The sequence below is a fragment of the Acanthopagrus latus genome, chromosome 15 (assembly GCF_904848185.1).
Source record: "Acanthopagrus latus isolate v.2019 chromosome 15, fAcaLat1.1, whole genome shotgun sequence".
Lineage (NCBI taxonomy): Eukaryota > Metazoa > Chordata > Actinopteri > Spariformes > Sparidae > Acanthopagrus > Acanthopagrus latus.
The window spans coordinates 16,424,998-16,664,983 of record NC_051053.1 but is presented as its reverse complement, the minus strand read 5'-3'; the positions used below and the strand labels follow the sequence as shown (position 1 = coordinate 16,664,983).

The window sequence follows — 239,986 nt, the reverse complement described above, 5'->3', positions numbered from 1 at the left end:
AGTAGCAGTGGGTCCACAAAAAAAGAAAAAGAAAAACACTCTGTACATAACATAAATAGCTTTACTATATTAACATCGGTTACTTAAGGGACCTTTGATACTTGTATTTCAGCACTTAATTCTTTTCATAGCCTATATTTTATTCTCACTTACTCTTTGCCTGATTATCTTTCTCCATTAAAGCTTGTTTAACTCTGTTGTGTGATGCTTTCTATTCTAGGAGCACCTTTAACCCCTCGGGGATCAATAACGTATTTCTGATTCTGCTTTACTTTAGAAGTATTAATCGCTAAATTAACAACTGAATGTGAAATAAGGGGGGTTTAATGGGTGTTACATGGGTTAAAAAGGGGAAGAACCTTTTGTTGTCCAAACAGAGCACAAACCATTACTGAATTTGCACCTTAAATGAAAGACTAAGGCCCCTTTAAGATATTACATTAACATTCATTTTATTTTCCATCTTAAACACCTCTTAAACCATGCAGGAAATCAATTAAAACGCCTTAATATATTGCAGTTACTGTAAATCAATTACGTTCTCATTATATCTCTACACTGTAAAGAATTTCACTGTAAAAAAAACAGTAAAATACTAGCAGCAGGGACGCCAGTATTTTACTTTTATTTTACAATGCAACTATTTTAACAGTATAATACCATTTTTTGGATTACAGTATCTGACTGTAGAATAATGGTGGGTGTCGTAGTTATTTTACAGTGCATCTACCGCAATTTATCTAACAGTATAATACCATTTTTTGGATAACAGTACATGATGGTAGGATAACTGGGTTATGGTAATTTTACAGCGCATCTACCATCATTTATTTAACAGTATATTACCGTATTTCAGATTACAATAAAGTACAGTAGGAGAAGTGTGGGTTGTGGTAATTTTACAGTATATGCCAGTGTGTTATCAAATCTGTTATTTTTGCATTCGTATAAATCCTCACCAATTTAAAAACAAAGTATGCAGGGCTTCTCAAATACCCAGCCCTAGGCTACCACATTCATCCAAACAGCCAGTCAACATCCAAAAGTCCTACAATAAACTCACAGTATTTCACTTGTATTTCACTAATGTCTTGCCTTCTAGTGCTTAGAGTGGATCAGAAACACATTCAGCAACAACATGCTTTTATCACTGTTCATCTGTCTCTGCTCAGCTGAAGAAAAGTAGCAGGATAAGCTAGCGGAGGACACCGAGGAGGAGAGTAGCAAAGCGTGGACAGTACAACGAGTGCTCACTCTGATGCTGTTTTCAAGAACCAAGATCCAGAAGTCACAGAACGGAGCACTCTAACACCGCTAAATTTATTCAACTGATTTGTTGAACTGAACTAATTTAACTTAACTTATTGAACTTAATAACGACTACCAAACTGCCTGAGCTGTGTCTGCCTCAGTTTCTATCATCAACATAGGTTTTCTATGCATGCTGGCTCAATGAAGAGACATAATCGTAACTGAATTTATTAAATGTTGTTGCTATTGCCAATTTTTCCTAACCTCTGACCTTGAATAAAAATCAGATGCAGACCTTTAAGTAATAAGTTCGAGAACCCTAGTATAGAACACAATAGAACATACATTGCATAACATTGCTGTAGTTTATTACAAAGTGCTCATTTGTACAGCAGACTTTGTAAGATTAGTAACACTGAGAATGTTTGTATTACAAAAATGAAAAGGTATTGCATTACCACATTTGGAAGACACTGTCTCCAATAAAATCATTAGTGACAAGTTTTACTGAACTAATAAGCATAAACTCAGACACTGAATACAACACAACATCTCTGGTAAAATATAAAAATATGAAAGACTAACTGTTATCGACTGTTATCGTCAAAACAGAAAATAAGCCAGCAATCATCAGTAATATGCTGATGGATAATGACTGAACTTGAGAAGGGATTAAAGAATGATATTGTTTAACATTATTTTACAATTATTTTAAAATACAGCAAGATACTGTTGTAATTCACTGTAAATTTGCAGCAATGCATTACAAATACAGTTTTATGCAGTTAAATTACAGTTATCTACTGTAATTGTTAAATGACTGATTTAACTGTTAATTTATATGTGAGAGATTAATATTTAACATTATTTTACAATTGTTATAAAATACAATAGGATACTGTTGTAAATCCACTGTAAATATACAGCAATTCATTACAGTGTACATTAGTATGTATTTATGGTTGTAAGTAAGGGATCCAGTTGCATAGTGTGTGGTGTGGTACTTGAAGAATCATTTAATAGAAAAAGCAAAGAAAAGAATACTCTGGAATCTCTCTATCATACCCCAAACATAATTTAAATGTGTCAAGGACAATAGAGCACAAGTAGAATAAAAGTAGAACATAATTGCAGCCAACAAAAAAAGTAAATATTGCAGAATAAAAAAGTGTAAAGTGATATGTCAATGGAAAATGTATGTGGAAAAACCTCCAAAAAGGAAATGTGCATTTTATATGTACCTTTGTAAATGAAGTGGGTCAAAATCAAGTGATGAATGCAAAGCTGTGTGTTAGAAAAATATGAATGCAAGCCTAAGGAACCATGTTGTAGTGTCGTCTGAAACCCTTTGCAGTGAGAGTGTGCACTCTCCTCCTCCTCCTCCTCTCTCCCACCAATGATTGCGTGTTAGAATGACGCGCATCCCCCTTTTTTTTCTCCTTCCTCCCACCCTCTCTCTCTCTCTCTCTCTCTCTCTCTCTCTCTCTCTCTCTCTCTCTCTCCTCTCCCTCCGCTCCTTCCTCCTGTCCTTCCTCCTTATCCATCCTTCCAGCACACACACACACACACACACACACACACACACACACACACACACACACACACACACACACACACACACACACACAAACACACGACTTCCTCACGCTGTAAAACAATCAGAAGGGAGCCTGAGGTTTACCACATCGTCATGCACACATATGGCTTTAGGGTGACATTTACAGTATGTCAGTGTGCAACATTTTAATTATGGGCTGTGTGGTCTTGGGAGGGGTTTCCTAAATGTTACAATGCACTATTCAGATGCGTCACACAAACCATTGCGATTTTGAAATTGACAGCTAATGGGATCCTGTACCAAAATTAGACTCTGCCACATTTCTTTCTGGAACCCCCAGGGGACCCTACGGGATCCTACACACCGTGGTGTAAATCAGCTGAGTCCAGGTCAGACAGCATCTGTGCGAGTTCACAGAGGAATGTCATATCGGCTCCTAAGTCTATGTTCATATTTCAGAACCATGGTCAGCTCACTGGACAGCGTTACAGTGCGAGGGGAGAAGTGTACTGAGAGCATTAGTAAGTGCAAATCTGGAGCCAGTAGCATTTTGGGAGAATAGGCATGAAGAATAAAGACAAGACGGGCTCAGCACAAACCCTTCATCGTCATCATCATCGTCTAACAACACGTCCAAACCAACAAACAATATCCTGAACATTACTGCAGGCGCATATGCAACAACGCATACTTGCTCAACAGCTCTGACTCAGCCTAAAGGAGGTTCCTATTTAGGGCAGCAGTCTTCAGGGAGCAAGCCGAATAGTTTACACATCCAACTACAACTTTCTCATTTCAGTAAGTTACTTGCTTGTGGATGTCTCACTTCCATGAGACAGCATAGAGCTGTCCCCTCCTCCAGTAATGCTGCAATGGTGAAGAAGATGGAAATGTCCGCACTTTCCAAACTGATTGATAGACCAAAGACAGTATAATGTAAGTAGAATGTGATCTGTTTAAATGAGGAGTTGCAGGATGTTCTGTGAACAGTATCAGGTCCGCTTTTCAAAACCTATAGCGCACTAAAAGGTATTTGAGAAAAGGCCCACCACTGTGAGTATTTACGGCAGATCTGAGAAGCATCCTCTGTGAGTGGACATGAGTAGACATGTGGGGTCTGATATTGAAGGTGACATCCCAGCCTGTCCGGACCCTCACAGGTATGCATTCAGAACCAACAGATCCATATCAGAATGTTTCTTTGCGGGATTTTAGCTTAGCGTTCAATACAATCTCCCTATGAAACTGATGGTCTAACTAAGCCCTCTGGGCTTTGGTACCACACTCTCCATCTTGACATTGGACTTCTTCACAAGCACACCCCACACAATTTGGACTGACTTAATACCAAAACCTGCCTTGGCTGTGTGTTCAGGCCCTTCCTGCTCACACAAACTTAATAACACCACATTCTTGTACACTTTTATGTGTTTTTGAAAAAGATTTTCAGTTTTGTATGAAGTGTAATGGGACTACAACAACCACTTACTCAACTTTTTTTCCTTTTTCTTTTTTCACCACTGGTTGCTTGAATATAATGTTCAACTTTCAGTCCAATGTGCTTAGCTTTCTTTGTATTTGATTAGCATGGGTAAGATTTACCCTGTATATTTAAAAACAAACAGACAAAAACAACAACAACAACAACAAAAAAAACAGTGCCATGAAAATGGAACGCAGTTAGCCAGTTATTATCATCACTTTATTGTTGTTATTAGTATATGTATTATTATGTATATTATATACCATATTCAGTGTAAATCATGTAGTAATATACATGTCTTTACATGTCTTTAAATTGATTTTCTCATTTGCCTAAAAGAGCATAACAGAAATGCGTCCTGTTTTTTGAAAATATTTTACAGATATGTATATATATTTTTAGCATTTAGCATATCATAATAAAAGTTGAAAGTAGTCTGCTGCAGGTTGTGCAGAGAGACAGGATTTTATTTTGAAAATATTCCAAACGGTTACTGTCATATCCCGGAAGTGCTGTTTGGTTCTCTTGAACTTTACGACACTTGCAGTCAATAAACGCGCTCAATCTCTCCGGACGGCAGTCAAAATAAAGCTGCATGCAAACAGGACAACTCTCAGGGTATGTACAGCAGGTGCAGTGAGAATTTTTATATAATGAATAATTGAGTGCATTGTTGAATTTGACATGTAGCCCCGGCTCGTTTCCAGTCTTGGCTGTCCGCAGTTTAGCAAGCTGGCTGGAACCGCTCTGCCCCTCACGGTCTTGCTTTTTCTAATGCGCCTCGGCTCAAACACAACATAAGCTCAACGAGAGAGACAGCGAGTTTGAGTACTGACCGCAGGCAAAGATATTAGCTCATTTTATTAGTAATATCATTATTATCGAACATGTCCTGGAACTGCTTCAGTCCACTGGTTCAATATTACCCGAGTTAATATGACTCAATGTTAAACGTTCATTCAAACAGCGTCAGTAAATAGAGTCACAGAACACGTGATTCCACCCTCACACGTTTCTCTGTGATGAAGCTGCTTCAGATACCGAGTTATCGACTTGCCTTTCAGTCAATCTTACCCACCAGCCCAGAGGAGTAAGTTAGTATCAGGACTTCTGTCATAACTGTGATAACAGACTGTGGTATTAAAAAACTACTCAGAGGTATGAGACAACTATTTCACCAGTTAGTAATGTATAATGTTCAATAACTTTGTCTTCTGGGTATTATATATATATACATGTACTGTACAGCAATATATGAGAAACTGTAACTGTAAACTGTAACTCAGAGGCAGTTGAGAATGTAAAAGTTTTCACACTGATGACTAACAGAAACAGTTAGCAAACTGCTGCAAGGTGACATGACATGTTTCAGATAGTTAAAGATACCCAGAGCTTTGACATTTATTAACTGTCGTTTCTGGTGACCTGCAATTTTTCTGCACTTAAAGATTAATTAGACCTTATTTGAAAGTGTTAATTAGGAATCATGACATAGGAGCAAACAGAGGCAGGGAGTTACACTCCCATCCTTCATGTCACTTATAGCCACTTTAAAACTAGTGTCTGCATCTGTCTGTTCACATTTCCTGCTCAGGTGATTGACATGTTGCCAGTGGTGGTGGTCCATGGCGGGGCGGGTCATATCCCGAAGGAGCGGGCAGAACTGTCCACCTCGGGGGTGACCTCGGCGGTCCGAGCAGGGTACGTCGTCCTCCGGGGGGGAGGCAGCAGCATGGACGCTGTGGTCGAGGCTGTGACTCATCTGGAGAACAACCCCGCCTTCAATGCAGGTTACGTGAAAACACACACTACTGTTTGTGCAACGTAAAATCACTTTTCTTACGTGTGCTGCATCGTTCTTCCATCTGGACTGTCGATAAGGTGTCAGTGTAGTCATCAACATATCCAAGTCTGCATATATGACACATATTTGTCCATGTTCTGTCTAGCATATTAATAACTTAATATGTCTGTAAATTATCCTCAGACACTTTTCACCATATTTGTGCATGTTGTCATGGATTATGTATTTCCCTCTTTTGTCTTTGACTAAGATGGTTATGCTGTGTTCTTTTTTTGTCCTTGAGAGTTTGGAGTTTTATGCCTCATTATTAATAATACCCTCCATCTGCAATACACTTATTTCTAGCTCATTTACTTTTGCCCAACTATTGAATGGAGTTGCTGTTGGTTAGCTGTTTCATTTTCTGTCACTATGCCCAACACTTTGGTCCAGTCCATAGCTGTTACCAAACAGTGGAGAGGTGCCACTGTGCTGTGTACACTGCTGCTAAATGGCCATCGCTGTCCACAGACGTTCTCATTGGTGGGTTTTAATATAAAAATCTGTCCATGGCCCAGAGATGGAGCAGAATTAACCAAAACAGCTCTTTAATACGCTGTCCCTTCTTCCTGGAAAAACTTTCAGAAGGACATGAAATTGAAGAAGAAAGGAAGAGAGCATGAGGATTTTTTTGTTTACCCTGATCTTGTATTTCATTTAGTCGGATACTGTGCTCACGTATTTGTAGTGTAACTGCATGTCTACAGTATATTTGCCTCTTGGCCAGACCACTCTGAGAATTTTTTATTTTTTTTTAATTTAATTTTTTTTTACCAGGTTAAATAAATGATAGAAACACTTAAGTGGTCCAGGGTGCAACTCATTTGGTTGCATATGAGCCCAAAAATCTGTCAAGTGGGACTAAACATTCACATTCACACCGGTACACCCAAAATTTAATCATCAACGTAGTGTATTTTTTAAACAAATGAGGTTATCGCAGTTTCTTGTTGTATGTGTTAGGGTTGTGATTTAAATAGGGGAAAACTTGTTTTTGTGCACTTATTCCTGTTTACAGTCATTTACATGATATATGAAAAAATTAAATTAAAATGCATTTTTAGTTGCACCTGAATTACGTCCGGGTGCACCTAAATGAAAAAGTTAGGAGTTTGTCCCAGAAGTCAAGACTCTAGTTTATCATTTTATCGAATCTTATTTCAGGTTGCGGGTCAGTACTCAACGTCAAAGGAGATGTGGAGATGGATGCCTTTGTGATGGAGGGGAAAACACTGGGTAGTGGTGCCGTGTCTGCTGTACGCAATATAGCTAACCCTATCCAATTAGCAAGACTGGTTATGGACAAGGTATGTGCATGTAATTATAGAATGGTCAATGCATAACAATGCACACACACACACACACAAAAGGATAAACACACTGTATGTGCAACCACAGGTTCTATATGTATACACTCCAGTGTTGACAGAACAGTCGGTAGTGTACAAGCTTTATGATGATTCTGCAACTACTACTACTGAAAGCATGATGCAACGATGATACTTAACATTCAGATGCAGTAGCATATATTGGTCTTTTCCTGTTCTGCAGGATTTAAGAATATTATTTTTATTTAATTCAGACCTTTGTCTAAACGTTGCTAATGCTAAGAGATTCTTTGCAGTTTGCAGTGCAATCATAAAGCAACAAAGAAGAACCTTTTGTATTGCAATCGGAGTTTGAAAAGTGACCTTAAAACACATTAATTGCTCTCCAAGTACAACAAGGCTTTGTCATAGTTTATAGGTGTGTTTTTATTGATGTGAACTTTGATCGCTTTTTCAGACAAGTCACCTGTGTCTGACAGCTGAAGGTGCCAAACAGTTCGCCCAGTCCATGGGTGTCCCTGAGGTGCCCCAAGAGTCCCTCATCACTGAGTACTCCCGCATGCGGTGGAGGAAGAACCTGGCACCTGATGCCAACCCTGTGGAGTGCCAAATGTGAGACGTAACATTATTTAAAGCTTTGTTCCGAAAGAGCTGTCGTCCATTAGAAATGAGCTGTTGTTGTACTTCGCTCTGTAAGCAGCTTCTTCAGTCTCTCCAGACTGCAATTACTTATGAGGAGCAGCAATCAATCCTTTCAGTGTCTCACCAGATCAGTTGGCCAAGGGGTGTTGAATCGGTGTTGCCGTCCGGAAATAAAATAGGATACACCTGACGCATTTCTTCCTCAAAACTCTTCTTGAAGCCTCTTCGTCTTCACATTTGTCGCGGTGTTAATTCCTCATATCTCAGTTTCTCCTGATGTAGTAAAGATTTATTGGAGATGTTAGAGCTGACTTATGCAGCTGCAGTAATTTGAGACGCTTCTATGATGTTTGGACAAGTTTTTTTCTTTGCTTTGACTCTGGGTCATCATTGTTACAGCTGCACTCTCCACTAAAGAGTGAGACACATGCCTTTCTTAGCCTACCAGCAGTGAGGAGCTGATACTCAAGATAAAGCTTTCTTTGCTGGAGTGTTCCTCAATCTGGCTTCAGCTTGGAATAACTGGGTAACCAGGTTACTACATCCAAGCATGATTCTGCTGACCCTCTGTGTTTTGTTGTGTAGGGGGAAGATGGGCACGGTTGGAGCAGTGGCAGTCGATAGCCAGGGCAACGTTGCTTGTGCAACTTCCACTGGTGGGATCCTGAACAAGATGGAGGGACGAGTGGGCGACACACCCTGCATAGGTCAGTCATCACACGCACAATAAAAAGACTAACAGTTACGAATAATATTAAATTTGTTACAATGCTGGGAAACCTTTTGTACACTTGACACACACTACCCCTCCAAACACCACACCACCTCATGGCAGTGGCCTTCAACAGCAGGGGCCAAGGAACGTGACAACGAGTTTAAGGCACTGAAGTAGCCTTCAAGTTCCCCAGATCTTAAATCTGCGTGAGCATTCATTAGTCCTGCTGGAACAAGTCGGATCCACAGAGGCCCCTTTATGAATTGGACTCGGCTCCCTCCCATCAAAGGTGTTCCATGGTGTCTGGTGTACTTGGGCTGCAATAGTGTTTGGGTGGGCGGAGGGTATCAAGTGCAGCAACAGCAGGACCCAAGGTTTTCCAGCAGAACATTCTAACTCTTATCTGTCTTCACCATCTTCTACCTGCAAAGAAAAAATGCAAAGTAGATGTTTTTTCCATGAAACAGTTTGAAACTAATAAACTAGGCTATGCCAAGAGCTGTTATAGAGGCTAGAAGAATAAGAAGAGGATGAGAAACATTAACAAAACCAGCTGCCAACTGACTGACTGTCAAAAAAGAAAAAGAAACAAAACCGAACATCTTCACCATCTATGAGGGAATGTTGGAATGAGACACAGCTTCTTCTTCTCTCGAAGAAACAGCTGATAAGTCATGTGATTCAAATGTTCACTGTCAGAACTTTTCTTGGAAAAGGTGTTTCCATCTCCTAAGTGCATGCACTCTTTTTCAAAAATGACATAAAAAACGGACTCGCGTAAGAGTCAGGAATTATCTTGTTTCAAATGTGATACTTCAAAATGACTCAAAAACATGTTAATTGAAACACAACATCAGAGCTCTATTTTTGCTAACTACACACCATACAACAATCCTGACACGTTTACAGAAAAAAGGTTGCATCATGTCAAATGCTTTTGGAATCTGGTCGAAGGGACTTCCAGCGAACAACCGGTTTAATACCAACAGATATTCATTATGTTAGAGCCACAACGCTCACTGGCTTATACCAATAACCCTAATGTTGCATGAGTAATATGTAATTTGAGAAGATAAGTATAGATTGGTATGGCGGGGGCTGAATCATCAATACAGTTGTTTCAAACTGAGCTTTAGTAAACAACAGCAAGCGGGTTTTGGCCGCTTCAGCCCTGTCTAATCTGTCACTATCAGTAAATGAGTGATTAGACTGTCATGAGTCAGTGGCCAAGTCACAGCCTCACTCTCTGAAACAGACATCTGGCTTTAACAACAGAGGCTATCTGTTTAAGATAAAAAATTAACACACAAACTCACAGATGATTTGAACCAAACTGTCTAAATGACAGGGAACCTGTTTTGGTCACTGTCTGTTAATCATAGCTTGTATGCTGTTGAAGTCCGGAGGTCTTTAACTGCTGCTCCTCTTCAATAGTAATGGTGCCAGAATGGAAAATTAGAATATTCTGACATGACTAAATCGTAGCTTTGATCAGTGATTAATTAAGTGTCAAAATTTGCTTAAATTGCTACAAATTATTTCAAGAGAAAAAGAGTTGATGCATTACTGTCCCCTCTAGTGAAATTGATGTGTAACAGCACCCTAAAACCAACTGCTGTGTCTTGAGTGAATTTCCCTATTCTCCCCATTTACCACAGTGTGTTTCAGTTTGTAGCTCACTGTACTGCCAGATCCACCTGAACGTCACCTTACAGTGAAACTTTAAGTGTGTGTGTGTGTGTGTGTGTGTGTGTGTGTGTCAGGGTGTGGAGGTTATGCTGACAACACGGTGGGAGCAGTCTCAACTACAGGCCACGGAGAAGCCATCATGAAGGTTGTTCTAGCCAAACACATCCTGTATCAGATGGAGCAAGGTAACACACACACACACAAACACACGTGCACACACACACGCACACAATTGTTACATGTAATGCATGCACGGTGGGGTAGTTTAGTTAAGTTTGATTTCTAAAGGCAGTTATAATAATGAGAGTTAGGCGCAGGAAAAGGCAGAGAGCAGGATAAATCTAAGTTCACACTGCAGGAATTAAACCCTGATTTTCCACTTGCCAACAGATTTTGGAGATCACTCACAAAAGATTAGAGGCTGGCTGGTGAGCGAGTGAACAGTACAACGACTTGAATGCCATGTAGTGTAACCAAGTCATACTCAGCCGATATCACCCTTCCCCCAGAGACAGTTATTATTATAATTGTAGTATTAAATACCTAATATAAATCTGAATAAATTATTCTGGATTACTGTACATCGAACCCAAGTAATGATAACTTGCGCAAATGGCTGCATCCTCTATTTTAACCGCAGCTGGTACTTGCGATGGTAACATGGCAGGGTGCTATTGCTCAGTCTTGAGGGGTTGTCACATCGCTGTGCGGTAACCAACCTTAAAAAATGGCTACCTACAGGAAGATTCTCTCTGAAAGCAAAGAGTTTTAAAAAGCAGCTGCTGCTGCCACAGTCCTGCTGCGACTGTAGTGACGGGCAGGTACTTTGGTTCTTTTTCCATCAGCTTATTTATGCCTTACATTAATTACATGTCCTAAATGTTTCCCCAGTAACATCCCCAGGAAACTTGTTGATAGGATCCTGACTTTGCTTAACATTCTGTCCTAGTGGACAGAGCAGGGGAGCAGGTTAGCCGCCAGTCATCAGCCAGGCTCGGAGCCTTTACTTCAGTGTTTATTGGACTACATGTCTTGTCCCTTCTGTTCTCAGGTCAGTCAGTAGAGGCAGCCAGTGATTTAGGCCTGGCCTGTATGAAGATCAGAGCGGAAGGGCTGGGTGGGGTGATCACAGTGGACCCTCAAGGACACTGGGCTGCTCGCTTCTCCAGCCGGCAGATGGCGTGGGCTGCAGCCCAGAAGGATACCCTGCACTACGGCCTGTACAAAGGGGAAAATTTCACCCAGAGCATCGATGTTCAACACTGACAGGAAATACAAGTCGTTCTTCTTTTCTTTTTTTAGGCTGAAATTTTGCACAAATGGGACAAAATCATATGCTACAAGAATAAATATAAAAATACTTAATACTAACACAAATGATAGTGAACGATGCAGAGAGAGAGGTGTGAGTGCACAATCTTGGAAGAAACACAGAGGAAGGCTCTACTGATTATCCCCATTACCACCCTTCATGAAATTACCACCAGCATGCAGGCAGCTTTTTCCCCTGCTCCCCCTGAAATAGACCCTGACAGGACTGTAGAGACCACATCTGGAAATCTAGCTGCTGCAGCAGGAGCTCACTGTCCTCCGACCTGGAGATGTGTTGTGATGAACTCATCATCAAACAACAATATGACACAAAAGTGGCTGGAAAAATAAAACAGAAAAAAATGTTGGATCAACATCAAACATGTTTTTAGCCCCCGGCTAAATAATATGTCTAAATATGTCAGCTACGTTTATGGATCTGTCTTTCATGCCAAAGTTTAAATTCATTTAAATACAGTGTTGTAATAAAAGTACTTAAAAGTCATATTGTTATTGCCAGTAAAATAAATGAATGGAGCCGCAAAGCCTTAAAAGTGTACCTAAATATAATACTTGAGTAAATGTGAAAATAATTTATCATGTTTATTAAAAATCAATAAAATCCACTTGTACGCACAATGTACGCACAACTGCTTTACATCTTAAATGACAGGTGGAAGCTCAGACATCCATCCGTTAGTGGCATAATTGATAATTGTCTATTAACTTTAATAATCAATGAATTGGAAATTGATTATACTTAAGCTTTTTTCAACACAGCTAGTATTATAAAACAAATTAAACCGCAATATTTTGTGTAAGTTTGATTTGTAAGTGACTGAATGTTTGATTGAGAAGTTGGAGTAATAAGTGGAAAATTATCTGATCATATTTGTTATTCATCATTTAGTTGTGTAATAACATTTGTATTATTTCATGGATAATGAGGATTTGCACCTCGGTGTTGTCACAGAGAATCTGTGGTTTTTCTGCAGCAGCAATGTCGTGTCACCGAGCCAGAGCCAGTATTTGTGAGGTGCTGCTGATCGGATGATGGATGTCAATGCTGAAGCTTTGTGTTCTGAAAACACTGATTATCGACAATAAATGCCTTAATCCCTGAACGCTGTGGGTTTCATGCTTCATTTACTCAGAAAGGCTGTGTGCAGAGGTGAACTGATGTGTTAAGAAGCTCTGAGTGTGTGTTGCACTTTGTATCCAGTAGGAGGGGCTGTTGTACAAATCAATGCTGAAACACTCCTCATAGTGTCAGAACTCCTGTCTGGGAAATTATCTTTCTCTCAAACCTTCTGCCGTTTTGTTTTTTAGCATATATTAAAACAGACTTGATTGAGATTTACAATTACTTCCCTGGTAAAAGTCCAAAGTCATCTTGGGTGGGTGCAGCAGGCGTCTCTCTCCAACAGACAGGTTTGCATCTGGTCATTTCAGCCTACTTGTACATCACTATTTTGGACTTGTCTTAGACTTGAGATTACAGACACAATAACTTCCCTGCATTGTCATTGGACGCTTGTGCCCTCTGTGTCAGGAGGCAGCGCAGTATGTGATCAGATTCATCTTTGCAGTGCAGTGTTATAAATAAACTCTGGGTGCTGAGGAGGTGAGAATCAGCTGCTATTTTTATTTTTTCCCCCTTTTAGCTAGATTCCCACAGCACGCCTATACTGCTGACAGACCTCAGGATGCTTTTGTCACCGCAGCTCCTGCATTTTTTCGGAAAGATGGCAGCCATTGATGATGGCAGTACCTTCAGAGTCATGCATAATACAGCATATGCATAGCTGGAGAGGCAGGAGATGGAAGTAACAGGAAGGAGGATAGGGCCAATGAGAAAAGAAGGCAGCAGTGTAAAACCCTTTCTTTACAATAAATGTTATTACTGCATGAAGTGACTATGAGCAGTTATAACTGAGGTGAACAAAGTGTCTGTTGTGGCTTGAAACTTTAAGCTCTACATGATTGTAAAATTATAGGGAAAAGCTGGGCTCAACTTGATATCCCTTTGACTAAAGTTCCTGCAGTTTGTTACTCTTAAATTTCTACAAAAGCATTTTCATTTCTTTTACTCTACCGCTGTTACCTTAAAGGGTCAATTCACCCAATTTACAAAAAAGAAAAAAAATGAAGTGGAAGACCCCCTCCTTAGTCCTTGCCCCACAAGTATCTAAACATGCAGATGGTTCTTGTTTATTTCCCTCGGGTTTTAAGATACCACTGCCATAATAAACATCAGAAAAGCAACTTCAATGACCGTCCCCAGTTTCACCAGTTCGTCAGTAGGAATCTGTATTCTGTCATCGATTCTCTGCCACTTCACCGGATCAGTGAAATCTGACCTACAGTTTCCTCTCCTCCCTCCCTGTGTCTCCTCTCTGCCGTGTTTGCATTTCTCTGTGTATACGAAACACACGAACGCTTAGATATGCTAACACATGCCACCCTCAGCTCCCAGGGTCTTCCTTCAGTAATGTACACTGTATATAAAAACTGTTTCGCTTGCGTGGTCTTTTATAGAGATTGAAGTTTTGTTTTTTCACGTTGAAAGCTTTGAAACGGACAGGCCTTCTGACCGTCACTGCCATCCCCAAGACCCACACAGCTACAGTGCATGTGGCTGAAAACAGAAATAACATGGACGGCCCAGATGCAACCCCAGAGTTACAATGACATAATAAAAACCCAGAATGTGATAATGAACGATGAACGATGATTTTCATAAACATATGCACATATTGAATTTGAGGCCAGCAACGTGTTCTACACAAGTCGACACAGGGGCAACAAAAGACCGGACGAGTTGTACATTGCTCCAAAAGCACCTGTTTGGAACGTTTCACAGGTAAATAGGATCATGGGTAACGTAAACATGATTATGTAAAGGACATTACTACGCCAGCCCAGAAACACAGTCCGCTTGCAGCTTTTACTAACATTTCCCACAGCGTCCCAGCATTCTCGGAGCAAACAAGAACATGTTTAGGCTACGCGTACTGCATTCGATACAGCAGCTGCTTGTCATACGATGGTATGACGGTGATTTCCTGTTTTGCTCTGATGTGATCAAGCTGTACACTGTGGTATTGTGTCTTACAGTAAAATGTGAGTGGGATATCCTCTGTAGGTCACTCCCTCCCACCACTGCTTTGAGTGTCAACTCTCTTCTTACCTAATCCCCACATCCTTCTGGTGCTTGGAGTATAAACACTTACTCCTTCAGCCTGGAGGTATTTTATCTGCATTCTGATCGTGACACCAGTAGCTTCTGCTCAGGTTTGTGTCCTAAACAAAGCAGTAATGAGGGTAGTGGAAAAGGCAAGCAGCACTGATGTGTACTGCCATTTCAGGTTGAAAGCATGAGATACGTGTGTGTGTGTGTGTGTGTGTGTGTTCTTGCCCGTGATATGCAGTATCTGTCAGGGGAAGTAGTTTGACTCTTCATCCTTCACAGCGAGGAAATGTTTGTGAAGTGAGGACATTTGGGCTGACTCTCCCTTCTTCAAGGGGCCAGTTCAGGGTTAGGATTTGGGCTTGCCCAGGGTTACCCAGACAGCACACAGCGCAGGGACAAAGGCTCTCCAACCCTGAAAGCTAAAAAGTGGGCCATGGCGAGTGTCACATGGGACAACTCGGCCTGTGTTTACTTACATTAGACGCAACATTGTATTTTGTGCAACCTCATTGTGTCACTGTCACTGCACATATTTGAGCGAATAACTTTTGGTAAATGTGTATATAGGCAGTATGGTATACAGAAAGTCAAAATAAAGCCTGAGCAGAGTGAAGAAAGACTCTGGCATGAACATCACATGCCTGCCTCAATACACATCCATCTGACGCCACATGATTAATCTTGTTTTATGAACATTATGAGATTAAATGCAGGACTGAATAGCAGGTTGAACTGGCTCATGTCTTCTTTAAATTGTGATTTAAGATGGGGCACTTGCTTAGGGGTGTGTTTCAATTGAGGCTTCTCTAAAGTGCAGCAAAAATGCATGCCCCCTTCACCTAACCAACGCTGCCAGCCGGGGAATATGTATGCACATAAAAGGAGACATTGCTATTGAAGCATTCTCAGCTGATCCGCGCGGAATGAAAAGGACATCAGCATACAGTTGACCTCTCAACAGTCAGCAGTGCGGAGGTTGATGCAGCCTCTGCAAGGTGAGATAAGGCCCCCGCTATCCTCTCGTCACTGCCGGGTATCTTATCTCTCAGTTCTGTTCAGGCCCAGTGGGAGAGACCAGTGGGTTTTGTTGTTTTTTTTTTTTTACTGTAGTAGTTTGTGTCCAAACAAAGGTGTAATGTGGGTTGGCAAATGCATAGATTTCTTTGCAGGAGCCACTGTAGATTACATGTCCTCACATGTACATACAGTAAACAAAAACACTGTATGAAGCTCTAAGTATAAAATTTAAGCGAGGGTTAAACTAGGGAGCAGACAGTCTTAAAATATGTGAGCATTGTCTTTCTCTGTCTACTGTGTTGCCCCTGAGTCTGCAAGGTGAGAAGTGGAGCCAGTTCTGCTATAGACAACATGACACCGGAAACCGTGTAGTTAATTTCACAATAAAAGCATTTAAAGTACTGTAAAAATGACACCAGGTCATATCAATCAAAGGTTAGGGGAATGTTGTTCTTTAATAAACGTGTTAAAGAAGGCCTATGAATACTTTATGTATTCTGTGTTTTCCATATGTTGCTTTTTATTCCGAAAGGAATAGCCGGAAACGGATTCTTGCTGTGAGTAACGATTCTGGCTTAACTAGACACCGGTCACTGAAAATAAGGGCCGGACTCCGTCCACTTTTTTCACCGTACAAAAAAACGTCCCGAGTTAACAGCGTTCAGTCTCAGCTGGGGGGCAGAGGGAGGAAGGCTCCAGGGACTGGAAGGAAAATGAAGAGGAGCGACAGCTTCCGATTTCCTTAACTTTTAAAACAGTCTTAGTCATCACCAAGTTCACCCCCCACCCTCCACCCGCTCCACTGGACACACTGAGGACAAGTGGCCGGCATCTGCAGAAGACTGCATTCAGTTTGACTCACACTAGACTTTAAAAAAAAACAAAAAACAAAAAAAAAAACTAAAACATTTATGTCACTGTTTGTCAGAGTCCACCAGGAGTGACCGCATTAGAAATCATCCTAAAAAGCGACATCGCGAAGAGAGACGAAGCTGCTCCGCTTGTCTGCAACTGCTGTCCACCGGGACGAGCTCTCCGTGAGTAAACTTGCCTCCGGTCTGGTTCGCACGGGGCTTTACTGTTATGCCTGCCTCCGTTCTGAAACCCATGGATTGTGAGTTGACATAGCTTTTTTGCACACTTGCTTACATTGTAGAAGAATAATCTAAACATCAAATGCATAACAATACAACACGTATGAATTCGGCATGGGATTCAAATAAAAAGTTGTGCCAGTGTCGACAAAAAAACTTTGCTGGAGTAGTTGTGACGCCAATGAGTGAAATATAAAGAAGCCGAATTGGCTGGTAAGCACACTTGAATATTAAAATGCACTTACTTAGGCTTAACCTAGCATACAGCCATGCGCATAATCTAAAGAATTCTAAATTGATAGATTTTTGTTATTCGTTTGGTTAGAGCAGGACCGAGCGTATCCTCGTCAGCTCCTGCGATTCACACCAGCGGTGGAGCTCAGAGTGGGGTGCTTTAATTAACTGTGATGCCTGTCAAAGTGTACTTCAGAATATAGAATAGCTTGCTGAAGAACAAACTAAAGTAGTCACTCCAAATACATTTCTCATGGTGCGGGAGTACAGCACATTTTAGTGTGTTAAAAAGAAAAAAGAAAAAAACAAAACCTGCGTGACATTAATTGTGATCTGCACGTAATGTCCCAAAAATATGTTTAACAAATGCATGTCATCAAATCAAACTTACAATGTCCAAAGTGCGTTGTACTGTATGGTAATATTTATAAATTAGGGCCAATAGCCTATATGAATGTATTTCTCTCCATGAATAATCACAATGAAAATCCCCTTTCCTTTTTAAAATGTAATAATAAGACAGTTTTCTCAGAAATAGCTCGATGTAATCGGATTACTCTTGTTCAAAATGGCTTCTCATTGAAAAATGAGTGCAGCATCCTATTTACAGTAGTTCTGAATTGTACAGTCACACCATTTTTTAATTTCAAGTAGGCTATTTCCAAAATTAATGTGAAGTCATTATGTCATATATTAATAGAATGTGTATAGAATAGAATAGAATAAGTAGATTAGTAAGGGATGTGTAGGGGGATTAACTATTTGAACTTGGTGCGTTGAAGGTTAGGGTCCCTTATAGGGTGATATATTAACAAGATTTAAACCAGTGGATAGGAGCTTCAAAGGTTGAAGGAACGCCTTGTAATGAATTTTATTTCATATTGCCGGTTGTTCATCTTATGATAATCACCAGCTGGAGGTCATACGTAGTTCATTCATTCATCACAGTACCACTAGATCACTGAATGGTTCAATCCTAAAAGTACATTTAAAGTAGTTAATCATTAATCTGCATGGGCTGCATATGAAAGTGACCCTCTCAGCCCTGTCCATTCATCCGACTCTTTCCTCCCTTGGGATGGTAGTCGGTTCAGTTCCCAGGCAGAATGAATGTGTGGAAGACTGAGGGAAAAGCTTTCACAGTGAGTAATGTGTAAGTATCATTCCAACGGTGCAGCACTGAACATAGAGTCATTTTCTTGGAAAAAATCCTTAAAAAGGGACATCAGTTTTTTCGGGCATTAATTAGAAATCAATCGAAATGCTGTGAGGTTCAGCTCTTTACATTTTCCTGTTGCTCACAACCATCAATTCCTGTTGAAAACAGTTCAAAATATGATTTATATATCATATTTCAGTCTCTTTCACAACCCTACCTTAACTATCCACTATCCTGTATAACCTATGATTAGCCCAGTGTGCTACTGTACGTGCTTTTCTCATCTCACTATTCATAAAATGGTAGTTTACCACCAAGAGTCAGTGAAATGTGTCAGTATATAGCCAATGATCTACTCTGGGCAGTGGAAGGATTGTAACATCAGTTTGTTAACCAGTTAGTTGAATAACAGTTTCCCAAATCCTTGTCATAGTCTTTCCATTCCATTCCAGTGCAGCATCTTCCTGAGTTATTTACAGTACACTGAATATGTGCTGTTGCAGTAATGGTTACACAGGAAGTCCTTTAGTTAGTCGAATGCAGTTTATGTCCCTGTGTATGTGTGTGTAAGCCGGGTTGTTTGTGTTGATCCAGGCCTCTTGGCTCTTTGTGTTTGAGGAGGGGTCTCCGGCCTCGCAGGGCTGACCTCAGGGTTGCCATGGAGACGGCAGGAGTGACTTCCTGAATTCTTGGGCCCATCCCGCAATACGTTATAGCACTGGGATCTGGAGTTAAACTCAAAAAGGGGAGTGGAACAAAAAGGGTGGGAAGCGAAGACAATTCTATTTTAATGGGATTGTTCACTACATACCAATGTAGACATGTATGAATATTTACTGTACAATAAGAGCAGCAGATTAAAGACATTGAAGGAAGTTCAGTAAGTGGTAGACTTTACACATTAGAAGAAAGTCTGGATGGAAACTGAAAACTTGGGGAAAACAAGAATAGGCTACTTACAACAGGGCAAGTTAAAGATATAATATGTAAATGAATGTCTAAAAGTGACCTGACCTCTGGTAGTTATTGTTGAGGTGTGTACTTCCCTTATTCCAAATGTTTACTGCAATGTTCAAACCCAGAGAAATATTTCAATTGTGTCCAGTTAACGGTGTGTTCCATTTGTTAGCCTGTTGCTAACGTCCAGATAAACACCAGGAGATACATCAGAGAGTGAGGAAGGAAGTCAGCAAAGATAAAACATTACCTTGTCTATGAACAAGAGTTCAGCCTGAGTTAGATCGGATATAATTTCATCTGTAATGTTCATTGTTGAACAATGACGATGACAACTCCCATAATCCCCAGCTACTTCACAATATCATCAAACAATGTATTTTTTCCTGTTGTTTTGATTGAGAGAAAGCCATTTATATATATATATATAGCTTTAAATCTTTGGAAGAATTCTCATTGGCTTATTTTATGAGACTTTAAAAATAAGATTTATACCACTCACATGTTTGTGCATAAAGTACACAGCTAGAGTAAGGATGTGGTTAGCCTAGCTTAGTTTAAATGTTAAAAGTTGGGAAAATGGCTAGCTTGGCTTCCTCTAAAGTTTGAGTGTCTACCAACACCTCTGAAGTTCACTAATGAGCTCAGTGTACATACCGCACTGTACACTGTTTAATATTTAAACATACATTTACAAAGGACATCATTTTCAACCCGCTGTATTTTTAAAACACTGAACAGAGCCTGGCTAGTTGTTTCTCCTGCTTCCTGTTTTTAACTAAGCTAGCAGGGCTAATCATTTCTCAACTCTAGGCTTGTGCATCAGTCACAGGCATGAGAGTGGTATCAATATTCTTATCTCACTAGGAAGGAAGACTGTTTACAAATGCTAAACTTTCTTTTAACCCAGAACCAGTTGACAGTTAAACGTATTACAAAACTTCAGATACCGCAGCTGTGAAAAGGACGCTAAAATCTGCACAAAAAGGCGAGTGTTGGCAGGTGTCAGGCATTCGTTGAGAAAGACCAGGGGTTTATTATCAACTTTTCCTACATCATTGCTAAACATAGTTTCCTGCAATCCCCTGGCACTCTGCACCCGAGGGTGTCGAGGAACATTAACCCGCCGTTTTTGCCCTTTAGGAGTCAACAGTGTTAATAATCAGAGTTCTGGTTTCACGGGCCACCAACTCTGTTAGTATTCAGGACCCTGATCGGAATATCCGCTGGTCCGTTAAACTGCTGACAGAGACTGATGTACAAGGTCAACTCGTCAGAGAGAGAGCTGAACGGTGGAGGGAAGGGAGGGTGTTAAGGAAAGGACAGGATCTGTGTTATCAGATGAAGAATGGAAACTTGCAGGATAAACTCACATGCGCGCGCACACACACACACACACACACAAACGCAAAGGTCGTAGCCACTAGCAAGTGTTGCTAATGAAGATTAGAAGCCAAATTGTAATCAAATTGTGAGACCAAGGGTACAGATTAGGATTTGTTTAACTTTTGAATGCTACTGATTGATATCAATCTAAGCCTGGTGATACGAAAAAGGTCTTAAATCGTCTGAGAAATTGCACAGATGTTGTGGAAGATCATGCCAGTTGACATCAGAGCCGAGGCAGGAAACCTATAAATGTAAAATCTACTAAGCTGAGCAGGAACTAGTGGAGTGGAGGGTTAACTTGATGCTTGAAGAATGCAGGTACTGAGTCATCAATTACAGTTAGGAGCATGACGGCAAGTTCTTGGTGGAGGTCACAGTGTGTAGCCATTACATATTAAAGAGTTTCTACATCCGTTAGATTTTGAGTGTGGTGTAAAAGTTTAGACAGTGTGTGTGACTGTGTTGCTTTGATCAGGTAACAGTATCTTGTCGCTCATTGTCTGTTGATCTCCTGTAGCTTCCTCGAGATCTAACTGTGCGAAAATGTGTGTGGAAATATGCACCATGTAAGGCACAATGTATCCTGAAACACTAGTAAATAAAGTCTTTATGAATCTAAAGGCCAACTGTTGGGGGGCCCCAGCGGAGTTGCTTTGCCCACTGTGCTTGGTCAATAAATGAAAGAAAATGAGATCGCCAAGAAATGGATCACCAAAACGAGCTCTCTGTACAATAAGTAAAGCTTTGTTAACAGAAAGTCCACAAAAAACAGGACTGCAGACAGACACCGAAAAATAGGGTTGTGATCCAAAGACCAGTGACTAAGAATGCCAAATACATTGTACTTTAAGCTCTGGGCTGATGAAAGTTGAGAGAGGCTGCCGGACTTCAAAAGGTTCATTCTGGCACATAACACAGTTAGAGGTCATCTGAAGTGCCAGGGTTCTTGATATACCCTCCCTTCTAATGGTGTTTAATCTGGCACACAGTGACTCATTGTGTTAGAGTATTTGTGATATATTAGAAATACCTCTTGAGTGGGTGAAAGAACACACAGACATGGTGATTGCCATACTTTAAAGGTTTCCTCTGCAGCAATTTTAAACATCAATTTATCACCATTGAATTTGCTGTCACATCGGCATATTTACTGTACACAGGTCAGACCATGAGAGCCTGTACTGTACCTCGCATCAGTGACATTAGTGGTGCTGGTGTTTCTCAAAGTCTAGCCAGGTCTTCCATAACCCTGCTGATACTTGTAATGTGCGTCTTCTCTCTCTTCTTTACTAACCTTGAATAAGATCATAAGAGTTTTGTGAACAAATAGTTATTTACTTTCATTCGGAAAGCTGAAATGAGAAGATTGGCGATAGGCGTCAGGTTTGTGTGTCATTGTATTTTGGCAGGAAGCAAGGATAAGATAACAAAATCCAGCACTTCTAAAACTCATTAATTAACATATTATGTGTCATTAATCCAAACTGCATTTTGAAGCTTTACAGGGAAACATGTCACAACTGGTTTTTGGCAAGCAATACTGCAAATGTAGCGATGAAAGTTAACAGTTGCTAGCCTGTCTGCGCTGTGCCGTTAGAAAACAGGCTAGTAACTCCCAGGAAGAGCACCAGGCGTTGGCGCCATTGTTTCATCGCAGAATGTTATGCTGAAGTATTCAAAAATATATATGTCACTGTCCCTTGAGTTCCCAGCTTTTCAGAAAAGTAACAAAATCCTCAGAATACTCTCCAGACTGAGTCTGTTAGAAGTCACTTACTAAGCAAATTTCAACTTTGACAATTGGTTATTCGCCTGTTATTCAAACCTTTTTTCACCCAAACTAAAATGCCACCCCAGTTTTGGCGGTGAGTGGTGTCAAGAGTTGAGACTTTTTATCGCACTGGGAGCTGTTTGGCTGGATTGCAAGAAAATCAAACTGGAAAAGTGCACCTTAGTCATGCACTACCAGGTGTGTACTTTTGATAAGACTGTTACAGATTTTTGAACTGTGTTCAGCAGTGACAGAGAAAAGCACGTATCTGTGCTGCTCTCAGTTAAAACTACAGAAATTCAGGCACATTTCTACATAGTTTTAAACTGTACAAGACTTTACAGTTCATGTATTTTTATCATGTTTTTATTATATTTTTTAAACCCATACATTTGTCTCCTGACATTCTCTCCAGTGTGAGACCAAATCATTCTAAGTTTGTCTTTTCTTCATAGCTCACTTACATCAATAGATTTGAAGGATTTGCTTTCTGAATTATACTCAATTTGTAGTTTTTGACGTAGCCTGGGATTGAGCCTTCCTCCTCCTCCTCCCTCTCTCCCTCGTTGCTCTGTGTGTTAGCCCGTTGCCAAGTGCTAAGAATCTGGGGAATGCGGGATTGCAATGTTCTGATAAAGTTTGCTTTGTTCCCCAAGTGACCTGAGCAAGAGAGAGAGAGAGCGAGAGAGAGAGAGAGAGAGAGAGAGAGAAGTACCCATAAGTCCACACACATGCATACTTGCACACGAGCAGCTTGTTATTCTTGAAAAAGACACTGGAGCGTACCGGCACGGACCATAATTGAGACATACTGTAAATCAGACATACCGTGAACACAGTAACGCACATTCGTCTAATTAGAGCTAAATAACCCAACTGTTGGAGAAGAAGCCTTCCCGAAGCATTGTCCAGCCAATCCATTATGCTTATTTACAATCGACTGCCTAGAGTTAAGAGCATTCAGGCAATACAGGACCAAAAGTCAAGGGCTCCCCATGCCTTCAGGGATTACTTTAAGGGCCTAGCAGAGATTCATGACTTCAGTTTGTCTTTGGACTCAGTTTTTCTGCAACTTTGTTACCAGAGATTGAATATCTGAGTCACAGAGGTAAAGTAAATATTAATAAGACATGACAGAGCTCCAGACACCGTAAACAGTTGAAGCGTTTTCTGACATTCACACTAAGCTGGCTATGTCCTGGTTGTTGAAACTGAAACAGCAGTAGCCAGGCTCAGGAATCATTTTCCATAAGCGCTGTTCCATGGATTGATTTGGTCTAAAGCAAGAGTTTGTCATACTGAGATTTATACCTGTGTATTTCAATGTGTAAATGAGATGACTGATTTGAATTGATCCGTCCGAAGATCACAAAATCTGTCTTCCAATTAGTACACTGGTGTGAGCCGTTACCTGCGCACTGCTGAGCATAATAACAGTCACAGAGCCGCTAGCATGGCTGTGGACTGATATATGTTATGACATGATCCGCCATATTGAAACCACACCAGCCGGCTGCTAAATTTCAGAATGCAACGTAAGGCTGATGCTTATGTCTCATGTCTATCGGAGCTGCAGGAACTGAAAACAAAACAGTCGTCCGCTAACTACAGAGTGGAGCTTATTCCTCAGAAATACTGATACTGATCTTTAAAAAAAAAAATGTCCTGATTGGCTTCAATACGAATCATTACGATAAGTTTGGAACATCGCCACTGAGCAGTCAGACTGGACCTGCTCAATAAATACATGAATACACCAAAACAACTGAGCGAGGATTTTCCGTAGTACCAGAACTGTGATGTAGCAAATGTGAGGATCCCAAAGTGGCTTTGTGACTCACACTCTGTTCAGTTTAAGTACATGTTAGTTGAAAAGCGTCGCCGGCTTTACAGTGGCTTCACACTTCAGCTCTTTGTTAGTGAAAGAGACAGAGGGAGAAAAAGGCATTCCTGTCTTTATCTCGGCACAGGACACACATGTGATTACATGCTCTCTTGCTCATTCACTCTCCAGCTCTATCACACACATACACTTTCTCTTTCTCTCTTGTAAACACACACACACACACACACACATAAAGGCACATTCATGCTCACGATCACAAAGACGTGCAAACTCTTCCACTGTGCAGTCTCTCTCTCTCTCTCTCTCACACACACATACACTCAAAATAAGTTATCAGGGCTGACTTGTGGGGCCCATGCCATCCTTCAAGCATTTACACAAGTCCAGTCACACAGCTTGGCAGTCAAAGGTGTGTGAAGGAGACTTTGTGTTGTAAACATATATGCTGGGTGCTGCAAGAACCACTTTCTGTGTGTGTGTGTCTCTCTCTTCATATAAAGAAAAAGGATGAGAAATGCAGCTAGTGAGAAAGAAACAGGAAGTGAACGTTTGGGTTGAGGGACCAGGGTCAGAGAGGGCACTATGGGAGTCCTCCTCATTCAATTGCATGAGAAGAAGTAATTAGGTGTGTGTGTGTGTGTGTGTGTGCGCTGAGCTGTGGGAGTGTGTATGATGGCTAAACAGAAAGGCTGAGTTGTGTTTACATGGTAAATATGTGTGTGTGTGGGCTGGGAGTTAAGGTTGTGGAATGTCACATGCTGATAGAATGCTTACTGGACAACAAAGCCAGGGAAAGAAAACAGAGTGGAAACCATTAGCTACACTGGTCACTGCCCAGCACCGTCTTTACAGTAAAACACAAAGAATAAATGCGTGTGTGTGTGTGTGTGTGTGTGTGTGTGTGTGTGTGTGTGTGTGTGTGTACAAACATGGACAAACATTATCGGTGTGAAGAAGTTACAGTTTGGATGTTGTGTCAAAGACGTCTGTGTGCTGTGTTGCGGAGGTGTCTTCTTAAGCTAGCATGCTAACCAGCTAGCGGTGGCCCTGTCTCACGATGCTACTTCATATCTCAAGAGGCATTAGACCACCTCCATGTCACCTGGGAGTCGTATGTCAGCATGGTGTTTCTGTTTCCTTTAATCACCAAACTAAAGCGTGTATAAAATCAAAGAAAGAGTTTCATGCCTCAGAAGAGGTTTTTTTTTTTAAGATTCAAGTACGGCACGCATACAGTACATGGGAGTGACTGGCACAGGAAAAAACTGAACAAAAGAGTCTAAGATCAAAGGTTGATGGAAAAGTGCATTCTGACAAATTATGAATGTAGTTTTTTCTTCTGTTTGAACCATTATGATAAAAGTTATATGTACACAAAGACATTCACTTGTATAAAAAACCCCAAATACTGTAAAGTTTGGAAGCTTATACAAAGACCTCTCCTAAAACAAAAACATTTAAGGCAAGATAAACAGCTCACGTGACGTGAAAAAAAGAGGTAGGCCTACAGCTTTTTAAGAATAGGCAAAGTGAAATACTCTGTACACAGTACAGATTTGAAAGCAACAGCACCAGTATCATTTTTCAGTTGTCCTGTACTTTGGTGTGATTTATTATTCCGCTCAAGGCAGAATTGGGAGTCGGCAGGTTTGAGGATGAGGGCAGGCAGCAGAAGGGACACAGACGGGAGGTGTCAGCTGAAGAGGAAAGTCACCAGTGGATTTCTTTGAGTCCGAGTTGGCAGCGGGCCAGAGGCTGGATTTTTCCAGTAGAGCTTTCTAATTGTGTTCTTGACGCTCTGTGTCCTGAATTGTTACGCGCTGTGTCAATATTAGATTATGTAACACTCAGAAAACATTTTTAATACAGGTAAAATAATGCACTGACTAACTTTTTGATTTAGGTTTTAACTATTTAAATTTTGACATAATAGAATGTGAACTTGTTTTTTCTTTTTTTGCAGGCCTGCATGTGTGCATGGCGTATATGTGTGCTTGTACCTGTAGGTGCTGCGTCCTCTCCGGGCCGGTTGGCAGTCAGGGCTACTGTAAACATCCTTGACTGGAAGCTGGTGTTAGGCTTTGGGGCTTTCAGTCGGATGTTTGCAGCAGCCAACTGCTAGTACCATCGCTACACCTCACCTGCCGTACGCCGTCACGAAAATGATATGACATGTGTAAGTATTGCGACTGTCTTTGAACCAGCTGTAGCGACAGTTGAGTCAAGGAATTGTTACAACAACCTGGGTTTTGCTTCCAAAGATCACATTTCACTCAGTGAAGTCACTGCTGGGATTTCAAAAGCAGGCGAGAGTGCGACAAAGCCTACAGGACAACAAACATGAGTTTTAGATTAGCTTAACAGTAGTTCTTCATGAAATGTCAATCGGCCACCTCCAGACCACCCGGCTGCTGAACCAACGGCAGCTGGGTGGCTGGAGATGGCTCATTACACCAGTAACTTTATTTACTTGTTCATGCAAAGTGACTGTAGACCGAAACCCAATGTTTGTTTACAATAACTTCCGAGGAGAAAATCACTGCATCATGCACTATTTTACATCCAATTTAATCATCCTTTTTCTTGATGATGAAGTTTATAAAAAAAAAATTAAATGTGTGTTTGACACTCAAGTAAGTTTGGAGGCTTAATTTACCTGTTTTGGGCCACAAACTAAAGAAAAAGTCTGAGACATCACTGATGTTAGCAAAGCAACACAGTATATAAAATAAGAACAGCAGATGCATATTTGGGAGAGAACTTGTTGGAAAAGGCACAAGTTGCAGCTCTTTGAGTGACAAAAGCTTCATCTTATCATGGGTGATGTCTCAATTCTCAGGGAAAAGTAAATATGTACCAGTAGAACAAAGCAGAAGAACTTGGAGAGAGGAAAGGGAGTTTGAGTCCAGGGAGAGAAGGCTGGCAGTGATAGTCGTCTCCATTCAGGCCATTCAGTTCCCAGTAGATGGGAGTGGCTTCATCCTCTCCTGAGAGACGAGGACAGAAGTGGGGAGGAGGGGAAAGGAGTTGAATGAGAAAAGGAGAAGAAGAAGACGAGCATGAAGGGAAAAAAGAGAAAGTTAGGAAGGTGAGGATGAGGACTGGAGGGGGGGGAGGTAGGAGAAGACATGGGAGGGGAAATAAAAATGGTGAATCCTGAATGACTTGGTCGTGATTTTCTCCCCCCTCAGCAGTCGGAGCTGAGGGGAAGTGGGTGTAACATATACTACAGGACCACAGACAGGGAAGGAAGGGAGGAAGGAAGGAAGGAAGGAAGGAAGCATTCTAATATTACAGACCCCCCACCCCAGCTCCACATTCATCATGCCATGAATGAAAACATGCTGTGCTTCTTGCAGTTTCTGTCTAAACAGTCTCAGTGTTCCTTCCTTGGTGCTGGAAAACCCAGCAAATACAGTTCAGCTCTCACCAAGGTCCTAAAGAGCTTGTGATGCAGCAATTTATTTGTTGACGCTACAGTATTTAGACAAAAATAAATCTCATATCAGTTCATTTCTAACAGTCCAGCAGATTTTCTGCCACATTTATCTCAGCAGGGGGAACATGTAAATGTGGAGACATACACAACATTTTGTTTACTTTCAGACTTCTCGCTAATATTTGCTTGTTCTCTTGTGAATTACTGAACATTTTCATCTCTGCAGGCCAGTAAAATTTGAACAGATAAAGGGAGATGGGAAATGGCCACTTTCCGCATTGCAGTGAAAATTTCCCATGCGGGCCGACTAAGTATTCCATAATTTTCCTTAATTCGGCTGAACGGTTTAAATACAGTATATATCAAATGTAGTTGTAATCCTTTGACCTCTGAGTTCCAGGAAGTGTAAACATCCTACACTCTCGGCGTCCACCCCCTGGTGGCCGGGAGTGGGACTGTTTGCACTGCCTGGCTCAGGAACTCAACTAACAGCTTTGGAGAAACATTGCACAGTTCAGTGCAGAATGCAAATATTAAGTCCTACATTACAAATTCAACCTGTTGAGTGTGTCTCCGGATCAATGGACACTTGAAACATAATCCGGTTTATTGTTAAGAAAATAAAAAGCACATACTGCAAAAGTCAAGAAACACAAATGGAAAATAGAAAAATAGAATAACGTTTGTGTGTGTAGTTAACAGTATGAATTTTAGCAGAAAGGACACGTGTTAAACAAATGAGTCTTCGAAGTGTTCAGAGGAAGCGGCCCGACCACACACAGGCTCACAGTACATCCCTGCGGACCCACAGTTGTGCTCCGTCACATTTTTTCCATTAGCGAAATTGTGTGTCCATCCTCAGTGCCATTAAAAAAGAGACATCAACAGTGTTAAATTTAACTTGATGTGAGTGGCCAGCAGCCTGTGTAAATAAAGAGCTATTAAAGTATCAACTGGAGGATTTGTGCAATTCCTCCGACATCCTCGGTCGAACTGCTGGGGAATGCTTGCCATGCGGGACAGGAAGTAGGGAGCGGCACATCTCTGATTGGCCTGTTTTTCCTGACCCAGCGACCTCGGTCATGGCTGTCCCACTGGGGCGGACACACACACACACACACACACACACAATGCAGAGTATGTGACACAGTCCAGGGTGAGGAAAAAAGGAGGAAATGTGGATACAAATGATGGAATAAGTCTGTGTGATTTATTTATATGTAGGCTGATCATATTAAAACGTGTCTGTTTACAAGACATGATGACACTGGAGACAACATATATATTGGTGGTCATGTGTAGTATGTTGAGTGGCGATAGAAGGAGCGACTTACAGAGGAAGCAGAAACAGTGGGTGTTGTCTTTGTGTGTGTCGTTCTATTGTAGAACTAAAAATATACAAACACGTATACATACATAGGAAGGGAGTGTGTGTGTGTGTGTGTTCAAAGGGGATTGATTCTGAGGGTCTGGTGTTCTCACTAGATTTCACCGTTGCTATACTGGTTGTAGATGATGAACTACAATCGAGAACAAAATCAGTTATGAAGTTATGTTTATTTAGAGCTTGAAGCTTCAGGCCTGCAATTCCAGCTTGTGAACACTAGGGGTCACACTGGTCATGTATTATTCTGGCTCTTGATCAGCGTCCCTCCATCTGTAAATGGGGTCCGTTCACTCTGTGTTTGTATGAGCAATTTTCTTTCTGTTGTTAGAGAACCAGCCTGGCACCATTTCGACCTGCCGCCATGTCTCCATTTTAATGTGAATGAAAGAACAGACTCGCCTTTTGTCTTTTGTTGTTGGTCTTTACTACACCTAAGAAAATGGAAAACCTGGGTTGTCATTGCGACAGAAGCGGCAAATGTTACACCACTCTGAAAGTTCATTAGTTAACAACTACAAAGCCACACAAAACAAGCCACAGAACCAATAAAAACGAGGCGTGAAACAACTAAAGACACAAAATGCTTACAAAGAGATGATAAGGAATCAAAATACACGCAAATTGACTGAAGACAAATAAGTATCAGCTGAGAAAATGTGGTTAAAAATCCTGGGAAAAGCTGCTGTGTGTATGGATTGGTAATGTGAATATGATTTTGCACATCATGCATTGAACAAGCATTTTTTCACACTATATTGTACATATTTTAAACTGATCCTTACTTGGCAGTGGTTCTCAGATTGGGGTCATGGGAGAAATCAATTATTTTCACGATAATTCTATCAATAAATAACACAATGACAGAATGTATGACAGGGTTTCATTGACTTTCTGCTGTTAAAGCATCTAAAAGCTAATATCTCATCATATTGGGGTCTGTGGTATAATTTGTGTCAGTTTAGGGACGTCCTTGACTTAAATGTATATGAGAATCACTGACCTAATATACAGCAAGTGACCAGGTTTGATCAACTCATTTGGACAATGAAACTATCTGCAATAAGACACTGATACTGCTGTCAGCTGGAAAATGACAGTAAAAGCACAAATATACAATAGTCATCTTTTAACACAGAATGATATGAAATGTGCATACTTTGACCACATGGTGGAGCCACAGTGTCACTGCAACACTGCTTACTGTCATACATGACTGCTGCACAGGTTTAGTGTGCTATCAATAAAGTATTTCTGATTCTGTTCTGTATATGTTCTCATTTTAGCAAATACTTTCCTACACGAGCAAATACTTTAATTTTGTAATGAAAGCCATTCTTAATTGTTCTTCTCTCCTTCTAATGAACCCTCCCAAGACGCAGTGGGAGCAGAATCCCCTCTGATCATTTAATGCAACAATAAACAGATGTGGAATACATTCAACCAAATAAAGAGGAGAGTGTTTTTTTTTGGGAACTGTAACACTCAAAACTGAGTGTAAATTGTCATTATATACTCTAAACATATGAAAAATATTATTATTAAGTATTTGATGATGTCTGTTGGTCTTGTGGTTAGTTTATTTTTTTCTCGCATCTTCATTATCCTTTTTAGGTTCATTTTTTCAAACAAGTATTTATTAAGTATATATTCTTTTCTGTGTACCACATGTGGAGCAGATGTGTTCTATGTTTGTATATTTGGATGCGTTTCAATAAAGTTAATGGCTACATACTGTACATTGAGTTGTGACTAATAAATATTTCACTAGACTGGTTACTGCATCTCGTGTGTGTGTGTGTGTGTAGGCAGGGTGATGATGATCAATATCTCCAGCTACATTCTCTCTGGCTGTAGAAACTTCCCCGTGTCAGAAAGTGGGTCAGTAACAGGTGATTAAGATAATATCCACATCCTGGTTTCTGTACGGCAACAGAAAGCAGAAGTCGACTGTTTTGCCTCCCTTACAGTTTCTACCACATGACAGAAAAGCAGGGAAAGCCCCCGAAACCAAAACTCACTCCAGTTTCAGCCTGGTCACCGAGACTGCAGCGGAGTGGCAAGGCCGCCTGAAAGCCTGCGGTCACGATTTTACACAACAGTGTGTCAGAGTGTCTTGTGTGATTACACAATGACCCCGTGGAGTACTACTGCTTATGTACAGGGTCATCTATCATGAATGGACTGAAATGACTAGCAAGGCAATAATGGGTAAACAATATATAGATCAACCTTACATGTACAGACATCTGCAGCTGGAAAAGATTGCAAATCAAAGTGTCAGCTGTCTTTGACTGCAATTTAAAATGGGTGCTTTCCAATTAGGTACCATTTGTAAAGGGTTTTAGAAGCTGGAAATAATAGCTTAACAACAGTTGATTAATCAGGTAGTAAAGTGCTATAGATCAGTTAAAAGCATTTATAAGAGCAAATCATTGTGAAAAATCCATTTTCTGGTGTTTATCCTCCTTTATCCATTTTTTAATTAAGTTTCTCTAAATGGTTTCAAACCCATTTTAATTGCTAATGAGCTTCTCACGTTTCTAATCTGCCATCAGGTAGAACTGTTCAAAGCTGCCGCAAAAGCTTGATTGAGTACGGTGAGATTGGTGAAAGGATGGCTGTGTGGTTTGAAACAGTCTGTACGAAGGTAAAAAAACGAAAGCTTAGCATCGAAATGTGTGCCGATTTAAATAGAAACAGGTTCTTGTCTCGGTGTCGAGTGCACAACAAAGTCTACACCCGGCAGGAATCCACTGGCATGTTGCTTTAACAAAGCTATTCAAAATAGAAAATAGAACAGAATATCCGCTGAACATACTTTTACTGTCAAATCACAGTTTAAACTCACTCAAGTAGACTGTGAGAGCCCAAAGATGAAAGGATTCCCAAAATATCTAGAGCCCAGTTTTTTTCACTTAGGCTTTTTCTGGACTAAAAGTTTAATCATTTAATGGTTCTTCTTTTAGGACTAAAAGTATCTTTGAAATACAAATAATACATTTGGTGTCTAAATTATAATGTTCTTAAGCATTAAGCTTGTTAATGAAGCCTTTAGTTACAACATACACACATTATTAAGAGAAATCATGTAAGAGTGTAATTCTGGGTTGAGTTGCAGCAACGCTGCAACACAAATCACAACACACTTTGGAATGTTACATCATGGCCACTATAATGCTGGTATAAGGTTTAGTTAGAGTGGCTGAAATCTGAGCGTGAAATTCATGTACAACCCTTTCTGCCAGCAATCCCACAATGCATTGCATCGCGTAGATGCACTCCAGCCCTATCAGTGATGGCCCAAATAGATGATTAATGTGTTCATTAGAGTGTCCATTATATGTTGATTTGTGAATGAGTGACAGAGTGATTTTGGATTTTGATTTTAAAGTGTCCACTGACTATTAATGTGTTTTAATAATCACCTGAGAATATGTCTTTGTTTCTTTGGGAAACATATATAGAATAAAAATGAATAATTAATTGTATTGTGTTCATTCTTTGCAGAGGGAACATTTTAATTCAGATAAGTAGCAGGTGTTTGACACTCTTGTCAAGGTTTCCAGATTTCAGATGATTGAATATTCAATTTAAGATGTAAGCGCAAGACATCAAGAACAAAGATATTTGATTTAAAAGACCAGCAGTTATATTGTCAACAGTTTGAATATATAGTAATGTCAGAGATCCATGGAAGTATTGGACAAGCAGATACAGGATGTAAAACACTTAATGGGAAACATTGGGATTTGGGTTGATTGAGGGGTTCATTAAAAGGTTTCTTCTTGTTAAACTGCACATAATTCTGATAAAAAGCTAATAAAATGTGTAATAGACAATCTCTTTTATGCAGAGTGGGATTGATTGAAAGGTCAGGCGGGTACGACAGAAACGGAAAATGCTTAGTTCACTTTTAAGATTATAATTGTGTCCAGTTGTTCAGTGCGATCTGACATACCCGGCAGCACTCAGCACTCGGCTTCAGCTGTTGGTATCAGCAGCAAGGCAAAAGAAAAACATCAGTTCTTGAAAATAATAAGAACCACTGTGGTGCCCTCTGCCGTGTCACAGATACAGCCTTTAGACATGCTGTTGAGAAAAATAAGTGAGTGCTGGTGATTACCGGTCTCCAGCGGTGCCTGAACTCTCACGGTCTCCCCTCGAGGATGAGAGAGGAGGATATTCTGAACTATCTCTTTAAAAGGCACTGCGGCGTGTTGAACAGCACGCTGGGAGGAAATGGGAGACGAGAGGACAGGAAGCACATGGAGACACCATCTGTTGTTGGGCAACAATAAAAGAAAGAAATGCCAAGCTGGAGACAAACACACACACACACACACACACACATATGAAAGCAAATGGCAAACAGAGAGATAAAGACAGTATCAACAATGAGAGCACATATTCATCTGATCTGGATGCTTCATTTCAATTTTATGATCTAGATTTCAAAACTTGGTGGGGGGGGGACAATAAACAGCTGATATTAAACAGCCCTATTATGTGTCATATGCTAGCACTCAAAAAAAATCATGTGTGAATAAATGAGAATGATCAAGATCATTTGCTTTCATTCATTCAGGCCATGTTGGCCTAGTCCTGACAAAACAAAGTCAGCCTCACCTTTACAAAGATTCTTTCTCACGCTGATCAGAGGATTTGGTGTCACGATTATCCATTCAGGACAGCGACAGCGACAACATCAGCTTCGTCTGCCGAGGGCAACAGCAACACTGACACCCTGCTGAACAACGCACGGTTTACTGTGCTCACACACTGGGTTTTCTGTGGCAGCCAGTTGTGGTTAAGATTGAAACTGGGTGGATCGCTGTGAAATCCGTAAGCACAGAGTTCACCTCAGAACAAACTGTAACGACTGATCCATCATCATTTGTAAATGTGAAAACAGCTGGATATTATAAGGAGACCTCTGGACAATTTCTTAGCCACGTTTATGGCAACATGAAATATGTTTGTGTAGAGGCGTCTTAAGCCAAAACATGACTTGTTCCTAACCCTAACTGTTACGACCAGGGCCTGGAGGAAAACCCTGGCGCAACATATATCAACAAACTCCCCTCTTCCCATCTCCCAAGCACCACCAGAGCTTTTAAATGCTTTATTTAAAAACACATCTAAACACAAAAAGAAGTGCTGGCAGTCTGGGTGGATGCAGACAGAAGGGAGCCCACAGGAACTGGGAGGAGCCGGCCTTTAGACTTATGGCTTGGAGGCTGGAACCAGTCGGCTCCATCAGACAACCTCCAATCACATGTCATCGTGCACTCAGCCAAACACGCTTGCAGCCAATCACACGCTCACACAGGTAACAAGACAGGAAAATAAAGAACATGCATGAAAATGTTCATATAACCTCTGATTTTTTGCACCTAAACCTAAACAGACTATAAGCGCTTGGTCATCATCAAGCTTCACCATCAAATGCACATGATTTGGTTGGTAAAGTCTCACAGAGCCACTGTAGCCTCTCAGTCTTAAAGATCTAGAAGAGGATTTCAGGCTCAGGGTCATTTAAAGATGTCTTACACAACTTGTAGGGACAAAGAGACACAGCGTTCAGTTTGGTATGTTGCTTCCATAATTCAGCGTCAGGGAGAGAACAGGATGTTTAGGAAGAACACAACAGAGATGGGGCAAAGTCACACATGTGCAAGTCTCAAGTAAGTCAGTTTTTCTTGGGAAAGTGGAGTCAAGCCAAGTCACCTTATTATTGCAATTTTACCCGCAGAATCTGATCTTAATAAAGTGAAAAGACAAGATATAAGTAACTGTAAGTAAACATCAATGGCCAGTGTGTCCAACCACACACACACACACACACACACACACACACACACACACACAGGTAGCGGCCAAGATCACGCAGCTGGCCCGCTGTTGCTTCAGATGAGCAGGGAAAACACTGGGTAATGATTCGGTGTTGGCGGGCTAATATGTTATATAGCTCATTTAACCCTGTGTTGCTCGTTCGTAAAATGTACAGCTACAGTCTTGTGATGAACCGGTCTGAAGGTTCACTCAGGTTGTCTGGGGTTAATGCTGGCAAAAAAAAAAAAAAAAAAAACTTCCACCAAACCGACCCGGCCACCCCCCTCCATTTCATGTCAAGCTAAAGTTACCGACATAACATGTCAAGCTAACTACCGACTAGGCTAACAGGATAATATTAGCTAACTGACAAGCACTTACATGGCAGAATGGCTCTTCAAATGACGAACAAAGGTTGAAGTTGTGCTTGGCTGTCCGAGATGTTTATGTTGCACGTCTTGCACTGTGCTGTGCGTCTTTTGTGTCAAAATGGTAATTCCAAAAGCTGAAGACGATGATTCTCAACACCCCACCTGCTGCCATGTTGATGCAGATCTGATATAAGAGGGCGTGTTTCTCAAATAAACACGTAAGGTACGGAGAGAGGGCATGATTGATTGACAGGGTAGTGATCCAATCATGACAACGCCATTCTCACCGTGCATATATATATATATATATATATATATATATATATATATATATATATATATATATATATATATATATATATATATTACATTCAAACTTAAATCATGAACTGAATAGTCCCTTTCAGTCGAATGCAAATAAGTCGACAAGCCAGAATAACTTCCCCACCAATCTCCGTGTAACCCCGCGCCGCCTCAACACACGCTCAGTCGCTTTTTCTGCTCGAGCACACATTGCGGAGGGCCTCCTCATTCTGTCAGTGTGAATCAGGTGAGTGTGCACGTAAGAGACACGTATACATACGCAAAGACACGCACGCGTGAGCACACATGTGGAGTAATTCGGGGCTCGGGAACATGAGGCGGCAATTATGTTCATGAATTTAGTAAAAATGTAAGTGGACTCAAGGAGACAGAGTTCCTCGGGGGGCTGCACCTCTTCTCCTCTCCATCTCCGTATCCTCCTGATGTATTGGTTCAAGTGAAAGCAACATAATGCAACTATTTTTCCTGTTCAGTGTTGGGGCGTAGATTGTACTTATCATAATGACTTTCAGAACGTTGTGAAGCTGCTCACTTGACACTTCATCTCTCCTGTCTTTGTTGTGTTTTCCCATCGAGGCTTATCAACGGCAGGGAAGAGGAGTCACTGACGGGGAGAATGAAGAAAGGTTCAGGAGGAGCGTGATGAGTCTCACTACAGCACAACTGATACCCTTCAAAAAAACCTTGGCAGTCACATCTTTCGGCTTAAGTCCCCTCCTGGCGGGCACCAAGTGCTGTAATTGTATCTCTCTAATTATTTTCTTCTTTGTGGGGAAAAAACATGTTCCAGCGAGTTCTTCAGTGAGTTTGCAATTCCCATAATATAAGGCTCCTCCGGCTCTCTTTACTGAGAACTTTAATCCCATTGTTCAGCTGGCAGATCTGTTGCAGCACATGTGTCCTTTGTACTGAAGAATCAGTGTATTTCTTTCTTTTCTTGTCTGTGGAAGGCACAGGCATCACATGATTGACTGTAAGAAGCTTCAGCACTGAGTGTCTACATAATGATTAACAATGCCTCAAAACTACGTTAGAAATGGCAGAGACGTTTGTGACATTGTGATACGTCATTTTTGGGAATGCGTTTACAGGCAGGATATCTGCTGTCTGCAGCGTTGAAGCCCCGCTGTTGTTAATTTTTCCTGTCCTTTTGTCAGGCGTCATTCGTCACAGTGTAATTTAACGTGAATATATTATATATTTTATGCCTGCCAACAGGGTTTTCTGTCTCCTGTCTGGAAGCAGCTGAAAATAACTGCATAGCCATCTAATGCAAGAACACGATGATAGGGGCATATTAAGAGCATTCATAACTAATCAATGCAAGCAAAACTGTTAACCGCTGCGATCGCAGGTGAGACGCGATGTCACCCTCCAGTCACGGCTGGTGACACGTTTTCACCAAGTGCAGCGGAAGCTGATGACTTCTACAGCTGCAGCGCAGTGTGACACTGTTCACCTGAACACCTGAAATACAACCATGAATTCTTGTTTTGTGTTTGCACAGACACATGTATATGTTGCACACGTCATGTACACACAAGGACAGTTACTGTGTATAATATGTTTATCTTTATTCTAGTTATTTATTATATATTTTATTCAAATTGTGATTTTATATGTTAATCGTTGTCGCTCTATTTTTGAGACTTACTCTTGTGCTGCCTACTTATTTCCCTCTGTACTGCCATGTTACCTGCAGATTTCCCACAAGGCGGATCAATAAAGGAACATCTTATCTTTTCTTGTAATAAAGGTATATTTGAAGATTAACTCGAGATAATGAACACTGGGTGTGCATACAGTCTAAGGCACTCTCCAGTCAGCAGGAGCAGTGGAGAAAAGGTTAACTGAAACCCTCTTGGGACTGTGAACAAGATAAAGCATTAGCATTAGCGTTGTTTCTTCACATCCTGTTGATACATTTCAGTGACTTTTTGAGCGTTTCAGACTTAAAATTCCTCCACAGTGCTCCTCTGAGCTATTTATATCATGGTAAACAAGCGGGGCAGCTCTTCTTGAATGAGCTGAATCAGTGGGTTCACTGCTCATACAGGGTTTTAGCGCTGATGTGGACATAGCCGTGTTGGCTGGCGGCCATTTTGCCGTCAGTTCTGCCGACACTTTCACAGCTCTTCTCGCCAACTTTAAATATTAAAGTCGTTGGATTTTCTGACAACCTGGATCTACAACCAGGAGGCTGACATGAATATATTTTTTTCACTCGGCAGCTCATCATTACAGTCTGTGCATTATGTGCGTACAGACTGTCGCCTGCTTGACTGACACCTCCCTCTTATTTGTTCTCCAGCTCCTGTTCGGGCAGGAACACTCACAAAAACGGCTCCCTGTGGATGTTTGCAGCGACATTGTTTCGCACGTACCACACAGTGCTGCAGGTTTTTTGTTGTTAAATGTTGCAACATGTGACAAAATTCTTGTGTCATAAGCATTTATTTTCTGTGTGCCTTTAACTACGGTGGAGCATTTGATCCGTTACTGTTGTCTACCTAAAACCACTGTATTTAGGTGGTGCTAGTGCAGGAGCTTTGGACCACAAGGAGGGAAAAGGTTTCCATGGCATGTACAGGAGGACTTGGCACCAACACAACACATTAAATACATGTCATTTCCACATCATGGCCTTTATATACCTTTTAAAATGTATCACAGCATCTCATAACTTTGGCTGAAGAAACAAATCCAGCAGACTTGCAGAGGCAGCATGAGCCAAATAGTCTAATGAAGAAAATCATGGGTGTACTCCAGCAACTTTCAGGCCAACATACATGTGACAACCACACTCAGAGTGCTCTCTCACCCTGGAGCTCTTACACTTTGCCTCAGAAAATTGACATTTTTGTCAGGTGCGCATAAGGTGTTGCTACTCTCATCTTGCAGTAAGATTGACCGTGCTGAAGTGGGGTGAAGGATGTGGCAGAGGTGTGTCAGAAATAATCGAGCAGAAAAAGTGCAATTTTGTTTGTCAGAGACGAGAGGAGTTGTTCCTGAAGGGTGTGGGTTATGTGCCTTCACTATTTCTTGGTGAAAACCAGGCCAGATCAGTGACTACCTATGTGTATTGTTATTTCAGAACTGTTATAGGTGTCGATGCATCCAGTCTGTATGCTAACCTGTGTTAACTGCCTCCCAGCATCAAATGCACGTTTCTTAACCTGTGGCACATTTAAATGGATGTTTGTCAGTGCGACAACCCAGCCAATATAAACTGCATTTACCTGATCAGTACGCGGAGCTTCTGTCTAACATAATGACATTCACTTGTCATTGTATTTTTTTTTCTGACAGAGCCTTTTTTTCTTTGTAATGGGGCGTATTGTGTACGGCATCGATGTGCATATTAACACCACGTTAGTTCCAGTCAGATTAGAGGCGCTGACGTCAGCGACATTTCAAAAGTCGGGCAGATAATCTCAGTTATATTAAGTATCTGAAAGTGAATCCCTTCGCATGTCTAATCCTCCACTGTGAGCTTATTTAGCAGTGATATCTGTTCAGCCTTTGGCAGACAAACTGTTTTTTTTTTTTTTTCTCCCACCGCTGAGGTTTACCTCAAGCAATGAGATTATTCCAGCTACCAGAGCAGCTCTGCACCTGGAAAATTGGTGCTCGCAAATGTTTAAGGGGCTCTATGTGACAATTTGTAGTAATTTAACAAGTATTAATCATTTTTTATGAGCCATATGTGAGCAGACTGTAACATGATGTGAAAAATGCTTTGATGAAGTTGCTTAACGCTGCTGGACTGTGGATGTCTTTCTGAAGGATTCTCCACGACAGTCCAGTGCCTCGTCTGAGTGTTTCAGCGGACAACGTTAGCTAATGTTATTTGAGAAGTAGAGTACGCAAATGCAAACTGACAACCGGCTTCCAGCGCAACACAGAACCCCTTTAAAATAAAACGTATAGCCACACGCACAATGCTCTAATCCTTCAAATACTTCCAGATGACAGAAATCTTAATCCACATACCCATTTTTATTGGAGTCAAGTGTGGCAAACTTCACATTTTCGGGCAAATGTCCAGTTATTGAGGCCCGTCTAATACTGGAGGAAACACTGGCATAGTCAATATTCTATGGAACAATCACATTTTAATCAACAGGCCAGGTACAAACAATTTCAAGTATTATATAGCATCAACCTCTCCTCTAAACCAAGTCTTATGGGATTTATTCCTGCTGTTTACTGTACATTAATACTCATACTGTATATGACCGTAATGCAAACAATAATGTCAATATCAAAATGCTGTACAAAAAACAGGATGTACAAGAAATCAGTTGGGTAAGACACTCCTTACAGCATACAGATAAACATAAAAAATACAAAAAAAGGCACTTAAGAATATTAGACGCACACACACGCTCACACACACTCACACGTATATATGTACACATACAGTATACTAAGAAATCATATACTTGAGCCCATGTTATCACACGATTCACCTGAAAAAGTTATTTTTACAATTATATCAGATACACTTGGCTGGGGAGCAATTCAGAGAACCTTGTCAGTTTATGATAAACAAGGCGTCATCCAACAGGAAGAGCAGCTGACCGAGTCAGGAAGGAGTGTTTACATCCCGATCGTATGTATCACTGCCGTCTTACACCTCAAATGGCTTTTTATTTCACACATGTCCGTCTGTTGTAACCAGGAACTCAGATACCAAATTAAACACAATCACCTTAACTTGCCTCTGCAAAGTCTTTTTTGGCCAAATGGACAAAACAAAACACACCTATATCATACTTATTAAAATTAAACACAAGTATGGTCTGATATGATGAGTGTCATGATATGATGTTAACAACATCTCCAAGGTGAGTATAAAAATCTGCAGCTTCACTTTCTCCAGCAGCTGCTGACCCTAAAAAATACTTAGTCTGTTTGTCAGCGCAGTGTTAAATTACTGTAGCATTATACATGCTCATTAACTAACTCCTGCACCCTCATTAGAGAACAGTACTAGGGGAAATATTATTTTTGTGGAGTATTTTTAGGTATGTAAATGAACAAATGTTTCTAATTATTGAATATCTGACAGAAATATCAGCAGCTGCTCTTCCATGAAATGTTTTAACTGTCACATTCAGAGGGATAAAATCAAGAGGATCATCACTCACAATGTTTAGCTTGGTTAAAAACTAATTATTGTCGGCAAGTTATTGCAAGGTAAGAAAAAGAAGAGCAATCATGTTCAAAGAAAAAGAAAAACAATCATGTTCGTGACGTCATAAGTTCCCGACCATTTGTACATTATATATGCGGTTTCTGTCGCGGTCAACAATTTGGAGAAACCTACAGCGCTCTCAACAGGAAGACACAGATTGTCAAAAAAAGTGCAACACACCACACGTCACCTGTTCGATCACATAACTTCAGTCACATTCCACATCCAGTCATCAAGAATAGAGGGCTTTTAGGCGACACAACACACTCTGTGACAACCAGATTGCCGATCACAGCAGAAAAAGAGTATGGTTGAGCAATGTTTTTCACCACCAATTAACTCCACTTGAATGATTTTTTGTAAAATGTCAATGTGGTTCCCTCGTCTCGGTGTCAGTGGATTTTGTGAATGGGTTTTCTGTTAGATGCCTGATGGTCTGTGGTTAACACAAGCTTCAGAAATGTTCACGTTTGGCTGCTAAGGGGCTAAATGAAACTACAGAGGTTGTCAGGGACATTAAAGGAATTGTATCTAGCAGAAAATATGACTACCAGTAGATGTTAGCATTTTAACTCAGATACACAGGGCTAAAAAAGAGAAAGTTTGGTGGGTCACCTTCATTTGACTTGAAAAGCAGCAGGGATCCTGACCTATTGCTATACGCTATATTTAGCCATCATTTGCACCTTGCCACTTGTCCAATAGGCCTTTATAGTGCCAGTGACAGGAGAGTTGTGATGTCACCAAAAAGCCTCTATTCTTAACTGTTTCTCACAGATATCAAGTCACTAACAAATCCCAATCCAATTTTTTGCTCAACAGTTATATACAGTTACCGTAGGGAGCAGCTACCTTTAACTTGTGGAGTACAATTGCAGAGCAGATAAATATTGCATTGTGCCTGCAGTGACAAATTCAAATCTCAAAAAACATGGTTTCAGAGTATTGCTTTGACCAATCAGCCAACCCCGGCCATTTTCACCTATCCTTTTGGGTTTCTTGAAAATAGAAAAACAAATTCTCCCTGATCTCCTTCTTCACATTGTAAATTGACAGAAATCCTGTTGGAAGTGAATACAGCTTGTTGCTCGGTGGAGCTCCAGTGTGTGCAGTGTTTGATGAGTAAGCAGGACTCTGTTTCCCAAAACCTTCGCAAGACCCCTTTGATTCAGTAACCACATTTCGCCTCTGCCATAGATCCAGATTAAAAAAATAAGGCAACCTTTTGTTGTTTGAGTTGTTTCATAATCACAGCCCTGATGACGAAAAGCCTTACAACACATGTTTGGGTTTCTACTGAATTGGATGGTTTTGGGATTTGATCCAAGGCGAGCTTGTTTAGCCTGACTCAGGGTATGACCTCCCACCTCATCAGTCAGCCCAGTCCATCCCCCTGTTCAATACAGTATAACAGATCAGCAAAGAAATAACATATTGTTAATGGTAAGCCCTTAACCTGAACTGATTCTAATGACTGTCACATTGTATGAATGTGTCCTACTGTTACTGTTTTGACCCTAAGTGTCAGTGTTCTATGGGAATGCCCAGGAACCTCCTAACTATGCTAAGAATAATGTGTTGGGGATAAACAAAGATGCTTTCTTTACAATTGTACCACTTAATTTTAAAAACAGTCGTTTTGTTGTCTGTCTGCAAACCTTGGTAACAATCAAACCCGTTTTCTCTACAAAGGAACCATCTCGTTGTACTGGTGCCTCTCTCCTCGAGCTCCCGCCATCATCAGCGCTCCCTCCAGTCCGGCCATACTGGAGCCGAGTCCCGCGCAGCCCTTCAGCCCTCCTCCAGCCAGGTCCTGGCACATCATGGCATCATGGGAAGACACAATAATCCCGCTACTTGCCAAGGTGGAGGTGGGGCTCTCCTCCCCCCTCCTCTGTCGCTCTGGCGTTGGAGCAGGTGCTCTGATCCCGCTGCTTCCAGCACCTACTGCGCCTCCAACAGCTCCACCTCGCCTTTTAGGTGGCGGGCCCCAGAGGAAGGCGTGGGCAGGCCTGTAGTGCTGGCGAGCGTAGCGGAGCAGGCGTCTGCGGGTGGCTGGCAGGCGGATGGTGTAGACGTAGTACTCCAGGACGCTGTGCTGCATGTTGGGAATGGTGTTTTGGCACAGCGACTCCTCCAGGAACAGGCGAACCAGTGGGGCCTTGAAGGCCTCGTAGCCGAGCTCCCCCAAGGACTTCAAGATGCGAGTGATCCGCAGGTAGTTGTGCTGCGACCTGGGAAGAACAGAGCAAGGTGAAAAGTTTTACTGGGATGAAGGAGTAGAGAATTGTGTTGTAGCAACATGATTGCAATGATACCATGTATATATTCCAGCTATGACTAGTCTAAATGTCTGTTATGACTTAGGACAGGAAGACTTTATAATCTTCATTATCAAAAATATGTTTGTCTCTGATGGTCGTCCGGCCTGAGAGGGATCTAGAAACTATGTTGCACCAGATGCTCAAGACGTTGTGTATATTTGATGGGATGTTAAAAGCAAAAGGAGGGAATAAAATTATACTGAGCAGCTGCTTTATGGTGGAGAATGTGTTGTTTTTCTTGTGGTTGGGATAACGGTGACAATTAACATCGGATACTTTGGGTTTAGAGGTGGTGTAAGACTTGAGGAGGTTATAGTAATAGCACTGAGACCATGCTGTGTAATACTACCAGTAAACACCCCAACATGAGACATTCAGGTTGGTTTCCATGGGAAGAAAATGCAATGATTTCTCTCAGGCCATGAAGCCATCCAAATCGAATGCGATAGAAAAACAAATCAACCTTTAAATTACCCCTTAACCATCTGTTTGTTGGCTTGAAAACATGTTGTTTCACATTTGGCTGCTGATAGAAGAACAATTAAGTTGCAGTGGATTTAGAATAATTACCTTGCTAAAGGACACAAAAGCAGAAAGTGGCAACCCAGCCAGAAGTTCGCAGAAATTCTAGCAACAATTTGACACCACGAAGCTGCTGCACAATATGTTTGTGTGCGCGCACTTACTCATTGAGGTGCTGGAAGCGCTCCTGCCAGTTGGAAGCCCGAGCAACATTCCCGCTCTTATCCAGCAGTTTGATGCCGTAGAAGTCCAACATCAGGGAGTAGGCCGCCAGGAATCTCCGCTTAGCTTCCCGAGTGCTTTGGAATTCCTGACAGGAGTAAACGCAGCAGGTTAGAGACCGAGACATGGGGACGACTACTTTTTTTTTAATGTTCAGATGGTTGTCAGAGGTTGTCAGACGGACATATAATCTATGCGTTAATGCACTCTTGTCTCAGGTGTGCACTGAAACCTTCAAGTTGTTATGCATTCTCAAAGTTGACACAAATATGCTTAAACTGACATAACTGGCTGAATGACAGATGTGCTCAATCAACCATGTTGAACACTAATACGATGAGGAAGTGCAATCAAATGAGACACGCAGCCGGAAGCTCAGACATAAACACGCTTGCAAACAGGGTGTGTTGAGTCTATATGTTTAAATTTGTGTCTTACTTTGATCTCATCCTGAGTCAGTTCATGTGCGTAGAAGTTGAGCCCTTGTTCTCTTAATGGGAACAGCCTGCAACACAGAAAAAGGATTAAAACACATTTGTTCATGCAGTAGCGCAGATTACTTGACTGCACAACAGCTGCTGCTGTTGTCACTGGATAACAGACCAACAAAGCTAATGCCACCATTTCTACCTTATGGTCATAATAAATAACTAATAGTCTGACTTTACCTTTCTACTGATCATCTTGGTAATGCTAGCACTGACTAGCTCGACAATGCAAAACAGTGTTCTTTCTTATGTCTGATTTTGATGTCTTCCACAATAATTGGTGATGTTGTCGTCTTTTTGCCTTAGACATGAAGCTTTAGCCTCAGTCTTTAGCACAATAGCATGTATGTATTCATATTTTGTATTTTCAAGACCCTTTTACAAAATAAGTCTGCTGGAAGTATTAAAAAGTGAACTGGAGAGAGTGTTTTAAACCATCTCATGGAGCTGACGTTAGCTTAACAATAGCTGTGGCTAACAAAATCTGAGGCAGACAGTCATCTTTTCAGCATTCAGCATCGATGGTCCATTGCTATTATCTACCTCTGTGTAACATGAGGACCATTATCATTGTAAACTGCCCGTGTCCTGTGTATGAAGCCAAAGCTAAACAGGTGTAGCAACAGGAACTAAAGAGGACCAGGCTTAGCGGGTACTTATTTTCAAATCCATTCCAATTCTAAGATGCCCCACATTTTAGATTCAGGAAGCGCAGCTGTTTTAAATCCTCACATTTTTTTTCTCGTGACATCTGTTCAACAACTGGATAGGGAAAAAAAACAAAACGCTTTGACGTGTCAGTCACTGCCAGTTACGAGGAGTTTGCGCTATCACATTTGGGATAAATGAACACAGACAGATGGAATGTCTCACCACTGAATGTAGGTGTGATTGTGCTCCAGTTTGTCATAGTCGCCTCTCCACTTAGTCAGAATCTCCTCTATATAGATACCTGAGGAGAGACAGGGACTAATTAGCTGCCACACACATTTCAAGCGCAAGTATGTATGTGTTACATGCGTGTGTGTGTGTGTGTGTGTGTGTGTGTAAGCTTGTTTAAACATTGGATCAGTCCACTAATCTTCCGGTCTTTCCCAGTCAAACATGACCTTTAGCCAAGCACAACTCTTTAAGCCCAAAGCCAACATCGGGTCTCTCCACAGTGGCAGGAGGTCTGCATGCATACAGCGTATATGTGTGTGTGTGTGTGTGTGTGTGTGTGTGTGTGTGTGTGCGGTCTCACCATCAGGCACCAGAGGGATCTTGTTCATATAGAAGCGCAGGTTGCGGTACTCGTTGGGTTGGCGGGACTTTCTGAAGTTCTGCACATAAACACAACAAAGAGATCACACTGGGTGTCTACAAGATCATATATATACATTTGAGGATATCTAGGGCACCACAATACATCATGTTTTCTTTGTGTGTGTGAGTGTGTGTGTGTGTGTTTGCGCATGTACCGGGTAGCTATGACGGTATTTGTAGAGGTCCCTGGCAGCGTAAAAACTCCTCTTCATCTTTGGAACAGACTCAGGGGATTCAGTAAGCTAAGAAAGAATGAAAGAAAGAAAGAAAGAAAATGAGTCTCTGTTCAAATGCGGATCTGAAACAAAAACATCCAGTGTTTTCAACAGATGCAGCGTCCCACTCATCCACCATTCAGCTGAATTAAAAGCACTGACTTTGCTTTTGAGGTCGAGTGCTGTCATCATCCATTCCTTTTTGGCAAAAGAGGACAATTCACATCAGTGCTGCCGTGCAATCGCTGCAAAAGTACGCCAGAAACTAGATCTGATTCTCAAATTAAATCTGGGTCAGGCTAACTTCAACGGGTCAGAAAGGCTCGCACTAAGCCTAATCCTGTTAAATCTAACTATCTCACTATGGGAATCATATCGTTCACCCAATACCTCCGGCTGTTTACTGTGTGATGCTTCTTAATTTTATCTCTTTTTATAGCCATGTTTGTGTCTTCCCTGAGTTTAAGCTTGACCCTCAAAGACCCAGACCATTCGTCCAGTTTAGAGTAAAAAAATATATATATATTTTTTCTTTAATCCTGGTAAATTCCTCCATTCTCAGATGAAGCAAATGCAAAATTGGGGACTGAAATGAGCCAGACTGACACTTAAGGTTCTGCTAATGATGTCTTGCAAACTAAATATTACAGTACACGCGACAGTCAGTCGCCACAAAATGTGTTCAACATCTTTGAGAGATAAATTACGGTCCAATATGCAAACTCCAACACCAAGTTCTGGTTTAATCATTACAAAAACACACACAGGCACAAAAAAAAACAAAACAATTAAGAAGTCTGATTAAATCATCTGAAACAATCTATCAAAGAGTGATTCAGGAGATTACAGTTTCTCTAATAGCCCTGTTATAACCTGCTGGTTTCAATAATGTGAAACAGTGTGAGGCTGCCTAATTACAATTATTGTGATCGTTCAGGGCACAGGGACCATGATCACGAAGCTGTAATCTAACCATAAACCAGCAGGCACATTGTGTAATTTCAACTGGAAAAGCAACATAGGGAATAAATAACTACTTTTAATAATTAATTTATAAGACTTGTGATATATCAGTACCACCTCATCATGCAGTTAATGGAAAAATGAGACTGAATACTTTTAATATTTCTTTGGTGCGTTATCCACACAAATTTGACAATTTCACAGTCAGCTCTGTGCCAGCTGCCTGTACAACCCGTCCTGTGTAGTACACCTTGGTACAGGTACAAGTACAGTAACAGGGGGAGCATTTCAGTGAAGTATGCTACTGTGTTGCCGATATACTGCCGGAATGTATCTCAACGACTGAGTAAAGTTCACACCATGAAGTGACCGGGTATCTCTGCGTAAAACCCACGTTCACGCAAAACTGACACATTTTTCAATGGAGTTTGGCGGAACGCTCGCCCTCAACGTGACAGCATGCATCGGGGCTAGTGTGCTGCCCTTCCGTGTCCTGGCCTTGTCAATATTGGTGCGCTGCCGGTGGCACACATGTTTACCGCATCGTGTCCCTTATCACCGCCCCCCCTCACCCCGCATTGTCTCATCACACGCATACCACAACATGACCCCTCGGTGTACCTGCGGGGACGTGTCTCCGGGGTCTCCGGCGGCCCGCTCGCTCTCCGCCGGGCTGACGGAGTCGGAGATGCCGCTGTCATCTTCAGCCGCCGGCTCGTCGCTCTCTGAGTCCGACCCCCACGTCGAGTCGCATTCCTCAACGGTGCTCGGCTCCTTGAAACGCCAGCTGCCCAACAGATTTCCCATTTAAAAAACATGCAACGCCTCTCTTGTACTTCTTAGCACAAATTACTACATCATTTTTACTCGAGCCCCTCTAGTATTTAGGTTTGTCACATTGCCCTCACAGCGGAGCTTTTAAATGGCAGAAAAGGGGGAATTTCCAGATAAGCGGCGATGATGCGTGTTTCAGTATGAGAGGTGATGAGTGCCACAGAGCAGCAGGAGGCGCTTTTAAAGCGACAGCCACTGAACGCTTATCTTATTAAATGTCTTAAAGAGGATCATATTATGCCTTTTGGGTTTTTGCCTTCCCTTCACCGTGTTATGTAACATGTTTATGCATTTTTCTGCATATAAAAAGGTCCTCAGTTCTTCTACACTGCCTGAAACGCCTGGTTCGGAGTTGAGCCTTTATTTTTACATTATACAAAAATAAGTTTTTAAACATTTATTATAAAATATACACACTCCAGTCAGTCAGCAAGACACGCAGTTGCTACTGCTGTAGTGGCAGAGCACGGACAGCTCAGTGGGTAGAGCATCAGACTTTTAATGTGAGGGGTCCAGGGTTAGGGTTAGGGGTTAAAGCCCCTGTTTGGTCGGTTGCAGTTTTAAGTTACAGTGCAGACTGAACTGTTGAGACATCCTACACCTCTGTCACAGGTAAAGGTGAGGTAGAAGACAGATCCATACCGTGACATAAGAATCAAGTGCAGCGTGAAGTTAATTACACCTACACAAATGTCCTGTCATTTGAGCAGCTGTGACTCAGGGGTAGAGTCAGCGTCTTGTTATCGGAAGGTCGCTGGTTCAATTTCCCTGGTTTGCACGTCAAAGTATCCTTGGGCAAGATGCTGAAACCATCAGTGTGTGTTAGTGTGTATGTGAATTACTGTAAGTCACTTTGAACAAAAGCATCTCCTAAATCTAAATCTGTTATTTTAGATAACACTACCTTCTTTGGTATGACCTGCCCTATCCTGCCTCTGATTGGCTACATACATCTTGCCCTTTAAGTAATGCACATGTGCAACTCTTGCCAAAGATTGAACAAAGGCCGGGTGTCTCACTCTGTAACTTCAGTTCACTTACTTGTCATGCTGAATAGGGCACTGTTGTATTTTTGGTTTACTGCTATGTGAACTACATCATCTCGCTCAATACGCCTCACCAACACCAATATAACTGCCAGCTTGGCGCGAAAGGGTCCTAAAAAAAGATGAGAGTCACAGTAAATCTGGCCATTTTGATATGAACTGAGAGTTTGTCAATTCTGCACACAGGAACATTTTTATTTTTTTTGCTAAGCCCACTCATCTAAGGCCTCTGAAGACTTTGTTATTTACACTAGTTCACAGGAAGTATCACCCATAATCATTTCCCCAGTGACCTTCTCAAGAAATAAGTGGATTTACAACACATTACTAACACTACAGCATGTCTACAAGCAAAAATAGCAATAATAATGTGTTTTGTGGTTGTTTTCTAGGAGTTATGTGTATAACATGTATTGTGTATTGCTTTTGTCACTCTGAAGGCACTGATCCCATTTGTTATGCAGTATTTTTTATGGTGCACAGTTTTATGATGGGCCCCTCGCTTCGCCTCATCCTGCTGTCGTGTGGCATCAATCACTCCTTATACGGGGTCCCGGTAACAGCAGCATCAGGACCAGAGCTGCATCACGTGACACCAGGACAAGAGGAGGTTATGGTAACCCACTCCCCACACCACCACCACCCCTAACCCACCACCCTCTGAGCTTATCAATGTCAAAAGATAGCTCGGATTGTCCAACGTCCTTCACAGTTTGACTGATTTTAACTATAATGATTCTAACTTGACAGAAGACGTACAGTATTTGAATAGTTGTTCAATTTCAATTTATCAACAACGTTCTCCTCTGAATTAAGGCTACCTGTAAACATATTTAAGCATAATGTTGTCATGGCAGAAGCTTATGCAAAGCAGCACTATGTAGAAACTGGCAATTTGTGTGATTTGCTGCTCCCTACAGTTTCTTAGTGAAACGCCACTTTCATAAATACCAACACCAGATAAGATTTACTGTCAGAATTCTAACCTGTTTTTCTTAACGAGGCATCATCACCTCTAACTGGAATCCTCAGACCAGTTAAGGTTAACCCTAACCCTTATTACACCTGGTCCAGTCACTATCACTGTGTTTGTTAAATTAAATAAGATGGTATTCATTGTCTATTGAAACATTCAAGTGAACTGACAATACAACATAATATGAACGATTATTAACATTTATGACATGTGACTTCATCCTTCAAACAGCATCGGGTTTGTGCTCCTTGGCACATGTCGTGTTGGTAACACTGGTAAGACTTTTGCTTTAAAAATATTTTGCTAATAATAAAGGAAATCCGTTGTTACCCAAGTAGGATTTTAAAAGGCAGAACCTTTAATTTTAACATTGACGTTCTAGAACTTTAAATGAAATGCTCTGCTTCCTTGTTCCACCACTTCTGGTTGCATTGGCCTTCGTGTAATCATAAGCTTTTTAGTGTGGTTTTCAAAATACATATCTACTGGACTGTCATCACAAGTTACAAACAACTTCACTGCATATAAAATTAGTATCAACCTTCAAATGCACATTCAAGTACAACCCTTGTAGGCGTTTTTTGGTTTGGTTACGGCTGTAGGTCGACCACCCTGACGCTAGATAGAGGAGCCACCTGGAGGGGAGACTAGAGCTCTTGGCAGCGTGAACGACACCTGTGACATTGATGTGACCCCGATCAAAAGGTGCCCCTAGTCCCCTCAGCTCTGGCTGATGCTGCGATGGATGAAAGTGATTCTCTGAGGTCAGAATAAAGTCATCATTACAGTGACAAAAAAAAAAAGAATGTTGGTGTCGAAACCAAAAACCAAGTGAAACTGAGGAATGAGGCCATCGAGAGTGGATAATGCAGTATCAACATTAGAGTCTCGGTCTAGTCACCACATATAGGAAATGAAGTTGTTACATCATCAGCGGTTTGAGTGACCTCTTCGACTTTAACGGTAATTCCTTACGAAACAGCAACTAACAGAGAAACAACTTAAATAACATTTAACAAAGCTGAAACTCCTGCAGTTCATAATTATCCATTGGTCTCACGCTGGGTTGGATTTTTTTTTATAAAACAGAAGTGAATGCAACATTTTTGCCTACCAAGTCTGACAACAGCAGAACTCTCTCCTAACCACAAATCAGTTATTGTTGATGGTGGAAAACCCAGGGTCAGATGATTTTAATCAAATCAACATTGTTTGATAGACACGGAGACATCCTTTTGATCGGTGTTGAGGAAAACTGGTTCATGCACAGCAGTCAGGGGCGAAAATATGGTTGTTCGGAGGAACATTACAGTGATACGGCAGGTGATCTGTTCTGTATAGGAGGTTTGAGAACAATCTGCGATGGGATCAGTATTTCATCTCAATATGAGCCATAAGTACCAGCACCAAACCAATGGGGGGACTTCAACTGCCACATTTCTTTGTTTACATGCGCTTATTGCTCCGACACTGTGTGAGTCACAGAGGACCTTTTTCTTTTTCCGTCAGTAAGCCTTTTATTACTTTCAGTCCAACCAGTTTCCCCTAACACAACACCTGAGCCTGTTTATTGGAAAATAATGACCCTCATACTGTCAAGTGATATTATACACTTGCCAAGCATTAACCTAGTAGGGTTACAACCAATGAATATTAGCCGATCTGCTCATTAGTTTCTCAGTCGAACACTTCATTGTGTGGTCTATAAAATGTCAAAAGATAGAGACATTTTCAGAGTCACAAAAGGCCCCATGTGACTTCTTAAAATGTGCAATGTGTAAGAATTAGAAACCAACCAAACAACTCTACACATAGCCGCTAACTGCTGCTAGCTTGTATGCTTATTTAACCGTGCAGCAAGAAATCTTGCAAGCCGACTCTGTCCAGACTTGAAACCCTGGGGTGGTTGGTGTTGTTTATTATCGGACTATCCTCTAAAGATACAAAGTGGCTGGGTGCTAGCTGGTTAGCATGCTAACTGCAGTGCATATCTCCGCAACAAAATACATAGAGGTCTTTGACATGATCAACGTATTGTCATCACCCCAAAAGAAAGCTCTTGGCCCAAAGAGGTCTAAAATAGTTACATGAGTCAAGAGGTCCAAAATGGAAGAATTTTATTTCGACAGACAGAATGTGACCAACAAATGTTAAACAACAAACACCAAAGCCTCCCCAACTGATGACAAACTGATGGGTTGGCAAAAAAAAAAGAACAAAAGAAGGGAAGCCACCTTGGTCCAACCCTTACAGGGCCATCGAAACCAGGCTTTTCCCTCTACCTTACCCAAACATTTCCCAAACTAAACCCTACAACAGAAATAGCACCACAAATCTAAACCACCGGACTCACCTGGAGAGAGGAAGAAAACAACGGACAATGAAACTTGACAAAACATGAATAAAACTTTAAAACGTTGTCCATGAATGTTTCTCCCTGAGTCATGTAGATGTTCATCAGTAATGGTAGCTGGTTGTCAAAGAAGAAGACGACAACTTCTGTGATCCTCAGATCAAGTGGCAGAAAACACCGATTACTTAACAAAATAGTTTGGGATTAATTTATTGAAAACTAACCAACTGTTTCAGCTCCACACCAACTATCTATTAAATGTCAGCCTGTTACATGAATGTGCTGTATATACGATTCAGTTACCAGAAATGAGTGCATCAACAAATAAGGAATAAACTTTAAAGCTATTTTGTTTAAAGGAAGTGCAATAAGAGGATGTGTCCATATGTGCTGATGTGGCAACGGAATTCTCTCCATACACAATCAAAAATATAAATGTGACACTTCTCTTTTAGTCATCATTTTTCTCAAGTTTAAGACCCAAAACTGTTATGTATGCAAAATATTCATTTCTCTCAGTTTACGAGCAGCACTTTGATAAAAATCTCTGTTGGTGAGCACCTCTTATTTACCATGATACTCCATCCAGCTGGCAGCTGTGACACATGGTGCTGATCTAACAGCCGGATGAGTGCACAGGTGTGACTCGGACTGGTCGCAATTAAAGGCAACGGACTGTGCAGAACAATTGTGTGCATAAATAAATCCCACTAAATTCCGAATACTCTACTTGTGCTTGGGGAGCAAAAACAAATGAATAAACTGCATGCCAAAGGCCAAATCTGTTGTTTTGAGTTGAGCTTCAGCCTCTCGGAGTGAGTGATTGTTTTTCTTTTCTGCTGTGCTAAACTAAACTAACCACCAGAGGGCAGTGTTCCCAATATAATACTGTCAGACTGTATCATGGCCAGTCCCTCCCCACTGTGTGTGTGTGTGTGTGTGTGTGTGTGTGTGTGTGTGTGTGTGTGTGTTTTCATGTATGTAGACGAATGTAGATGACAACACGAGGAAGGTCTTGAGTGGGGGAGGCTGATAATGTATAGAGACACACACATCCACATTTACACATGCACACACACGAGACTGTCCTCCAGCTGTAGCTGCCAGCAAAGACACAGCATCCTGCTGAGAAAAGGCCTCTTATTGAAATGGGCCAGCTCAATGTTCCCTGCCTACGGTGCAATTGTGTGTGTGTGAGCACGCGTGTGTGTGTGCATCTGTGTGTGTTAAAAGCTGTTATGTCTCCCCTAGGATCAACTTGGGAGTGTCGCTACCATTAACAGCATGTTAGCTACCTGAGCTGACGCTGAGAAACCAACCATCAACCATAATGACCTTACCTACAGTACCTCTGAGGGAGTGTGTGTGTGTGTGTTTGTGTTTGTGTGTGTGCGCGCAGCTGACTCAAATGACAGCAGAATGGAGTGAACGTGAACAGATTGAAGGCACAGTTCAGAGAGGGTATCTGTGAGATGATTTCTTCTTCTTCTTCTATTTATTTATTTTATTTTTTGGTTCCATCTTCGCTGTCATGACCTCATTCCCACAGTGGTAGTATTTTGTCACTGGGACTGCCAGAGGTCACCCGCCAATCAAAACGGCGCGTCCAGTCCGGCAATGTGCCATCTGTAACCTTTGATTTTTCTCTTGGTGAAATTTCTGTTACGTGCTTCTCTCTTTTTCTTTGATTCGGTATGAAGGCTATAAACTGCTCAACAACACTGGCTGCGGCGTTCGTAGAAGATTCAGTTGAAATGTGAGAGAAGTGAGCGACAATATCTGACATTCTGGTTATGTCTCGCTCCAGTTTCAATATACTGCCGTCTGTTTGTTCGCATAGTAAACCTACAAAGCACTGTGTCGGTATAGATATGATTCTGGGGAATTTGGTCCACAGCAAACTCTATAAATAATAAAAAAGTGAGCATTAATCATTAATAAATCCCATTAGAGGAATTCCAAAGTATCAGTGAAGACCAATTTCTCTAAAAGCTGCACAAAATTTGGTCCATTAATGATGTGTCAATCTCAAACCGTAATTAACAAAGTGGAAAGTCATAAACACTTTTCCATGCGAGCAAACACCTGGTAAAAAAAGAAAAAGAAAAAGAAAAAGAAATGATCCATTAATGATTATGGTGGTTCTTATGGAATGAACAGAGGAAAAACATTGTGGACGCTGTGCTCAACTGACTGAACGGCAAAGTAAAGGTCAATACGTGACTGCAACTCACTGTTCATGTGACAATTACATTATTCGATTATGTCCTTAGATGTTCTCGAGTGGCTTCGGTATGAAAGATGAAGATTATCGTGGCTTTGACATCACAGAAAACAAACATCCGGCCTATCGCTGGGATTCGATCGCTCGGCTAATTCAGGACCGACCTTTTTTGACTTGCTTCGACGGGCGCTGCGAGTGCTGCTGTTTGTCCTGCTGGCAGAGATAAAACCTGAGGATTCACCCGGAGAGGAGACTTAAGTCCTCGACAGCACAAGGGGACTCCGGCGACTTTCCCCTGACAGCTGCTGACTGCTGTTATGTATGAAGGGAGGATCAGGGAGCTGTAGCATCAACCTCGATGTGGGGAGCTGGATACTTAAAGGGATCGTTCACCCCAAAATTTAAACTACATGTGTTTTTTCTCTTACTTGTGTTTATCCATCTTATCCAAATATTCCTAGCAAACTGAAATAGACCAGACATTCGCCTGAAACTATCACTGGGTGACAAAGATCGAACTGCACATGGAACAAGTCATCCAGACTTTCCACAGTCTGCAGTCGTGCATAATGTTTCAGATAAATCAGCCTCCCACTCTGGGTGGACAGCAGCTCCTCTACTGCCCAGCTAGTTGCCTTCTTCCTCCGCCCACTCGTTCACAAGCTAAACACACTCAAGGTTATTTACCGTGAAAAATGGCTTCTGCAACACGAGTTGAACCCTTTAATGCTGAACCTCATGAAGTCCCCATGTAGGGTCTGTACGCATGGTGTGAGCAGGGAACATAGGTCATTTGTTTCATTTTAAATGTTTATTTCCAGGAATATTGTACATTTACCCTCAGTGGAATACAGAATAAATCACAAACAAGTGTCCCCTTGAGGGTGTTGAAGGGACAAGGAGATCTATTCTGAAGGTGATTTAAGGATCATTATTTAAAGGGATAAATTAAAAATAACAATGTTTTTAATAGAACTACATTTTTGTTGTATATTTTCTCGAGTTGTGTACTTACATGATCCCAAATGTTTCCAACAATGCAAAAACCCAGAGAATCATTAATTGTATTCAAGTTAAGGTTCAGCTCATCACTTTACAGGCATTAAGCAGCTAACCGGCTCTGTATTTTTTTTCTACAGGAGTTGTTGGAGCGCAAAGCAGAACTAAAAGAGAGGTGAATATATTGAACTTACATTCATCAGCTGGTACGGATGAATGCTGATGTTGCTCTGTAACTGCTGAAAGTGTAAACAGGCCGACACATCCGCTCATCAGCTTGCAGCCCAGTCACCGGGATAGAATATTGGCGACATGCATTTCTGCAAACCACGGAATATATCAATTTGTATGTGTCCTACGCATCATATTAATATTCATGTTAGGCTACATGTATACAGGCTGGCATTCATGTCAGGAGGAGGAGGAGGAGGAGATGGTGGTAGCGTGACAGACTGCTGCAAAGCGAGGGACCAGTCAGCATTTGTAAGTGTGAAACCACTGGATCTTCATAACGTGACATCGGGCTGATTTCAAGCCTCATTTGTGGTGATAGAACGTGTTATTTTAAGTCAAAACATGATCTTTTCCTAACCAGTTTTCAACCAGACCATTAACAACACGTCGTCACAACATGACGAAAAAATCATGAAAATCTGAATGAACCTAAAGAAAAGTAAAATGGCAACATGTCTGTCCTTTGCAGAAATGAACATTGCCAACGTTTATTCTGGTGATTAGTTTGCAGCTAGTGTGATAGTAAGTCTGTGGGTACAGCTTGTGCCTATAAAAAGGAGATGTTGAAAAAGGGTAAATGAGAGAAGCTCTTCTTGTGAAAATCAACTTTCACAGTCCGGATCATACTGTACTCTTGAAAAAGGTCCAGCTTGTTCCTGTTCTGATGTGACAGCCACGGGATTCATGGTGGAACTATGAGGAGGGAAAGAGAAAAGCGGCTCTTTGCTCTAGTGAGCAACACCTGGACCATTATCATCAGGCAGAACTCAGCGTCACAATCTGAAAGCTGCGCATCAAGTCATTCAGGATTAACAATCAGCACAGTTTACAGCTCAGGAGGAAAATCATTATCCCTCCTCTCCGGTAATTAGGACCTCTAGCAGATCTTAAGTCAGCTGAGTTTATGAAGAAAGACCCTGGTGGAAAAACTGTTCGGTCAACTACCCTCCAATAAATAATGGCTACAGAGTCAGACAGAACCTGCTCTAAACACAACTCCAGGTTCACTTCCACTTCAAATTGTTCGATGTCGCACCCAAAACCCATTCTGTTGAATTTCACCTCCATTTTTCTATTCCCCCCGCAGCCTTTAAGTGGCAGCGTGCTAGCAGCTAATCTCTCAGGCCGACACTCCGGCTCATGGCTAATGACTAAGTGTCAGTGTTACAGATGAGGCTGCTGTCTACGCTGACCTGTTTACAGACACTAAAGGCTAAAGGCGTGAATGGTGCCCGTGATAAATCATTCCTCCACAAATGGCTAGAAAATGAACTGGTGGCAAACAAATATCAGCCGCCAGTCCAACATGTTGCTAAATCAATACACCAACGAATACATTAATCAAACAATACCATCAAATGTAAATTACACATTGTGGACGCTAGAACAGTTCAAATACTTAAAAGAGAAACAAAAAAGACTAGTGATTTCGGTTTAGTGACAAACATACATCCCTCATATAACCGTAAATGGCTCAACATTGTTTGGGTTAAGTAGTGGGGGGATGGAGCCCATCAGTAAATGTAGTTTTTCCCGTGTCCAATTATGAAAAAGCCCCCTTCGTATCTAATTAGAATATTCAATTTATAAGCTGGACTGCCAGAGCAGACAGAGGGAAGTTTTTCACTTCCCATGACAGGGTAGCAGGTGTCATAGTGAAGATGAATTACTCCCAGTTCCCGGTGCTCCAGTAGACAGCAAAGGCAGTGAAACATGAGGACAGCTGTATGGTGATGTTAAACTACAGCTCCAGCCACAGTGATGTGCAGAGACTCTTTCAGATACAGCGAACCAAACAGGGGGGACCGGGGAGGGGAACACAGAGTGCTGGGATGGAGGCACGATTGCAAATTAGTGTCAGGAGAAAAATGAATCCAAGTTGCTGACGTTTGAATAGCACCTCCTCCAGACGATGTGACAGTGGGGATGATTGAACTGAACATTCACGTCATCAAATCACCTTCAGCTTCTATTTCCTTTTATTGAGAGCCTTTCTTCTCTGAGCAGGTACATTTCAGAAGAACTCATGTTGAAGTAGCCACCAGCATGACCCAGAGCTGAAGGCAAAGAGGAGACGGTGCTAACGACGGCTGCTGTGTCTCGACCTCTGTTTAATTTCCCCTGCGCAACAACTGCTGCCCATCTGACTGTTCTTGGGCAACACTATCTTACCATGATCAACGGACAGTAAGAAATATTCATGGCTTGGATTACATGTTGCTGTGCCTGGAAACCTGAGGCAATGAAGGAAGTGAAAGGAAAGGAAGATCATGGGAAGTAGTTCCAGTCAGGAAAGGCAAACTGGCTTCCTCTACCAACTCTTCTTGGAAGGCAGTTAGATAATAAACTGGGCGAACTTGGGAGCAGACTTGGCTCTTCTCCTTGATCCCAGACTCAGCTATTACCTCTGAGGGTTCCAAGATAATGGCTAAAAACCTGAACCGAACTATAGAATTGGAGAAAGAGCAAGACGGAAGGTTTCTGCTTCATGATCAACAACCAGTGGTGCTCAGGGGTGGTCATCATTTCTACGAGCTCTTCTCCTAATCTAGAGCACCTTATGATTGGGTGTCACTCTAATTATCTCCTGAGGGAATTACTTCAGATCAGATCTTACATCAGATTACATCTCAAAGAGGTCCTACAGGTCATCACACGTCAACACCAACCGAGCCCTGGACAAGATGAAGGGAGTGATCAAAAGGGCAAAGACTTCATGACCGGAGGCTAGTTTCACTGTTAACGAGGCCAGTGTGAGGAAAGTGCTGCCAAGATATCCGTAGCTGTCCTACACACACTGATGATACAACCCTTCCCCCTAATGTCCCATGTATCAAATCATATTTTGCTCATCAAACAAGACATACCGATGACAGGGACCAGATTTAGGGACTGACCCTACTTGGGTCGGTTAAGGCACTAAAACTTCTTAAGTGGTTTAGGAAAGCATCATGGTTTGGGTTAAAATCACTGTCAATTCTGTAAATAATGTAATTCTGTTGTCTGCTGAACTTACATTACATTATGTACATCATGTAACTTCACTACGCTAGTGAGCTAAAACAACTCACCATTGACTTCAGGTTTAACACAGAAGCAGGGGTCTGCTGGAATAAAGTCCTATGCTTGTTTAACCTGACTGTCCCTCTCCATCCTCCTCCCAACATGGACTTTTCACTTTTTACACTGCTTTTGTTTTCAACCTGTAAAAGAACAAATAACATAGCAAACCAACTCAACACAATTTTAAAACCACAAATTTTGGTGAAAGACACAAAGGGATCTTCAAGTATTTTGAAAAGCACCATGTGAGTTAAATGTATTTTTACTGTACCTTGTTAAGAACTAGAAAACAAACAGTTATACCTTGTTAAGAAAACAGTTATTTGGTGGACTTGACTTGGAACTCACTGGTCTTGACTCAGGGCTTCACAGCCAAGACCTCTTGGTTGAACAACAGTGATCCTTCCTTGCCCCTTAACCAAAAAAGACATTTGAACACACTGAACCTCAAACAGATTTCCGACCGACTCAAAATTGACATCTGAAACACAGGTTCAACTTGTCACACTCGACACTCATTCATGCAGCCTGACCCCAACATGTAATTAACAACACGTGCACGCACACTGCACAGAGGTGGGGTTTTTTTAACACTGTGTTTCTAAATGGAAGGTCTCCTCTGTTGTGCTAATGGGGCCAGATATTGCCAGTAATTCAAGGTTAGTCAAACAGCAGTTTGTTTGGTTGCCGGGCAGGATTAAGAGACTTTCCTGTCCTGGCTCGACAACAAAGCTGGCACAGCTACAGCCATCAATGTCATTGCACAGACAGCGCAGGGCAGAGCATTTGTTTCTGAGTCCAGCCCTGTGTTGTACACAAAGAAAAAAGCCAGGCGGTGAGCCAGTTCTGCATGTAGTCGCTGGGAAAAGTATGGCGTGCGGAGCTGTGTGGGGTGTGCTTGAGACAAACTGAGGAAGGCTGAGATTTTGCAATCTTGATGTGCAAATGCACTACCCAGATATGTACACGTTAACAGGCTCCAGATAGATATTTGGTCAGTGTCAGTCACACAAATCGATGTCGTCACCGCTGCCGTTTGGCTCCTCTAGGATGGCTCTTTACTGACTACTGTGACTGTTTTGTTTCCCCCCCCCGCAAACCACTGCACTGTTTTCTCAAACAAATCAGCTTGGAATGGTTCAGCGCGCACAGAACGAGGGAGTGAGAAAGAATGATGAATACGAAATGAAATAAGAGAAGAGGGCGAAGGAGATGAAATGGGAGAATAATAAGACAACAAGCCGAGAAAAGTCACAGGGGAAAAAAAGTGTGAGAAAGAGAGAGAGAGAGAGAGAGAAAGAAAAGGAGAAATTGATAAACAGGCAAGGCAGTGAAAGAAAATCTTTATTGCATTTTTTTATCCCGTCTGTCTGAGCAAAGGAAGGCACAAAAACAGAGTTATTCTTTTGGAGATTTGATTGTGCGGGCGGAGAATAAATTCAGTGCACTGCAAGGTTCTGCCATTCTGCCAAGAACACAGGAGAGGCAATTTTATCCTCTGTAGCCTTTCTCGCAAGGTCTGAAATTGTTAAGCTTTCAACCAAATGGTCAAAGGTATTATTATAACAATGAACTCGGCAGTATTAAAGCCATGAGTTTATTGTGTTCGTTGATAACAGCAGAATCTGCAGTTATTCAGAAAAAGGAACTGAGCAATCGTCACAATTCAATTCATTTTTATGATAATTGAATTGCTTTGTTGGAAACTTTCCTGGATCAATTTTCATGTATCCAACCATGTTCCAACAATTTTGGATTGATTTTCCAAGCGTGATTTTTCATGGGAGTGCCCTTTAAAGAAGGCGGCCCTGATTCACATCATGAATAATCATGTTTCCAGCGAGCATTGTCCTGCTGCTCAGGGAAGCATTAACTGTGGTTCCTGCTGGCACAATGTGACCACTGAAAGCTCATTTTAAAGGATCCTCAGCCCCTTAGTTAGTGTTTTAACTCTCGGTGTAAGCAGCACAACAGATGGATGGTTTACTGAATGGGTCTACCAGGCTCAGGTCCAAGATGACCTCACAGGGAACGATAAAACAAAATGACCACAAAGTCACAAAGTGAACACAAATAGATACAAAGTTACCACAAAGAGAAATAACATGATTTGAGATTTAAAAATTAATAGTAATAATAATGACCACAAAAATATACAAAATGATCATAAAGCAACACAAACAACCCAAAAGAAACATAAAATAATGACAAAGAGATACAAAGTGACCACAAAGGGCTGTAAAATGACCACACAGGCACAAAGAAATCTCAGACATACAAATGACCACAATTAGAAACAACTGATCACAAACCAATGAGAAACATCTACAGAGACATGCAATATAACCAAAAAGACACAAAAAACAACTTTAAAAACACATTAAATGGACTAAAAAAAATATTTCAAATAAACAGACCACACAGATACAGATTAAACGCAAGAGACAGAAAAACCGCAACAAAGATGCTGAAAGACCACAAAGACACTTTTTAGACTTTATCTGAAATGGGACTTTGACATGCATTCAGTCGCACATAAGGCAAAACCTTAACTCCTGTACGGAGGTCACACTGAGCTCAGACAAACCAGGAAGTGTGCCGATTAGTTCGATGGCAACGCTGGAAGGAAGGGTAAAAAAAACTGCCGTCGTGTCCTCCTCGTGGCCGTCTCACGCTGCCTTCCCTCCGTCAGACCGAGCGAACTCCGTCTATTGTGCGCTTGCTGTCTCACCGGGATGCATCACACAAAGTCGCACACTTCAGTCTCTCCACAAAAGGCCTTCATGCTGTCTCCCTCAGTTTATCTCATAACACGCCGACGCGGGTTCACATCAGATATCTACTGCTTATTTCAATTCATTAAACATTGATTGCGTTACTATTTTATGCTACAGTTTGTTACACCGGTTGCGAGGTGATGAAGTAGCGTAGTTTGATTATTCACAAGCGTTTTAAATCTTCAGTATGAAACATGAGCAGTTGTGTTTGGTCACGCCACATCTACTGTAGCTCCCTCCTGGAAACATTACACGACTTTTTTTTAAAAAATAGCCACACGACCCAAACCGCTTCACTGGCCGCGCTGCCGATTGTTATTGCTGCACAACTGGTCGCATCCTCTTTCCTCACCGCCATTATTTGCATGGCAAAAGAGATGTGAACGCTGCTCTAGCCCCAAACAGATTGCAGGTGCACGTATCACAGGCTGGTGCCCTTTTGTAATACATAAGGGAATCTGAGTTGGCGATGGAATGGATCACATTATATAGCCATGACATGGCAGCAACTAAAATCAGCATTAATGTGACGAGGTGTTCCAGCTCCAAACACTTCCCCGTACATGAAAAGTATCATGTATTGCACAGTATTTTTAAGCCTTCCTCCAGCAGAGAATCTTTGATACAAATACTAACACTGTACAAACGCCAGAAACTCCTCTAGGCCGCGAACTAATAAAACTGTCCCGTGTTGTGTTCTGCCTCTTTGAATCTCTCTGCATGTTTTTCTTGACACTGTGTCAGAGGAGAAAACCGATTACACTCTGTGGTCGTCGTTATGGTTGCGGTTCCCAGACTGCTTTTCAAGATACGGCACGTCAATATGACCCTAACACCATAAACCAAGGCCTCGCAGAAATGACATCTCTCAGACAGAATCAACCAAAGCTGAACTTCATTGTTGCTTTATAATTTCGATTCATTTCATGGCGGCTGTATTGTATTGCATCAGGACGCGCCGGGTTTTGTTTTTTTTCTTTCTAGTTTTTGGTCAGTCAGTATAAAAAATATATAACCTGACATCTGAGAGAGAGAGAGAGTCTTATGTCTTATGGGATCTTTATTCTGATGGCAAAACATTTGGCGTTCTGTGGAAATGAAACTGTAAAAGCTTTATGTTGGAAGCAGTTTTATAGACTCTTCTATCCGTGGGCACTGTATCCCTTACAGAATTGTATGTTGAGGAGTCAAAAAGACTGTATAATATGTCGAGGCTCTTCCTAGTTAAAACAAAGCCGAGATATTTAAATCCTTCTGAGTTGAACCATTTTTCTGTCAGCACTGGGAGGTAAGAACTTCGTCACATACATCTGCTGTTGTCTTCCCTATTGAAGAGAATGTCAGGAGTCAGGAGACTGACCAATTTAACATCCAACACAGTATTAAGCTCTTGACTTTTTTCTTGTTGGTGCCGATGCATTCAAATGTCAAGCGGCGCCTCTCATCCCCGCGCAGAATGTATCGAGTCCGACCCCCCCCAATCTGAGGAAGTGCCGGACAGAAACTTATTTCTATGCTAATAGTGCTGACAAATGTGTTGTGATCGGTTTGCCATTTTTGAGTGGATTTGAATTGTCCCCTTGAATTGAATTGTGCTGTGAATTATCATATAATTGCATTTTCAGCCGTGATTTATGTGCACACTGGAGCCGCTGTGCTCCAGTTAGTTGGTCGTGGCATTTCAGCAGCTGGTCTAACTCCAAACACTGCAGGATGTTTCTCCACCAGTAAACATCAATCTTTGAGCCCCGGCTCCCCTCCCCTCTTCCTGCTCTTTTCTCTTTCTTCATTCATTTGTTCTTTCTCCATCTTCCTGTCTTACTTCCTTTCATTCATTCATTCAGTCCTTTCTTTTTCCTTTAAGTTTCCCTACAGGCGATGCTTTCACTTACTCCCTTTATACATTCCATCTTCCATCATCTGTCTCAGCCGTATTTGAAGAAATGACAGTGCGGTACCCTCAGGGTTATTCAGCTGCTCTGCCTCCTTCACACTGCACACGCACACACACACACACGTCTGAACACACACACATCTTCTCTTCCCTGTCATTTCTGCATCCCAGTGCCTGGCATTGACAGATTCTCACTCCATCTTGTTGTCTGTATGCTCCAGTCTGTCATCCTGCCTACAGTAATACATTGTATTGAATCTCTGAACATGTGTGCCAGTATCTACAATTTGTGTACCAAAAACTTGATGAGGTAATTTACAAAACCGTGAAAAAAAAACCCACATGAAGACCCACTGAAACATTCACACTCCTGATAATTGCTTAATGTTAATAGTAATTACCTTAAAAGGTTCAGTGCTTCTTCAGGATTTACATCCATACTGGGACAGAAATGAACCTTAAGCCTGTCTGGTGAATATAGACAGAAAAGGTTTATTTGTGGGTGGCTGTGGCTCAGGGGTAGAGCCAGCATCTTGGTATCGGAAGGCTGCTTGTTCGATTCCCCTGGTCTGCATGTCGAAGCGTCCTTGGTCAAGATACTCCAAAGTCACTGCGGACAAAAGCCTCTGCTAAATGCCCTAAAATGTAAATATATATATTTTTTTTATATTTTATGTTTTTTGGACAACAGATAAGACAAACAGCAATAAATATACAAAATACAGTCCTACAGTGTGTCCACTAGTCTGAGCTTGATCCTGGTCTTCTCCCTCTCTATAGACGGAGCACTACTCTCCTCATCTTCCAGCAGTACATCCCGCTCACACACGGAGCCTCAGCCCTCCACATCACCATGTGTCACCACACTGCAGGGTCCTGGCAGCCCCCAATCACGCAGACATCCTGACATTTGACATCATGTCACTATAGCAAAGCCCTTTGGGGTCAAATCAACAGCATGTACAAATCCAACCCTACACTGATGACGGGCAGCTGACTCAAGTCTGTGTCAAAGGTAATAGTGCTTGAAAGTCATCCTGGTTGACTTTACTGGGACCAGCTTGTGTAGCGGTGATGCTTTTAATAGCCAGATGCAGAGAGCTGTTCCTGGACCGGTGTGTACATTTACAGGGGTGGAAGAATAATGGACTGTGTGTGTGTGTGTGTGTGTGTGTGTGTGTGTGTGTGTGTGTGTGTGTGTGTGTGTTTTTCCATCTGCACCAACTGCTATCACGGTTTGACGAAGTGCTCAGGTAATGCCGAGCAGATTGGAGTTTTTTTAGCTGTACAAACATTCCTCAGAGCTCTGCAGGTAGAAATGGAAAGAAGAAGAAAAAAGACACACTGGCTGACATAAACCTCCAAAGCTTTTTCAGAGTACAGGTTGAGACACAAGCTTGAAAACTGGCCAAACAGCAAATTAAGTTAAAACTGCTCTAATCAATATTTTTATATTAGCACTGAATCAATGGTGCGAATAGTGTGAAAGGTGTTTCTCTTTGTCACAAACCTGCAGAAAATCTGCCACCTGACTCTCCAGTTTTCCCTCAACACTGTGGAGCCTTTCTCATTAATTACATTTCTACCGTGAGCAAACAGCTTCTTTTGCCTCGTCGCAAGCAAGCTTTCTGACAAAGCAAGTAGGGAGTGCACAGTGGGGCATTATAAATGTACAAAGGCTGATACAGAACATAATAGCTAGAGAACAACTCCAAACTTCCAAACAAATGGGGTGGCTGTAGGTCAACAGAGTTACAATGGTGATGGGTCAGGGCCTGACGGGCAGCATGATATCTTCAGTAGATATCCCTTCAACACAATAGGCTACATATCAACATGTATGTTTCGTTATATTAGAATAGAATAAAATAGAATAGAATAGAATAGAAAGCCGTTATTGTCACTGCACAGTGTACAACCAAATTTCAGTGTACTTCTGGCAAGTGTAAGTACAGTAATAAACGTATATTGCACTCATCTTGAAAAGAATAAAACTCAGCAGCATATTATTACACCTCACCAGATATACAGTATTGCACCAGATAGTTATTAAAAATAAAATATGAAAAGATTGCACAGGACAGTATTGCTCATAGCCAGTTTTTTTGGCCGAGTTCAGGTCTCTGAATCTGGAGGTGTGGTTCTCAACAGACCTGTGGTGCCTTCCAGAGGGCAGCAGAGTGAAGAGGTGACTCCCCGTGTGAGATGAGCCCTTGATTATGTTAGCGGCCTGGCGGAGAGGTTCTGTATATGTCCTCAAGTGAAGGTAGCTGTGTGCTGCTGATTTGTTGCGCTGTTTTAATGACTCTCTGGAGTGCTCTTCTGTCAGCTAGCATGCCGTAGGTGAGTATGCTCTCCGCAGAGCAGCGATAGAAGGACAGCAGAGACAGGTCAGCTGTCCGCAGCGTCCTCGGGAAGTAGAGCCGCTGATTCACCAGAGAGGCTGGGTGCGCCGTCCATAAGAGCTCCTGCATGTCACCATATCTCCTCCAGTGAATACAAGAGCAGGTTTTCTGTTTCCTGAAGTCGGTGATCAGCTCCTTTGCTTTGGAGTTTTCTGAGTGCGGGGGTTGTCGATGGAGCTACATTCTGTCAGTCTTTGGACTTCATCTCTGTAGAGGGACTCGTCGCTTTTGTGTTAGTGTTATCTGAAAACATATTGAACATATTTGAACTTCGGGGTTGGTGTAGAGAGAGTAGAGGAGAAGACCCAGCACATAACCATGTGGAGCTCCAGTGCTGAGTGTCCCGGATGGGGGAGTGATGGGTGCCCAGCCTGACAGTCTGTGTCCGATTTGTCAGGAAGTCCTTAATCCATCTGCATGTGTGCTGACTGACACCCAACAGTTTATGCCATCAAATGGTTCCAAAGCAGAAGTATTAAGTAGCAGAAAATAAAGTGCAAGTTCATCAAGACCACACTTAATTGTAGTATTTGAGTAAATCTGCTTAGTTTACATTCAATCACTGGTTTGTTGTAAACTGGGATCTGGATAAGAGGATAATGGCGGGGAGTGAGATCCAGCACCTGCAGGCTGAGGGTGGATAATGGAGGACTGTGGCTGGGCGTGAGCCTGGAGGGGATAGCAGGGCGGGCAGGGGATATTAGGGGAGGCTTGGGAGGTGGTTGGCAGCTGAGTGATGATCCTGGGACGCGGAGAGACAAGTTAGTAACATGAAACACAGCGAGAAACTAGATTGGACTTGAAGTGCAACTCCGGCAACAATCTGAGGAAGAGCGACGTAGGAACCAGGGTGGGTTTACTGAAGGAGACGAGCTGATGAGAGGCGGGTGGGCAGACCGGGGCTTGATTTCAGGCAGGTGTGTGTGGTGAGTGGAGAGAGAGCCAGGAAGAAGAAAGGACGACCACGCCCTCACCAAAAACACAGACGAGACGTAAACAAAGAGACGCAGACAGGAGCACTGGGAACACGGGGGAAATCTTCTGGGGGTACAAATTTAGCATAGATTAAAGGTTTGACTACATTTCACGATTTGAGTTATTAGCAGCAGAGTGTGTCCTCATTATATAAGCTACCTCCCCTTTTATTCTTTGCTTTTCTCGGGCCCACATCTAATTTTACAAACCACTTTCCGCCCGTTGAGGTTTAAGTCAGGCTCAAAAGAAGTTCTGCCCCTGAAAGAAATCTGCTTTTATCATCTGACAAAGCTTCTGTTATTAAAAATGATCACCTGATGTAGTAAAGGCTGAGAGACTTGTAAGACTGAGGTAATCTGTTGGAAAGCTGTTCTTTTGCATAACAGAACTGTAGAAACTGTATCTGCTGCAGGACTGGTTGAGTGACAACAATATGTATTTAAAGGTGTCTATTTTTGGCCCAACTGTCCCCTCAGTTCTGTCACTTACACACTTAGACGAGCACAAACGCTCGCTACAAATGAAACAGCATTTCTAATGTGGAGACAGGTGAGTGACAAGGAGGCTTGAGGTGTGACTGACAGGTCTGACAGCATGACAGGGGGCGGAGATGGGAGATTTTTTTTTTACAAAGCCTGATGGATTGAGACAGGTGTCACGACTTCACATTGGACTGATTTTTTTTTACTGCGCCATGGCAGAAAACGGGTAAATTAACCTACGACTGCTCACTGTCAACATGTTCCACCCAAGCAAATTTGAATTGCTACAAATCAAGTTTCGAAACGCTTGATTACTCCGTATACATTTACATTTCTTTGAACCGCCCCCCTTTAGATCTTGTTTTCAAAGTCCTGTACATGAAATGAAAAAAAATGCTGTTCCTCCTCTTTGTGTCCCTGCTGTGCTACTAATAATATCTGAAGCAATTTTAATCAAAACGATCGCATTTCAAATTACATTTCGCTTGATGAGTGCTCTTAATTTCCAAATTGCTCATTGTGTACGAACAGATGGAAGAATGTGCAATCACGGCTGATAAAGCGCGGCCGTTTAATATCGGAATAGAGCCTGTTAACTCACTCGCTATCATCACATCACTCTCTTTAAAGTGATTTACCACTGAATTAGCCCATTACCTGATTTTCACCCAAATCACAGAGCATGCGATTGATTAAGCCTGTAAGAGTCATTCTGTTTTGGGGACAATGCATTCGATAAGTTTCAAGGTGCCAAGCGTATCTCTTAAAAAAACAACTGGTGGTTCCTGCCGCCCGCCCTCGCCCTCGGCGTTCCCTTAGCAGCTACCTTATCCAAACAATCAAAGGTGCTTTCATCCTGTGAAATTATGAGCTTGTTTGCCTGCAATTAGTTTGGGGCGAACCAACCCTATTAGTGCGGTTCAGTGCCTTTTCTTCTCTTGCCTCTCGACAGATCCCTTGATCCGTGTTGTGTGCATAATTACCCATCAATGATTAGCTTTCTCGGCTGAAGTGGAGAACACCAGTAAGCCAGAAGCCACGCACGTATGTGCATCAAAGACAAACTGAATGGATTCAAGATAGAACCAGTGGCTTTTGATCCGGCTCTGTTCAGATGAACCACATCTGGGAAGTCAGCTGTGTGACCTTGAAGAGTGTGGGTGATAATAGAGTGTGCTGGAGCAAAGAGTCCTAAAACCTGGAAGTGACTTAGCATTTTTTTTTTCCCCCCTTCCGGCTCCCTTGCCTCATAGTCAGTGGGTTTTGTGAATGGGTTAGTTTCGTTAAATGCCTGAAATAAGGTCTGTGGTTGACACAAGCTTGAGACAGCAGAGCTCGTCTGAGACCAACTTCATCATGCCGAACACGGCAGGCGGAATTTAGTTGAGTTCTGTTCTTATTCAAAATTCAACTGATAGAGGACTGAGATTTCATTCCATCTCAAAAAGAACATACTGTATAAGTGGTGTTCATTAGGGAGGGTTATCTTGCTGAAAGAAATGTATAAGTATCATAAACTTGGGTTTGCCAGAGAGTTCACTTTCTATAATTAATCAAAACCCAATTTAGAAACCCCATGGGCTCTTTATCAAAGGAACTAGGGCGATGCTAACTTCCGTCATAGCCTACAGAAATACGTCATCCCTGCCGTTCTCGTGACACAAGGAAAGAGAGAGCCTATATCGTCAGTTATTGTCTTCATATTATTTGTGGATGGCAGCTGTGTAGAATTTGGTCACTGTAAAGTCAAAAAGATGCAAGGGTCGGTCTCCAGCTTTAATTAAAGCAGTTACATTTTATTTTGTTTGTGTACAATGTTAGAAAATAATGAGAAATGCAGGTTCCTTTAGCTCAAGGTGAAGCCATCAAGCGCTTGCTTTGTCCAAACAACACCTCAAAACCCCAAGGACGTTCAGTTCACTGTCATGTTAGAGTGAAGCAGTCTTCACATTCAACAGGCTGGGAGCAGCTGTTTCTTTGAAAAATGAATTAAACATCATAACTGAATTCACTTTCTGTAAAGTGAGTGATCAGTGTAAAGGCTAATTGTTCCAGCTCAATCTGTATTTAAATTGTGTGAGCACCGGACGTCCTGGTAGCCTGTAGAGTAAGGATCCATACCACTCGCTTAGTTAGACATAACCAAAATAGTAAGTAACCAAAATAGAACGTCTGTCCAGCTTTGAGCATCGGGCATGTTTCAACATTTTCTTACATTTCTCTGGTAAATGAGGCTTGGATCTTGACGACTGGGTCAGTTCAACTAGTTGATATCTATGAATATGTACAATTTGATGTGGATCCTGTCCCTTATTCTTCCACAACATGTTGGAGATGATGATTCCGTCTGCATTGTTTTGTTGTACTCGTGGTTGGTTGATCTTAAATTATAATCAAGCAGTAATGGGTGGTTCAGATTGATACAGAGCTATTGAGTTCGATATTGGATTAGGCTCGATTGAATTAAATCAAATTAAATTGCTCTTTTGGGCCTTGGCGATGGTATGCAGTCTACTCGGGTCCCGTTCCAGTCATCCCATTAGTCATTTCATCTAACGGTAGTGACAAATGGCTATCATAATTACCTAAAACCCAAGATGACATCCTCTTATAGACTGTTTTGTGCATCCAGGACCACAAAATACGCAATCGAGGGAAAGTAAAAAAATCTTCACAATCCGTAAAGAAGCTTCAGCTACAATGTTTTGCTGTTTTGTTCAGAAATGTGACAAAAATCCAACCACCAGAATGCCTGCCAGTTAATCTGGACCTCACATACATGAAGTCACTGCACACAGTCGACACATTATGATTATTTCTCACCACTTTGTCCTGACATTTTACAAGATGTTATGTTATAACATGAGTTATTGCCTTGAGTTTGGAACAACAGTGTGAGAGTGGCGTGTTTGACATTAGCTATGCTGCATTTCTGGAAATTATTGTTTTTTCTCTAGTCTTATCAGTGTAGAGACCCCTGGAGGTCTCCATGTCCCGAGACAGCTCAGATCAAATCCCCCCTTCTTTTTTTCTTTCTTTTCTGATTTCATAATGTATTCTTAACAAACACAGCTTGAGAGCTGCACAGGCTACCCTCTCTCTCCCCCTCTCTCTCTGTCTCCTGTCTCCATGCTCTCTCTATCAGCTGGGTTTTATTCTCAGCGGACACTGATGCACACAACATAACAAGGCCTTTCTCCCTTTTCCCCTCCTCTCTCTCTCTCTCTCTCTCTCTCCAGGTTCTCTCCTCCATCCCGTCTCCCCTCCTCTGCTCTGCACCTGCTCCTCCCCTCCTGCCTTATTATCCTCAGACTCAGAGCAGCGCTCCGTCCTCGCCAAGTGATGCTCCTCGGCGGCGCACATCGGTGGGTTCTCACCGCCCGCTGCAGGGGACACTGCTCCGGCTTGTTTTTTTCTCCTCTGGAAACCGGCACTGAAGGGGCGACAGAACATGGGAATTTAACGGGGGCTTTTTGAGAGAGTGCGCTGGAGGAGGGAAGGACGACGAAGAAGCACTTAAGTCCCATCCGAGAGAAGAAGAAGAGCAGGAGCAGGAGGAGGAGGAGGAGGAGGGGAACTCCGGGGAAACGGTCCCGCCGGGACGGGGGGACGCAGCGGAGGGTTTTGTGCTTGATATAGTTTGAAATGGACTCAAGAGGTCCGCTTTTGTTGTTTGTTTGTGAGGAGCAACATCGCGGGATTTAAAGGAAGGGGGTTCCCGGAGTCTTTTCTTTTGGCGTGTGTGTGATGGAGTGAGTGAGAGAAGAGGGCGCACGGTAACTTCAGCCTCGCCATGAAATCAGTGTTTTTCAGCCGCTTCTTCATCCTGCTGCCCTGGGTCCTTATTGTCATCATCATGATCGATATCGACAGTAAAAGAACGATCCGGGCTCCGGCAGCCGCTCGGGCCGGCAGGGCGCAGCGGGCGGCCCGGACCGGCGCACCGGGAGCCGGTGGCACCCAGAACCAGACCGCCCTGCCGGTCATCTACGCCATCACTCCGACTTACACCCGTCCGGTGCAGAAAGCGGAGCTGACCCGTCTGGCCCACGCCTTCCGCCAGGTGCCCCGCTTCCACTGGATCGTAGTGGAGGACTCGACGACGCGCACGGAGCTGGTGGCGCGCTTCCTGGCCAAGTGCGGGGTGCCGTACACACACCTGCATGTGTTCACTCCCCGCAGGTTCAAGCGCGCCGGGATGCCACGCGCCACCGAACAGAGGAATGTGGCTCTCGCGTGGCTCCGGCAGCACCGGAGCAGGCGGGACGCCGGGGTGGTTTTCTTCGCGGATGACGACAACACGTACAGCCTGGAGCTGTTTGAAGAGGTAGCCCCACATTTCATACATCACCCGTGTTAGTACCGCAAATCCCTCACTTCACAGCTGAACAAGGGGAGATTTGTTGGTGGTCTTACCAGTGTTTCTTAAACTTTTGGAAAACGAGCTGAACTATCAGAATTTATCTGTTTACATGTTAACCTGTTTTAATTTGAAAACCAAGAGGTGGACGCGTGGGGTTTATTGCGTGTTAAAACAGTAATGATGAAGTTCTAAAATCCTCCAATCACACACAAGTCTGGCATCGAACGAATGGTAAAAATATAAAATAACAGAATTATCAGCATTAAGTTTGCTTAAAGCATCACTATGTAGCACCTGAAAGAGGAAATGGCACATGTGTTAGTTTACAAATTGAAATTTAAACTTAATTTAAACCACCCATTGATGCTTATCCATGAATTGACCTGATCAGATAGGATCTGCACATGGTACTCTCTGAGAGACGGTAAAAAAATAAACACTCCTCCTCAATTCAACACCCTCCAGAGTTTTGCTGGTCGTACAAACCTTAGTAGTCTATCTTAGCTTATGATGGCTAAAGTTAGCAAACCTTTACGTATTGTTGTGTTGCTGAGATGAGTGAGGCAGTTCACTGACTCTGTGAGTTTACATGTACTTGTACTTTACTGATGTGCTGCTGCTCGACAGCATTTTAGGATTTTCCATTGTCTTATAATTAGCACCTGGTGCCTTTCTGCAAAGGTTATATTAACTCACTTTACAGTATCAGAAGCAGTCATTATGCTGAATAGCCCCTTTCTGAGTCCTGTTATTACATCATTAAATAATTACTCATAATTGCAGCAACGAGTCAACAGGATTGAAATGTTGCAGTCAATGTATATGGCACTAACTGCTGTAGTTAGAAGTAACTCCAAACTGTAGCAGACAGATTAATGAAAAAGTAACCTGAAAATTGTATTTAACAGTACTCGATCAAATTCACTACGATCCTTCCCATCCGAATGGTGTCGGAGCCCTCGGCCAAACAGTCCTGAGAAATCTTAAACGAACCCCTGCACACCCTGTTGCAAAGGATACTGTCCCATAGATTTAGTTACTGATGTCATGTTGGTAGATAACAGAGGTGAGAGCCATAGAAATTGACTATTTGGGTCCTTTTTCTCACAGCGTCTTCACTATAAGGGTATGAGGTCTATTCCCGCATTTCCGAATATATTTGTACCGTGCTGGAACCGTTACGCTGCACAGGAGGAGCCATTGTTTAACATTCCCCATATGGAATCGCATCGAAATTCATCGGCTCTTCATGTTGATGGGATCCTACGGGAACGTTGCCAAAAAAAAAAAAAAACTCTGGGGAGGCTCCAGACCTTGTTCCAAGACCTGCTCGTTCCACCTGAGATGCTGTTGTTAAACCAGTTGATTCTAGTCATGAGTAAAACCAGATGACAGAGAGACAGATGAGAGAGGTGGCACTGGTGCTCACTCTGGGTGTTTTCGTTGCACCAGGGCTGCCACGTCTTTCCAATCTTTATCACAGTACCACCACTGTCCGGATTTCTTCTGATTCACTCACCCACACTGAATTAATGTGACAAGCAGGGTTGTGTGTGTGAGAGTCTATGCTAGGGTAAGAGAGCGATACTGGTTCTTTTTGACATATATTTTCATTTTTATAATTTTCTCATAATCTGATGCAGCATGTGGACCAATTTGAGACCCTCAGAGTCTTCTCATACATAAATACTGAAAAAAACATATTGACCAACAGTCATTTGTAAATCTGAGTATGCTATGCCACTATCAACTTCTCACATCGGTTAACTGACACTGGGGTTTATGTCTGGGACTGTGCTTATGTTAGTGCATGTACATACGTATATAGGTGTCTCTTTCCACATCACCATTAAGATCAGCTTGTCCTCGATATTTGAGACATGCTGCTCTAAATGTCCAGGTGACAAAGAGCGACGAGCCGACAGTAGCGGCAGACGCAACTAAACAACCCTCTCACGTTCAAATGCACAAACACTCTTGAATGCCTCTCTGATTGCTGATTGCCTGCTCTGATTACTGCCATTCAGAGAAACGCTAAAATTGCTATCATTTGTTCCAATAATAAAATGTTCGGAATGCAAAACATTTTTTACAACTTATCTGTTAACTCTGCGCTGAGTAATGTAGTAAAAACCGAAAGGAGAAAAAAAAAAAAAAACTGATTGGAAAACCTGGAAAATGAATTCAATTTCACAGCAAGCGATTTACTGGCTGGTGAGCTCTAGTGATGATCTCTGATCATGACGGACCCATTCAGAAATGTGGCGCCATCCGCTACCTGAGCATTATGACGGCCCTTTAGCAGGATGAAAAATGAATGTTTGCATTGCAACATGTTGATATGAAAAGGCTCTTTTCTTTCTCCCTTTGAAAGCAATCTCAGCTCGCATCTAAAATCTGTTCTTCAAACAGCAGCGTAAAACCTAAGGCGAATTTACACTAAGTGTGTTTGACGCACTGTATTTGAGCTCTGCGGCTTTTCTTCTTCTGTTTGGACATGTGAGAACGGAGCCTGATGACTGATGATTCTAAGAGAAGTCTTGTTCAGCAGAAGAGACAATGTAACTGCTCGAGAAATGCAGTAAAGATAAAGGTTTAAGGTTGCAACAGATTACAATTTCCACCATCGATTGATCTGACAATTTTTTTTCCTGCATTGTTTTAGGTCAAAGGTGTCAGAAAACAGTGGGAAGTGCTCACCACAATTCAGTGAGAAGTCTGAAATTTGCTTGTTTCCATCAAGCCAAAAAGTCCAAAACCATTATTAGTCAAAAGAAGAAGAAGAAAGCTGCAAACGGTTACGTTTTACTAGCTGGAAATATTTCACAGTTTAGCTTATGGGTAACTTAAATTATTCATGGATTATCACAGTATTGGCAGCGTACATTTCTGAACTTTTAATTATTGATTAATCAATTCTTTAAATGGTCAAACAGAAAATGAACTGCAGTCTGGGTTGGTGATTGGTCATTACCATCATGCTTAGCTAACGTTACAGACAAATGACCCAAAGGTCTGTCCAATCAATCCAAATGCAGCAAAGTAAATTATTCACATCGGTTCAGCCTTGAGAAATCCAGCTTTGATTTGAATCACATGCTGACTCTCGATGGTTTATCCATCTTTTTTGGTCCCTGAATGCAGCACTTGGGTAAAAAACCCTCTATATTCTGAGCCCAGTGGGCTGGCTGAGACTTCCCTGACACGTAGCCTCTGAGTTGGATTCTGTGCCTGTGGCTCATCGTATAGAGCGTCTGTTTGATTTGTTGATAGCACACTGTCTTCCCTCTGTCCGCCTGCCTATTTCATTACTTAGCTCCTCTGTGCAGGTAATGGCCTGTCATAGAGAGATAATAGGCTGTCATACGGCAGTAATAACCTGCAGAAACTGTCTGCAGGCTTTAGACTGATGGCAGTAACTGTGCTTATAGTGGGTGGCAGCTTCAGATTAAAAACCTTTATATCACTTCAGGAGGAAAAATCATCCAGCTCACATTTCTGCAACTAAAATATTATTTCAGCGTGACCTTTTGGAATATTAGTTCTCATTGTAATCTTTTGTGACTTTTTCCCGCAATTCCAGCAATGATTTTGTAAAACTGACTTCGAAAGATAGTCTGGATTTTTCAAACCCATCTTGATGCAGTACTGTCATATGAGACAAGACAAAAGCAATACGCTAGGGATACATATCAGATCAGGCCAATACATTATCGGCCCACTGATGGCTGAATTTATATTATCAGCTATTTATCATTGTGTCCAATAACAAGAGGCGACAATGCGAGGCTAGATTAGTTTAATGGACTTTACAAATACAACATCTGCACATTCTGATACAGTATGTGGTGGTATGCAGCTTAAAACTTGGTTTGCAATCTGTCAATTAAGAAGAAGAAGAAGACGAAGACGAAGACGAAGAAGAAACACACTTGTCGCTTTCTTGAATTTAAACTGCCACATCTGGATAGAGCCACGCAGTGTAGACTAAAGAGCCAAACAAGTTGCTGCTGGGGTGGATGTTTTTTACTGTTTCAGAGAGGAGGGGAAGTTTACTTACTATTAAAAAAAAAAAAAAAAAACACAGTCCCTGTTCCACGTCGTATTTTATGTCCCGTGCCCACTAAGTTATATGAAACTGAGGCCCTGCCCAGACATTAGAGAAAAAAAAGCTAATACAGACATAAGAGGATTTTTGTAATATGAACATCTGCCTATGGAGATTATGCTACACAAAGCGCAGTGAGGGGGAAAATAGATTTAAAGCATTACAGTACTGTGGACACTGTGTGTTTGGTGGCTCTGAACCCATTTTATGATACCCTGTAGGTAAAAGACACAAATCTGTAAAGCACGCTTCGGGTCATTGCTACACATGTTCTGTATTACGGGATTAAAACCGAAGCTGATGCATTTAAGATGGGTGATTGAAAAAACTGTATAGACAAACAACAACAACAACAACAAAATGCTGCCAATGTGGATGGCCCAGATGTTAGCCAAATCAAGCATGTCTTCATCCTGTTAGCAGTGTTTGTAGGTTTGTTGCTGGTGTTGTGCTCCTGGTGACAAATGTAAATCCATCCGCTGTGGCTCAGAAAGGGTCAGGGTCAGTAAAGAGAGGAGGAATGATTACAACATGAGTAATGTGCAGTATGAAACCAATTTGACCTCGAAACCCTGATCGGTGCTATGAAAAAGCAGTGATGGACCTGGTTGTATTAATAAGTAGGCAGGTTGTGTTACTTACTGGTCTAGTGGAAAGACTGCTGGTTGTGAACTGTCTCAAGTCCCACTGGTAAGAGTATATAGTAGATAGTAGATAGTATATATACCAGCGGGGGAGCAGATTCAATACTGGAGTTCTCCATCAAGTGAACGTCTGATTGTTCACTCTTGTTTTAATTCGGTTTCGATCACCTTCTTTGCCTTTTCCATCAGTGTGGTTCTTTTTCTTTTGCACAGTTAATTCAGTTGTTCCACCGTTACCTGGAGGAAAGTGAGCGGGGAAAAACAATGCCTCTCCTAGTTTTGGTCGGTTTCCTCAGTGCTGTTTTGTTTTTCGGTGAAAAAAGTCCAGCCTGGTGGCAGACCGAATAGCGTGGTGAAAGTGAGATCGGTGTCATTTCTGTACAGCCATTATTCTGTGCAATCAGCGTTTGTGTCAGAATGATACGTAGAAGCTGAAAAAGTACATTTCTGGGACATGAAATCCTTCAGTTATCCTTCCAGAAATATTAGAAATTAACAACCTTTGTTTAACGAGGAGAAGATGTAGAATACAGTATAAGAGAATCATGTAACTCAAATTATTATTGTTATTTAGACATTGAACCAAGGTGATAATCTCATCTTTTGGGAGGTTAAATCCATGTTGATTTAAACAGGAAAAAGAATGTCTCTAAAAATCTAGATTTAAACCAATTTCAGCGGTCTAATTTTAACTGTAGAGCTGAAAGCACTTGATTTCTGACCTGCAGTCGCCCAATTAACAAAATGATGAACCCCAGCTGGGACAAAATCTACGTCGTGCTTCACTCTGAGCTGTTGATTGCATGAGGGTATCTGCCCAGGCAGTTTTGCTCCAAACCACCGCAGAGTAATGAGCAAAGTGTGTGTTCCCCTCCCCCCTTATGAAAAAAACATTGGTACATAGCAAATGTTTAACAGGCCTTCCTCTTCTCCAGCAGCAGAGTGGGAGCGAGAAGTCAGGTGGAACGGCATTTAGCATTAAGACAAGAGTTAAAGGGTGTATTCTCCGATTCCCCACATTAGTCAGGTCTCACTCTGGCGTGTTTTATTATGCACGCGACGCGTTCCAGCTGAGTCGACTCCTAGTAGTCAATAGGGTGTCAGAAAACGCGAGGCTGCTCATTGAATGCCACCCGTGCAATTACACCCTAACCCACATGCGCATACACACGCGCGTGCATGATGCTTTTTATTGGTTCCTGATGGTTATTTTGCATTTTTCCCTCAAGAAGCAGTGTGCCACCATCACAGTGGTTCCCTCACTTTGGACCATATTAACATTGTGTTGAATCACTCAGATTTCTTTCCATATCCTCAGTCAAATAGAGTAGTTGGTAGGCTTACCCCGACTCTAGTTTCTTCTAGTAATGAATCCTCGCGAGGACAGTTAAACAACACTTGCGAACAACATGAGCGAGTCGTAATGGGGTTATGAATTCCCTAAGCCACAGTGAATGAGGCGTCATTTATTACTTTTGGGTTATTTTGGTGAAAAATCTCAATAGCAGAGTGGAAATGAGCCTTCTTGTTTGAGAAAATGAACAGGGAACCAGAGTAACAAACAACACAGATGGGAGCCTCTCTACGTCACTAAACAGAAGTCAAGGCAGTTACATCCCATTAATGCACAAGCTAACCATCCCCGGAAATTGTTTGGGATAAATTCTAACCAAAAAAGGTTGAAAAGGTGTAAATGTGTCACCTGTCACCTGTCAAAGACACATCCGCAGTCTGTACATATGCCATAGTGTATCTACAATACATCAGCAAGGAGTCTGTGAATATATCCACTCACTGTCTGATGTTCTTAAAGATCCCGTATTATGCTCATTTTCATGATCATTGTTTTTGGGTGTCCGCTAGAAAATCTTTACATGGTTTACCGTTAAAACCACCGTCAGTTGTTCTAACACTGTCTATGCTGCAGCACCTCTTTTCACTCTCTGTCTCTCCGCTCCCTTGAAGGCTCTTTAAGGCCTGAAAAGTCCCGTCCGCTCTGATTGGTTAGTTCTCACAGACCTGAACATGCACTGCCCTCTGATCAGCTCTGTCTGTGTTTTTGCAACCACAGCTGAGCGACTATTACAAACACTGAGCCTTTCTGTACACTGATGACCCACCATATACAGCTAGTCTAGTGTCCTTTTTATTTTTCTCGCCTCTGCCCCTAAAACATCCAGAGTCTACCGCTGATTACAGACATTTTATGTTCATTACACTCATTGGCTTTACACTCAAATAAAGGGCTTTACAATTCAACTCTGATCATCTAACTTCATGTTTCTTCTTGCAGCAATTACTTTGGATAGTGGTGTTATCAAACTGGCAGAAATGATAGTTAAAACTACAAAAGTAAGATCCAAAATGTAATGAAACCCGAGTTATCCAATAAAACTAATGCTGACCCCGACTTTGTCTGGCTCAGTCAGTTTTACAGTGGAGCAACCCAATCAAACTTGGCTGCGAAACAAGCAATCAGGAAAATTAAGCTGTGCCTTTTTCCCCCTTCTTCATTCCTGAAAAGCTGACTCTGGGGATGGAAGCTTTTTTCAGCTGACGGCAGCATGGCAGGGCTGTTTGATTCAGCTGCAGCGGCCTGTCAGCAAGGCAAGACTTTCGTCAGACCTTTTTTTGAATAATTGAACTCCCCCGGCTCCGAGAGCTGCGCAGCAGTCACGGCGACTATTTTAGGGAGCAGGTACTTAGGCAAATGCTCTATGCTGAAGTGTGACTCTGGGACACCTCTCCACAAATGGTGCCGCACCAGATCCAGTGTTGCTTTTTTTTTCTTTTTTTTAAGTTCTAAATTTGGTTGGTGTTTCAGATTGTGTATTTGTGATGGTAATCCATTGCTGTGCTGAAATGCAACTGAACTGGAGAGCTCAGAAACTCCAAGAATAATTTGTTCCATTTGATTTTTTTGAAGAATCATCTTTGAAATTAAATTGGATTTTAATTACACTCTCATACTGATAATACTCCCTCCTCTCATATGTTATACATCTTACTGGGGAGTCAGTCGGTGTTGGGGAATTAGCTAAATTACTTTTCTATTTTTGGAGGAAATGGTCAGAAGACACTTAAGCAAACATTAAGAATATATTTGATCAAGAGTCCAAGCGGCAGACTCCAGGCCTGCAGAGAACCGTGGGGGGGGGGGGGGGGGGGGGGGGGGGGGCACAAAGAGAAACTGCTGGGATAAAGGAACCAGAGCGAAATGGGAAATTCAATTTCCTCAAACCCCTATGAGCAATTATCATAATTACATAGTGTAGTGGGAGAAGCGAGGATGGGGGGGTGTTGTAATGTCAGGGTAGCGAAGCATAAAGGAGATGAACCTCGGCGAGAGAAATTGTCCGTGGTGGGGTTGGTGGGAGGATAAGGATGGGGGAGACAGGAAGGTGACGGAAAGGTTGAAGGCTTTAAAGGGCCAGTATAAACATAAGACGGTGATATGCACCTGCCTGCTGCATATTTCCCCAGCGTCTTTTAGACTACCCCCTCCCTATACTCACCACTCCCTCATCAAACCTGCTTGCGTCCTGTTTCACCCGTGTGTTTTTATGTTAAACAGAAGCTGGTCTTTATTCAACCTCTGTCTCTTAAACCTGCATTTTTAGTTTTCCTAATGTGTTTATAGCTTCATATGTCTACAGATTAGCCTCTATAATACCTCATATGTGGGGCAGGAACAACTGATGAGATCTTCTTCCCTTTAGGACCGGTTCAGTGTGTGGGCTAGTGAATCTCGGGGGCTCGTTGTAGATGCAGTAGTGAAGCTTTGCCATCTACTTTTTGGTTGGTGAGGTTTTTCTTCTATTTCAGCATGATAATTAAAGGATAAGTTAAAGTCCAGTCATGGTCTAGTCACTCTCATGTTGATGAGAAGTTGGGTGAAGCTTCACAGATAGACAGCACTGCAGCTAAAGTAGCTGTAGCTTCTGGGATTTTTTTTTCCCACAATAGTGAAATGTTGTGGAACTGATTAGGAACCAGCCTGATTAGTCATTATACATTAATTATGTCAGCAATGCGTCAGGGTCTGCCATCAGTCTGATATCTGCTGAGAGCTCGCCACCCACTCACAACCTCGAAGGAACACTTTATTTCACAGTTACTATCCTTTGGCTGCGGTTGAACTGTCTCACCGATACGTTTGGTATGATTTAAGATATGAAAATGCTGCTTAGAGTGAACAACATTTTCTTTAGCATGTCCTGAATTGACCTCCACAGTGTAGTAACAATGTAGTAAGGCCTTCCGGTTTCAGCTGTGTGATCATTTGATGTAGCTCACAGTGCTGTTGTATTGCAACGGTTATAAGAGAGTTGTTTTCTTATATTTAGCCTTCCCTCACTGATATTAACATGGTGGAGTAAATATCTGAAACATCTACTTTAACAGGATGTAACAATACACCACTAACAGCCTGAGGATGAGGATGTGTCTAGCATAGGTTAGTTTAGCTTAAAACTACAAACTCTTATAAAGCTGTCTTTGCACGATGTATCATCTTAAGGTAGAGAGGTTGTATTCACTGGGTTCATGTAAGCTGTCTGTCCCAGGGCTCCGGTCCATTAAAAAAGATGTATTGATATGTTAAAGCACTAAATTATCAACAAATTAAACAGATCAAGGATGCGGTAGACCAGCAACTCCCACGTTCTGTGAGGTAAAATTGCTGTTTTTATAATATAGTTTGGTGGATTTGAAGAGAGTACAGATGGACATCACAGCTCCAGTTCCCCACTGATTAAATTCTTACATATAGTATGTCACATTGTCCAAAATGTTGTGTCTTTTGTCATAGGGTGACGACAAACACAAATGTTCAACAGGTCAACAAACATTGTCTCGAGTTGTTACATGGCGACGAACAAGTTCAGAAAGATCGACTTAGTTCCAAAATAAAATGTCTTTCTCGCTTGTAATGTCCAAAAATGGAGTACCCAGTTCTTTATTTCAGTATCGACACCCACGGTACTGTGTTGTAGGTTGTAGTTTCCTTCCAGGGAGAGCAGTAGGTCGGCAGGGAGCGTCGCTGTTTTCAGGCTGTGTCGAGTTCAGGAAAGTTGCGTACAGTCAGTGCGCCGGCCGGTTGTTTGCCCAGAAATGGTTCCAGCATGTAACTTCCCTTAAAACCACAAAATGTCATTTTTGTATTTCTGTATGTGTTCAAGGTTAACACACAGACATGAGAATTGTTACTCTCATCTCAGTCTTGGCAACAAAACACATAAATTGAACTGTTGAACTGTTTTGTTATAATAACGAAATACTACAAGCAATCAAAATAAAGAGGGGAAGAGTGATGTAAGACTTTTTAGAGGTGAAAGGAAACATCTATCTGGAGCCACTGCTTTGTGACAAAACAGCTGGATCTTTGTTCCAGAAACATTTTGTGTTTGTTCATAGATGTACATAATATGTTATAACTTACACAACAAATACATACACAATATTAAGGCTGTCAGAAGTATGAGAACCTCTTGATACCATGCGAAACACAGTATTTGACATATCAAATGTTCTGAAGCTATAAAGAAAAAATCTACTAAAAGATCTACACTCAGTTTTTCAACCCAAACCTGCACAGATATTAAAGGGATAGTTTGGGTCTTTTGAAGTGAGCATTGTTACCCTGTAAACAGTGAGACGTCTTTAGGCCAGCTAGAAGAAGGCCAACCTAAAAAGCTGCTGTCAGACAGCCGCTGAAAGTCCAAAAACAGTGCACAGCAGGCAGTGGTTGAAATATGTCTTGCTGCTGGTACCGTTTACAGCAGTATACTGCTCTGCTTCCTGCTGGTGCTGTGCGTTGCTTCTCTACACAGGGGGACAGCTGACGGTCATGTACTGCAGGTTATACACTGACAAGACATAAGTATATCATGCACCCTACTGTCAAAAGACCCCAACTAATCCTTTTGATATTATTACAAATTGACTTTTATGTGACAGCACTTTGTGCAGGTTGATCTTCAAGAAAGAAATATAAAAAAATATAAAAAAAGACATTATTATATAAATATTGATATCATATTATTTTGTGCGCTTAGGACTTTTTTTCCTCTTTTTTTTTTTGATGTGGAACTGAAAGATGTGTTAAGTATGCACACAGTTCCCCTGCTGGATAGAAACGCTGTGACATTACAGCATCTCTGCACATTTGTGGATATTGTCAAAGAAATCACTCCATTTCACACACACACACACACACACACACACACACACACACACACACTTAATCAGCATGCACCGTCATCTCTTTCATCTTTTTCCACATAAACCCATAAAGCATTCAACCTGTGCACGTATCATGCACCATTGCATCACGGTTTCATAGCCCGTCCCCAGACTCTCTAATTTGATTCATTCATTTTCTCCCAGCTCATTTCTTCCCTCCCTTTCTCCGATTGCCTCTGCCATGCATATTAATAACACACAGATAAAAATACGCTTGATTAAAATCACACCCAGCCCAGCCACCCGAACACTCGTCCCAGTGCGTCAACAACACAATGACGGCTCTTTCTCCAGGGTAAGAGGTAGGAAACGAGAACATCCATAATGGATTTCATATACCTCATCATTAAGAGTCTCTTTGCTTGTACACACAATTCACTTCTCACCTATTTGTTTGCAGGGGAGGGAGTCAGAGTTGATTACCCGACAGAGCCTCAGTGCTCCCAGACAGAGTGTCCTGGCTGCGAGTCAGATGAAATGTGATTCCTCTCAGCACTGTATTTTTCACCCCAGCTTTTCTTTTGTTTACTTGTAAATAGCATGCGTTTACTGACTGAGCTGCCAGCGCTGTAATTTGTCAGGACTTGGAGGCTGTCGTGCACCCAGCTGCATCTGAAATGATTTTTCTTGTGCAGCAAAGATGAATTATTTGTTATCTCAGTGCAGCGTCTGCCCTCTGGTGAAGATATCCATATTGATAATGAGACAAGAGCTTTGGTAACGCATGATAGTGTCCGCTATATACAGCCAATGATGTACGGTACAGAACAAAGAGGCTAAAGATTCAGCAGGGGAGTAAAGTGAGTGTGTTGTTTTAGGGTCTTATTAGTGGAGGCAGAAGAGTGAAATGATATTTTCTTGGAATCATTCTTTTCTTTGACTCAACACCCATATCCACTTTCTATAGGTGTACTGAATTGCAGACCTTTGCACTGGAGTCACATGACGAGAGAAGACTTGACTATGACGTCCAGGACTCATCACATACATTCTAGCCTTCTTAAGACTTAAAAGTCCACCTCAAATGTCCAGTTTGTAAGAAAGTTTTCTCATTTTCAACTTGTCAAATACTTCTTCTTTGGGATTGTAGGTCGTGTCGGCCCCTATCCCAGAGTATTTGATGTGTTGGAAATGAGATGACTTTCTTATAAACTGGACCTTTAAGAACAGAAATAATTTTTACTTTCAGCACCTTTATCGGTCAATCTGTCAGTCCACAAAAGAATCCCCACACTTTCTTTTTTTTTTTGGCGACTGCACCCTTTGTGTCTGTGTGTGTATTTTTGTGTGTGCTCATGACTTTGTAAATGTCTAATTCATGGATGACACCAAGAGATGGTTATGGCATCCAGTTAATTCAGTACTGGTGCTTGTCTTGGCACCATGTTCTCTGATCCAAACCAATATGTTTTCCATTCTTATCTTATTCCCAAATGTATCTCTGTCTATTCTGTATATACTATACAACATCTATCATCAATCCACTGTTGGCGTCTTTCCTTTTCTTTGGAGTATTCCAAACCCTGTTTTGACTCGTCATAGCAGGATGAATAAAACATTATTTGATATGAAAATCTAGCATATATCTCTCAGTCTGGAATGATTTTCAAAAAATACTTTTGTGCAACATTTTGAAATAGAAGAAAGTAGTAAAAGGAACTTCACATTCTAGGATATGAACATAATGTGCTTTTTAGCACTGCCTTAAGAGAAAACTCCATTCAACCGGAAGCATAGTGAAGGCACAGTGGGATCTCCACACAGTGTGAAGATGTGAAAAATATTGTATTGGTGTCCAGTGAGGGAAATATTTGCCTACCGTGAACAAAACTAAGACGACTCTCTTCAGATTTAAAATGTGTTGCAGCGACAGAGACAATGAAAAGAAGATTGAATGTGCGGACCGTCTGAATTTGTTACACCCCAAGGAGAGGGGCATTCTTGCAGAGCTCGACCAGAATGAAAATACAATATCGCTAGAAAATCCCACTGTGAGCTCACACAGAAACCTTTACTCTCTCTCCTTCCCTGGTTGAGTCCCTGTGGGGAGCGGCAGAGCCGGCTCTTGATGATGAACCTGATCATAAGGATGAACTCTGTGGTTTTCTGAGAGACTTGTTTGTGTTCTCAAATATGAGCTGGATTACTTGATCTGTTGGAGTGACATCTTTAAGGCCTGAATTGTACTCTGTAGGGACTGAGAGCAGGTGTAAGAGCCAGCTGTGTTCACATTCTCACTGTTCTAAAATCTTTACAACCCAATTGCCAGAATAAATGTAGGCAGTGGACATTTCTGCAAACAAGTTGTTGCAACTTGAGGCCTCATTAGGTTCAGTTTCAAATTTTTGGCAGTGCTCACGCTCAGAAAACAGCTTCAGTTAATATTAGGAAAAGATCATGTTCTGGCCAACTGGTTCTGTTGCCACATGCATGGCTGGAAATAATCCTGAGATCTAACATCCAGTGGTTTCACACTTACAAATACTGAAACACCATCTTGAACAGTGGTCTCCGCTTTGAAAGGTGTCTCACTGCCACAAGCCCCTGCACCTCCCACAATGAAAGTGAGCTAGTGTACATGTAATGTGAAGGTGATATGACACACGTGTGCAGATGTTGATATGACAGGTATGACATGTAAAGCTTTAAATGTATCCATGTTTTACATGTCTTTATTTTGAGTTTTCCCTTTGGAATCCCTTTCTTTCTGCAACTTTATCATTTTGTGCTGAACACACTATTGATTTCAAAGAGCTGGTTTAACTCCTGAACTGGTGCTAAATAAAACCCGAGCAGCAGCCAGAAACAGAAGAACCAACTCGCCGGTTGGCTTTTTAGGCAGGTTAGAGGAGCGACCATGCAGCTGCCGTCGCAGCTGCCAAGTCAGGATACTTCTCACAGTAGCTCATAATTCCTACTTACAGCAGCAAAAGTCTGGAAGGTAAATTCAATAAGTCCTCATCTCCCGATGTGAAATCTAATGGCTGTTTATCTTTCTGTGTTCCCTTTCTGTTTATCCATCTGTTTATCTGTTTACCGGGATCAGCTTTCACATTTTTCTCACTTCTGCCGCTGCTGGCCATTTGTTTGATCGCACAGATTCCTGCTATTAATTTGTTTTGTCAGTTACATTGCGAGAGGAAACATAATTGCTGGCCAGATTATGTCCAGTGGAAATGATTCTTTTTTGTGCTATGCCTTCTTTTAACATCATGTTATGAAAATATTGCATTCATCAATGACGTAAATAACATTGTGTGCTTGAAGTCTCTTTGGACAACATTTAAACAAGATTTCAATATTTCTGTGACCTGAAACCCAAGAGGAGGCTAAGGCTGCCAGCGTGGATATTGTTGGAAAACAACATCAGTGAGCATTTTGCAGATAAAATGATTATCAACATCTTTGCAACTTGGCAGATTAGTTAATTATGTTTCCTCAATGTGCTGCTAAAAATAGTTTCTTTCAAAATGTGCCTCCTTTTGCGAACTGGTAGGATGTGAATGTGATTTCTATGAGACAAAGTCGTCTGAAGAGATTCACTCTGTTCTTCACACAAGTCAGTCACTTACACCCTCTGAAACTTCAAACCATTCTCAGTAAAAAGCACTCTGTAGCTGCCTGTAGCCTCCGTTCTTACACACCAACTCAACCTGGTTTCAGAAAATATCACAGAACATTCAACTTCATTTACTGGTTAAGACAAGTTAGGAAATGTAGCACATTCATTATTCTGTATGACCCCAGTAGGGTCGTCAGAGTCAGAGTTACCTTACTAGCTTAAATGTAATCTCTTGTCACAACTGAGTGAGATTTCTCATATGTGTACGCATACTTTGCCAAAAAAGGCGATAACCCTTGAATATGGTGTGGAATTTATTTGTACCATTAGCTAGCTTTGGCATGCTAAGTGACAGCATAACTTCACTGCCGCTTTCTGGTCTGACCAAGTCTCGATGCAGTATTGTGCTGGGGGACTGAGTCTATTAAATTATCCATGGCTACACTACAGTTGCCCTTTAATGCGATGCAACGGCACTTCTATTAACTCTAATTGGTGCCTAATGCAAATTTGAAGAAAAGAAAATGAAAAAAAATCCTGCCATTGTGAAGATCCACAGATGGATTATAATAATGTGCATATATCTATTGTGTCAGGGTCACTGGGTTGAAACATCTTGGCATCTGGCTGTATCAGAATTGTATATGAGATGTTTTATAGTCAACCTGGAACTGATGTGGCTTCTAAAAGCAGCTTTTTGCAAAAATGTGAAAGGAGGATAGTGGAAGCAATTGTCCTCATGTGTGTCATTTATAGAAATGCTGCTGCCTCCACTCTCATCATTCAGCTCTTAGGTTCATTACTGGAGATAATTACAATACTCGTTGCAGCATGCAGACATAATAACCATTGTGTTCATTTATATAAAAAGCTCTTGTCTGAAAAATGGCTGAACTTAACCTTGTTCAGGAACCCCATTCACACCAGACTGAAGACTGCTGTTGTGGCAACCCAGCTGTCAGAATAAATGTTGGCAATGAAGGTCTCTAAAAACCCTGGATATGTTGTTGTGCTTATGGTCTGAGACTCTTTTAGGGTCAGGAAAAGATTGTGTTTGGCTGACCAGGCTCGCCCAGCTGTCGAACAAACACCTGTACCTCCATCTCCTGACACGGAAGTAACCTCGAGTACATTTCATGTGAATGTGATATGACAAGGAAGTTAGAAATGTTAACAAAAGTGTACAAATTTGAATACATCCATGGTTTGCAGATACATAAAATACCAGCATTCGGTACTGGTGACTGGGCTGGTTACTGTTAACAAACCGGGTTAATGGAACCATCAGGAAGTCTACAGAAAAACTTCAGACTATTCTCAATAACTGGTCATACCCGACTGTAACTGCTTTAACCGAGCTCCTCTTCTTTTATCTTTTCAATTCTCCCTGCGTCTGTTTTTGTCACATCATTTGATGTATTTTTCATTGTCCCTGCCAGGCAGGTAGCTGCTGTAAAAACAGTATGTACTGTATGCTCAGGCAACCTAAATACAGTAGAGGCCACAAGTTTGAGTAACAGCCTTTTCCTGTGCCGGCAGTAGTCTGCAGATGGTGGCATGAGAACCAGCATGTACCAAAGCAGTCGCCACCGAGCAGAATAATGTACCATCTGTTGAAACGCTGTCACCCCACATCTTTGTTTGGCTCCCAGCATGTATCTTGACTTTGAGTTGTTGTTGAAAAGACAACCTGCACGGATGTTGAAAATGAAACCGGAGACAACATCTGTGGTGAGCTGCCACTTGGGTCTGGGGTGTAGTTCAGTAACATTCTGATATCCGATTAAAAGTGTCTCCAGAGCTGATTTAATATAACTTTGCATTTTACATATTGCATATTATAACATTGAGTTGTTAAAAGGTTGTGTTTGATTAAACTGACACAGAACTCGCACATCCTCTGATCATCTGTCAAATACTTGCTCTTTATGTCGGGGCAAAGATTAACTTGTCATTTAGTTATGATTTTTTAACCTCAGACGCTCTAACGTGAAGATTTGAGAGGTCCTGAGTGTTAGGCTAATGACACTGCCACCCCAGATAGACAGACTCAGTGTGGAGCCTGGCCACAGTCCAGTCATAATGGACAAATGAAAGCTATAAAAAACAACAAGTACGGTAAGCAGCAGCATAATGTGCTGTTGATATAGCCTGGTGCTGGCAGCCCACAGCTCTCAGCTCTCTCATTTAACGCAGTCTGGAGACGCTCAACAGGCATTTGTCTGGGTGTCATTTTAACTAAGCTGTGCAATGGATTATTGACATCTCACTCCTTCAGTCAGACATCTGCCTGAACCCTTCCTGCATCTAATTGGTGGAATGAACTACTCAGTGAGCCGTCAGTCGTCTCTCCCTCAGATTTTTTCAGACTATGAATGATTTGGTCTAAAATCAACAAAATCAGTTGCCCACTCCTACGGGTCCCATTCCATGCTCAATATCAGGTTTATTCTTGTAGTTTGGGTTTCTTCTAGAAAATGTTTACATGCGTTGATGTTCATGGAACACATCATATTTCACATGCTGTCTCTTGCTGCAGCACCTATATTCACCCTCCGTCTAAACATGTCATTTAAACCCCCTACCATTGAAAATCCCAGTCTGAGCAGACTCCGCCCATCATGTCTCCAGTCAGCTCTGCCATTGTTTTTTAAAAAACATAGCCACTCGGTGGCCGTGGTGTGGTGACTGTATAGATGTGATGTCACAACCTTACAGAAGTCCTCATTTAAAGGGACAGTGTCTGTTCACGGGCTCTGTGCTGGTCTCTGTGGACTGAGCTTTTCGATTCTGTATTGTAGAAGGATATATTTATGTAGAGGGAAAACAAATCTTTACAGTAAAAGATAACAAAGAAACTTCATTTTCTGCCATATGGGACCTTTAAAGTTGCTCTGAACATTTAAAATAAGAGAGGTGAAGTGATAAGAGGGGCCATGCTCCTTCTACCTCCGTCAGATAAACGGCATCGATAATAGCAGGATTTCAAGGAGACATCTTCACAGTTGGAGACAACATATTGGAAAAATCCAGCCCACAAAAGTACCATTGATGACAACTGACGAAATATGAGGGGTTTGAAGGGATGTCTCCTTTCACAGGGTGGAGATTTCAGCCTCTGCACCATGGCTCTCTGTTCTGAGGGGGCATGGGGGCACTTGACAACAAAGGGTAGGGGAAAAAATTTGGAGATGGGATTGAGCCTAAAAGCAGGACAGTGTAAAAGGTGAAGCTTCAGAACTCATGAATTCAGGAATATATCTATAAATTGACAGTCCCGAACTTGCGCAAATTAAACACGTTATTACTTTTTTGGACTAAAAGTGAAACCCCTCAGCTGTTTATGAACGTTTATGTTTTTTTTTCAACGTAGATGTTTATTAGGCAATGATTTCATCTAGGAGACATGACCTTCTAGAGGATGTAAACAGTCGTGTTTTTTCCTTCACTGCAGAGAAACTTCAGAGAGCAGCAGCTGCTTGTCAGAACTCCTTGAATGTGCTTTTGAAAGAGCCAAAGACCAAAGACAACAAAGACAGATATTTCTCAGTGTATTTATGCCTCAAAAATAATGTATGTATTTCACCGTGTTGTGGTGCAGATCATGTTACAGATCAAATGTTACAGACTTGGGGGCCCCTGCACACACAGGTACTCCTCTGAATATCTTTGCACACCAATTGGACCCCATTTCCGTTCCAACTCTCTAATAATGTGTGAACCACACTAAGCTCACTCTGAGGCGCAGCATTCGAACCTGGGGGATCATTAGCAGTCAAAATAGGACTTAACCACTAAGCCAAAATAACGATCGTACTCCAGGAATGATCTGGGAACGACCGACACGCACAGCCAGCCTCCCTTTCTTCTTCCTCACATTTTCTTTTCATCTGTTTTTTTTTTTTTATTAAGCAGAGGAGTCTTTGAAAAATGACCTGAGAGAGAAAGGCAGACAGCAGCAAAAGAGAAATGACGGGGCGAAAGGTTTTAGCGTCACGCAGGCAGACTCAAGGGGCCACGGTATTAACGGGGAAATGGGCTTCAAAGCTGCTGACGTCACTCAGGGGGCCCTGATACAGAAGTTGTTGGGGTGCGGGACAAAAGCAATGGAAAAGAAGGAGAGAAATAAAAAGGGGGGAGGAGAGATGCTCACCACATCTCTGAAGGTGCAGGATCCATAGATAAAGTCACTGCAGCTCGTGAAGATGAATAATTACAGTTATTATCCGTGACAGTTTGATATGAATAAATATCCGTTTCCCGTTCCTTGTCTCACTGCCTTAAAACAAAGGGCTGATCCAGTCAGCTCATCAAAGCTTTTACATTTAACTCCGAGTAGCTCTTCGCACACAGGAGGTGATGGGTTTTTTTTCATTCACTGACAGTTTGTCAATGGTGAAGAAACGTAATATTCTTCACGATATGCAGTCCACATCATGAAGCGATGTGTTGAACATAATAATTAACATCTGAAAATGTTTGAACCCATTCATTCACAATATGAAACAACCAGCCCATGAAAATGAGCATATAGGTTGACCATCGAAGCAGCTTATTCAGGCCCATATTTATGTTTGGTGATAGGTGCGGTCTGGTGGTCGTAGTAATTATAACAGCAGCAAAGGAGGAAGTCAGGTGAAATAGTATGAGGAGTAACGTGTCTGTAAAAGGAGGAGGTCTGGGATGGAGGGGAAGCAACCTGAAACTCAAACATCAACTACCTGTCTTCAGAATAGCTCAGCAGTCCTACATAGTGTTGCTTTATTTTGTCCTCCTTAATGCACACACTCTGGCTTATCTCTCCTTTCTGCTTTCTCTCTACCAGCAATGTTTTCCGCCAGCAGTGAGTTGTATAAAGTAGACCAAATAACACACCTGCCATTTTTTTTTATTGTTCCGCCGCGTGTGGATGAAGCTTCTTGTTAATTATGTAGCCGATCGAAACCAGTGTGCCCTCAACGACAACGCAACAGCCAGGTGCACATGCAAGTTTGTACAAAACAACGGCACAAGCAGTCTGCATTAAAAAGGAGGGGTCACATCATAATCAGTGCGTTTACGAAAAAGGGACGTTATAACAGAGAGTGTCTCTCTTTTCATCTTGCATGATTGGCATCAGATATAAAACTGCCTAAAACCTATAAAATGGTTAAAGGGGTCACCATATAGACCTGGGTGGCTGTTAGTATACATGGGCGGCCTGCCCCAAGTTCACTGTATTTGTGGGGAAACTCTGCAAACCATACAAACAAAAAGCAGGTCTGATCGATGTCAGTCAGGCTTATCTTAAGTTTATGTAATGAGCAGAACTGTCCATGCTGTCAAGCATCTAAGATACCATGGCTTTTGCCCCGAAGGCCTTTATTGTTGTTTGTTTTGTCAGCTGACAATTAGGTGGCTGCAGCTGCTGCTGGCTGACAGATAACACTTCTTATAAACTCTTTTCCCAGCCTTTATGTTTTAAGAGGCGCACCAGCACTCTTGAATGGCGTGCAGCCTGTAGGTACGAGGATGGATCGTTTCACATTGTGAATCGGGTACCGATTTCAGGTCTGTGGCTCCACTAACTAACATTTTCTGGTTAATGTTGTTAATGTACATTTGCATAGTGATTAACATATGTTACATCTGTTAGTGGCCAGCACCACAGTCAGCAGTGCCTTTGTGCTGTGTGTTCACATACACTGTGTCATTCTTCCCTCGCCACTCCGTCTACAGTTCTGCCTCCGTCACTGAACTCTGGCGAGGTTCGATATGCGCTTGCTTGAGGCAGACATCCTTTAATGAGGTTGTCAATGGCAGACTGACAGCTCGTCCCTTCTCTATTCATCAACACAAACATTTTCTTCACCTGATTGGATACTCACTGGGCTGTCATTGGTTTTTGATTCCTTCATGTAGCTAGAAAGACATTGCAAAAATGTTAACCAATTAAAACATTTAAGTCTTAGTAAAATCTTAGCTGTTTTTTGTATTTTTTTATGGGCCGTGTTATATTCTCAACCACGCTGTGTGCTCATGCTCTTGGTCTCCTCCTCCACAAGTTCCTCAAGTTTGCAACAGGACTGTAAATCTCTCTGTATGCTGCGCTATACCTACACTTGGTTTCCCGTGGCTTTAAAAGCCAGCACTCAGTGTGATATCTGGGCACAGTAATGCAGTGCTGCTTACTGATTTGGTTTTGTTCTGTTGTTTTGTCATGAGCGACTGGCTGGAGGCTGTTTGGGTGAGCGATGAGGAGCAGTGTCTGAGTGAACGGGCTTCGGGGTGGCCAGGGCTGGAAAATAGAATCTCTCTCACACACACACACACACACACACATATGCATCCACACACACAACGCCAGGATACAGATGTCTCATACTTCATCACAGAAACTCAGCCGTCCTCACACAGTCCATCCCCCCCACACCCCCTGTCTTTTATCTCGCTCTCCTCTCCGTCTCATTTCTCGTCGCACTGCTTCTGGCTGTGTGCAAATTCATTCACTGTGAAAATGGAAGGCAGCTCCGCACAGCACAGTTTCATTTAGTCCTCTATTCAGTTAGCTACAGACTCCCTGCATGCTGCTCTCACCCACATTTCATATGAAATTAAAGATCTCTAATCACTCACACAGACTGACACACAAGTAATTCACTTCACGATCAGCGTCACCAGCAGATTCACTGACTTTCTTTTTCTTCTCAGACTTCACGTCCAGTTTGCTTTTGCTGAGCTTGTGCTGCGGCAGAAAAGAAAACTGATTGCTGATCACCTTTCCTGTCTGAACCTGTCATGTGCTCTGTGAGGCTGTGTTCAGTCCCGGTCTAGTGTTCAGTTTTGTTTACTGTGAGGTGGCTGAGCCGATCAAGTGAGCCCAGTTGACCACTGTGCCTCCCCCCTTCATCTGAGTTTGCAGGCGGACTCCCATCAGCTAAAAGGGTCACTTAGCTTTGCAGCAGCTGGTCCCCACAAGATAGCTACAGCAAAGAGTATAGCGAGCCGCAGTTAGCAGGTATGCTGCCTCCTGTAGTTTTTGAGCAACCTTATGTTTTCAATAACAAATTAGTAAGAGAAGTGCACAGAAAGTTGAAAGATGATGAAAAAAATATATATATCTACTCTCGAAAAACATAATAACAAAACCAGCTTTAAAAAAGTCCACTGAGAGTTTACTACAACCATTACAACTCTCTGTTAGGTGTGATGCTCTCCACATTGACTTCACATTAATTTGCCATCTGTGGGGTTCAGCTTGGGTTTTGCAGCTTTTCCCTGCCATTATCTTGTAATGGCAGGGAAAAGCTGCAAAACCCTGTTACCACAGCAAAAACAGACTTTTAACCATTACAGAGGAGGAGGTCAGAGCAGATTGTCTTCCTGCTGTTGGCAAATAACACAGCTGTCAGTTTTCAGTTCCTTGTATACAAGACTTAATGCAAAAACCACCAGTCTGCTGGACTAGCCTGAAGGCTGTTGCATATTGTTTGCTGATTTGTATCGGTGTGTCTGTGTTTTTGAATGTGACTTGGTTGGATTCTCTGTGGCTCAGCACCTGATTATTTAAGGAAACACCTGTTGGTAATTAGTCACAGAGCAAATCTTACAAAGCTGCATGCAAAACACATTGTTCGCTCCTTTTTGTTTTTAATGTAACTGCTGCAAGATGTGTCAATCCTTTCTGGTGTGCGCTATTATACAATATCTTTTTTTAATCTGTGATGACTTGCCCTGTACTGGCTGCATGGGGGTATCTCTCGTTTCTTTCTGCTGAACTGCATTGTCCGACGTTTGAATGTTTGAAAAACGATGTATCTGTACATGCTTAGCTTGAGTTAATGCAGTTGTGTATTTCTCTTCTCTGCAGATGCGCAGTACGCGAGGTGTGTCTGTTTGGCCTGTGGGATTTGTAGGCGGCAGGGCGTATGAGCGCCCCCTAGTGTCCGGAGGTAAAGTTGTCGGCTGGTACACCGGCTGGAGACCGGACCGACCGTTCGCCACTGACATGGCAGGTAAGGAACAGCTCCAATGAGATATGGAATTACTGCTGCTCACTTTGTTAATAAAAGCAATTGCAGATATATTTTTTTAAAATCATAAGAATGTCTTTAATCAGAAATCCATGGAGACTTCTCACAATGCAGTCATCAGCATATTTGTTTTTGGCATGACTTTAACGTAAATTACTCTGGAAAGATCTCCAGAGGTTGATTCTGATGATTGTGGTTCACCTCTGACCTTTCAAATATCAAACACTCCACTCCATCACTCATGTGGTTTCATAACGTTCGTAGATTGCCATCACATTTAAAGAACACATTTGATTCATTAATGATTGTAATACGGAAATAGGTGTATTCCACACACACACACACACACACACACACAAAAATCGACTCATTACTCATCATGAGGAGAAACACTCAGCCATGGAGCGTGAAATATGAGGTGTTATGCCCCAACTTTATGGAATAAAAGGTTTGGCAGAAGGATGACATAATTTTTCTTAATCCAAACTGGAAATAATGAGGCTTAATAAGGTGCTTTACAAGCAAGCTTTACTTGCTTCTTTCAAGACTAAATGGATGACTGGTGCTGAATCTATTTAATAGATGATGCATGTCTAGTTACCCCCTGTATCTTTGTTACTTATCCTTAATTGTTTTTAACACAGGAAGACTGTTTAATAACGTATCTGGACTGAGTAGAACATCAAGGTAAAAACCTGGTGAGTTACAGCCAATGTTTGGAGAAAGCTCATGGCATCCTGGTGAAAATGAAATGGTTCCTCAGTTTAGCTCTCCACCTTGTAGAAACATGGGAGGATTTCATTGATCAGTTCACTGATTACAGAACAGTTACAGTCAACTGGACCATTTTGGCCTGCCGACTTTCATCAGCGCAGAGAACAAACAGGAAACAAAACGCTGCCCTGTCGTTCTATGAGTTTACCTGAAGAGATCGGACAGCTTTTTCTATTGAGCCTCTGTTTATTCATGGATTCATTTACTAGAAAATGAGATCGGATCTTTCCAATTCATATCCTGACTGTTACTCCTCCACACGGCAGCTTCAGTGCTACTTTGCTTGATTGTTTATTCCTGAGATAAATCACAAAGCAGGATTGCAGAGAGTTGAATAAAACTATTCTGAAAAGATGCAGATTAGATGGGGATCAGAACTAAAAGAACCCAGTAGTCTCAAAAAGAAAGTCTGAGGTTTCAGGAAACTCACCAGTTTATGGGTCGACTCAGTCTGCTCAGTACATACTGTATGCAACAGAGACTTCTATCGATACTGACAGGTGTCGACATCATGTCGTCACTTAAGGTAGCTCTGAAGTCTAATTTTATATTTAAGGACTTGACCCCGATGTAACAGTTTCATTTGATATTCTCTGGTCCTGCTGTTAATACTTTTGCTCTCTGAAATAACTCCAGTGTTTGCAGTAGTCTTGCAAGCCCATGTTACAATGTTGAAACTTTCATTGTATTTATGATCATTTCGCAATTGATGAGAGCAGGCGTATGACACTACACAAACACTGCAAAAGCAACGTATCATTAAAACCTGGATACAGTGCTGGAGACGGAGCCCCATTCATTCCTATGAAAGCTGTTCATTGATACCAGAATTTCGCGTGTTGTGGGGCCCAAAGAGCACACCGTTTTATAGATGCTTCTTTCACAATGTAAGCTTATGGGAAAAAGTAATTTTGGGCCACAGTGCATCGCCTGATGTTGTAATTACACAGTTTGGCCACAATGAAAAAAGGTGTGTGCAAGTGTGCAAAAGTGCCAGCACCAAATTGAGGAAAAGAAACCTAGTAGCACCATTCCTTAAAAGCGATTGTATGGCATTTTGCACATCAAAAAACAAAAAAGTCTTTACTTACAAGACGAATGTAGGACAGTAAAGAGGAAATCTGCGGGTTCATGGCATCCGCAGAGAGGATAGAAAATAGCAACCTCTATGATCTGGCCAGACAATAAGTGTCTATAGCAATTCATTAATTAATCACAGGTTAGTTCATGATATCATTGTGTAAATGACGTCCATGTGAATTGTGCATGTAGATCAAATCAAACCCGAAAATAGTAAAGGGTTTAACTACAGTTTTCATGGTAAAAAATGTGACCATGCCATAAAGAACATGCTTTTATAATGGAGTTTGGTTTAACAGTCTGTCCACTCCAGAGACATTCATAATTCACATTAATTGAGCTGATCTACTCTCTAGTAATGAAGCTCATAAAAAGCTATAAGTAAAACAGGAAGTTTGGCTAAATCCAACCTTTTCCACTCCTCTCTGCTCGTAGCAGAGTCTCTTCTTTAGCACAAATAGCTATAAAAGCAGCGGCAGTGATTCAGCTCTGCCACAGAGATGTAATTAGTCAACAGTAATACTGGACGGATAATAAAACAGCCAAATAAAGTGTCTTGATGACTGACAAAAAAATGACAGACGACAGAAATACATCACCGAGACATTCATTAAGGTAGTAGTGTGTGTGTGTGTGTGTGTGCGTGCGTGTGTGCGTCCACGTTGATTGAGGTCAGACCGAGAGGACACTCATCAACCCCTAAAAAGCAATACTGTAGTCTAATGTTGTGCTATTAAATTAGCAAAGACCTCAGCATTAACCACCAGTTAAATTAGAGGGGCCGTTTTCACCCATGAGGGTCAATGGCACGACGCAAGAGCAAAGTACCCAGATGGGCTGCTCTCATCCATCTCAATTTTCCTAAAAGCTCGATGCTGAAAGAGTTTATGACTGAACTGTCCGACCTCATAAGAAGTAGGTCTTTGCTAAAATGTACTCAGAAAAGTGCATGACAAACTTGTCAGACACTGGAAAGTTTATTTCAGTAACATCTTTTTTCCACTAAGTCCAATATTTATTAAAATACTATGAAATAAAAACAAATAGTAAGTATAGCTGACGAATGCAGCACATGCTTCATGTGTCTCGTATGTGTGAGTCCAAATTTGTCTTGTGGCTATTACGGTTCTAATGGAGAGTAGATTCTCAGCAAACATCTCCATAAATCTATTTACATCTGCATATCTCCGGAGAACAATCCAATCGAAGGAGCATTCAGGACTCCAAAGAGGGAATAATTTATCACGCTGACCAAATAATAATGGGCTGTCACTCCTAATTCCACCTCACCCACACAGACATCAGTGCATTTAGACATCTGCTGGAGACGTTAGCTGTTAATAAATACAATTAAATGTAGAGGTGTTGTTTTATCTAAGATACAAGCGACAACTGCGTGCTTTTCATTCCAAACACATATGTGGACATGGCGGAGGGCGCTGCCGCGGAGCACATGCACTCACACTCTCTCCACACACACACACACACACACACACAGGTCTGTCCCGGGGATCAGGGTTAATTAAAGCATGATAACAAGAGCGAACCTCTTTTTTTCTCTCCTCCACCTTTCCTGCTCCACCACGGCCCAAGATCTCATCCCTCCATCCCCCTTCAAGCCATCCCATTCCACCTAATCTCTCTCTCTCTCTCACACTCTCACACACACACATGCACACACGCACTGGCTGTAATTATCAGCCTTACTTTTACGCTGTGCTGTATAATTACACTGTCATTTTGCAACGCAAAGATTTACTGCTGTGGCTGTATTATGAGGCATTTTTTTTCGCTTTAAATTCTGCAAGAACAACAATGGCTGTGCCGAGCGAGAGGCCCGAACTTTATTCACTCTTAAATTATTATTCATAGGATTTACAATGGGGTGTCTGCAGAGTGCTGAGTGAGTGCCAGTGCGTGTCCTTATAGTATTGTGTTATACAGCGCTGTATTGTTAGCAGATCACTAAAGCCTCCCATCTATTGCTCTGTCTCATTTAGCCAGACCCAATGGAGCCTGGACAATGATGGCGTGGAGCACTGTTCACCTCGGTGTGTGCGTGTGTGCATGTGTGTGTGTGTGTGATTATAGACATGTGCGCACACACTGACGCACGCAATTACTAAATCACGCATCTGGTTGAGGGCACACAAGCACGCACCTGCCGGCACTTCAGCTGATAGGCACGCACACGCAGTTTTCAGAGGAAGCATCTTTGCAAAACAGGGCGATTGTGTATATGCATGTATATCTATGTTCTCAGCAAACACAAAAATATAAGGTGCGTTCGTGCGCAAACAGACGAACACAAAGACATTGTACCTTTGCTGAAGTGGTACTTGTGCCTCAGGAGTGTTCCCTCAGATAGGACATAGAAGTGTTTAACCCTCAGTAACCCCACTGTTTACGCTGCTCCTGAGATGGTGAGATGAGAGGAGCAGAGAGGAGGATATCGACAGAGTGCAGAAACGGGTACAGACCCGTCCTCCTGCACTGGAGTACTGGTGCAGCAGTAGACCGGAACAGAAGCAGCTAATCAGGGGATACAGACATTAGCCAAATGTATGTCTCTTCTAGCAAAATATAAATGAAGCGGATAAAGAATAAATGTTGCGCATCTTAACCTCTTATTTGTACCGTTTAGTCACTTAGTCACAGTGTTTATCATAACAATAAAATGCACTCTAATTCGACAGTTTTTGGCTCTGCTAATGTGACGCGCTGGAACGAATCTCACCAAGTTAGACGCAGACTGTACCTGAGGCCACAAACACCTGGCACGGTCACAGTTTCACAACATGTGATGGACATAAAGACACACTGACAAAAATGAAATGCAGGGGGAGGTAGGAACATTGATACAATAAGCAAGACGGACTGCCTAATGTTAAAGACAACACTTGATTTGAATAGGTGTGGTAAGACACCAATCCCAGTGAAAAACCCACCTTTGTGCTTTTGCCGGGATTGGGGCTGAGTCAGCCAATAGGGGCACTAGCTGCATGGCTCCCTGAGCAAATTGTGGGCAGCTACAGTTTGTAGCAGTACACAATCGCTACAAACTACAAAGAACATCGTGAGCAACAAGGAAAACTCCAATGATCACCTTGGTACTTTTTTCATGTCATCAAACAATGTTTATATTATGTTGTAGTAAAACAAGATTCAAAGTCGCTGTGATCATCTTCACTATTCATCCTGAGGCAGTGTGAAGGGCCAGAGAAGACAAATCTGTCCCATTCTGCATGCACTTATAACAGCAGTGTGGTGTACAGTTTGAAGTTAGGTTCTGTTTCACTCGATGCCGCAGCATTTGATTGCTGCTCTGCACTCTGGTTGGGGAAGGAGCCTTCATCCTCCATGTCTGATTAAGCCCCTTGTTGAAAGTCTTGCATATTATTTTGGTTTGCAGATTTCCACTTTGTTCACTCTAAAATCTCGTTTGCCTCACAGCATTTTAGCACAAAAAGAAACTGGAAGACAACACTGGAGGTAAAATGTTGAGCTGTTATTGTAACATAATTGTGGCATTTCAAGATCAGACTGTTGTTTTAGCAGAGACGGTTGTGCGGTAGCATTAATGAGCTTCGGAGAAAGTGTCTTTATTTCAGCACGTGCATGAACGTGCAATAGTGTGCCATCAGTGTGTGAATGTAGAGGCATCTATCAACACACTGAGGCAGAAACTTGTCCATCCTAAGGACAGAACACAGAGATATAAACAGAGTAATGCAGTTTATGTTGTTCAATGCAGCCAGGATGGCAAGGATTGTGCATTGGGGAAACAAAACAACTTCTGCAAATGAATTGGCACAACCTCGGAGGGCCAACTCCTAAAGTCAAGGCTCTGCTGTCCGCTTACATCTGAAGGAATAAACCATTCCTTTGAGGACAACAATGTCAACATCTTGGCCAGAGAGGACAGATGGTTTGAAAGAGGAGTAAAAGAATCCATCCATGTCCGTCTCTGAACAGAGGAGGTGGCCTTCAGCGTTACTTATCACCCGCCTACAGTGCTGCACTGAGTGCCCTCCCCAGACAGCTTGTCAACCATTCACACCTGGGCTCACCTAGCCATAGCAACCCACATGAAGGCTGGTTGGGCCTTCATGTGGGTGAAACTGGGAGCTCACACTTGTCCTCATCGACTCTGTAAGGACACTCCCACACAGTGTTTAAAAGCCAGCCAACTCCCCTCCAGTTGGTTAGAAATGAATAAGTCTCTTGGATGAGAGGTGAAACGTCTTCAAGAAACTGAAACACGTCCAGTTGCCTACGATACAGCACTTAAGATTTACCATGACCTGGATGACGGAGAACCTTCATCAACAGAGGCAGATACACACACTTAATTTTTTGGGTTAGACAGGGATTTTTCTTGGGATAAAAGAACCAGACTCAGGGAAGAATTCCTGAGAAATACCATGATTTTGAAACCCTATTAACCAGTCCATCTCTTGTTTTTCGAGTTCGTATTTCATTCTCTGAGTATGAGAAGATAAGGACATAGTGTCAGTAATGTCTTCCTTTGGCTTCTGAAGAGACGTATGAAAGCCTGGATTTGGATTTATTCCTTAACTTGAAAAGCAGAACAGACAGTTCTAGTGGAAAATGAGTCATTTACGGTCTTCTGAGAGAAGTGTGGACTGTTTCTGAATCAACTTCAGTCTTTCCTGGACCCAGCACGTGCTGTAATCACCCCTAGATGAAGCTGTTGGCTTCTGCTTGACGTTGTCTCAGTTGGAGCGAGGTACCGAGGTGTTTTTGGACCACACATCTCAGTGGTGACCTGTCAATCAAACTGTATGGGTGGTACTGGGACATGTCTCTAGGATTTTCATTCGTCTTTGTCTTCATTGAAACAAGAAGAGAAGCCCTGTCACTGCAGCGTTACATCACCAGCTGATCGAGCTTGCGTAAATGGTTAATTTATTGCTGGCTTATGATTTTATTGTCGAAACACCGTGGTTGCTGAGCTCGCCCCTATCTGTTTCTGCCCCGGAGGTAAACTCGTTTGTGTTTCATCTCAGCCCCTGAACTGAAAATGAATCACAGGGCGACGGGATGGAACACAGATGGGGCGAGGGGATGAATAAACGGAGGAAACAAAAATAAAAATTGATTGCATACTCGCATGTAAACCTAGAGCACAACAGAGTGATCCCCTCAGGCTGCTAGAGCTTCAGGTTACACTACAATAAGGCAAATCAATAAAGCGCGAGAGACCATGCCAGGCATTGTTTTCTATCTCATTTCATCGTTTTGTCTATTCTTCTCTCAGCCTGTTTTCCTTCCAGATCAGATGCTTATTATGTATTGTCCCACGTTTGATTCTCATAGCTCTAATATGAAGTTAATTAAGATAAGAATTGGGCTGGACAGCATATACATATTATTTGTCCATGGAAGGAATATGCAATATTACTTATGTATCAAATAACCTTGCAGAGCACTTTTTTTTAATCCAACACCACACAGTCACATCTACAGTACAGGCATGATGAACACCTCTTATCCCACTCTGACATTCACACACACAACAGGCCAAGCCTATTTACATATAAATGCACAGATGAAACTATAGCAAACAACAAGGTACATCCAGTCCAGTCCACAACCAAAACTCATCTTGCTGCCTTGAATCTAAATCAACATCATAGTCGTTATCATCACAAGTCAAGGCTCATACAGGCGCACACACACACACACACACACACACACACACACACACACACACACACACACACACCAACAACAACAACAACAAAACTAGCGCAGCTGCGCAGTTAAATGAAAAGTAAGCAACACAACAGGCCTGCGCCTACTGCAGCCATACCACAGAAAATGACATGTAGGTTATGTAAAAAACAAAAAAAAAACTGACTTACATTAGTGGTCCTTGAACTTCCCGAAGGCCAGTGTGAGTCGCTCATTTTGCTGGATGTATTCCTTTGTAACAGCAGTCATGTCCACTTGTGCCAGAACATCCTGGTGTGTGTTGTACATCAAGTCATTAAGCCTTCTCTGTGTCGTAGTTGAACGCAGGTATGTTTTGATACGGCGAAGTGTTGAGAAAAATCTTTCAGCTGATGCTGTAGTGACTGGGATCGTGAAAAACAGTTTCAACAGTTTGTGCACTTCTGACTGAAGCTCTTTGGCCACAGGGATGGCATTCATTGCTTCACCTATATCCCTTACTGATGTTTTTCAGCTTTGGTTTGAATCCTTGATGTTTTTATGGTGTCTGGCGACATGCTCAACTGTGAAAGCAGACTGTCGAAGTCAAACAGCAGGGCCGTGAGGTTGATGAGGCTTTGTGAGACCCCTCCCGCAGCACTCACTTGTACAGTGGCCGTCGGTAGCTTGGCTTGAAGCCGGAGGAGAGCCGCTAACCGGGGCTTGGCAGGTCGTCGGAGTCCGTGGTGGAGATGGACGCTCCGGGTCTGTTGTCGAGGCCACAGTGGAAGCTGGAGTAGTTTGCTCATTTTGTTTTGCCTGTTTATTGGTAAAATAAATAAATAAATTAAAAAAAAAAGAATAAAAATTAGATATCGACTTCTGTCTCTTCGTTGTCGCAGCCAACGGTTTGGCAGGTGCCCGCCGTTAGCTCGCGACGACGCTCACACATGACGTAGCTGATAAACAATGCACACTAATTTCAAATTAAAATACAGCAGTCAGTGGGAGTTTTTTATCGGAAGCAGTTGGTGAGAGTGAGTGAAGGTATGTGGTAACTAGTATTGTTTGGCTCGTAAAAACACAGATACAACTTTTATTCATATAAAATAGTTTGTCAGATTACAAAAGTTACCCGCCCCCGGTTCCGCCGTCTATGATTTTGTCATAAAGTGATGTCACTTTCTGACTGCCTAATACCTGCCTTTACCCAATATCATTGTGTTAGTGTTTAGTGAAAGAGCTCATCATCTCTCCAGCAGCCTACCTCCACTTGAGAAAACCAAGTCCTTCTGAAATGACTGAAGCAAAGATTTATTTCTGTAGTTCACCCGTAAGCTTGTCCTGATATTGATGTTAGTGGCTTAATATACTGAATAAAGTCAAATGTGTGAGTTAATTACTGTAATTCTGCTCATATAATTCAGTCATGGCTATCAGAAAGAACCACCCCAGTGCAGACAGGGTCTATTTTGACCACATGAAGTACAGTTGAGGAACTATATTCAGTCTCCAGGGAAAACACAGGTATAGTTCAGTAGTTATGGGACCCCACAGGCGGTGAGCTCACACAGTAAACTCTAATCTCGCTCACTCTCTCTGATGAAAGTCTTCTTTCTCCAAAAAGGATAATGTAGCATTTAATGATGCATATAGTCATATAGGTCAGCGAGAGTAGGTCGGGAGTGGGAAGTGGGACAAAGTTAGTGCAGAGCCTGGACGATAGCCTCTTGGGCAAACGGGGCTCAGATAAGCCCTGATCTCCATATCGCAGAAGGCTGGCTGCAGGGTAGAAGATGTCTATCTTGTAATTGCTCTCATATCTGTCTGCTCCACCTGAGCTGCATTTATCTCTGCGATTAGCCTACAGTATCGCAAACACAGCAGTAATACGCCTGATACCAGAGTAACCTTACAAATGGTATTATATCAGGGTCTGTATGTGGCTTTGTGTATGTGTAAGGCATTGTGCCATTGCAGGGGTTTGCTTCAGGCGTGGAGAAAACTTGTAAGTGTAACTTTTTTTCTTAACTTTAAAAATAACAAGAAACTTACCTAAAATTGCCAATTGAAATGTAGTGATCATTCAAAGCTTCTAGTGAGGCTTTTGAATGAAGCCTTGAATGTGTATTGTCAGATTTCAAGGTTAACCCTAAAAAAAATAAATGACAAAGCAAAATCTCAAAACCAAAACTCAATTGAATAGAGTGATCCAACGCAAGTACATAATATGGTCTCTTCTTTCCTTCCAACTTCAGTATTTTCCTGTAATCGTGTTAGAGCCAAAATAGATTATTTGTTAATGTGCTCTTTTTTGCTTATTGAGCTGTTATGGTTCAAATGCAGCAAAACAATGTCAAAGAACTTGCAGAAACAAGGGCTGACTGTTGCATCACCTCATGTCGGCATCGTCTCAGCCAAAAAGCTGCACTTGAACGCACCGCAGAGAGGAAATGAGTCTCCAAACCAGGCATCAGTGGTCGTATTCGTCATTTAAAAAGAAAAAAAACGTAAGACTTGCAGAAACAAACTGTTGTTATGAAAAAGAAGCACCACTCTCATTTACATAGAATCAAAAATATGGCCAAGAGGCAAGGCTTTTTCCGAGTGATTTCTCTTACTGACAAGCTCTTCCACCTACTCTACACACTCAAACGGTCAAAAAGTCGTCGACAAGGACCAACTGTCAGGACACAACTGTGGGCACAGACAATCAACAGCCCCGACATTGGTGATGTATCAGCATCCTTAGACTGCTGCTACACTGCCCTGTTAAAGGTGGAGAAAGATGGTTATCATTCTGTCTCATCCCCTGATCATCAAATACCGATGCTTGGGGTTGGTGTTTAGGTCCAAGCTAGCATCGATAGTTGAGGACCTGGATATTAGACTTAACAGTCAACAATTGTACATACAAATGCAGTGCCGGATACAAATGTTGATTTAGAATTTCAATGTCGACATTATGGACGAAGCTTCAAAGCTTCAAACTGTTGGCTAAAGTAAAAAGCATAACCGCCAATCTATAAACATCGCGTCTGTTTGAGTCCTTAAAATGGCTCCCAGTCTCACCCTGGTGTGTACTTCAGTGACTCTTTGTGTGGGCGAGTGCAGGATGAAGGGCGAGGCCGTGTTTGCGATGGCTGACCTGTTCTGAAACACCGCAAAGTGAAGCCTATAGAGAGATGATGAGCAGAGCCATTTGCATGTCTACAGTTTCTCTCTGTGTGTGACCCCAGCTGACACTCACATTACTCAGAGGACGGCTGTCTGCCGGCCGTGTGTCAGGGCCTCAGGACAGCTGCAGCCTAGAAAAATGCTGCTCAGCCACAAGGGAGATGGGGAACGGAGAGGAAGGAAGGATGGTGAATTATTTGGGGTGAATTCCCACACTAATGCGCTGATTGCCAAGGCGTGCCACCCACTAACGATCTCCATAAATAAATATTCAGTAATTTATGTCGAGACCTTGTGCACAGAGGATTGCAGACATTTCTGGAACTATTCTCCGGTCACGCTCTGAACTGGAATAACTTCAGCAAACCCTGGAAAAATACTGCTCTGCTTAAAACATAACTAACTTCCATTTTTCATGCCTTGATGGGGCATTTAATGGCCGTGCCCATTTACTATGAATTACACACACTTTAAATAGGCCTACACTGCGGTTCTTGGATTTTCTGTGTTCTTCTGAACATCCAGGCAGCCACTTATTTTCAGCTTGTATGAATATTAACTCGACACTGAGTCAGCTTGATTTTTTAATAACTAACATAATGCTCGCAAAAAAAAAAAAAGCGTATATCATTTTAAAAAGGCTTCGTGCAGTGTCAGGGCTCTGAAATCCTAGACTTTAGGTTCTGGCCAAACACTGAAAATGAAGGAAAGAACATCCGTGTTTGCTCAGGCATGCCTTCCACTTTTAGAGGAATAGTTTCACATTTTAAAACATTTACCAATGGGGAAGCCATGAGTGCAGGTTTCAGTATATAGGAAAATATCAATATGTTACCCCTGAAAAAAAGCAAGACTGTGATTGTTTCACTTTAATTTCCTTTTCAGCAGATTTCTGCAGCTTTCTCAGGCTGGACAAGTGATATCTCTTGCTAAAATGTTTACACCTTTGCAGTACTTTTAGCAGTAATTATAGTAATACTAATGAACATCTGTTTTAGTGGAAGAAAAAATTACAACAGGTGTGTTTAATAAAAAAAAAAAAATATGATTAGCACCACTGATTAAATGTCTTTATGTACTGTGAAGAGGGAAATACAGGTGTTCGCAAAGCTTGTGAGGAGTGACAGCTTGTTTCTTCATGCAAAACAGATCTGCGGTCTGAAATTAAACTAAGCTGCTTTATTTTAAGGTTACGACAGGTACGACAGCGGTTAGGCATGTTGTGTGTGCTGTGATTAGTTAAAGACTGTACGTAATAGGAATGCCTGGCTCCATTCAAATTCTTTTTTTTAAAAAACTCTTGAAATATAATGATAAAGTTGTATCTCATTGGTTAGTCAATGCACAGATACTAATGGAATACATTTTGTTGAGGGAGTTAAATGCTAGAAGTATCTCAGGTTATTCGTCCATCCAGAAATGTGTAATGTGCTTTCACATTAGAGTTTCCATGAGGATGAAACAAACGCAACAGAACGTGTTAATTAGTGAGTTGTAGTTGTCTTTGGAGGGGGTTTTGAAGCTGACAGAGAGCCAGGCACTTTACCCCCTGCTAGGTTATGCTCAGCTAGGCTAATCAACTCCCTGCTTAAAGCACAGTACTGCGACTAATGATCTTCTATCAACGAAGCTCTTTCACAGCCTACAAATGGTCTTGCATTCATAGCTTGAGAAGGAAGATCTTGTAGATTGTGAGAATTGACCTCAGTAAAAATGGCCTGACGGTCTCAGTGAGAACAATACACAATGTGAGCTGCTACCAGTGTGATTTTACTTGGTAATTAAGCTAATGAGCAAGGGAATGTGCAGAAAATGACTCTTCGACTTTGACCAAATCATTTTTGTTTTTCGTTGATTTTAATGGTCATTTTTTATAATTTGTTTTTAAATTGTATAATTAAAAACATGTTTTTATGAATGAATAATTAACTGCGCTGCAGCTGTGTAAATAATTTCAACTTGACCTACTGTATACCGATTTTTAGACTCTTTCAGGTTTGTCGGTATCTTTCTTATTACTGACTCTGCGGGAGGACTGAGACAGTGACTCTGGAGGCAGCATGAGGGAGAGGAGGTGCTGGTGGGATTTGTTTTCAGCCCAGTTGCGGTATACTGGCTGCCATGTGGGGTCTTAAAGGGAAATGCCACAGAGGAAGAGAAACTGTAATGATCACTGTATGTTACCTCTGGACAGCTCATTGTGGAAATTGACAGTCCAGACAGATAAGGAGTAATGAGAAGTAATTAATGGATTTATAGTTTAACATTTCCAAATAAAATAAATACATAATTTTCCCCTTTGAGAACAGCCTCGACACCAATATGTGTTGTGGTATCTGTGACGTATTGTGCCATTTTTGAGGACGATGGACGTCGGCTGCAGGGTGACTGTGGTGGCTTCATGTGTGGGCTCCTTATGCCTGAAAACATGAGCGTAGGAAGCGTTTAAAATGTGGGAAAATGTGACGAGGTTCTGGGGATTCTCCCTCAGGAAATCTCTAACAGAGTAGAAGCTATTTTTAGTGTCTTCTTGGTGTCTACACTAGCAATGAACAAGTACAATTTGCAGTTTCATCTAGAGAACATGTTTGGTCCCCGATCGCATAGTGGGGAAGATATTAAAAAAGCTTAAAGTTCTGAAATTGATTTGATGCATAATTCATAATGGCTGCGTGGCACAGGCTCCTGATATACGCTTTAGGCTCAAAGTACATATTTGCTGAACATTTCAAATAGCAAATAACTTCAAATACAATACAAAGAACCAAAATGACCAAACAAAATCAACATCAAGTTTCATAAATCAGCCAGTACCTTTGAAAAACTAAATGTTTTGATCAGAAGTCCTACATCATCTGTTCCCACATCAGAATGTGAGTGTCTTTCCTTGATGGTCGGCTTGGGATAGAAAAGGATCGTTACTTGTGCTCCAATGAAGACCACTAAGTGAAATGTAAGCATGTTGTTTGACATAGCCAGGATACATTTCTCAACCCTTGTCTGGCACAGGTGTGTGTGTGCTGCCTTCTTGTCTTGACTTTGGTTTAGCACCACTATATAAAAACACATCCAGAAAGCACATCCTCTCAAAGATTAACAGCTGATTATGTTGTGGCACTAGGAAACTCTGAATGAAGGAGTAATTAACTATCGAGCTATTAACTCTGAAGATGTTGAGGGAGACGGTGCACTGCCAGGAGCATCACATGCACACAAATGCAACACAGTTCAATTCAGTCATATTAAACTTTGAGCCAGCTACCAGCATTTGCAAGCTTTAGGTCTGACAATCATCAGTTTTCTGTTTCCAATATAATTTGAGAGAGATTCACAGAGGAAAGAGTCCTGAATGTCAAGAGCAACAGTTAATAGAAATGCAAAATTGCTTCATGCAATAACACTGATAACCTGCGGATTACCGACAGAAGAATAGAGGGCAAACCTCTTTGCGAGGCAGAGAGAGACACTTCACATGATAAAACTCTGAAAAGCCTTGTATAATGACAGGCTGGTAACAATTTATAATTAACCCTGCACTTTCAGCTCATATGTCTTTTTTTTTTATAAGTCTGCAGTTTTTATTTCCAACCATGATCCACAGCTCCATCTCTGAGTCAGCTGGAGTTGGAGGCAAAAAGATGTAAAAAGAGGCACATCACGTGTCGCATTCAGACCTCTGCCCTCAGGGTCGGACAGCACATCAGATGTGTGAATGATGTGTTCCCTTACACACATGTTGATGAGGACAAGGTTAAGCACAGCAGAAGAAGGGGTCAGCCACAGCTCTTGTGTATGGACTGGAGTGAAAAGGTGGATATTTGTGAGTTGTGGAGAATAATTGTGCAGACTGGTCCCTCAATCAGATCCTCTTTTCAACCTTCAAACGTATTTCTGGTTGCAGGACAGCTAATATCTCTTTGCTTTCAGAGTAATTATGCCGTGTCAGATTTTCTCGCACTGCATCCAATTTTTCTAATCAGGTTGATTAAATCTGGTTGCAAGCCAGCAATTAATCTCCACCTCTCCTCTGCTACAAGACACACACACACCGGCACCCTTAGCAACCTGATTTACCCCCGACTGTCTCGTGCTTCCCTTCTTCTCATGTATAGTAAGTACAATTATCGCAGGAGAATGGCAGACCCCTGTGGTAAATTAATATAATATCAGCCATATCATTAGTCATTAGACACACTAATGCACTCACTCATTTTCTGCTGTGATTGTAATAGACTCATAATGTGCTTTTAATTCATGCTGGCTAACCTCAGCACCCTCCTTTACCTTTACCTTCCTCCCTCTTCTCTCTCCTCCAGGCTTCGCAGTGAACCTCCAGGTGATCCTGGCCAACCCGCGGGCGCAGTTCAAGAGGCGCGGCTCCCAGCCGGGGATGCAGGAGTCGGACTTCCTCAAGCAGATCACCAAGGTCACCGAGTTGGAGCCTAAGGCCAACAATTGCACCCGGGTCAGTAACCAGGCACTGCTGACGGCAGTTTTTTCAAAATAAATATGTTTTCCTCCAATGCCCGCTCACATTATGTGCTGTAAACATCACAATGGGTGCTCCTTCTAAATTCAGACCATTAGATTCATATTTTTTCTCCAGTTTTAAAAGTAATCCAGGGGAATATTGTCTGCTAAAAACACAGAATGTCAATAGTCAGAAATTCATTGAGGTTCATACTCGATAACTTTGCATTAGTTATTATCACGGTATTTGTGCAGTGCAGGATAAAGCCTGAGTGATGTTTCATAGGTGTTATTTTTACCTCATGAAGTGATACTGAACCCTGGCACCTTGGTGACTTGAGAGGAAAATCAATGAGCTAAAGTTAGAGACTGCATGAAAAATGGCCCAAAGATTGTTTTTTATATATAGTTCAAACCAACTTTACCTCCCATTGCATGCAAACCTTCCATTTGTCCATTTGACAACAATGCCAAATGCAATTCTGATTTGCATTCTGTTAAAACCTCTAGCCTTCTATTTTGACTATTTGATTTCACAGAGAACGTGAACAATTTAGAGATTTTATCAAGATTGCTTTCAGACTTACTTTGTGTTATCTTAAACAGACATCTTGATTAATTATTTGCTTAATTTAGGCACACAAATGAAATATTAGGATTTTCACGAGTTTAAACGTATTAATATTTGTATGATGAGCATGAATTTACACATCAAAGCCCTCACGACAATTTCTATCAACTTTCTGTTTAAGCAGTAGCTAAGTTAAAGAGGGTGCCATATCCACTTCCATCCACACGGTCTTGAAAATAACCATAGCTACGTCAGGATGCAGTTTGTTGACTCCAGCTCAGCTTTTAATTGGTCTCAACCGTGAAGCTGATTGGAAAACATATCACTCTGGGCTTGAGCACCACACTCTGCCGTTGGATATTGGACCTCCTCACCAGCAGACCCCAGATAATACGGATTGGCAGTCACACCTCTATTTCTATTGCCCAAAAAAAAAAAGAAAAAAATCTGCCATTATGTAGTTTATATTCTCTAAAATTAAAGTGATTTTTCATTGTTTCACAGCTCAAAGTCTTGTTGTTGCTGGTGGTGGGCAGGATTGGTCTGTAATGTAATTAGTACATAATCAGACCGCATTGACATGCATATGGGAGGTGGCTGACTCAGACCAGGGTTCAATTTTTCATCTTTATAATAATATATTTGCCTTAATCTAGCACTTGCGCATTTGTATATGTGCGTGTGTGTCGGAAATTAAACTGCAGTCACCATCACAGCAGCAACTAACCATAGGGCACCTCACCCTGCTATTGGCAGCATGACTCATGCTTTAAGCTGGTGGCACAGGCTAAACTTAGATACACACAGCTTGAATTGGATAGAAATGGCATTATAGTGCAATCAATTCTAGTTGTGTGCTTAGACAGCTGAGATCGATGCAGCTCATCTCAAATCACCACAGCCCCTGTTGGCACTTGGTATTATGAAGCCACTCATCCTCTTGACAACCATCACCGAGCCGCCTTAAAGGACTTTGGTGAGAAATGGATTCTATTACATTTAAACCCTTGAAGGAATACGCAAGCGAAGATTGTTAGTCCCCAGTTGGTCCAAATAAAGACTTTTGTTTTGTTTGCTGTTTCAATCGTGCATGAATTGTTTTTATCTGATACAGTTTTAGGTGATATTAGCAGTGGTCGTGATCCATCAGAGCCCGATAATCAGACTGAAATATCGTTCCATTTCAGAACTTTTTTTAGTATGAAACACATTTCCACTTGGACATGTAGAAGCAAACAGGCAGACTCAAGAGTTGCTCATTCTGTAAGTCCACTTACAAAAGCGTTCATACCTATTATTATACCTAACTATTATTCACAATTGTTACCATTTTTGTGGCCATTATTTCTGTCGCTATTTATCTGATTCTGACACAGTTCCTGTTCTTGATCATGGCTACATAGCTGTGATTGTTTTAGTCAGGGATCACAACACAAGAGGCAATTCAGTCTAAAACAGGCTTGGTCTGTGGGCTACTTTGGTACAAACCAAATACTTCAACAATTACTGGCCACATAGCCATAGGTTTTGGTATTGCTATTCTTAATTCCTAGAGGATTCTTCTTATTAACTTGTAAGTGTCATAAGTAAATTACTATTGTTGACGTTCACATTTTTTGTGTGACCGCTTCACCTCGGGGTCTTACAGATATAGATTTTGCTCTGAAAAAGGCACTTGTGGATTAGTCCATCACACATTAAGGTCAGGGCAGCCCGTACACTCATTGGCACCAAGGCATTGGCTAAGATCTTGAGCTGATTCTGCATTTAAACACAGCTTTAAATGTGTCTGTGTTAGTTATCTGTGCATGACAGTGGATGTAATATGAGGGTAAGGGGGTAAAGATGGTAAAGCTCAAACTACACCACTACACCTGTTGGTTCAATCCTGTAATTTCTGGTTGTTTGACAGACATAGCAGCATCCAGCGGAGCTTTGGTATTGTTGATTTTGATTTAATATATCTAGTTGAGAACAAAATTGTTTTCTGCTGGTAGTCAGCCATCCTGTTTCTCTCCAGCCATTACACTGCACACAGTGTTTTCAGCCTCTGTGGAGAAAAACTCAGGAAGCAAGTTGTTTCATCTGGACTCAACAAATGTGAATTGTAAATTTACTGTTTCACCAGATGTACGCAGGTCACACTGTTGCACTTTTAAGTCCCTGGTGGGTTGTGGGTAAATGTTTCCTGCAGGGAATAGAAATAAGACCCCCAGAGCTGCTGGATCATCACTTACTGGAGCTGCTGCTGGCTGCTGCTACTGCTGCAGACAGCTCTATGTTGAAACTATCATCATCATTATCAGCCCCATTACACTAATGGAGGTGCCCTGCCGCTGATATTAATATAGGCCATTAGCAGGCTGTGACATCATCAGTCATCGCCCAGCACCACACAGACAAGAAGATGTGATATCAGCATTTATCACGTCACAGTGACAAAAGCAGCGGGACATGACATCATCGTTCATAAAGCCCCTGATGTGTGTTTAGAAATTGTGACAGTTTATCCAAAGATCATACTTGTAAAGTTAAACCAACTGACCAACATAGCCCTGTGTGGCGTAGACAGAAAATGTGATGTCACCGTGAAATGTTCTTGTGAGTAAGAGTTGACATCATCACTGATCATAGATGTGTGAGCAGAGAGGATGGAAAAACACTTTTGTACAATGAACAGAAAACAAGACAGAAAATAAATGATAAAGGGGTCAAATGTAATTATAATAGCAGCATCATTTTTAAATAAGTTATAAAAAATAAAATAATACAGTTTAAAAATTGGTAACAACAATCCATTGTGCACTGTCAACAAAATAAGCTAAACAAAAGCTGTGTTCTTTAAGTTTTCAATAGGTCGTATTTGAGCTTATTATAGCTTAATACTGAATAGACAGAGATGAGATAAGATCAGATAAGATGATAAAATAAGCCTTTACTGCAACACAATACATAGACCTCTTCACATTGTGCTTAATTTTCTTAATGTTTTAAACTAAAATTAGACATTTTAGACAATTTTCTAACATGCTTTACCGTTAAATTGACTGTAACCTACTTAGCAATGTAGTATATTTATGGAGAATCAATCAAGCCTTCTTTAAATCCACTAATGAATAATCCCAGTTGATGTTTTCCTGAAGGGCTGAGTTACCAAGCAGAGTCACACATCTCAAGAACACCCCGAGGAAATCCTCTTTAATCATCTCCTATAAAACCAAAGTGACACTTCATGATGAAAAGAATAAAATATCTCAGTCATCATGACTTAATAAATGATCGTCTACCACCACTGATAATCCGGACTACTAATAACATCATCGTGACTTAAACTGTGAGGAGAATAAACAGTACATTAAATGAACATCATCAGGTGACATCATTAGTCATTACACAAGTCCTAGTTCTGTTGATCAGGGAAGCTAAATCCTGTAACTGTAACTGTCTGGGTTTCCGCACCGTGTTCTTGACAGATTTAAGTAACCCTCAAGCTGAAGTTGTAGTGAAATTGGTTTTGGCTGGTCTGAACAGTTGTGATTGAAATTATTTCCAGCCACTGTGACACACCCTGACTCCAGGCTCTAACCACTTTTGAGGAAGGTATCTAGGATCAGGATCACAGAGCCTGAATCCTGACCTTGACAATGGAGGGCAGAAATGCTCATCTGATGGCCGGTCAGTATCTGGAGACGACTGACAGGAGCTGTGATGTAGTTAGAGCAGGAGACTAATGGCAACAGACAGCAGTGACAGGACAAGAGAGGAGGGGGAAAGCAGGAACAGATGGAGACAGATGATAGCACAGGAGGAAAATGGGATAGAGTGGAGAGGGGGAGAGGAGGGAAAATAAAAGCAGAGGATAGGTAGATGATCTGACTGGATGTGTAGTTGAAAAGAAGACACCAAGGAAAGAAATGCGACACAGAGACGTCTGCTGCCATGGATTGAAAGACTATAACGATGTTTATTGCATTTGCATCGGCTTTCAGGTTTCTGCTAAACCTAATTTTTATTTTATGAATGTGGCTAAGTGCATCTTTGACCGCTACTGCATCTGGTTTGGAGGATCTGATCCTCAAATCGCTACAAATGGATTTTCCTCTCGGTCCCATTATGGGACAGTTGTGGTTAATCACAGCTTGGGTCTTGAGACTTAAAGTTTATTACTGGAAACTGCAGGTGACGAAAACAGTCTCAAGTTGCTAAAGTGTTCAGACAGATGGAAATTTAATTCCATCGGCTGAGGAAGACTGTGTGATGAGATCAGCTATTGTGGGGCCTAGCGGAATGATTGTTTCCATTGAATGTATTTATTTATCTGAGAGGCAGAACTGACATGATGCTGGTTGGCCTTGCCTCTGCGTCACAAGGTAACAAGTGGCTCCGCCTTTTTGTCTTTACTATAAGTAAAACAGTGCTATCTTATCAAGGCTGCATTGACCTAAAACCTATCTCAGATACTTTTTAAACAAACATGCAAAAAATTCTGTCTCTCTCTCTCAATTCAGTCACTGGGTAACACTACTGTGTAGAGTTGTGTGTCATCAGCATATGAGATGATCATTCTCTATAGTCTGAGCAAGGAGGAGCATAACAGAATACAGGGGCCGGAGAATAGAGACACTAGGAACTCCACGTGATTTTTACTTGCTCAGATTCATGTTCACCAGTTGACACAAATAAGTCCCTGTCTCATAGGTATGATCTGAACCAATGTTTGAGGGAATTTAAATCAATGTCTCCATAACATGTTTTGTCCATCTGGGATCACCGACAACTGTAACATCTTACCCAGCACATCTTAGTCCTCTGAAAAAAAGTCTGCTATATCTTTATCTGCATTTGTTAATGCCTCAAGAATGCATTAATATCAGTCTGAGGATCAGGCTATAATCATATCAGATAGATTCACAATGTAAATTTTGGCCCCAAGTTGCAATAATCTGGAATTTAAAGTCATTTCAAGGTCAAACTAGAAGCTGTTGCTACCCAATCATCCTGTCCCTGCTTCTCCACCAGTTCCTCCTTCTGCTGGGGAGAATCCAGCCTGTCCTCACATTAGCTATTAAGGCAAAAAAAAAGAAGAAGCTCTAACCTGGTAAAGCTTTTTGTCTCAGAGTTGCCTCAGGGAAGGAGAGAAAGATAGAGCTGGAGAAAGAACTGAGAGGTAAAAACGGGAGCAAGGCCATAAGAGAAAAAGTGGACGTGATGAATGAGGAAAATGGAGAGCAAACTGGGAGGAAGAGAGGTGTTTGAGGCCGGGGGAACGGGGAGGGCACTCCGACTGCATAATTGGTGCGTGTGCGCGCACACATGCACGTCCTCACACACGTTCAGTACCATTTTCCCCACAGCTCTGGAGCGATGCTTTAGTGGCTGCTACATTAGCCTCGTTAGATATGCAAAGTGGGCCAATTAGCAGCACAGTGTGCAGGAAGTGACATGTTCCACCTGAGGAAGCCCAGAAACTAAGGCAGCCAGCAATAAATCATGTTCCTGTGAGTCTGTGTGTGTGTGTGTGTGTGTGTGTGCGCGCGCGTCTGTGTGTTGTTTTGGATACAGAAATGTCACATGTGTGAATTATAAGCTCATTAGCTCTTTCCTAAAAAAGTCACTCTGAATCCACACGACCTCACTTGAATCTCTGAGGAGTTAAACTTGTCCCGCTCTCCAGGAAAATATTAATCTTTGCATCCATTGCAAGTGTTTTGTCGCCGATATATTCCTGTGAAATTGGCTGCAAACGCAAGACAAACAGCTGCGGTGAGGTGCTTTTGATTTGATCCATTTCAGGAGGTGTCAGACTGTTTCCTGTGTGAGGAATCCCTCCTGGCAGACTGGTGAGCATCAGATTCACAGCAGGAGGATACAATTCCATCTGTTTCAAAGAATGCAGCAGTGTCTTTCATTTGACAGATATTTCATCAGAGCATCATCAAGGAACGAAGCCTTTACTTCAAAAAGTCTGAACAGCAAGGGAAACACAACTACCCAGCAGCTTTAGACCAATACATGGGGGATTTCATGAACTCCATACAGTAGCCAGTCACTTCTTGGACATTTTCCCCATGTTCAACGTAAAGGGTGACCAAATTGGATTCAAAGGGACTAGTTATGACGTCTGATCACATGTAATTACCATCACAGGAGGGATATCTGCATTTTTGATATAAGGCAGAGGGTGTGATATTTGGAGAGAAGAGTGATATTACACATTTGATCACTCTTTGTTTGAACGTGACCACTTAATGTTGCTGGAACACTCTTGCTTTTTTGCAGTTTTGGCTGGTCTATTTAGATCATCAACTGTCCTCTGGTCTGCTTTGGATGTCTTGTATTTATTTATTCAAATGTATTTATTTATTATTTATGCAGGCTGCGTTCAAGATGGTCTTCAGAGCATCTGTTTTTTCTCAAATCCAAAACCTCACTTTTGTGAGGACAAGATGCTACAACACATTTTAATGAGGCAAGAAATACAAGCATTCAGACCATCGGCACACTCAAGGGTTCAATTCCATTTCCAGTTTCCCCCCCTACTCCTTGTTTTCAAATGCCCCTCAGGACAGATTTACAAGAGATAGTTGTTCAAATCTCCCCCATGACTTGAGACAACCCCTCAAGACCCTCACAAAATCATCAGTAATCCTCAATGGTGTTTATATAAAAAGTCACAACTTGACATTTCCAACACGGCATCACCTGCTGTGTTGATTTCTCATGTGTTACTGTGTCAATCCAGGTATTGTCACATTGCAATTTGCCATTTATCTGACAGAGATAGAAAAGCATGGACATTTGTAGTTCATCAACTTCATGGTATCAGTCGAGTCGTCAAATAAAAAAAAGAACACTGCTTCATTACCTGTCTACTAGCGGTGCTTTATAGGCTAACATTAGTTCCTGCCCTGCTAGTCACCAAGTGCAGCAATTTTGATGTCATGTGCCATCAAAAAGGAGAATCACAACGTTGAAATATGACCAAATGCAAGTGACCCACACATCAGCAATAACAATGTGATGTTAGCTAGTTAGACACTAAGACATCAGCAAACAAACAGCAATTGTTGAACGCTTGTTATTATGAAAAAAGGACAATAATAGATATAAACAAGTCCATATTACCATTGGCTGGCGGTGTGTCTCTGTTTGGGGATCATGTAGCCTTAAAACTTCACTCTACTCCTCCATCCCAATAAAAATCAGGACAACACAATACCACAGAGAATGGTAAGACTCAGTGGCAGCGAGGGGTTATTGGGAATGGACAAGGGTGTAATAATCTCTCATTTTACGTGTAAACTCTTTAAATACTGCAGGTCAAGAGTGAACAAAGTAAGTCATCTGTAAACAATGGAGAACATTTATACATGGTGCAGTTTGGATCGTATTTCTTTTTCAGATATTTTTCTGCTCTGACACACACACACAAATTCTTGGGCACAAAATATCAGCTATCAGCAGATTTAATCCAAATAATATCAACCTGAGTCTATGGTCTTACATGGCTCAGTTTAGCTCTGCCAACCACCTGCATCTGTGCTGTATTTATCCAAGCATAACAGCCTGTTCATTCCTTATTTATTCCCCAGCATTTTCCACTGTCAGCAGATTTCCTCACCCCTCTCCTTCTCTTTTTTTCAGGTGCTGGTTTGGCACACTCGCACAGAGAAACCACACCTTGCAAATGAGCCCAAACATCGGAAAGACACTGTGGTGATCGAGGTGTGAAAAGAAGGGAGCTGAGCAGCGGATCCTAAAGCCAGAAGCTGATTGTGGCTGGCCATCATCTCTTGGCTGGGACTAACGGCAGCCTCCTGCTTTCTCTCTTTATCGGGCTAATACAATCTGTTCACAGCGAACACAGACTCTGAGGAGCTGCATGATTCAAGACTTCTGGCTGTCTGTCAAACGTGCTCTGTGAGGACTGGACAGCACTGAATATCTTTGTGTAATAAACTGGGATGACTCTGACTGTGTATTTCCTCCATCCATGGCCTGCTGATGTTAAAAAAAAAAAAAAAGAAAAAAGAAAAAAAGTATAAATGTTAAAACAAAATATGTTGCATATTTGAAAAGTGCCATGGGAATCATCATTGTCATTTTTAATCATTAATACGTCATTGTCAATTTAACTGTGATACCTAGAATTACCATACAAACCAGACTTGTGGTCCAGGTAACTGCCAACTTCTTATGACAGCTGTTGTAAGAGGCTGTTTCTTTAAGCAGCAAGGAGATTTATACCAATTTCATGTCTGTGCATTTATGAGGCAGCATTTAGCATAAAAGACCGTGAACAGCCAGCCTGGCCCTCACCGAGAATATGCCTGCCAGCACCAGTACACATTAACACAATTTTTCTGATTAATTTTACTTGCTAGCCTACTTCAACAGCTGTGCACAGCGACAGTGAGCTAGCATACAACTAGATACAATGTGTTAATAACAAGTGTGGCAAATTGTAAGATATGACCAGAGTTTTCAATTTAAAATGTTAAAAAAAATTAGCTAACTTATCAGCTGAATGTGAAGAAAACAACAGTGCTGATGTTATGTCGAAGTCGTCTATGTGCTGTGTTGCTAACCAGCTAGCCCTGCCCGTCCTGTCTCGCAATATCACTTGTGTCGGGTGTCTCTCTTTAACTGGACTTACACAAGCTTAACTGCCTTTTAAGATTATGGTAAAAAACAATTCAGTTAAACTCACCAGAACTGGGCCTAAAAGGCCCCACCTGCTGGAGTCACAGTCCTGGACTGGCTATTTGAGCTGACTTGCTAACGGCGGCTAGTAGCTACAGCCAGAGATAGCTAACGTTTCAGCAAGTATAGTGAGCGGGCATCGTCCTGAACTCTGGTGATATGCTGCACCTTGTATTTTTGGAGCTACCATAGAAAGGTGGCCATATCTTACAAGCTACACTTTTAAAGGTGTTGGTACATGTATTTCTGAGCTTCAGAGAGAGCCAAGCTGGTTGTTTCCCCATGCTAAACCAAGCTACGTTAACCACAACCCAAACTCCAGCTCTGCACTTTCACACAAAATTGGTATCTTTTTCTCATCTTACTGAAATATGGCAAGCGTTTCCCAGGACACTGAACTATTCCAAACAATACTTCTGACTTCGTTTACATATCTCTCACTGAGAGGATTAAAACGTTGGAATGGAAATTTTTTTTGCATCAGCTTTTCACTCCTTTCTCGTCTGTTAAAAGGTTTCAGGTCTGTTTGTTGATGACGAAAAGTGCCCTCTTCATGTTTTCATGCTGGCTCATACCTGCAAGATGCCAATAAGCAACTAACACAAACAGCTAGACTTTCAAGCTCTGGTCCTCTTTGTTTAAATGAATTACATGTCAGACTTAATGCGGTAAAGACTTATTAATGCATAAATGCTCTATAATTACATCATCTTGAACTGCTCATATATAATGGACTGGAACGGCCGTTGTCCTGCTCTCATTCACTATGTTCATGAAGTGTGTGATCAGGTTTGAAAATGGCCCACGTGAAGTCGCAAGTAACATCTCTCGTGACAAGCTGCCGTCTTTAATGTAGTCTTTGGGCTGACAACAAAGAAAACACGCCACACACGTAAACGCACCTGCCAGCGGAGGAATAAAAAGGAGTGAATTGAGCAGACAGGGGTGAAAAAGATAGAGCACATCAGACAGGCCGCCACGAATTTCCTTCAGTGCATGTTAACGGTGGTATTGTCCCGAAGATGAAGTTTAGGGTTGGTGTGCGATGTGAACGTGGGAAAAAAAACAAACAAACAAAAAAAAACAGGATTAAATCCAGGATTCAACAGCCTTTATTCAAATGACCCTCTTGTAAAACTTGGAAATGGGGGGAAAAAAAAGGAGCAAACAAAAGAAACTCCAAAAAAGATAAAACGGTACTTTTACAGTTAAAGAGTCATTGGACAGAGATGAACACAGAAAACTTCCTGTATATCGTTTTAATGCACGGAAAACACTTTCTTTTTTTGTTTTTTTCTCTGTACTAGGCACCAGAAAATGTAAACACATCGGAAATAAACCTGGAGGACAGTAGATTTATTGAACATGATGATGTGTTCTTCACACTAACAGCGTGTGTGTGAGAGAGTGCAGCAGTTATTGCATGGCAGAGGGACCCTGTGTGTATACGGACACGAATCTCTGCATCGGCGCTTGGCAGTGTGATCGTAGCTCTGTGTGCACATGAGTAAGTGTGTGTTCGCTCGTTTCTCCTCTGTTCTCACTCCCACGGAATGAGGACTGGACGGTGGCGACGGGACCCATCCAGCAATTTTTTCATACAGGTCCCCTTTCGCTAGCACCGTCCACTCCAGTTTAGCCCTGTGATTGGTCGTCCAGGTTTATTTGCTTCAGACTAACTGTGCTTCTCTTGTACTGCACACAATAAAAACACCACAATAAAAGATGGCGGATGGCAGAAACGTACAGTTACAGCGTCATACATTAAGGGAGCAACATTTTTGGGGGGGATGTCACATTTATCCAGTTCTTAAAAGACAGAAAACTGTTAGAAGTGAACTGACGGTTCACTCGTCTCCGCTGTTGCCTGACAACGATCTGAGAGACGCAACCACAACACAGCGAGAGATACAGTACCTGCTCTGCTATTTAAAGTGCAGAAAAAGACAAACCGCTGTGATTCCAGTAGCGCGAACATTTGCCTCGGGGAAATGGTGCGTTTGAACAACAAGGAATGTCGTAACTGGGTCGAAGCCCAGTCTCCAGCAAACCCGGCTCGTTTGGTTTTTAAAACACTTCAAAACACCACAGCATGGCTACCAAAGACACCCCGGGGAGCCGGGGGACGCCTGGCAATTACAGAGACTTAAAGGAGGAGGAGACATTTGGAGTTTTAGGATGTTTTTAACCAGCGAGCAGTATGAGAAACAGGGTAGGATCAATTAATTCCATTTTTTGATAAAACCAGAGATACTGGATAGCTGGCCAGTGTTGTCACAGCCTGTATACTGTGTGTTCGTGTATACTATCAGTGGTTCCCAACTGCATTCAACTCTCTTTGCTCCTTTTCAAAGGAACGTCTACTCTCAACTAAAACAGGGAAATAAACTGATAACATTTCATTTTTGGTGTTTTATGTTAAAAATGTTTGCAGCACCGAATTATTACAGCATTCACAAAAAGGATATTTTCAGGCTAAGCGCTGAGTAACAGATAGCTGTCTTGACTTACAGCAGACCCTCACACTGCGACATGAATACTGAAGTTTTCAGGACTCAAGATTCAGACACTGCATCTACAACAGAGTTGGACTTTAAATGGACTCCACTCGCTGATCAATGCTTCTGGTTTGTGTATGGTGTTGAGATACTACGCATGTTACTAGAGGAGAGGCCGTGGAAGTGTGATGAAGGAAAAGTGAAAAGTCATGGCTGCATGTTTAATGGGAACCTGTTTCACTCCAATATTGTTCATATACACAAATGAACAATGCTAAAGTTTACTTCGCTGGCGTTTTCAGATACATATTTGAGTGCGCTGCTACTTCTCAAACGGAGGCTGAGAGGATTCTGATCACACTGGAAAACAGTGTTGATCAAAATGTACGAATTAATGAACTGCAAATTCTGGTACCTGGTTGTTTGGGCCAATCTAGATTGTTTAGAATTTGCATAAAAATGGGATTCTCACAGGCGGTGCACTTATTTGTAAATGATTTGCACATTTAGGCCTTGAAATACTGATGTTTCAGTCTAGTTTTAGTCGTACTGTATGGTTACTTTTTAGCTGTATTGCCCGGCCCTACATGCGATCCCTCGTCACAGTTTGAAGTGAACCAAGGCCAAAGCCAAGGCTCTCCATTATGTCGCTATACAAAGAAAAATTCTGGAGAATTAATAAAAAAAAAACAAGATTTTTCTTTCCATCTTTGAATACTTCATGTCTCATCTTGTGACCCCAGCCGAAGGTTAGGAACCACTGGTGTGTGAGGTCTTTACTGTAGAGCAGCTCTTACACTGACTGCAGGGTGGGGAAAAAATTACAAGTTACAAGGTTGTAATGAGACACTGTTTGACTTAATACTCTGAATGTTATAGAATTCCTTGTGGGAAAATGGTCAAATTACATAACAATGACTCGCTGAATCAGTGCAAAGTAACGTCTACTGTTTAAAGCAGCTTTGAGCCTGTGTCAGTCAAAGTTACTTGAAAGGAGAGAGCTGGAGAACCCGATCTCCAGATGTTTTCCTTCCAAAGGGTGATGGAGAGAAAAGCATCGACCTCTCTCGTATGGCTCTGCAAAGAGGGAGGTTCACATCTTATTCACATAAATACAGTACTGTTCAGACGATTATCTGCTACGAGGCTCTGCTCGCCCTACGGAGAGGGGAGAGGGAGGGGAGGGAGGGGGAGGGGGAGGGCTACAATAAACACAGCAGAGAGAGGAGAGAGGACAGGGTAGCATAGACCAACCACAAGATAGCCATATCTACTGTAGGTATTGAAAGACTATTCACTAACTATCCATTTTGGTAATGATATCATATCACTAGAATAGACACTCGGCGTTATTGGTCCAGCAGTTTTTTCTTGCTGTTGATTCTGCTGTTTTGGTTTTTTTGTCTCTTTCTTCAGACAACAACGACTAAAGGAAATCAAAAATGAGGCAGAAGGATGAACAAAGACTGGAAACGACAGCTGCCAGTCTTTCTTTTTCTTCCACTCCATCCAGTGTGATGTCATCTTGTTTTGTTTTGTTTTTTTCTTAAAGGAACCATGGTGAAGGTGTGTCAGGTTTGGAAGGGGCAGTCAGACTACCCCCGCTGTGCGTTGTTTATGCTGAGGAGGTGGGTGGCGGGTCGTTTTTTATTTATTTTTTTTTCATTATTGCCATTTCTCCCCCCCAATCATCCTGGAGCCTCTTCTCGTCACTTCCACAGCTGAGTGCTGAGGGTCTGGCCGGAAGCCGCCGGTGAAGCCGCGGGCCAGCCAGCCGCCGGAGCTCCCGATTGGCTCAAAGTGGCTGGCGCTGGCCCTCCACCACTCACGTTCATGCCTGACATCTGCTGGGTCATCTGGGTGGGAAAATAAAAGTGAAGGGGGGCGAGAGAGAGACAGAGGGATGGAGGAAGGGAGTCGGTTAAGAATTCATCAGAGCAAAAATAGACAGCCATTCCCTCCTCCTGTGAGCACAGCGGCTGCTCCCCATCCTTTACCTCGACTCCCCTGCCTCCAACACTCACTTTTTGCTTTCACCTCTGTTCTTGAAGGCTTTTGGCTGCTCCTGCTCCCTGCCCTCTCTCCCTCCCACCACTTCCCCACTTCCCTATTCCCCTACAAACTCTTCACCCCATGCCTCCCATCTACCTCCCCTACCCCTCCTCCCATCCTGTGCTATCTATTATTAATATGCTTTGGTGCAGCGCTACTCACTTATCTGGTCATCTGAGAGCTGTGGGTAAGTGTGTGTAGGTATGTGTGTGTATGCGTGTGCGTGTGACTATGCATGTATACCGGGTAAGCTCGGACGTATGTGCGACCAAGCACTCGTTCATTAGCTCACCATTCCATTATGTCTTTCTACACAATACACACTTACACATCTCATCATCTACCTCACACTTCGACCGGTTCCAAGGTGGTGATGTACGTTTGTGTGCGTGTGTGTGTGTGTGATTTATGATCTCTCATTAACCTCCCCTGCTGTCAAGATGCTGACTACAGTTTTGAGTGCCGAGTGCAGCCCCCCCGCCCCCCCACACACACAGACACACAGTATGATAACGACTGTGTAGAAGCGGTGTGTGTTTGAGCAGCAGGTAACTGAAAACTCTGAAACAGATGTGCTGACAAGGCTCCCAGTATAGATCCAGTATAGACACAGCTGGAAGTCCTCATCAGTTTGAGCGTTTTACATATTTTCATATAAAGACAGTATGTCTGTTATTCAAACAGATGACTGTTTTTAAACAAACAACCTGTGGAAATCATGTAATGGAACAAAGAAACACTGCTATGAAAAACACTCCAGTAAAAAGCTAGGATACCTGGGTGAGAACCACCTGTTTTTAAAACAAAATAGAAATATAGGGTCATTCAGTGACTTAAACTCTGGACACACTCATGTTAAACTAGATTTGAAAAGCTTGAAATTGTAAAATGATATGTGTATTGAACCAAGATGGCATCATCTAGTATGCACCAAAACAAGCCATTACAAGCTGTAACTCGAAAATGTCCCAACATGATTTAAAAAACAGCAAGACAAAGATAGAAAAGCTTGAAGTCAACACAGTACAAATATCTGTAGATGAAACGAAACCGAATGTGATGTTACAGCTGCTAGTGAAAAGAATGAAAACATCGCTATTTTCCCTAAAATGTAATGAATGAGTAATATCTCATCCTTGAATGCAATGAATATTAACACTTGTACATAAAAAAATGTTTCAAGGAAATCAAAATGATCCTTCTTGTGAAAATCTGCAGTCAAAATATATCAAAAGGTTTAAATTCAGGTTGAAGTTTTTAACACAATCTGTCGATCTCAATTTTTTTTATGCTGGACTAAATAACTTTCAGATGGAGACAGAACTACATTAATACTACAGCAGAAAAATGAAATCTAGTAGAAATATTAATTGACTCATTAATTAATTGAATGATTTATTGTAATTAATTCCATTACTGTGAACTATTCAAATGAATATGCGTTGCCAAGCATTCTAAGGGTTTCTTGGATGTTCAGGGCAAATTTATTTTGCTGTTTTATTAGTGAAGTATAAAATGCAGAAACAGTAGCTGACAGATGATTATGCTCTAAAGAAGAGTTAATCAATAATTTAACTGTAAATGTTTCTTTCTCATTTGCAGCCTCGTCAGATTTCTTGAGGCGAATGAATCAGATATGCATTTTCCTACAATGTACTTGCATACAGTGTATGATCTGATACTGATGTTGACTGACAGACTACTTAAACATACAATTAGCTTTAATTTAACTTGGCTGACGTTTTTTTTATTAACAGAGTCCTTGTTGCACTTGGGCTTGATAATTACTGTCTTGCTTAATCAAATCCTTAATTGGCAAAAAATAAATAAATAAATTAATAAATTAAGCTCTTCGAGATAAATATGTGATTATGGGCTAAATAAATAAACTTGACTTCACTTGACTTTTGGGAGCTCTCTTTTTAAATATCAGCAAGTTTGATCCAGATGTAGATACAAGAATGACACGCAGCAATCAGAATCAGCCAGACCTCATCTGAGATGAAAAGTCTGAATGACACCGCCTCAGTTTGGATACATTCAAAACCTATTTTCCTAAAGGGGAAACAGAGGAACCCTTCCTCTGTAGAGGACATACAAACAGAGCTCATACAGATGGTGTCCTGGAATGGGGGCACCATGTTTGCTGACCCGTCTGCCAGCCCCATCTACTTAACTTGCATTGCAGTGATCCGGTCACTGTGTGGGTAGAGTCATCGTATTAAGAAAGCGTGAATCTACCACCAGCAGGTTTAAATGGAAAGACCTACATTAACATGTACTCAGATAAAGATGCAGGTTGTATGTTTATACCATGTGTAAATGAGACACAAGACACAGACCACGAAACTAAGACAAGGACAGAACCCACTGACCTGTTGACAGAGCTGCTGTGACTAGAGCACAGCTACTTTAATCTGTAAATCCACTCTGTGAGTGGAGAGCACTGCGTGTTGCTGCTGGGAGTCCAACAAGGAAGAACTGAGGTGGGGAATACAGAGCTGTCTGTTTCAAATCACACACATCACGTCTATCACCTCCTATCAGCGGTTGGCAAGGTGGAGTCGAGCAGATTAGATTTTCACTACAGTAACTTAACTTATGTATGATAATTCTCCAAAAAGATCATTTTAAAGAGACATATGCTCATTCTCAAGTTCATGGTTTTATTTTAGGTTACTACAAGAAAAGATTTATTTGCTTTAGTGCTCAAAAACTCATCAGTTGTTTCAGACTGTCCTGTACTACAGCTCTGTCTTCCTCCACTGTCTAAAACACTCTGTTTCAGCTCCACCTTGGGCTGGTTTTAGGTTTTTAAATGACTCTGTCACCACTCCTCGACAAATCAACAAATGAGCCAAATGTTGGTACTCGCTGATCAATTCATGGTGCTGGGCAGAAAATAACCTTGACTATAAAAAGAGATTAAATTGTTGATTAAAGCTGCACAAAGTTACCTTGTGTGTGAAACCATATATCAGCTTTTACGATCAGGATAATAAAACTATTTCACAGGTGGTGTGCCACAGGAAAAAACAATATAATTATGACATCTTTATTTAGGTCGCTAGAAAAATAAATGTAAGTAATTCTAAAAAAAATAATGTGCAGAGAAACTCGAGTGGAATTACAATCAGTGAAATGTTCAAATGAGTTCATCATCACCATGAAATTAATTAAGCGCTTCATCCTGAGTGTGTTTTAGATGTATAACATATATTTGTCTGTCCCGAGTGTTACCTGGCTCATATTCCACTGTCCTTGCTGCTGTCCTTGCTGCATGCTGTACATGTTCTGCCCTTGGTTGGCTGGCATCGCGCCCTGCTGCTGCATGCCAATGTAGCCGCCGTTGGGCATAGCCACGCCTGACATCATGGCCCCTCCGCCCATCATGGTGGTGGGCGGGGCGGGTCCACCCATCCCTGGAGCAAAACCCTGCGGAGTGAACTGCATCTGGGGCTGGCCCATGTACATTCCCGCTGGAAAATAGAACAACATAAGCACAGATAAGTAATCTTATATTTTTAGTGGCGGAGTCCATTATTCCCGCAAGACTCACATTTGAAGAGTCACAGGACAACGTGCAGAAAGTTAATGTTCATAATTTCATCTCATTAACAAAAGCCTCTGCCTGTTCTCCCCACTTTCCAAACACAGAACAACACATTTTGTGTGGCTCTTTCACATTAAAAGCACTCAACTGGCACAACAGAAGGTGGCTTTTATGGCGAGGCAGCCACAAATACTGCCACACATTTGGCACAGAGGTTAGCACTGATGAGTCAACTCTACTTTAACCACAGCTTCAACTTCAGCTTGGACTAATATCTTGAGGCAGCTTGAAATAAATGCATGACCAATTTCATAATGAGCATAAATGCCCGGTCGGGGCGGCTGTAGCTCAGGAGGAAGAGCTGCCACGCAGGGTGTCGACCTGCTCATCAGGAGCAATTTAAGGCTCCTGATGAGCAGGTCGGCACCCTGCGTGGCAGCCTCCTCCATCAATGTGTGTGTGAATGGGTGAATGTGACAAATGTTGTAAAGCGCTTTGATCGGTCAGTAGACTGGAGAAGCGATAAAGAAAATGCAAGTCCAGTCAAAAAAAACATCAAAACAACCACATTAGAAGTTTGCTTGACTGGGTAAAAGATCAGCACACCCACAAAGCAAAAATTAGTGTTTTTATTGATGCCTCTAAAGATTAATCTGAAACTGCACAATGTCATATTTCTAAGAAAATATACCACCCATAAATCCATTTGCACATCAGCGCCACATGAGACCACTGTCGGGATGTGATAAGTGGCAAAATAAAATATGAATTTATCAGATTTGTACTGAGTGGAGAGCTGTAGTGACTGCATGTACAAAATGTTAGAGTCTTCCACCTGATACTGAAATATGGCATCTTTAAGCACAGTCCCTGTCACAGCGGTGAGCGATATGGCCAAAATCTCCTTTCACGGTATAAATAATGTTATATCAAAGCAACAGTATGTTTCACTAGACAGCAAGTGTTTTGTAAATTCAATTAAAAAATGGTTTAAACAACCATATTGGGCCACAACTTCATCACATTTGAGTATTCTTCCGTTATTTGGACCCTGAAACTGAAATACTTTCAAAATGATATCTTTATGAGAGGCTTTACGTGAGTCCTGCTGCTCAAATCACATTACCAAGGCAGCCAGATCCCCAAGATCACACGAGAAACCAGACTTGATTTGCCACTTAGCCTGCCCTAAACATGCAGAAGAGAAACTAAAGCTGTTGTCTCAGAATCAGGTACTTTCGGGACTTCGCCTGGAGTTGCCTCGTAGCACGCAACAGGGGATTGATTGTTTCAGATGCTCTCTCAGCCACTAGAACTACTCTGTTTGGTGAGGGTAAGACGTAGGCACCTGACTAAAGCACACAGGCGTAGGAGGACTCATCAGCAATGATGGCTAATGCGTCGATATCAAAACCACATGTAGCTGGACGTATCCGCAACATCAACGAAAGAGCAGAAAAGCGATATACAGGCGATGAGAAAAGAGTACGAAGCGACTGCACTCCCACGCCCGCTCGCTTGCTGTGAATTCTGCGGACAAATGCTCGATCGGACATTAGCCAGAATTTGTACAGGGGATCTGGGAAACGGTATTGCCAAAATTTACAAAAAAGTCTTCACATCATATCGCCCGACTCTGTCCTATCATGTCTCAAAGTTCTAACATCCCTGACTTGTTCAGACTCAAAGTAAAAATGCTGGTAATATTTTGTAACTCCTGTGTAATTTGATCATTTTGATATTAGCTGCTGTAAGAGCTACATCCCCCATCCAGAGATCACATCTCCACTCATCCACACACACAGGATGGAAGTCTGTGATTTGGGGCATTTAGCCTGGCGCAGTTCTCTTGGCTTTGATCTCCATCAGCATTTATTTGGATTCAGAGCGGACAATAAGGCAGCAGAAAGCCCTTCATCCGGATTTCCATTCCTAATCCTCTATACATCAGTGTAATCATGCAGCAGTATAATCAATATGCACAAACTGCTGCTGTACGAATCTGCTGCCTACCCTCTACCATTCAGAAAACATGTACCACTTATGCTTTCCCACACACTCCGAACATGTCCGGGACGACGTACGTGTGTATACTGTATTCACGAACGTCCGCCCACGCGCACACACATAAACAGCCCCGGCACTTCAGTCTTTCCACATAATAACTGTGAGATGAGTGTGAACCTGCAGACACTTCTCTATTTTTACTGCTGCAGTGGGACTCTGGTAAATGCAGCGTGGAGCGGACCTGCCTGCTTTTCAGTACACTGACCTTTCATCTGCCTTCACTCTCCTCCATTTTTATGATGCATCTCTCCTCTGATGTATGTGTGAAAGTGTGTAGGTGTGCGTCTCTGTTTGTGCACAAACACCTACGTCTGAGTGTCTCACTTATGTTATGGTACTGTATGTACTGTATGCTTATTAAAGCAGGGGCGGGGGTATACTGTTTGTTCACATTCTTCACGTACAACACATCTAAGCTCCGAGCAAGGCACAATATGTTTTATATTTCTTTGTATTGCATTCAAACAGCATCAACCCATGACTGTCCCAACCTGGGGATCGGCAGCCCCACAGCTGTCCCAAGGTAAGTCTGAGGGCCCACAAGATCACGCAAAAGATAGGAAAAAACAAACCATCTGCTATTACATTTCTTCTGTTTTGTTGTTGTGCTTTCACAACAACACATTGTGTTGAGCAGGGATTCAGCCAGGTCCCCAACATGCAGTCCAAGCACAGTGCTCTAGGCTGAAAATAACTTCTCTTTAACCCTGCAGTGAATAGTTCGATAGATAGCTAATTAGACCCAGAAGACAGGATAGCCTACATATGTCTCTGCTTTATTCCCAGTAGCCTTGGTAGGTTGTCTTTTGATTGTTGATTGGCTGCTATTTGTGATCACTATCAAGACAATTATCAAGTTATTAGGCATTCAGTAACTAATCTATTACTCATACAACAGAGTAATAATCAATATTAATACTACGAGAATACCATTTCTTTCAAATCAGGACTTAGATTTTCATTCTGGTCTGTCTCGTAAGGTTTCGTTAGATGAAATGGCGCCACGTTTTTCCATTACGAGGCAGCTGGATTGTGAGATCACGTGAACCAATCAGTGCTGGCAGCTACGGTCATGGTTTAGGTGCGAATACCAGCGAGACAAACAACAGTTTGTTTGGGGAACAACAAAAGCGGTTCCTCAAGAGGTAAGCATGGCTGCTACAGCATCAGGTAGAGCTCTGCTACCGTGTATTGGTGGAAATGAGCTTGTTATAGACAGTGATGGACTGATGGTTAGTCCAAGTATTATTTGCACAGTAAGTGCCAGCTCTTTTCCAAGTAGTTTTTAGTGATGCCTTTCCAGATTTCGTGTTACAAACCATCTAGCATGTTAGTGTATCACATAATTTTTCTATCACTGGTGGTTATAAGGGGTTGAGCTATGTGACATTTTTTCTCAAAAAACTGCAATGGAAGTTCAATATTTACTCTCCTTTTGGCTCTGTTTTGGTCTCCACCAACTCCTGAGGAAAATATTAGACTTTCAGCCAATAAATGTTGCACGGTGTTCACCTGCTGATTGCCAACTCTGCTTTTACTGCTGTTTGGTGATGGGCAGTAATGAACTGTGGAGCAGAACTTTTTCGGTGAAAGCGGCGGCCTGCTGCTGGCAACGATGATGATGAGTGTGGTGAGACGGAACCAAAGCAATTAAGCTGCCAGTCGTAAAAACCAAAGCAATTAAATGAATGATGCCTAAATGCACCGCAAAGCTGATAGGGATTGCAGAGGTGTGAGATGGTAATTGTTTGTGGGTTAATTTTACAGAGACACCTTTCATAGCTGTTTCATTTGTTAACATTAAAAATAATACTGATAATTGCAGTTTTAGATTTGCAGTTTTAGATTTGTGTATGAGCCCAACACTGCTGGCTCATACACGAATCCCCTGTTTGCTACAGATTAGCTTTGTATGATATTCCGCTGATTTTTTTGCTGTGAGCATCAGCACATCCTTTGAGGCCATCAAGATAAGGCCAAGTGAAGATCAACCTTATTTGTTGCCTTTTGAAGTAGAAAAAACGTTTTATATTGATAGGTAAGATGCTACCTGGTGTGGGGGCGGAGTTTGTTGCACATTAGCTTTAAACTACAGTATGATAGCTTTGGTTGAGCAGCTGAGATTTACAAAAAGGTCATTTGAACACTATAAACCTTTGCATGCTTTGTTTATTTTCTGTAGCTGAACAGAATATATCCTAACCAAGCTGAAGGAGTACGTGCTTAAAAGTTTAGATAAACTGCTGCATTTAAGCTTGTCCGTTTCTCTACATAACTGATGTAGGAGCTGTACGGGACGATCAACTGTTTCAATATGGATGACAGAGGGTTAATAAAGATGCTGCTTGTGTGTGTGCATGAGTGTGTTACCTTGTCCTGGAGCAGGCTGTTGCTGGCTCTGCGGCTGACTGCCCACTGAGCTGCTGGCGTACAGAGACAGGATGGAGTCTTTAGATAAAAGCTTCTTCTGCTCCGCCTTTGTGGTCGTGGTGGTGGAGGTGGAGGAGGAGGCAGAGGAGGAGGTGGAGGGGTCTGCCTGCTGAGGTGCTGTACTGGAACCAGACTGTCAGGGACACAGAGGGGGGTGGGGAAGGATAAAGAGAAATGTCATGAAATATGTAAAGCTTCACCCAAACACATTTTGATCTGATGGCGTATAAAGCACCTGCTCTTGGTCACCTTACAGCACAGTGCATGCAGAGCTGGATATGCCAGAAGATGGGCCAGCTTGAATTTTTTGATACCAAAACAAGACCTTTTTTCAAACACTTAGGATTTAATTTGATTTTTCAAGATGATGAAAAATAATTCTAAGGGTGTCTGGAGTCTTCATTCACCTTATCAGCAATGAGGACCAGGCCATTTGAAAAAGGCTTATATTACAAACATATTTAAAATATTCTATCATATGTTGGGCTCTTGTTTTCTTAACCAGTTCCATTTTAATATGTTCTTGTAAAAAGTTCACCCACTCTTAATTTCCTTCTAGTGATAAATTCAACACAATATACGTGTACCTTGTCCAACTGTACTAAGTCAGACTATTTAACCTTTACTTTGCGGTTCTATCAAGCAGATGTTAATTGTTTATGCAACTGCACAAGAATTTTAACAATCAAAAGTGCAAAGTAAAATTGTGATTTGAATCTGAGGATATAACAACAAAGAATAGGGAATATAACGGAATAGAAATCTCATCAGACAGCTATTGGTACTCATTTCAACACTTAAAGGAGCAATACGCAAGGCTTAATATGTAAGCTATGTAAGAGTTGATGAAAATGTTCAAAAGCAGAAGGTGAATAAGAAGCAGTTTTGACACAGATATCTATTGAAGTTCGCTTGCTAACCAGCTAGCCCTGGCCAGCCCCGGCCCAAAGCTCCTGTGATAGAAGTGTAAACACAGAGGCTCGACTGGTCCCCGAGCTCCCTTTCCGCACAGCTAGCTGCACGGCTAACTGAGGTAAATAGCTAACTATGTTTCTATGGTCATATGCTGCCATCCATTTGTTTTGCATGTTCTGTAAGATTTGACAGGTGGCCAATTCTGACATATTGCACCTTTAATTCTTGGATGTGTTTCTCTTAGACTGGTCATTTCATGAGTTTCATAAAGTCTAATTAACTAATTGCCCGTTATATTATTGATAGAGGCAACATAACACAGAATCCAAACAGGGAGTATATTCAGACATACATACTGTGTGTGTTGGGATGAGAAAACGATGGGACAAGGCAGCTAAACAGGAGAGAGGGTATAGGAAAAGATACGATAAAAATAAAGCGGGGAGAGCAGGAACTGAATAAAGGACAGGAAAGGAGAGAAAAGCATGGAGGAGACAACAGAGAAGAGGCTATGTCACCATAAGTGAGACAGATGACATTAATTAGGCCGCTGCATAGAGAGGTAGACATGAACTGCTGCAGACAGGACACACACACACACACACACACACGCATGCACGCACACAGTCTCCTTCATATGCATTTTTTCCTTTTTTTTAACAAAAACCTTTCAGGCGCACACCCATTATGTCTAATGGATGTAGCTGACAAAAAAAGTAACACCTGCTTAAGAGCTCTGTACAGGTGTGTGTTTGTGTGTGTGTGTGTGTGTGAGGGAGAGAGCGAGAGAATGGAGAGGGAAAGAGGGAGGCGATAGTTGGCTGGACTTCACGAATAAGATAAGGAGAGACTGTGTGATAAACAGTGGCTCCTGCAACACACACACGCACACATGCACACACACACACACAGGTGAATAAGGGAACATTTCATTCACAACCAATCAATCACACACACATCACACACTCTATTAGTCACACAGAAACAAAAAACATAATACTCAGTTGTACAAGCCCATGCGCACGCATGCACACACACGCACACACACACACACACACACACACACACACACACACACACACACACACACACTCAAACAAACAAAGAACTTTGTGAGTGTGTTGTGCTCAGCTGCTTAGCAGGCAGCTCTGCTCCCCCTCTGCTGACTTCCTTTGACAAGAAGACAGGAAGGAGGAGAGCAGGGAGGCAAAGGAAGAGAGGAAGAGAACAGAAGGACGGAGGGGAAAGAGGAAAGAATGTAGAAGAAAAGGAGGAGAGAGGAAGCAAGTCAAGTAAGAGAAAGAAAAGGGATGAAGGAAGTAAAAGGACAGGGATAGGAAGGGAATGGAAGGATGCAAGAGAACGGAGGAGAGCAAGGTAGGGAGGACAAAACAAAGAAAAAAGTGATACAGAAAGGAGCCAGAGAGAGAGAGAGAAAAAAGGAAAGAGAGAGGACGAGTTGAGAGGGGCAGATGAAGGAATAAGCATAGCCATGGTGAAAAAAACGGATAGCTAATCATGCCAGCACAACACGCACGCTCTCAGGGTCCACTTTCTTTCAACTGAAGCTGCTTGAAGTGAGCCGGGTGTTGACGGAGGCAGGATGGAGCTTCCTTCCTATAAATAGCTGCAGCACATTAGCGTGATACTTCCTCCCGGAGTGAATAGAAGGTGAGAGAAGGCGGCAAACTGTCCACACCTGATCAGTCTGATGTCAGCCAGCTATATAACATGACTCAATCAAGGAGCTAAGCCTATTTGCCGCTAAGCTTGTTCGCAAAGTTGAAAAATACATTTAACAGACTTCAAATCCCCCCCAAACTGCAGTAATCGTCAGCCATTCAGCTCCCTTCACGGAGCCACATTGGTAGAATGGACGGCCATGAGTCAGACCGGCTCTGAGCCTGTGTGATAAGACCGTCATCCAGACTGGTTCAGGAAGGTCGCGGCAACATGTGGAATGTTAACCAACGGAAAGTGCTCGGAGGTGGCGAGAACTGTAATTAACATTGCATTAAGTAGGGAAGGCTACCAAAACTCAATATAAAAGGGGCCCCGGGGCTAAATTATTAACAGACTGTATTGATAATTTCCGACGGTAATGGTTCGTTTATCTGTACTTTTGGACGTCCTGGTGTAATTTATTACCACGTTGTTGTGGCCCTCTCCTCTGCTGAGAGCCTCCACATGCACTCACGGGGAGTGAAGTCAGCCGAGCAGAGAGGCGCCAGTGGAGACAGTGAAGTGAACCGGGCGAGGATAACTCCAAGCGTGCTCGAGCTGACAGCAACAATGATCATTACTGTGAGTGCAGTAAAACCCTCGCAAGTAAAAATGCAAATAGATTATCGATGCACCTGCTCAACGAGCATGAACATGTTAACACGCAGAGGGCAATACTTTAACCCGCTCTGTCCGCATACCCTCATCCACAGCCACCGTTGTGCACAGGCACAGTGTGCTCGCCCGGCTAAAGCAAAGTGTTGGACAAAAAAAACAGAATCTTTGTAGAAAATTTGGCTAATTCTTTTGAGCTCAGCTGCTGGCTGTGATAAAACCAGCCCCTCCTCCCTCGACCAGCAGTACACGCAGGCTGTGAATCACCTCAGCAGAAGGGAAGAGAACTCATGCTGACTGACGACCGTGTTCTTACTTCTTTACAAACTTCAGTCAGTATTTTGATTACAGGAATATCATTTATTTTATTGACAGTTCTGATCGGTTTCCACAGAGATATGAATGAGTTTATAGTGACTTTGCAGTTGCAAACATTATTGTTGCTGCTCTAGAAACCATGTTGTTGTATTTAAGACATCAAAGTCTATTCCTGTTTTGAATTTATTCTGTCTAAAAGCAACAATATCATAATGAAAAAGAAACGATAAGAGTACCTATAACTAGCAATATGAGATTGGAATAATTGGAGAATTTTTTTTTATGTCACTGTTTCCTAAATCCTACCATAAGTCTTTTATTCTGCATATTTCATAGTTTTTTAAAATACTGATTTTAAATATTAATACAATACCTTGAAAAAAACTAACGTTCGACTCCATCTGGAAAAACTAACCCAACATTTAGGGCATGGATGTTTTATTAAAAGATAAATATAGCTGGGCTTGTTTACTGTGTGTGAGGAACAGCAGCATGTAAATTGGTTTACATCTGGAGAAGAGGGCTGATGTGGGCACCATAGCAGTGCAGGTGTCACAGAGCACATCTGTTATTTCTGGCAACATTAATTCACAGTGAAAATGTTGCACTAAACCAAAAATGTGTCTCAGCACTTAATGCAAATTTAAAATAATAACAATAATAATAATGGTTGAGTGAAAGTGAAATTGAGCAGACTGTTTTCACAGCAGACATTTGTACATGTGAAACTCTGAATGTAATCATCAACATGGAGTTGTTGTACTGCACTGCATTAATTGCTGGAACGAAGCCTTTGTTAATGTCACTAGTCCTACCTGCTCTTTTCATGCTATGACAGAGTTCAAAAGATCTGTTGCGAAAAGTTCTCTGAATCTGACTCATTTGGGGAAGAAACAGCAGTCCTGTGATAATAACAATGTGTAATTAGCTTTCAATGGGGGCGATACAAAACCGTTTGGGAGTCACTTGGACACAATATCATGTTCATTTGGCAACTTTTTATTCTCCAATTTTCATCCACATCGGAAATTGGAAAACGGAAAGCACCCACAGATCAAACCACCCACCCTGCAACTAATGACTGACCTGTCCTACCATCTGACTTACAATATATATCATAGAATATACGGTAGTGGTCTTTGAAAAAAGGTGATATCATTGTTTGGAATCAGTGTCAAAGTATGTGAAAAGAATGAGAGGGAGGAGATATTCATTGGCCTTAACCTCGCACTGGTGCACGAGTTGAAGACTCTTTTGGCAGGAATGCGGTTGCTTACGACTAAACATTTTCTGTTGGCCTTTCACTGATTCCACCGTCTGTGACTGCCAGACACTCCAGGAGCATTAGCTCCAATTGCACTGAAAGAAACTGCGAAGTGATCCAACAGATTTCTTGCCAAAGCCAAACTGGTGGCACGCAAACTAAAAAATGCAGCGATGGAACGGTTTAGCTTCACGTCTTACGGATGAGAACATTTTAGTAGAGTATGTAACATGTGCATCTATCTTTTTTTTTCGGCTTACTCAGTCTCATTGAGAAGGGCAACACACACACCGTCCGCATAGTGTGTGATGTGCTATGTGGCTCCTTGCAGCACATTGTGTAATAGAAAGTCTCTTCAACAAGGCTCCATTCTTCTCAGCCAATGTTGGTGTTGATGTGTGCAGCCAGAGCTCTGAATTACCACTCTGACAGCCTTTTCCTCACTGTCGCTATTCATAGACCTCTACAGCCAAGTCCACACACACACACACACACACACACACGCATGCACACGCACGCACACACACACACGCACACAAACACACACACACACACACAATAGACTAGATCTGCCTCCCTACAGTTTTCCATCACTGCTTGAAACACTCATGCACTCCCCTCTGATAGACCATCTGTGGCTTTAAAAAACCACACTAGGCTTGTTGCGCGTGTTTGTGTGCATGTGTGTGTTAAAGGATTTGTGCTAATTTACAGAAAACAAAAGCAAAGCTCGCCTTGGAAATCTGAATTCAGGGAGGGAGAGGGGTGCCAGTAAGGAAACATGATGGAAAGAAGGAATGAAAGACTGAGGCACATAACAACGAGGAAGGAATCAGCTGCTGGTGAATTCATTACCTCATCATCTCTTTACCTGCCTCGACTTTTTCTCGTTTGTCTCTTTCTACCCACGCCTTCTTCAATCATACGTCACTCATCCCCTCATCTCTTCATTTCTTCCTCCCATCCTCCTTCCTTCATACTCTCTCTCATTCCTCTCTCAATCATTTATTGTCCCTTGTTCCCTTCCCTCTTTTGTGCTACCTAGTCCTCAAACACAACACACAAAGCACTTGCACAGAAGCTTCGAATTTATGTTCATTTTGGTAGTGTTGGTCTCTGATGTATTTTGATTTGCACCATGTACATTTTTCAAAAATACAAGTACACTGTCGCGGCACAAAACTTGGTTGGGCTAGAAACCATGCCAGTTAGAACTGTTGTTCCTAATTAAAACTGAACATTTAGTATAGCTTCAATGCATGTGGAGTACTCCTGCCCTGAACTTTAAAACCGCAATAAAAGTTTTAAATAACAATAAAATAAATGACTACATTTAGTGTGAAATGAGTCACTTTTAGCAATGAACCTATGAAGAATTATCACCAAACTGCAGCTGCTCTCAGCTCAACTGAATATTTCAGCAACCTAAATTTTATCGGCCCAACACTTCCCAAAAGTTGGTGCTAAATGGAGCTAAAAAGAGATGGTGTCTGGACAAGATGCCACAAAAAGTGACTCCAAATTAATGTTGAATTTACGGCTGGTGGTGACGCCCCTCACTGGCCCAAAGAATCAATGCAAAGTGAAAACAATTGGTATTTTCTTTGCTGCCAATCTTATGCAAGTTACCAACTTAATAATACATTTTGTCATTATGGACAGTTTAAAAAACAATAATCAAAATCAACACAGCAAAACCAGAGTCATCACCTTTTTTATTCCAAGAATTCTTCTTCCTTTTCAAAAAGTTTGCCTACATTACCCTTAATGCAACTTAGTCACTGAGTGACATCACTGTAGGCGACCAGCTCAGATTACACGCAGCTTCCTCTGAGGCCACAAAAGGCTTTGTGCTACAATTTCACATTGGCAATAGTCGGCACTGATTCCACGTTAACTGATGGTCAAGTTCAAATGCAAGTTTGATGAACGCAACAAAAACTCCTGTGTTACAGTAATCAGATACCGTGTTCTTTAATAAAAGCCTAATTATTCTTTTTTTTTCATAATTAATCTTAGTTTCTTTTCATCGACACAATCTTCCTTGTGGCTCTCGTAAATCCCATTTGCACTATGTTTACGCCTCCTTTTCAGCCGCAGTGAATCTTCCACACAAATATGACAGTGTGAAACAGTGTGACCTCAGTAAATCCAGTGAAATACATAATCAGTCTCCTATTATTTGCATAATCCTCTCTTAAAAGCCCATGCAGTGAAGGGAGAGACGCACCTTGAAGACACAAATGACGCACAAACTGCCACTTCAGCCTGCTGCGTCAGTTTAATACGTGTGTGTTTGGGGCATGGACAGAATTTGTCTCATTTCATTAGACTCGGAAGCCTCAGTAAATCTGACCCTAGGTCCACTATTGATTACTTACAGTGTGGGTGACCTACGTTAACCTCTCAGCTTTAGGAAAAGAACAGAAATAAGGTTGGTGGAGGTGATTCAAGCCAGCGCTTCTCGTGACCCTGACCTTATCCTCCACCTTTACTTTTTTATTCATTCCTCTCCTAACCTGCTCTCAGCCCACTCATCCCTCTTTTCCTAACTAGTTCTTCTGCACTTTGTCTCATCCATGACACTTTCTCCCTCCTTCCATCAGTCTCTTGCTTTTTTCAGTGCCTCTTACATTCTTTTGAGTTTTTTTGGTTAAATTGATCAGAAACTAAATGGGGTGGGATGGATGACAGAATGAGAGACGGAGGACAATGTATAGATAGAGTGTGTGTGCACGTGTGTGTGTGTAAACGAGAGAGAGAGAGAGAGAGAGAGAGAGAGAGAGAGAGAGAGAGAGAGAGAGAGAGAGAGAGAGAGAGAGAGAGAGAGAGAGAGAGAGAGAGAGAGAGAGAGAGAGAGAGAGAGAAGAAGCTGGGGATAACACAAATCCTCCCCCTCCTACAAGGCTGTAATCGTATTTTTGTAATTGACGTATTCGCAGATAGGCGAGCGCTCCCCGATGCCGGTTAATAGCTGCACGAATCAGCAGGCTGCCAGCTTCCTCTTTCTTCACGCACCCAGCTAATCACAGCTGTAAAGCAATATCCGCCTGCTGAATCCCAAATTCAGCCCGCTGTGTGTGTGTGTGTGTGCGTCCGAGGTTAGGTGGATGTGTGCTGACTGTCAAAACTGCGCCCTTGTGTGTACTGCTTGTATGTATAGGGGAGGAAAGAAGTTATCTGAAAACGGAAAGGTTGGTGCTGCCAGTGAGTGAGTTTATGAGTTTCCTTGTGGGAGCGTGAAGCTGCACAGCAAAGGGATCAGGAGACGCACATATATACATCTGAGAGACCAATGGGTGTCTTCCTCTAGGAAGCAGAAATGATCACACGCCGTTTGGTTTGACTTGTTGATTGCAAACAAACACAAGCTAACCTTCACACCAAAGGCAGGAGCAGTTGTCATCCGCATAACTGTCTTCACTTTGAATGCTGTGGGAGATGTCAGTGAAAGTCTGTACATCCCACCAGACATGGCCGAGGCGAAGACGAGCCAGATCTCTCCTGGCGAGTTCGAAGGCAACATGTCAGAAGCGTGTTTCGACCTTGGTGTGTATTAACACAGGGAGAATAAGACAGTCCTGGCTGTGAGAGCTGCAGTGAACTCCATTTCTCTGAATAGAGAGGACCGTGGGGGAAACAATATGTCCTGTTTGACATTCAAATAACAGAGTCTACAAGACAGACAGGGCTGCCACAGGCAGAGAGCCATGTGAGAGCAGCCTGTCTGCTATCAAACAGCCGCTGTGGAGCAATCACTTGCTGTCTATGAAGTGCTATGTAACAGTCCATGGCCGTAACAGATAGCCTGGCACTGCTGCAGTGGACGAGTCACTCTTTATCCAACGACTGATAACAGTACAAAGGCCTGTCCATGGATCACATGTGTAAGTTATGATTTCATCTGAGAAACAGTGGTGGAAAACAACAAAGATTACAGATTACAGTTACTTTAAGTCTGCCAACAAGATTTTCTGTTAGCTTTGTACCGCTACAACGATGGCAGGATATGCAAATCAACATGTCTCCGTTATGCCTCATCCCAGAGGCTGTTGAATCAACTAAAGATTGGTTGGCATCGACAGACACATAGGGTGTAGTCAGACCTTGAGACAGAGCGCCACTGTCCCCTCTGTCTCTCCCTTTGATTGAGTTGATCTACCACTGGACAAAGGCAGTTTTTATACTGACAACAATTGGCTGCTACACTATGGCTTCATTCTAGGACAGCTTGAGAGATGACAGGAAACAGGATTGGGGGGGGGGTTGCAGCAAAGGGCCACAGGTCGATCTTGAAACCCTGCGACTTGGCAGCGAGGACACAGAACTTATACATGGGACACATGCTCTATAGACTGAGCTACTGTGGCGCTGTGAATTTGTGGTAAATCTCCACAGAGTGGTGCTTTTCACTGTCTCTCCGTCTCCCTCTGTGATTGAGTGAGAAGAGACTCACCAAACTCCAATCAAAGTGTCTAAACCGGCAGAGTTGATAAACTACACACCAAGTTTCAGTTCCCACACTGCCGATTTCTGCGTAAAATGATTTCAAAAACATATGTTTGTGTACTGTTAAGCTGTAGTATGATATTATTTGTTACCAGCTGGCTGTTTTACTGTTTGCCTACTTCAAAACAGACAACAAGGAAATAACAAGCGCCGACCAATCCCCAGTACATCACCTATAAGCAGGGGGGTTGTGGCGATTCAAATTCCAGTCTTGCCTCTTTGTCCACTTCTGGAGAATGGTGGTGTCCAATGGACATCATACATCAAACAGAGTTTTTCATCACAATTTCACACATAGTCTGGCTTTTGCTTTTTGTATCTATAATCTAAAATTCTAAACCTATATAACCTACATCGCAAAGACAAACTCCACACACAGTTTACACAGTTTTCATATTCTCATTCTCGATTGTATGCTAGTACATTCCTGCAAAATGTACTTTAAAAAAGCATATTCATTTCATCATTCAATTCCCTTTTTTCCCTCTTGGTGTTGAACGCCAGCATGGTCTTGGCTGCATTTTAATTTATGCACTTTTAATCATAAATCCGAGTTCATAAATCCCACTTAGAAATGCTTGTACAGTGAGTCTGATTCATGCATATATTTGAACATACCTAACACTGATTAAAGAGGCTCCAGGTAAGAAAAGAAATATGAGTGGAGGGATGTTACAGGAAGGAGGCAAGGAACGTAGAAGAGAGTAGCAAAAGGACATATGAAGGACGAGGAGGAGCAGTGCTGTATGTGCAGATTCAAGGAAAATATATTCATGTGAGAGAATGAATGGTGAGTGACAGTGGTGAGGGGGGAGGAAAAAAGGAAGGACAGGGGAGAGGGAAGATATATAGAGGGAATAATGGAGCGTAAAAAACAGTGAGAAAAAGAACTGGTCTCAGGTGTAGGCACGAGAGAGGGGAGAACATCACAATGAGGGAAGAAAAACTACCTAATATCAACGATATTATCTCACACATCAAGTCTAGAATGATGCAACACTCTATCCTAATGGACTAATCAATCAGAAGATATTTAGCCTTCTACAACTTTAAACAGTTTTAGGATACTGCAGCCAAATGCACCAATAATGGGTGCAATTGTCGTCTTTGGGACAATGACGAGGGGAGTGTGTAGGTTGATGTCTTAAAAAATTGGACAAATGGGACTGAAGTAAATGATTGAGATAATGAGTGCCTTTTCACCATTTTTGCTTTGTTTTGTGTTTTATGTACCATCATCTTTTCTTTTAAAAGTTTCATATGTGCCTTGTCAGGTTAATTTTTAATGTATATAGCTGCCCAGGGACTACTACTGAAAATCAGACCAGATGGCTAAACTGACACATTTACAGAAATGTGACAGGGAGATTGCACATGAATAACATTTCTGTAAACACATTTACAGAAATATTATTCATGTGCAATTGCCCTGTCACTCTAAACTGTGTGAATGAAAATAAATAAAATTAATGATCTTAAAAAAGTTAAAAGCTTAATGTCCTAAAAAGTCCTCATCCAAAGGTCAAAAGTTTAAACATCAACTACAATAAAAGAACAGCTTTGTGTTTGTATTGCATGGTTGAGCTCATAAGCCTTAGTATTACACTATGCACAAGATTATGTATTCTATAACACTTTTTAAATGTTTACCATAGAAGTATGCTCAATGAGTTACTTGGATATGCGATGCAAAAGGTTAATTCAGTGGTTTTCAAATGTTTTTGGGCAGAGTCCGCTGTCCACTACATGGATCCTTTACCACCACCCATCAAATAAAGTGTAGGCCAATTATCTTCCCTGAATATTAATGATGATTGCTATTCTGTGTTGGTATATCACTGAAAGAAAAGAAAAGCCCTGTGAACATTCTTTGAATTGGGTCTCGTTATTGAACACAAACAGCAGCCAATCAGAAATGCCAGTGAAGAACTGCTCTCAGGAATCATTCCAACTGAAGGGCAACCTACCAAGGAAAAAGTCTGAGGCTACTTGGAGTTAAAAGCAAAAGGATGTGTAGGCTGATTTGTCTTTACTGTCAAAAGGAAATTGCTAGTTATTGTGAGTCCTGCACTTGGTGGTACTCAGTCAGTTTCTTCACTGCCAGTTCTATTGAAGTATGCAGTATTTCAGTTATGGTGAGTTGTACTTAGATTGCATGTGGAGGACCTGACTGTATCCTTGCATAATGAGATAAGTTAATGGAGAAGCATTGAGCAGCAGCCTGGTCCTCTTCCAGAGAGCAGGGTAAGGATGGGCCATACTTGACCCACATGGTGCCCCAGCCAGAGGCAGGGAAAGAAACAAAAGATTCACAACTAGACAAAACAGTTTCAGAAAGCTGTGGTGAGATGTTGCAGCAGTGGTAACTCCAATGTTTGACATGGGAGCACATCCAAAGCTTGAAAGCCCACAATATTATCCTTAAGCAATAATATGGTCAATACCAAACTATCTTGACTGCACAGCATACAACACCCACTCTACAGTTGTGGTCAACGGTTTACATGCACTTGTAAAGAACATGTTTATCAAGGCAGTCAATTTCTACAACGTTAATTTTTCTGTCAAACCATATATTCAAAACAATTTGTGCAACTTTTGAGTTTGACATCTTATGAGACTGACAACCCAAGACAGTTGTATGATTGTGGTGTCAAAAACAATATTGATATAATGCTATATCCATTGAATGTGGTTTGGAAGCCTTATGGAAGAGCGAGCCATTCATATTCGTTTGCCTTTTCAAGCGACTAGCTAAGCTGGCAATTGTGGAGCTTACAAAAAGTCAAAGATTCCCAATCGTAATTCAGCTTGGTACAGTAATCATGGTAATTCCCATGTGGCATGAGTGATGCATAACGCTCCAGAAAATGAATGGACCTCTGCCGATAAGTTAATTTAATGTGGAAGTGTTGGAAGACATTCATGATTGGCCAAAGGGGGACTGCAGTGTTACCTCACATCACCAGTGACCAAACTAGGGCTTCACAGAGGAGAATAAAGAGGACCGAGGAGGAGAATTTGGGATTAATGGGTACATGGAGATGAGCAGAGGTGTGAGGCAGATGCAGAGCAGAGGCAGATGAAGTCACAGAGGAGGTGAGCATGGAGGGGAGATTAGAGGGTAAGTGGGAGGCTGGCAATGGCAGAGGGGGAGCTTGCAGTTACAGCAGCTCATAATTGTTCTTCATGCCTGGGTCCCTAGTGAGCCACTGCCTGGTCCAGTCCCAGGAGGCTGAGAGGTGTGTGTGTGTGTGTGTGTGTGTGTGTGTGTGTGTGTGTGTGTGTGTGTGTGTGTGTGTGTATGTATGTGTGTGTGTGTGTGTGTGTGTGTGTGTGTGTGTGTGTGTGTGTATGTATGTGTGTGTGTGTGTGTGTGTGTGTGTGTGTGTGTGTGTGTATTTCGCTCTCATAGCATATGTAATGCATGTCACTTTGTCTCTGTGTTTCTTGCATGTGTATATTTGGTGACTACAGGTGTGCAGCTGCCTGTAAGAAGCATCTTCTGAGTGGATGCTATACGCCTGCATGAATGTGTGTGTCCTCATTTCCAGCCAAGCCGAGGTCAAAGGCCTCAACAGCATTTTAAAGTCAGCCCTGCTCCTTGAAGAAATGTTTAATTCAACCAGCTTTGTTTCCTTGAAACTAGTCGTTGAAGGACTGAGAGACTTTTTTTTCCCTTTTGTTTCCTCTCTCTTCTTATTCAGACAAGCGCCTCATTTTGTTTTGTTTACCAAGAAAATAAAGACACGACCGAGCACACTCATCGGACTCCATCACTTTGTTCATCTTCGTTTATATCTGTGATATTTCGGCTGATGATGCAATTGCGATTCAAATCGTGACTATTTTCTATGAACTCTGGGCCCGTGTTTGTGTAGTCTACAACGTGTCGATCAGGGTTTGTTTGTATCAGGCATAATCACAAATCTGATTGTGATATTTTCGTTTCAGCATGAAAGAGTCAAATGAAATGACGCAGTTGCATCCTCCCTGGCAGGATACAAAAAGTCAAACCTGTCATAAAAGTCAAATTTAGCCTACATTAAAAAAGAGAATAATGGCAGACTTGATACACATTACTCTTTTTTTTCAAGTGTTGTTGTATCCATCAGTACAAAACAAAGTGTGGTCCAAAAGTATCAGACCTTATTGAAAACTTATAATAATATCACTAAACTTATAATATTATAATATTGTCACTTCAACCTTGATATAATTTGAACGATGAATCATGTTATCAAAAGTCAAATAGTTTTATTATATCTATTATATTTTTATTTATATTTTTTGGCATAAAATCAAGGCTATCAAGGTTTCTAAGGAAACAGTGCATGGAACTGTGAAATGCGTTGCTGACACTGGATCAGCTGTATCCAAAGCACAGTCAGGCAGACTAAAGTAACCAAACAACCAGAAGATCAATACATCAAGCTTAGTTCACTGAGGGGCAGAGAAGCAACTTCACCACAGAGCCAAACACTTGGAATACCAGAGTTCCACTGAAGAAAGTTCTGTCCACTGATGAGTCTAAGTTAGAAATGTATGGCATAAACAGGAGGGTGTATGTAAACAGGCGAACAGTGAAACATTCAAGTCTGGGACTGTTTCACCTCCTCTGGAAGGAACTGAACAGAATTGACTCCACCCTGACAGTCTACAACCCTCTGGTGTGCATCTTTGTGGAGAAGGATTCATACTGCAGCAGAGCCCGAAAACACCACAAAGCTTTGACTGAACTACTTGGAGACTAAAGAAGACCAAGGAGTCCCGACTGTCACGGACTTCCCTCTGACGTCTTACCCATTGAACATTTATGAGGGCGCTCTGAAACTGAGCAATCTGTGACATCAGAGGAGCCTTTTTTGGAAAACTGTCATATCATATCGTGATAACATGAGTCATCAGGTTTTGCAGCAAAATGTCTCTCCACCTCTCCCTGTCTGGCTTATTCCTTCTCAATTGTTCCTTCTCCAGTTGTCATGTTGTAGGGCTGTGGGTAGCACACTCACATAAGTACACATAAAGCTACTTTGTGCAAGTAATCTTTGCTCAGATTGCCAATCACTGTTTACCCATGTGTTAACTGACCAGCTGCATCAGGTTTAAAAAACATGCACCTAACAGTTTGCAAAGAGCTGCTCTCTCACTGTTGCAGTTCATTATTCCTCAGATAGGCTCTCTCTTTCTCTCTCTCTCTATCCTCCTTTGAAGGACATTGGTCAAATTAATTAAATGAAGGAAAGTCTATGACAGTTTGCTTTGATATGATCCTCAGAGAGTGTGTGTCAGCACGTATGAGGGATATGGAGTGTTTGTGAATATGCCTGTGTGTGTGTGTATATGTGTGTTTGCATCATGGGAGTCTCCACAGACTCCCTGTGTTGCAGTCTGCCTGTGGTGATAAGCAGAAGATGAAAGCCAGTGTGTGTGCGTGTGCGTGTGCATGTGCGTGTGTGCGTGCATGCATGTGTACGTGCGCTCATGTGTCCTACCTGAGCTTGCTGTGCATTGTTGGATGAGGGGAGTGGGTTGGAGACCATTGGTCCAAAGATGTCCAGTTCATCGCTGATTGGTGCAGCGCCGCCCGAGCCCTTCCCACCACCGTCTGGAGCATCTGAGAGAGGGAGCAGGAGAGAGAAAGAAGGTGTCAAGGTGATAGAGACGTCAATTTATGGCATCTGATGCAGTTTTTGTAACACTTTTTCTTCATTAGCAATTTGTTTTCTTGACGTTTATGTTGAAACATTGTAGATTCTGTCAGTTTACAGTACAGTACAACCTCATGTATATTTTACATGACGTTCTATGTGTTCTGTTTTTCCTCCATACTGTATATCCTAAAATGCTTTGGCAACACAGCGCAGTATGTTACCCTTGATAATAACCGATTCAATGATAACTGCTAAAAACATCCATTTTTTAGGACTACTGAAGATAATTCTTGTACACCCCATGGCAAAGAATTCTTTGGCATTGACAAAATAAAATCTATTTGTAAAGAACTCAGAAACAGTATTTTAGGATTTCTGATGAAAAATTATGTAATCAGATCAAAAGCTGCCGAGCAGCTGCAAAATGGACTCTGAGCTAAGGTTATTTTCCCAATATATATTTAAGCACATTCAGGGCATTTACAATGTAGGACTTTTATTAAACCACCATGCACATATTCAGTGAACTCAGGGTACACTGAAAGCACTGAAAGCATTACCAGTTATTCAATACAACCTTTACATACTTAAATAAGATTTCTGCATTCAAACTCATTTGCATGATGCCCCACACAGCTCAATTTACAATTATCATGCTTATTAATTGGAACATCCTCAAGAAAATTCTGATGACTGCACTCCTTCAGTATACTTCTCCTTTTGCCCTTGGAAAAGTAATACTTACTAATTGCAAATATATTTAAAATGGTAAAACAGCACTGAATTAGTTTCTGGGTGTGACTAAGCTCAGCTGAATCAATTAAGAATCTAATATTATACAACTCTAAAGAGACATATTCAAACTTTGAAAATTAAAAAAGTTTCAAAAATATGAACTGGAACGAGGACATTTTTTTTATTCCCAAATGGATCAAAAATGATTTGACGCCTTTTGAGGGGTGAAATTAATACACTTCTGTAACAGCAAACATTTTGTTGTGCACGTTTACCCTTTGGGACGGCTAAATGGTGCACCAATGGAACAAAGCCATCATTATTATTGTTAGTAGTTCAACATGTGTGTTTTTCTGCTCTGACCAGTCAACATGCGTGCTGTGAAAGGGACTATTGTGTCGGTGTTGGCCCACTGACATTGTTTTATAGGACAAATAAATAGGGTACTATTCATGGAATTGGTAACAATGGTGCTGTTCTGGCTATGACAACCAAAATGTCTGCAGTGGAAAAGCCAGATGTTAAAGAAACACAAATAAGGATGGTGGACTGGACATGAATGATTTGGCAATAGTTGTGCAATATCTGTATCTTGTTTTACAAGTTAAATTTAAAGAAAAACAACTGTCTCAAACTGCTGTTGGCTTCTTTAAGTGGCCTTTTACCTCACGATGTCCACCACCTGTGTGCCATTGTATCCTTGAATATGACGAAGACTTCTCAAGATTAAGAAATAGTTAACCCTTTCCAGAATTAGAAGATATATTAGCGAATAAATGAACATCTCATGCTAGAGTGTTAAGTACATAACTTACATTTACAGATTTGCTTGACTTTTTATAAATAGTCCCCAGCTATTTCTTTTTTTTTGGAAGAATGCTGACACACCGTTTTGCCATGAAGCTCCAGAAATGTACAAAACTTCAACCTATTTCCAATGGCATGGTGGGTGAGTAGATAATGAATGAATCTCTATTTTTTGGTGAACTTTCTGATGGATTTATGTGTTCAGCTCAAAACATGTGAGCTAAACCGAAAATATGTCTGATAGAAGTTTAAACTACAGTATCATTACAGAAGAACTGTGTTGTCCAGGGATGGACCCTAATGCTGAAGAAGAAACTGCGAGTACACAATGTACAGTCCTCTGAGAGAGAGAGAGAGAGAGAGAGAGGGTAGTGATGGAGAGGCAGAAAGGGGGGAGGAGATGGAGTGTGTGAAAGGGAAGAGAGTGAAGAGAGGGGAACTATGTGTGTCTAAGAGTGAGCGAGTGAGCAGCGGAGGTCATTTATATAACCACAGTGATGAAACATCCATAATTTAGCCCTTTTTAAAGTGTGAACAAGACGGAGCTCCTTTAGCCAAACTGCAGGTTACAAGGAAAACCATTTACCGAGAGAAGCCCGGAAGACCTCCTATTAAAAACTCAAGCTCAAGAACTACTTCGATTGTGACGTCTTCCATCCTAATATTCAAACTACAGCATGTTGCCCCCAATTCATGCCGTCATGCCTTCATGTCACTGCCTGGCTTTTATTTGGATAGTTAAATCACTTTGCAAAACACTTTAAAAAAAGGTGCATGAAGAATGAAGCATATTATGGCGGCGACTGTTGGGCTGACATAACAAGGTGCGTGTCACGTTGTTGCATGTTGAAATAGAAGAGAGGAAAATAAGTTCACGTACATCAATTACCCTCCAGCCACTCTAAACCCCCCTCTCTCCAAATACTCATTCGCCCCATTGCCATGGAAATGAGCTGCGGGAAGAAGAGGGCCCATCATCATCATCATCATCATCATCATCACTCCCCCAAAGCCTTTATCAAGGGATGGAGACGCTTCTTGAGAGCACTCTCGACTTCACCATGGAAACAATAGTTCAGGCTGGGGGTGTGTTTTATAATTGTCCTGAAACCCTTTGCCCCGAGAACACACACACAGACACACACAGACACATATATGGAGTTCTTCAGCATCTCCAGTGAATACAGCGACCTCATTCAGCAGTGGGGGGCCGTCACATGAAGGACTTGGCAACCACCGTGAGGGGTAAAATGTCTGAACTGATTAAGCCCCCGACTCTGGTGCAACATTCTGATTAGATTCCACATAAATGCATGTGAACGCACTCTCTGATTATGTTACCCAGTGGTTCGCAACGCTTTTCCATCTCGCCGATAACGGAATTCATGGGGTCTTGGTCTTTTGAAGTATTGGTACAGCCACAAACCCAAAAGCATATTAATTTACCCCCCCCCCACAAAAAAAAAAACAAGTCAGAACTAGGGCATGAAACTAAGTTAGCTTGACTCTGGGTGCGAGCAAGTCCAGAAAAAGGAGCATGGGCCCAGTTGGTGTCCGCAGTCATTAGCTGCTGGTAGTCAGTCATTATAAAGCGGGTGGTGTGGAAAACAGACACAAAATGAGCCGCCACTGCTGGTACAGTTTGTTTGTTTACAAGCGATAAAGGAGGTAAGATGCCACCTCATCTCAGTATGAGCAGTGACAACAAATTGTGGACATATAGTGTAAATTAGATTGGGATGTTGGTGTTTTGATGAGACTCCTTTTTAATTGATTTCAGAAGGGAGAGAAGAATAGCCAGAAGTTTCAGAGTTGGACAATTATGTCACCATGCAAACAAACATCGGCCGACAGACAGAAACGGTGGGCAATTTCTTTGTTTACGTAGTTTAAGCTTGTTACACTAAGTCGGCAACAAATTAACAGCGGTCTCAGTCGAGACAGCTCCAGTTGCTTAGACAGACTGGTGTGCTGCATATCAATTGATTTGAGTAATCTGTTTACTCGCAATTTTGAAGTGGCACAGTATAATCAACCAAGGCGGCTTCTGCATTATCACCTAATCTTACAGCCCTGACTTGTAGAGCTGTCCAATATCAAATTATAGTAGCAAAAACTTTATCATATAAGCCCCTCAATAAAGTTGTAATCATTTCTTTACAACACCATGAAAGCTACTGACATGTTCTTCCCTTTGGTAACGACAGGAAAAAGGAAATCTTAAAAAGAAAAAGAAACGTTTGTGGCACAGTAGCTGGTCAAGGATGCCTGCAAATGCATTTTGGTGAGAGACTACGAATGACAGTGTGATTCAATTTGTTGACAAGAAAACTCCACAGGGTTCCTTAAATCAGAAGATCTGTGTGGTGTTATCAGATATATTAATATTAATAAAGAGTAACCACAGAGAGGGCTAGAAGAGCCACAGTTGATGTCAACACTGAAACTGATACAGTATGTGTTAGAAGAAGAGTCCAATCTGAAGGGCCGAAACAGAGTAAAAAGTGAGTTTTCAAATTCAGCCTTGGATGTACTCTTAGCATGCCGATGCATGAGGCACACACATTGATAATGATCTTCATTGTTTTGGACAACCCAGCTGTATACTCAACAGTTCTGCTGTATTTCTCTCTCTTTTTGTCTCCCTCAGGGGTAAAGATGCCAGAGGCGTTTGGCAAAAAGATCAATATGTTAGATCATGCATTCAGAAAAAGTTTGAACCAAAATTAAGTGAACTGAAGCAAAACACCCAACAAGAAAAAAAGGCTTCATCCCAGGCAGTTTCCACAACAATAAAATGTTGTTTCTCTCAATTGAGAACCTCAGCATTTCTACTCGAGGTAAAACTAAAAATTGCTGCTAGAACAGAGGCGACAACATGGAGGAAGACTGCTGTTTATTCTCCCCGGACCTAAGTTTCAATTCAGCGTGTCAGGACCATTACAGTAGAGAGAGACCGAAGTAAAGTGGAGGGGACGCGGAGACAAAAAAACAGGAACAAGCAGACAGGGGTGCTCCATCAATAAAAGTTTTTCAAATTGATTTAGTGGCTCCTGAAGGGATCTGTTTTGGCAGGATGGAACAACTCTGGCACAGCATTTATCACCTGGGACACAAAAACTATCCAAAAAAATGTTTAAATAAATAAATACAAAACATATTTTTATCAATACTGATGTATTATTTTATGACAAGAGATATTTGGGGAAAAAAAGCCAATATCTACTACATTTTTTTTTGCAAACCAAGAAAAAAGCAATAACGGACAGAAAATCTGTGTACAAATGCATTTCTGAGTGGTCTCACGATATTATTTTTAATCTCATTCCAGCAGAGACGGCTAAACTGAATTAAACAGAACAGAGGAATTGGCAGACACACACACAGAAGCAGCAGCAAAATGTGTCTCTTTGACAGCTGCAGAGCGAGGTAAGCAGAGACGAGGAGGGATGGACGGAGTAACGAGGGGATGTGTGAGTGCTGAAGGCATACTGCCACGTATTTGACTTATTGATTATGTGTGAAATCTCATCCACTCGACATAGCTGCAAGGTGTGTAGCATTGGTTATTTATAGCAGGGCATCCACTCCCACTCTTCCATGCTGCGGTCTGGAATGTTTGATCAATGCTGTCTCCACCGGCTCTTTCTTCTGTCAGCTCAGCTTACCCTCAGCGAAGTCTAATACAATGCACTACTGTTTTGGAAAAACGCAGGAGGATTGAGAATTAAAGATTTATGGTGAAGAGCCTGAACCGAAGTCGACTTTTTTTTTTTTTTTTTCTGTGGTGTTTTTAATGTCCAGGTCAACGAGCAGGGAGCAGAATCTCCGGGCGGTTAACAGGCTGTGTGCTCAAAATGTCACAGGTTTGAATCCAGCTTGTGACCTTTGTTGAATGTCATATCCTCGGTGCATTCAATCTTTCCAGTGGCTCTGCTGTTGGGTTCTTCACTTAGGCATACATGGCATTAAAATGCATGCGTGCATAGGGCTGGGCAGTTTATCAGCATACTATCAATATTGAGTTATAAGACCGTGTGGTCGCTTTTGATTTTGGTGTCGACGTGACATGAGTGTTGTCTTTCTGGTCACATGCTGTGGCAGAAAAGCAGCAGGGCAGGAAACTGCGTGGGTTAGGATTGTGAGCGTAAATTGCACTTCATTGCTTGATTGGCCAGCACGCTAAAAACAGTATTCAACAAGGTGCAAATGACACTTTGCTTCATGATGTCATCAAATTCACGTTAGCTGACACTCGAGTGTAAGCACCCACTGTCCCTACAGCCAGGCAGCAGCTCTGCTTCTGTACTGCTGCACGTCTCAACTTTACAGTGCAGTTATTCATTCTGAATAAGAGGTCAATCCCACACCTTTCCTCTAATTAGATGGACGCTGCAGAACATTATTTTAAAAGTCAAAGTAAAAAGGATTGAACTTTAAGCAAGTGGAAGGAGGAGGGGATTACATGTTACTCTGTTCTTCACCGAAGCGAACGGGAACACGATTGGGTTTGACTTCATCCTTCTCCAGCTTCTTTCTACTTTTGTTGCCGCAAAAATGCCCCTCGGTGAGTGTACGCTGAAGAATCACTCCAATTATTTTTGCTACGGTTAAATTACGTACTAAACCAGGTATAGACAGATGAAATCATCATGTAAACCTTTCTTGGAATCTTCAAACATTTTCCACTTAATTATTGCACAACAAGTCCATTATCTACTCAACTGAGTAGTAGAGCAATGATAATGTTTTCCTAGTTACAAAATGAACTGATATTGCCCAGTTTCCCCAAAGAACAAAATAGTTTACTCTGCCCGTTCAGATTACACATGAAACATAATTAGACAGTCAAGTACATGACTGGAGAGTTGTGTCTGACATGCAGGTCTGAAGCCATCACTGATGTACTAACTGCCAGACAGTATAATAAGGTCTCTCTCTGTGACTCAAATAAAGCCTGACAGCATTAAACCTTTCCCCTTATAATGTCACACGTTATTGAACCTACAATTATTACCACATCAATCAAAAAATGTTTTTACATCACCCAGCATAATTAGTTTTAATTTACATATCTGACACATTAGGCAGACATCTGAATGCAGACAGACATGTTATTATATTGTCCAAGGGTTATTATAAATAGGTAGAAGGCTGTACATGTCTTACCCAGGCCCAGCAGGTCCACAGCTGGCTCGGTGCTCTCCATGGTGCTGGCTTTACACTCTGACTGCTGAGAAGGACAAAGAGAGAAACAAAGGTATGTCAGTATATGGTCCATTTAGCCCTCGCGGGCAAAGAATTGACTTTGGATAAAAACCAAGAAAAGCTATTCTGCTTTCTACTGGAAAGTAGTTTATTAGACAGCGTGACTCACCAGTCATACGATGAAAGCTATAGCACAGCTGTAGACTATAAACCCATTTCAATTGTGGATTTCATTCATCATGATTAGATTTAGTGAACTACTGTTTTATTATGAAGAAAATGTCCTGCAATTTTGGGGGCATTCTCCTTCACTCAAAGAAAGAAAAGAAAAATAATTCATTATCCTGGATTTCAATGGACAATTTTCTTGTTTAAAGGGACCCTGTGGAGCTTTTGATCACTAGTGACAATGTGGAGTTTTGTTTTCAGGCCCTGAGTCCCTGTATTGTATCTTGTACTCTACTGTCATGCATTATGGTGAAAGATGACGTAACCTTCCTGCTGATAGTTTTAGTTTTAAGGCGAGAAGCATAACAACACACTAGCAAAAAGGCAGAGTTTAAAAAGAACCGTGACCTGAATTGATGTCAAAGCAGCAATTAATATTTTTATGACCACTGGTCACAAGGCTTTTTTTTACAAGTTGTAAAAGCCATGTGGACAAATTATGAGCTCATAAAATTGATATGGTGAATGTCTCAGCAAACCTATTAACATATAATGAAGACATGGAGCAACGTGGGCATTATTTGGAATAAAGTTTTGTTCCCCCCGGATGAATTCAAACCCAACATTCTCACTCTTTTAAGCTCTGTTTTGTTCTCCACCAGTCACTGAGAAATCTGGCTCTTTAGCTGCCATACTGTCAGAGTTCACAAGCTGCTACCTTTGCCTGCCTGCTGTTTGCTGTTGGGTGGTTGCCAGAGATTTTCATTGAAAACTGCAAAGTTGATCAATGATGTAAAAGTGAATCAAAACAGAACAGCTGGAGGCTGTAAACCAAAACAATGAGCTGAAAGAAGTCAAAGCGCTCAGAAGGTAAATGCTAAGAGTACTCTCACTCAATACTTCTTTTAAAGCAAATCAGCTCGATTCAGATCAACAAAAACATCAGTCAACAGCAACATCATTAATCACCTAATCTTTTAGGTCATGTATCGAGTGTGAATACCACATTTTTGCTGGTTATATCAGCTTTTCATCAGTGGTATATTGTCTACAAAGTGTTGCATCTGATGAGGAATCATGCTAATTGAGTTCTAAAATTGAAAGCAAATTGGGATAGGATAAAGAGGCATTGAAGAGGAACAGGATGGGGTAAAAAACAAAATGAAAGACAGACTAAGGGAAGGACAAAGATGGAGACATTTAAAGTCAAAGGGTAAGAGAATGAGACAGGATAATGAAGAAGAGAAGATGAGGCTGGATGGAGTCAGACTGAGACTGGGGAGAAAAATGTGGTGAGGGAGAGAGAATATAAGAGGTTAACGCGTGGGCCACGAGAGATCTACAACGCTGGTAACAAACCCAATTTCCCCCCAACAAAAGATCGATGGACCACATTAAATTCAATGTCGTTCCAATCCAAGGCAATGAAAACAATTACCGTGTCCACGCCTAATCAAGAATGCATTGGCTGTGAATTGATGTGTGTTGGGACTGCAGAAAAGCAGCGGCGAGAATCACAGCAGGAAGGTCGTTTGTGTACAGCAGCGAGAGACTGATTTGCGCTGTGCATCCACAATGACCGACAGTGAAGTGCAGTCGTACAGGAGCCCAAAATACCAGGTGTCACAGGGGGAACATTAACCTGAGTAGTAAGGGTAAGGGTAGAACTGAATTCATGAGGAACTAGAATGGCACTCAGTAGAGCGCACACCTCCAGAAAAGGAACAGCCCCCTTTAATCAGATCACAAATAATCAAATATCAAACTCAACAGTCCTGTATCACCCTAATATTAAACCACCCACAACCGCCTCACTGTAATTCAAGCTCAACAGATCTGTAACAGCCAACCACTAGGACAACAAACCAATGCAGATGGAATCATACCCCTGCTGATCAAAAGAAAAACAATTCAACGTCAAGCTGTGATGAAAAGAATGCTTTTTCAACCATTTTACTACACATTCACAGTCCTATGAGCCCCCATTTCACAATATATGATGGCAAAAATGACGACAAATCAATTTCTTTGTATTTTTCTATCGTGTGTTCATCCTGGAAAACAAAATGTGTGCTTACATAAGCTTGAACCAACCAATTTCAATCCTTTAATATCATGCCATCAACCCCTCAATCAATCTTCAACTCTGAGCTGTGAATGAGTTGCACTGAGCGTAGATTTCATGTCAGAGAGGTGACATTGGAGCTGAACATTTCGTCAGGGGTCCAGGCCTCACTGATTAAGGTACAAATGCTTATTTATATTCTTAATCTGAAAAATTTCAATTATATTTATTCTGAATTTACAAGACTGTTCTTAAAATCTGCTCAGGATTCACCGATCCATGTTTTTCTCCCAACTCGATACCTTAACTCAGAGCATCCTCTGTTACAGAGTATCCTACACACCAGTCCTCTTTCTTTCTCAAATGTAAAATCTTTGAACCCTAACTCAGTGGATGTCTTGGAATTATTTCTCTGTAAAGTAAGTTGAAGGCCGCGAGTTGCTGTGGCACAGCAAGTCACTGGCTTACCGTGACGGAGTGAATGTAACAGGAAACACTATCACTATCTAAACACCGTCTATCTAAAAATCTAAAGATCTTACAAGACAAATTCTTTATCCATCAGCCAAACTTACAGCATATCGATCAAAACCATGATATGATTGTGGCTTCAGTAAAAGCCCTCACCTCCATTAAGACTTTTTTCCAAGCAAGGAGCAACAAGAAACACATTTTATGGTATGCCTGTCCATTTGATTTCAGACACCTCAGACCATGCAATGTGTTACAAAAAAAGAGATTACATAGCCTTTCAATGCTACAACCCACACAGCTGCTGTGAGACAGAGAAGAAAGAAAAACTAAAATCCTAAATGTCACTCTGCATAAAAAGCTTAAATTCCCCGCTGTATGTCACAAGGATTTGTATAGACAAGCTGCCAATAGCTTTCTCCAACGCTGGCGCACACGTTGGGTTTTCTAGTTGTTATCCGGGATGACACCAAATGATACAGCTGACAGACGGCTAGCGACAGACTGTGATTGGCTGTCAGCGTCAGTTGTGTTTGAGGATAGAGAAAGTGAAATTGGAGAGGAAGACCAGCAATCGATAAACACCCACACCACTGCCGTACCCCCCAAACAGGTGAATAGAGTCTTCCGTAATGAAGGCGATGCCAGTTTGAATGAAAACCACTGAGCCAACCAAACCCACCGACGACTGCTGTCACATCAGATTGCTGTCAAATACACACCAGACAAAGCTATCAGCTGACGGCTGTCACACTGAGCGTCTGAACGAGGGCAAAGTCTGCTGAAAGTTCGTCCCTGAAGTACTTCTACTGAAGCCAAGACAAAAGCAGTGACAGTGAAGTACTGCTTAATAATTTTATTTCCCACACAAGGTCAACAGCAGAAAAGAATTCCATCTGCAGCTACTTTGACGTTGTTTCGTTCTCAGTTAAAGAAACCCAACACCTTTTGCCAAATGAAAAGGGAGCAAGTTATGCCCTTTGAGCTACTTGAGAATCTCTACAGGAAATGTTGAGTTTATTGACATCAGTTAAGCAACAAACCCCAGAAATGTTAAAGTAAGAAATTGGAATTAATCAGTTAAAAACAAGCTCAACTTAAAGTACACACAAAAGCTCTCCTTGAGCTTTTAGTCTGGCCCACTTGATGTATACTGTGGGTAAAAAAGCCTGCCACTGAGTAACTGTTCCACTTGGCAATCTCTTCTTTTGCGCTAAATGCATGTCACACGTTTCAAAATGCCCGTCGCTACAAGAGGCAACAAGAACATCCCTGCTAGCAACCCACACACGGCAAGCTACTCTGGCTAACCCCAACCTGGTCGCTGAGAGTACAAATTTAGATTAGCTGGCAGCTATAACCTTTTCTTTTGCAGGCATCTAGCCATTTTAATGTCAGCGTTCACCTCCCCACATTCAAACGTTCCACCAAAACAAGTCCCCTTTGACACTATTTTGCAGGGGCACCGTTGCATTGTTGTCCAGGGCTTTGCGCTGCCAAAGACGACATTGATTGGTTTCAGGAACAGCAAACAAGAGCTTTTTTAGTCCTATAGCAAAATGATAATGGGCGCAGTCAGGCCTTTCTTCAGTGGTCTGGTTATGCGAGACCACTGAGCTTTGACAGAAACAGGTCACAGCATTGAAGGGAAAGAGGTCACATTCAAAGTCACAGTGACTCATATTCAGCACTTAATTCAGAAAAAAAGGATGGTGCGCCAGTTGGAAATAAGCTGATTTGTGGATCAGTGTTCAAGGTCTGGGTTAGAGCAAGGTTAAGGTAGGGATACAATAAGTCTCCAGAAAATTATTGTAAGTCTATGTAAAATCTCCAAAAGTGACATGAATCAGCAAGTGTGTTTGTGAATGGGTGACTAATAAGCAAATTGTACCACTGCTACTGTTAAAAAGAAAGGCAAAGCCACAGTTGACTAAACTGATGTACTATGGAAATGTGGTGTGGTGCTGTGGAATTGTGCATTGTGCTGAATTGCCATTATTTGAGATTTATTTTGATAACTTGCATTTTTAAGTTATTCAGTCCAGTTGTTATTAGCTTCAGTAGGGTATTATTGAGTCCCATGTATCTTTTTTCTTTAAATCACAAGACCAGGATGATTACAGATCATGCAAGAGTTCCAACATCTCAGAATAAAGTTCAAGAAAAAAATTCAACAAAAATGACTGAAATGCTTTTTTGAAATATTTCTTTAATATTCACGTCAGGACCAGCAAGGGACTCGCGAGGCAAAGAATTAATCAAGACGGAGTAGCTAGCTGCCAGACATGGTAATGCTGTGTATAAATATTCATTAGGTACGAGAACATGAAACTGGACCTAAGATCCCTCGGGTACCTGTGGCATCCTAATTACATCAAAGCATGAGATAATGCAATCATAAAAAGTGCTTGATGAGATGATACGCAGCGGTTTGAAAGCAGGCAGCAGCCTGCGGACCTGGCATTTATCCTTCTGCATGCAGCTTACAATAAGTGGACAGCAGAGAGTGACATCTCAAAAGGAAAACAGCATTCTGGACATGCACACAGAGGCATGACATTTAGCTTCTGGGGATCTCCACCACCTTCAGCACCTGCACAACATCATGCCAAACCATGCGGGAGGTAGAAAAAAAAGGAGGGGGGGGCTGCGGTCAACGCAGCTGAATGACAATACAACAATGAACAAATATCACTGTTTTCATGATGGACTGTAAAAGGGCAGGTTTCTCATAGAGGAATTGTCCTGACCTAAGCCAGTACTCTAAGAATGATTTGCAATAGATATCTTCTGTGGATATGGCATGAAAATAAACTTAAATTCTAAAAAATTCTCATCCGTCCTCAAAAGGCCTATTTTATACATACTTTGCCAACACTCGCCGACCTGGCCGCCTTGAAATGTAAAAAGGCTCCCGTGCAAGTGTGGTGATGTTGAGGAGGGAGAGGATTGCTATCTGCAAAAGAGGTCGGAAGTTAGCTAAAAAATAAACAACGCTTACAGCTTTAATTATATTACACTACTTGAACTTGAAAATTACTCTATTTAATATAGGCTGGGCAGGTATCTTAACCTTTGAAGACTTATGCGATCAAACGCCAGCAATCGAATCCAGTCGGAAAATATTTTTATTGGCTATCAAAAAACCTAATGTCACTCATACTCTGGAGAGCTCTACATCACCGACAACTACTGCACAAAAAATGATGAAACCTGGAACCCACTAAACTTACACACACAGATGCAAGAACACACCTCCAGCCCCCGCCCTTCACAGAGCGACTGAGACTGTACTCAGTAGCCTTACACAACACAACAATCCACTGTCCTCCTTCACACGTACGAGAGGCAGATGAAACGAACGTCTTATCCTCGGAGGAGAGGCAGAGTGAGGTGATGGAACAAACAAAGAGCAAACACTAAAGGAGGGAGGGGAAAAACAAATAGTGTGGAAAGAGACGAGTGGGAGATGAGGGCTGGAAATCAGTTGGCAGAGAGAGCGAGGGGGAGACGGGGAAATACAGAGGACAAATACAAGGGGGACAGGAAATAGAGGACACATAGGAGAAGGGGGACGAATGAACGTGAGGATGACTGAAGTAGGCATAAGACAGACGGCGCGGCGAATAAGCAAGTCTGTATCCGCGGCAAAGATAGCACAGCTGCGGCGCTGCGACCAGCACTACTGAAGCTGCAGTCAGTCATGGGAGTTGTTGTCTTCACTGTTAAACAACCACCACCGCTGAGGAAAATCTACCCAAGTTGTTTTAAAGTTCTATTCGCATCATGTTAAGTCACATCCGTCGACTTCTTTCCTCACGCCGACTCTCACCTGAAGTGATGTGTGACCAAATTTGACGCACCGTTACCTCGAACGAAACCTGTTAACCTGGAATTCATTTACTACTTTCCTCATCAATTTACAATTCCACCCACTCCGGATGTGTCACATTAAAAGCCGCCCCGATAAATAGCCAAAGACATCTGACAGATAGAGCGAAAGAGTTGTGCACCTTGATGTGCGTGCTCAAAGTAAGAAAGCAGGATGCAGGATGTGTTGCACTGACAGGCGCTAAACACTGAATGAATGAATGAAAAACAAACCAGCAAAGTAGAAGTGATTTTAACAAATCGGTGAATTAGAGTGTGACCAAATTAACTCAACTCGTCCCCTCACTTGCTTTTTGTGAGCTTCCAGGCGACACTGAGACCACTGTTGGACAATGGTTATTCTAATTGGATTCATTACACATTTATTTCACCAGGAAGTCTCACTGAGATCAAGACCTCTTCTGCAATAGAGACCTGGTCATGGTAGCAGCTGTACAATTAAAGGTCCAGTGTGTAAGATTTAGGAGGGTTTCTGAAGGTCCACTAGCAGAAATGTAAAATCATATTCAAAAATGTGTTTTCATCGCCTGAAAATAAGAATGTTTGTGTTTTTGTTACCTTAGAATGAGCCTTTGACAGCTACAGAGGGAGTCCACTGTGTTGTGCCACCATGATTCTACAGTGGCCCAGAGGAGACAAACCCAACACTGGCTCTGGGGTGAGTTGAGGGTTGTTCAGTTGGTTGATATCTGCAACCGCACCCCTAGATGTCACTAAATCCTACAAATTGGACCTTTAAGTCTGATTTGAGATGTGTTATCATGCAATAATTATTTTCATGATTAATTCCAATCACTTTTTTCCATTTTTTCATTCCTTATATAGCTACATCCTGCACAGATATTTCACAGTAAAAGCTTTCCAGACGCTCCAAGTGAATAATCCAACGGTAGTGGATGGCCTTTAACGTTCAGCTGAGATCAGCTTTTCTTATAAAGAGAAATGAAAAGAAAAAAAGTTGGGAATATGACGGGATTATTGTTGCACTGATGAAATTATTGCTGTGAACATGTACATTATGCTGAATTTACCGTTTGCACCGTTAATCGAGACTACTCACAGCAGCGAGAGAAGTTGAACCAGAACTGTACGACATTAGTAGTTGCTGTTGCGCTGCAGGGAGCGGATTGTTTTCTTGTGGCTGACAGCTGCCTCATTAACACTATAAAAGAGAATAATAGAAACTGCCAATGGCTGGATGAGCCAATGACGCCAAAGACAGAACCACAGTTCACTGAGGAGGAAAGGGAGGATGAGGTCAACCTGGGGGGAGGGGAGAACAGGGAAAATAAAGACTGGAGAGAAAGCCGAGTGTCGGATATGAAGCGAGGGAGACAGAGGGATGGGGAGGAATGTAAGGTAGGTGGAGAGGACGAGGAGGTGGATGAAGATGAAGACGAGGACAGGCTAAAACAATGACAGGAGGGGATCATGACAAAGGGAAGAACAGGGAGGCAGGAGAAAAGACAGTGTGATGAGTCATGATGAAGACAGAAATGGAAGATGAGAAACAAAGGCTGAACTGAGGGGATGACAAGAGGAGAGGAGCGATGACGAGACACAGTGAGGAGACGGTGGCAGCCGGCCAGTGTGTGTGTTGAAAGTACATTATCAATACACACCGAGATGTCCGTATCATAAAGTCGGCAGCACCCCAGCTCTACCCGGAAAGACAGAACAAAGTCCCTGTGTGTGTGTGTGTGTGTGTGTGTGTGTGTGTGTGTGTGTGTGTGTGTGTGTGTGTGTGTGTGTGTGGCACCGCAGTAAGTCAGAGGCTGTTAAGTGTGCCAGGCTGCTGCAGTTCTGCACCATCCAACACGATCTGTCACTCAGCTGGTGGCACTGACACACACACACACACACACACACACACACACACAATCTAAAAGGTTTTGTCACAGAGAGGAGATCTTAAGCTGCCACACGAAAGCATCTCTTCCACCCAGTTACATTCATCTGACAGTCATGGAGAACCCATTGCATTTCAACACACACACGCACACGAAGAAAAAACACACCATGACATAAAAACAAACTGGTAAAAAGACACATACTCATGCAAATAAAGGTGAAAACAAACACGAATTCAAGTAACATACACAAAAAAAACACAGCACGGTGGAACACAACACACACCCTTCAAATATTTGCATCACAGAGACACAAACAACACACACACAGGCACGCGCGCACACACACACACACTCGACTGTTTGAGGAAGGTCACGGTATGGTCTGACGGCTGATGCGTGACGGTGCTGTTCAGGGAAAAGAATACCTAATCAAATCAAAACACTGGCAGCGAACACACACACGCACACACAAACACACACACACACACACACACCAATTTGAACAGGGTATTTTAAGGTGTTTTCAGAAGTGAATTTTATTTGTCACTAAGCAGGAGAGCTTTCGGAGCATCGAGAATCTTGTTAGGCTGTGTCTTGGAGAAAGTGGCAGGCAGCTTCAGGTTAGAATTTGTTTGCTGGGTTTAAAGAAAACACACACACACACACACACACACACACACATACACACACACACACGGCAGCCGCTCCGACTCAGGGAACACACACCCAATGCCCAAGTTGTCTTGAGGAACACACTTGACGGAGTGGATTAGATGTACGCACACACTCAGGCACGGACTCGCACACATGGATTTAGGCATGGATTTAGGGAACACACACAGCTTGATTTGGGAGAGGCACGCGCAACAAGCTGGATTACCATGCTGGTGCTAATACGGAACACTGGGCTAGCGATTTCCTCGGCACACAGGGCAATTTCTTCAGGTTTTAGTTTTTTTTAACCTTTAGAGATCAGAGTTGTGTGAGCAGTTGCGTGTCTGCGAGGCTGTTTTGTACTTCAGTCAGGCTGTTTTTGTTTTTTTTTTGCTTGTCACTTCCCACGTAGCCTCTCATGTCCTGCTACAACGTCGAGGGAGCAGGACTGGACGTCATGTTGCTGCTGTGAACCCACCCCTCTGCCACTTTGCATAAAGTAATTGGATTTAGGAGGTTTTACATCTGGTGTCCGGACTATACTGAGCCTTCAACAACAAACACAAAACTCTGGTGCATGCGCGTGCGTGTGTGTCCGTGTGCAATGGAGAGAGTTGACGAACTGAAAACTGAAAGTGTGTGAGAAAAAGACCGAGTGAGAGGGAGGTTGTAATTACAGTATGTCTGCATGTGATAAACTGTCTTATCAGTTCTATTTGTTCTATTAGTTGGTGTTTTAGCAACTGTTGGTGTGCAGGTGTGTGAAAAACCAATTAGTGTGTATGAGACACAGTAGCAGCACTAGAACGGAGGAGGACAATATTTGATGAGTGCATTTTCAATACACCCAGAGCCTCTACACTTTGCATTCGCACTGTTTAAATACTTTGTTGGCAGCCAGGGCCCCAGACTCAATTTGTTTTTTTTGTTTTTTTTGTCTATGGTAGCATGTGTCATTCATTACTCTATCGCAAAGTGCTAAAAAGGCCCCTTTTTATTTGTTTGTGCACATGGTGTGTTAGTTCTTAATCAGTGTGCCGAAGCAGACCACACCCCCTGCACATGGAGTGAGTCGCTGGTAACAACTTTGAAAAAGAGACAACAAACAAGATGAAATCATCGATAACCAAGACTTGGTGCCAAAAAGAAAAGAAACGTCAGTTATCTGGAATTATTTCGGCTACAAGAAGGATGATCTTGACCAAACAGGTGTTCTGTGTCGACAGTGTCTTGCATCTGTTGCCACAACGAGAGGTAACACAACTAATTTGTTTGACCATTTATGTCGGTACAACACAGCTCAGCACAACAAAAAGGTCAGTACAGGTTAATTGTCCACAATATAGCAGCAGTGCAGCATAACCTAACATGCTATTCACGTCATCTGATGAAAATTCCTGTATTTTTTTCTTATCACAATATATATCACAGGGTTAAAAAAATTGCAATGTAGTTTTTTTCCAATATCGTGCAGCCCTAGTGGTTACCCTACCCCTAATCCCAACCACTAGGGGAAAAACTGAATCCTGATGTGCTCACAATGGCTGCCAAATCAGTGTGTTAGTGGAAGCGTGAATGGCTGACTGCAGAAACATCATGGGGAGCTTTGGTTAGGAAGAGCTGTGAATGGCACAGTGTCACCGTAAATGGGGGTTGTAAAGCACTTTGGGTGATCAGTAGACCAGAAAAGCGCAATATAAGTAAACTTAGCAATCCATACACTCTCATTAATGCTCAACTAGCATACCTGTGCTCTCCACTGCAAAGCAGTTGATCACTTTGCCAAATCACACCAAAATAACACTCATATCCTCAGCAATTGACAATATTTATTGTCTAAATCTCAGTGGATTGTTGGATAATTTAACCCAAAAGTTCAAGTTTCCTCCAAGAACTGGTAATGTCAGATAACAAAGACTTACTGTTACTACAGTGCTTTGCAAGATGCGGCAAGCAGCCATTTAAACTTCTGAAGAAAATACATTTTGGGAGGCAGCAGAAACGGTTTACCATTTGAGTGGCTGAGGAAAAGCTCATTGTTCCCCATAACAGAAGAGAAAGACCAAGCCTAGTACGGTAATGTGTAAAATTTACCACTTTTAATTTAGTTGCATTTGCAGAAATGAGTGTAATTAGAGTAAAATATCAACAAGACAGTAAGAAAATTGCCAGCCGTCATAACCCCTCGCATTTCCCTTGTGCCAAGCTTTTTAAATTTGGCAGGTAATCTGCTCAAACGCTCTGTTGGAACACGATTTCAGGCTGGATGGTGAGAAGATGAAGGACCATTCGGTGTGATTATTAAAATACAAATGCAAAATAACAACAATAACACTGAAGGTTATAGAAAAATAGCTGCATGAAGCATCTAGAATATTAGGAGACGGCTCTCAACGAGTCCCTTGCTCCCGGCAATATTTACTGATCACTGTCAAAATAAATAGGTTAGAGATCATCTCCTTCACACACATCAGCAGGGCCTTGACACAAATCTATGGCTGACAATAAATCTGTGGCATGATATATTTGACAAAGCCCTGAGCTCCGTAAATGCCAGCTAGCTGAGCGGACCTGGCCTGCTCTGTCTGGAGAGGTAAGCCGGGACATAACTGTCTCAGCAGTTTGTGTGTGTTTATGTGTGTGTACGAGAAGGGAGGAGCAAGCCGGTTTGTGTATTTGTGTATCCGTTCATTTATAGCGGGGTGATTAGACATGTGCGTTTACAGTTGCATCTGTATTGTGTGTGTGTGTGTTTTCTTGGGAAACCGGCTTGATTCTCTTCCTCCAGTGGTGCAAATCCAGCTTATTGATTGGCCTCCTTGTGGCTACGTTATCGATCCTTTGACTGCTAAACCTCAGAGAGTGCCGTTTCTATGTGTGTGGCGTGCGCGCGTGTGTGTCACGTTATTAGTCACAGAACGCTGCTCCTTTAGCTGCCCTTCACACCATCCGCTCAAACTAACTCCAATCGACCACAGATATGCTTTAGCTCCTGCAACTGCTGCTGCTGAGTGTGTGTGTGTGCGTGTGTTTGTGTGCCACATCCAATCATGGGAACCTTTGAGAGCCCAACTCAGTCCAGATGTACGGAGCACCTAGCGATAACACACTCCCCAAATCCCTACACTGAATGAACAAAGATACACACAAACGCATCTCCACACACAAGCATGCACGCACACGCACACGCACACACACACACACACACACACACACTCCTTCATTTCTATCTCCAACAAAGGAAAGCGCCAGTGTTTTCCATGAAGGAAAGAAGCCTCTTGTTCTCTTTGATAATTTATTCATAGGCTGAAAGAAAAAGACAACATACGCCAGCAGTCCGATGGGACGGCAGTGATTTAGTGTTTGTAGAGAGAGAGAGAGACAGACATGCGGAGAGCTAGAGAGAGAGAGAGAGAGGGAGGAGGAGAGAAGGACAGAGGGAGGGACAAATGAAGGAGAGATGGAGATGAATGTAGGTGAGGAGAGGCTGAGAGCAGCCGGAGAGATAATGGAGTCACTTCTTGCCTTAAAAACTGTGTTTTTGTAGCCTGAGTGCAGGGTACACGCTGGCCTTTCCCTTTACTTTGTCATGGCACATGCCTATTTCTTGCACAAGTGTATGTCATAAATAAATAAATAAATAAATATTTTTGAATTTCTATTCTTAAGACGTGGCATGTGGCTGACATTCTCTGTCATCAACAATGATTGCTTAGTATGTTTTGGGAAAATGTGAACAAAAGCTCAGCCAGTGTAGGCTATGTGCATTTCACATCACGTCCTCGTCAAAAGGACGCCGATAGTCTCGTAATCTGAATAAAAATACATCATGTAAACCACCAAATCTGGAGAGACTGATCCATTCTGATCTGAATGAATTTTTAATGGGGGGGGGTGTAAATCGTTGATAATTCATTCAATAGATAAATATTAGCGGCAAATATCCATGTAAATGTTGATCGATTCTCCGATAGCTGGAGTAAAAACATCCTTTCGGTGCACATTTTCCTCAAGTGCGTGTAGCATTAGGGTGATAGTTTGTGGTGGATACACCTTTGTTGTTGGACTCTCTCCCTATTAAAAGTTTGCAGGAGCGCTTTATGCACTGCTGAGGTTATGAAGAACACCAGATAATACTCACATTGGTCCCCAGGACACAATGTGGCCCCATCTTGAAAACTGCTGTAAAAGGCGGAGTGCATGAAGGATTTAATGAATGTAGCTGAATTGAATTTTCTCAACAAAACTGGAAAAAAAAAAATACGCCTCCTCCTGTTTTATGTGCAGCAGATCAAATGCTTCTGATCAAAGTTCCATTCTGCATAAATGCTTTGGGGCGCGTACACATGCATCTTATCGGATTACTTTACTAAGCGTCCATGTAAACAGTAAAGTTGGAATCTCTAATCCAAATGATATCAGCCTGATTGAAGGAATATTGACCATATAACCAGAGCTTCTGCATTCCAAAACACATATATCCACGACAAAATAAATTAATTAAATATTGGATCTGCCACGTTAATTATTAAGGTTTAGGCAATAAAGACTTAGAGAAAGACTGTGTTGTTGGTGGGCAAAAGCAACTGGATCACATTCTTTGTTGAGCCAATCATCCTTTCAAACCTCTTCCTTAAAAGGTTTTGTGGCACAATTGTGACCACTAACAAGGTCACATCACGTCTACTTTAGTCCTAAAGAAGCGAGGTTCTCCTCAGGTACTCGTCCAAAATTGATGTTTTTAGTCATCTGAACAAACAATTTTCTGGTGAAAATAGTCTCAAAACACCACTCAACTTGATTCTGAAAGATTGACAATTTGGCAGGCCTGTGATTCATAATGAAACACGTCTACAATCCAAACCTTTGCCCTCAACACTGAAAAAAAACATGTAATCCTAATCCTTAATCTTAACATGTAAACACTTTTTTTTAAAAGTGATGTGCAGCCAAACAGCTTAATTTTAGAGGATTTCCTCAGCTTTCTATCTCTGTGAGAACACAACACACAAACACACAATCAGATGCCAGCTTCCGATCACTGCTGTAGTCTAATTAGTGCCTGCAGGCCTGGGATAGGAAATGTGGAGAAGGAGACAAAGTTGATCTTTGACAACCCCAATCAAGCAGAATAAGAATGGTTCATTTGAATACAGAGAAGAAAAAAAACAACTACTTGATATTCTGTTTTGCCTGTCAGCATGAATGTCTGTGTATGACTGTCTACATTCATATCAACACTTGTAATTAGTTTTTGGCCACATTACCTATAGGATTGCCTGAAGTATTCCTCTGTAATATTTCAGGGTCAAAATCAGACGATCACCTCCAAAATGGAGTTTTCTCTATGACTGCAGATGGTGAATATGTTGCTGAGATATGATTTAAGGAAAGTTGAACGGATAAGTCAATGCTTGTGGTTAATTTTTCATTTAAATGCCCAACATATCCCAGAGTTCCTTCCGTCAATTAATAGATACATCACCCCGTCTGCCCTTCGGCTGAAAACACGAAAATAAATGATTTGGTCCGTGAGGAGCGAATCTGAGTGAGATTTTGAAGGTCAAAATAACTTTGAAGTAATAACAACAGAGCGTGAAAAAGGGCACGTATGAAAATAATGAGAACTGCGACAAAATACTACTAATCTAGAGCAAAACCAAAAGCGCGAGCCATCAAAAGGATGCTCCCTACATCTATCACATCTCGACAATGAACAGAAGACACAACGTTCATATGCTCTTCTGGAACTCAATCTCAACACTGCTGATGACTAACTCAACAGTCCGACTTTTTCTGACATCATGTAAATGTACTGAGTGTCATTAATCCAATTAGCATTTATATTTCATTAGCATGTCACTCTGGGAAGATCTCTATACTGAGAAACTGCACCTTCAGTGACAGGTTGAATAAATGCTATGGTCTAACTATGGTCCCAGTCTCACAGCAAGCCAAGTTTAGATAGGGAGGGATTATATTTTCCACATCTCACATGGTGAGTTAGTTATTTCTAGGGCTTTGACTCCCCTTCTGACTTGCACTATTAAGACTGATGCACAGGTGAAACTACTCTTAAGGCACTGATATGCTGAGGTAAGATACAGCAAGCAAGCTTCAGTCACTGACACACTGGATTGACGTGCCGTAAAGCAACGAGGCAGCCTAACATCTGTCCAAACATCTGTCTGACAACACTAGAGAAAAAATCTATACTTCAGTACACTTGATTAAAGAAGTAAAAAAAAACAAAAAAAAAACACACCATCAATTATAAGAGCCAATATGTTTCAGCAAATATCTTCCTACCAAGACTTTCCTCAGAAAAATGTGCAATCTAGTTTTGCTAACCAGTATAACTGTTGTGTAACATGGCCTCGAAATCCAAGAAGTCAGCTACCAAAACAACATCTAAGCTTTCTTATCTTAATAAGTGTATGTCATCAATGCTGACGCATGCTGCATGGATACAAAGACAGAAAAAAATGAAACAGCCAGTACAGAAATAATGAGGTATGTTAATTGAGTCCTTATCGAACAACTCAGTGAATCACTGACACGTGAACGGTACTTTTACATGAGTGAAGGGATTCATTTCGCTAAGTCAAGTCGAGAGCCACATTTTTACATTTTCAGATCTGAATCTTTTAGCCGCTAATTTATTCTCAAGGAACAGCATTCAAGGTTTTGTGTAAACAAGTGCTGAGACGAAAAGAACGTCACAACAGTTTCAGGTGTGAGGGTTCAGGATCGGGTTCATGATCTTCTCGAGAGACATGGCAGTTGATGAATTCATGCAGGATTCAACCTTGATCTTTTGGTTAGAGAACTGTCTCGCTATCCTCTCAACAACACTTGCACCTGCACCTGAAGCACAGGTCTGGCCAAAATCAGTCTCTAATGTTGCCTCCATCCTCCGTAGGAGTGAGCAAGTGTGGCATAACATTTGTCTCACAGTTCCAATTTATTCTCTTCTCCTAAAATAACACACAATAGCACACACCCAGATTTTTTAATACTCAGTTATTCAAAATAAAAGCTGCACTGAAAATAAAAGCAAATTGTAATCAAAACAGAAATGGATGGGCAATCAAATCCCAAATAACCCCCCACCAACACTGCTGCAAAAACTGCAGGGAAATAATGGACGCTTCAATCACTTTCAGAATTAAAAGTCTTATGAGACAGAGCCAACCGAGTCCTACAGCAACAGCAATTATTTTTTAATTATTTCATTAAGGCACATGGCATGCTATGAATAATACCTCTGCATTACATAAACTTCAATGAGTGGCATTTTCAATATTCTTTTGTTATATTGCATCTATAGAAAATGAAAGAATGGAGGCGTGTATCACCAGTAAATTAACTTTAATGATTTAATCAATTTTGTTTATATTGTTTATGTTTTCATTGAAAAGATTTTCAAATCACAATTGACAAGCGTATGTAATCACACATAAGTAAACCGCCAAGAATAGGGGATCGACTCCTTTCCCATCGGCAAGAGATGAGTTTGCCTTCCTGATTTGTTTGTCTTGCGGGTGACGTTCATCATCACAAACACACTGTACAGAAGTTCAGAAGCAGTTTGTATTCCTCATCAGACTAGATCCAGAAGAAAAAGTCTTAAATCAATAACATTCTGAATTGAACACATCCTTTTCCAAAGCTGTAACTGTCATGTATGACAAAGAATAGCAGCAAATCCTCACATTGGACGGGATTGTTTTCTGAAAGAAAGGACAAACAGTTCATCTGTTACCAAACCTGTTGCTGATTCATTTTTGGTCGATCGAATAATCAATTAAGCAAATAATAAATTCAGCCCTTAAAGTTATCTACAATGAAGACAGATGGAGGAAAACACTGTAGAGCTGAAAGGCAAAACATACTGTTAAATAATAAACTTTAGGTCAACCCTTCAGGCTTAAGTTAACTTTGGCTAAATGGGGATTGTGTAACGTTCTCTTGGGCTCTGGAGGAGCTCTGCCAGGTTTGAGAAAGTAAACCTGATGCTATCTCAGACTGGATTGAAAGCTTCAAATTTGGACAGAATAGAAAGTCTGTATTACAACCTTGGGAGAGGATCTAACAAAAGAAAAATATGCTTCTGGTTACATTCATGCAAACTGAGGATCCAGCTTAACACTTTCTATGGATTTAAAGTTGCAATATTATGTGACTGCCACCTGTGAGTCTCAACTGCATGGAAGTGTTAAATCAAATAAGTGAAGTACCCCTTTGAAACACAGCCACTGAGGTGTGATACACAGCAATATTTATCATTCTCCAGATCAATCTAATTTCAGCAGATTTAATACACACACTATGTATGCATCATTATCTTTAATCATCACAATCCCTGAGTTTCACTGGACTGTTATAATATCAAATGCTTACCCAGCCTACTTCACTCAAATTAGTTCAGCAACTGGTGCATTTAAAAGTATTATACACACAATGTTTTTATTTGTTTTAATAAAAAGCCAAGAAAAAGAAGAAGCAGAAGTGCTGGTTGTTTAAACCTGGGGGAAAGGAAATGAAGCGCAGTGAAAGGAGATGAAATATTTCTGCTGATTAAAGCTTGGACCGCTCCATCCTGAAACCTGTGTGTGTGTGTGTGTGTGTGTGTGTGTGTGTGTGTGTGTGTGTGTGTGTGTTTGTCCCCTCTATAGATATGTATAGTACATTATATGCATGCAAGGATGAAAGAGGTGCTTTTTTCTACAGTACTTTGAGATAGAGAGGAAGAAGGTGCACAGCGGACTGATGGGTGAAAGCAAGAGGAGAGAGAGTCAGAAAAGGAGAAAGTGAGTAAGAGGAAGGAAAAAGTGTGCGAGAGACTAGAAAAACGAGTGAGTAGAAAAAGAGGGGAGAGAGGAAGACAGAGATACAGAGAGAAACATGGCTGTCAGCATGTTTCCTGCTATAGTGGAGATTAAACAGCTTTCAGCACGTCAGCATACACTTAGACTAACAAGTCTCTCTCTCTCTCTCTCATATATATACACACACTCTCTCTCTTTCTCTACACACACACATTCACACACAAACACACCAAAAATGTCCTCGAATATCTCCTTGACACTGGGGCTCATCGACAGCAGGAGCTCAGCTGATAAGGAGGAAGAAAAGGGTATAAACGACGCTGCATATCTCTGCCAGCACGCGCGCACACACACACACACACACACACACACACACACACACACACACACACACACACACACACACACACACACACACACACACACACACACACACACACACACACACACACACACACACACACACACACTCAAATCGATGTATAACATATCTGTAGGTCAACTGAGAGGCTGCAAAGTCTTCCTTCTTTCCTTTCCTTTTCTTTTTCTCACATGAATTACCATGTTAGCAGGCAAGAGTTCTGTCTGGAACCACTTTTTTTTTAACTCTGACTAGGGTGGTGCAGTGCTGATTGTTAACTAATTGATAATGATTAATAATATGACTTGAGAAACAAAAACATCTACACATAGTGAAATGAAATAAAGCCAAGGTAGGATGTCTTTTCTGACTGCTAGATTACATAACATAGGAAGTGTTACTGGTGTCAAGTGGATGCTTTAACAAGCAGGTCAGATTAGGCATCTGGCATGTTTGCTAAAAGTGTTGACATTTGCTCGCATCCACCACCTGGAATATGGCTCAGAACTGAGGTGTAGTCATCCTACCTTTCACACCCTTACCTTCTATTTTTGGCGACGTTGGCACCATGCCTCTAGGGACTGCAGTGTTAGCAGTTCAGTCAGTCCACGATTTCGGACAAGACTGAAATATCTAAAAAAAACAAATGTGATGGATTTCTAAACACAATTGTGAAGACATTAATGGTCCTCTGAGTATGAATGCTAATCACCAATGATCCTTTTAGCTTCTACAGCCACCACGAGGAAGACTATTCAGGTCCTGAATGAAAGTTTTCTGACAAAAACTGGATAGATTGCCATGAAATTTGCTACAGATACTCATGGTACTGGGAGGATCAACTGTAATAACCTTGACATCCCCTGACTTTTTCTCCAGCACGCTCATCAGGCCAATTTCCCTCCAATACAGCCTCAGCTGCAAACATTAGCACGCTTACATGCAAAAACATGGTAAACATCATCTTTTAGTCATGGTGACAATACAACAGCATGTTTGCTCAGATCATGAACTCAATAGACGGCCAATCACTACACATTGCACCTTTAACCTATATTAGTAATGTTTTTTTAATGTAATTTGATTTATAATATATATAAATCAAACTACAATATACCATATCTCAGAACTAAGGGTACAAATTCTTCACGTAAAAAAAGCTGCTATGAAATTCCTCCGGTGCTCTGAGGAGGCTTCGCTCTGCTGCAGCACCTGACATTTGTCCATTTACAACAGTTCGTTCCAGCTGTTGGTCACGTCTCTCTGTGACTTGGCCAGGAGAGTAATGAGACCCTGCCAGCACACACAGGTACATGAAACAGCTGCAGTTTTTTTTTCTTTTATACAGCTGTTCTGTCTGCGTAAGTCTAAGTGCTGCTGCTCTCGTTTTAGCTGACTCTGTAACTTCCACTTTGCATTTATGACTCCATATGGCGAGCGCAAGTAGACGATCAAGCAGCATGTAATTATATCAACACTAAGTTTTCAGCTGATGAAAATCTAAATTACCAAAAATGTACTACACTGCGGTGTTGTGTGGATACATCTGGACTCAATTTCTCAATTCAAATGTTTTCAAGGCTGCGACTTCTCGTTTTTTTTATGAATTTGAAATTATTGATTTTGTAGGCTCAGGCTGAATCAGACCATTTTAACTACTTTAAATGCAGAAACGTCACAGCTAGCACTGGCTCTGAAATTCTCTCTTTGCGGGTTCATATAGAAAGAATGAGTTACACTTCCAAGAATCTGGAGATTAATTTGTTTTCTTTGATTAGGAATTATCATGTGATTGCTTTTGATGCCACTTCACACACGCTTTGGATACAGTCATTACACAGCGTTAACTAGAGACTCATGACCTCAAAACTGCACCTAAAACACGAGTTGAGATGATGTGTTGGCATATGATTATAATGATCTAATTTATGATCTACACAGGTTTGTAAGCTGTCGCCTCGCAGCAGAAAGGTCAAAACGTTCAGGTGTTTCTCCTCAAAGGCCAGTCAGCACTACATATCCTCTGCAAGTATCAGATCCAAGTATTGGCTCATACTCCATATTAAACTAAAATAGATATTTAATGGTACATCCATATGTTTGATACCTCTGCATGTGTCCATTCCAGCATAATGCATAAGAGAACACCAGAGCCATAACTAGATTTTTGTGGGCAAAATGCAAAATGTTGTTTGGGCTTCCCCATTTTGTGAATCTATGGTGGTGGTGGTTTGGTTTATTTATATTTTTCTATTGATAATTGTACATTAAAACATAAAACAAGACGGCGAAATTGGTGATGGGCACTACATGATATAGAGAGCGTAAGTTAGCCTATATTTTGCAGGGCTAAAAATAATGGGCATGTCTTTATAATACAGGCTACCTTTACTGTACCACCAAGTCTCCTCAGCATCGACTCAAGTCAAGTAGATACAAGCAGCAAACAGACAGGCCTTGTTTTAGCTCATTTCCATCATACAAACAGGACAGGAATCGTGATTTGGGACAATTGCTCGCAATTTAGGACAGTTCCAAATTCTGGTCATCCTGGTGCCGAGGTGCTGAGCCACCACAACAAGGTGCTCTTCTTACAGCTATCTGACACACCTGTTGTCAGTTCAGTCAGCTCATTAATGTCACAACATGATTTCAGCATGCCGGCCCCCTGTTGGCTTCGGGGCCTTTTGTAACTGCATAGTCTGCACGTAGCATAAAGCCTGCTATGGAAACCATGATTCCGCAGCTCATGTCAGTTTTTATTTGTGCAACCCTTCCTTAAACGCATAGGTAGAAGGCAAAATTGTTACATAAATATGTCAGGACAGAAATACTGCAATAGGATAGAAACGTGACCATTATTTCTAATAAGGTAATAAAAGGCTCTGGAGTTCATGAGCAGATGGAGGTAGAGTAAGAAATGTAAATGCGACCGAGTACATTTCACTCTCAGTTGGGTACAGTTGGCCATAACCCTTATTCCATTTCCCTGTAGAGGGAACACACACACACACACACACACACACACACACACACACACATATATACAGCAGTACCCGTACCGCTGAGAGCTACATTATTCCCTCACCGCTTCGCAGGCCAAGGAAATACTCTGAATTTACTAACCATGACCCAGAAACACAGACATTCACTCCTTCAGTGCTGCCCCCCACCACACACACACACACACACACACTTTCCCTTCATTCTAACAAATTCAAGCACACACACACAGTATAGATATGCATGACCACATACCAAAGCCCTTGCATGTGCTCAGTGAAAGGCCAATACGCCGGCCTCTCTTCCATATGTCAGTGACTGCAGCTCATTCTGGAGCTGGCATTACATTCCAGCTAAAACACATCAGACTTACCTTGGCAAATATCAGTCATTTTGTCTTTCATTTTGTCTTTCTGTCAATTCACAGATTTTATTTTGAATCACAGTGTTATGCAAGTTTTTCCCTTCATGAAGTTAGGGCATCTCTTTCTGGTGCACTGAGCATTAACAGTCTAGCTAGATTTTAAAAACACTAAAGTTAGACATTTTTGCCGGCAGCAAGGGCTTCAATTATTACACATTGTGAAAGACAAGAAGGAGAGCGTTCAGACAGTAATGTATCATTAGCAATATGTCGAAAATGTCTTACTTGTTTGAGGCAGCCAAGGTTTAAAGGTTCACATTACAGTATATGTGCATTTGTTTGTTTGTCTTGCGGCTACATAAAAAGAATATGTATATATATATTTTATGCATCACATGTTGACGCTCCTGTGCGTGAATGAGAAATGAACCATACTGATGCATGAAGCAAAACCTAAAGCATCTGTGAACAAACATGAATGTTTATGAGGAGTTTCCCTGGAGGATTCAGCTCCTGCTCCGATAGAGGTGGAGCGACTGCACAGAGCTCCTGCCCTTCTCTTGTTGTCACACATAGCGCATTCATACCACCACACTGACTCAGAAGCACACACAAAGAGAGCGGCACTTCTCCGTGTCCTCATTCCGGCCTTCACGACGCTTAAACAGCAAACCACATAAAGCACAATCAATGTCGGTGGGCTGCATTCTCGCTCCGTTTCTCCTTTACCTCTCCTTTTGTTACTGCTGGTGCACTTGCAGGCCTGTTTTCACTTAATTCAAGCGCAGACCAAAAACCTCAGCTATTAGTGAAAGCCAAGAACCTGAATATTGAGGCTTAGTTAGCTTGTTATCAACAGACTAAGGTGGTAGACACGAACACACTACTGTGCTCCTTTTGTTAATATCAGTTCAATCAATCAACTAACTCACCTTTCGGTTATATTTAATCTTTCACTTTTGATAAACGTACCTTCGTGTGGTTGTGTCTCTCCCCTTTGTCATCGTCCTTCTCTTTCTTCTTCTCCTCCTTTTTCTTTTCACGCTCCTTCTGTGAAGACAAAAGAAGAGAAGGTGTAAAACGGAGGGGTCATTCCATATCAACTCAACTAGGCCCTTCCAAGGTCATGTCAAGGATTTTCTTGAAAGTATAAACAATAAAAACTTTATTGAGACCTGCAAAATTCATTTTTAGCAGTGGATTCTTGAAGTTAAGTTCTCTCAGCTACATTCAATCATCTTTGCTAAACCTCTATGTGTATTTTAAACCTCACCAACTGCTTATTTTTCACTTGTCTGGGCTGAAATTTGTTTTGAACATCCAAGAAACCTTAAGGATCATTTGCAACATGTATTAATTTTAAAAGTTGTTGCAGAATGTTAACAGTAATCGAAGAAAGCTGAATGATGAATGATTCATTCAAGAAATCAATATTTCCAGTAGTTTTCACTTTCTAGCAACTGAATTGTGATTCTGCGTGACATTAATACAGTCAGTATATCACATCTTATTTGTTATTTAGTCCTGCATAAATCATTCAGTGCCGCAGACATTGCTCAATATAGCCTCAGAGCTGAAAAAGTTTGTATATTTTTCCAAGAAGGGTTATTCTAATTTCCTCAAAGCTTTTTGTTTTCCTGTGAAGTTCATAAAAAATTCAAAGATCGTTACGTTACTCCCTCATCGTTCAATGATTTTGCATACTTCAAACTTTCATAACTAAAAGAAGTATTTGGAGTACAGCTATAAGACTTTACTGGGTACCATTCATTTAATACAAGTTTTTAGATGAATGTCTGAAAAAACATACACAGCATATACCATAAATCTATGACAGCATCCACTAAAAGCACACAGTAAAGGTGGGCCAATACAACTTATACTAGTAACTGTATGACAAACATATACACTAAATCTGAATATAGTGTATATCATTATTAAAAACTGTTTTTATCGACACTCAACTGTACAAATGCAGAAAGTCAATTGTGTGACATATGTCGCAGTGATTACTGCCGTGTCTTCTGCCCTGCGACACCATAATCATCAGATAATACAGCTACAGCATTCAGAGTGGAGACACACTTTTCTTCATTAAATCACCATTCAACAGCCATTATGAAATATTCTGTAGGAGGAAACATGAAGCCTAATGGTATAGATTTGCTGCACCTCACGGCAGGTTGAAAACAATTAGATCGCATTCCTTAATGTGATTTTAATGCTTTCACAATGCAGTTTTAATGTGCAGACATTATTATCGTGCGGAGCATTGATGTAGTGTTTTTCAGGTTAATGGTTCTGTCTTGCTTTGCTATATGTTAATGATCCAGCGGCGATGCCAGCCACTGACAGGCTTTTGCTAATGACTGTCAGGATGCCAAGGAGAAAAAGCTTTAGCTTAGCGGGTGAAACCTACGATCTAGCCACTGCGGTCGCAATAACAGCCTGTTTCCCCCCTGCCTCTCCCTCCAACTCCATTCTCATTGCAGTTACTTAACTGGCTGTTTATTTATAGTTATTTATGCTGAGATGGTTATTTGTCTTGAGAACATAAAGACAATCATGAATATTTAGAGCGATGCGAATCAGAATCAACAATGAGAGCATTTACCATTATCACAGTCACTACCATTTGTGTCCTATGTATGAAGAGTATTATGGATACTGGCCTTCACTCTGTTCAAACTAATTGATATCACCGGTTGTTCATCTCACAGCTCACTAGCCTATATTCTGGCTGCATTTGTGTCAACATATCAATCAGCAGCTTTGAGTTTATTATCTTTGAGGCCCTGGCACCAAGTCTCTGACTCTATTAACCATGAGCTAATGAGGCTAGCATTGCCCAATTTGCTCCAGCTGTATTTGCCGGCTATTATACTCCCATCTGATCCTCACTCATAAAAACGCAGCAAATTACAGCTGGGATCCTCCTCCACTCATTGTGTTGGCTGGGTTTATAACTCTGGTTATTCAATCAGTTCATGTCCGCACGGCCAGAGTGACTCAAAGCAGCACTGACCTCGTGCACCGATGTAAAGGATGATGGGTGGTAGAGAATGGCGACATACTATGAAACACCAGCGTCTTGCCTGAAAAACACTCCCTAATCAAATTCTGAGTGTCATATTTGTGCCTTATATGGAAGAAAATAAGTGATGGAACAATAAAAGTAGTCACCACAGCATCAAACCCTAACCCCTCCGCTTTTTATTATTACTCTGTTGTGTTTTTGTTTCGTTGTTTTTATGTTTTTTTTAAATGTTATTTAGAGCAATCTCTGGCATAACTATTTCCTTTGGGATGAATAAAGTTGTACGTTGTCTCATTTTACGCACACCACTTTCTGTTATCAGTCCTAAAGTGCGATGTGTTACCTGTGATAGATGCAAAAATGACCACTGTGCCATAGTACACCTGTCAGTGATGATGCAAAACGATGATGATGTGTTTAAGGTGTGTCACTATAATGGAAACAATTGACTGTGTTCTCAAGGGCTAACCCCAGTGGGACCCGTAGACCAAAGCGAAGTTATTTCAGTAGTAGAATGTCGACAGATTTAACAAAGACATATTCCTGCTGCTGTTAGTTTTATCTTGCAGGAACGACAGCGTGTATGTAAATGGCCAAGGATGGCGTTAACCATAGAGGATATATAATTCAACCTTGTTTGACCCAGATAAAAAGAAAACCATACAACAAACGTTAGAGGATTAAAATGCAGCAAGCTCAAAAAATAAAAAATTAAATCAAGGGAGTAGCATTTTATTTAGGTCGTCTTATGGAGAGTGTTGTCTTCTGGCAGCCAGTTCCTTAACAAGTAACAGGATTTGTCGAGCTCCGATGGCAATTTCAATCATGTTATCTCTCCTCACACTTATTTTAGCAAAGTGTGATGTGCAAAACACTGGGGTGCCACGCTTTTTGTTTTCAGCCAGCACAGACCTTCACCTCTGCCAGTTAAACTGAACATTACCTGCAGCTTTAGGTAATTAAAGTATATCTGTGAGGGCTTACATGAAACCACTCCTCTGGTTAATGGGCTCTCTGCAAACTGGTCTGGACCCCAGTAACTTTTAATGCAGATCCAGATGACAGGTCAGATCTGAGATTATCACTGTATTTCACATTGTAAGATAAAGTGCTCTTTCACAATTTCATGAATTTGTCAGGGAATAGTTTGTCGATCATGATAAAAAATCTGTCATATTTAAGTGGCTGGTATCTATGATTACAATTTGATGGAGATCATAGATCTGTCGAGCTTAAATCATGTTTAAGGAGTTACGGGTGGTTTCAATTTGTGGGCCATAGTGAAATATGCGCTCTACTGAGTGATCTTGTGTTAGTCTATAAATATTTTAAATTTGTTCACTTAATATTTCTGTATCAGCCTCCATAATCTAGAAACAAGTAGCGTGTGAGCCCGAAACAAGGTTTATAAACATCAGGAGGCGACAATAGTTGATTACATTTGTGACAATAGATTAATCAACATTTTAGTTTTTATGCTGCTCGTCTCGTTTTCACGTTGAAGCGGGTTGTTAATCAGGCTACCACTTAACACTTCAGTGTTTGTTTATTCTCATTTAACAGAAGCTGATTATAGATTCTCAGTTTTAGTTATTCATAACAACAGTACTTTAAAAGCCAGTCTTAATTACGTTCAATAAGGGATCTGAAAGGCTTTGGATTTAATATGGTGATTCCATGCTTCATTTAATGAGATGTTGTCAAACTATCTAACACCTCTGTGATATTAAAGGGTGTCACGATTCTCCAAATCTACTTTAGATTTCACTTTCAATTTTAAAGTCACAATACAATTCAGTTAGCACTGACAGCTTTGATATTGTTACACTGTCACGTTTGGATTTGGAAAGATCGACAGATCATTGGTTTTATGTCTGGACAACTGTCAGTCACATTTTCAAATTCTTCTTTAAAAAGAATGAAGTATTTTAAAGTATTTTAAATCAGTGGATTGAGTTTATCCTGGTGCCTTGTCACAGATTAGGTCAAGATTGAATTATATTCACCAATAAAAAAGATTCTAGAGTTTGACAAAAAAAAATCACCATCAGTGATTCTACAATAAACAAAACTTAAATTCACAGTATGTAATTTCTGTCGCTCAACATCTCAAATAACAATCAAAACAAAAAAAGTGAAACAATACGTAGTGAGGGTTAATGGGAGTTGTTGACTTCATCGTTAAACAGCCACCATAACTGATCAAAATCTATCTTTATGAGTTGGGCAGAGGCATTAACCGACAAGATAATGTTTTTAAGTTTTATTTATGTCATGTTCGGTGATTTTCAGATGCATCATCTAACAACCAACGAAACACACCTTTACCTTGAATAAAAGCAGATATCTCTGTATTAAGGAAACATTTGGGATCATTTAAATGATTTGAATGACTTTCAGTTTGAAGGTCACGATGAAATCAGATTTTTTTTAAAAATCAGGACTGATAATTTTGCTACTGTTACATTTTCACATCTGGATTTGTAGAGTTCATTGGATTATCGGTTTCATGCCTGTGACAACTGCAACCAATGTTGCCTTAAAATTCAATGGAAATTCAAAATTCATTACGACAGATTTCTGATTTGGAAAAGAAAACTCTATCCCTGAGGCTAAAATGAAAGATGCACCATCCCAGGTTATGTTGGCTACTTTATGTTGTTATTTAGCCAAACTGAGTATCGTGGAAGTCGAACAATCTGCTGTTGACGAGTGGGCTGCTCTGACCTTTCGCTTGGCCTGACTTAACAGTGACAACACTGCAACGCATCTACAAGGCGACAGAGCACAACCACAGCAAAAACACCAGCACACGACAGAATACAGGGGAGAGCTGCACCTCCTGTCTGCTCCTGTCGGCCTGTGAGGTCGGTGAGGTGGAGGGAGGAGCTGCTTCAGACAACTTCTGCTGGAATACAGAGAATTTCAGACAGAGGGAAAGACAGGAAAGACAGAGGCAAGGGAAGAAGTGGAGGAGAAAAAAAAATGAAGACAGACAGCATGAACAGGGAGAACAGAGCAAGAAGACAGAGCATTGCAGAGGGGAGGACAGAGAAGCAGAGAGAGAGCAGAGTTAATTAGAGGGAATGAAGGAGGATTTTCTCTCCGCTGCAGCAGGGTACTCTGCGCTTCACTAGATGCTTCAAGCCAAGGTTATATTCAGACCCACAGCTGCACAGAAAGAATGGTGTCAAAATACGGGCCTTATACTCACAAACACTCACCCACACTTAAAGAGTGCACAGTGACCTCTATTAACCTGCTGTTGACCTGTGAGTCAGACTAAGAGCAGGCTTGAATTGAACTGTGCAGTCCACCACCAACAGTAGCCGGTTGTTTTCACAAGCCAGTTTTTATTTCTCCGCTCATCGGAGCATGTTGTGGAGTAGGAAACACTGCGCAAACAGCTCCAACCCTGCAGCCATTTCGGAAGATAACACCCCCAAAAAGTTTTGTGACTGACTTTTTGCTCCCTTTATTTATGAATATTTCATATTCAAGAAAAATACTTCAACGCACTTTATGTAATTTCTGGTGCTCTGGGTCTCTAAATTCAAACAAAAGACAAGCAGTGTGGGATCAAGGGGAATTGTGCCTGTGTTGTTATACAGCCTGCATTGCTGATCAAAATCTACCTATGTGAGGCAGAAATTTCCACAGACAAGGTAAAGTTTTAAAGTTCTAATCGCGTCATGTTTACAGGCGCTCGCTGACTTCCTTCTTCACTCTCTGACAAATCATCTGGTGTTTGTCCAGACGTCAAAGCAACAGGTGACCCAATGAAACGCTGTGACCTTTTGTAAAAATAGGAATTTCTCTGTGTTTGAACATTGTTGGAACGATGTGGGTCATCATGTAAGTACAAAATTTAAAAAATACTGCCACTTTGGAGGCAGAAAAAACAAAGTTGCTACACATCCAGTAGTTATAGAGCAAAAACTAACATGGATAATGATGTTTGTTATATGCTCTGAAATGTCCAATAAAAATTACAGTAAAAGAAAACATCTTTGGCTACTAAATTCTCCAGTATGTTCACTAGCTAGTGGATAACGGCGTCTGTCTGCTATCTGGGGCTGAGTGTGTGGTTTACAGTGAATTCAAAGACCTGACAGCTAAACAATGAGATGGAGCTCACTATAAAGCTCTGTAAAGCCGAGGCAAGCTGCAGATTCAGCTGATAATGATCTGTAACTCTCTTCAACGTTGATGTAAAAATACAGAATATAGCCTCTGTATATTAAGATAAGTTTTCATCTCCTCAGGATGCATTCATTCACTTCTTTTTCTTTTGGACACTTGTAGGATGTGCAACGAGCTGGAGATAAAACAGAGATCAGTATTTGATAAGATAATAATATTATACCTGACAATACAAAGGAATGGTTAAAGTTTTTGGAAAATACCATGTTACCATACTGTTTTACCACTGCTTTGAGGCTTTAGGCTAAGCTAAGCTAACTGCCTACCAGATCGAATTCCATACCAAACAAAGAGATATGAGAGTGGTATCAATCTGTTCACCTCACTCATAATAAAAACTCAACCAACTTGTATGTGTGTTTCCGTGTTTTAATTCCTTTGGAACATTATCATTCACTTTTAGCCTGTATTAGTCTCCATCAGCTCCTGAGAGATGTATGTCTCTTTATGTGATAGATGCTCCACTAGGTTCACCGGTGAGTTGCTAACTTTGTTTGCTTTGTCCTGGGCAGATAGTGTACAGAGGGTTATCTGAGCTTCTCCTATCAGTTGCAGTAAGATAGAGCAGAAAACAAGGGAAGCTGAAGGGTCCAGTGACAAAACTGTAGTTGGTAAATCTCTCTGAGGTATTCTGTTCTCATCATGTGATCAATTAATAGAAAGAAACATTAATTACTGCAGCTTTAAAAGCATCTTTGGTTATGAACAGACCTCCACTTGTATACGATGTAAGCGAGCCAAGCTCAATATGCATTTCTCCACTGCCACCGACAGAGATGATCACAGTGCCAGATGGACAGAGAAACTAAATGGATGGCAACAGGAGGGAGTAGGGAGATACACGAGGAGAAAGTCAAGAAAAGATCATTCCCAATACCAAATTTGCATGTATATTACTGCTTTTATGTGCAGGAGCCTCAAGAGAATTCAAGGAAGTAAGCATGTTTTTGTTTTGTTTTTTTATAGCTGGTGAAAAGCCTGGCTTATGCATGCAAATACAATCTATCGTGAAAGCAGGCCACTACAAACAAATGAACACACACTCTTCAATAATTACTTGCCTTTTTCAATCAGTCTTCAAAATCAATACCAATCCAATCCAAATCCCATCGGCTGCTCAACCACAGAAGTTGTCAGATCTGTCCCTCTCGTAATGAGACATGTCAGTTAACACATTTAACTAAACAGTTCTGTTGCTAGCTTGGCCTCGTCTTTATCACCTGCTTGTTTGTTCTTTGCCATCTGGCTGTTCGCTGCCTTCCTGCACGCGCCATAGCTTTAGCTACTTCCCTAAAGATTTCTGCCTTGCCTTCACTTACTGCCTCCCCACACACACCACACTCTCACACACACACACACATATATAAATAATGGTATACAAAAATAGTTGGAGTTTTACTTAAGAAACACAAATTCACAACAGCTGTGATCAGGTTTGCAGATGCTCATACATTCACATGCACACAACCTCATAAATGGAGGTCGACTCCATGGCGAAGTTCAGCCACACAGATAGAAAGTGGCAGTTGCTCTAAAGTGGACACAACTTCATGAACCAATGAACGGATACATTTGTGCACACTAATGAACTGATAGCAAAATAGAAGGACATAGAACATATAAAAGGAACTATGCATTCAATGAGTTGAATGATGCTTCCCAAAGGAGTGCATAATAAATGGCTTTTTTAAAGTTGTTAAAGTGGAGGCGGCAAAATGCTTTTCGTCTGTCCTTTATAAAGTTTGGTCACGTTACAGAAGTGCATCTACAAGTTATGAGCCTTTTGCTAGAAGCAACTGCCACACCCCCTTATAGCCAACTGGCATGAACAGTTAATCAACTGTCCTTTGGCTCGTGACCAAACTTCCCACAGAATCATGTTCAAGTCTGTGAATCCATTTGGAAGTTATGCAGTCAGCAGGTGGACAACAGTTCTTTTTACACCACATAGGATTTTTTAAGTTGCACAGATCTTCACGGAGCCACATGGCTACAAAACAAATATACTTTGAGACAACAAATCAGGTTATAAAACGAGCGGACAGCGACCATTGTCATTAGGTTAAACTCAAAGTGCATGCAGCGATTTGGATGAGGCTACAGGAGCGCAGATCTATTACTGGACAGTATGAGAGACCCGTTGTTGGTTTCTCATAAAATATACCCGTCCTTTGCATCTAAGTTACCAATAAAACCGGCTGGAGAGGAATGAATTGGCAGACAGAGGTGACATCATTACCATCGTCCCACCTCCTTTTCCTCCTCACTGTCTTCCTCTCATCCTCCTCCACTCTCTAAACCACCTAAGGGTGGAAACTAACATGGACTGTGTCTTACTGAGGGCAGAACAGAAGAATGTTTTCTCCATTTTTCATCTTTCTCCATTTCCCTCCTCCCTCCCTCCTTAACTGTTAAGGCATCAAACGACTGCTTGCTCTTGTTGCCTGTGGTGGTGAAAGGAGCGCAGCAGAGATGTGAATTCAGAGCATTTTCCATCCCCTACTTATACAGTCCATGTCTTTCAGGTTTTTTTTTTTCCTCTCAAAACTTCCTCTCTCTTCCGACTTTGATGCTGCCGGAGATGTCGACACAGCACTAAACAGGCGCAGATGGGCCGATGATGAAGATAAAGAGGAAAGAGACTGGAGGGTAAGAGGGAGGAGTGAAAGGGAATACAGAGGAGGGGGCGCAGAATGATAAAGAGTGGATAGATAACAAGAGGAGTGGTGCGAGCTGGGTGAAAGAGGGTGAACAGAGGTTGAACAGATATTAGGATTGGGAGATAGAAGTGTCTGGCTATCTGCTTTGGAGACTACTGATAGTGAGACGGAAAGATGGTTAACATCTTAACTGAAATTGGTCCGCTGGGTAGACCTTTAACAGCTTCATTTGTACTCTTACAGAGGACACTCGCTGAGGAAAGTGGTACAGCCACACAGAGACTAATAAAACAAGAGTTATGGAGACGGAGGGGTGACTTTTGATGTTTAAGCTGTAACGTGGCTCCAAAGTGCTCTAAAAGAACATCGAGTGATGGTCAACTGAATGACCTTGAGCTATATATTTCGACATGGTGACTATAGGTATCACACACTATATGCTTTGAATCTTAAATCCATCCATGATGGACAACTATCAGCAGGAAACATATATATTGGATGCAATCTTTTCCCTATAAGCACCGAACTAAGCTGCAAGCCCTGTTTTCTTTGTTTACATATAGACTAGAAAATAAAAAGCTTTATGTATTAAACCAGACAGTATTATGGGGAGTACCAAATCATGTTACTGGAATAACCTCCATCAAAGTGAATCTGCACTGAACATTTCTTGAGTTAAACAAGAGAGTCTTCAGCCATGCTAGCAGCTCCGTGAGGCTGTTATCAGGCACAATAGTGCTCTGCGTTTAACACTAATGTTTAACAAAATGTTTACCAATGTTTAAGTTTTAATTTAGCATGTCAGATAGCTAGCACTTCACAAAAAGCAGTAAGGGCTGATGGGAGAGTCATTAATCTAAATACTGGACAATTTGGACTAAATGATGGCACACGATGAAAAGTCAGGTAACCACAAAAGTGATTACAATTCATCCTATGGGGGACCATCATTGTGTGTGCCAGATTTCATTTCATCCTGTAGCTGTTGAAGCATCAACTGAAAGGATCGCCAAAGCTGAATCACCCGGGAACCATTCATGATTGATCCACATTCAAGCCTGCACCAAAATAATGATTACACTTTACTTGCTGGTGTGATCAGGCCATAATGCTGAAAATGAAACACAATGAAAATAGTAATGTTAAAAATTACTGCATCAAATGTGTAGAAGTAAAATCTGTGCTCGTCCATTTAACCTAATTTACAACAAAAATCAAAAGTGACCTTAGCCAAACCAAGTAGCTCTCCTGCCGTCCACTGACATCAGAATAAAATAAGTTAGTGGAAGGAAAAAGTTAAGTAGGCTGCCACAGCTGCCTGCAGGAACACACAGAAGGCTGTGGACACAGCAGACAGCATGGCTCTATGACTAACACGGGCAAATAAGGTTGAAAGTCAGCAAAGTCTTCCTCCAGGGTGACTGTGCTGCTGTCTTGTGACATTTTTAGGGCAATCACTGGGCTCATCAAAGAGGGGGTTGCGAGATGAACTCTGATGTCTTGTTGCTTCAAGTAACATTGAAGTAATGCTTGGTCCATATACTGTTATAAGACGCGCATACACCCACCAATTCACTCATTGCAGAACAATGGCCTCATGCTGCACGGGCAATCGAAATGGAGTGGATGCACTCACGCACTCCACTGTGAAAAATGTACCCCAAGCTGTCCATTACAAAACAAGAATCTTACATGCACTGCAACCTGCAAGCCATGTCTACATCAATAAAGACATATATTTAGTTTGAGGATATAAATGTACACATACTTACTCAAAATAATAATTCTACAGACATTATAAGCACTGTTGTCATTGTTTTTTGTGAAATGATTCCCTTTGAACGGTATCTAACCGTCTGTTGTGACTTTCAGCATAGCAGATACATGAATTTAACGTTATGGTTGTTGCCATGACTTTTTTCCCACCAACTAATAATAACAATAACTAATAATAAGCAACTATCTACTAATAATCTCAATACAGGACTTTGTAAAACTAAGATTATATTAGATGAATAATTGTAGCAGGTGCCATCTTCGATTACTTGTTACCAGCTCCATACTAGAACACAATAACAGTAGTGGTGAAATCAAAACGTCTCCTCTGTGTTAAATGCATTTGCATCCAGCAACCAGAATAGGACTGAACATTTCTTTAAGGAACTCTTCTTGCATTTAACACAATATCATCTAACTGGATCATGTTACAGTATTAACTCTGACCATATCCAGTTTGCAGTTTGCCAATGTCATCCAAACATGTTGGTTAAACAAGTGCAGTACAGTATGATGTAACTACAGTGAAGAGGTACACAACACCAAAAGCCAAGCCAACCCATTTCTCATCCTCATTCCAATACACACACACCCGCACGTACAAACTATAGCTCAGGGTTACTGTAGCCCGCCCTCTCCTCTTCATTCTCCATCTGCACGAAACTGCTTAAAGTGATAATGAGTTGTTTTTAATAATTAATTTGCATATAAAAGCCGAGCCGTCTGTGTGGGTGGCAGAAACAGATCCTAGATCACAGTCTGGCTGCTGGCAACGCTTCAGAGAAAGCCAGAGAAAACAGGGAGAGGCAGGAGGCAAGAGGGAAAAAAAGAAAAAGACAAACAGAGAAAGGGAACGAAGGAGAGAATGTGGGAAACTGAAAGGGGGACAATGAAAGGAAGAAACAGAGATGAAGTAAAGACGTGCGAGAGGGAGACTGCTGGGAACAAGACATTTTGCATAAATGTAACGCATTTGGTGTTTATATTTGAGTGTTTTCATCTCCATTTTTCACACATTTCTTTTTTAAAGCTGTTCAGTGCTTTGTGTTTTTGTGCACCTTCCTTTCAATTTGTAGCCTCGCTGGCTTGAGTTGAGTGGGTGGCGGTAAGGATAGAAATGTCCTTGTAGAAATGTAAAACAGGATCTGACATTGGATTGCTCTTAATGGATTGTTCAGCAATTGGTCTAAGTGCAAGTGTCTTTGTTTTGTAAAACTTTCATACCTCTCTTCAGGGCTCAATGATTAACTCTTGAAATCTCAGTACACTACGAAGAAGTCTTGACTTTGCAACTTTGCATCGAAATGGGGAGATTAATGTGAAACTAACCAGCAACAATGTGGCAATTAGTGCTGTTGAACTGACACAAACTTAGGATCAGCTGGTGAAATGTGCTGCACTTTCAACTGTTCGGCTCTACCTCACATACAGTTCAGCCAGCACCAATCAGTAAAATTGCTCGGGAGTGTTAATGGTCCATTTTTGTAACAACCATGAACATGAACGCACACACACACACATATTTTGGTGAGTGTACACACTACCTTGTATATCTCGTCGTATAGAACCATCCCACTCACTGAACCTCTCAAAAAACACACACCTCACACAGTTAATCTCACTGGAAACAAGACAAGAGATGCGCCCCCACACACATACACACCTACACTATCACATCCTTTCTCTCCAATCATCCACACAAGAGGAGGTTCAGTCTTGACACTGACACACACATACACAGACATCTTGACTTACTGATAAAGACCTGTATCAGAAGATAAAAGTATTTTTGAAAGGTTATTCTCTTGCTGTGTGCGCCAGCTCTTCAGTATCAGATTCCATAAGACTGTTGTTTGGGCTAAAATCAGGGTCGGAGGGGATTTTGATGCCTTTCCACACGTTTAAGCTTCGAAAGTATTACTGATGTGATATAGTCAAGCACAGAGAAGGTCAGGGACTGTAAAAATACAAACTTTACAGGCCTGATGAGTGAAACTGGATGCCAACCATGAAGTCTTGGCACAGACAAGTCAGCGCTGGAACTCATTCAAATGTCTTGTGAAAGGAAATGATGCCAAATATGATAAGTAGCACATTTCAAATGTTAACACAACAGCAATCAAAACAATGCACACGCTTCTAGCTTCTGATCATTTATAATGAAGTCTCCTAAAATAAAAGCTTGTGTATGCAGGTACTTGCTACTGTTTTTCTAATGGTAAGCACTTGGTAGCCTTTCAACAAAAAAGGAAACCATAAGTAAGCCAAAGGACAGAAAAGCTGTCAGTTTACATTTCAGTTGGTTTATGTCTGTAGCAGATACTGGCATCAAACAGCCTTACATCAAACATCTGCAACAAACCGCAAATGATGAGCATGTTCATGAAATGGCCTCCAACCATGGCAGCTCTGTTCACAGTTCTGACAATGACGTGGACTGACGGGCCAAAACTCAAAATGTAAAAACAAGAAGTGACACTGATACTCACTGGAGCTGTAGCCACGGCCTCCATGTCATAGTACTTTTTCCTCTCGTACTTGTCCCTGATGAATACTTCCACCGCTCTGAAGGTTGGATTAAGGACTCAAATGCTGCACAAATATATCCAAATATCCATTATACACACATACAGTACATACAGTATGCTAAAATGATCAAAATGCTGTAGTTCACATGAATGCTGAAGGAAAATATTGCCCACAAACATTGCTTTCCTGATTTTAGCGTTAGATACTGCTGGCATTAGCAAACAAAGTGATTAAGAGGTTGCCAGTTTCGAATTTCTGGATGAAGTTAGAAATACAGGTTGAGTATGAGACATTATGACTTTCAGGTTCATTCTTGGATTTTGCCTACCAGAAAATGTTTAAAAGACATTTTCTCATACTGTCCATTAAAGCACCACCTCTGTCTTAACGCTCTGTTTTAATGCCTCTCTTTTTAAGCCCTTCCTCAGGAAACACCCAGTCTGCTCTGATTGGTCAGCTTTCACAGACCTGAGCAGGCACCACTGTTACTCCAAACTTTCTATAATATGGGACATTTAAAGAAAAACCTAAATGCCTTGAAATGTAACACACAATTCAATGTTCTGAAAAACAATAGTATACACTGGTATGTATCAACATATGCACCATTACATCACTTGCCCAGACTGAAGTATCAAACACACTGGTGTTAAAGTCTATGAACTTGGGGTTCAGACACATATTGTATATATACCCACAACACTGGCAGTAGGATTCCAGCTGTCTGTACAGCATCATCAACATATTCAGGCAAAATCCCAGAAATAATGGACAACTTTTGAGAACCTTTGATAATAATGTGTAAAAGTACATAATTCAGAAACCACCCCTGATAGATCCATGGGTTGTATCTCAATGCCTAATGGTTTAAGTGACATTACTACTATTGTTGAGATATCCAAGAGATGGATCAGTAAAATTTTACTAAAAAAAAAAAAAAAAAAAACACTCTCGACCTCAAAAACATACTCAAAGTGAAACAGTCCCAACACCCCGCCAGCACACCCAGGCAATACATCGGCGCTAATCCCAACTCTCTTATCTTCAAATTTCAGCGGCGACGCTTCTGTCGGTTCGAGTAATAGACTTCAAAAGATTGAAAAATGATGACCACACGCGTGAGTCGAGCTACGAGATCTCAAACGCAGCACTGATTTATCACTGTTGACTAGAAACATCAGAGCAGACTGAGCACAGCACTAAAAGAGTGTAATGGATCAAACTGTGTCAAATGACATGGTGGTTATGTACAAACAACCACAAAGGAGGAGGATGAAGTTGGGTGGTACAACAATGAAGCACCTACATAACAGACCAAAAGGACCAGAGAGGCTGACATATGGGCCCACTGCCAACCTTTAACATGAGTTATATCCTGTTTAGTCACTGCTGTCCAGCTCTGATGAGATGGATGTCCTACAGTTGAAGTGATTTCATATTTATTTCATTGTATATAATATTGTCCTGGTTAACAACAGGAATGGTGATATATGATGGGACAAAGGATACTAAAAGACAACTTTCTCCAATGCAATAGTGTGTATTAATGCCAGAGTTAAACTGCATCATATCCTTTTCAGTAAGTGGTGTGTGTGTGTGTGTGTGTGTGTGTGTGTGTGTGTGTGTGTGTGTGTGTGTGTGTGTGTGTGCGTGTGTGTGTGTGCGTGTGTGTCAGGTGAGTTGAATTGGCCAAATTACTGGCTGAGGGTTTCATTGTTGGATTCATAAGATTTGAACACTTGAATGCAATTGTATATCTGAACCAGCATGTTCAGAGAGGTTGCCATGTCCACTGCCCTCCACCCAGTCTTCACACACCTTGAAAATAACAGCTAAATAAGAATGCTGCTTGATTTCAGCTCAGCATGAAACTGATTGGCAAACTAATGCTCATTTCTTGGGTTTCACGCTCAATCCAATATCCAATTATGCACTATGCAATTGCAAAAAGACCTCAGAGAGACCAGATTGGCAGTCATACCTCCAATCCAGTGGCCAACAACAGCCCCTCCCCCGCCCAGGGTTGTGTAGTAAGCCCCCTCCTGCTCACACTGAGTTGTTGAGTTGTGAGTCTGTTGTATAGTGTTTGGATGACACCGACATCAGTCATGCAGAATGGTGCACAGTTAGCAACCTATCATTCAACATCAGGGAGATAAAGACACACTCCTACATCTGTGGAGCTGAGTTGAAGCAGGTCAGCATCAGCATCCACATCACAGAGAACCTGTCATAGTCATCTCACATCTCCACCCTGAAAAAGAAAGATCATAAGATATTGTACTTTTTATAAAAGCATGTGAAAACAGAATTCAAAGGCCAGGTCCCTCTCAACTTTTACAGATGAGCAAAAGAAATCATCTTAACTGTAAACATCAAACACTGGCATGGATAGTGTCCACGACCCAGGATACTATCCAGACCATCATTGGTACCCATCTACCAACTAACAGTTATTACTGGAAAGAGGTGTCTGCACAGAGCTCATAGGATACTAAAAGACAACACCTGACCCAGCCACAGTGTGTTCACCCTGCAGCCATCTGGCAAAAGATACAGTAGTATCCGCTGTTGTACCACCAGACTATAAATCAGCTTTTTCCCTTTGGATGTGAGACTCCTAAATGCTTCCTCTGCACTCAGTAGGACAAGCTGTAGCTGACAAAAGAGCAATCAAGGGTCAAATGATCTGACTGTGATTTGGGGCTATATGAATAAAATTGTTTGACGGTATTTGATTTGATTTGATTTGATGTGCACTTTCTAAAAAAAAATGGCTTTACAATGGTTGCTACAGCAGCTACAGAGGCACCACGGGATGATAATAACAATCTTGCGCTGCTTGTGTTTTCCTTAACATGTGTTTGATGCCAGAGAAGATAGTCGATCGTGAAGACAAGAAACAGCAAGCTGTAGAAAGATTCAATTATCATCTCCCTTTTCAGCAACAGACCTCTAGCAAAGTTATCTCCACTGCACAGCTTCTAACCACAACACTACCCCTCTCTGTCAGAGTGTATGAAAGAGCGTAAACATGGAGACTGCACAGCAGTAGTCTCTGTGAAAAAGACAAAACAGATGTTACCTGAAAGTAACTGCATTCTTCAGTAGAAGCTGATATAACAGGACTGTTGTTACTCCCATTTGTTCTATATGATTTCTTTTTTTAAAAAACAGAATTGCATTCTTGAGATATAGTTTGAGATATAAAGATAAAAATGCAAATACAACAATGCATTATTCAAGATTTTTTTCATTAAGAACCCATAATAGTCAAACACAAAAGAATATTCGTCAATACACACACACACACACACACACACACACTCACGTAGGAGTTGAGAACAATATAGCAATTATGGCGAGGGAGTCAAACTCCATTTTTGCATTTACATACATAAGCGCAGTAAGTAGCAGGGCCAAAGTGATGTGTGAATATGAACACAGAATACCACACACATACAGGCGGTAGCTCCTCTAATCCTGGGTCTGTTATCTGCTGTTTTCAGCCAGCGGCGCTGCTGTCAGAACGACTAATGGACTTCAAAAGAGTGAAGAATGATGACCACCCGCACAAATGGGCCTGCCAGATACAAGATAGGGTATTAGAGCAGCATTTCAAACAGGGAGATTATTTATTTCAGTCTGCTGGTGGAAATATGAACATATGCTGCTGTGTTAACCACACAGCTGTCTTGTCTTGTATCGAGGAAAAGGGCAAACTGGAAAAGTGCTGTTCCATCGCGGTATACACAGACACTGCTAGAGGTGTCCTGTTTGAATGTGTGGAATGACGTTGACGCAGCAACTCTGTCACTTCTCATTTGGTGCTGGAAACAATCGGGGATGTGCAGACAAAGCTGAGGTTTAATGATGATAATGAGTCAGATCTGGTTCTCATTATTTCTCAGAAAAGGGCCCATTGCAGGAGTGATTTCATGCAGGTTAAACTAAGTAATATGCTGATATACTGGATACGGCAAGTACAATATTTCAACAACAAACACTCCTTGATCTTAAAATTTCTGGGACTTGACCACAAACTAATATGTTTTTGGATGGGACTGCTACCAAAACCCTGACCCTGACCTCAAACCTAACACCACAAAAGCCCTACAGCCCTCTAACCCTGACCCTTACACTTTCCCTAACCTCACATTTAATTCTGATTGCAGTCTGATGGTCCACAAAGTTCCATCAACAGAGCACGAGGATGACTTTGATGATCATTCTGATACTTTGATAATAGTGAAAAAGATATGAATCAAATGCTACGGCTTAAAAAATCATCAGGATCTGAATTGAAGTGAATACCTGGAGATTTTGGAGCAACTAGTCGGACAGCGATGTCAACATAAATATCTTTGGAAGACTGCTGTTCATCACTCCAACAGGCTAGACTGAAGCTGTTCTCGAGGCTCACGGTGAAACATAACAACTCCTTATGGTGGCAAATGAAAGGAACGTTATACAATTTATGTTGTTTTTCCCTTCTTATATGTCACCCATCTGTAAGCGATGACTATGGTGACTTAAGTCATTCTTATGCAAATGCATGGTGACACTGTGCGTTTATATGCAAATATAGGGCAACATGTATGGTGATGCAGGAACATGTTACCTTTTGCACAAATGTATGGTGACATGAAGTTTGATGTAGTGTGACATCAGCAGTTCATATGCAAGTGATTCTTAACACCTGTGTATTATGACAAAACTGAGTTTTCATGTAAATTAAGTTGGGACTGAATAACCAACAGAAAGCAGGTGGGAGAAGGATACTGGTCTGTCTGTGGGCGTCTGAAGCTCTCCGGTAGGTGGGCTTCATACAGCTGTTTGGCCCTCCTGTTGCCCATGTCCACCATACTCTGTAAGGAAGGGAGCAAGGAAGGAAGCAAGGAAGCAAGAAAGCAAAAAAGCAAGAAAGAAGGACAGAGGGAAAGAAGGAAAGAAGGAAAGTGGAGTGAATACTTGCAAAGTAATCAGTAAAAAGCCTTTACGTAGGTGTTGAACACACACAGAAAGTTCTTTCATTCATCACATTTGCATTCAACTCAATTCGCCCACCAACTCCTTCCCATGCACGTCCACACACATACAAACACGCAGAGTGAAAGACACACTGGCCGTAGGTGTCAAGGCTAAATTAAGAGGAGGGTGATAAATGGGGTGATGATAGGAGAAGTGGAGGAGATGGAGTCGGAATAATCAGCCATCCAGAATTAATTAGTCATTGAAAACAGTGATTAACATTCAGAGTGAGAGCCTTTCTACTCACACTCAGCTGATGGATAGGCACTGCCTTGAAGATACACACATACATGCACACACACACACACATACACACACCAAACAATTGGATATATTAACGACTGGATGATTAAATAAATTGCTGGCATGCTCAGGTGAGTTTCACAGACACACACGCACACACACACACACACACACACACACACACACACACACACACACACACACACACACACACACACACACACACACACACACCAATTCTCCTGATTTATTGTGTGTAATTGAATCAATGTGACATGCTAGTTACCCACAAAACACACCTATACACAGACTAATTACTGTTCTCTACATTCCCTGAGCCTGGCTGTGTGTCCACGCATGCTGCTGAACTTGTCTATGCATGTCTACAACCCACTTTGTATGTGAAAGTAATGGAATGCATACTAAATACTGCATTTGTGTGGCAGTGTGTGTGTGTGTCACCTTGAACAGACACAGTGCTGGTTTACTTAACAACCTAAGCGTTTAGACTATTTACAGGTTTATAGCTTTATCCCAACATGGGTTCCATCAGCATTCCCTGTAAGAGGTACATTTTTATAGGGAAAGAAAAAAATCAATTTCAAATCAATTTTAATTTGTGGGTGTTTTCAAATTGTTCTGGTTTTTTGCCTGCATGTCTATAGGTTGAATGTCTGTATACAGTGTGAGTGACAAGGGCCAACAGTGGATGCAATTTTGGACACAAATTGGGTTAATTTGGTTCAAAAGGCTAAAGGAAAACTCCACAGAGCGTACACAGTGTTGCTCCAGTGACTTTTATAAGCCAACTCGACATTTTCGTGGTTTCTGCTGCATAAGATAAAACCTAAATAATCTTTGAAGCATCTATGAGAACATTTGAATTTTGAAGGAGCAGAAGGCCCAGACAGAGAATCATAGATATTGATATAAATAATAGATACAACCCCACCCCCGCCACCCCACCAGTTCAAACTCACGCAAAAGCAAACTGAGCAACAGTAGTGTAGCCAGTGAGAACAGTACTAACATGTGGATTGTCACTTATGATTCCGTTTTCCTTTATTAGACAAGTTGTCACAGTATTCCCATGCCGGTATGAGAGGTTTTGTGTGGTAAAGGGTTTTGTGTCTGGCCCTGGATGTGTGTGTTTCTACCTGGATCTGCTCAGGTGTCCACTGGTCCAGATTGACAGATTTGACCCTGGAGATGTGGACACCCAGGTTGCGGTGGATGCCGGCACAGCGGATACACATGAACACCCCGAGGTTCCATGATGCCCATCGAGGACCTAAAATAAGAAAGGGAGAGAAAAGAGAGAGTTCTGCTTCAAAGCCGCACGGGCTAAAATTTTAATGCAAAGGTCCCGTTGTGTTATCAGCAGTACTCCATCCGGCGATGTAGATTCACCGCTTTCAATTCTCTTTCAATTAAAATCAAAATATTCTCTCTGAACCTCTTCACCCCGACACAGTCCTAAAAATAAAATTCAAAAGGTAACTCTCTCTTCCACTTCAAGCCACACAGTGTGAAGTTGAAGAACAGTTTTTTTTTCTGCAAATACAGTCAGAACTCTGTAGTCAGTGTGAGAACCACAGCTACATAGATAAAGAGAGTCCCATCTGCAGAAACTCAGCTCAGAAGTCAGAGTTTGGACAAGCTGTTTGACTGACAAGGCATTTGTTGGGAAGCACGGATGCACACAGTCAGACAGTATCGGAACTGAACAGAAACTCAGGAAGTTAATGTGCAAAGATAAAACAGAAACAGCACAAACATTCAACGCCTTTACTTACTTTGGTGAAGTTGTCTCACTTGAAAAACCGACACAGACAGAATGTACACACTTCAACTTTAGGTTACCCTGAAACATTTTTTGAAGACATTCTTATCAACATTGCTCAGGAAGTAATATCCCAAATCCCTTCAATGCATCTTAATGGGATTTCACAAAGGAGCAGAGCGCCAGTTGTATTATAGATAGCATCTGATTATAGTTCCTGTGGTTTAAGAAATATTCTTCTCTGTGAAAGTGCAAGCCTGCACTGTCAGTATCAGTCATTTTCAAGCAGATGAAAATGTGCGCATAAATTATTTTTGACATTAAATGAACAAGGTCTATGGAATGGCTGCATTAAATCAACGCAGAATAAGATTGCTGATTTTTATTTTTTTCCATTGTTAGCGACTTAGTATTCTATGGCTGTTTCAGTTTGTTCTTGTAAAATGCAGAAGAAATACTCAATTCATGAACATGTATTCTCAATTACTTTCACTTGGTGATTAATAGCTTTAATTAAAGGTCACTGTAATTAAAAACCTGTCTCTAACAGGAGGGAGAATGCAAAAGCAGGCCCGTTAGTTCAATGAAAGCTGCTTTGAGTTTAATAAGCTAGGGTTTCAAACGCTTTGATTAACTCAAGGGTCGTACAATTTTTCTATGCATGGAGCCTAATCCTCAAAAAACAGAATTAAAACAAATAACAGTGTATATATCCATTACATGTAGTAGTATGACAGGCAGAGCTACGGCTTCAAACTGATTCTCTCCACGCACAGTAAAGATTTTGATGGTGCAGTTGTGTCTTTGCTTGCCAGACAGAGGCCACTGCAAAAATAACCAACATCAGGGTTACATAAAAGCCCTGGCAGAGAACTAGAGCAGGGCCATGAGCTTGCTGCACAGAACCAGAAGATGTTAATAACCTCCAGGCTGAACCAGACAAGACTTTGATTCCTGTTGACACACAATCTAGCGATGTCTGTTGAGAGGAGGGGTGGAAATTTGGAATTCTCCCACAAGCAACTGGCCTATAAAGGGTCAGTTGGGTCAGAAATTTTGAAGTTGTGCTGAAGTTGCTGATATTTTGAAAGATACATTCAGTATCTTCAAAATATTCGAACCTTTGCCTTGTCAACACAACATACCAAAGAACCTAAAAACTGACGACTAGCTGTAAAATGATTGTATGTGTTCTCTTATCATACTTAGAACCATTATCCAGTCTACTTCAAACTTGGCAGGTTTGATGTTGAGGACCCAAGGAAGTGCAGAAACACACACAACAAACATTTCCATGACAACGGGGCTAACAACTGGAAGGTCTTGCATGAAACACTTATGTTGAGTAGTGGTTAATGTGCAGCTTTCTGCATGCAAGTCTAATGCTGTCCATCACCACCCTCGAGTATGATCAAGGCTTAGCTTTCCGAAATGCCAAACTTCTAATAGAAAGTAGCTAAAGCAAATTTGAAAAGTCACTTGACATCACAAGACGCCATCATTGGCTAACTGGTAGATCTTTTACATCATTACATATTTACATGCCATATATGATGCTGCGCCAACTCTAAGATTTAAAAGGGGGTTTCAGAAGCTGTAAGATAATCTGACTGCACTTGAAGCGAACTAATGCCATTAAACTCACTGAAACCAGTACTGTTAACACACTCATGCATATATTTGAAAATCTTGCTTGAGCAAAGTCAGGCTGAAAGCCCCTAGAAATCAGTGGTCCAAATTCATTATCGGCCATATATAAAGTGGCACAAAAACATCCCTTGCTTTGCCAAACCTCAATGGAGATGAAAAGGAGATGGCACAGAAATGACAGTCAAATCACTTTAATGGGCGAATGGCTGCAGTCCTTCAATGCCATCACTGGCTCTAACCCTCTCCAGAGCATGAAACTCGCTATCTGTCAATTTGACGATTGAAAGCGACTTTGAACACAGCGAGTGCAAAGGATCAACTTTTATGGATCCAGGCTACAGAATGGTGCTGCAGTGGGGACGGTTAGATGGCGGCGGGAATGCACGCAGTCTAGTGGGCATGCCGGTCTCGGGTAAGAGCATCAGTGTGTTAATGCAGTGGCACTAATGCGCTAGGCGGCCTAAAGGAGCATTAAGGCAGGGATGACTGAGTGTTAAGCCAAAATCAAGCAGCTCAGCCATTGTAAGCTGGACTCTATCTGTATGGATTGGACCTCACTTCAGTCTGCTCTTAGATAACCTCTTTCAAAACAAATGCATGGCAGTCTTTTCTGATTTCCCATCTACATGCAGTGACATAAACAGCGCATGTCATATTGTATGTGTGTGCATGCAGTGGCTGGAAATCAGTTTTTGGTGCAGATCATCCAGATCATACTGAAATGCTCACAACAGCAGATTTTCAGCAGAGTCTCATTCTAGCTTCTGAGTATATCTATTACTGCGAGAAAATCAAAAGAGCAGTTCAGCACAATTTGGCTGTATTTAGAAAAGAGACTGGCTGACAAAAAGTACTCCATCTCAAAAAGACACACGCTTTAACACGTGTCTTTCATTCTAAACTGCACCATAATAGTTCAACCATCCAATCACATTTCTCTCTGGGATGAGGGTGCAGCCAGCACTGATGCACTTTGGTGCTCTGACTGGTGTCTGTAGATGATGACAAGCAATCGTTCTGACTCACTTGGTGTAATCTGATTACTCCCTCTTTTGCAGCAACCCAACTTCATACAGTTCATGTAAATGGAGGTTCAAGTTTCCTTTATTCCTTTTGTATGATGTGCATGGAAACTCTGTTACTCAGCCACAGTTGAACCACTTGCTAACAAGACTTTGATGCTCCAACTTCACTTTTTTTTTTTTTAAGTTGAGGCTGTTATACATACAGTGTTGTAGAATCCTAGGTGCATCACAGCATATGCATTCAAGAGTATCAGCTGAAAAATGTCTCCCTCAGCATCAGCACTAGGGCTGCAAATCATTATATTCAACCTTAATTAATCTGCCAGTTATTCCCTAGAGTAACCGACTAGTTGTTTGATCTGTAAAATGTCAGAAAATGATGAATGTTGATTAGTGTTTCCCAAAAGCCTAATAATACGGCCTCAAGTCCTGTTTTGTCAACAAACCAAGCACATTCAGTTTACCGTCACAGAGGAGTTAAGAAATCGGAAAATATTCTCATGTAAAGAAGCTGGAGTGAGAGAATTTTGACTTTCTTTTTAAATCATTCAAACCAGTGGATCAATTAATTAGTTTGTTTGTTCGTTTGTCAGCAGGATTACACAAAAACCACCAAAATGATTTCAACCAAACTTGGACGGAGAATGGGTCTCGGTCAAAAATAGACCCCATCGACTTTCTTTACCGTTGCTGGATGGGATGTTTCTTGAACATTTCCGTTCATCAGGCGTATTTAGGTAGCCGGAATCTATGAGTGAGTGCAATCTGATGTGGAAAGAACTTGACAAGAACAACATCCATCTTACCACTGTTAAATATGAAAAATAAGGACTATGCCTCCGAATGCCATCAAGCAGAACAATCACAGTCGTTGTGGTTTGAGTCGCTGCGATGTGCAGTTACATTCCTGGGGAGGTGAGCATCGAGCCACAGCGCAGCAGAAGCATAAATCAACTGGTAGCAGGGGGTCTGAACTGGGGATAACTTGGGTGAGCAACACAAGTATCCCACAGTTATCTATTCTTGCATAACACACAATTTGGTGTAATGTTAGAGTTTTATGGCAGACGCAGTATCACAGCATTTGTTTTAAAAGAGAAGCGTTGGCTGTGGAGGGTAACAGCCACTGTGATTTAAGACTGCTGACCTCCTGCACTGGTCTGTATCTATTAACCTACTGACTGCTGCACGGTTTGTTTGCACGCAGTCCGACCGTGAATCAGCTGCTGGTAGCACATCGTTCAACAATACCCACCGTTATGCAAACCACTCATTTCTGATGGATGCTGCAAACTTAAAATGATCTTCCCTGAGTCTTCGAATTGATGAATAAATGCAACGGATGCAGATGATTACGATGAACGGAATATTCTATAGATAATCGCGTTGGTTCTGAAGCATTAACATCTGTGTCTCATGTGGATAATTCAGATTCAATAACAGCTTTATTATGCTGTTCATCTGTACACTTGCTCTGCATTGAAGTTTGGACAAAAATAGATGGCTGAATTGAGCTCTCTCAGTAGACATGAGCCCTGCAGTCCAAACACACACACAGAATAGAAACACACTACTTTATAGACTGCTGACCTGATTAGACACAAATGAGTTCTTCTCATTCTCCCTCTCTCTCTCACACACACACACACACACACACACACACACACACAGACACGCACACTCTGCCAAGCACTTTCCTGCAGGTAAATTAGAGCATATCCTGCACACACACGTGTTTTTAAATGAACATGTGACGTGCCAGACACACACAAGTTAATAAGTATACACACAATACAAATACACAATGTTACCTTCACGCATACAAACAGAAACACGCTGAGACAAACAAACAGAGTCATCCCAGCTAAGAGACACACAAACAGATACACACACCCTGGAGCCTCGATGAGTGACAGCGGAGGGGGGAGGGGGTCCAGCCGAGCATGAAATTAAAGCCCCAATTGTCAACCTGAGGACAGGACTACGAGTGACGGGTCTGTGTGTGTGCGCACACGTGTGGGTCGGCCACCACAGATAGCAGGTGTTATGTTCCTCCATCGAGATCAATCTGTGATTAGGCATCGGGCGATGCAAAAATGTAATGTCATGATTATCCAGACCTACATAATCACAATTCACAACATTATCCTGATAATCATCAAAATAGTTGTAAAAATGAAAAACAAAACCTAAAACTGCACCCAGACACACTGGAATTATTTTGATCTTCCCGTTTGATAGGAAACAAATTGTTTTGTTGCATCACAGACAAGACACATATCATTTTGGGGGTGGGGAAATGATCACATTTCTATAAATCGTAAGGTCTTCCTGTACAAATAAAGGTAAAACAAATGCTGGTAACCTCATCTCCATGTTCTGTGCATGCTGATGGCTGTTTAGACATGTGTGAAAATGCTCTGCGGCAGCAAATAAGGAGGAAAAAACAAAAAATCTGATTCCACTGGTATGACTCCTGTGAGCCTATTTGATCAATATTTGTGAGCGGGAACAAAAATCTGCGACAAAACTCTTATTTCTTCAGGGACAGAGTAAAGATACAAAGTTGAAAGCTTTAAGGCTTTAAGAATCACATTTTGTCTGACCTGACTCATACAAACCCTGCAGGACCAATAATGCTGTGACCTATCTGTTCTGAACCACAGGACCCAGAAATCTATTCTCTCTACTGTTCCAGAAACCTTTCTCCCTTTTCATCACACTTATCTTTTGTCCTCATTTTTAGTCTAATTGCTCTCTAGCTGTTATAACCTTTTTTCATTTCATTTTAATGTCTTCTTGTAAAATACCTTGAAAACTCAGCATTACCAGAGCTCTCTCTTTCTCTCTCTCTCTCTATGTTATTAATTACTTCTTTAAATTATGTTTGCCTGTATGAAAGCAATTTACTTCTTCTGCTTCTTACCAGCATAAAAACCAATCGCTCACTACTACTGCATATACTAGAGGCTGAATGCTGCCACAGGCAAGAAAATAAGCCATCCCTGCAATGCTGAAATCTAGTGGTATTCTCCTTTAAAGAGGGTTAACAGCCTCCATTTCCTAATTAATAAAATGTCCTCTTAGCGAATCATCGGAAGGCTGCCAAATTGTTCAGCCCAGGCTGGAGGAGAGAGGAGAATGAGAGAGTGAGTGGCCGGATGCTGAGGGGGAAATAAAGCAGCGCTGTGCTGCTCCCTGCTGGTCCATTACTGTGAGTCAGTGTCAGCAGTAATGAGGGAGGAGTGGACACACTGCTTCTATAAGAAGAAATGTTTCCCCCTCCATGCAGCAGTTCCCTCTTTATTATTACAAGAGGAAAGCCTAATAAAAACTAGTCATCTGCTCTTATTGTCTGCTCTTAAACGAATGCAGAAGCGTTATGGTGCAGACAGTCAATAAATCACGGCAGATGGATACGACACAAACCATTATCAGAGGTAATAAAGACTGAATCAGCCAGAGGGATATACACAAGGAGGGAAACCAGAGAACTGAAATAACAACTTTAAGTCTGCAATCTGGCATGTGGCTGGCTTCACTGTGTTTTCTATAGGAAAGAGATTTATTATACCGGAGCATCGGCAAGCCTGCCAGCCACAAGATTTAGGATCTTTTAAATTCAGGCAACAGACAGCAAATGATAATGGGTGAAGGGATAAAGTGAAGGTAGGATTCCATCTGCTGGTGACAGAGGGCAGTGTCGTGGGTATGTTAGCATTCGAAACCAGTGTTGTTGAACTTTTTTTAGAATTGATTCATTTATAAATAATAAATATTCCATCGTTGATTTAAACTACAATTTTTTTTTTAATATTCTTAAGCCAATACAAAACAACACCACCATAAACGACACACACCCTCCTGAGGTTTGTATTGCATGAGGCTGACGTAGAGCTAAACAGCAGGGAAGAAACCAAAAAATATCCGTCACCTGTTTGTTTAATCTTATCAATACTGCGAAAATCTATTCAGCCTGAACAGCTTGGGCATTAAGAGGAGCCTTTAGCACCAGATGACAGAGGTGGTATGGGCCAATTTCCTCTCCTAATTGTGCCAAATCAGCCACCCTCTTCTCAACAAACCAGCCTCACATTAAGAGTCAAATATAACGACTCTAATGTTATTAGTTTCTTTCAAAATATGTCTACACCAATTATTGTGAAAGGTGGCACAATATGGTTAAAAAAATAAAAAGTGCAAATGATTATTTTGGCATGTTAGTATTCATTGTCACTGAATACATTTTAAATCGTGATGGTGTGACATTTGTTGACGTCTGTCCCAAACAAACATGTTTTCTTACATCTGGAGAATAAGATCTGTTGGCCATGACACCACTGGAGCACTACACCACTTCATTATAATACTGTTCTGTCACTGACAGAAGGCTGCCCTTGAAGCTTCAACAGAAAAATGGAGCTCTTTTTCTCACATTTGTAATGTTTGCATTAAACTTGCTTCACAGTCAGAAACAGACACAACTTGTGTGACATTAAACCAAACCAGCCACCACACCCTTTAAATGCAGGCGGAGCTGCGGCCGTCCCTCTGCGGGCACTGCAAGGCTAACCTGTCTTTCACACCTTTAAAATGTGTATAACTGCAGGTGTGTGTGTGTGTGTGTGTGTGTGTGTGTGTGTGTGTGTGTGTGTGTGTAAGCTTCTGGGTCCAAATTAGTGAGTGTGTGTGGGCCTGTGCCAGTATTTTATGTGTGGCAGCGGAGAGGTACCAAGGACAGGTCGTCAAAGCGCCGAGTGCCCTGCAGGCGCTTGCCAAGATCTGCTGTGCCAGCGCAGAAGAGAGCATGTGCCAACTCTGAGCACCCCGAGCCACAAATCATAACGCTGACACGCTGCCAGCCAGTGTCTGTGTGTGTGTGTGTGTGTGTGTGTGTGTGTGTGTGTGTGTGTGTGTGTGTGTGTGTGTGTGTGTGTGTGTGTGTGTCACATTGATGAAAGGATTGTGTTAAAAACACAATAATAGTCTGGACTCTAAGTAGTAGATGGACTGAAAAGACGGGGAGAACAGGAAAATGGGATTGCAATCAATAAGGACTCCATATCTCTCTTTCTCTATCCCTACCTCTCTCTCTGTCACACACTCTCACACACAAACACACATACACACACACGGAAGAAGATGTAGGGCAGTGTGTGTACACAGGAGATAGGAGTGAGAGTGGAATTACAGCTGAGAGGCTAAGGTGAGTCACCACACTGCAGTGGTCACGGTGGAGCTGCCACACCCAGAGACACTGACTGCAGCAGGCAGCACAGAGGACCGATCACGCCAAAGCCTAAAACAAACTGATCAATCACAGCGGAGCTCTGTAATCTGAGCGTTCAATCAGCCACACAGCGAACGCTTGTTTTAAAAATCAATAACAGCTAATGCACTGACTCCGCTGTATATGGAGTGCACCACGTCCATCGGAGGCAGCTACGTTCAAACACCAAGAGAGCCAATTTAACAAGTTGACAAACTCAAGTCCAGGTCCACGCACAGAAGTTCTGTTCTGAAAGTCTAGTGTATTTATCCTGGAAAACTACTATACTGACATCAACAAATGACCTAAGAGCGCTAACTTCTGTTTACTTAATACAACATTTCGAGTATTACTTAATGTGTAATGATATCTTCAGTTTCACATTTACTTATGTTTGTATTTTTCCATTCCACTTAAAGACTGCACATTTTGAAGCCTTGTATATTTTAGGGTTAGAACAGCTCGACTTAATCCTGGTCGCTTGTTGCAGATAATGGTTAGGCTCGTTCAAATAATATTCAACAAAAAATAAGCTAAAGAAATAATCACCACCCTTCAGGGATTCAACAATAATAAGAAAACAAATAGATAGAAATGTAATTAAATCGATCACTGCTTTCGGCGAATGTAATCTTTTTTGCCGGTAGCTGTCAACAAGGCACAGATACTAATGTAAGGATGATATCTGCTCCTCTCATTGCTACATGAGTTCACCTGATTGCTACATAGTAAGAGCTAATAAAAGAGGAGCTCCCTGCTCCTGCTGGCTTTTTTTCCTTTTGTGGTCTTTCCAATTTCAGTCACATTAACATGCTTGTGTCTTAAACCTGCTGAGTAAACTGATATCAAATTTTTATCTTATGAGGCTTTTTCACAAGACATCTCGTTGTGTGGATAAAAATAGCAGTGACACAGTGAACATGAGTCATAGGGCAGGGCTGAATGCTGCTGCTTTATGACTGAGATCAGTAAACATGCCTCAGGCTGCAGCGTCGCTGACTGATGCAGAAAACACAAATCTTTAGATCGCGTTTTAATGCAGTTCGGTAAAAAAGGATTATTTACTTCATCGGCTGTTAAAATCACTCATGGCATAGATAAAAATCAGGAGTGACAAGACAGAATTAATATAAAAAACTGTTATGTCTGTGGGAGAGTATTTATTAGTATTGGATGCTTGAGTTACATAAATCAATTTTAGACTTAGTTGAACTCAGTTAGACCTTTTTAAAGACAGTTCTGGTTGTAATGTCAGATGTGTAACAGTTTCTTGATTTTGGTCAAACACTTCCAAGTGTCTTAACTTGAAAGCAAACATTAGACTTGCCTGTTGTCAGATAGATCATGAGACGTGTTAGCTGGGACTGTTTTTTTTTGTTTGTTTGTTTATTGCAAAAAATGACCAGGATTCAATATTTCCCGCTCAGCTATAATACTTGAGGGGAATTCACAGGTACAGTGCTGCGCAATAGCTGCAAATCAACTCACATGAGATTCCTATGAACACTACTAACACCACTGATTCATCAAACAAAAGTGGTAGCAACAACATCATCTTCCTCAGTGGAAGCAGTTAATGGAATGGAGTTGTTTTCAGGTGACGTGATAACACACACAATATATATTGAGCTGATAATTCATTGGTCTGAGAATGGAAAATGTAAACAAAATATGAAACAAGCATAGCACACTGTTGTAATGCAACTGCTGTAACTTGGGAGACTCATGCAGGTAGAGAGGTAAACATGTCATCACTAGGGTTGCAGAGATAAACCATTTTGATCATTTAGAGGGTATGAAAATTGACGTTATCGTACTGTGTTCATTTGACTATCTCAAGTCTTGAATTATACTGTATTATTGTTATTGAAAATGTATATATTTCTAAGTTTATATCAAGTTTCATTTAGTTAAGAGAAATAACGTTACATGTAGCATGAAACCATGATGTTTTCTGAGACACTATAATACTGTGAAAATCACATGCTATTGCTATGCAACCCTGGTCATCAATGAATTTCAGAGGAAAACATGCTGGTCTTTGTTTTTGTTTATGTAGTGATGTCAATTACATTTGTATAAGTTGAGCTATGGAGTATTTAAAGTAATCATCTTTACTCACTACATGTCAGCCTTTACTCTCAGGCGTGCATCTTCTTTTTTTAAAATAGTAAATAAATTACCGAGGGAAAAAAATCCATATTGTGCATCCCCAACCATGACTGCTTGAAAGCTTCAGAGCAAAAAAATAAGCAGCACCTTGTCCTGTGTGTTTGTTTTTGTCAAACTGTTGTTTCAAGTCAAGGTCGAGCATGAAAAGCTCAGCTGATATATGTGACAACTAAGCAAATCCACTGAGAAAGACAGGCAGCCGAATGACCTATAAAAAGCCACTATTGGGCTTTGAGCTGATTTTTCTTTTATTATTTACAATAATACATGTAATGTATCTGTATGGCATGAAAAAACAGTCCACTGTGTACCTGTAGGGAGCTACAACACCAGGCTGGAATCATTAAATGTTATTCAGATTAACATCAAGATGTGAATTAAGAGGAAAAGATGCAGCATCAGCAGCAGGCAGTGGAGTCTCATGATATAACCTGATTCACTGGCTGAAGGAGGTCTGCTACTACAGATTTACAATAGTCAGATGGCAGCAAAGGCATGCTGATGACGCAAACGCCATTTAATCTCCGTCATAGGTAGCCCCGATACGAGCCGTTCACAGTCCAGTCAAAACTCGGAATTTCATGCTTCCACACTTTTCGCTAAACGCGTCCGCTTATGCAAAAGTCTCGACCCTGTGAAAATTTTGCACACTCTGTTATGCAAAATATTATGAAATGAATATGCACTTTTTAAGTGAAGGCACGCAAATTAAAAAAAAAGTTCTAATCTTATTGGGATGCACTGCGGCTTGGTGTGTTGGATGTCTGCCGAATTAAAGACTGGTTCTTAAATAATTAAGGAACCTCCTTGATTTAGGAGTACCTTAGAGTCTGTGCGAGGGAACATAAAACTTTCAGATTTCTGAATGGAGTTTCGGGGGTGGTCGTGCTCTGCATGAGGAGGGTGTCCGAGGTAAGGTGTTGGCTGCAGCTGCAGCAGACAGGTAGCATCTGATGCTGACGGGGGACGTCCACAAATGAAACAACACCTGTAAGTTAATGTTCCCCACACGGGACACGCACGTTTTCCGCTCATTAATAAAACAGTCAAGGACATGACATCGATACCGTCGGGCAACATCTGCGCCAAGGTACCCGCACACACGCGCGCACGATGCAAAACCGGAATTACTGGCCATCCGATTTCAAAATAAAAGCAACTAGCATGAATTTTCGAAAACAAACTTTAAAAGCAAGGTGAGAATGACTACAATATCCTTACTTTTATAAATACTAGGAAATAAAACCCTACAATTTCAAAATGTCAATAAAAATGCTGATCCAAACATTCCTCATCATAGATGTTATGTTTTATTACAGCTTTGTGAACAATTCACACAAACAGTAAGAATAATGTGTTCAGTTTTGATGACAAAATCACTCAGATATTTACATTTCTTTAAATCAAAAACATAATATTATGGGTGTTTTCTTGTGGTATTTACTGCCTCACCATCTTCGTTTTTATTATTATCATTATCATTATTCATCTTATTATTATTGTAACTGTATTATTAAAATTATAATAATAATTTCAGGGTTTTACCTATTTATTGCCTCGCGTATCATTTATTATTATTGTTTTCATTATTATTATTACTATTGTTGTTTTGGTGTTGTTTTGGTGTTGTTACTTTCCTTTTTAGTTATAAGTTGTGGATTTTACTTTGAAAGTGACAACGGAAGTAGTGCTTCGTTTGTGGTTAAACAAATGTCGGCTAACAGTACGCATATTCTGGCTTTATTCTGACAGGACAAGCAATAACGGTGTTTACTCCGAGCAACATAAATATGAGTAATGAAGAAATTCATAGTATTTATCAGAATGACACGCTAACGGGCAGCTAAATAGCTAACCGGGAGGGATGTGCGTTAAGTGAAGCACACAAGTGACTCCCATCAGTGTAACGCTCCAGTATGCTGCTAGCTTGATCGCAGCCGTTAGGTGCCAACTTCCCACATCATCCCATCCCTTCACACACACACACACACACACCTCTAACATACAGGTGCACAGCTGAGGGGCTCACCTTTCGCCTCACAGTCGGCACAGTACTTGTTGTCGTCCTCCCTCAGCAGTTTAGACAGGATGGCCTGATGCTGCTCGTTCAGTTTCTGGGCTTTTTCTCGCTCCGACCGCGTTGTCATCTCGCCAAAAGTTTGGGATGCAGTCCTGCTTGTGTCGAGCCGATTTAAAAAAAACCTCGAGTGCTCAGTTTGTGTTAAACAGAGTCGGACATCCCCGTGTATCCGCACTGTACCTCCCGCCTGTATTCAGCTAGCTTGCAACCTGCTAACAAGGTAATATGGATCTAAGGCAGCATCATCCCTGCTGCCTTCAGGACTGTCGGAATTTGTGGCTGCAGCACATGATTGAGAATCAGCTTTACTGGCCCCGGTGTGTTAAGGCACAAAAGGAACTGGACTCGGGTTGCCTGTTGCTCTCAATTTACTTACACACGTACAGATATGGCAAGGCAAGGCGATTTTTATTTGTATAACACAATTCAGACACAATGCAACTCAAAGTGCTTTATAAGGGCATACAAATTGCATTTAAAAAATTGAGAATGGCTCCTCAAGCAAATGTTTTCACCAGCTGTATGATGAATGATATTTTTGTGCAACTTTTATTCAACAGTTGTCCCATACACTAAATATTGTCTAATGACAAAAAAAAAATAGCTAAATGGTTCGACAGATTTAACAATGTCTATTGTGTGTTTGCATACATGAATACACTAGTCTTAATGTGTATTATGTCTGGTATTAACCTTCCCTTTCTCTTCTGAGTGCCTGTCACAACAGTGGCCTGGGAATAAAATCCAAACAAAAACAGCCATCACTCACCCTGCTGCTCCTTTACAGCAGGTGAGTCTCTAGTTAATCACACACTCCAAAACTTCCTCAAGTTTGGTGGCATTGCTCAGGGAAAATGACATCTCTGCTGGAGATCACAGCTGTACAGAACAAACACAAACATCTATTTTGGTCTTCGTCCAGCTAGTCCAGTTCAAAACTCCACTAGAAAAACGACACATTTTAGATCAGTTTGAAACAAAGGTGTGGCCATACAGTCCTGTAGCTCTGATGCATTATTTAGGATAAATAAACAAAGTTTTAAACTGGCTCAAATACACCTTATAATTCAACTGAGATGCAAGATGATTAGATCTGCATTGAAATGTCAAAAAAAAAAAAAAACTAGACCTTTGTTAGACATGTTGCCTGGGCGATAAATGCGATTAATGTTTCCAACAATGTTCAAACCCACCAAAACCAAAATTCCACAAATTTGCTCAAGGTAACGGCGGTGCTCGCATGTGGCTATAACTTCTAGCTTCTATTCTACTGAATATCAGTGGTGGAGACCTCTCAGAGTTATCTACCTGTGCCTCATGTACTCTACAGATGTCACCACAGTCTGTTCATGCAGTTACACAACTAAAAGAGAGGCGTGAAACTCTGACACCTGGTGGAGAGACGTTCATCATTACAGGTTGTGCAATCGCCTGTTCTGTGTGTGTCTCAAATGCAACCAGGCACCAGCGGCGAGGCTCCCCAGCAGGTATGGCCCACAGCCTGCACTGTGTTGGAATGCTGTAAGTAACACACACAGAAGCACAAACACACATGAGGTCAAACGGTTTCTATTGTCGATTTTATTTCTGCCTCTTGTAGGAATGGAGAGGTGTTGCAGTTTGGTTCCTTCTTGCTGGGCTCCTCCTCTACTGTAAAGCCCACCTCCATGTCAGAGTGAGTGGTCTCTTAATAAGGGGTTGTGACACACTAGTGATCCCAGTGACCTAATTCCATTATTGATTCCTTTGCCAAAGTATTTGAAAACCATAATTATAATCAATTGTCACGGTGCATTAAAGATAATGATATAATTATTCCATTTGGAATTTCAGATTCTTAACAGCGAGTTCAGGCTCGCTCTGACTGAAACTATTTCTTTCCTGTCAACAGAAAAGCTTCTCCAGAGAATGACTCTGAATTTAAACAGAGGAGTTCAAGTATTTTGTTGACGCAAATGCACTCTGGGAGTTGTGGATCTGTTTTGGGATCTGTTGAAGTGAAACTCTCTCCAAAAAGCAAGCCAGGCTTTATTTGTGAATGTATATGAGTCAAACCTTCGTGTAAATGCATAGGTATGATGAAAGATGCACTTTTTAAGATTTACCATAGTTTTGCTTTCGGGCAAGCTAATTTTCAGTGGAGTGCTGGGGCACTCTTACACTAGCAGCAAAATCGCTGTTTTTTAAAAACACTAAGAACTTAACAGGTAGGAGAGTGATGGTGGACCTCCTGCCTGTTAGGTCGCACTCAGGGATCGACACTTTTTGTCTGCCATGACGGTGGCGCGCCTGAGATGCAGCGGCTAACGTGAGTCGTTCAAAAACTCTCTTTTTAGTAAAATCTGTGTACACAAACAAGGTTCTCAGTGCTTGTGCTCATGTGTAGAGACCCTGGTGATACTACGAGCAAAGTTTCATGTTGTATCGGGCCTTCTTAGCGCTTTAAAAATAGCTAGCGTAAAAGTGCCCCTGCACTCCAATGAAAATTAGCTTGCCTGAAAACGATACTACAGTAAATCTTAAAAGTGTCTCTTTTGTTGTAATTGTGTTTTTACACAAAGGTTTGACTCATATACATTCGCAAATAAAGCCTAGGTTGCTTTTTGGTTAGAGTTTCACTTTAATATATTCTATGCTTTTATGTGTGTGTGTGTCTTGAGTAGGTGAAATATAGTTTGTGGTCTGTCCACAGTTGCCATCAAGAAAAGACCAGGACACATATCACCAGCAAGTGGCAGCAGAGAGATTGCTTCATGTCCAGCAGAGCCTCCAGTAGTCAACTGAAGACAGCAACATATTTACACTCTGCTCACATTCATCTCATACATGAGATGGAAAGTCTCATGTGTTTGTTTTTTCACAGGGCAGAAAGACAACGAGGCCGAGGAGCAGGATTCTCACCGAGGTCAGACAGTTGTTCTGTGGACCACGGACAGTTTTCATGTGAAATGTGATGATTGCTGCATGATATGTAACCACTCAGCATTATCTCTCCCAAGGTCAGATCACAGAGTGTTAAGGAAATTATTCCCAAAGGTCATCTAAAGAGTAAATTCATACACCCAGAAGAACATGAACTGGTTTGAAACTTTTAATTACAGAGGGCAGCGAAACGCTGCTTGTCAGTCAGGTGTTGGGTTACTCTTTATGTAGTCGCTGAAAATAATTTCACAAATGTTATTAAATATTAACATTGTTACATCGGACAACAGAGGGTGAGCTAGGTGGCTTAGACTTTTTGGCACTATTTGCCCTTACTGGATTGAAGCAGAGAAGAAACAAGACTGCAGGGAACAGAGAGGGGCAACAACGGTCCAGCATTTGTGAGCATGCAGCACTTTTATGGTCATCACAAATGATCTAAACAGTACATTTAAATTAAAAGTAATAACATTCAGCACTGGTATCAGATATACCCAATGCAAGTTTAAGAGGTGTTTTATAGTGGACTGATGACTGTTTTTGTTTGTCGCCCATTGGTGACATGTCACCTACTTCATGGTCTTGAGGTCTACTTTTCCGGCCTCTCTGAGACCAGCTGCCACGGCGCTGTTCCTCCCAGCTGCACTGCCGGAAACACAGATGAGTCCACCCGCTTGTTCACAGCTTCTCTGTTACGTTGCTGCATCTGTAGCTGTTGCTCATGTAGTAATGTGAGAATTTGAGAAAACATGCTGATGGTGAAATGCTTCATGGAAAAGGACGTCAGTGTGAAACTTTTTTGATTGACAGAGTAATTTACTTCCACTCTGCTGCATTTGGAGGCAATCATTGTACTATTTACACCAATATATTTGTCTCTGTACTACTTGTAGCAGTACAGGTGTTCGAGACTTGCTATCTTTCTTTGTTTGGAGCTGATTTTCAGGGAATTCAGATCACCTGTGGGCAGGGTGGAAAGACTCACTCCACCCTGTGGAGTGGAAGCAGCTTAGGACGTTTCCCTCCCAGCCAATCATGGTGTGACAACAACCTTTTTGTGAAGGATTAAAATGGGGGCGAATGGCACACAGGAGGCTCTCACCCTCATTCTGAACCTGGCCCTAACCCACTGAGAACCTCATGCCCCTTACAGTGCCAGCCAGAAACTCTGTCTGCTTAGGGTTCCGTTCAGTCTTCCCTCAGCTGCCCACAACTTTCTAGTGAGGAAACTGTGTTTATTTTGAAACCCCTTAAAACCCAACCCCCTATACACCTTCAGTTTGACATTTTATTTCCCATGGGGCTTGTAGAAGGCATTTGTTTGTTATCTGTTGTCCAAGTAGTGGACACTGGGCATTTCCTCCTAGATTTTCCTGTTTTTTGTTTATATTTTCATGCAAGTTGGGCTGGCCCATAAGCATTGTACTGCCAGTACCACCACATACTTACTGTACTTCATATAATCATTTTATCTGGAATTGGATTTTTTTTAAAAAAAGAAAAACAACTTCAGATAATCAAAAAACTGCTGAGTATCTATTCAACTTCATGCATTTATATACATGTGTAGTACTATTCATGTGTGTGATTTTCTCTTTGACCAAAATAATATTTTAACAAAACAGCTTTACTTCTACTCAAGTATGACTTTTACAACATTGGTTATTTAGTTATTAATGTATTTATAATCAATAAATCACATCTTTGGGTGTTTATAGCTTTGTGATTAATAATGACTCTGACATGATAAATACCTTCGTTATATTCTATGTATATCAAATGTAACAGATGGTCATGCCTACTCAGTACAAGTTCTAACTTCCAATTTCTGTATATTTTTTAAGCATATTTAAGGTTTTATGAGTATACATTCAGCTGCTTCTTTTCCATGCCGCTGCAGACAGTCAGACAACAAGCTTGCATCGACGAACACCTCCTGTGTCATACACTGGATAATAACAATATGAACTTATAACAAAGCGTAGAAAAAACAGCAGGCTTTGCATTTGGGTTGCATGAAAAGTTTACGGTATCACCTTTAATGTTGACAGACAGCAGGACCAACAGCAAAGACACAGCTGCACAGTGTTAGACATAGATATGGCACAGGCATAGTAGTAGCTACTATTATGAAACAAAAAACAGAAATTAAAGTAGATTTCTAACAACAGGTTTTCAGCAACAAGTGGCAGAAGAATTCATTAAAAATCTTATCAATAGTAATAAAAAAACTGACATTGAGAAAAAGTGTTAAAATGAGGAAATACAAATGATACAAAAAGTTAAAACAATTACAAATAAATTAATATCAAATATATATATAGGAACTGTACCACATGGCATGTAATTACATGTGATTGCACCGGATATACTGAACAAAGTCTAGTCATAAACCTCATCTTTAGGTTAACAGAGCAGTTGTTAGCTTAGAAAAGTGATCATTGAATCTCAAATGTTAAGAAAATTATCAAACATACCAGTTCACCTTCTGTTTTACCACATTCACACCATGACCCAAAACTAAAGCAGCAGCACCACATCATAAATGAGCACATCAGACATCAGGTGACAGGAGCATGCATTAAGTTCACATACATGACGTTCCTTCATCTCTAAGTGGTCTTCACTTTATAATACACATCACAAGACTCATCACTGGAGCATTCTCATCACCAGTATTCCCTATGAAAGTTAAATAAAAGATCAAATAAATATTACTACAGTTATAATTTTTTTTAAAAAAGCCAGCGGAAAACCCACCAGTGTCTCAGACAGAAAAAGAAGCACATGCTCATCCTGTCAGTTAAGTCCTTCCTTAATCCAAACTCAATGCAAAACCATCAGAAATTTGGCACTTTCCTTCATGGACATCAAGTATGACATGGGGCAACTCTAAAAACAAAAAAATCAGAGATCAAGGAATAGCACTTGGCCTTTTTAGGCTATATAGCTCTAAAAATCCCATGAAATGGGCCATGACATTCCCTTTGAAATAATTTATCACACAGATTAAATAAAAATATGGTGTAAATCAGCCAACGCTGAGCTTATATCTGCCGTTAAATCTTTCCAATAACGGAGGTAGAAGTTTTGGTGAAAAGTCAGAGACCATGACATAAAGTAGCTCAAGATGCGCTGTATCACCACCTCAGGTCTTGACAGAAAAAAATCACAAACATCATATAACCTCCATTGAAGATCAATATCATGATGAAAGCATCTGAAACTAAACGATTGGATTCACAAAATAATGACGTACAGTATGATGTGAACTCATCACACATTTTGGTCCAATATTTGTGTTTTATTAGTGAACAGAAGTGAATTTCTTGATTTTTTGGACCTCACTGACTATCATTAATTAGGCTGATAAATTTGAGACTGGAGTGTTTTTTATGATGTCAAACACGTGTGTTTACAGTAATTCCAAACAAACACTCAATTATCAACAAATTGCAGCTAATCCCAGAAACTCATCAAGATGCCTTCAAACTAGAGGACTCCAGCTTTTGCCTAACAATAGTGGGCTGTATTGAGGCTGCGTAGCTTCTAGTTTGTTCTCTCATCAGGACTTGAGATATGAAGTTCATTTCTGTTCTGTGTTTTAACTGGGAGCTGATCCTAACATCATAAATGATTCTTTAAAACTATTTTGTTTGTTACAGTCGCTAGCCAACTTGAGTGTCACGTTTAAGCACGTTAGTCAAGAAATGATAGCACTAGTTAAGATTAACTAACTGATTAGTTGCACGTTAAAGTGCCGGAAATTTCATTCTACAAGCTTTTGTTGTATCATGACAATGACATTAATCTTGAATCTTGCATGTTAACATTGCTTTAACCCACTGATTAGCTTGCAAACAAAGCCAAAAGTTAAACGGCTATTTTATTAGACCTCTTGGTGACATACTTAAAAGCACATAGCAACAAAGCTACCTGCTGCTTTTACGAACAAGTCACAACAGTAAGATAGTGTTATGTAACAAATAAGAAAAATGACAACACATACAAATTTGTGTCGCTGACTCGCCTAATTTAAAAATGATTAACGCATAAATGCAACTTTTGAGAGCTAGCTGCGTGCTCAGTGGGAAGCCAGTATTGGAAGCTACTACACAAACTTCAGGGGCAATTTTTTTGTAAATCTGTAAAGCAACTACTGCTGTTGTTCCAAAGTAAGAAAAATGCGCTTGGAAACTCCTGATATCGCCTGAGAAAACATTATGTACCTCATCATGTTTGCAGTTGGCTTTTCTCATGAGGTTTTTTTTTCCATGGTATCGTAGATTTAGATAACCATGGTTATGTAAATGACACCAATATTCGGTGCACTCAGAGATAAATGGGATGAGTCAGGGAATAAAACGCGTATCAACGGGTTTTCCCACATGAAACCATAAAGGCAGGTCAGACAAACAAACTGGTCCAATGTCCAAAACAAAATCCCTCAGCCTGTGTGACTAGTTCAACAGGACTGCCCCAAAATCTGTTGAAAGTCAGTTGAAAGTTGTTTGCTGACTGTCAGCAAACAAAAGTCAGGGAACTTCTAGTAAAACGGCTGTCTGATGGTAATATGGGACCAAACAGCTCTCCATCAGATCTGGTCCTGAACTTGAATTCAGTTGCTGTTTCCATCCAGCTAAAAATGAAAAATAAATGTGCTGAACAAATGAAATGTAAATACATCTCTTTCCAACAGCTGAGCAAATGTGATTAAACAGGTATTCTGAACATGTGATTAACTTACAACAGACAGTATCAAGCTTTTTTCTTTTTTTAGATTTGGACTTTCAGCATTTGGTAAGTTGTTAGTATTCTATCATGAATGTTGGTCATTGTATTTGCTGTCTGTGGACGAAGACAAAGAAATGCACTTAATGATGTTCAAATTATGGCTCTGAGCATCTCACACAGTGCTTGAGACAGCAGATTATAACATTTATGGGAATGTTTTAGGAACATGTTACACAATGTGTGTTTCCATCCCAAAATGCTTTCTTCAGAATTATTCAAAATATAAAATACTTTGCCACAAGTGAAGGCAAAATAAACTTCTTAGCTAGACTGAAGAAAATGGTTTTCAAAATGTATAATTCTCATATCCTAAGCCCAAGAGGCTGAATTTCGTAAACGCTAGTTGCATGGGAGACGGTCAACGCTCGAGACAGACTGTTATGATGGCACTTTCCTCGCAAGTGAAACCATGAGTGACCTTGTTTCTTGAACGGACACTGAGTCAGAATGGTGCATCAGCAGCAACGTCAGACGTGTCAAAAGGTCAGGGGTCAAGAAAAAAGTCTAGGTAAGTTCACAGGACAGACTCAATGGCTTCCGGCGTGGCCCCTAAGGCTTTGGTTTGGTGCGTGACGAGCGGCGAGGTCTCCTCCTCCGCCTGGGCGTTGGCCACCGCCTCCACCCGGACTTCGGCCAGCTCGCCCTCTTGCTGCTGCTGCTCCTGCTGCTTCTTCATCTCCTGCTGGTTGATGTGGTGGAGGATTCCAGCACCCAGAGCATCGCCTTCCACGTTCACCACCGTGGTGGTGCGATCCCTGTACGCAAAGACAGTAAGTTTAGTCAGACTGCTTTCAGCAAACATAAAGAGTTAACAATCATCAGATCATCTGTCTTCATGCTTCCATTAGTTTACCTCATTACTTACTGATTCACATTAGTAGTCTCTTATTTTAAATTACATTTACAGTATTTTCTCATAAAGAATACTGGTAACACTTTATAATAAACATCATTGATAAAGCTAAATAAAAGCTAAAAAAAATAATATTTAGTTGATAGTTATTTCACTGTTAAGAGACTATGGAATGCTTTATAAACCACCTATTAAGCAGTTGTAAAGGAACAGCAGTTCTAAATTTATAATGTCCATCCAAATAATGCTATAGATGAACTACACAGTATTTATTAACTATTCAAAAAGTGTTTCAAATATCAGTTTTTCTAAAGAATTGCTTGATAAATGTTTTATAAAGCTTTTCACTCTTAACAGTGAAATTACTATTAATAAAAAGTGCCATTTATTAATGATGATTATTGCGAGAAAATTAAAAGAATTGCCCAAAAAGAGCACTACTTCCTTCTCAGCAGCCCCTGCCAGCAAATACATGGCATGGCCACAACACTGATGAAGTCTTTCTCCCATGACTGTCTTATCCTCATAACTCTGGCATCTAGGTTCCACAACTTTAAAAGATAAAGAAGCCGTGGAGGGAATTTTGAAAGCCTTTGGCACTAACTGAAAAATAGGAATTTCAGATCATGTTTAAGCATCTGCTGTGTGTATTTGCTCTACAATGTTGCTTGGGGTGGAAATGACAGGAGTGCCCGTGGGTTCAGGAGCTTTACTCACACAATCCAGTCAACAGCCAGCATGAGGGACAGGTCATTGGTCGGCAGGCCGATGGCCTCCAGGATGATGGCGATGGTTATGATGCCACCGGCTGGGATACCCGCCGCACCGACACTTGAGGCTGTGGCTGTCACCCTAGAAACAATGATGACATTGTTAAATGAATAACATAATACCATTTGTCACAGAAGAAAAAATAAAGTTGACTTCTTTACTCTGCTGGCAAATGTGAGAGCAAATCTACAGATGGAGGATTCTAGTGTGATGTAATCAGTTCACCGCTACGCTGAGCAACAAGAAGCAAACATCACCCTGCAAACTCACAGGATGGTGAAGATCTGTCCGGCATTCAGCTCAGTGTTGTTGAGCTGAGCGATGAAGACAGCAGCGATGCACTGGAATATGGCTGCCCCGTCCATGTTAACAGTGGCGCCGATTGGAAGGATGAAGCGGCTGATGCGTTTGTCCACGCCGTTGTTCTCTTCGACGCATTTTATCATAGAGGGAAGAGTTGCTGAACTGGTGAGAAGAAGAAACAGAAAGAACATTGTTCATTTAGATTTATCAGCCAGTCAGGTGAAACTATTACTAGCCTTTTTTGTTTCACATTTGTCGAAAATCTCATGACATCCCAACAGCAATCACTAAATTATATGCGCTGACATTTATTTTTTCTTTATCTAGAAGTTGTAGCTGTTGGAGGCCCATAAGTCCATCCATGGCTGTGCACTGAGTGTACACGACTGCTGAGACTGGTGAGTGCAAACAATAGCCATGTTCAAAATCAAGATCAAGGTACATTTTATTATTCTGGCTTTGGCTCTATATAAAAAGCATGATGTGTGAAGGCTTCCCTCTGAAGTCGCTTATCATTTCTTAAGTTTGGGACACACTAATGTCCAACTAGGCGTGTTTACTCCAGTCAATAAAATCATCCACCACAGGGCCCTGGTCAAAGTCATCCTCGCGGAGTAGAGACACAATCAAATGACAAAATGATAAACTTTTACCACATGTCTGCAATCGTAATGAGACCAATACTTGTGTTTGAAATAAATAACATGGGAGAGAGGTCACACCCCTGGGGACAGCCAGTAGAAGATAAGAGGATGTTAGATAAAATGCTATTGACTCTCACTCTAACGCTAACTTGAACTCTATAAAATCATTAATGCTGCGGAGAGTGTTTGCTCAGTGCTTTGCACATTATCAATAGTGTTGGAAGAAACATAGAGTAATAGTAAGTATTTTGCTTTGTTTTTCATATCAATTCCACTCATAACAGTTTCTTGCAAACGTCATAAAAGCCACTGCAGCCAGAACATGTTTAATACATTTGATGGAAACCTGCTTATTACATTATGAGTTATTTTGCATGCGATGTTGACAGTTTGCCCGAGTGTGGCACTAGAGTAAAGCTCATGCAGAGACAAGGCTTTGCCCTCTGCAGAGCACAATAACACTCAGTAAATTTCATAGCAAACTGCCAGATTTTTCCTCGTGTACAGGTCAGTCAGAAGTGAAATAAATGATAAAGCTAAAGAGGCTGAGACTACTTGTGTAAGCATTTGCTCTACTGTGCACTGCGACTGCTCTGCTCTGATAGTGAAATCCATGTGAAATTTTGTGGTGTTCATCACCTCATAGCAAACTCTTATTCCCATTTCAGTACAGTCAAAAGTTCATCTAGGACCCTGTGACGTGACAGAATACCTGGAGCAGGTGGCGAAGGCAGTGGTGAACGGCGTGATGAGGCCTGAAAGGAAACTGAAGGGGTTCTTGCGTGTGAAGCCGAAGTAGATGAGCGGCAGGACGATGCCTCCGTGGATAATGTGGCCCAGGATTGAAGCAAAGATGTATTTTCCCAGACTTGTGACCAGAAGAACCACATCTTCCATTTCCACAATCTTGCTGCCCACCAGGAACATGATGCCAAAGGGGATGTACCTGTGAGACACAAGAGGTAAGAACTTAACAGGAAGGAAAAAGCAAAAGGAAGGCAGCTCAAAAGTGTGGGTGTCACAAACTATTACCTGATGCAGTCCAAATACACCACCTAAACATCCTGTACAAATCCAGCTCCACTCACCACATGATCCAAGACACCAGCACCATAGTGGCCTCGTTGAAAGCGTTGAAGAAACGAATGAGTTCCTCGCCCTCATCTCCCAGCTTCCTCAGCGCCACGCCAAACACCATCGCAAACAGCACTAGACCCAGGATGTTCATACCATCTGTTTCTGTACCAACAGGCACCTAAAACACACAGCAGAATCGGACTGTATGAGACTGGACACAGTGAAGACACTGTGGGAGGACGAGCTGCATCGAACCATCTCAGTGGTTCATATAAAAAAATGGAAAAACAGACAAAACAGGAAACTGCGTGCAGCCGAGCACAAGTACGACATTTAATCATGCTCAGTTACATGTCGTTCTATTAACATGGGCATCGTTTCATTATAATACATTGTATACATTATTAAAAGATTACTGTTCATTTTTGAATATCGTGTTTTTTGAACATTTTTGATCATGTAGGTCTTTTTAACTAGCGAAGTTAGCCTGTCAGCACATATGCATAATAGTAGAACCAGTCACCCTTCTCATTGATTTATGATTTAAATCCCTTATCCAGGAATGGGGTCAGAGCTTTACTGCTTGCTTTCACAAGACGGTGTTCGTGAGTCACTTTCATTTTTTGGTAGCTCTTCCAAACAGGAGTGACACTTTATATACACTACTACTATACTAATATATACTGTGAACAGTATTTCACAGATAAAGAAGCAGCAAGTTAATTATTGACATATGCTGTTCAGTTGGCACTGGAAGCAAAAGGGTGTGTAGTTTGTCAATATGTATACATGTTACACTACATTGTGTAGGTGGAGAAGGGTTGCACAAGAGGAGAAGTTGGAAGTTTGCCAAAGTCCTCAGGAGACATCTTCTAGGGAACTAGATGTGTTTTCAATGAGAATGACTCAAATCTCACAAGGTGCTAAAGGAACTGTCGAGGGATCCCTGAGTCCTCGGGTTTCTTCTTCTGGGGACAATGAATGTCTACGCTAAAATGTTTCACCCTTCCGTTTGTTGTTGAAATATTTCACTCCGAACCAGAGTGATGGAGCAACAGGACTGATGTACTGACCCATGATCCACACCACTTGCATGGCTTAATGGCTTATAATGTTAACTAAACAGGACTGGTTTTCTTAGGTCATGAAACACTTTCATTCAACAGCAGTTGTTCAGCCATGGTCACACACTGGGACCTCTCTCATTATGGAGAGGGGAGCTTGTCAAACAACAGTGTTGATACAATGCAGTAGTTTATACGACACCTCTTGCTACAGAGTGTGCGTGCGTGGGCACATAGGTCTGGAGGCAGCTGAAGGATTCACTGAACTGGATGATGGATAACGAATAAGGACAGGGACAAATCCTGAGCTCAATCCCTTTCCATTGTCCTGAGCTCTCCCACAGCTCCACCAGCTTCATCCCCTGGCATTGGGGGGACTGTCCACCCTGACCCACGACAGACAAATACCTTGGACAGGTGCCAAGATCAGATACAACAACTGTTCCCTTATACTGGGTCACTGGGGGCAAACCATGGCCACTGGGGACAAGTAGTTGGATTAAAGAAGTTATTAGGTCAACTGTATGTTAAAAATTCAGCTAATAAGATAATACAGAAACTTCTGACCTATTAAAAAAAAACTGCCCCTCGTAAAAGGTATTCGAACAGAGGTTGTTAAGAGGCAGTTTACACATTCTTAACAGTTTCTTCAGTACCAGCTGAGTTAAACCTTTGAGAGAATTGCTGCAGACAAACCTTTAAAAAGCCTTTTGTCAAAGTCATCCATCTGTTCCACTGTTTCTGATCTTCTGTCTCTCACAAACTCATCATAAACTCATCTATGATCCAGCATCAACTACGTAACAGGCATGGCAGCAATTTGCAAATCTGCAGCGAGTGCTTGTACTGGGCCTTGTTTTTTCACTGTTTACACATTATCTTCCTCGCAGGCTCAATTGATATGTGTTGGGTTAAGCTGACCCCTGGCCAACACTGTTGACTGACTCACTACAACAGCAGAAACCATGTTGTCACAAGTTGTCCCAGGCAATATTTGAATGTAAAAACACACTTCTGTGGGTGAACCACACACCAGTCCGGGTCTGTTAATCCAGATGTCAATCCTTAATTTTTGAGTGCCCTTCACGTTTTAGACTGCTCCGTCAGCATATGTGTCGTGCATATTATTCTATAGGCCCGTCCCGTATCCTGCTGCATATTCCAACACAGAATAAGCACAAGTGTGTTTGATATATCTGCACTCAGCTGTGTGCTATATGAGATCTCACCTCGTTCTTTTATGAGCAGGGTTAGGGTTAAAATGCACACTAATGATCTATTTCAAATCCGATTGAATTGTCATGAAGTTAAATAATTACCTAAATGAACGCATACTGTTTAAGGTTATTTAAGTGCTTTTAAGTTCTGTAACCCAGAGACATTTCTAATCTATGAATAAAATGCAATTAACCTTTGACACAGATACAACCTCATTTATAATGGCTGTGTGATAACACCCTAAAATAAAATGGCTTTGTATAATGACCGTGTTTGAACAGCTCTCATGCCCATGTTCACTCTCACTCAGCATTTCCTAATCAACCTTGAACCCATTCTCCATAAAACAAGTCATCCATTAGTCTCTCACATCAAGCTTCTTCAGTGAGTTTGCACCCACAGGTGATTAACACACACACAAACACAAACCGTTCCAAGCAAACATGTCCTCCAAGGATCAACAGTGACCTCCTGTTTTCATTCTGGGATAGATAACTGACTCAAGTAAACACAGAAACAAGCACTTTTCCTTTCAAAGGTGTGTGTGTGGGGGGGGATGCTTCCTGCTCCTACCTTTTGGTAGAGGATGGTCCCGTTGGTGTCATTCCCAACAGCAACCATCTTGTAGTCAGTGACATGCTGCAACATAAAGGAAAGGAACAAGTCTTGTTCAGCCATACATTTGTGGGTTTTTTTTGTTGTAATGATCCTGTAATGCTGAAATGTGCTTTTACAGTGTCAACATGCAAATATGTCAGTATTTCTCAATATCAGTTGTCAATGTAAACTGGAAGTAAATGAGTGTGTTTACATGCATTTCATGTATGATCTGGCTTTAGTATAAAAAAATGACGGGTAATTTATATGTATTTTGGAAGATACAATTACTGCAGTATCAATGTCATGTCTGTGTGCTGAGTAAAGCGTTAGAACAAGCACAGCTTAGCACAAAGCCCAGCAGCAGCTTGAAATGAAAACATGAGAATTGTAGTTTTAGAGAAAGTGATGTGGTGTAACTACTTCTTGGGGTCTTCTTCTATTTATCCTTTTGATGTTAAACGTAAGAAGAAGACAAGTTAAGTTGAATTGTTGATGTGAGAAATGAAAACATGACGCGTTGCAGTTGCCATGATGGACTGTAGTGCTGCTACACTCTTATTCATGGGCTCCTGTTATGTTCCTTTTTGGAGCGGTTGATCCATGTCCTGTATTGCTGGTTTGGTCTGATCTAAGGCCTCGTCTCAAATCAGTCAGAACTGAGTCTTTGAGGCCTCCTCTAACATGACTTTAGATGGCAGATGAGCAAAATTGTAGTGAGTTATTTTCATACATTGTGTTGACACATCCATGTTTTTTGGGATGTTTTAAATGATATGTTCCTGTCTTTTGAACGAGATTGTGTGCTGTTATACCACTTTGTTGGTTGTTCTGCAATAGTCAGAGTGCTTGTGTTACTACTTTTGCTTTGTCTGTGGCCTGAAAAATATATATTTGAATAAATATATTGATATCATGAATGTGCAAGGACTAGGGGACTTATGGCTTTATCTATCAACTGCTGTTTGACTAGGAAAATCTTAAGCCTTAAAAAGTGAAATGATTTAAGATCAAGGTATGTTCATTGCTCCTCTAAGGAATGCTGTATGTGCTTGAAGTTTGGGGGCCAGTTTGAAACTATCCACTGAAGTTCAGACTGTCTTTCAGCTGTCAGAGGAATCAAGCAGCTCTGATACAATGCTGTCTCTCTCTGCATTTCTTTAAACAGCTCTATCGGACAAAGGTTCCCAACATCTTGGCAGAGCTATGGACTTTAAATGAGGCTATAGGTTCTTGGAATTCTGATGTATTTGGACCTGCAGAGACTATACTCACAGAACTAAAAGGAGAGCCTCTGCCACAATCTAAATTGTACACGTCACTTGTCTACATGTCTTTTTAAGCATCTAGCTGCTTGTCATTTTGTGTAAATTTCCCCTGTCCTCTGCTTTCTTGGTTTAATCCACAGTTGGCCCCATTCCACTGGGGCTCTACCACAGTATAGGCTGGGTGGGGGGACTGAATAGTAAACTCTATGACCCGGCTGCACTTTGAAACTCTGTTTACTCTCCTAAGTTTATAATTCACTGGCCTGGTTTCAAGCAAGTTTAAGGAAATCGGTTGGAGTATGAGTGCGTGTGACTAAGTGGCCATTTGTGTACTCTCCTTTGTGTGTGTGCACAGCCATTTTGTAACCCCACATCCCAAATATTGAACTTTCCGGGGTCTTATTTTAGCCTGAACAGACATGTTCATAATTCTAGGAAGTGGAGCAGGCCGGGTTTAAGAGCAGCGAGGCGAGGTGGGTTGCTAGGCTGGTTGAAATGGAATGGTTTCGCCATGGTAACGGCTGGTAAGGGACAAGGAAAAGAGGCATTTGGGCAAGCAGCAGTCTCCGAACAACTCCTCATTAAGAGGCATTGTGAGGCTCTGGGCACTAAGGCCAGGATTTATAGCCCAGCAAATGAACGTGGAGTGGCAACCGCGTGGATGGTGAAATAAATTCTGATGAACAATCCACACAAGACACAGGTGGTGAGGAAAAAACGGACATGAAGTGGTGATACTGGTGAAAAATGAAGACAGTGTGGTGTGGTGCATTGAACTGAGGTGCTGGCACTCACAGAACGGAAAGCAGCAGCCACCAAGTTCGATGGGAATAAATTCCTGAGGAGGGAGGAGACAAGTTAGAATCACAGAAAATGACAATGTTATGCTATGTTACTGCTGTAATTTTGTGGTTTGTTAAGCAAACAACAACTAAGCACTAGTCCTGACAAGTCTTTTAAAACTGTGTGGTTAACCAATCTTAGTGAAACACCGTTCACACGATTGATTTGTTAACACACCCGTTGTACTTTGGCTCTTTTCCCAGGAACTTCCATTTAGTCCACTGTTCCCTGCACATGCTGTTTTAAAATTAAGTGTTTAAATGGCGCTGAGTTTTAATTTTAAATTTGCTAGTCCCATATTTGCCATTCTATTCACAAGACTTTAACAAGGTAGTTTTACTTGACTCAGTGTAACAATATTTTTGCTCAGAAAACCCCTGGCGAGGCAGCTGGATTCATGAGAGCACATGATATGTGATCTTAGTCAAACACGTGTGATATCACAAATCTGTCTTCCTTGGCTTCGAGCTATGTGCTTGTGGCCCAACACACAAGTGTCTCAGCCAATCAGCGTCCACATGAGGAACTACTGGCAGATACAGGTGTGGTGTAGATGTGCTGACCAGTGAGAGAAAGTGGCTGTTTGTTGTCAGCTCCAAAAGAGGCTAGCTCAGATGCTGCCATCACATCAGTTATGTCAGAACTGGAGAGTATATTTCATTGAAAAAAGAGGAACAAAGATTTTCTCAATGGAAAAAAAAATGTTTTTGCTCTCTTTTCCTGACTGATCATCCAATCACCTGCCAAGTATTGTTAAGGCACCTGCCCTCTTCCAACAGGTCTGTAGCAGCATCTTCCCAGATGAGATGGTTCTGTATAACCAACCATCTCACAGGTCAGGTTACAGAAAACCCTCTTTTGAGAATATACTATAAAGGTAAAGTGATGATTATACACAGTACGATTTAATTTAAACTCAGTAGTAATTGCAGGTCTTCTTGTCAGGTTGATGCATGCTCAAAAAGACACCTCAATCAAAAATATAACTATGTCCCAATTCTATCCTACTAATTCATTTTACACCCTGTACTATCGCACAGTATAGTGGCCAAATGTCTTTTGAACAACCGTGGTTGGTTTGTTGGCTGGTTATAGTTAACTCATAAAACGCTGAGTAAAACCTGTGTTTGGTTTAAAAAAAGAAGGTGCTTAAACTGACTAACCCTGGTTCAGTGAGCTGACTTGGCTAGTTCGTTATCTCCTTGCTCAGGAAAGTAAGTTTTGTCCTATTTACTGGAGAAGCGAACAACATTTCCATTGCACTAGAAACTTATGGGATTGTTTCAGCAATTAGTCTAACCCTCAGATGTTGCCAGGGAAACAGGATGACGGCTCATTTTTCACACGTATGGAACCCATATACACAAATGGTTCGCTGAACATATTACTATATAAAGAAAATGCAATAAAAAAGGCTTCTGAAGCAGAAGAGTTCAAGGTTTCCTCCTGTCATATGACTGAGGCGAGGATCTGGATTAACCCTGGGAAACCAGACCAGAGAGCTGGCATGCTTTTCCCACAGAGCCTCCTCTCTCCGATTTCTAAAGCCCTATTACATAACAACTTGATTTCTTAAAACATCTCAGCCAAACATCATGCATGAGTCTTTCAATTCAAAGCAGCTACAGGATTAAGTTATTCAGCTAATGTGGTTGGAAGTGTTTCTGGCTTTCTGGTTTCTCTCTTTTTGGCCACTTCACATTCTTAGTTAAACACTTATTGCATTATGGTGACAGCTTTGATCATAATTGCAATCATTGCAGTGTGTTGCTACCACTGGCCCAAAATATTGTAATAGTGAAAACAGTGGCTCTTTTGGGCTTTTCTCTGTTGTTGTGTCTTAAAGCATTTAACACCACTTCATGACTAAGACCAGACCAAAGAAAAGAGCCTACAGCCATGCTAACAGCTCTGTGAGGCAGTATTTGGAGCTAAATGCTAGCATCAGCATGCTAACCTACTGATATTGACAAGTGTCTACAATGTTTACTATGAACACCATCTTAGTTTAGCAGGTTAGCATGCCTCCATTTTACAGCTGTGGCTGTAGAAATTTCCCAAGAGGAGCGACATCATCAGTGGTTTCAGTTAGAGATGCATATAGTGGATTATTTTTGCCCAAACGCTAAGCGGTAATTGCTTCTCATGGCTGACACTGATATGATCACTGTTGCATTTTTGTATTTTGAAGTTCCCTGATGTCTAAATCACTGTTTGAGTGTTATCCCATGTGTATTAATGTCACTTAAACGGCAGCATCAGTGGCAAAAACAGCCACTTTTGTAGGTATCTTAAATCGTATTTTAGAGTTTGTAACTTCCTTGAAACTCACTAAAAATGTTGATGACTCATCCTGCACTCAGGGACGTATATCAAATATTTGTCCAATAAACTCTTTTGTAATTTTATGACACTGTCGTTGATATATAATAACAAGAACGTCCCCAGAGCGGTGTGTTTCTGGAGATCGGACCTCGAGGATTACTGTACAAAAAGGTAGGGTCGAAAACATCAGCTCAACCCTACAGTGTTTTTCAAAATCTCACTTAAAGTACAGTATAAACTGATCCAAAGCAGATACGGCCTCTCCGTGAAAACAAGCAGTGTCGGTATGTGTAGGAGAGTGAGAGGCCTCGTATGATGTTAAATGAAACTTTGAATTTGAGTTGCCCTCCTGCTGGACACGCCATGTTTGTCCATGTAATAAGAGTGTGTGGACAGAGAAATCATACTAATCCCACTTGACCCTCACAGAGAAAAAGACAATATCTGGACTGGGCCATTTCTCAGAATTATGAAAAGGAGAAAAAACTACTGGATTTTTACAATGTCCCCAGGAAGTAGTCAGGAAGACCATCTCTTCATTCAACTCTCTCCCTGCTCCCTTCATTCCCCTGACATGGGTGTTACTTCGTGTTGTCTCTCTTCATTTAACCAACCAGATTCTGCCGTGAATACTACCAACCAATTATGTCTCTGCTGTCAAATCTAAAACCACTCTCCTCTCAGCTTTCAGGCATTTGTGCGACCCTCGTCCACCACCTACTCCTCCAGCTCTTCGTCCAGTTCTACTCTGCAGAATTAGCTCCTCTTCCTCCATCACCGCCGGGCAGGGGGGGCGTGTCTATTCTACACACAGCTTCCTCACCTGCCTAAATATTACTTTACCATGATGGAGTCTAACTTTTGAACAGACTTTCTCATTCTTTATGTTCACATAAATCTTCATGCTCTCACACAAAAATGTGAGTCTCTCCTGATTGAAAACCATCCTGAAGGGCTTGGAGCAACTGGTCACCAGTATACAGGAAACACGTGAGTCCACAGTGTAAGACTGGGGAATAAAAGCAGAGTGTCCACCTGCTATGGTGATAAGTAAGAAGTGCTGACAGCAGCGGACAGTGATCGGTTTGTACTACACTGTGTTGCTGGGTTCAAACCCTCCTCCTCCTCCTCCTCTTCCTCCTCCCCCCTTTCCTCAAAATACACTCAACTCTGTCAACAGCTGTCAGATTTCCCGCACACTGTGGGAACTTTATATTAGGACTCCGTCTGTATGGCTCACTGAAGGCCAGCGACCAGGCTGATATTCAGGGCCGCCAGCAGTGGGGAGCACCAGTTCAAGAGAGTTCCCCTCACCCTTTAAATAATCTGCATTAGGCCAGTTGGAGATCATCTTGCCCTGGACACAAGTAAGACTATCGGCAGCCCTGTTGATATTTATAGGCGAGGTTGCCAGGAGCTGTGTTTTTCTCTCCCTCTCCTCCACACATGGACTAAGGTATTCAAAAATATGTGTCTACTGTCTGATATGGCTTTCGCAGAAGGAAAACTAAGATTACAACATTAAAATACTAAGAACAACAAAGATTCTCCCTCATTAAAACCCCCAAAATATATGAATAAGCAAACATTTTCACATCTTCTACCACACTGTAAAGTCTGATCTATAATGGGGTCCAAAAGTCTGGGACCAAAGACCAAAGAAGACCAAGCAGTCCTGACTGTCATGGACTGATGGACTCATTGACCTCAACCTCACTGAACATTTATGAAGACACTGAGACACCCAAGCATTCAATGACATCCCAAGAGGCTTTGTGGGCCAAATTCAAATCGTGTTGGGTTCACATGAGTCATCAGGTTTTGCAAGAGATTGTGGAGACCGAAACGAACAGAAAATATAGTGGCCTCAGAACTTTGGACCCGCTGTATGAAGAAGCGCCTTTTCAATCCAGTGAGCTTTGCTGGCCAGGCAGCGACACCCATAAAGTTTTCTAGCTTCCATGTTTTCAATGTGCACAGTTCCCCCACAAGTCCCTGCTCTGCCCACAGATTTTACATTTTGATGATGACACAGATCTTTTTAAATCGTCTTGAACAAAGTTTTACAAAAAAAAAAAATCATTTATAGAAGTTGAACTCCTGTCAAATGTTTCACAGTCTTTTATGAAGACACTTAGCCTACTCCTTAGAGAACGACGCGGCCAAACACTTGAACGCAGACAAAACTCTTAAAACTGGAGACCGAGTTTGGTAATAATTATGGAGCCCACTCAATCAGCCCACAAGCTCTTGACATGCCTCTGCAAAAGTTCACTCTGTGCCTTGTTATTCCCCTTTTTCCTTCTTCCCCTCTGACAGGACAAAGCGAGAAGAAAAGCATGAATGAAGTGGCACTTCAGCATCGCCTTACACTGCAGAACTCAGTGGAGGAAGAAGTATTCAGATTAAGTGAGTGAAAGTAGCACTACAATGTAAAACCTTATGTGAAAGTATTACAAGTAAAAGTACTCAATGTAAAAGAAACAGCCTGTGTGAGTGTTTTGTCACATGTTATATTAGTTGATTACTATTATTTACAGGGCCGGGCAGTATATCATTATTATAGAATTATCATGGTAAGAGACTACATATCATCGGTTATATCGTGATTTTACATAGGTGTAGTCCTTTCCTGGTTTTAAAGGCTGTAATACAGTAAAGTGATGCCCCTCCACTTGTTCTAATACTTGTCCCACTTAGCCATTGTACATACGTTACTGATGATTATTTTTCAAAAATGCACACACACTCATGGTTGAGGGAGACCTGCAATCTACATAATATAATCCTCTACACACACTGGTGCAATATACATTTTATCTATTTAATCTTCATCTTGTTTCTTTATTTGTATAACCATTGTTTCTACAGTCCAGTGAAGTAAGTCTGTGACCTGGGCATTCAGATCAACGTGTGCCACAGCCTGCGTGCTTGTTACATCAGTGAGCGTCTTCAGGAGCGTGTGTGTGTGTGTGTGTGTGTGTGTGTGTGTGTGTGTGTGTAACCACCTAGTGTTCCCAGTGCGCCTGAGGCACGCTGTGCCACGACTCCCCTCAGAGCTGCTGCGATATCACAACAAGCTTCATATTATCTAGTTCTGGCCAGTGTGTGAGTGTTTTAATATTTAAAAAGAAATAAATAAATTATCAAAGCGGCGCTTCGGTACCTGGCCAGATCCAAAAACGAGTCCGTGGTCTCCTTGTTGTTGCTGAGGCTCTCCAGTCCCAGGCTGTTGGTGTTCAGGGCTCCTGCGCCCACGCCGGGCTTGATGATGAAGGCGAGGGCCACCCCGATGCACGAAGCGATCAGCGTGGTCACCAGAAAGTAGGTGACGGCGATGCCCCCCAGCTTACCCAGGGAGCGGGTGTCCAGGCTGGCGGCGCCGGACACGAGGCTGCAGACGACCAGCGGCAGGATGATCATCTTCAGCATGCGGAGGAGCATCTCCCCGGGGAAGGCGAAGTAGGTCATCTGCGCCTTGGTCAGGTCCATGTTGCGGACTATCATCCCGAGCCCGACGCCCACCAGCACCCCGGACACCGTCATGATCACCAGGAGGTTCTTCCTCAGGAACTCCAGCAGCTTCTCCCTGCAGCTCCTCCGCGCGCTTTTCTCCAGGATCCGGTCGGTGGAGGCCGAGCTGGGCATGGCGTGCCCGTTGATCTCGCTCTTTTTCTCCATCTTTTTCCTCCGCGGAGCAGCGTGGGGAGGCTGAGTCCGGCTCTCGGCAGCGTGGGGTAGATGCGCACACACACACGTCGGGCGCACGCACTGTGCAGTGAGAGGGCTGGCCCGGCGTTAAGGCTGAGGGGGAGCCAATGGAGAAGGAGCGACGACACAAAAAGCGAGTGGAACATGCGCACAGGAGCCGGCGCTTTATACCCACAGCAAATGATGCAAGAGCAGAGGAGATTGCCAGGGTCTTTGGCAATGTGGCACATTTTCCTCCACAAACATGTGATGATTCGAACAGATTCCCAGGATTATATTCCTCTGGCTCTGTGCCCTCTCTTCTCTTAATACAACAAGCCACGCTACCTCGATGAAATAATACGCAAGAATAATGAGGACCAGCTTTCACCCTGTTTTTTCTCCTCCGCTCTTTTGCAATCTCATTGTGTCAACACAAAAGACCCGTTCTTCTTGCAGAAGTTCCCGTTTCAGTGAAACACACACATCTGGTCTTTTGCTTTTTCCTGCTCCTAAGGGTTGATTCTCTGAATCAACCTCATCGGGTCACATTCATCAAACGCCTCAAACACCCAGTTCAGGTGGGCTTTCTTTCTCAGTTTGATATCGAGATTAAGCTCAATGCTCTCACAAACCTGGGTGAGAACAAAGTATCGTGGTCACCTACTGCTGGTAAGGCTGCCTATATTTTTTCTCCTTATCCGTCAGGTTTGAATCACAGATCCTTTCACTTTGACATTTTATAAGCACCCACGCAGGCGAGGTGACATTTGGCTCTCAGGGAAGTCACCTGTCAGCTCCACAGACCGGGAGGGATGAGGAGAGGGGGAGGGGGAGGGAGGGGTCTGTCAGCACCATGGCCAGCGCTCTGTGCCTTCTAGGGGGCGCTGTTGCTCGCTCTCTTATCCATCTCTGGATTACTTTGAATTGACAGCTGCACCGAGACATTTCATTAAACAACGTATATTTTGGAAATCAGGAAAGTCCTAATAGAGGCTCCTCTATTCTGAAGTGCGGACTAATATACTTGCGTAATGGCCATTAGAATTTTTTCCCCCTCCATTTGCATTCTTGTTGCACCTCTGATGTTTAAGCACGAGGTGGCAGTATGATACAGCTGTCGTATTTACACACAGCCGACAAAGGAAAGCTTAAAGGGTAACTCCACTAATTTCAGTGTGTTTACAGGTCTTGTGGAGCTTTTTATTGTTCCTTCTTGTTAAACATCTTTTTATGTGATTAAGTCGTTTTGTGAAGCACATTGTATCATTTTGTTGCCTCTTTCCATATAAAGTGTGCTTTACAATATTGCTGTATAACATGTTTTATTCTTGTTATCATTATTCTTATTCTTGTTGTTGTTGTAGTAATACTCATATACGCTTAAAAGATTACTTATTTGTTACTTTTCTTTCACTATAAAAGTAACTAACTTAAAAGTGAACTGAAGAGTATATGCTGAAATGCATTTTTTAAATGCTATGAAGAATGATAACTATAATAAAAAGAATAATGATGTAATTACATAAGTAGCGTGGGGTCATGAGAGTTCTCCATTGTAGACAAACACTATTTCTAATGAAAATGTACCTGACCCTGCCAACTCCCTTTCTTACTCTCTGGCTCTGACATTTAGTTACTTTGAGACATACTCATATACAAATGTTACATATTATACCTTGAAACTGCTGCCAATCATGTTGCATTGTGGGCTATGCCGGGGTTTTGGCATCTGACCCTTTGAAAACCATTGTTTAAAACAGCACAATGCTAAATCATTAGAATAGGCCACTCTTTTATGTGATTCATTCCTTACTTCCTTTCCTCACCATTTTCATTAGTGAACTGGCAGCATTATACATTTTTTGGAACTAGTGCAGTGCCTGTAGGAAGTATGTATTCCTATATAAAAGTGGGAGGTTAAGTAGCTTTTTCACGGATTTGTTGTGAAATCCGATATTCCAGGGTATAATTGGCCGTTGTTGACTATTTTTGATTTTTGCCATTATATTTCTCCTTAAAAACTATTTACTTTGTGTCATTATTTTCAGTATAACCTCACATGTGTGACTGTACAGCTAATTTTTTATTCTGACATACTGTATTAACACAATGGACCTAAAATCACACACAAAAAAAGTTACATTTTTTTACTGTGAAAACCACAAATATGTTTAACAAACCATTTTTTATTACTTATAATGCAAATAAAAATTGTTGTTTGCTAAATATGTGCATACATTTAAAATATTTACAAAGTTATATGTAAATATTTACATTTAAATGCAGGCAATGCTCAGGTCTGCCTGAGCTCCTTCCAGCTGAATGAAGAGCTGCATTGCCTGCTCCACATTCAGCAGTCTCCTGATTGTTTTGACTCATTAAACACAAAACCGACTCCATTAAACACACTACATAACACACTAACTACACACTCCAAACAGGCTGTCAAACACAATGCCACAAATCTCTCAACTCACAATATCGCTGACTGTCTCTACACCGACCGCCGTTGCCTGTCAGTCATCCGCCTCCGTCCCTCCCACAACTTCCCGTTCCTCAACAACCAAACTTGCTGCTTGGACACTTTCGTGTCAAAGCCCGTTTTTTTTTTTACCGTTTCTTCCTGCACCAGACACAAAACAAACGTGATGGCAATGTTCGCGAAAAAGCGTGGCAGACATTATTTACCCTAAGTCCGGTTTTGGACCTGCCGGTGCGTCCGTCGACTCGGGAGGTGGGCCGTGTTAGCGGCTAGCAGCTAGCTACACAAACATCCACAGATTCCGATTCCACTTTGTTGTCCTGGCGTATCCGGATCTCCTCAGACCAGAACAGACTCGGTCCGGACTCGTTTAGTTTCATTAATCCACAACAGTCAGTTTAGATGCATAGAACGGACCGGACAGCCGCAAAATACCGGTCCAGCTTGCGCAGCCGCAGGTATAAATCCGCTTGTTTCTTAAGTGTTGTGGAAGTGAGCTCTGCAGTGATTGGCTCTGGTGCGGCTAAGGTGTGCAGTGATTGGCTCTGGTAAGCATGTGACTGTGGTGGCTCTGGTGGACAATGCTCATGGGATTTGTAAAGCATTTATGAAATAATTTATTAACGGTATCATTGCTGTCCAAACAAATCCGACTTGGCACACCCTTGAACCAAGCAGCAGACATGTTGAAATTCTCAGATCAGTCTGATCCTGAACTGCAGAGATATTGGAAGAACACACGCACACACACACAGATTCCTTGCTCCTATAGAGAGATAGGTTTACTTTATTGTCTGATAACGTAAACAGCTGAGCCTTCTCTTAAAGAAGACTAAAAGCACTGTCATTTTTTCACTCTCCCCTCGATGTTAATGCAACTGAGTGAGCAGCAGTATCAAGAGGACACACAGAGAGAAGCAGCCCTCTGTCTCACTGCTTCTGTTACTGACTGGCGTCTGTGTTGTCCTCAGTGACCTTAGCTCTGCTGTTGCTAAGTTGAGCAAAAACTTTCCCTCCCTCCACCAGTAGAGACAGATTGTCCCCCTTCCCCTCACAGCTGTGCGGCCTGAATGCTGGAAATAACCACCGGCCTGCGGATCAGGAGTCATGGCTGTTTGACAGTGGCAAATGCTGGCACTGTGCCACGGTAAACTAGATGAAAAAAAGAAAAGAAAAAAAGAAAGAAAAAAAAACAGAGAAAGGCTCAGGATGAGCTATAAAATAAAGACTAGCTGTTACTCACAGACATATGTACAGTATCCAGTGCAAACAGAAACAGTGCATCAAGTTGGTCTTTACCAACACTAAAATCAGGTCTGAGGCAGTCACGTTGCTCCATGGCTGATTTGATGCATGCGATGCAGCACTGCAAAATAATTGTTTTCTACTATAACACTGTTCTGATCCAATTTTAGAAATGCACTTTGCAACCCAAAAACTGATAAAATCTAGTGATAGGGTTAGATGAGTCAACCAGTATTAAAGACAGAAAAATATGATGTTAATTGACTCAAACTCATTAGAAGTAGGCAAGGATATTGCGATATTTGACTATATAAAATGTTTGGAGTCCACTGGTTCCCATTTGAAGTGACACTTCATTGTAAAGTTTCACATAGTCTGACTATGGCTTAGAGGCAGTAAACTGACCTCAGTCAGTCACTGAGGGTTAGACCTAAGATAATTGTGAAAAATAGAAATTCCACCATAAGCCAATAAAAACAGGTGTCTCATTCAACTAGTAACCAGAATCATTGTGGCAATGATTTTGAGTCAGTGGGTCAAATGACCTAGAAGCTATTGAATGAAATGTGTCATTAGACCATCTTTGAAAATAACTGTGGTAACCATCAAACTGACGCGAGCCACACAACACACTGCTGAGGAAGACTCTGTTCTAAGGTGTCCAGATATTTGTTACAAATTTCACTTGGACTCTGAATGACGTTTTCTAATGGAACCCAGAAGTTCTGGCTTGACTCATGAAAAGTATAAAGCTTTCTATTTCTTTGTGTTTAACGAATAACATGAGGCTATTTTTGGATGTATTCATCTATATTTTGCACTCTTCACCTTTTACTTGGCTGCATTTTGTCATTTTTTGGGGGATCCATAGTGCTACAACATAAGTCTTTGGCAGTTGTGGAATGAGCACTGTAACGTCTGTCAGCCTGGAGATTGAAGGAGTCATGGATCTCTCTTAAAACAACCATAAAGCCTCAGATAGAATTAGATGATTTCATGTTTTTCCCATGCAAAAAAATTTGTCCTGAGAATTTCACTTGATTTTGAGTCATGTTTTAGCTCCAGGGAAGTCAAAATGCAAATTAAGGGCAACAATTTGACATTCAGGAAGGGGGTCACCTAGGACGTATGGTAAGTGGTGAGTGTACATGAGTGCAGCCTGTGTGGAGACAGGCCTGTAGACAATTTGAGGGATGTTGACATCATTGTTGGTCTTATTCTTGGCCTCACAGACTGATTCCATTATTTTTTAACATATTCAAATGTACAGGTTCATATATCTATCATGTATATTTGTTAATCCGTCTGTGTGGACAGCTTCTTTCTTAATTGTAACAGCTTAAGTTTTGTAGCCCAGGCAATTCAGGCATTTCATGAGTCGCTTAACAAATACTTTGTCAAAGCTTTTTCTTACTAAAGGTAATGTGAGTGTTTTTTAGGCTGTATGTCGACATACATATCAAACAAACTAACAGAGGCTCGTATTTTTATCTGTTATATTCATCAGCTGGCCAGAATCAACCAGTATCTACTGTAATGTACTGTAGGCTTGACTGGACTATTATGTAAGCCGATATACAAGATTTACGGCAGCCGCGTCGAACAAACTACATATCCAAAAAGCAAATTTAAGTAGATGTACAGCAGATGGCTCCCGTTGCATCAACTGTCGCTACATTGTGTTGAGTACTTCAGAGCTATGGTTGGATCTAGCATTTGTTTTCAGGGTAAGAGTTGGTGAGATTTCAGTTGAGAAAGTACTGAGCTATGGTGACCTCCTGGCCAATAAGAAAATACAGTGTATCCCCCAAGCACTCAAAAAAGCACATTCAGTCAGTACAGGGAACCTTAAAGATGAAAAAAATGGTTATTTAGTACTAGTTGGGGGAAGGTTGGAAGGAAGACTAATTATTAGGGGTGGTGAATATTTTATGATACTGCTGTATGGTGTAATCTAATGGATTCATAGCCTATACTTAGGTATGGATGAATAAAATATAGACAAAGCTTAATAACAACATTCCTAATTTTGCTGATTGATAGGGTTGTGTCATATTACATATTAATTGTATTGTTGTAATTTTGTGATATTAATACTTCATTGTGGTTAAATCCTCAACTTCACTATTGGTGCTTCTGCATATTTTTCAGCCACCCTCCTATTAACAAAATCCCATTTTTTATATATATATATATACATATATATATATATACATATATATATATATATACATATATATACATATACATATATATATATATATACATATATATACATATATATTATGATTGTCAAGATAAACCATCATTATCCACCATTTTCTTTTGTTTATACTACCCCACTTCTTGTTGTCCCTCAGGCTTTAACAGCCCATCATAATCAAGGTAGAATAAAAGCTCTGAGAGCTTTTACACACCCTTCCAACAGTAAAAAATGCAGCCTGTATAACTCAACATTTGGGAATTATCGTGCATGAAACAGAAGGCACAACATGATGCAAGTATGAAACTTGTGACAAGCAGCGGAAAGCTCTTGAAAAAGCTAGCAGGTAGTCTTTGAGTTAAGAATACTTTGTTTAAAAGATCTAGACTCTGATAATCCAGAAAAATCTTTTCAGCATTATTCATGAAAAACCCAGAAGTGTCAGTTAATTTTATAAAAATTAAGGTCAATGCATTTATGGGCAACACTGCACACAATCACAGAAAGTAGGAAACACAACAGACTAATGCACTTTTTAACAGTTTATTGTATATATATATATATACATATGCATATATACATACAGTATATATATACACTGTATATATACTGTACATATATTTAAATATATATATAAAACTACAAAAGTAAGACTGTTTCAAATTCATAGACCGCTGTCCATTATCTCATATACTATATGTATTTTATATATATATATATATATATATATATATATATATATATATATATATATATATATATATATATATATATATATATATATATATATATATTATCTACAGTCCACATTTGGATCCCAATACAGTGATCAGCTGACAGTTTCTCTCTGTGTGTGTTTGTGTTCTATTGCATAGAAAAAGGCACAGCTCTGAGGTCTGTGAAAAATACAGCCTTTTTAGAGGAAATCAGCCTCAACCACGGTCAGTCTTTCTCAGCGATTCGAGCCGCCGCACGCTCAGACAGCGCTAAAACAGATTCGGTACGAACACTGATCACAAAAGTCTCAGGAGCTTGAATGTTGTTCATACTATGTACATTACTTTTGGCATTGAAGCATCTATGACAGGCTTTGGAGTCTTGACATCTGAAGGTTGGAGACGTTTTTTTTTTGAGTATTGCTGCATGAACTGTCGCCTTCAACTGGAAAATGATGAACAAAAAAAAAGTACAAAAGATGTAAAAGTTTGTGGCCGCCACCCCACAAAAATCAATAACAAAGAAACAAACAAATAAACAATATAACTATCCATGGATATAAAAAATGGCTTCCCCCCATAATTCCACACTCAGATACATTCCTATCTGAAGTACATTCCTACCACACATTCTGTACACACATTTACAATCCAAATGTTCACTTCACATCAAAAATAAATATATTTACACAAGAAAAGAAAAAAAACAACAACAACATATGAATAAATAACTTCATTGACCAAAAAACAAGCACTCCAAAATTCAAACATAGTGAAAGAAACAAGACACAGTCGTCCACAAACAGTATTAGTTGGTGCTCTTGTCTGTTCAGCTCACACTCTGTTTTGAATTCAGTTCACTTACATACTAGCTGAGGTCAAATGCACTAATCATCTTCCATTGGAACGACTTTTAACATCTCTCCGGCTGCACTGCTGTTGGCCGACAGTAAGATGAGTCAGACTGGATTCCAGATAACACATTCTGTCCCATTAACAACCACTGAGTCCCACCAGCTGGGACCTTTGGTGGAAATACTATTAACATTTTACACCATAACATGGCTTTGTTGGCAGACACACAAGTGTTTGGGGTTTCTTGTCTTAACTGTTTGTTTACACTGAAGGAAAATCCAACCTAAGGTATTTCTAACACCTACAGGTCATCAATCAATGCATGTATTGTTATATTGGTGTGGGTAGCCAGACACGTGTAGATGATATGTGTATAAACGATAAGATACAGTGCACATCAGTTTTAACTGTGTTTGCTGGCAGGAAATGTCATTAAAGCTGCACTCATCAATATTTCTATACTATTACTTGATCATATGGTTATGCTTAAGGTGTGGCTTGTCATTGTGAACTCAAGTTAATTATCAATTATCCAAACTCAGACCGTTCTTTTGGCTCATTGTCCTGGGTTACTTCAGGTCAAAAAACCCTAACGATAATCATGAATGTAGCTTAAAACATCAAATCTACAATATCTGGGCTTTTAAAGAGCCACCATTTTACACTAATATTCAGCATTCATACAGAGTGAGCAGGAGGGGACAGAATCCAATTTCACCAAAAGCAGCTTCATGACAATTATAACACTTCACCACACAGCAATTCCTGAAATGCACTGAACATTAATGAGTGGTGACAAATCAGTGTGAAAGTATTCCAGGGTGGACTCTGCTTCCAGTGTTTGAGCCAATTAGTTAAAATCTGGTTGCACTGTCTGATTTTTTTCTGTCTGAATGTTGTCGCAATTACAACAAATGTTTAATTGTGTTGACTGTTAAAAAACAAATAATATATTGGCAGTATTGGCACCTTGAAGACTACTGTGCAGTTTTGTTATTAGCTACTACATAAAAAGAAAGATGAATAACTGCGTCTATAGCTGGCCTTTTCTACCCATCAAATGATCCTGGTGAAAGAAGATTCGGATGACTGTGACATAACCCTTTGCCTTTAAGCTCTTTCATACATTTCTATCTCTCATGTGGAAAATGACAGTTTACAGTCAAATGTGTCAATTAACGACAGTTAGATTTCAACTTACAAATGATCAAACATAACATCAATTGCAATATTTTAAATGGGCAATGTTGCATTTTTGTAAACAGGGCAATTAAACTTTAATAGAACAGCCGGCATCTGACTGATGAACGGAGTCTTTTGCATCATTGCTATCAAGTTAACGTATCAAGTCACATGTTTAAAACATCCATGGGTGTTGGGGTCAACCTCAAAATTTTACTGCACAGTGCACAGACAAAAGCAACCCTGAGATTTGGCATATATGCTCCTATTCTAAGCTCAAGTAAACATACTCTGCAAATATGGGCTATGTGTAACACAGTATGCTGTGCTGCAGTTTGTCTGTCACAAAACCAAAAAAAAGGCATTTCTACCAAAATATTGCCTGCAATCTGAGATCACGGTTTTGTTTTGAGTCCTGTACAGCCAAATCTAATGTGTTTGGAGCTAGAAGTCTCTGCTTAGGTTGGATTTTTCAGATCATCTACATTGAACTGGAAAGCAAGAGTTGGTGGTGGTGCTGAGGCCACTTCCACTGTAAACCATCACGCTTTCCAGTGTGTGTAGCTCATTTGAATCCTGCTGTAACTGAAGCATGATAACAAGCCCAAATAACCGGGCCCATGTAAAAAAAAAAGCATCCAGTACAACTACACTGTATGTGCCTGCCAATGTGGAAGGGTAAGACAAAAATACGTCCTGAACTGAATTCATTGACATGATGTGTACGAGAACAGACATCTCCTTCTAC

The 239,986-nt window shown here is 41.4% G+C and overlaps 5 protein-coding genes and 3 long non-coding RNA genes across 36 annotated transcripts; 4 read left to right on the top strand and 4 right to left on the bottom strand.

Moving 5' to 3' along the window:
• The first annotated feature begins 4,802 nt into the window (after window positions 1-4,802).
• Window positions 4,803-12,456, top strand: asrgl1 (asparaginase and isoaspartyl peptidase 1). 2 transcript variants are annotated; one of them, XM_037123889.1, is made up of 7 exons: window positions 4,803-4,910; window positions 5,887-6,082; window positions 7,300-7,442; window positions 7,921-8,075; window positions 8,691-8,812; window positions 10,584-10,694; window positions 11,561-12,456. In XM_037123889.1, exons 2-7 carry the CDS (start codon window positions 5,896-5,898, stop codon window positions 11,773-11,775), a joined length of 933 nt encoding a protein of 310 aa, XP_036979784.1. In that variant the 5' UTR covers window positions 4,803-4,910; window positions 5,887-5,895; the 3' UTR covers window positions 11,776-12,456. The 2 variants fall into 2 exon arrangements, with proteins under 2 accessions (XP_036979784.1, XP_036979783.1); XM_037123888.1 differs by having other exon boundaries at window positions 4,815-4,923.
• A 4,017-nt stretch (window positions 12,457-16,473) lies between these two features.
• LOC119033583 lies at window positions 16,474-35,727 on the bottom strand. 14 transcript variants are annotated; one of them, XR_005079312.1, is made up of 8 exons: window positions 35,520-35,727; window positions 33,933-34,137; window positions 33,430-33,584; window positions 27,338-27,467; window positions 26,481-26,804; window positions 23,099-23,294; window positions 22,051-22,157; window positions 16,474-19,242 (listed from the first exon to the last, which is right to left on the bottom strand). It is a non-coding gene; the product is annotated as an uncharacterized LOC119033583 (long non-coding RNA). The 14 variants fall into 14 exon arrangements; XR_005079308.1 differs by lacking the exon at window positions 16,474-19,242 and having other exon boundaries at window positions 21,926-22,157; window positions 26,481-26,621; window positions 26,720-26,804; window positions 35,520-35,724; XR_005079309.1 differs by lacking the exon at window positions 16,474-19,242 and having other exon boundaries at window positions 21,926-22,157; window positions 26,481-26,621; window positions 26,723-26,804; window positions 35,520-35,724.
• A 177-nt stretch (window positions 35,728-35,904) lies between these two features.
• On the top strand, window positions 35,905-37,433 carry LOC119033211. Of its 2 annotated transcripts, none has more exons than XR_005079198.1 (2): window positions 35,905-36,059; window positions 36,410-37,433. It is a non-coding gene; the product is annotated as an uncharacterized LOC119033211 (long non-coding RNA). The 2 variants fall into 2 exon arrangements; XR_005079199.1 differs by lacking the exon at window positions 35,905-36,059 and adding an exon at window positions 36,080-36,182.
• A 2,378-nt stretch (window positions 37,434-39,811) lies between these two features.
• Window positions 39,812-102,768, bottom strand: ogfrl1 (opioid growth factor receptor-like 1). Of its 8 annotated transcripts, none has more exons than XM_037123011.1 (9): window positions 102,009-102,766; window positions 58,810-58,941; window positions 47,694-47,859; window positions 46,050-46,136; window positions 45,833-45,911; window positions 45,463-45,541; window positions 44,540-44,606; window positions 44,044-44,189; window positions 39,812-43,267 (listed from the first exon to the last, which is right to left on the bottom strand). In XM_037123011.1, the coding sequence occupies exons 4-9, from the start codon at window positions 46,104-46,106 to the stop codon at window positions 42,718-42,720; spliced, it is 978 nt and encodes a 325-aa protein (XP_036978906.1). In that variant the 5' UTR covers window positions 46,107-46,136; window positions 47,694-47,859; window positions 58,810-58,941; window positions 102,009-102,766; the 3' UTR covers window positions 39,812-42,717. The 8 variants fall into 8 exon arrangements, with proteins under 8 accessions (XP_036978906.1, XP_036978909.1, XP_036978905.1 ...); XM_037123014.1 differs by lacking the exons at window positions 58,810-58,941; window positions 102,009-102,766 and adding exons at window positions 48,948-49,064; window positions 50,470-50,597; XM_037123010.1 differs by lacking the exons at window positions 58,810-58,941; window positions 102,009-102,766 and adding exons at window positions 48,948-49,064; window positions 49,712-50,091.
• b3gat2 (beta-1,3-glucuronyltransferase 2 (glucuronosyltransferase S)) lies at window positions 55,226-122,878 on the top strand. 3 transcript variants are annotated; one of them, XM_037123016.1, is made up of 8 exons: window positions 55,226-55,421; window positions 55,645-55,679; window positions 55,888-55,987; window positions 56,382-56,602; window positions 70,574-71,661; window positions 94,104-94,248; window positions 109,290-109,438; window positions 117,659-122,878. In XM_037123016.1, the coding sequence occupies exons 5-8, from the start codon at window positions 71,128-71,130 to the stop codon at window positions 117,743-117,745; spliced, it is 915 nt and encodes a 304-aa protein (XP_036978911.1). In that variant the 5' UTR covers window positions 55,226-55,421; window positions 55,645-55,679; window positions 55,888-55,987; window positions 56,382-56,602; window positions 70,574-71,127; the 3' UTR covers window positions 117,746-122,878. The 3 variants fall into 3 exon arrangements, with proteins under 3 accessions (XP_036978911.1, XP_036978910.1, XP_036978912.1); XM_037123015.1 differs by lacking the exons at window positions 55,226-55,421; window positions 55,645-55,679; window positions 56,382-56,602 and adding an exon at window positions 64,253-64,487 and having other exon boundaries at window positions 55,920-55,987; XM_037123017.1 differs by lacking the exons at window positions 55,226-55,421; window positions 55,645-55,679; window positions 55,888-55,987; window positions 56,382-56,602 and having other exon boundaries at window positions 68,852-71,661.
• Window positions 122,754-208,453, bottom strand: LOC119033208 (stromal membrane-associated protein 1-like). 4 transcript variants are annotated; one of them, XM_037123002.1, is made up of 11 exons: window positions 208,133-208,453; window positions 195,362-195,495; window positions 193,713-193,798; window positions 188,891-188,966; window positions 180,602-180,670; window positions 175,698-175,775; window positions 153,026-153,089; window positions 146,156-146,277; window positions 131,258-131,450; window positions 126,508-126,746; window positions 122,754-123,071 (listed from the first exon to the last, which is right to left on the bottom strand). In XM_037123002.1, exons 1-11 carry the CDS (start codon window positions 208,248-208,250, stop codon window positions 122,925-122,927), a joined length of 1,326 nt encoding a protein of 441 aa, XP_036978897.1. In that variant the 5' UTR covers window positions 208,251-208,453; the 3' UTR covers window positions 122,754-122,924. The 4 variants fall into 4 exon arrangements, with proteins under 4 accessions (XP_036978897.1, XP_036978898.1, XP_036978900.1 ...); XM_037123003.1 differs by having other exon boundaries at window positions 180,602-180,667; XM_037123005.1 differs by lacking the exon at window positions 180,602-180,670 and having other exon boundaries at window positions 175,698-175,772.
• A 232-nt stretch (window positions 208,454-208,685) lies between these two features.
• Window positions 208,686-212,722, top strand: LOC119033810. Of its 2 annotated transcripts, none has more exons than XR_005079376.1 (4): window positions 208,686-208,973; window positions 209,514-209,670; window positions 209,784-209,858; window positions 210,876-212,722. It is a non-coding gene; the product is annotated as an uncharacterized LOC119033810 (long non-coding RNA). The 2 variants fall into 2 exon arrangements; XR_005079375.1 differs by having other exon boundaries at window positions 209,514-209,704.
• A 394-nt stretch (window positions 212,723-213,116) lies between these two features.
• Window positions 213,117-231,313, bottom strand: slc1a4 (solute carrier family 1 member 4). The gene is made up of 8 exons (XM_037124815.1): window positions 230,029-231,313; window positions 224,490-224,532; window positions 222,403-222,468; window positions 219,559-219,725; window positions 219,183-219,416; window positions 217,794-217,988; window positions 217,470-217,604; window positions 213,117-216,654 (listed from the first exon to the last, which is right to left on the bottom strand). Exons 1-8 carry the CDS (start codon window positions 230,541-230,543, stop codon window positions 216,414-216,416), a joined length of 1,596 nt encoding a protein of 531 aa, XP_036980710.1. The 5' UTR covers window positions 230,544-231,313; the 3' UTR covers window positions 213,117-216,413.
• Window positions 231,314-239,986: the final 8,673 nt, after the last annotated feature.

Bases quoted from the DNA above. Each gene is read 5' to 3' on its own strand.
- asrgl1 (XM_037123888.1), top strand. From the start codon at position 4,888: ATGCAAACAGGACAACTCTCAGGGTATGTACAGCAG. The intron at 7,443-7,920 runs GTATGTGCATGT...TCGCTTTTTCAG, and splicing joins CAAGACTGGTTATGGACAAG to ACAAGTCACCTGTGTCTGAC. The intron at 10,695-11,560 runs GTAACACACACA...TTCTGTTCTCAG, and splicing joins CCTGTATCAGATGGAGCAAG to GTCAGTCAGTAGAGGCAGCC.
- ogfrl1 (XM_037123006.1), bottom strand. From the start codon at position 47,879: ATGGGAAATCTGTTGGGCAGCTGGCGTTTCAAGGAGCCGAGCACCGTT. The intron at 44,190-44,539 runs GTAAGACACAAA...TACTCCTGTCAG, and splicing joins TGACTCAGGATGAGATCAAA to GAATTCCAAAGCACTCGGGA. The intron at 43,268-44,043 runs GTAAGTGCGCGC...TGTTCTTCCCAG, and splicing joins CGCTTCCAGCACCTCAATGA to GTCGCAGCACAACTACCTGC.
- b3gat2 (XM_037123016.1), top strand. From the start codon at position 71,128: ATGAAATCAGTGTTTTTCAGCCGCTTCTTCATCCTGCTGCCCTGGGTC. The intron at 71,662-94,103 runs GTAGCCCCACAT...TCTTCTCTGCAG, and splicing joins GCCTGGAGCTGTTTGAAGAG to ATGCGCAGTACGCGAGGTGT. The intron at 109,439-117,658 runs GTCAGTAACCAG...TCTTTTTTTCAG, and splicing joins AGGCCAACAATTGCACCCGG to GTGCTGGTTTGGCACACTCG.
- LOC119033208 (XM_037123002.1), bottom strand. From the start codon at position 208,250: ATGACAACGCGGTCGGAGCGAGAAAAAGCCCAGAAACTGAACGAGCAG. The intron at 175,776-180,601 runs GTGCAGCTCTCC...TTGTCTTCACAG, and splicing joins CCGACAGGAGCAGACAGGAG to AAGGAGCGTGAAAAGAAAAA. The intron at 131,451-146,155 runs GTAGGACACATG...TGTCCCTGACAG, and splicing joins ACAATGCACAGCAAGCTCAG to TCTGGTTCCAGTACAGCACC.
- slc1a4 (XM_037124815.1), bottom strand. From the start codon at position 230,543: ATGGAGAAAAAGAGCGAGATCAACGGGCACGCCATGCCCAGCTCGGCC. The intron at 224,533-230,028 runs GTACCGAAGCGC...CTCCCTCCTCAG, and splicing joins TCGTTTTTGGATCTGGCCAG to GAATTTATTCCCATCGAACT. The intron at 222,469-224,489 runs GTGAGTGCCAGC...TTTATGTTGCAG, and splicing joins TGGCTGCTGCTTTCCGTTCT to CATGTCACTGACTACAAGAT.